This window comes from Anguilla anguilla, chromosome 16 (assembly GCF_013347855.1).
Source record: "Anguilla anguilla isolate fAngAng1 chromosome 16, fAngAng1.pri, whole genome shotgun sequence".
NCBI lineage: Eukaryota > Metazoa > Chordata > Actinopteri > Anguilliformes > Anguillidae > Anguilla > Anguilla anguilla.
In genome coordinates this window covers 13,073,314-13,310,996 of record NC_049216.1, presented here as the reverse complement: position 1 = coordinate 13,310,996, position 237,683 = coordinate 13,073,314, and the positions used below count along the sequence as shown (strand labels likewise).

The 237,683-nt window shown below is 42.3% G+C and overlaps 12 protein-coding genes, 1 long non-coding RNA gene and 3 other non-coding genes across 33 annotated transcripts; 7 read left to right on the top strand and 9 right to left on the bottom strand.

Moving 5' to 3' along the window:
- The first annotated feature begins 2,438 nt into the window (after nucleotides 1-2,438).
- On the top strand, nucleotides 2,439-5,795 carry pclaf (PCNA clamp associated factor). Its single transcript, XM_035395219.1, has 4 exons — nucleotides 2,439-2,585; nucleotides 3,792-3,872; nucleotides 4,372-4,546; nucleotides 5,595-5,795. The coding sequence occupies exons 1-4, from the start codon at nucleotides 2,540-2,542 to the stop codon at nucleotides 5,638-5,640; spliced, it is 348 nt and encodes a 115-aa protein (XP_035251110.1). The 5' UTR covers nucleotides 2,439-2,539; the 3' UTR covers nucleotides 5,641-5,795.
- Nucleotides 5,796-8,104: 2,309 nt separating this feature from the next.
- On the top strand, nucleotides 8,105-78,971 carry csnk1g1 (casein kinase 1, gamma 1). 5 transcript variants are annotated; one of them, XM_035395319.1, is made up of 14 exons: nucleotides 8,105-8,300; nucleotides 25,708-26,097; nucleotides 32,431-32,471; nucleotides 34,312-34,381; nucleotides 57,719-57,870; nucleotides 58,048-58,282; nucleotides 60,340-60,425; nucleotides 60,508-60,592; nucleotides 61,439-61,587; nucleotides 61,710-61,817; nucleotides 65,393-65,503; nucleotides 66,050-66,156; nucleotides 70,727-70,750; nucleotides 72,677-78,971. In XM_035395319.1, exons 2-14 carry the CDS (start codon nucleotides 25,917-25,919, stop codon nucleotides 72,729-72,731), a joined length of 1,404 nt encoding a protein of 467 aa, XP_035251210.1. In that variant the 5' UTR covers nucleotides 8,105-8,300; nucleotides 25,708-25,916; the 3' UTR covers nucleotides 72,732-78,971. The 5 variants fall into 5 exon arrangements, with proteins under 5 accessions (XP_035251210.1, XP_035251212.1, XP_035251211.1 ...); XM_035395321.1 differs by lacking the exon at nucleotides 65,393-65,503; XM_035395320.1 differs by lacking the exon at nucleotides 70,727-70,750.
- LOC118214996 lies at nucleotides 45,145-47,976 on the bottom strand. The gene is made up of 2 exons (XR_004762745.1): nucleotides 46,822-47,976; nucleotides 45,145-46,517 (listed from the first exon to the last, which is right to left on the bottom strand). It is a non-coding gene; the product is annotated as an uncharacterized LOC118214996 (long non-coding RNA).
- Nucleotides 78,972-81,121: 2,150 nt separating the features above from the next.
- Nucleotides 81,122-84,615, top strand: zgc:114188 (uncharacterized protein LOC541327 homolog). The gene is made up of 4 exons (XM_035396783.1): nucleotides 81,122-81,306; nucleotides 82,146-82,251; nucleotides 83,816-83,881; nucleotides 84,470-84,615. Exons 1-4 carry the CDS (start codon nucleotides 81,140-81,142, stop codon nucleotides 84,545-84,547), a joined length of 417 nt encoding a protein of 138 aa, XP_035252674.1. The 5' UTR covers nucleotides 81,122-81,139; the 3' UTR covers nucleotides 84,548-84,615.
- On the top strand, nucleotides 81,807-81,933 carry LOC118215879. Its single transcript, XR_004762924.1, has one exon. It is a non-coding gene; the product is annotated as a small nucleolar RNA SNORA71 (small nucleolar RNA).
- LOC118215880 lies at nucleotides 82,904-83,030 on the top strand. Its single transcript, XR_004762925.1, has one exon. It is a non-coding gene; the product is annotated as a small nucleolar RNA SNORA71 (small nucleolar RNA).
- On the top strand, nucleotides 83,984-84,110 carry LOC118215878. The gene has a single exon (XR_004762923.1). It is a non-coding gene; the product is annotated as a small nucleolar RNA SNORA71 (small nucleolar RNA).
- A 14,206-nt stretch (nucleotides 84,616-98,821) lies between the features above and the next one.
- Nucleotides 98,822-158,492, bottom strand: LOC118215038 (DENN domain-containing protein 2B-like). Of its 3 annotated transcripts, XM_035395412.1 has the most exons (21): nucleotides 150,049-150,211; nucleotides 134,527-134,628; nucleotides 128,840-130,081; nucleotides 126,188-126,333; nucleotides 121,280-121,425; nucleotides 120,603-120,800; nucleotides 120,195-120,291; nucleotides 119,890-119,934; nucleotides 119,034-119,048; nucleotides 118,786-118,955; nucleotides 118,007-118,116; nucleotides 117,660-117,729; nucleotides 116,498-116,575; nucleotides 113,857-113,997; nucleotides 113,090-113,238; nucleotides 104,488-104,665; nucleotides 102,645-102,686; nucleotides 102,135-102,246; nucleotides 100,994-101,233; nucleotides 100,026-100,112; nucleotides 98,822-99,495 (listed from the first exon to the last, which is right to left on the bottom strand). In XM_035395412.1, the coding sequence occupies exons 2-21, from the start codon at nucleotides 134,616-134,618 to the stop codon at nucleotides 99,461-99,463; spliced, it is 3,393 nt and encodes a 1,130-aa protein (XP_035251303.1). In that variant the 5' UTR covers nucleotides 134,619-134,628; nucleotides 150,049-150,211; the 3' UTR covers nucleotides 98,822-99,460. The 3 variants fall into 3 exon arrangements, with proteins under 3 accessions (XP_035251303.1, XP_035251302.1, XP_035251301.1); XM_035395411.1 differs by lacking the exons at nucleotides 119,034-119,048; nucleotides 150,049-150,211 and adding an exon at nucleotides 158,351-158,492 and having other exon boundaries at nucleotides 118,786-118,970; XM_035395410.1 differs by lacking the exon at nucleotides 119,034-119,048 and having other exon boundaries at nucleotides 118,786-118,970.
- A 689-nt stretch (nucleotides 158,493-159,181) lies between these two features.
- On the top strand, nucleotides 159,182-161,041 carry akip1 (A kinase (PRKA) interacting protein 1). Of its 3 annotated transcripts, XM_035395416.1 has the most exons (5): nucleotides 159,182-159,331; nucleotides 159,751-159,948; nucleotides 160,127-160,207; nucleotides 160,292-160,408; nucleotides 160,610-161,041. In XM_035395416.1, exons 2-5 carry the CDS (start codon nucleotides 159,775-159,777, stop codon nucleotides 160,751-160,753), a joined length of 516 nt encoding a protein of 171 aa, XP_035251307.1. In that variant the 5' UTR covers nucleotides 159,182-159,331; nucleotides 159,751-159,774; the 3' UTR covers nucleotides 160,754-161,041. The 3 variants fall into 3 exon arrangements, with proteins under 3 accessions (XP_035251307.1, XP_035251308.1, XP_035251306.1); XM_035395417.1 differs by lacking the exon at nucleotides 159,182-159,331 and having other exon boundaries at nucleotides 159,340-159,948; nucleotides 160,078-160,207; XM_035395415.1 differs by lacking the exon at nucleotides 159,182-159,331 and having other exon boundaries at nucleotides 159,347-159,948.
- A 400-nt stretch (nucleotides 161,042-161,441) lies between these two features.
- c16h11orf16 (chromosome 16 C11orf16 homolog) lies at nucleotides 161,442-166,508 on the bottom strand. Its single transcript, XM_035395413.1, has 8 exons — nucleotides 166,405-166,508; nucleotides 165,923-166,153; nucleotides 165,333-165,692; nucleotides 165,111-165,247; nucleotides 164,606-164,768; nucleotides 163,794-164,022; nucleotides 162,428-163,009; nucleotides 161,442-161,848 (listed from the first exon to the last, which is right to left on the bottom strand). Exons 2-8 carry the CDS (start codon nucleotides 166,121-166,123, stop codon nucleotides 161,619-161,621), a joined length of 1,902 nt encoding a protein of 633 aa, XP_035251304.1. The 5' UTR covers nucleotides 166,124-166,153; nucleotides 166,405-166,508; the 3' UTR covers nucleotides 161,442-161,618.
- Nucleotides 166,509-166,799: 291 nt separating this feature from the next.
- On the bottom strand, nucleotides 166,800-170,873 carry LOC118215041 (transmembrane protein 9B-like). The gene is made up of 5 exons (XM_035395418.1): nucleotides 170,660-170,873; nucleotides 170,095-170,186; nucleotides 169,575-169,683; nucleotides 168,725-168,853; nucleotides 166,800-168,528 (listed from the first exon to the last, which is right to left on the bottom strand). The coding sequence occupies exons 1-5, from the start codon at nucleotides 170,735-170,737 to the stop codon at nucleotides 168,379-168,381; spliced, it is 558 nt and encodes a 185-aa protein (XP_035251309.1). The 5' UTR covers nucleotides 170,738-170,873; the 3' UTR covers nucleotides 166,800-168,378.
- Nucleotides 170,874-175,415: 4,542 nt separating this feature from the next.
- On the bottom strand, nucleotides 175,416-179,658 carry LOC118214890 (nuclear receptor-interacting protein 3-like). Of its 2 annotated transcripts, none has more exons than XM_035395175.1 (7): nucleotides 179,348-179,658; nucleotides 178,210-178,389; nucleotides 177,934-178,016; nucleotides 177,378-177,517; nucleotides 177,164-177,216; nucleotides 176,723-176,820; nucleotides 175,416-176,478 (listed from the first exon to the last, which is right to left on the bottom strand). In XM_035395175.1, the coding sequence occupies exons 1-7, from the start codon at nucleotides 179,519-179,521 to the stop codon at nucleotides 176,454-176,456; spliced, it is 753 nt and encodes a 250-aa protein (XP_035251066.1). In that variant the 5' UTR covers nucleotides 179,522-179,658; the 3' UTR covers nucleotides 175,416-176,453. The 2 variants fall into 2 exon arrangements, with proteins under 2 accessions (XP_035251066.1, XP_035251065.1); XM_035395174.1 differs by having other exon boundaries at nucleotides 178,210-178,392; nucleotides 179,348-179,652.
- A 918-nt stretch (nucleotides 179,659-180,576) lies between these two features.
- LOC118215751 (forkhead box protein M1-like) lies at nucleotides 180,577-184,510 on the bottom strand. 3 transcript variants are annotated; one of them, XM_035396726.1, is made up of 7 exons: nucleotides 184,465-184,510; nucleotides 183,469-183,572; nucleotides 182,987-183,160; nucleotides 182,542-182,670; nucleotides 182,429-182,465; nucleotides 182,102-182,265; nucleotides 180,577-181,611 (listed from the first exon to the last, which is right to left on the bottom strand). In XM_035396726.1, the coding sequence occupies exons 1-7, from the start codon at nucleotides 184,466-184,468 to the stop codon at nucleotides 180,883-180,885; spliced, it is 1,341 nt and encodes a 446-aa protein (XP_035252617.1). In that variant the 5' UTR covers nucleotides 184,469-184,510; the 3' UTR covers nucleotides 180,577-180,882. The 3 variants fall into 3 exon arrangements, with proteins under 3 accessions (XP_035252617.1, XP_035252618.1, XP_035252619.1); XM_035396727.1 differs by lacking the exon at nucleotides 184,465-184,510 and adding an exon at nucleotides 184,415-184,446; XM_035396728.1 differs by lacking the exon at nucleotides 184,465-184,510 and adding an exon at nucleotides 183,873-183,995.
- Nucleotides 184,511-186,185: 1,675 nt separating this feature from the next.
- On the bottom strand, nucleotides 186,186-191,381 carry LOC118215753 (SIN3-HDAC complex-associated factor-like). 4 transcript variants are annotated; one of them, XM_035396730.1, is made up of 6 exons: nucleotides 191,252-191,381; nucleotides 189,753-189,917; nucleotides 189,254-189,353; nucleotides 188,920-189,034; nucleotides 188,523-188,673; nucleotides 186,186-188,344 (listed from the first exon to the last, which is right to left on the bottom strand). In XM_035396730.1, the coding sequence occupies exons 2-6, from the start codon at nucleotides 189,878-189,880 to the stop codon at nucleotides 188,056-188,058; spliced, it is 783 nt and encodes a 260-aa protein (XP_035252621.1). In that variant the 5' UTR covers nucleotides 189,881-189,917; nucleotides 191,252-191,381; the 3' UTR covers nucleotides 186,186-188,055. The 4 variants fall into 4 exon arrangements, with proteins under 4 accessions (XP_035252621.1, XP_035252622.1, XP_035252623.1 ...); XM_035396731.1 differs by lacking the exon at nucleotides 191,252-191,381 and adding an exon at nucleotides 191,118-191,216; XM_035396732.1 differs by lacking the exon at nucleotides 191,252-191,381 and adding an exon at nucleotides 190,962-191,097.
- Nucleotides 191,382-192,463: 1,082 nt separating this feature from the next.
- LOC118215708 (DENN domain-containing protein 5A-like) lies at nucleotides 192,464-228,622 on the bottom strand. 4 transcript variants are annotated; one of them, XM_035396668.1, is made up of 23 exons: nucleotides 228,308-228,622; nucleotides 217,470-217,541; nucleotides 216,599-216,708; nucleotides 215,645-216,311; nucleotides 211,905-212,092; nucleotides 209,440-209,748; nucleotides 207,871-208,086; nucleotides 207,368-207,602; nucleotides 205,305-205,455; nucleotides 204,561-204,654; nucleotides 204,013-204,144; nucleotides 203,467-203,619; nucleotides 202,754-202,841; nucleotides 202,479-202,563; nucleotides 199,864-199,992; nucleotides 198,876-198,997; nucleotides 197,761-197,906; nucleotides 197,046-197,164; nucleotides 196,192-196,373; nucleotides 195,915-195,997; nucleotides 195,623-195,746; nucleotides 195,131-195,308; nucleotides 192,464-194,431 (listed from the first exon to the last, which is right to left on the bottom strand). In XM_035396668.1, the coding sequence occupies exons 1-23, from the start codon at nucleotides 228,405-228,407 to the stop codon at nucleotides 194,248-194,250; spliced, it is 3,867 nt and encodes a 1,288-aa protein (XP_035252559.1). In that variant the 5' UTR covers nucleotides 228,408-228,622; the 3' UTR covers nucleotides 192,464-194,247. The 4 variants fall into 4 exon arrangements, with proteins under 4 accessions (XP_035252559.1, XP_035252560.1, XP_035252561.1 ...); XM_035396669.1 differs by having other exon boundaries at nucleotides 195,131-195,299; nucleotides 228,308-228,619; XM_035396670.1 differs by lacking the exon at nucleotides 217,470-217,541 and having other exon boundaries at nucleotides 228,308-228,621.
- Nucleotides 228,623-229,430: 808 nt separating this feature from the next.
- Nucleotides 229,431-237,229, bottom strand: LOC118215703 (transmembrane protein 41B-like). Its single transcript, XM_035396661.1, has 7 exons — nucleotides 236,988-237,229; nucleotides 236,378-236,495; nucleotides 236,097-236,225; nucleotides 233,661-233,754; nucleotides 232,933-233,037; nucleotides 232,242-232,380; nucleotides 229,431-232,014 (listed from the first exon to the last, which is right to left on the bottom strand). Exons 1-7 carry the CDS (start codon nucleotides 237,082-237,084, stop codon nucleotides 231,845-231,847), a joined length of 852 nt encoding a protein of 283 aa, XP_035252552.1. The 5' UTR covers nucleotides 237,085-237,229; the 3' UTR covers nucleotides 229,431-231,844.
- Between the last annotated feature and the right edge of the window lie 454 nt (nucleotides 237,230-237,683).

Sequence of the window (237,683 nt, the reverse complement as noted above, 5' to 3'; positions counted from 1 at the left end):
TCACATTTAAAAAAAAATGTTTGGGTAGGAGCGATTCCTGGACTCAAATTGAGTTTGTTTGAGGTGCTGTATGGATGGGATACGTATAGACATCAAAATCAAAGAAAACTCCAAGGCACTCTCTTTTTAACAATTAAAATGCCTTTATTATCGTGGCCTGGTCATAATAAACCTTTAAAAACGAACTCCGACGCGTTTCAGCATCAAACTTTCGTCAGGGAGTCAAAACAAATTTGTTCAGCATGTGAGATCACAGATTGTGACCGCTTTCCTCATACACGACATGGACATTGTAGAAGACCTTTCATTAGCTCTAACATATTACGTAATGAATACCATTATTAATTTTATATTTGTTGACTTAATAATAATGTTCTGCTTAGCTACTTCAAACCGCAGCCAGAAGAAATTGGGACGCAGTCCAGCCGGAGATGCAAATTTGGCCAGCAGCTGCGCCACAACTGCTAACAAACCATTGAATGTGCTACCTAAAGTTGCTACAGCTGGTCATCCCACCAGCAGAGGCTCCCACAACACCAATTGAAGTGAGTTCAGTTCAGTTCGCTGTCGCCATTTATATAGAAATACATGCACAGGAAATTTCTTTAAAAGGGTTCTCACACCGAGCCAGTGGCACACATTTGAAGGCAGCAACACAAATAGACATTGAAACAACACCAACAAAACATGACACATGCATATTAAGTGCATAACGCTGCAGAGGAGTCCATACAATGCTGCTGTAACAAGATCATGATGTTGCATAGGTGGCTGACAGGGTGCTGCTCAGGGCAAGAGTCGTATGGTTTTAGGGTAGAAGCTCTTGTTGAATCTAATGGTCTTGGATTTGCCTGTATTTCTGCCCTGATGATAGTCAGGAGGAGAACAGAGCTATGGCAGGGTGGCTGTGATCTATAATTATTTTGTGTGCCCTGGTACAGGACCTGGGAGGGTGTAATGCCAATGATCTTCTCTGCAGTGTGGATTATTTCATTAATTTTGTTAACATAATATGACATAATGACAAGAACAGGCCATTCAGCCCATACATGCTTGCCACTTTCCTAACTAAATTGTACCTTGTGCTCTGATTACCTACAGGCGAGATAGTATCTAACACTGTATCAAGCCTGGTCTTGAAAACCCCCAGAGTTTCTGCCTCTACTGCAGGACTCAGCAAGCTGTTCCACACAGACTACTCTTTGCATGAACAAAATGCTTCCTAATGTCTGTGCGGAATTTACCTTTTGCTAATTTGCATTTATGTCCTCTCGTTCTACTAACAGAACTGAACCTGAATAATCTCTGGTAGTTCACTTTGTTTCCCCCTTCATGAATTTAAAAGCCTCAATCAGATCACCCATAAATCTCTGTTTACTCAGTTTGAAGAGATTAAGCAAATTGTTTTGTTTGAAAGATCACCTCATTTGAGCAACTACAGTAGTCTCCGCTACTACTGACTTGGTAACAAAGCCAGCATTATTGATTAAGATCTGAACCATGAAATGTGAATTCAACTGGGGGGATCTTTTTAGAAAACATACCAGGAAGAATGCCACATTGGAGGGGATGCATAATTTGGCAAGATTGAGCCCTTTTAGTTTGTTACGATCATCTTCTTGGAAACAGCTTCCCACTGTGGTCAGAACAACAGAAACCCTACATCCATCTTCTGACACAGACTGAAGACCTACTCTTCAGAGATTGCACCATGTCTCCATGTCTCATTATTTAGCTATCTTTTCTTTCTTTTTGGATTTCCGTGTGGGGTAATAACCTTGTCGCTTTGGATTAGAGCGTCAGACAAATAAAATGTAATGTAACAATTTTATAACTATAGTTGTGTAAAGATAGGTCTGTTTAAAGTGCCAATAGTTGCTCCTGTGCCTTCATGGAGATACCGCACATTTGTACTCCTGAGACTTGACACTGATCTCTGTTTATGTAAGTAAATCTGGATAAGAGCGTCTGCTAAGTGATTGTAATGTAATGTAGCCAATACTGCCCACTGTTGGGGAATTTGGTATTAGTCTTTGAGGCCTTGTTGACCCTAGTGATTTGCATTTTAAAAATTCACCAATCGCAGATAGAAAACCATTTTCTTTCACAAAAAATGTTAAAACACCAGAAGGAACTCTGTCTTCCACCTGTCGTGTTCAGAAATAGTTTACATCAAAGGCTAAATTTATTAGGTCTACTTTCCCGTTTAAAAAAGGTTTATTATGGCTCAGTTAATGTGACACGGGTTGTGTCATTATGAAACAATTTATTACAAAACTTTCTTGTTGTCTCGATAGCATTTTCATCATGATGTTTTCAAATCCGATATTTTATGATTAAAATCGCTAAGGCGTGACAAGCCTGGGTAAAAATACCGAACGTTCTGACTATTGGATAAAGCGAGAGTTGACGATGACGTAACTGACTGGCGAGATGACGTTGTGGATTTAAACTCCGGCGGGAAGCGTAACTTGTGGTTCTTGTTAGAAGTGTCTCCAAAGTTGTAGTTACTGCTTTTTGTGCACTGATCAGCAATAACATGGTGAGGACGAAGGCAGACAGCGTTCCTGCAACTTACAGAAAAGGTGATAAAATAATGTGAGCTACGAATGAACAGATCAAATAAGTTTGCGATATAGCGTAAAATAGGATATCTAGCTAACATGGACTACAGCATTTGCACTAAACAACAGATTCATTTAATGTTATCTCCTTTCAGTTGTGCTAGCTGTAGCAATTAACCAGTCCCAGTTTTGTTAGCGTCGATTGCTTTAACTTAACATTATCTAGCTATATAGTGAGAAAAGTTTGATAGCTTGCTAAGTGGACTATCTATAGATGGATATTGAAATAATTCATTGGATAGCTAGCTTGGATATCTTTCCATTTAGCGAACTAATGTCTATTAATGCAAGTTACTACCGTTAGCTAGATATTCTGTTGACGATATCAATGCTGCTTGATCCGACCGGCTTACATTTGATAGCTAGTTTTCTGTACTCCCGCCAATTTGAATGGATGGCGATTCTAACGTTAGAACCGATAGCTAGCTAACTTCGTTTGTAGGTCATACTGCAGTTAATTAATTTGACTTTCAATTTTGATACAAGTAGGCTAATATAAATAACTAGATAACTTGACAAATGGCTAACGTAAGTTCTGGAAAAATCGTAACCCATCTAGCTAACGTAGCTAGCCAGTCCTTGTAAAGTCAACATAGGCTTACTTGATCTGGAGGAGGGATGCAATAGCGGAATAAATTACCCAAAAATGTGAGTTATGGATTTCAGAGGTTTAAAAGTATAGACAATCGGTTTGTAGCATTGATGATTATGCACCACTCCATTCATTTGTTTAAACTGGCGCCAATTCGACCTATGGGTGTGATTGGTAGCACAAGTGCTGTGTAGACTAACGTTACTGTTTCTGCCGCGCAAATTCTGTATAGCTTCAGTGCTAAAGATGTGTATAGTGTGAAATTGAATGTGTTTGACATCCGCTCATTTCGTTTACGCGGAGCTGCTGAGCGGGGCACTGTCCGACTTCTTTTCATTTGGCGCCAGGTTGGGACGGGACTATACGTACTGTCAGGAGTTTGGTGGATGAATTTTGTTAGGTTATTTACTAATTTGGTTGTGTACGTCGCTAATATTCGACCATAAAACCTGGCTAATATACAATTCGACATTAACAGACAAGAAACCTGATCTGTTTCCACTGTATCTTTGCTGACTTAGGAATAATCCTTCCCGGGTACATTTTGTAAATATTTTTGGGTAACTTTGTTTCAGCTGTGGCTGCCACGGCGCCAAGGAAGTCTTTGGGCGCTTCTAGTTCTGCAAACGCAAGTTGCTCACAAGCGAGCACGCCTGGTCAGTATTCTGTTTCGTGTTTTCTCAGTTCCACTTAATTTAACGTTGATGTTAGTTCTAAATATTTTTTAAAGGCCACTAAATGTCAGCTAAGCTAATTGTATTCAAGTCTTCAGTCTTTCTTGTTCAATTCACATGACAGCCATCCATCCTTAACAGATGACTGTTAAGAACATTAATTGACTATTGGTTTTTGAAGGCTCCTTTTTTACTAGGTATGCACACTTGGTTTAGAAAACACTTCATTGTTTTGTTCATAGGGGCGGCATAGCTCAGGAGGTAAGACCTGGCAGTCGGAGGGTTGCCGATTCAAACCCCGCCCTGGGCGTGTCGAAGTGTCCTTGAGCAAGACACCTAACCCCTAACTGCTCTGGCGAATGAGAGGCATCAATTGTAAAGCGCTTTGGATAAAAGCGCTATATAAATGCAGTCCATTTACCATTTGTTCAGTTATTGCTTCTGACGCAAAATCCATGGGGACATTGCCATCCTTTAACAGCAAAAAGCAAGTATGCTGGTGGGAATCCCGTATGTCCGCGACCCACCCCGACTTGGCAGAAGGGCATTGGAGATTTCTTTGGTGGACCGAGCAGGAAGCCTGAAAAAGAAAACCAGCTGCCTGTATCAGATGATGAGGAGGCTGGAGGCAGTGGTGTGTCCAAGGGGCCCAGGAAGTATGACCTTGTTCTCATTTTGGAATTTTCATTATTACAGCTGCATTTAAACTCGTCTTGTAGTCCTAAAGGCGATATTATATGCATCCTTAGTAGTAGTATGTTAACCGTGGTTTTGGATACAAGGAAATGTATAAATAGTATGTAAAACGTAGCATTAAGAGCTTCAACCTAAATATCTAACACCTAAAAATACCTTAGTTGAATTAGAAAGAGAAACTGCAGACAGTTTTGGTTCTTTAAAAAAGTGCATCTGGCAGTGCTGAGAGCCATTCAGTCCTAAAATGCAGCTGATGAAGAACATAAGTCTTATGACTGCTGTTTGAGATGAAGCTGTACCACTGGAGGATTTACATAATTGGCTTCATTTGAATATTTAAGACTTACTTGAGTTTATTTTCGTTTCTATTTTCCCCCTTCTGATAATACTTAAAGCTGCCAATGGCAATTTTTTAATCTATTGGTACTGGGGTAACAGATATTTGAATACTGTCTTAAGAATGGACTGAGAAAATGTTTAGGGGGTGGGGTTACAAGTGAATATTAAGTGCTTGGATAGTGCCTTAAGAGATCAATTTAACTTTGAACAATATAAATCAGACCCTAGCACTAATCTTTGAAGTCTTTTGTTCAGTTATGAAAGAGCCTCTGAAGATGAGAAGCTGTATTTATTGTAATTTCTAGCCTGATTGCCATGCATGGATATTTACTTCCTTTTGAAATGGTCAGTAAATACAGGCTTTGGCTAATTATTAAACACAAAGATTAGTGCTGAGCTGTTACAGCCTCTCAAACAAAGCCAGCTGTATGTTATGGATGTTCTGCCTTGTAACTTGTCTTGAAACTTTATTCCTGCAAGATGAAACGCCCAGTTTATTTCTATTATCCATATATATTTTTAATGCTCTTAGATCAAAAGAGCATTAAAAATATACAACTGATATGATGGGTAAATCCTAATATGGATGCATCATAACTGCATCTTTGTGAAGTGTGTAGCCTGCAGACCTCCCAAGTCAAAGAATCTAATGCCATGTTCTTCTGACAGACCTCGCCCCTTGCCTGATGAAGATGATGATGCTGATGAGGAATGAGCCTGAACTTTGAGATTTAAATTTTTTATTGTATGGAAAGCCATTGGAAGCAGTACTTGAAATTTGGAATTACTTTAGTTGTGTACATCTGTAAATAATTTAAGCAGTGTAATTGTGTTGTACAGTTTAATAAAAATGTTTTCCAGTATGATTTATTACCTGTGCTTTAAATGTAATCCATTCACCATCCATGACAGCCACATGACCATGAATTCTCAAACAATGGGCCCGACTGGATATCATGATAACCCTGCATTCAGTTTGCTTAGGATGTGCACTTATCCTGGGCATTTGGAATACTTGCACTTCTACATCAACATTTTCACCAGTACATTGAGATTAATAGCTTAGCTCAAGCATTATGCCTAGCTCAAGCATGTTATGTCTCATGGATTGAATCCCATGATTTATGATCCAGGCAGTTCAGTGGCTGCTCCAATTTAGTAAGATGTGCTGCCTTAATGCAGAGTCGTATTGTGTTTTTGTAGGTAGTGCACACTTTCATGTACTAGGAATGATCAATGAGAGTTATGTCCATATTTTTATTGGGTGTGTACGCAGAACAACTTCACAGGGTTAGTTTGGCTGGATACATTGCACAATATTTGTATGGATATATATTTAACCTTTATGGGAATTTATATGGGCAGCATAGTGGTATAGCACTATCACCTCGCAGCAGGACATTCCTGGGTTTGAATCCTGCATGGGGCCTTTCTGTGTAGATTGCATGTTCTCCATGTGCCTGCGTGGGTTTCCTACTGTAATCCACAGACATGCAGGTTGGGGAATTCACAGGCCATTGCTGCAAAAGAGCATGTGCTTAGTTAACCTACCCTGAAATAAAGTTTAATAATTATATTGTGAAGTGGGTCAACATGGATGCATTACATTATCTTGAAAGTTTTTAATCACTGACATCAGGATACCTCTAGGGGGAGCTCACAGCAAATTTAAGGTGCATAACTCAATTGACAACAAATTCTTGACAGTGCTGACAATGTTTCTCAAAAACATGGGGCCCCAGTATGAGGTCTCAAGGTTCCAAACTATTAAATGAGAAATAATTGTAGTTATGAAATTTCTGTAATTTAGATGTGTCGAACTGACTGACAGTTGATGTTTTTTGCAAAAAATTTAGATTTTTAAAAATAATGACAACTGCACATATTTGGGAGGAGGGGGGATTTAAGCATTTTCATTTTGTTAGTTTTGTCCAGTCATTTTAGGTTGTCTTCTTTAGGGTGACAAATTATTCTCACATGGTATCGAATCACCCGTGATATCACCTGACAGAAGGTGATCCATAATGTGACATGGCGAAGACTGCAGCATATATTTTTATTATGAAAAGCTTTAATGTGAGTTTGTATTTCAGTTGATTATTTTGTGGCCATTTGGAATTTAAATTCATTAAATCAATGGACTTAACTTGTAAATTAGGACTACGCGTGTAACTGTACACATGGATTAATTATACATACAAGCACAAAAAAAATGAGGGATTCATAATAGAACCCTGCAGTTTACTGTTTAAAATCTTGAGAGCTTAAACTTTCTTGTGTAGAAGGATTGTAGCAGTTTCTGCAAGGACAGCCAGCTTTAAATGAGTAAATGACACTCAGAAATGGTCTAAGTGGATAAAAGTAAATTATAAACTGCAGCAGATTAAAGGGGTTGGTGCAGTTGTAGAACTGCGAGAAGATTAACAGGAATTGTTCATGGTTAAAACCTTTAATGTTTTAAGAAGCAGGCCTAACATCATTGCTTTAAAATGGAGTTGACTAATTTAACTGAAGAGAGATAGGTGGAGTTAAAATTCTAATCAAGTCCAAGGCCATTCTATATTTGACTTGACCTGTAGGACTACAGCCATCTATGCACTGTGTGATTGGTGAGAACCATGTACTAGTACTGTAGATTTAATGTATATGCTAATAGTATACACCTTATTGATGTTTCTTTCCTCCAATAATCCTTTACTCCTGGAAAGCCAGAAAGAACATTTAAGGGGCAAATGCCAGGGGGACATTAGCCAGCATAGACTTGATTTTCATAAAGGGAAATGTATGCAATTTCTTTCATCTCAATAAAGCAAAAGAAACTTGCACATCAATAACTTATTTACAAATTTGAATAAATGAAAACCTTTTTCATAATAATAATAATAATGATAATAACGTTATTATTATTATTATTATTATTATTATTATTATTATTATTATCACTATACTGTTGATATAACGGTGATGATGATAACGAAGACTGTGCTAAATAATAATGTTGTAATAATAAATGTGAAGTGTAAATGTAAAAAGTGCCAAGACGAAAACAACTCCTGTAAAACGACCAAGACAGTTCTGCAACCACCAAAAAATGGGAATACAGGAAAACGAAATATGTCAATAGCATGGGGGTGCGGCTAGTCTTTGTTACCCGGAAGTAGTTTTCCTGTCTGGCGGGTGGTGCTGGATCAGCACTTCCGGGACTGCGGGAACCTTTACAGCACCGAACGAAGACAGCAAGAAAAAAGGAGAAAAAAGGTCCAAGATAAAATAAAAAGCTACCAAACGTCTCAACTCTCCCGTAAGGGGCACTTACGTGAGACCACGTAGCAAAAAGAACAGAATCGGTCAAACGCATCTGTCGTCCTTGTGAAAGTAAGTGAGGGTTTTAGCTCATTTTCTTTCTTTCTAATTTCCTCCTCGCAAGCTAACCAGCTAGCTGGCAATACAGAGAAACAAATACCTATTATTGGCTAGCTAGAAGGCTTGCGAGCTAACGATCTCAGCTACACCACATATCAGGAAGCTAGCTAATTGGTACTAAAGCGACACTACTGACGTAAAGGCAAAAAATTTGCGGTGATAGTATTTTATTCCTTACAAATGTATGTATGTTGACCAGTTACCTTAGTTTGTAGCTATAATACTTGGCTAGCTTATGCCAGTTCCATTTAGATGTGTAGTGCTAACGTTGGGTAAGTTAGCTAAAAGGGAAATGTTGTGATGTTAGCTTGTACTTTAGCCAGCTGAAGTTAGCTTCATATGAGTATGAGTAGCTTACTGGTTAGCTAAATGCCAGCTACATTTTTAAGTTAAAATGATCCATTGATCTTTGTGGCCGTTAACATGTAGAGCCAGCTATGAAGCTAACGTTAGCTATGTCTAGCTAATGTTAGATCTATCTATAATTTAGTTAGCATGTTAATGCCTGCCAACTCAAAACAAATGTTTCGCACATCTGCCTATCGTGCATCCGAACCAAAATATAATATTTTGCTAAGTGTCGACGTAAAAATGCCCATGTAATCACAGGTACGCATGTAATAAACTCGCCTGTATTTAAGGGCTGTCGCTGTGTAAGCTAGCTAGATATAATAGCAGCCATGTACTCCTTGCCCGCGAACGATATTGTTTTTTGACCGAACTATAGTGCAAGGTTTGCTAGTCAGACAATTTTGGAATTCTCAAATAAAGTGCAGCCAGTGCGATACCGCAGTTACTATCTAGCTGTAGCTCACTCGAGCGTATTATTATATCTTGCAGTTAGGGTACATGCATATGTTTGACTTAATATATTCATGTTAGCTAACAGCATATGTTGGCTTGCGAATTCTATTGTGTATTGTAACAGCGTGTATATATATGTTATTAAGTAGTGTTCCTAAATAGGAGTTAATGTTACCCATTAAGTAGACTCTGGAGGGGGTGGAGGAATTTAATTTAAAACTTTTATTTAAGTCAGATGAATTTTTTATTGTACATATTTGTGTTTTTTGTGTTTCATGTTCTAACGACAGAGAATAGTCAAATTTAAACCTGTAAAACTAGCTACCTGTAGGCCACGCTTCGCCAGTTAAGTCGAGGTGATGGGAATTTCCTGGCATAGGAAGTGAGCTCAGAGCATTAGTCAATCGTGACGTGGATCCAGTAGCAAGCGACTCGGTCGAGAATTAATTATGCTATTGAATACTAATATGAAAGATGACTGGCCTCACCAAAATATAGTTATGTAAAACTGTCAATTTAAACTTCAAATGAGCTCAGTCTGTCTAGCTTAGTAGTTTGTTAGCATACTTCTCAGTGATGATGCACGCCAGTCATAGTGTGTAGCTCCGTGGTTGTGACGTTTTTGGCAGTATTCATTGTTTAAAACCCATTACATTTACATTACATTACGGGCATTTAGCAGACGCTCTTATCCAGAGCGACTTACACAACTTTTACATAGCATTTTTACATTGTATCCATTTATACAGCTGGATATACACTGAAGCAATTTCGGTTAAGTACCTTGCTGAAGGGTACAACGGCAGTGTCCTACCCGGGAATCGAACCTGCGACCTTTTGGTTACAAGCCACTGTGCTACACTCCGTCCTACGTTTATTTGGCAGACGCTTTTATCCAAAGCGACCTACAAAAGTGCATTTCATGGTCATGGACAACTACAAAACACAGGTTCAATAAGATACAATACTTATTTTGTACAGCTATTTCTAACCAAGAACACAGTTTAGTTCACACAGTGAACACTATTCTGACCTAAACTCTTCAGTCCGGTCAATTAGGTGTAAAAGCAAAACGACCCAGTACATTTTAAACGTTCGCACTGTTGATATTCTGGTCAGTAATACATAACTTGACACTCTGAAGGTATGAACAATTTAACAATCATTGTATCGGACAGTTACCACATATACTAGTAAACCAAAACAAAAGCTTTGTAATGGGAGTCTGGCACAGTAAAATGAATGTGCTGCAATGTTGAACCTGCTGAGCTGTTTGCTGCACTAACCTCATTTACAGCCTCAATACGGTTGTCACTCCAGAGCCATTGTATCCAAAGAACAGCATTGCTTGTGTGATCAAGAAAACCACTTTACTTTTGCTTGATGGAAACAAGGGGCTGTTATAGAAACCTAAATGTTTTCCCATTTGCCGTTCTTACACTTGATGCTTATTCGTAACTAATGAAATTCCAGTGGTTGCCAACTGCATGTGTCAGTCTAACTGTCCAGAAAATGTGTAGGTCATGCTGTAGTATGTCTACAATATCAAAAGTGACATGCATTGTTTACTTTTTTATTTTAACAGCTACCAGGTATTCCTTATTGGCAAAAGAGAAACCTGATTTACGGTTGACAGTTTGTTACTACTGACTATGTGAATCAGTTGTCAATGTGTTTAGATATGTCAGTGATGTATTTTAGTCATGCAGATCTGCAAAATCTGGCTGTCTCTTCCTTGCCAAGATCGTCAGACATTAAAGGTTTCTGTGTTATGGGAAAATATACATATTAATAGACACCCTTCCCCCAAGTAAAATGTAAAGTAATAGATGTTATGACAGATAGATACGCCTTATTAACTGGGCGTTGGAGGGAGGAAATTGGGGGTGTTGGTGCTGATGGGACTGGGGGGGTATGGTGTTTGTAAATGAAAACATTGAGACTTCCCCACAGAAGGCACAGACACCCATTACTCAGCAGAATTCTTCTCAGCCTAGTGCAGTGAGCCTCAGTAAACAAGGCTCGTAGGTGTACAGGCATCTGTGCCAGAACACAGAGATGGCCATTCAGAGTGTGATCTAACTTTGACTGAGGTGATAACGGCAGAATGGCTTTTGGTGAAGCCTGTTGTGTTTGCCGTTTGCTTACAGGTTTGTGGTCAGCTCCAGGGCAGAACAGGTGTTTAGGTTGCTGACTGTGTCTTGTCATTCAGGGGTTTACATCTTGCTCTTGCTCTCTACCTGCTGCATGTCAGCATACACACAACTGGATAATCATCTGTTGGGTAAACGTGTGTCAGTTCATTTTGATCTGGTGCCAGACTGGTTACACTGTCACTACTAGTTGTGCCATTACCTGAACTGTTCCTGTGTTGTGAATATAAGCTTGTACGCAGGGGAGATATTGTCAGCCAGCAGCACAGTGTTTTTATTTTGTTCTGTGTGGGAAGGTACTGTTTTGTTTCTATTACAGCTTTCAGCTACTGCTGGAGATGCTGACGTTTCAGTTTAGGTAAATCAGATATGACACGGTGCCATTTTCATGGTTTTGTTGAACTCACCCACTACAAAACCTGTAAAGAAAAGTATAACGCAGCAACTTTCCTTTTGTGCTCTTTCAAATGTAAGATACAAGATTATAAAAGGCATATCTGCCTTTTGAATGCACACCTTGGAGTACACGTCAGATAAGGGCCTCTCCCTAACAACTGGCAGTAATACTGATATGAATACATGAAATCTTGTTAAATTTAGTGCACCCTTCATGACGCTAACAAAGGTTACAGGAACAGACAGACAAACCCAAGGCCAATGGTGTGAGTTATGCTGCCAGTGAATTGTCTGTGGCCTCTTCCACGTTTTTAAAAAATCTTTTTTTTTCTACTGTTTCCTCTTGTGCCAGAGCAATTCGTGCTGCTTCTGCCAAACAAAATGGCCTAAAATATTCAGATAAAAATAGCATATATATATATATATATATATATATATATATATATATATGTATATATATATATATGCAGGTTTTGTGTTTTACTGTGTACACATTTTCGCTAAAAAGCAGATTACTTTTTGATATACCTAGGCCTAATATTATATACATACTTGGATTTTTTCCCCCTAACATTTGCTTTAGTAGGTTGGTTATTTGTATTGAAAAGTTCAAGAAAAAGTTAGTTTTCTTTATAACCTATGCTGATTTTAAATCATTCTGTTTTTCCAAACCTACTTCAGAAAATGTCACCTTCACGCAGAACCCATAATACACTGCTACAATCTGTCTCTTTCTGTGTATCAGTGAAATGTCTAAATAGACTCCAGACACTTAACTAAGCTGTATATACTATGTAGGGCACTCTGCACACAAACATTGTTTCAGTTTCATCTTGTGGAATTTGAATTTATATTCAGTTTCTCAATGCCCATAACCTCATGGTGAAACACCAAAGACGTGACCAGCTTCACAGTGCTTTCTGGGGTTTTGAAATGGATGGGAACAAATACAGATGGGAGTACAATGATACAATCAGAATGTAAAATGATCATGTCACTGAATGTTTCAGAATGATTCAGAAGACCTATCCGTGGATGCTTAAAATACTGTTATGGAGATATGAGATTTTTTTTTTTGTTACAGTGCCCACACATTGGTTGTGTTTTAGAGAGGGAAAAGGAGAGTCATGTTGATGTTGCACTGTGACATTTTTTGGGTTTTTATACTGTGAAGGTTTATTTTTTTCTGTAAGCATACCTACTATACTGTATAATAAGGAGCATGTTCAAAACTTTTGGTGAAGTTACTGTAATTGGATATAGGTATAGAAGGAAGTTTATGTCTATGCAGTACAGACTAGTCCTGACAGTTAATTATTCTGTCATATAATTGATGGTATCTACCAGACAGCCAGACAGTGCACATCCAGAGTATGCAAACCCCCGAAAACCAAGGTAAATGACCTTTTGCATTAGGTCATTTCTGTTATAGTTGTCATTTTAATGCCATTTGTTCTCAAGTCCAGTGTCGTTTACGGATGCTTCTTAAGCAAATGCATTTTTAAAGGAAGGAACTGGCCTTGAGAGTCATGGTGGATGTGTGTTCCACTGTGTGTTCCATGGGAAATGCTGCATGAAATTGATCTTTTCTTTAGAAAGGGAGAGGTCTGCCTGGTGACTGTTCTGTGATGCAGTTGGCTATAATGGACAATGCTGTGACAGGGCTCTGCGGTAATTTCAGGCCACGTCACCATAGAAACCACACATGCGACGTATGTACAAGCAAAGCAGTAACATGTGTTCTTTTCTCCCCCCGAGCCCTCCCTTAAGTGAATATTACGCATCTGGATGGCGTTCTGCACCACATGCTTGAAGTCTTCTGTGCTCAGCGACTTAATTAACAGTCCAACCTTGTGTGCCGTGTTTGCTGGCATCTCACTTTCTGTTTGTGGGGACTGTTGAAACTGAGGCCCCCTGTATCAGCAGTCACACTTTCTGTTTACATGGACTAGATCAGAATTAATGATTTCATTTTTTGGGACGTGAGGGGGGCAAGAAAAACCTGTAACGGACAGTGATGAGAAGCTCTTTGTTGTTTGCAAGATTTGTTTTAATTAATTTAATTAAATGTATTTTCATTGGTTGCAAAGGTCAGGCAAGGATTTTCATCATAACATTTGTGTAGCATGCAAATGCAGTTCAGCCATTTTGGACTCATGGTCAGAAGCTCATTTGAAGTAGATTACTTAACTGTTCTGAGTACTTGTGTGAAGAATTACTTCTGAGAGGTATTCAGTTGTTTTTTTAAATTATTTTTTCTTAGTATATGTTTGATTGTAACCCCTTGACATCTGCCCCTCCCATCTGCCACTCACCCCTCATAAACGTAACAACACCCCATCGTTCACCCATTGACAAATGTCAGTCTACCAGATAGAAAAGGAGGGGGGGGCAGGAATTAACGTTTAAATTTTCATTAAACTGCAAGGAATTCGCCATCTGATTTGAATGGAGCATTGTGAAGTGTTCTGTGAGAGCCGTTTGAATTTATCCGTGGTAGAGGCTATCGTCATGTAGGCCTTTTGTTTGCATTTATGGAATTAAAGAAGCTAATCCTTTCTTGTCACCGGAATGTTGATGAGGAGGGAGTTGTGGAATAAAGGTGGGCAGACAAATCTCCAGCCTTTGTGTGCCTGACCTTGGTCCCTGGCGCATGGTCTTGTCACCAATGAAGGGCTCCCGTGTCTGAGCCTGGAGGCAGGGGGGTGGAGTGCTTCGGCTCTCTGCCCTCTGTAGGCCTGCGTATTTTAAGTTGTCCTGGAGCGGAATTGGGGGGGGGGGTAGTTTTGGGGCTGGGCAGTGTTCTGGCTCTGACCCAAATCTCTGGCAGTGCAGTTCCAATCAGTGTGAAGACTGAGATGACTGAGCAAGCCATCTTGGGGAAAGAGAAGAGAAGGGGTGGGTGGATAGCTGAGTGACAGAGCAGGTCTCTGCGGTACACGGCTGAAAGTACCGGAAAGAAGGAGCGGATGCTCACTGGCACTGGCGCAGTGGGCCTCCCAACCTGCTTCCCGGCCTCCTCCTGGGCTGCTCTTTCTGCTGAAGGTTAATGAGTTCAGGTGTAGCCTTTTAATGACTCCACAAATGCGGAGGCCTATCCGAGACTGCCCTGGAAACAAAACCCAGTATTACAGAACATGTATTCACACGTGTTTGCCATGAGCATAAACAAACAGCAACAAAAGATACAAGAGGTCATCATCTACAGCTCCGGATGGTCTGAAATTCTTCTTTTTTTTGTGTGGTGCGTGTTCATTGCTAAACAAATCTCGACCTGCACTGAGTACAGAAAGAGGTTTTTTTGTGACTGTTTCACAATGGAACTTGGATGCCCTTCAGAATTCTGAATGAAATATCAAAACTAAGTTTGTTTATATTTAAGCCCTCAAACATTCATAAAGAAGCAAATTGAAATGTGCAGGAGTTGTAGGCTCCTCCTGTGCTCCCTTGCCTCTGTGGAAGTTGTTTTATAAGCAGATTTATGTATTCACCCAGCGGTTTTCATCAAACAACTTTTCCAATTGATTGCCTTGTCCTCTCTTAAGCAGATAAATGCATCTTTGGGCTCTATGTGTTCCTGATTGGTTTCTCTCTGTGCCTCACTTGTGCCAAAGTCCAGAGTGGCACTTTTCATTTCGATTCCCCTCCTTTACAGCAGTCAGGGGCTGCTCTGCTTTGACATGGGCTGCGGAATAACCCACCCATAGAACATGGCTGACGTGTAGCTGGGAGCCACTGGGGGTTAATATAGTTTGGAATACGTTCTTTCTGTGCAGGCAGTGTGCATGTTCTAAAGCTCTTTATAAAATAAGGTGAAAGGCATTGTGTTAACAGGCAAGCCGAGGAGATGTGTACCTCACAGGCCACTGCATTGTGAGTCACTGCAAAATCTGCATGGGATTGGTCGATCAGCTCAGCAAATGATTTAAATAGGCTGAATGCATTAATCTGTAGTGCTCATTTCACTTCACATGCTTTATTAAGTTTGTTAGCTTGCTATCTGTGTGCTACAAGTATAGTGCCAGTCTGTTTGGTGATGTACTGTGAACTGCTGCTTTCATAGGCGGAGTAGGTCTTGCTGTCCTTTATCCTTTGCGTTGTTCTGATCTGATTGGACTACAGGTGATTCTCTCACCTGTAGTGAGCTCTAATTTACTCAGGTATTAGGGACAATAGGAAAGATGCGCCTCTGCATTTTTTTAAGTGTCTGTAGGGTCAAGGAACGCTCAGTTATTGAGTGTTCATTTTGCTGGTGCATTTGGTTTCATTACATCCATTTTGTCCACTGTTGAGCTTGTTGTTTAGTCGCAAAGAAATTATAAAAATGAATTGGTCTCCACCCAAACATTACGATGAACCATCTATTGTTGCTTTTTATCTATGGGTTCTGCTTCATTCTAAACTGAAGGGGTATTCCCTTTCTACATCAGCTCTGATTAGGCCAATCTTTGACATCATACGAGTGGGATAATTTACCTGGAGATATCTCTGATAACTATTCAGAAATTGCCCATCATTTCGTTTTCCATTGCCTCCTAAGTGCACAGGTTTTTAAGCCTCATTTGCGTTCTCCTGTAGGCCTATTCCCTGTTTTATTTAACAAATTGTATCTTTTTCATTCATTGACTGGTAGAGGCATATCTCTTATGGCAGCTAATTTTGATCAAAGGCTTGAGCGTCCTCCATTAGGTCTTTTTTTGCCATTGTCATCCATTGCGTAACATAGAACAATGTAACCATTTATTATTAATCAAGTCAAGAACTGCATGTCATTTTCATTGCATTCAACTCAATGAAAAATAACAAAAATGACACTTTTCTCTGGCAAGGTAAATTCGTTTGAAGTGCATGAAGTGAGCGGTATTCCGAGTGGCGCAGAGGTTGAATAGGTTCAGGATTTCCACGGTTGCTGTGACATGCTGAGCGGTTAACCCCCAGCGCTCTGTGCTGTTCTGCAAGCCCTCCCTGCTTTGTAGTCATGTATAGTACTGCGCTTTATGTAACTGGAGCACTGCGGAGCTGCCCTTGAGAGTGACTGGCTCCCTTCGATGCGTACTGTAGATCTATGGAGGCGATGTGATTCAGTCGCGGTGAGTCACTGGGGTCTCATGCACATCACTCCGGCAACAGGCCTCCCTCCCTTTGCACGCAAATTACTGTCTCTTCCGTGTTCCTTGCTTAGAGATGGAATACTCACGCTTGTAACAATAAAACCTGCATATTTTTTGTTTGCAGCGTCTTAGCCTTGAACAGTACTAGAACCTTATAGCTTGTTCCTAAGACACATTCATTCATGTTTTACCTGATGCTAATTCTGGTTAGCCTACTGTCTTGGATCTTACTAAAACAAATAATTTTTAAAAGATCAGGATTTGTCACCTTGAATGCAGCGAGTACTACCAACTGTTCAATTAAGAAGTGCATGTTTATGCAAATTGAACATATCTGACAGTTCAGCTGCTTGGTGAGTCTCAATTTTGCACTCCGTCTGTTGGTGTGGCGTAGAACTGTTATTGTGATGATAAATTAATTGCGTGAGGATTTCAGAACAGTCTAGCCTGTTTTCTAAAACTTAATCTGAGAGGAAAACGAGATTCTACTTTGAGCGGATTTTGAGCTTTGCCCAGAAATCTTAAGGGACGAAAACCTGTTTTTATCAACGCATATGGTTGAATTTGCAAAGTTCATTGAGATAATGTGTCTGCCAACTTTACAGCCGGGTCTGTCACATGTTGGGGAGAGAAAACCCATGATGAACTGCATGAAGTGTGGGCCATGTGGTGATGAATTTGTGTAAAATGTTTGTCTGGATTTGAATGAAACAGCCGAATGACCTCAACATGACCCTGAAGCAATTGAGCACCAATTTTGTGTCATATTTTCTGAAGTCAAAAGCAGGTTTTTTAGTGTTTGGTTAGATACTAGATACAATACAGATTGTCAATTAATTCAATCAACTATGTACATTATCAAATCTAAGTATTTAGTGTGTCCACCCTTTGCCTTTATTACAGCTTCCAAGAGATCTGCTGGGATATTATTCCATGGTTCTTGTAAACACCTCTAAAATTTGATCTTAGCTGTTTGTTGCATTTTCTGCCTCTCTTGTTTCAATTAGCCTAATTCCAAACAAATTCAGTGGTGTTGGTCTGGACTGTGGGGCGGGGGGAGGGGTGGGGGGGTCCATTGTTCTGAGAACAACAGCAGCCTGATCACCTTAGCAGTGTTCTTGGGGTCATTATCTTGCTGTAGAATGAAGTCAACATTGTCCAGAGGGTATTGCTTGGTATGTTGTTAAGATTGGTTTGTATTTATCAGCATTCATGATGCCTTCAATCAAAACCAAATCACCAACTCCAGATATTGTTATATTAACTCAAAACTTGCACTAGTCCTCCACCATACTTGACTGATGGTTATGGACATGGTTCCGAGAGTCTTTCATGGCTTTGGGAGCATACATACTGCCTTCTTTTACTTCCCAAAATCTCAAATTTAGACTCATTGGTCCATAAAACCTTACTCCACATCTCGGGTGTCGAGTTTCGGTGTACTAGTGCAAATTTCCTTGTCTTTTGTTTATTTACTTTTTTCAGTAGTGGCTTTTTGATAGCTACACATCATTTCAGACCCATAGCATTGAGTTGTCTTCTCACAGTGGAAGGATTGACAGAAACACCTGGGGATTTCTTCAGATCTGAAGCAAGAGTGGAGCTTGATTTATTTTATTTTTTTCTTTAATTACCGTATTTGTGATCATGAGTTTCAGTGGTCTGCCAGTTCTTGCATATGGAGAGAGATTTTCTTACTATTATTGACAAATGCATGTATCATGATTCATAAATAAGGGGTGTCACAAATGTGTTTCACTATCCACAAACAAATATCTCAATGCTTAAATGCTTAAATGACTGTAAGCTTAGGGTTGTAACTAGGTAGCTGTTTCGTAGGTGACTTACTTAATGCACCAGTCTTAACTATTGCTTGTATTTTTGCATAGACCACATTGTTGCTGTTCTCATTTGTGTTAGTGTTAATCAGTTTAACCTTCAGGGTCCAAGTTGAACTATGCGGTTGTTCCCTGCACTTGGAACCTGTACTTCTCTCTAGGGTTTTCGGCATACTTGTTCCTGGTTATGGTTATACACTTTGTTGTACGTCGCTCTGGATAAGAGCGTCTGCCAAATGCCTGTAATGTAATGTAAATGAATGTGTGCTGATTTGAACAAATGCATACATATTTGTGACTACATATTTTCCCTTTTGCACAAATACCTAATCATTTTTATATGAAAACCAAAAATGTTTCCAATTTCCACATGTATTTTTTGCAATAAGACATTCTTAAAGGTAAAATTGGTGTGTGAAGTGTTGAATCTGCATTTGCGAATCAAGTGATATGCGTGCATTCAGTGACGCAAGTGTGTGAGTTTCCTTTTTTATTTTGAGACTTATCTCTCGCACTTTGTGTGCTCCGATCCACACACAAATAGCTGGCTGTCTTCATCTGTGGTGGAGGACCTGTTCATTACCAGCCTTTCTGGGAACTGAGTCTCAATCTGTGCACGCAAGGATGGAAGAACAGAAGGCCTTTCCTCAGTGCATAAAGCTGAGAGGTCAATAGTCCCTTTATGTGTAATGTGAAATGTAACGTAGGTCAACATTAGATAGGTTAGTTACAGGGATTTGAAATGCAACGTTAGTCAGTTTGGGGGGGATTGTGATCAGAGCATGCATAGGGGGTGAAGTTGCCATTGTGGACCTGATGGGATAGAGATCACAGACTGGGATGGAGCAGATTGCAGTTGCAAAGGGTACCTGTGGTTTTGGCCTATACTATTAGCCTACAGTAAGATGTTTTCCAGGACAGGCCATTCATTTCCATGACATTTCAGCGATTTTCTCATTTTCAATGAGTCCATCAAAAAAAAAAAAAAAAAGGCAGGTCTGCTAGGATGTGTGGGAACCCTGTAAATGATAAGACCGGTGTAATTTGTAATTTAATATCTTTTGATCGATATCCTGGAAAAGACATCTAGGCTACAATGAAATTATTCTACAAACAAGTAGGCCTATTGTCCATCTAGCCAACACCAGATAGCCTAGCCAATATCCCCATAGTCATAGCGCTGCATTGTTGTCGAAAAACTGTTAAAACGAGTCAAAGACACGTTCTGTTGCTTCGGTCAGCATAATTCGTCATTGCGATGAACCAAGCTTTTGTGCTTTTTACTGAAACAACTTTCTGAAGTGAGAGTTATGCTTTTTGTATTTATTTTCGGGTTGCCTATTCACTACAGTGTCAAATGTATACAAATGCGCAGCCCTGGCGTACGCTTCTAAAAATTGGCCCCATCGAAATGAACTATTTTCTCCATTTTGCTGTAAATTTTGTTTAAAAAAAAGACTAGCTATGTTTTTCGTGATAATAGGCTGCATTTTCTGAAAACGGAAATATGTCTTTCCAAGCTATATTTAATGGTTTTAGTGCACAATTTAATGAGTGGCTTCTGGGTTGAGCATCACCCCAACCACAGAAGAAGAATACGACAGCCAGTTATTTGTGTGTGGATCGGAGCGCACAAACTGCAAGAGAAAAGTCTCAAAATAAAAAAAATAAAAAAGGAAACTCACAAACTTATGTCACTGAATGCATGTGTATTTCTTGATCCACAAATCCAGATTCAACACTTCATAAGCCAATTTTACGAATGTCTTATTGCAAAAAAGTACATGTTGAAATAGGAAACATACTTTTGGTTTTTACATACCAAGTATGAGGTATTTGTGCAAAAGTGAAAATATATATTCACAAATATGTCTGTGTTTGTATGAATCAGTGAACCCTCATTTAAATGTCAATTTACTTGACACAAAGTTTGTGAATAGTAAAGCATGTTTGTGACTTGTCTCTTATTTATGGATTATCATAAACGCATTTGTCAATAATATTGAGACTAATCTCTCTCCCTCTCACCATACTTGCATGGTTGGTAGGAATCCCATTTTCTCTGTATCTTTCGATAATCTGTCGAACTCCAGTTTTGGAAACTCCTGTCTTTTCACTTATTTTATGTGACGTTCACCTTATGTCATTTTATTATCTTTATCTAATCTCATCAGAAATATTTCCTTTAGCCATTTTAGATACACATGACAGAAATCTGCAAGGCAGCTAAGGTGTTTTTGGGTAGTTGTTTGAATGTTAGAGCCCCTTTTGAAGGCAAAGGGTTCTAACATTACGTCATTGACGCTTTTGGTTACAATTGTTGGGAGGACACCACAATAACTTGTTTGTGGATTGGAAGAATGGAAGACTTAGTCATAATAGGGTGTACAAAAGAAAGAGTGGACAAATGCTGACAGATTTGATATATGTAGTGGTGGAGATTTTCTTTAATTTTCTGTCAAATATGTTTCCTGCATTATTGTATAACACTGGGGAAAAATATACTCCATTGAATGGAAGTTGAATGAAGGAAAGGGTGGTCTGGGTCCTCTGCCCCCTGATAGTCCTGGCCTGGAGTGCCCCTCCTTTGTTCCCCTCGGCAGCACGCTGTCCCGGTCTCTGCTGTTTGGGGCCTCGTGCCTCACGGATGCAGCCCTGCTCCATCCAGCTGGCTCCAGACTGGAACAGGGCCCGGCAGGCCCTGGGGAGTTGTTTTGGGGACGGGGGAGTGAAGCAAAGCTGGCTATGAGGCGCTAAACCGAGGTGCTCATTTCCAATGATTGGGATAACGGTGATGGGGCGGAGGCGTTCCTGCTTCGCATCTTGCCATTGAAATGACCTACCAAGTCCCAGCTAAACCTTTTAAAGGTTTAAATTATTCATGAGGCCTGCCTGGTGCAGTGCCGTGGTGTCTGATGTTTGCTTTATGCCCTGTGACCCAGGGCAGGTGGGGTGTATGTCAGTGTTTATTTACAGCCGCTGATTGATCCGCCCCCGCCTATCTTTGCATTACCCTTAATCCACCTTGAAAGAGGATGGGAGTGGGCCAGGGAGTTTCCTCAGTCCTTCCCATGTCCCGTTACTCCATTCACAACTTTGCTCCACACCGCTTCAAACACACAGAGCAAATCTGCTGCTGTCGCTCTGAACGGTGAGCTTGTCCAAGCATGGTTTTTCAGTCTTGCTCGCTCACTGCTGGTTTGTCCAAGTTTATCTGGTGCCAGGGTATGTAACACTTGGCCTGCATCTGTGTGGTTTCTCCCCACCTCTCCAGGGAAGTAGGGTACAGTTATTTAAACCAAACTGTTTGGTTTGAGTAGTTCGTACATGTTGGCGAACAGTAATGTTTACGATTGCATTTCCCTTGGGGCATGGTACAGCACAAGCAATATAGAATGTAAACTATTGTACAATATAGATTTGTACATGTGAGCTGGAAGACAGAATGATCTTGTTTGCACCACTCCCCGTGCAGTTCAGTAATGTGGGTATGGTTTTCTGGTCATTTTTCATTTGTACAGATTCCCCGGTTGTACGGTTCTTCATTAATTGAAGTTGTTTCTTGTGTGTAAGCATCTTTTCTATTCCAGTCTTGTGTTGACATTGTGAATTGAGCTCTGAAAGTTCAAAGGTATGGTACCTATGCAGGGCAATACATGTGCATGTGACAGGCCTTTTGAGGTTTCCCTGGTGACCAGGCTTTATCCTGTGTTCGCTCCATTGCGTTCTTCATATTATAGGAGCCATTCGATTGAATTGGAATGCTGAATCAACATGGTGATTTTCTCTAGGAAAATTTGGTTTAACTGGTGATATCCCAGTTACTTCATGGAAGGATATGAATGTTGTTTTCCACTCAGCAGAACCCCTCCCTTTTGTTTACCCTGGGAAGTGGTGCAAACCATTATGGGAAAAGCTGAAGGGGATCCGAAGAGACTGTCCATACATCAATATTTAACTGAATGGCTCCTGTAGTGTGTAGAGTGATGAGTAATGTCATGACAGAATATTCCAGAAACATAAAACGTGCACTTAAACCAAATATGGCTATACTGTCACTGTTGCTCCTGTACCGCACAAATATCTTAGTCATCTTAGTCAAAACTATCTAGTCATGTAAGAAAAAAAGTGGTTTTGGGGGGAATGCATTAAAGTCATTGGCCTCTGACCTGAACTTGTTTGCTTTTGTCCTCCTGGGTTTGTATCGTGGTTCACGCTGCTGAGTCTTTAGACAAAGCTTGGCTGTGTGTCACTTTGACAAGGTCAGCGGTGACTATATATAGAGCTGAATTGCTGGTTTGCCGTTGCAGCCTCTTACACAGCAACAGTAACCACATGCTCGAAAGCAGAATCTGTGACCTAGACACTGCTGTTTTATTACAGGTCTGCATTATAGACTTAAATGTGTGACAGTATGCAGATCTTCTTTGGTCTACCATGGAAGAATCAAATAATGACCCCTTCATTAAAAACAATAAACGGCTATTTCAGTCTACACTTTAAAAAATATGAAAAGGTATGAAGACCTCTACATTTTTTTGTTTTTGGTGCTGGTGGGCATGTAAAAAAAAAAAACAGCCGTAGAAGAGAGTGAAAGTGTCTGCCGTGTGACTAAACTCGAGATCAGATTGTAAATCAAAAGCGGTTTTCACACTTCCCATGGATTTGCTTGAGAAAAAAGTGGTTGTCACCAAAAGACACCCTTGTTACATTAAGCTGAAAGCCAAGTTTACTTCTTTTATCACGGAATGATAGAATTATACAAATATAGATATGCATGTTTATGTATTCAATTTTGCATGTATTATGCAAGCTAGTACACATGTGTTTGTGTATGCATGTGTGTGTGTATTTATGTACATACATAACATACACAATTAAGAAATATTTTGTAGCTGTTTGTATTGTATATGTACAATATACATTATTTTGTATTATGGCCTGTACCAGCGTAAATCTGTCTTACTTTTGTATTTTTGAGAGAGCAGTAAATTTTGTATGCCCTTGGCTTGATTTGATTTGTTGGAGCACAACAGCTTTTGGTTTCTCTTGCTTTTCGTGTTCCGTTTCATTTCCTGAAACCAAATTATCCATATTACTGCTTCTGAGTCCTCTACAGATGGGCCTGTGTTATGAGGGGGTCGCCGTGCTTTTTGTGTAGGGTCACAATGCCTTTCACCAAGCAGCCGTAGACAGGGACGTCTTGGAAGGAAGGAAACTGGGAAACCAGTGACACACTTCCTCACTCCTCCATTGCCTCCACAGGAAATGCTTGAAGGCCGTGTCTGATATGAGCAGCCAGCAACCTTATCTGAAACGAATGCGATCGATTAGGCGAGAATTGGCTGTGATTATTCCTCCACTGCCCGTTCCTTTCCTGGAACCCGCTCACTGGGGCGGGGAGGGTAGAGGGGGTGGAGACAGTGTCTGAGCTGTGATTTAAGGCACGTGTGATTTCATTTTTGGGTAACTTGGTCCGGTTGCCATTTATTTTGCCTCCAACTGCATTCAGTGCGGTCGTAATAAATCTCGCCATTGAGTCCCCTGAGCCAGCATGGCTTACCGCCCCCAAGCGAGCATGTGCGAGCAGGGGAGCGAGGAAGGGGAAGAGGAGGAAGACCAGCTTCAGGATGTGAGAGAGTGGGGGAGCAGGCAGAGGAAGAGAGATCAAAGAGGAGAAAAAACTAAGGAGGAAATGGAGGCAGAAGAGGAAAATAAAGCGTCTTGCACCAGGTCCTGTTTAATATGAGCACGGGCCTAATTCAGATTGGGAATGGGGTGTGAATCTGGTAGGTGGCTCATGAATGGCAGTTAAGTGCAGTGGGTAAGAGTCTGGGCTTGCAATGCAAAGGTTACTGGAGGTTCCATTTTCAGGTGAGCCTCTGCTGTTTCTACGCTTGATGCTTAACCTGAAATGATTCGGTGCATGCTGGCTGTGTAAAAATATATGCAGAACGGTGTAGCTATCCGTGTCACCTCAGATGAAGGTGTTGCTAACCTAAAAGAAGAAAAGTACGCAAGTGATGAGTGCCACTTCCCGTGGTTACAGTAACCGCCCGCCGTTCAGGGTGCTCCAGGGCTGGCTGACGGACCGAGGCAGAATAGGCGGGGTCAGAGGTGGGCTTGAAGCGCTGGAGCAGCGAAAAGGCTCGGCCTTGTGGGGAGAGAGGAGCTTATGTAATAGCCTTTACATAATCTTCCTCAGCCCACATCGCTCTCGGCGCGGTGGGTGGTGTGATTTCTGAGGATCTGCGATTCAGATCAGGGCCTTTTGATTTGAACTTTGTGACTCTTTGGGTTTTCATTCCGAATCCCTGGCAAATGGTGTCATGTGGATGTGCTGCTGTGTCCAGTGGGAAAGGGGGGGTGCTTTGACTTTTGTGTGAATAAACAGGGTTTCTTACAGTACTGGCTTTTTTCATTCGATCTTAGTCTTTTGATCAGTTCATTGTGTAATATATTTCCCTTAATGGAATTTCCGATCAGCAATGTGACTACCCAAATTTTCACCAAGGTGCTGTGGTTCCAGTGGAGCTGATCACTGGTCATTTTTTATTTCTAGTGGTCCCATTACTGAGAGAGTATCAGCTACAGTGATTTGGCCGGGTTATGAGGGAACTGGGCTTATAATTGCTTGGTTACAGGTTTGTGCTTCAGGGTGGGGCACTGCAGTTGTGCCCTCATGCAAGCTGCTTGGCCTGAAGTAGCTATCAAGTCAGTATCCTGCTTAGTTCACGCATGTAATGTAGGTAGTATTGGAAAATAGTGAGTTATGAAACTGCCCCGTGTTAGGGCGTCGGCTAAGCAAGTGAATGTTGTAATCTCCAGTTCCTAAGTGTTCATCCCTTGGGGAGTCCCACAGGTTTTATTAGTTTCTCTGAATTGATGCCTGAATGTTTCCACTTCAGCCAGGGGGCACAGGGTCAGCAGATGAATCTCTGCTTTCTCCTGCAGTGCAGACAGGAACAGAGGCCTGTGAAGCTGCGAATATCCTTTCCTTTCCCCCGGGCTGATGGGACCTTCTAACGGGCCGCTCTTCTCCCCTCTCTCTCCCCAGGTCCCTCCCCCCTTCCTGAGAGTCTCCTCTGCCCCACCCTCATGTGGAGGTCTGCGGTCGGCATCGTCCCGGCGTGGTTGAAGTGACGGGCGCGGCAGCGGTGGTGGCGGCGGCGGCCCTCGTCCCATGATCCTTTGAGCCCGCCTGAGCAGCTGGCGCGGGCACCGTCGTGGTTTCTCTGGGTCCCTTAGTGGCCGGCGCTTGGAGTCATGGATCACCCCCGGGAGAAGGAGGGCGAGCGGCCGGTGAGGAGCAGCAAGGTGGCCCAGGGGCGCAGCGGCCACTCGCGGCCGTCCAGCTCCTCCGCCTCCTCCGGCGTCCTCATGGTGGGGCCCAACTTCCGCGTGGGGAAGAAGATCGGCTGCGGGAACTTCGGAGAGCTGAAGCTCGGTGAGACCCCAGGCTCTGTGCAGGCGTGTGCCAGCATTTTTTTTTTTTTTACAATGGTCTTATGGGTGATGTAAATCAGGTCACCTGTTGGTCCCACTGTTGCTCCTATTTTTGATAATTTTCTTGTTTAATTATATTAGAAGTTACTTGTGAAATTTACTGGTTTGTCTGATAGGTTGCTGTGTTGTTGTTGAATATGTAATTGCTCTTGGGCCATAATGGAGCCAATAATTTGGTGCTCGTAATCGAAAAATATGCTTGCTTTGCTGTTATTAGTGTAAATCCCTGCCTGAGAACATTTTTGCAATGATATAGTTAGCCAAAATTTGGGCCATTTCATTAAAATACCCCTCAGCGAAATGCTCAAATGCTGTACTTTCATAAAACACAAGTTAAATAGAATTTTTGACATGCACAGGGTTCTGTAAATTCAGGCCATTATAGACTGAGGTCCCTACTGCGCTGAACTAGATGTTGCAAAATAAGCAATAAAAGATAAACTTAATGCACACACCTGTTCATTAAATAGCTTTATTTTGCGTGAAGTGTGCCTACCCTATGCTCTCTGACTGGATTCCGTTATTGCCCATCCGATAACTACATATCCAAGGTGACTTACTGGCTTAAATAAACCCTTTGAGCTCATGTGAGATTGCCACCTCATGAATACCCCTGGCTTCAGAAATGGCAAGCTTTTATTGTTGCCCTGTTTCAAGCTTGCAGCAAAAAAATCTTATTAACTTGATAATGAGATCTCTTGTCTTTTCCATTATAATATAGCCAGGCGTCATACCCGACAGGTTACTATGTTTGAAGTGAGATCATTGGGCTTTGCTTGTCAGTATTGAGACCGTGTGTACATTGTGTTCCTGGATTATTTATTTATTGCTTGATCTTTCAGCTTTCATTGTGTTAAAGAAAGGCTGTGTTATTCTCTTGTGATGATATTTCAACTTTTAGCATTCAGCAGCTCTCTGGTTACATATGCAAGCCTTTCTGTGTGCATATCTACTCTCATTGAGATGTGTGCTTTGACACACTGGGTCATAAACCTGGCCTTGCACAGTAGCCATGTCCAGTTTGGTGATGATTGTGCTCTGATCAGAGATTATGTATGCACAATGGCCTAGTAGCATGATGCAGTGAACTAGGTAGGCACGGCTATTCTGAGCCCTGAGAATGATGTCAGATAGATGAAAATGATAATAATAAATAAAAATATATAACCATCCTTACAATAAGAGTAACATTATTATTAAGCACATTTCACATTCATTCAAGCAATTGTTACTGAAGGTACATCATCATATCAGATAACAAATCCCAAATAAAAGCAATAGCAAGGACAAAACAATATACTCTTATCAGCGCCTTTCAGGTTCTGCTGTTCATGAGCCCATTCCCGTGTGCAGTAACACTGCCACTGCCCAGAACAGGTGCAGAGGGATGGGCTAGGGGAAGGATGTTCCCCTATTCAGGCTTGTGCAACGTTCCCTTATTTATCCATGGTCTGACGTCTGCTCCTGTTAGCCTTTTTGTGCTGATGACATACTGGGACTGGGAAATAAAGGGAATTAAATATGGCTCGTCATTGCTGCACGGTCACACTGCTGTATGATTTATGAATTACCTGGGGTAATCCTCGGCTAATTTATATGTTAATCTGGAAAGCCTCCTGAGATGAGAACTCACGAGATTTTATTCCACAGACACGCACCACTTAATTTGCTGGTAAATGAATGGCCACACATGAAATATGTGCTTTGTTTCAGCTGGCTGAAGTACCTGCTGTGTGTTATTGCAGCTGTGCCCGGCCATTGATTAGGTCAAATACTACCACTGCCCAGGTGGCATATGGTAATACATCCACCCTCATGGCAGGTGTACCTGTACAGTAGAATGGTTTGGCTGCATTGTGCTGTGAATGAATGAACTGTTCCAGACCTGGTGGTCTCTGGTTTGATGGGACCCTATTACTATACCTTCTCAAAATTAGGCTACGTAATGCGTTTGTACAGGAAAATTCCAGGTTCTATAAATGGGTAAAATGCGTAAACCAAAAGCTGTGCAATTGTGTGAAACCCTTGTTAAGGTCTATGCATTTGGGTACTAAGCACATAAGAAGGCATAACTAGAAATTGCATTTCCAACGGCTTTTGACGAGATGCATTTCCACATTATAAGTTGTTTTTAAAGTTATCAACAAAATATACATGTGTTCAGAATTAATTGTATATGAATGAAATGGGAGTCATTTCTCCAATGCAAAACTATTAACTGCACATTATACGTTATCTGTGATATCAAGCATACTATGAGATGTCAGTTTAACCATACTGTGCAAGGTTTCCACGATTGATGCTGCAGACATGGAACAGGCTTGCTGTTCATATTGAACATTGCAAATAGTAAGAACAGATAAACCATGCTTATACAAGTTGTTCAGGTAAGAGGAGGTTCATTTCATATTTAATATTTGAAAATTTATTCTTGGAATATTCATCCACAGAACATTCCAGTACTAACTAAACTGCTGCACAATTGTTTACCTGTGACAGCTTGAACTAGCTGACATTATTTGCAAGCATAAATGATAAATGACTAGTACAGTTCTGAAGACAGTTTAGCTGCAGGAAAGATCTGGTCATAGATTAGTAAAACTGGTTAAAACCATAAAAGTATTCTTATATGCATAAGGAAATGCTACTGCTCAATTTTGGAATGCATTGGCTGGCTAGCTTGTAGCTAGAGCTACAGCTTAGTTTAAGTATGAATCCAATCATGAAAAAAATAACTGATAGTCATAAAATGATTTATCTGTTATGTAATGTTGCAATACTGTTCCTACTGGGGAAATATACGTAAATGAAATCTGCTGATAAATAATGTTCCTTTGGCCTCTTTTGGTAATGGTAGAAAGAGTTACTTATAGCTGTGTTATATAGGCTATGTAGATTGTTGTGGTTTTCCTTATGGCTTAAAAGTGAGAGTGAGCGACAGACCCGTTCCAGTGGCCTGACGTGTTTCTCACACAGAATAACGAGGGCAGCTAAGTGGGGGGAATTTAGGAGGATGCTCATCTTCCCACCAACTGCTAAAATAATGTCTGCTAATCAGAAAAGTACCATTTAATGTTTTTCCGTTTGCTTTGTGTCCAAGCCAGTGATATGGACAGAATTATGTACCGGTCTGGCATACTGGAAGGAAAACTGATCTGAGAATTGGTGGGAAAGGACTCCTATTTCCAATTACTGGAAGCTTGCATAGTCTGTGACACGCTGTATGCTGACAGGAATTGGGTGGTATCAGCAGACTTTTGTTGGGAACTGGGAATTTTCTCACCACAGATTCTCTAGTATAAACCTTGTGATAATTCAGGAAAGGTTCTACATATATTAGTAACCTGCAGTGCATGCAGCACAACACATACGACACATTGGGTTCATCTTGTAAACCACAGTGCTAACTTTGTTCTAATTCCAAGCACACTACATGGCCAGAATTATGTGGATACCCCTTCTAATTAGTTGTTTTGGCTATTTCAGCCACACCCATTGCTAACAGGTGCATAAAAGCATACAGCCATGCAATATCCTCAGACAAGCACTTTGGGACTAGAATTGGTCAGTGAGCTCAGTGACTTTCAACATGGCACTGTCATAGGATGCCACCTTTCTCGCAAGTCAGTTTGTCAAATTTATTGCCCTGCCAGACCTGCCCCAGTCAAATATAAGTGTTGTTGTTGCGGTAGGCCACACAAGCTCGCAGAACGGGACCGCCTAGTACTGAAGCGTGTAGCGCGTTAAAATTGCCTTGCTCGTTTGCAACAATAATTTCCTAGCCATGTTCCACAATATAGTATAAAGCCTTCTCAGAAGAGTGGAGGGTGTTATAGCAGCAAAGGGGTGCCTAACTCCATATTAATGCCCATGGCTTATAATATGTTCAACAAGCACATATGGGTATGAAGGTCGGGTGTCCACATACCTTTGGCCATGTAGTGTATGTTCTTTGACCTTTTTTAAAAATATGTGTGTTTGTAGAGCACTGTACATTGTGCAGAATAGCCTTCTGAAAGTGCTTTAGAGGGGGGGAAACCGGTCCATAAATTAGCTGCAGATTGATTTCTGCAATAATTCATTGGATTGTCACAGCAGAATTAAAAACTCCATGTGTTGCATGGTAAAACTGGTTTTTACTTCCCAAAGTTTCAAATCTGTTTAAACCCCTCTAAAAATGTGTGAATGACTTTGCCAGTTCTTTTTTAGATTTTGTGGTTAGTCACCCTTCTGTTGGTCATCCCTGTCAATTAGAAGTACACAGTAAAATGATGCATAGAGCTGATTCTGCTGATCTCTGCTGCTCTTCATGTGAAAAATGGAGAGAAGATCTGCCCGAGCTTTTACCAAGATCAGAGGTTAAATGATGGAACTAGTCTTCTGGTTCAGGCACTGCATTCACATGTGGCAATTTTCAACATGACCTTGACTGCCCATTGGCCTCTTTCCCCCTGAAGTTAAATACTGATTGACAACCCATGAGAAGCAGATGGGTTTGTGGTCTCAGAAACGAATCCAGCAGGGGTGGGGAGGGTTTCCTTATGCAGCAGTGAGCTGTTTTCTTGTCATTAATGGACTGTAACGCCCGATGCTCGTGTTATTCAGGATTCCACAGACTGGCATTCACTCCCCTTTGCCCCCAAAACAATGTACAGAATCATATCCCTGCTGCACAGCCGTGGACTTTATCCTCTGAGGTCACGTAGCAGCATCTGCCAGGGAACAGCACTCATTCTCGGCTCGCTTTGACAAGTGCTCTTAGTTTCACATACTCTGGGGGGGGGGGTTGTTTTCACTCGGTAGCAAGTCACTGTTAACAACCTTGTTCTGCAGCCAGCACTTCATTTTAATGTAACTCGGTGCTGAGAGATGGGCAGCGGGTTTGCATCATGCTTGTTAGTGTGGACATCACCACCTCTGTAATAGAGAAACGGTGGCTAAAGCAGAGGGAAAATCTGGAATTGCTGAAAAACAGTGAGTGATTGCCTTTCTTAAATAGTTTTCATAGGAATGCAGCCTGTAAGCTTTCATAACCAGTCAGGCCTGTGGAGGTGGCCAGCATGGATCTCTTGGCTGGATTTAGGGGTGCAGAACCCCAGCCAAGCCTCTGCAAGGTGGAAATAATAACTATGACAACAACACTTTAATCTGGAAGATGCTCTTATTCATATGGTCCTAAAAGGTTCATGTGGCCCAATTCATTCCCTAATGCACACTGGTCACAAGTAACAAGGATTTACAGTAGTACGTAATATCCAGGATTTTTTATTTGGGCATCACTGCTGTAACAATAACATAACAGTAAAATATGGTGCTCAGCAACCTGCTTTCATACTAAAGGGCACAGATTGTACCTGATCTTTAACAGCAACATTCCCTTAAATCATTGTGTTTATGGTGCCAAATAATTACTCAGAAGAGCAATGAATCATATTACCTTGTTCATATTGATTAATGTGAACTACTCTACACTATATGAGGATTCATGTAGGAATAGATGATCAGATCATAGGTGCTGCTGTATTGAATACAGAGTATGGGAACCAAGGTGAAAGTTTAACAGATTAGATGCGTTTTCGTGGGTGTTAATATAGTTATTAATATAGTTATAGTTAATATAATATAGATAGTTAGACATTAAGTTCTGACTGTGATGGGAACCAGTTAGTCTGGCGACCAGTTATGGGCGAAAAGCCTATTGTAATAACTGTATCTATAGGTAAAATGTTCCACTACTGATTCAGTGGGGTCAGGGAATCATTTTTCATCTTTCTGTACACAGTGGTCCAGGGGTTGCAGTTTTTTCACTTTGGTAAACATACTGACTCTGGGGCTTTGCTACAAAATGTAATTCTTATGTTCAATCCTCTGAAACAAATTTAATTGATTGTTAAATAGGATCAAAAAAAATCAGTTATGAACATACAGTTCACAGGGTATAGTTGGTTGCTTTTAAAGTTCTGGAATGCAGTGTTCAGTGTTTGTTTCAATCAGATTTTTTTTTTAAAGTAGAAGCCGATTTGACTATAAATGGAAATAACTGTTATGACATGTTTGTTAGCAATATTAATGCCTTAGGTGTTTTTGTTTTTGTTTGTCCCAATTTAAATAGTGTTCTCTTGCTCTGCCGGATTTGAAGGTTAGCTTGGTTGCTACTAAAGGGACACAAGGTTTTGGAACACAGTGTATGCATGATCAGTCTTTGGTAGCCACTGTGTATATGTTCAACAGGGGCCATTATTGTTTCATTTATATTTTTTCTGTTCTGTTTCAGGGAAAAATCTCTACACCAATGAATACGTAGCCATCAAATTGGTAAGTAATGCAGTATTTATTGTTGTTTCTTCATCTGAACAGTATTTCTGTAACTAGACCTCACCTGAAATGGTGCTTGACCTTGGCACTTTCTCACTTTGCCTAAAAAAGGTTGGCTTATATCTTGAAGGAAAATTAGTTGTTTGGGTGATTCAGCGCATTGACCCGACATGGAGGTGTTTACCTGTGGAGCTATAATGATATGTGGTGTGATATCGGCCCTTAGTGGGGGAGCTCTAATGGACATCTTCAATAATATATGTTCGGGAATGCCTTTCTGTTTTTGAATTCATCCTTGATCCAGAAATGAACAACTTTCAGAAATGAATAAAAAATGAAAAATGAGCAAAGCTTCTTGATGGGGATTTTGTCAGTGGCTATTTTTGAATGGAACTGCTTGGGTCTGTCTGTTCGGCACCGCAAAGGCCTAGCTCTTCCATCACAATGTGCTTCGAAATGTATGACCGTACACTTTCTCTGTCAGGAAAGTCAGGATTCAAATTTGGGTAAAGAATGTTTTTTTTTAGCGTAAATTACTAATGATTGTAAGAAGCACTTGGGATAAATGTTTTTGCAGCTAAGTGGAATTTCCAGGTGTATCATATTATAAGCTCAAGAAACTTGGATTGAAATTTGCCCCTGCCGCTCCAAGAAACGGAGCAACCTGTGCTTTAGGTCATACTTTATATTAATGCTCGTATCCCCTTCAGGAGCAGCTGCATTAGCAGTTATTTCTTTTATTACTGCTGTGTAATTTCTCATTCTGACTTGCAGCATTGGTTTTCAATTGTGAGAGTAGTAAATCCTCATCTGGTGGGCAGTGTGAGCCCACAGGACTGACACTGGTCTGTATTGAGAGACGGTGGATTGAGAAGGTTTAGCATCTTAAAGTGAAGCACTGCTACCACTGCTTATAACCTCCAAGAGTGAGAACTCACCCATCTGCTCTGAAAGACATGGCTGAGTGTATGTTGTATCTGCATGTGTGTGCGTGTGTGTGAGAGAGAAACGGCGTGTTTGCCTGTACCTGGTCATCCGGTCAGGAAACAAGTTAAGCCTTTCATTCACACGTCAGGCAAAAATGTGTGGCATGGACTGTTGCTAGGCATGAGGAGGCTCTCCATGGAGATAAACAGAGGCCGGTGGAAATGCCAGCTGAGGTGTGTCTGGTAATGCAGCGCCTCTGGAAATGAGTCATGGCATTCTGAACGTCCTCCAGGTCACTGTGAAATGGCACTCAGCCCGAAAGAACGCTGCAGACTCGCTGCCAGCCTGCAACAGCTCAGCATTTTAACAATTTTTCCCCCAAAATTTTTTTTATTACATAATTAAAAATGCCCACTTGAGCATAGAAAGCCTGTCAAATTGCTGAAATGTCCACCATCGCGCACAAAATGCGCACCAGCGCTGCTTCACATCGCCCAGCAGCCTACTGGAAGACTGCGCATTTTCTGCAGCTGGCACAGGCAGGCCACACCTAGAGGCCAGTAGAACCCTGGGTGGCGCTGCTGTTCAGGGCTGCCTTTTTCAACGTTGACATCGACACATTCAGGAATAAACTCTGGACCAATAGGGCGCATTGCTTTCGCTGCATATGCCACTGGAAAGCTCCCAGACTCACACATTTAAACACGAATGCCACACAAGCGTTGGCCCAGCACCAAGCTCGCTCACTCGCTTTAACAGATGAAATTGGTCTCGGCTGCCTTTTTGGTGAACGCTGCATCATTTGAAAAAGCACTCAGATGTATAAACCCTTCAGCTTGTGTGTGGCACGAACCTTGGTAAATAGGGGGTTTTTATAACTGAAGCACTCCTTTCTCTTTGTTCTCCCCACCAGGAACCAATCAAGTCAAGGGCACCACAGCTACATTTGGAGTACCGATTCTACAAAACACTGGGAAGTACAGGTGAGAGGATCACCGCGAGCCATCTTTCCCCTTTTCACTCTCAGTTCTGTCGTCTTTGCAGAGCACGTGCTTCAGGTCCCCGGTGTTTGAAAACATCCTTTTCTGTTCTTTCTTTTGCTTCTGCCCCCTGAAAAACATGTCGAAACGCACTATGCTGATACATTCATGGTTGGTTTTAATCAGAAGGCATCATGATGTGTTTGTGTGTGTGTGGTTTTTCAAATTCTTTTTTGAAGGCAATTTGTATCGTTGTACAAGTTGTAAGCAAAATTTTGCTTTGAGCACAGATGCTTTACTTTCAACAAAAGTGCCGTTTATTGCAGACAAGCTCTCAATCCACTGGGGAGTCAGTAGTTGTGCCACCAGAATTTCTGTACTGAAGCGTCTGTGCTACCTTAATGACTTGCAAAGGGTACATTTTCTAAATAAACACTCTTAAAGGTTATAGTTCTGTGCAACTTGTAGGATTACCATGATGCAAAAACACACTTTGAAACATCTCTGAGCTCACCTTCTTAGAAGGCAAATCTGAATGTTGGAATAACCTGAAGAATTACAGACTTTTTTACTAAATGCTTTTTGTGGGTGTTATGGTAGGGCACTGCATTTATAGGTATTATGGAAGATTAACAAAAAGATTTGTATTATCCTCATGACTAATTACATCTTAAACACAAAATTAATTACTCTGAAAGATGAAATCCCCTGGCAGGGCTGATTTTACTAGATTAATGTGGTGGTTCTGCACCAACCACATTAAGGGGATATTCATCAGTCTGGTTCTCTGTGTGACAGCATCGCAGAGGAGTGTCAAAACTGGTGCAGGTTGGTCACACGGTTTTGTGAATCGGGCAGGATGAAGGCGCACAGTGCACCTGTTTTTCTAGTAGAGCCTTGCAAAGCTTTTATGTCTCCCCAGGGCGTGAAGTGCTGCAGTCAGACCGGCGAGAGTGGGAGGGGCTTACTGATGCGCTGGATCTTAGCTGCTCCATTCTTTTGCCATTTTGAAGTTGCCCGGCAGATTTCCTCTGTCTATCCATTTGGTGTTTTGAAACCACTGGAAACATCCAGCAGTGCTGTGGGGTTGTACATTTGAATGAAGCCTGTCGAATCCACCACTACCACACAGCCCTGCTGGGAAAGAGATCTGGTGCTTGTTTTGCAGTGGGAGTTGGTCGTTATATGCATTGGGAGCTGGCAGTGAGCCTCTTGTGTGAATGCTGTGTGCAGTTAAATGATTGGATGGTAATTTTTATATGTCCGCGGAAGGGTTGGTTGTAGGCCTTTCCTGCTTGTTTTAATGTTGGTAGAAGTTGCTTGTTGTGCCTTTGAGTTTAATGGGCTGTAGAGCAACAGTAGAAAACTGGATATTAGGCCTGTTTGTCTGGCTATTACCTCAGACCTGCTTGGGGAAGACACGCAACAATTTCCCCTTTTGAAATGTGACTTTTATCACATGGCACTGCCAAATGGGTGTCTTTTACTTGTAAATACCTCTTGGGAAGTTATTTAGCTTATAGAAAATAGTTTAAAATAGTCTTTCCATGCATATAATGGAAGAGTTTCCAATGAATCACCAATATGTTGGTTGTGTTTTGTGGAATAAAAATCTGTGAGTCTGCCCTGCTTTATTTGATCCTCTGGCCCATTTGTTTGTGGGAAGTACTGGTAAGCTTCCGTTTTTCTTTACTCATTATATTCTGACACCCCACCCTGTTAGGATTTAACTTAGTAGCAGGGCCCTCTGATGTGGAGAAGCATGTCTTGAGTTATTGAATTTCTAAAATGAACTGTACCATTAGTGAGTGACTACCACATTGTGTTTAAATAGAAAATTTGCTTCCTTGCTGCATCACCTACACAGTCTCAGGCTGGAGAATACAAGGGGAATGTACAGTGGTAGCAGAGCTGCCATTTAAGTTATTACCTCGGTGCATTGGAGGCCATCGCTGTTTTTAGAGCTGTAAATTATGTGGTTGGGCAGCTCATAGTAATTTATTTTTGTTTATCACCTGGAATGGAAAATTTCTGTGGGTGTTCCTGCAATTAGGCATTTGAGGAGCTGTTCTGTCTGATGGTGCCTCTGGACTGTTGGTGAGATTTGTTTGCAGATGAAACAAGTTGATATGTCCGTCTTGACATGAGGCGTCTCAGTACTGTATGTGGTACAGTATTTGACTACTGGACGTTCACAAGCTGCTTGTGACTGTGACAGCATAAATCTAGTTTATACTCCAGAATTAAAATCTGAGCAGGAGCTTGTGCTTGCTTTCAGAAATGTTCAGTACATAGGTGACAAAAATGTGCTTTTTGCCATTTCATATCGCCTGATTTCACTCTTTAAAATGAAATTGACATTATTAATGAGTGAGAAATGCAGTGCAGTTCAGAAGAATGCTAACATGCCAATGAAACACTCCACTAGTACTTTTTATCTATAACAGATATTCTTTATTGCTCAACTGTGGTAAAAGTTGGCAAAAATGTCAAATGCATAATGGTGACTGGTCAGCTAACTGGTATGCTGTATTTTTTGTGTTAGTTCTGCATTGGTGCTATTTAAACTCAGTAATATTACCCTAAATATTTACCAAACTGTGTAGCTTGCTAGCTTTAAATGCCTGTTGAACATGCCAGGAAACTGTCATAAGCAGATCCCATCTCCTTGTTCATGTATTAATGAGATAGGTATGATGTTAATATGCGGTATGAAGTTAACAGCGGTGGACTGAAATGATGGAGGTGCCATGGGAGCCTACATTTTGGGCAGTCGGTTCAGTTATCTTGCCAAATATTCTGTAATGAGATAGATGGCTGCATGTATTGCATCCTATCACAAAATTATGCCCCGCATCAATGCCGGAATGTGCAATGCTTTCATCTGATCAAGTGTGCTTGTTTTGTGTGCATTTCCACAGTTAATACTGAAAAGGCGAGCAACGTAAAATCTGTGAAAACAAACATTTATTTGAAAGTGTGCTCTACCCAGCAGTAGACTGGGGTAGATTTAGCCTCAGTTGGGGAAGTAAATTACCATGAGACTAGAAAAGGACAGATGACCGCCATGGGTTGATCTGTGGAGCTGTAAAGGTGGTGCTGGGTGAGAGAGCTTGAAGGTTCCTCTGGATTGTCATGCTCCAAGTCAAAAGCACACGAGCACAGGTGCAGAAATGAGTTTTCTTCCTGGAACATTGATAAGACATTTGATTGATCTCCCTGGGAAATTGCTGGTTGGATTGTGTCACTTCTCTATCTGAAGATATGAGATGGCATATATAGAGAAAGAGATGGGTGACGTTCTGTGAGACAGTACAAATAGAGAGAAAGATCGAAACAGACAGACCAATGAGGTCCTATTACTGTCCCCGTTCGCTTCCCCTTTAAGCTGCTATCGCTGCCTGGTTTGATTTCTGTATATGCAGAGCTGTACAGGAAGTGCGTTTTGCACATCAGAATACCAGCGCAGCAGAGCTCTCTGTGTCGCTGGTGCAGCCACTTGGCACAATTCCTACTGGTTCCTTTCCAGGCTGTAACAGTCCGACCCCGAGGCCACCTTTTGGGAGGTCCTCATGGTGTTGTACTGGTGGAAAAAAATGGAAAAGTAGTTTTCCTTGTGTTCTGTCTTTTTTTTTAGGCCTGTATCAAAACGCCACTATAGAAACTCCGGTTTATTTGTTTTTTTTTATCTCCTCTCCTGGCCACTTGCCAAACAGAGGGTTTGTGTTTAACGCGGAAGGAGTTGGACTGTGTTCCTTAGAGGACACCTGTATGTTTATTTTTACTCCTCTTACTCCCAGCTGACTTCATAATCACCGGAGTTAATCTGTTCAGTTTGACTTTTAAAAATTTCATATTTCTATCTATGTTTTAATAAGTACGTTTTTTTTGCGTAACACTTGAAAAATCTCAGCTGCAGATTGTGCGTTGTACTCGAAATATTTCACTGCAGTGTATTTTAGGAATTGGGTTTGACACCGTTGGGCTAGGGGTAGACTCCCTAAGGGGTGATAAATTTATCAAAGGACAAGTGAGTTGGAAAGGCATTTTAGTTTTCACTGGGGTAGCAAGACAAACATCCTTTTTTAATGCAAGGGACTACAGTTTTAAGCAATCCCTGTTTGAAAGCCCCTGTTGTTTCAGCAAAAAAATAACGTTGGCATTGTCATTCCAAGAGGTGTAAGGATGGAAGAATTGTCCTTGACAGTTTTGGCTGGTTCACTTTTAAGTATATGAACAGGGGAGGGTTTTGACTGTAGTAGGTACTGTATTTTAGTTAAAACTTGCAGTACTTCCTTTTTCACATTGATATAGACTCCCTTCTTTGTCGGCACAGGTTTTCCTGGCAACATTAACCCCCTTTTACTGCCCTGGTTACAGGCAGGGCTGTTGATTCAGATACAGGCCCAGGTATTATGCGGAGGTGATAAAAGAGATAATATGTCCTTGTTCTCAAACAAGATGGGCTCGGTTCAAGACAAAACGGAAGGTGATTTTCAGGGCCCATAACACAGCAGCTGAATGAACCATGCCCATCTTGTGTTCATTTGATGGGCCTTCGGCCACTGTGTGGCAGCTTCACCCTCAGAGAGGGTGTGTGCTTTCCGGAGTGTTACTTAAATGCTGGTAACTCATCACACACCTCCATCATGGCCCATGGAATTCACATTACACAGATTATATGATGCATAAACTTATCATGCATGAGCACTAAATATTTGTCAGTGTCTGATTTGGAATGGATTAAAACAAGGCAAAGTCTCATTTATCTGGAAATGAGACTGAAAGCTTTGCCTGGTAACTGAGAGAAAATGCCTTGTCAACAGTCATGTTTGTATTCTGCATCAGTTTTTATTGTAAAAACCACAAAATTATGCAAATGTGCTTTGGAGCCGACAAGACTGCTCACCAATAACTTAGACAACTGGCCACTCCTGAAGTTGCTTTTCACACTTTTCCACAGAGGAAAAAGTAGTCATACTTTACTGTAGATAAAATAAACTTATATTGGGGGGACAAATCCCAGAACTCCAGATTGTTTCTGGAGTCTCAGTCACATTTCAAATCAAATGCAAAGCCTTTTTGCCGGCAAGTGATCAATATCTCAAGCAGGGATTTGTTTCTTTTATGATACAGTCGTGTTTGGTAGGCATGCAACCATTTAGCAATGCAAGCAAATTAAGCCTTAATTCCTCCCTCTGTTGTAACTTGCTACTTTATCAGGAGCTGTTTGCTATATGATCAGACCATATTGGTTTGATGATCAGCCTGCTTATAATATGACTGATTTATGGTTGCTGCTGGGGTGAGGATCTTTAAATCCCTCCTGGCGTACAGCCCCAGGACCAGCAGAGAAAGCCACTTCTGTGGTTTTGTGCTTCACCGAGAAACTGGTGACAAATGGATAGTTTTCAGAGGTACTAGAACTAATTTCAGTTTCTGTGATTCTGTTTAAATACTTTACACCTAGGCCCTTCCCTATTGCAGAAAACAGCCACAAACTATATCACAGAATTTCACAGCAGTTGCCTTTGTTGGAATATTTGTTGTTAATTATACTTGTTTTTTCATTTCATTCAAATTCTCTGAAAGTGAATTCTGTGAGAGCTGTCTTTAAAATAATGAAGAAACCTTGAGTCTATTTGGCGGGAAGCAGTTGTCCTTTTTAAGCCCCATCCGGACATGGGGTGTGTCAGAGGCAGTCACAGGTGGAGGCCCCACACTGGAGCCGTAGCTGGAGTGTGCTAAAGGGCTCACCAAGGCTGACTGGGCTCTCAGACAGGGGAGGGGAGGGGCTTGGGATACGCCCATTCAGGGGACTTCTCTTCTTGCAGTTGAGCGGAAACTGATCAATTATTTAAAGAGCTGCTCTGTCTCTGCAAGCAGGAACCTGCCTCTTGCAGCAGATAAGGTAAGGTGCCGCTGTTCTGTGCCAGCTGCGCTCCTCGCTTTGGGACCCCGGTCCCCCAGGAGAAAGAAGCAGAGGTTTGAGGGGTTCAGTCTTCAAGCACCACACCTGGGCATGTACTATAGGGCCACAGAGTATCTTCTTGGACACTGGGTTGTCTCTGGACTGCATATGGATTGACCAGATAAAGTTTTCCAAATTATAATATGCAGTAATTTTCTCATCTCCACTGAACAGAGAAAGTGGACCATAATTCTCTTTTATGTTATGGTTGCTGCAGCCTCATCTGCCTCCCAGCAAAGAAGTGGCCCACTGAGAAGCAGTTTATGCAAAAACTAATTTATACATAATATGCACACAGTAAATACTGATGCCATTTTTGAATATGTGCTTAAGAGGATCACATTGAAATGCAGTTTCTGTAATTTAAAATATATATTTTGTACTGTTTGAAGGATCAATATTTCATGTAAATATATCCTATAAAATACTGTAAATATGATAAGGGTTTGTGGATATAGGCTTAAATCTATTCAAGAAAAAGGCATCTTTACCAGAGTTTTTTTGTTTGAACTCAGGTGAACTCACCTCACCACCACTTGGTTTTCTAACTAAGCTGTGCAAGAGTGCAAGAAGAATACAGTTGTAACGAGTATGCAGTTTTGATAGGGCTTAAAGAAATATGAAATCCACGCAGGAATCTGTCTGTAAGTACACCCCTTTTGCAGGGCACGATTATGTTTGATCTTCGGGCCTATGTGTTACCCCCTGTATGTCTGTTTTAGTTCAGCATTTAAAGGCCTGCAGCGGGATGACAGCAGCTGTTTATCTCTCCCTCTCTTCTTTTTTTATTTTCTTACTTGCATTCTGACGAACATGATTCACATTTTCAAAAGCAGACTGAGTACTAGCATTACCAGGATAGAATAAAGTCCTTTCATACTTGTGCTAGTTTTTGAATGCAAGCCATTTTAGCCGTTTAACAATTTTACAATTTCTTTGCCCTGTTGTAAGTATTAATACTGCACTTATGAGAATTGAATGGAAAATGATTTCACCTTGAGTAGTAATCACGGTCCTGGTGCGGTCCTGCTCCTGTGGTGGCTGCCGGTCTCAGATACCCTTGTGAGGTCAGTGGGCCTGGAGCTCTTAATGGGGTCGTGCCACTACAGCAGCAACATGCTGCCATCACTGCAGCCCGGCCATAAATGCCACACATAATGGAGGCCCTTTTCAGAGCAGGGCTGTATGGGAATTGGAAAAAACGATTGAAGCGTGTGCTCAGGGCTTGTCTTTCTGAGTGCAGCGGTCTGTACTGCCTCTTCTGTCCTTCACGGTGTAGCGGACTGGTGCACTACGTCTCTGAGAACAAGTTGGGGTCTGTACTGCAGTACCCGCCTTTTCGAGGTTGTTTGTGCTGCTGTTCCCGTTTCTCATAGTGAAATTGTGTCTGCTGCTCTACTGTTCCTCACACTGTCTGTGCTGTAGGACCTGCCCCTCCCATTTGAGAGTGTGTCTGCGTTCACAGTGAAAGACTGAGCGACTGCCCCTGCGGCTGAGTTTTTGGTGTGTGTGTGCCGTTCTGTGTCGGGCAGCTGTCTTGCGGTGAGCCTTTTCCAGAGCCGGCTGAAAGGCCCGTCAGTGTGATGAATCAGCGCTACGGCGGAAAGGAGGCACCCAGGCCCGGCCTGCCGTGCCCTCCATTGCGCAGAGTCCGGCCCGCTGTCCCGCCATCGCGTGGCGCCCGGCCCGCCATGGCGTAGCGTCTGAGAACGTGCGTGCTGCGGAAGCTGCCTGGCGGGCGCGCCGCTGTAATGCTACACCTGTATGCTAGTCAGAGCCGGGGCGGCGCTTCGCTTGGCACAGCTCCACCGCTCCCCACATCAGCGTGTGACTCAGCAGGAATCTGAGAACAGAGGTCTACACCTGCGCTCCTGTGCAGTCGTGCTCGTCAAAAAGTGAGAATTTAGGAGCAAGCTAGTGTTTCAGTGAAGAAGAGAAACCGGTATTCAGACTTTTCTTTTTGCCATGGCCAAGTGCGTGACTTGCAATTTTCTATATATGTTATCAGGCTCACAAATGAAGCCCAGTTTTGAGCGGAGGTGTTTTGGAAAATTGACTGTTTCTGGAGAGCTGTAGGTTTGAGTTACTTACGACACAGCTGTTGTGTTGCAGAGTGTACAGCCTTGTTTATTTAAATGTTTTTTAACATATAGACTTCATTGAATACATTATATACATTATATAATGTGTCTTCATTTGGTTTTATACTACTATACAGGTAAATTAGCGGGGCCCTGCTGCGACTAACCGTTTCTGATCAGCAGAAAACATGGTGGGCCGGTCCTGTGTCTTCGCATTGCTGGATGATGTGACAGGGCAGAGTAGCACTGATATGGCTGCACAATGGGAAATTTTCTGCATGCACAGTTGATCTTCTACAATATCTCTCTGCATGATTACAGAACTGTTACATAAAGTGTCATTTGTGAGTCATCTCCCAGCATTGATTCTGGAGGTTTTTGAAAACATGGTTGTTTCTCCCCCTATGTGCTGCTGTGTTATGTGCTGCCCGTGATGTTAGGGTGGGGTACCCCTGCCCCAAGCTGAGAGCTGTGTGTGTGTGTGTGTGTGTGTAGGCCTGTGTGAGGTCCTATAGGATGAGCTGTTCCCCAGTTGGAGAGGCATCAGGTGCAGAACAGACCCCTGTAATTTGTGCACACCCCCATGACTTGTGCGGCCCCTTCACACCCTCTCCAGCAGGAGAGCCACCCCTCCCTCCCCTGCCCTCCTCGCTTCACCGACACGACTCCTCATTCTGTATCGGCCCCCCCAAATCCCCTCCGAGCTGGTGTAGGGAGAACACCGGCACTTTGCATGGGAGCTAATTCGGTTACTTCCACATATTGGAATAGATGATTACGTAGTGGACCTGCTTCATTAGATTCTTGCATCCTACCCTCAGCTCTTTCTGTTTCTCTCTCCTGTACACAGCCTGTGACAGAGCAGGTGGGCTGATTGGCTCATCTGCATTAAGGGCGGGACCTCTTCCTGGGCCTGCCCCTGATCACTCCACTTCTGTGCGCTCCCCTCCCCCCTATGGTTTATAGATGAGCAGCTCTGGGGGAGGGGAGCTCTGTGTCTCTTGGGGAGGGGGATTTGTGTCACTTTGCCCCTCCTCTTTATGGTTGCATGCCATTTTCTCCTGCTGCAGATTTTCAAGGAGATTCCCAGATCATAGCTGGCAGAAGCAAGTCTCAGTACTCAACCTAGGGAAAATGCAGTGTGGGTTGGACTGTATGGGCGATGGGCTCATTGGGTGTTTCATTTTATTGCTGCCGCAGTTGCGCACTTATCTTTTTTCTTTCAGAACAATCATGCTTTGAAGCTATAGTGGCATTATGAAGAGTACTGTTTTGCACAAGGAATTACAGACTACATAAATGCAAGTGGATCCTTCCGTCATTACCAGACTTGAACGCATTCATTGTTTTATATGCAGAAACTGTATATCAACTGCGCTCTTATGTGCAGAACACAAAGCACTGTCGATGGTGTGTTATTGATCGGATGTTTGTCCGACATTGATCTGCTTCAGTATGCATCATTCACATCTTTGGTTTATCTGCAGTCAGTCACTTTGATGGGTCATCTGTGTCTGTTTTGGACATGTAAAGAACAGGCATTTACCTGGTTTACTGTGACTTTCTTGGGCCCCTCTGAAAACTGAAAGCATCAGCTCTGGTGATGAGCACACATGGGATTGAAAAACTGACCTGCAGGGCCCAGGGGACGAGAGATTGCCATTTTCTGTGAAGCTGGAAAGCTAGTGGTCATTCAGTATTGCAGTTTAGTAAGCCTCTATGCCAAAAAGGAAATTCTCCCCTTGAAGGGGAAACTACGTTTTTTTGCCCCACAGAAGAAGATATAAGATTTTTTTTATTCCAATTTGGTCCCCATTGCTTTATGTCACAGTGCATTGTTAGGATATTTTGCCCTTATTCGTGGAGTCAAATGCAGGACGATGAAGAACACGCTGACAAAGTTTCCTCAGAGGATTTGTGGTTTAATTCAATGCGCAAGGGAGAGACAGACCCAGCACACTCGGGCGCTGCGCTGAGAGAATCTCTGCCCATCACACTGTGTGGTGTCTAGATATACAGTTTTCAGTCATACACATCAAAAGGTTGAGTTAAGTGGCGGACCGGAGACAAATGGTCTTGTCCCTTCCTGGGGACCCTCGCATCCATTTAGCATAGGAATGTGACCTCCTTGCCGCAGACACTAGAGGTGTTATACAGAGACACACTACAGAGGTGCTAGACATACAGGCATGCAAACTACAGTCACAGCATGGTAGGAGAGGGAAACACAATACACTACATACAGTCTAATATATATATAGTGATACATGTACCTAAAACAGGGAACCTATCAGTCCCCCATTTTGTATTTGGGAATATGGTGCTAAATGCCATATTCCCCATAACCTATTCAGGCCTTTACCCCCAGTGAGCAAGCACATGGCAACAGTGGCAAGGAAAAACTCCCCTAGAGTAAAGGGGAGAAACCTTGGGAGGAACCAAGGCTCAGCAGGGGGGACCCATCCTCCTCGGGTTGGCCTGTGTACAGTTCTGGTGAGAAAATCAATTTCTCACAATTACAGAATAATTCATGTTCTCTAACATGTCTGCATGCCATACATTCTGTAGAACTGTCTTTAATTTACGATACATGGCAATTACCAGGAAAAGGGTAAAAATGTTGAATACCCACACACATTGGAAAAAATGACCCATACAATACATACAAACAACCCCACCCCAAGGGACAGTAATTACTATTTTTAAGCCATTGGGTCACAGTTGTTACCTTTTATCTGCATTGTGGTGTTAGGGTTCTACACCCAGCTATCAAGTGCTGGGACAGAGATGTTAGTGGTGACATCAGGAGTGACCAGAATAGAGCTGATAGTGGTAGGAGTGTCAGTTGGATTAGTGCAGTTGGAAGTGTTAGGCAGTAGTTTGGTTAGAAAGTAGTCCTCCTTTTGTCACCAATATTGTGCCTGTTGCTAACAGGTTTCAGCCAAATCTCAATTATTAACATTTATTTTATAACCAAAAATGGCATTTGCTGTGGACCCAGTGGCTCCCTCCCATCATGCGATATCCTTATGTTTCCTAATTGTATCTAATATATATAATTTTGTTACAAAGAAAACCTAACCTAACCTGAAGCATTTTACACCAGTGATGAATGATTATGTGAGAGTGTCTGATGGATACAGTCACTCGGGCAGGCAGAGGCTCTCTTTCAGAGCAATTCAAAATTTTAGGTCCACTATACAATTTAGGGCATGTGCCAGGCTTTATACAATTTAGGGCATGTGCCAGGCTTCTCTGGAGGGCTGCATGTGCCTCACCTCTTAGCTGAAGGGCATATCCGTATATGGCCTTCCGAGTGGGACAACCATCTTCCTCCAGTCCTGCAACCTTTTTATCCTAATTAATATAAAACTTTTCCAATATTTTAATTGCCTCCTCCCAACCTATTCCTGTATCAACCCACACTCTCAGACTATATACAACATTACAATACAATGACAAAAATATCCAACATGACAACATAATGATGAAGATGTCGCTGTGAAGTCATCCCAAATCCAACTGCAGCTTGCAAGGTTGGTGCACATTCTTGTCCTGGAAACGTGTCTGATTGGAGACACGGAAAGAGAGATAGCCCCCAGGGGCTATAAGGGTAGACGGGGATTATTGTGCCCCATGTTGGGTCTCACCCTTGTATTTCCTTAACTATTGAATGCGGAAATGCCTGTAATGTAATGTAATGTAATGGAACCACACCGGAGTTCCAGTCACTGGAAACAGCTGATGGAATTGTGAGCCTGTGTGGTCCAGACCAAATTTTGCCGATTATGTTTTTCACCAGGACCTTGTCTCCAGGTTCAACCAGGCATTTCTTTGTCCTCAGCCGGGTCAAGTCCAGTTCTGTGATCCTGTGAAACACACTTAGGACAAAAGCCTGCAATATTTACCTAAACGGTCACCCATTACGTGCAATTTCCCACCAATACACTAACCACCAGGAGTCCTCATGGGTCAACCTGTAGGAATTTCAAAGGGTGAAAGCAAATGTTAATTACTCAGTGTTAATTACTCAGTCCCGCTTTCACGGAGAGGAGCACGGCTGGTGGCTGCGTCACCCAGTCTCATCCTAAAATGGAGAACAAATGATTAGTTAGTTGGAATTGATTAGTTAGTTGTTGTTGTTTTTTTTTTTTTAACCAATGTTATTTTCTTGTACCAGTCCCCCATTTTGTATTGGGGGCTACTGCACTAGTCAGGAGTCTCCTACAAGTTCAGAAGTCACACACCATTTTAAAATCCTTATGCCTCCATCTCTGGTGTATTTACACGGCCTTGGTTGCAACCCCACAGATCACCCACAGGTACATTCACAGTATTAACAAAAGTCTCATGCAAGATGCTACTTTGAGAAGTAAAAACGATTTGATTACCTCAGTGTCAGCTTGAAGCCAACATTGCTCAGCGTGTATTTTACATGAGAAACTGTGGAAAGGATGGTGTTAGGATGTGCCACTAGGGGTCAATCATATGTGTGCTACCTTATTTATTTATTTATTTATTTACTGTTACTCCCTTATCTTGGGCTCATAACCCTTATTTATTTATTTATTTATTTACTGTTACTCCCTTATCTTGGGCTCATAAATTAAGAATATTTAGGGACTTATGGTGTCCACGTCCTTATGCTATTAGAACGAAACCTCAACACCTGATGCAATGGGGGCCGACGTATCCTATTCTGAGGTTTCAAGCGATTTAATTAATCTAACGAGTTCGTCTTTTGACATGTCTTGGAGCTGGCTACCTCGTTCTGACTGGTTATTCCCAGATCTGCATGCCTGGGCAACGTGTCCATATTTGTGACAGATCTTACATTGGGTCCTTCTCCCTCTGTGACAGTCCGCCTGGCTATGCCCTGATCTCCCACAGTTGCTGCAAGGAGCTATCTCCTGTACCGGAGCCATGTGGAGGGGTGCTTTATTGTGAGAATGTGACCTCAGACCTGATCTTGCGCCCCCCTTGTTTACACCACTATGGTATTTATTTAAACATGCAGCCCACGAAATTAAGTCGCTACAATCCTTCGGTCGAAAACCAGCCTTACCCGCTGTGTCTCGGTATAAAGCTACACTTCCCTCGAGTACATTCATCAGGAAATCGGGGTTATCTTTACTTGGATTGTCACCTGCATTACCATATGTGGAGTACAAACTGTATTTCTCGTCAATATACCTATCAAAAGGTTCATCTTCGCGTTGTTGGCGGGTAAGATATAATGAATACAGATTGGAACCTGTACCTAGAGCTTTATAAACGGTCTTCCTGAACTTTTCCACTGCTTCTTCCATCTCAAGCGTGGATGTGAAGCGGACAGATGCCCATGCAGAGTTATTAAATTCCCCTAACTCGCTCCATACAGCACTTGGACATTTTGCCTTTGTTAACACATAAACGTCGAAAGCATGTAATCCCCCCACCGTCATGTACTGTGCTATTTTCTCCCAAAACGCCATGTTCGGGTCATCTCTTTTGAGATCGGGTAATTCCCGAACCATGCTACGCAAATCAGAAGGACTTAGTGGTGTATGTTTAATTTGTGTTATAATACTTGGCTGTCCCTCACTCCGATCCGGATTCGGAATCGAATCTACTGCTATAGGGGCCATTGGGGCACTAGGCTCTACAGATATATCATCCATAACCTGTGAATATGGGGGAGCCTTGTACAAATCCTCCTGTACCTTAGCTAACAGTTTGTTTTTGCTGTCTAGTTCGCTACGACACCTTTGCAGCTCGTCTATTTCGCTACGACAGCGCTCCAGCTCTCCCTCATATTGTTTGAGTTTGTGTGCTGCGCTTTTATATGCCATCACTACGCACATTGCTGCATATTTACCTTTCTGTTTATTATTTTTCTGTTGGGACCACCATACGTTCAATGCCTTCTTTGAAATTACCCCGGAATCATTTTTGCTAGGGAATGGGGGGTTAGTTCTAATTGCTTTCCCATATCTTTTAACCATAGCTTTTAATGCCGCTGCCATTAGATCCCCGCATAAAACCTCTTTCTCCGTCATCATTCCCGTAGTTGGTAGCCCTTCAGAATTACGCGGATTAGCTATCATGAGCCGAAAGTATTAACTACACGAAAGGAAAATATGCGCTTTTACTCTTATATTATATGGGTTATATATACTATATTGTGTACACATATAACAAACATATCACGTAGGCCTAACACAACAATACGTTATTCTGTAGACATGACAACACTGATGGAGCTCCGAACAAAACAACATTGAGTGCACTTTCTCGCATTCACTCGCATTGGTAAACAACCAAGGTTCTCTTCTTGCACACACTTTGGCACGCAGCCCAAGTTTTTTCACAATTCGCAGTGTTACTTCCGAAACACTTAGGCTACTAACAGCAATCAGCAACACCAAAACTTGTCCAACAAGTTATTAAACAGACGCTCCCTCGTCTGATGGTTCCGAACCGAAACGTGTTTGTGTGTCCACTCCCGACACACACGTTACTAAACAGCTTAAGGAAAATGGACGCAACTTCGCCCTTGAGTCCGACGTGGCTCGGAACGTGTCCTTCTGTCAAATACCGACACACGTTACTAAACAGACGCTCTTCTTGGCGTAGTGGACCCGACGTGGTCCGGAACGTTACGTGACTTCACCCAGCACGCAGACGTTACTAAGGAAAGTGGACGCTACTTCGCCCTTGAGCCCGACGTGGCTCGGAACGTGTCCTTCTGTCAAATACCGACACACGTTACTAAACAGACGCTCTTCTTGGCGTAGTGGACCCGACGTGGTCCGGAACGTTACGCGACTTCACCCAGCACGCAGACGTTACTTAGGAAAATGGGCGCTATTTCGCCCGTGAGCCCGACGTGGCTCGGAACGTGTCCTTCTGTCCAATATGACACACGTTACTAAACTGACGCGTTACTCAGCGTCGAGGACCCGACGTGGTCCGGAACGCTGCCGTGCTCTACTTCAGCACGCAGACGTTACTGAACAGATTGACGCTCCCGCGTACTCTGTTAATACTGCTAGCACTACCACATTAAAATGACGTCAACATTAAAAGACAAACTCATTATCAGTTGCTACATCAAAGTCCCGTCCACGTAACTATTTCTTAAAATACAGAACAGGAGTCACTTCCCAATTGCACCAAGGAAAATCAATGCCTAATGAAGGTGGTAAGTTGTGTTTAATAAAAGATACTCACCTTCTTGTTGATTCTCGTTGTTTCAAGTGGAAGATATTTCCTGTCCCTTCGTGGTCGCCAAAACTGTTAGGATATTTTGCCCTTATTCGTGGAGTCAAATGCAGGACGATGAAGAACACGCTGACAAAGTTTCCTCAGAGGATTTGTGGTTTAATTCAATGCGCAAGGGAGAGACAGACCCAGCACACTCGGGCGCTGCGCTGAGAGAATCTCTGCCCATCACACTGTGTGGTGTCTAGATATACAGTTTTCAGTCATACACATCAAAAGGTTGAGTTAAGTGGCGGACCGGAGACAAATGGTCTTGTCCCTTCCTGGGGACCCTCGCATCCATTTAGCATAGGAATGTGACCTCCTTGCCGCAGACACTAGAGGTGTTATACAGAGACACACTACAGAGGTGCTAGACATACAGGCATGCAAACTACAGTCACAGCATGGTAGGAGAGGGAAACACAATACACTACATACAGTCTAATATATATATAGTGATACATGTACCTAAAACAGGGAACCTATCAGCATGTACCTGCTTACACCCATTCCTGTCATTTTGCGATGCAACAGAGCGGTACGATAGTATCAGAATACGTGGAGTATTAATTATTGACCTAGGATTACATGAATTCATCATCATTATTGTTTTGATTATATTGGCATTTTTATATTACTACTATTATTAATAATTTTACCTGCCATTATTGCATTTTAGTGACACGCTTATTTTTTATTACGATACACTGTATATACATAACCAAAAATATAAAGCACATTGCATGTTTCCATTTGAATTAAAATGGAAGTTAATATTGATGAAATCTCTTGCTTTCTTTCTTGCACTGCCCAGGCTTTCAGAACAAGTCGATTAAGTGAAATCATAAGATTTCTGAGTTACCAACCCCATTTCTATTTATTTTGGAAGTCACTTTTGTCTGTCTCCTTAAAAACAGTTGCTAGCTAGCTACGATAACACAGAATGGCTGAAAGTGCACACTTCTTGACTGTAGGATTTCAGTCAGTTAGAAGTTAGTTAGCCTGCTAGTCATAATTGATGTTAGTATGTTTCAGTCGAGTGCCACTTATTATTTGTATTGTTCAGAAAAGTTAGTTAACTAGCTACAGTGCAACACAGTAGTCAGTTAGACAGCTCGATAGCTAGCTCATGAGACACAATACTTATTTTGTTAGCTAGCTAACCTCAGCTTCTAATTGTAATTCACTCTTGCTAGTTCGCTTACCAGCTAGATTTTCCATATGTATGTAGCTTGCTAATATACAGTTACAATAAAGTGTAGACAAGTGCTTCTATAAAATATTGACTGCTTTATTACTTTAACTTGCTGAAACCACACTGGAAAATTCCTTGTCACAGTGAGTCACTGGTTTTCTTCCGTAAAATCCTGTAGCTAGCCCGCTACTAGATTACATGTCACAGTTCTTTTTTGTGAAACATCATTGCACTGCGTTTACCGGTTTACTGTGATCCTTCATGTTTAAGTATCTAGTGAGCATGCTCTGGTGCCAAAAAGCCCCGAAGTCAAATATGGCAGCCTCCATGAAACGTCTCGTACCAATGAGCAGCTCCCATAGGAATCCATGGAACCGGTAAACGGAAGCTGGCTCTATTTCTTACAGGCAGCGCCACTTTGACATATTTTGGTGCATTTGCAAAATGATCACATTTATTATTATTATTGTTATTATTATTATTATTATTATTATTGTTGTTGTTATTATTTTCATTATGCCACAGAAGAGTTACTCTTGAGGAATGACCAGACTTTCACTCCTTATGGATATTAACTTCTGTATTCCCTTCAACTTCCCAGTCAAAGCCTCACTACAAAGGCCTGAACTTGGGTTATTTTGTTTCTCTTCTTTATCTTCTTTAAGCATAGTAATTGTAATATAACATTGACTGTAGTGTTCAGCTCGGCATTTACCGTCCTGTGTCTGGTAGGTTGCGTGTGTTGAAATACTGTAGTGGAAAAATTTGTCTTTGTGTTTCAGTTTTCAGAAGGATTTTGAGGCTCTGTGGACCTGCCCAGACATGACTTCCAAAAAAGAACACAGCGCTTAAAGCTTGGAAGTGGAGTGATACACTAGCCGAGATATTTTTCAGTCAGCAGATGAAACGTCAGATTGCCACACCCTTTTAAACATTTTTGATAAAACTTTAATAGAACCACCACCTACATGCTGTGCGACAGCCAGGAGGTGTAGTTTAGACACTTTTGGGTGATTATTGTTGAGCCAGACGGGAGGGTGGGCAGAGAGACCAGTCTATCTGACATATTACAGCAGTTTCCTTGATAGTAACATTATTGAGGCATTCTGCAGGCTGTCTTAATGCACATTCCTGTCTGATATGGGTAAATGGAATTTTTATTAATGCTGGAGCACAAGATATTTACCGACAAGTGCATTATTGATGAGTAATCAGATTACATAGTGCCTTTACAGAGCCAGGCGGTCTGAAGAGTGTTTGATAATTCCACCACTTTCCTCTCCTTTGCTGGAGGGGCTCTTCTCCTCAGTGAGAGAAGAACGTCATTTGAGCAGCTCCACTGTAGAAAATGGTGGGTGGGTCCTGATGAACATTACTGTGATTATAGCAACGAGTCTTTGAGCCTAGCAGGCAGTTCCGACTGTGGCCAGACACAAGTGGTTTCATCTTGTTGGAATTTGCTTCCACTACGTGTGAAAAATTACCAAATCCAACAGGCTTTGTTTACAGCTGTTTTCTAAGCTAAAATGATGGCTATGACTTTATTTGAGAACAAGGTGAACAGGGTTTCTTTCTAGCACCTTGTTATTGAAGTACAGGCCTTTTGTTTTTGATGTTCTAATATGGAGGCTTCCGTCACCCTCACCAGCTGAAAGTGCAAATTGCCGTGGGCACGAAATTCCATTATCGCCTTCTGTGTGGGCAACAAACAGCCCTCCCCCATCTCTCATCCAGTTAGCCTGGATGAGTGGCGGTAAGGCGGTAAAGCCAGCTGCCTGCAGGCTGGGAAGAGAGCGGTGATGTCATCAGAGGGTCCCAGAGGGCAGTGCTTTGGCCAACTTTCGCCTCTTTCCACAAAGAGACCCGTTCGGACACTTATTTTTAGTTCTGCTTTGAAGATGCACCCTGGTGCACGGTTGTCACCTGATTGGGTGACGGCGTGGCATGCTCCCACCGAGGTGTCTAATTGGCAGCTGACATGGTGTGGAGGAGATCTCGGCACAGCTGGCTATCAGCAGGACACAGCGCAGACACGGCCTGCTCCCTGTGTTTTATATGAGCTCTTTATTGAGCCAATTTATCCCCTTCTCCAGGATGTGTCTTTCGTCCCTGGTGCTGTCTGTATTGAAGGATTTGAAAGGATTTGACTATTGTTGCTGGAGTCTTTCTTGCTGTGGCCAGAATAGACCAACCCCAGTTTCCACCTGTGTTTAATTCTGAGAGCTGTGTCTGATTGGCCACGGCTGATCACATGGTAAGTGGGGCCTCAGGATGGAGGCTGAAATTGGCCCATGCCAGTGGCTTGGCGGGTGACATTGGTGCTGCTCCAGGTGCTTTACAAGTCTGTCCACAGACCAGCACCATGCCCAGCACCACACGACTCTGGACGTCAGGCTAGAAAAGCTAATCTCACAACAAGTCTTAAATGTAGCTCCAGTTTTAGAGAATGTGAATCCGGGTGAGCTCATTCTGTAGGTGTACATGAATGCATTATTTACTGATTAACTACTGACATTATTTACTGTGGCATCTGCAGGACTGTAAACCCCCGGGGCAGATTTAATCCGCAGGAATAAAGGGCATCCACTTTTTATAGTTGTATTTTTCTGAGGGTTGGGGTACATCTGAATTACAGTCTTGCCATTGAACAGATGCTCCTCATGGTTCAGGGGTTTGTTGGTCTGAGCAATTAGTGCTGTGGGAGAACTTGAAAGTGTCTTGAAATTTGAGTGTTGGTCTAAATACTGGTCTAAACCAGGAATCCACAGAATCAGTAAATTATTTCTTCGTGCTTGATATTCTTTCCACACACAGAGATATTTTTCTTTCAAAACTGCTGATTCCAATTGTGTAGGCTCTTGCTGATCAGGCCTTTATTTCAATGTGATGTTGGGTGTGGTTAGTGTCCGATTACAGATCCTGTGAAATCCTGCTTTACTTGTAGAAGGAGGATCTGTGAGTGATCAAAGCTTTGCTGCCGTGTGGATCGAACATTGACTCAGTGCGTCTTTCCTGCTGCCTGAAAACCTCAGTGTTTGCTTAGTCAGCGAAACCTAATCCAGGGGTATTGTTGGACGGAGACCCAGGCCTTCTGAAATGTAACTGCTCAGAACTTTTCTTGGTAAATCGTTCTGCCTTTCTAGTTTTTCGTTGTTTAATGCACCCAGTGGAACACCCTTCTTTCCGTCACTCTTAGACCGATACTAATGAAAAACCGAACCATTGTTCAAGAGCCCGTCCTATCTGTGTCCTCTAATTCAATAAGTCAACCCTCTGCTCTGCCGGTGTGGAATGTTATTATGCAGCCATTTTTTTTTTTTGGTTTCGCCATTGTGAAGGTTTATTTTTTTGAGCTTCTGCAGTTTTCAGTTTGGGGTTTTATGTAAACAACTGCTGCTCTGCTGGATCCTGTGTGTGTTTGTGCACAGAACTACTTAAAATGAACTGTTTAATGGGTGATATAATATAAAGACAAGATCTGATATCACAGTGATTTATTGATGGTGAGGATAGTGAAAGAGTGACTACCCAATAAAGTCCATGTGGAAATCAAACTGACAGTAGCGCTATGCTCTTCAGCCCTACCTGTTGGCCAACACTGGTCCCCAGCCATGTTCTTGGAGATCTACTGTCCTATAGGTTTTCACTCCAACTCTATGAAAGCATACCTCATTCGGCTGCTAGAGATCATGTTGAGCTGCTAATTAGTAGTCAGGTGTGCCAAATTGCGGTTGAAATGAAAACCTGCAGAATGGTAGATTTTCAGGAAGAAGGTTGGGAGCCAGTGCTGCACAGGCTTCAGATGTGTCTGCTGTTCTTTCCAGCGAATTGCATGCTGTGCAGGGTATGTCTGCTTTTCCCCCCAGACTTAATAAACCCTGCCCATCAGACAGTCTCTTCGGCTCCTGGTTCTTGTGGTCTCAGGGTTTGAGGACCGTGAGGACTGACCATCCGGATGCTCATAATAGGTTGTTTTACATGTGTGGTCAGTATGGTTGGCCTCGGGTCACTGCTTGGGTGAAGCAGGTGCATTGCTATGCAGCGTGTCCATGTCCGTGGCAGGAGTTTAAAGTTAAGGAAGTTAACAGATGGCTGAGCACTCTGTCCTGTCAGTGGCACAGCTCCTCTGGTCCTGGTTAATGTTACCCAGCCGCCGGCGGTGAACTCTGCCCCGTGCCTGCAGTCCCCTCCCCTCCCCTCCCCTCGGTTTGGCACAGGTGCCCTCCTTCACTGGCAGGTGCTTAGGCGGCTTCGCAGTGCGCCGGGGGGGCAGGAAGTGCGGCCGGCGCCCTGCCAGGCACGTCTTAAGAGCCTGGTGCCCATCGATTTTCAGTGGCAGGTGTGCGCGGCTGAGTGGGGGAGAGCCGCCGTAGCACAGCGGCGGTGTGGCTCGTGTCGGAGCCGCGGGCGGGGCCTCCGATTCCGCTGCGACCCTCTGTGTGCCCCGCCTGCCCGCCGCACGGAGCTCACTCCGTGGCAGATGGTGTTTTGTGGGTGCGCAAACCGAAGCTAGCAGCTCGGCCAACTGGAGCCCCATTTCAGACGCCGGGGCTGTCTGCAGGCGGGCACAGTGTAATTACTGTGCGAGTCTGTGGTGCTGAGCCTTCGCATCCCCTGCAACCTCCAGATGCATGTTATACAACTTTTTCCTCTGCAGTGCTAGTCAGCTCAACATGATCATTACCCTGACATTTAGCAGGCAAATAATGCTGTCCTGCGTACTGTAATGGCAAACCTGTTGGCACATTATGCAGCGCATTACTCAGTCTGTTTATTTGTGCCCACATGTGCTGAATGCATTGTGATTTTTATTTTTGCTATGTTGCTCATTTTGAGAATGCAAGTCAAGAACAACTGACTTGCATACCTACCTACACAAGCAAAACAGAGCTACAAATGCAATTGAAACACATTTATGAAGATAAATAAAGCTGCAGCTGTCTCAACAGTTCTAAAGGTAAAACCGTACGAAGGCATGCTGGAGGGGTTCTGATGAATATATCTTGGCATGGCTCAACCCATCTCCCTATGCAGAAGGAACAAAGGGCTTTCCTTCTGAGATGTTATTTTCTGTGTGAACGCAGGATTTAGGTTCTTTGCTGTGGCCGGTTGTCATTGAGCGGCGTGTCTGCGTGCGCTCACTTAATCATTCCCCTCATGTGTCATGTGATTGAATTTGCAAAGTGACCGCTGTGTGCGGCGCGCTGTTACTGTGCCTGCCTGTGTGGCGCTCACTTGATTGTGTTTTCACAGGAAGCAGGAGTGAGGCAGGGAGAGAGAGAGCTGGGAGGGGAGGGGAGGGGAGGGGTGGAGAAGCTCAGGTAATCCAGACACAGACTGGACAGAGCCGGCGTGAGCAGCAGAATAATGAAAGTGCTAATTACAGAAAAAACAGGAAGTTGTCTGTGATGTCGTCCTCGCTCCTGGTGACTCATCGGGCTTGAGCCATTCTTTGTGAGCCCTTATAATGCAGGCAGGTTCCCGCCTGTAGCCATTAACCCTGCTGGGCTGAAGACAGACCTGGGCTGGATTATGGAACCATCATTTCTAGACGCAAGGGGGAGAGGGGGAAGATTAACTCTGATGCACTGTTTGTTATTATCAGACATGTATCAGTATGTTGTCAGGAAATACACATACTGTGATAAAAATGTAACAGTTGCAATGCAGTACATTTTCTAATAAAATACATGTTACCATGCATGTAACAGCACTCTGCTTGTACAAAACTAATCACAAGCGTTTCTACTGGCTTGTTGTCAAAATTCTTCTTTACAGCTAAAGACTGCCATTGGTAGACAAGCTTTTTCATCAACGGAAAAATACAATAAAATGTGTGAATACAGATAAGAACGTATGACAGTGTATGTTAATGTGTACATTCAATTTAAAAGAAAGAACTGGGATACGCATTTGTATGGATAATTGCCACAGCCCTAAGCCTAATATTTACTTTAGACCTTGTTCTTAGAATGAAACCAAGCACGACTGGTTAGATCTGTGGACTGTGTGGTACAGGAAGGCGTGTCAGATCAGGGTGACCACCTTCGTGTTTTTATCTGCATCTCTCTGTGTTGACTGTGTGTGCTCTCTGCCTCCCTCAGCAATCACTGTGAGCTCATAAAACAGCCAGTGATTAAGGCACGTGATTGGGGCCCATCAAAACTAATGGCGTTACAGCGGTGACCTTTGTCAGCGGGGCAATGATGAATCACTTCACGCAGCTCCATGTCCTCTTTCAGTAGATAGTTATTGCTCTCTCTCTATCACTCTGCTGCTCTATATGTCTGTTGCTCTTGCTCGCTTTTGCTCGTTCTCTGTCTCATCCTTAAATCCATTTTAGGTGTTGGGAAATTGAACTTCAAATGTAACGCAGCACTAAAAGCTCTCCTAGCCATTAGCCTTTGTGAAATATCAACAGTCATTGCCAAACCCAATTCCTCTGTACAAGCAGTGCTTCCACCAAGTGGTTAGAAAGAGAATTACCGATTTTAATGGGCAAGGAATTATGAATAGCTGCATTGTGGACATATAGTCACTAAAAGTACAATGGTGTGTTCTAATCTCAACTGTAGGTCTTCTTATTGGATTGATTTCCATTAGCGCTGTTGTAACACATGTTCTAAATCAGTTAGTTTAGAGATGCTGTAATTGTGCCTCTAAAAACAACTTAAGATAAATTAGATGGATGACTAGCATCTGTATTCATTGGCACTGCCATAAATGCCCGGGAGCAAATTACTATTAACAGCTTTCTGAGTGAGTGTTATACAGTAGCTGCGCTATACTCCTATACTCCTATACTTCTCTCATTGTGGTCATCTTTGGTCTCTTCCTCCCTTTCTCAGCGGAGGGTCTGCCCCAGGTGTTTTACTTCGGGCCCTGTGGAAAGTACAATGCCATGGTGCTGGAGCTGCTGGGCCCCAGCCTGGAGGACCTCTTTGACCTGTGTGACCGCACCTTTTCCCTCAAAACCGTCTTAATGATCGCCATTCAGCTGGTGAGTTCTTCTGTCCCCTTGTGCCTGTTTGCCTGCCTGTGTCTCGTGTACAGGTCTGTCTGTGAATGTTTGTGCGTTGAGTTTCTTGTGTGTCTTGTATTTGTGTACGGATGTGTGAGTGTCACATGAACACACATGCCTGTTCTTTACTGATAGTCCACTCCAATTTCTGCCCAGATCTCCCGGATGGAGTACGTCCACTCCAAGAACCTCATCTACAGGGATGTGAAGCCAGAGAACTTCCTGATTGGGCGGCAGGGCAACAAGAAGGAGCACGTCATTCACATCATAGACTTTGGCTTGGCCAAGGAGTACATCGACCCTGAAACCAAAAAACACATCCCTTACCGGGAGCATAAGAGTCTGACCGGAACGGCCCGCTACATGTCCATCAACACACACCTGGGGAAAGGTGGGGTTGGCCTCTAATTTTCCTGTTCTCCATTTTGGTCACGTGCTAGGCTTTTGGTTTGGATATTGCCGCAGAATCAGCTGTACTCTGATTTTGTCAGTTAAAGGCCTGCTATGCAGGATACCTTGAAAATATTATAAAATAACCATGCCAAGGTGTAACTATGATGCTCAGATTTCGCCAAATCTGTGCACCTTTACCTGTATTTGTTGTTCTAAAATGCGTTCGGGACGTTTCTGGGTGTGGTGCTTTTTTCTGTGTGGGGACTAGTGGGTGTGGCTGCAGAGCTAGCTAGCGAATAAGTCTAGATACAGCTATGCAAAAAGACAAGCTGACCGGGCTCGTTCAAGAACTAGAGTTAACCTTGGAATTGCTTTTCCTCGGTGGCATCAGCTGAAATTAGATTAAACGTGACGTGAAGTTGGCTTGTTTTCTGTTGGACCTGTAAGTAATGTTACTGGCAGTGTAACAAGCTGCCGACAATAAGGGTCCGAAATGTTCACATTTGATGTTCCAGGTATAAAACCACTACTATGATCAACATAATGGAATTAATTGAGCTATAATCGAATCTGCCCTTTACTGTCACTGAAGGTTGCTAATTTCATGGTACTAATGTTGGGTTATCCAGCTAACTCAACATTGACCCTAACCCTAACCCTAACTATCCAGCTAGCTACATTAGGTGGGATAACCTGCTCTGTGTGAGTGGGTGGGGTAGAAGACAGAGGAGGAGATGTCTTTTATTGTAAACACAGGCTAAGAAATCCTCATAGTATGCCTTTAAGGTGCTGATATAACCCAGGCAGAATGTATTTAAGTAAAAGAATAAATCCATTTTCACAAAGTGATCTTTAGAAGTTTAAAAGTGATATTGTGTATACTCGGGACGGGCCGCAGAGGAGGGTTCCTCAGACCTGCTAATGCTGCTGCTACTTCTGACAATTAAAACTGCTCTCTTCACTGTATCAGACCCATGCAATTAAAAAACATTTCCTCCCATTGAGTTTTCATACATTTACTGCTAGCATGCAGATGCCCACATGCTGTATACACACTTTTTATTAGTAAGGTGCTGTTAAATTCCTGACACTCATGACCCCCCCCCCCTCCCTCCACCCCAGTTTTTTTGCCGTTGATCTGGAACTTTCACAGGACCACATAATTTTATGTCCCCTCGTAAAAATATAGAATTATATTATATATTATTATTATTATATTATATATTAATATGTCTTAACAAGCCTTTATAATTTAGCTCCACAAAGTGCATGCATTTTAATTCAGACCAGTGTGGTCTGTGCAGGTTGAATGTTAACAAAGGCTTCCGCTGCAGTGTTGGCAGACTGTAACTGAAGTTGAAATGTAACTGGTCCAGCCGTTCCCAATGTTCTAATCAAGAACTGTTTCAGGCTCTTATGTAGATGCCTGCAGGGATCATTTCTCCACTTGGCCACATGCTGTTCAAATGCTGCAGATCATGTGATATGGAGCTGTACTGAGCAGACACACGGTCATGGGAATTGGAGTTGGGGAGGGCTGGAGATTGACCATATGCTGAACAGCACCCTTCTCATTGTTCCTGCATGGAGTTTCCCTTTTTCCTACAGATCAGTCATACGAGTCATGTCATTGCCTGCTGATAATTTCCTCACCCTCTTGATTGATCTTTGCAGCACACTAGGGAAACAAAGCAGTACTTGCATAACAGAATGAGAAAAGGGCTTGCATGTGGTTACTTCATTTTTGTAAACTGTATCAAATTTTAAAAATAAAAGTCTCGCAAAGCGTGTTATATTCATGAAACGGCGACAGCGTTTTCAGTCAGATTGCTAAGCTTTGCTGCGCCAGTCACTGTGTGACTGGTACTTTCTGATGGTTCATACTGCCCGTAGCTGAGGATGGTCGGCCCTCAGAACAGGCTTTCAGGGACTTGCTTGACTAGTTGTTGGGGCTGCAGCTCTCATGGTGTGCTGTGCTGCTGGTGGTGTGCATGCAGTCTCAGGCTGTGAGGACCGCACGGTGACGTCCTTCTGCTCTCGTGCGCTGTGTTTCAGAGCAAAGCCGGCGGGATGACCTGGAGGCCTTAGGTCACATGTTTATGTACTTTCTCCGGGGCAGCCTCCCTTGGCAGGGGTTGAAGGTACGTTCAGCGCCTGGACACCCCCAGATTTTCAGGCACTAACTGGGACAGAAGTGTGACTCTTTGTGTGTCTGTGCTGCAGGCAGACACCCTGAAAGAGAGATATCAGAAGATCGGGGACACGAAACGCAACACTCCAATCGAGGTTCTCTGTGAGAGCTTCCCAGGTATCAGCACCGCTAGCCCTGCCCTGGCCCAGCCCCTAGCTCCACCCCAACCACATCAGGGCTAACTGATTACTGCAACTGCTGATTGCTGTGACGCTTCACTAAGGAATACTCTTCAGGGTTCGGCAGGGTCATCGCAGGCTTCGTACTGTTAGATCTTCCCTTCCATCAGAGCCTCGGTGGAATTCTCTTGGGTCAAGCTGTCGGTGCAAACACTTTTCACACATGCGCATGCTCACGTGTGCATTTTTTGACACTACTACCCATGGGCATCACAAATGCGTACACACAAGCGCCCCTCTCTGTAGATGTTGTGTACACGTGCACTGAGACCGTTCCCTGACCTGTGTGGAGCATTCCCCTGTAGGTTGTGAAAGCAGCACTTAGCCATTGTTGGTTCTGTTTGCATAAAATGACCCTGGCTGCCCTCAGTCCATGGGTAGCTAAAACATAAGCAGGTTGTCTTTGTCACAGTGACGTCAATCTTCCTAGTCCTTCTGAAAACTTCAGGGTGCAGTCAGCCTTTTTATTTACACTTTGGTGTACAGTCAGCCTTTTATTTTAAATTCATTGTGCAGTCTCCCCATTTTATTGTAAATACAGCGTACAGTCATTACATATACGTAAATTACATATACACAGTCAGCCTTTTCATTTTATATTGAGTGTACAGTAAGCCTCTTTAAATTCAGTTTAGTCTGGCTGTTCATTTCTCATTCAGTTCTGTGGCGTTGTTGACGCTTATCATCTGTCACTGTCAGGACCTTCTGTCCGGGTCCTGCCTGTGATGTGGTGGCTGTCATGCTAACCTGTGGCCCTGTCTGTTCTGTCTGCTGCGCTTTGCAGAGGAGATGGCCACCTACCTGCGCTACGTCAGACGGCTGGATTTCTTTGAGAAGCCGGACTACGAGTACCTGAGGACCCTGTTCACCGAGCTCTTTGAGCGCAAAGGATACACCTTCGATTACACCTACGACTGGGTCGGCAGGCAGATTGTGAGTGACGCCGTTGTGGTGCCTTGGACCCCTGTGCCTGCGGTCCTGGTGAGGGGAGGGGTTCTGGATGGGCGTGTCCCTGGGCCTGTTCCTGAGCTTGCTGTTCTGTGTCTCCCGTTCAGCCCACGCCGGTGGGGTCCGTTCACGTGGATTCAGGCGCATCGGCAATCACGAGAGAGAGCCACGCCCACAGAGACCGGCCATCCCAGCACCAGCCATTACGCAATCAGGTAGGCGGGCAGTGCCTTTCCTCCTGACCCCCCCACCCCCAAGTCTGTATTGTGGACAGCCCCAGGACAGCCCCACGCCCCATGTCATAGTACAGACAGGGTTCAGTAGTCCATATTGTACCCTGACCGTGAATCAGCAGGAATTATCACAAGAACAGTGAGTTTTATAATCCTCAAACCATTCTCTCTATTAATGACTTTGGGCCAAGATTCAAGGCCTCCACAAGCTCAGCTCTGGACTGCAAAAGTCGCCTTCTCACCAGGCACAGTGATTGATTGTACTTGGCAGATAAGATGTGAGTAAATAAATAAGAGCATGCAGCACATACCCTTCTCCAGGAGAAGAGAGAGTGCTGCAGACGAATTTGGACGTGGTGCAGTGAGCGCGCTCTGTGAGAGGAGACTGGTGAACAGCCAGTTTCCCCGGCCGCCTCTCCTGACCTGAGAGAGGTCATGGCTGCAGCGCGCGGCGTCGCTGCTCTCCAGCGGCCCTGCTTTGTCAGCGCGTGAGCGCAGTGAGATCACGCACCCTGCTGCAGCCCAGCTGGCACGCCACGTTACGCTCATGCGCCTCCCACGTCTGGCGCGTCCGCCCGTGACTCAGGGCGCCGCTGCTGCTGCAGTGCCTGGTGGGTAGAGAGCCGTGTCATCGGGGAGGGGCGGGGCGAATCGCACCAGCGCTGGTGACAGACGGGCGAGACCTCGCCCCTTCTGGAGGAGCTGGATGGTGGGCACCCTGGAAGTGAGCGTGGGGTGGACGTAAGCACGTCCCCGCCCTACACGGCTCTTTGATCAGGGCAGTGGATCACCAGCTGCCCCCACCCTACGGTGCCCTACCTCTGCTCTCATGCACCCAGAGGCCTCGTCCCCCGCCTCCCCGGCCTCCACCCAAATCAGTGTAGCGTAAGCTTGCTTGATGCTTACCGTGGCAGAGCTGCATGTTCCATGAATTACCCAATATTTAAAGGGGCCACGGCTTTGAATCAGCTGATGTCTTATTTTTTCCTTAAGCGAATCACTTTGTTCTTTTCACTTTCCCTTTTAATTTGCTACAACTGGATTGTTTCTGCTTCTTTTATTTTTAGCTGTGGGAAGCCGTGTACACTTTGCAAACGAGTCCTCATGAACTTCATTTCAGTTTTCATTTTAGTGGTTGTGTTTTAAGCAGATAGTCTTTAGGATTCTTATAAAAAGGGTTGTAGGACATAGATGGATTGCATTGGGTAGTTAAAGGGGAATTCCACTGCAGGACACCATTAACCTCATTTTCAGATCACAGGCATTACTGATTAAGTCTCTCTTAGGGCCTGGCCAAAGCTGTCTTCACAGAAATATCTGTGGCAAAACATGCACATTTGGTAGATGTACAGTAGTCTCGCCCAAACGCTCCAAATTCATCAGGGTGAAAGTGACTGCTGCACATTCACACACTCTTTAGCTGTCTCTCAGGGGCATCTGGAGGATATTTAGTCCTCCCAACTGCAGTCAGCCTTTGTTTTCTCTCATCCTCACCTTGCCGTAGCCGGTAAAAATAAATTCACCGATGTTAAACCCTTGCAGTTTACCTCACTACAGAGAGTCATAATTTTCTTTTCAGTAGAACTTAAGCATGAAATTAAAATGAACACCATAAACCTAGATTTTCATTCTTTAGTGGCTAGCTTGCTAGCCAGTAGTAGAACAGCCTCAAGGCCCAGTAGCAATGCCCAGCCCCTCCATTCGTAGTCAGTAGGAGTGACAACCTGTGACTGGCGTTGTCAGATGCCCACCCAGAGATTGTAAGTGCCCACCTGTTGTAGTCTTTAGTAAGACCAATCAACCTGGTGCCTGTTCAGTAGTTTGGGGCTATTTCTTACCAGTAGCAAGTTGGCGGAGAGCTCATATTAATCAGGAAGGCAGCTACATCTCTACAAATGAAAGAAAAACCCAGGGTGTAATTCCCCTTTAAGTGTCTAACGCATAAACAAAGTCAGTGGCATGATTTTAAGTAACTTGAGTAGATGAAAATCATTTGTGTCAAACTGCTAACTGGATAACTGACAGCAGTTCCCCAGTTAGTGATCACCGCCAATGACTCATCCTCCCCTTCTAAAAACCGTCACCAGAAGTTGCTGAACCTTTGAACGGCGGTTTGCCTAAATCCTCTGCATCTTCGTGTTTGTTACTTTGAAGAGCAGAGCAGATTAATCTCTCTGCTGGAGAGCGTCCAGGCGTCTCCACGGCCAGCCCTGCTCTCCTCTGATTGGTTGCGCTGGGACGGTGGTACATAAATGTGCCGGGCATCTGTACCTCCTGCATGGCCAGCTTAATCTTTAATCATGGCCTCGCCTCCCCCGGCAGGTCCCACAGGCGTGTTTGCCTTAACCACAGACTGCTAGCCCAGAGCAAGTGTCCTTGGTTTGAGGAGAATGACCTTAATCCTTTCCCATTATTGCACTGAGCAATTAAGCGTGAGCACATTTAGTCAGCGTGCATTTCATGTGTTTTCCTGGCAGGCACCGTAGACTTGCACAGCGTACATTTACACAGCCGGACACATTTACTGGAGCAGTTTACTTGGTTCAAATGAAGCGCATGAACCTGCAGCCTCTTAGCTGTGCACATTTTACTCTACACCTGACAGCTGTCCCCTCAAAGACACATGAGGACGTTTGCCTGAAATGGCTTAGTGACTCCATTTTGAAGTGTTACACTTTTTTCATACAATAAACTACTCCCTCATATTTTTCTACGCCCCAGTTAAGTCTGATACTAAGGTATCAAGTAGTTTGGGCTGACAGCCTGTTTTGATGCGACCGGCGGACTCGGGTCAGAATGAATGGGTAGTAAGACAGCAGGGTTTCTGCCAGTGTATTGCAAGCCCGGCGGCCCGCCCAGGCCTAAATTGACCCCCAGCCGGGCCTAAGCATCGGGGATTTTTTATTTTTATTAAATGTATTTTTAAGATGTTTTTAAACTAGTTACAGTGGGGTGGCGTGGGGGCCCCAGTGGGGGGTGGGAGATACTGAGGGAGATGACTGGAGATCTGTGTAGATATTATGCCCTGTAATGTTTTACTGGTCAAGGGGTGAACTGATTTACTGTTCTGAAGACAGAAGTTGGAGTTTGTGACAATTTTAGACAGGCTCAAGGACTGTTGGGGACAACATAGAAATCCCCTCTGCAATACGCAGAAAGTTAATGATTCAGTTAAAACACAACCAATCATGCTGTTAATATTTATAATTATAATTTACAATATTTTAGTGGGGTTAACATAGACGGTGTGCATCTAGGCATCTTTTGTGTATGTATGTGTATTTTTTCCTTTATTTACTTTGTGGTTTCATTCTGTGATTTGATTGGACAAATTGCTCCTGATCACTAACCCTGTTTCCTCGCTTTGCCGCAACTTTTTCTTTCTGCTCGTCTGTTTGTCCCCTGCCCTGCCCTGCCCTGCATGAACGCCCCCCAATCCCCCCCCGCCCCCCCACCAATGTTTGCCCGCCATGCTCACTAACACCTGGCCACCCCCTGCTTCTCCCCGCCCACCTCACGCCGCCCTCTGCTGCGCCCACCCCCATCCCTCCAAGCAGACAGCCGCTTCAGACCGCCGAGGAGCATGGGAAGTGCAGCCCAATCGGCAGACAAATTCCTCCTACCTGAGTTCCCACCTGGCAGCGGACAGGCACGGGGGATCAGTGCAGGTACCGGACCGTCCCGCGCCGCTCCCCCTCCCCGTGCTCGCTGCGGGCTGGCTGACCACCACTCAAATGCAGCATCCCCATTGGACAGGAGAAACGATCATGTGCTCATGCTTGCGCCTCTGCTCTCCCCAGCCTACCCTCATCTTATTCTGGTTATTTAAACACATGACCCCCGCCGTAAGCTCACAGTGCTGTGTGAAGCCCCCAGACAAGCTCTCAGTGTTGTGGAGCAGTGCGGACATATCCATTCCCCTTGGGAATGTGTTAGGGCCCGTTTGGCAGGGCAGACTGGCTCACTGATTCACCAGCTGTGGGCCATGGTACACATTGTACTGCTAAAGGGTCTGTCTGCAGCGAATGTTGTGTTGTAGCTCTGCAGTACAGGTAAGACCATAGCCTGTAAGCTACGTGGCTGCTGTTGGATTTATTTGGGGCCCCCAAGATACCTGTGAACAAGCAGGCTTTGCCACGATCGGTGGATCCCCATCCAGGGGCCTTTTGTTGCATTCAGTAACATATGCTTGTTTATGTCAACGCTTTCTCTAGGTGGTCAGTTCAACCAATGGGGAGCTGAATGCGGATGACCAACTGGCAGTCCACTCCAATGCACCAATCACTGCACAGGCAGAGGTGGAAGTGGTGGATGAGGCCAAGTATGTATTAATTATTGACCACCCGGGAGAATTCCACTGTGCTCTGCTCTCCTCTCTCCTCTCTCCTCTCTGAAACTCCCCTCTTCCTTTCTCTCTCGCTCTCGCTGTTTTCTTTTTCTCTCCTGCTCCCTCTTGGTCTCACTCTAGTCCTCCCTTCCTCCCTCCTTCCATACCTCCCCTCCATTCCACCCTATTGTAGGGATAGATGTGGCGCTCCCTCCCTCCTCTCTTGTGACAATAGAACCTTCTCTCTTCAGATCTCTGACCCTTCATGGCCCAGTGTAGGATGGGATGATAATTGATACAACTATGTATCTGGGTTAAAAAAAAAACAGTTATTCAATCATCATACATTTATATCACAGTCATTACTGAAATAATCAGCTGTTAGCTTGTAGCATTGGTCAGCTGTCTATAAAACTGAAGAAGAACAGTAATTACTGGCTTACTTTCATTGTCCCGTGGCGGAAGGCAGAGGTCATACATAGCTGTAGCAGGAGATAACATTGCCAGGAACAACTGAGCTTTTCCCCCATGGAAGAGGGTTAGGTCCGAAGTTCTAGATAAGCTACACACGTTTTTTTATTTTATTAAAATTCCTTTTCTTTTTTTTGTTTAAACGCAGACCATAATGTCTACTTTTACTTAAATAGGCTGCATGATATTTTGTTTTTTTAAAAATTCTGTTTGCTTCTGAATTTAATTCTAGTTATTGGCATGGCTGAAATGTTTTTACATATGTTTTACAATAAATCATGTTTTAGAATCAGATGTCTTCTGATTGGTATAAATTAGTTTTTTTGAGTCATTGAAAGAACCATGTTTTTATATTGTTTTAAGACTTTCAACTTCTTTTAGTAATTATTGAGATAATATTGTATATCATGAAAATGTTGGCCAATATAATCATACTTTGAAATTTAAAAATCAGCAGAAATGACACTATGGCCCAGTGCCTTGTCTCATTCTGCACCTCCATCTCCATTTTTCCAGGTTGGGTCCTCGTCTTTCTCCTCTCTAGTTCTAACTAGTTTCCTACCATCTGCCACTGTTTTCTAACTCTGTTTACCATCCACATGTACTGCCAGCCTTCAGCCAAAAGAGTTGTACTTGAATTTTTGTTTGTGAATGTCAGCTCTTCAGATAAACGTGCTCTACTAAAACAGATATTTATTTTAATATTCAAGCATTCACGCCGCAAAAATAGATATTTAGAAGCATTTAAATACGGATGATTTGAAATGTAAAAATATGTTTTAAAACATTTGAAGTACTTTTGGTTGCACACGATGCTTGAGGAGGATTCCAGATGAGAATGAATTTTAAAAAGAAAGTTTGAACCTCTTTTGGCTTCAGGATAACATAAAATGGCCTCTTCCTAAAAGTCAGTTTATAGCAGTCAAATGTGTTAAAACTACTTTATAAATATTTGCGTTCAAATAGTTTAAAATAATTTATTTTTAGGAATGTGTATATATTTAATTCTGAAAGAAATTGCCTTCTGTAATAAAATAATATTTTCAGCTGCTTGCAGCTGATATTTAGTTATTTTTAAATAATACTTACTTTAAGTATGAATATTAATTTTTTTAGTTTGACAGAGTATAATTAAAAATATATTCATCCCAGGTCTGTATGCTGCCACCACTAAAATCTGGCGGCCTGGCTGTGGATATGCAGCTGGTCCGTATAACTGGTGACCTTACCTCTCACGCCAAATGCCCATAATGATTTTGTGCTGTAGAAAACAAGGAGAGGAATGTCCGCACAGCACACACCTGAATCTCTATGAATTGAGCACCTGCATTGTCGTGAGTTAGAGGTTTCACATATTTCTCAGGATTCTGAGAATTGCATTGCAGCGGTTCTCTGCGATTAGTGTGGGGGAGAGGTTGGGCCACTTCAGCTGTGTACCATTACCAGTCGACCACCTTGCCCCATCACCTTCTCTTTTCCTTTGTCTCATTGTCTTAATACATTCTGTTTCTTTCCATACTTACCTTGTCTTTCAAGAGGTTTGTGCCCCATCAGCAGGCTGTCCCCACTCTTATTTGCATCCTTGTATAATAGAATGCAGTGCTCATCTGATGGGCCTTTTCATTTCTTAACTAGATTTTGTTCTTTGATTCTGATGCACAGATTTGAAAGAGACCCCCACTGCAAATGCCATTGAATTAGCATGTGCTAATGCACACCAGCGTTTCCATGGTTATGGAACAAAACATGATGATCAAACATGGTTCGGAAATGTAGTCCCTTCTGTCTCCTTCACACTGCTCTGATGTTATTGGCACTTCTCAATCCAATAGCTGAAGTAGCCTCTAATTGTTCCAGAAAACATTGCAGTACATTTCAGAACAGGCTGGTCTAGTTTCCCTCTGCAAATTCAGATTGAGCTCCCTCTCTTCTTCGCTTCAAAATATTGACTTAGACTTGTTGTGCACCTTCTGTGTAAGAATGTTTAAAATTACAGCGCTTTGTAGTGTATACATTTGTTTTTCTGTGTCCCATGAGGTGTTGAATCATTTCGGAATCTGGAAAAAACAGAGGACTTTATTGTGCTTAATTATCTGTTAGTCATTAATTGGCCACAGAATTAGATTTTTGACCTTCTGTACATCAGCCACAGGTATTTCAGGAGGTGTACTGTATTACAGTCCCACATGAATTGTTGTATTCTGAATGAATTTTTGCATGAATCGACATCCTCATTTGACATTTCTCCCTGCCCTCGTTTTCATATTCCCTCCTAAAAGCAGTTTTTCTCTATCATACACCTTCCCTGTCTTCTCTATCACCTCCTCTCACTCTCCCCTCCCCTCTTTCTCCCCGTTTCTATCACCTTTCTCTCACTTCCTCTGTATTAGTCTCTTTAGTATTCTCTGCGCTCTCCCTCCTCTCTATGTTGTGCGTGGTTTCCTGCCTGCCCGTTCCTTACTCTTGTTATTGGAGGGTGAACTCATCCAGGGTATTAATCCTCTCCTTATTTGCCTGTGTCTTTACATGTGACTGAAAAGCCTTGTTTAAGATAGATGGTGTCCAACCTTACGTGAGTCTGGCTGCCTCTTTTGAGTGCTAGTATTGAGGCAGTAAGGCTTTGGGAGTCCTCATAGTGGTAGAGTAATGTGCCGTCGTTGGATCTGGATTTGAACCAGTCTGTGTCTTGCGACAGACAGCAGCATCACTGATTGCTTTATTTAGGTTGATGATGGCACATTACATCTCCATCCATTGTGGGGTTCCTGAAGCCTCATTCTCCCAGGTTGAGCGAGTGTGCTCCAGGTGTCGTAACTTCAGGTACACTTGCGTGCAGCTGAAAGCTTATTGGATGAAATGTACAAGCGTGGTCAGCCAGGTAGCAAGCCAAAAATTGTGTTTGAGGAGTTTAAAAATATTGCACACAATACGTTAAGAAACAGTGACTGTACACAGGTCTCCTGTGCACAGCTACTGGAAATGTGGCTTAAGATCTGTATGTGTATGTCTTTTGTCACTTTATGAGAGACCAGGCCATCACTGATTATTACAATTAGAGTCTGGGAACGAAATCTACTGCTTGCACCTGCTTTTCCAAAAATGAAATCTAAGTTATCTGTCGTTAAAACTACATCACTACTACATAGAAAATATATTAAAGGCATGCTATGCAGGATTCTTTTCTTGGTTTTCTTCTGTATTTACAATCAAAAATGTCTCCTCCTCTGTTCTCAACCCCACCCCCACCCCCAAGATGAAGGCTCATGCACCAACATAACAACTAGATATAGCTCTGGCTTTCAGTGTAGTTTCCCCAACACTGATTATATGTTCTTCCTGGGGTTGCAACAGCCCAGAACTCTGGGGCAAAGCACATTATTTGGATACAAACAAAACCAGGCCTCTGTCTTGGTGCTAATGAGAGAATGTGACAAAGTGGCAATAAATTGAAGGTTTTTGTGCCATTTTGGATTCAAAGTCATTGTTTTTTGTGAAGAATAATTGACTTCTTTTAGTAATTCAGACAAATATTTTTTGTGTGAGTAATGAGCTATCACAGTAGTCTGTTGACTGACCCTCATATAAATGTGAGAAAATGCTAGCTTTCTATCACATTGACTGGTTCACTGTGAGGTCATTGTGATTTTGGCTTATTTACTGTTTGGTAGGTCATGGATAATGTGTTCTCATTCAAATGTAGTTACATGTAAGGTGAATGAAATTTACTTCATTTAGCTTTCCCAGCATAGTTTTTGGGGACGGCTTGTATCCAGATGTTTACAAGTATAAACCCCTTGCATAACAATTGCCCTGTAGCCTGAAAATAACAAATAACAAGCAGAATAAATAGATAATTATGTACGGTAATGTAATGCCATTTTCTTTACTGTGAGTTCACGTGTGCACGCTGTGCAGGGGAATTGCATATTCCAGGTGGTCTTCATTGTGTGAAAGGTGCCCTGGACGAGTCCCTCCCAGCCTGTCAGTCTCGTGTCTCCCCTGTGCATGTGTGCCTGGCATGTGGATTTGCCCTCCCCATCATCACACCTCTGTGTATTAATCTCTCTGTCTTTTCTCTTTACACTCTCTGTAGCTGCGTGAAAATGCTCAACCTGTGGTGAGTCCCTCTCTCCAGTCCACATCAAAACCAAAGCGAGTGGACCAGACTAGACTCTAATGAGGAACGAGCCAGTCAGATAAAGCCTGTGCTTCTGGGCGGGAGGGGTGAGGGTGTGCAGGGGCACCCGAGGGGGTCCGAGGAGAAGGGGCTGTTCACACAGGGTCTGTTCTGCTGTGTTATTGGCTAAAGTGTGCCGTAGATGTGGCTTCATACTCTGCATGGACATATTAGAATTTAAGCTTTTTATGTAATTTTACATTATGGTCAGCCTGCTCTTGCAGTCATAGCTTGGGGAGAAACCATCTGGAAGTGAGTAATTAAAACCCAAAGTTAGAAGTGTTGCTTTTAAAACACTTTGCATAGTAGCATATTTATAGGACTAGGATTTGAATTGAATTGAGTTTATTTTGCACAATAATTTGTTTATTTTGTCAAATAATAAATAAGTTGCAGAACCAAACCATGAAAATAACAAAAACACATAAGGCAATTTCTTAATAATTAAGAAATAATTATTGCATGTTCGAAAACGAATAGAAATAAATAAGCACTTTTTTGTTCTTGCCGCATTTCAAATATTTTAAGTAGTCACATTATTATCTTACTAATTTAGGTACCCATCTACCCACAGACTTTCATATATACACATTGCATACATACATACATACGCATATATATATATGCAGCAAGCTGGTAGATGCCTGGTGACCAGACCCCGTTCCTGATGTCTCTTTACTCCCTCACTCTGACCTCTGCAGCTGCCAATTTTGAGACCAAAACAAGCATTTCAGAGACTCGACTAACTCAGATTGTGGGAGAGATGTCTAGCGACATATACAGGAATCTTAGCAACACTTTCTTTACTGCAGGCCTCTGTATTCTTGTCCTTTACTTGTCTCAGTGTGTCTTACTCTTCAAAGGACAAAGTTACTAGCTTGAAGTGGCCAAAAGACCCTTTTTGTTAAGTCTGTTCTCTAGTCTTAACAGATAGGATGGGTCATTTGTGGTGAGCCTGACTATTCTCTTATGCACTTGGTACACAGTTGTCTGTTTTGTTCTTTAAAACAGACAACGTCCTTGGTGGGACAGGTACAGCTATACACAGAGCAGGGGTTAGATATTGTACTGGGTTTAATAGTGTCCGTGTGTTAGGAGGCCTGTATGCCCCACTGGAGCTCACCAGTCTTTTGGGGGGGAGGCCCATGGCGAGCCTGATCGCTTTCTTGTGTGTCATAGTCTGGAGCTCTCTCCACTGCATGACCTCCACCATCTTCACAGAACCATTCTGTCGTGTGGTCGTTGTCATTTTAACTGTACTGTTTTTGCCGTGTGATTGTGCTTTTAAAATTCCGCCTCCTAAGTATCTATGATTCTGGTACATTGTGCAAAAAAAGTTACCTTTTTAAATGCATTTTAAGTGAATACCCTGTCACATAAATTTTGTGACCAAATAAAACATCTTTTATATATATATATATATATATATATATATATATAAAAAGATTTTTGAATACAAGCTGTAGCTAGTGAACTGGTACCACGACCACACATTTTTATTTTGAGTCTTTTTAGTACTAACCCAGAGTTGATTGGTTGATTTGCTAATACTTACTCATTTAAAATGACTGACCTTATTTGCAAGCTGAACTAACAATTCAGTGATTGTGTTTTTGCTGAAGGACCGTGCTGGAAGAAATTCCAGAATGAAGGTCACGCTGTAGTGTAGTGCATCCTGTCATGAGCTCAGCCGTATGGTTCTTTGAGTCTGCAGCATAGATGAGACGGATCCCTCCTTCTCCCTCCTCCATGCTGTGATTGAGATGATGAGCCTCTGCATTTTGTGTGGAAGTTCATGTTGTGACTGATAATCGGGGGAGGTATAAGGAACATTCTCTCTCTCTCCATCCCTCTCTCTGTCCTCAGGTGCTGCTGCTTTTTCAAGCGAAAACGGAAGAAGAACACCCCGAGGCACAAGTGATCCCCCTCCTGCTCCATCCCGTCTCGTTTGGTTGGGTGTTTTTAAAAAGAGAAATCTACAAAGGAAAATGGAAAAAAAGAATACAAAAAGAAGAAAATGAAAAAAGAAATAAACGAAGAGTGCCTGAAAGATGTTGAGCTGAATTGGCGCGAGGGGACTTGCTGATGAGAGGCATGCACGTTTAGTCTCTATGGGAGTTGCCCCCAACCCCCCTGTCCACACACACACACGCGCGCGCACACACGCACACACACGCCATTTTTTCTCCCTTCAGTGCGTTGGAGCAGGTTAAGGGCTTAATGGGCATGACCCTCCAGCAGGGATGTAGAGGAGACCAGAGGCCCCCTGGGGCGACAGTGCACCTGATGACCTGCTTTTCCGTTACCACTCCCCACCCACCCCTGCTCTCCGCGGGGTGCGGCCTTTTTTATTTATTTATTTTTTGTTGCTCCAGTGGGAGTGGATGTGGAAGTGAAGAGCCAGGCCCTTCTTCACACCCCCCATGTGCACAGCAGTAGGGTCAGGGGCTGTTGTAATGTTCAGACCATGCTGGGCACGGAGCTCACAGGAGTGCTATACATTCCCATATTTGTTGGTTTTTCTCCACCTATGTCCTGTTTATTGATTGTACTGGACCGTGCTCTTGAGCAGTGGTCAGACGGTGATGGAGCAGTGGTGGTCAATCGGTAGTCTAACAGTGGCCCTTGCTTTCAGGTGTAACGTACTCTCAAACGGTCTCTCTGAATATCAGGCATTAAATACAGCATCTTATGCGATATTGCCACCCGGTGTGTTGCGGGTGTGTTTGTAAGATTTCAGTCCGTATATAAAATGTTGGTGAAGGCAGCGGAGGACTTTCCTCTGGGCTGGGAGAGTTCTTTAGTGGTGTGCTGATCCTGTGAAATATTTGGAATTGTTGGTTGTGGCTGCTCTGTCATGCCTCTATCTCCACTCTGCTTCAGTGTGCACTCTGTCTGCAGTAGACAGCGGCTTCTCTCTAAACGCAAAAATGTCATCACCCAGAATGTAAGAATAGGAGCTTACCCTTGTTCTCCCATTTGATTGTGCAGTGGTCACTCCCGCCAGTGTTTTTGTGGGTGAGGGGAAAGCTCGGGGGCGGTGTGGTCACGCACAGCATCACCAGTGGACAGCCTGGGGCCACTCTTGCTAGCTGAGAGCCAAAAGAAAACTGCAGTATGGTAGTACGTCAGGCCACCATATTCTGACGAACACCGTTTAAAGCTGCTTGTTTGAAAGCATTCTCAATATTCCACCACTACACTATTTCAAATCATTCCAACTGCTTGCTGCTTCTAAGCCTTTTTTTGTGGTAAAATGGGCGTGTCTTATTTGAGCCTTCATGACTGTCACTCTTATTGCTCAAGTGTAAAACATTTCCTGACAATCTCATTTCAGAGGAAATACCAGTACCTAATGAATGCCTGCTCCAGCTGAAATAAATGCATTTGTGCACTCTTCAGCATTCCTTGGAAACTGAAGATTGTGGTTTGTCAGTGCTATAGTCAGGATAGGTGGGATTGTAACCATGTGGGCATGAGCGGAGATGCTTCTCCTAGTGACTACTTGTGCTGTTCTCCGGTGTTTTCGCTCGCTGTAAAATTTGGGTGGACTTAACTGAGAGAGAGTTATTTCCTTATCTGAATGGTCATATTTAGATGGTTGTATATTAAGATCTTTCCTCAAACTGATGCTTTATGCTTTCCAGGTGAAAATGAAAAGAAATTAAGAAAAAGTGGAATTATTTACTCCTCAAAATCACTTTGGAAATAGCCTGCAATGTAGAATGTTGATAGAATGTAGAAGCAGACCTTGAGAGGATTCACTTTGTGCAGCTGGCCTTTTAAAGTCTCTTTAACTGGGGATGGGGGGAATGATTTCATTTCCTTTCTGCGATTCCAGTACTGCCTTCTCACTCCAGTAATGAAGTATTCTGATTTGAAGCACGGCGAGCTTTTAGGTTATCTGTCTCACGTACTGCCCTACATAGCATTGTAAATGTCCTGGCCTGGGCGCTGATTGTTAGATTTTGTTGCGTACAGTTCTACTGTCTTGTTCCATCAAACACTGCGTGCCCCAGAGAACTGTGCTGCAATCCAGAGACAGTGACCAAACTCCAGGCCTGGATCTGAGGATACTGGAGAGCGGACAGACTCTGATCAGGACCATGAGTGCACTCTTAATACACTGGCACCGGCTGCCCCTGCAATCTCTACTGTTCAATGCCTTAACCAGTTCACCACTCAGCAGAGCCGGCCAGGGCAGCTGTCTGGGCCCTGTGGCGAGACGCCATCTTGTTCCTTTGCGACTCTTTCTCTGTAGGAACCTGGAAATGTTGCATCCTGGTTCAGAGCAGCAACCCAGACTGTGGGAGAGGGTTTCCCCCAAAATGAGATGTCCACATTTTCCACTCTTCACAAAATGTCCATTAATGCCAACTATACCAAATTCAGTCTTCTGTCAGAACTCAAGGCACTGAGCGATGAGAAATGGACTCCTGGCTTCTGTTTAGTTTTTTTTTTTTTTTTTTCTTCCCCCCCGCAATTCCCCTTTTTTTATTTTCAAATGAACTTTTGACATGCAATGTGTGCCCCCTTAAACAGAGCTGCCATGCTGAAAATGGGAATGTCACAAAGCTGGGATTGCTTGGTCTCCTTTGACAAGGATGTCCGCAGGATTCACCAAAAGTGACTGTGTTCACTCTGGCAAGGAGCGCGAGGGAAGAAAGCAGGCGGAGGTTCTCTGGGAAAAGTGTGTTTTCTTTTTTAATATTCCTGTTGTTTGTTCCTCTCAGATGTAGCAGAGGATTTGCTTTGAATGAATGCAAAAGTCGTAATTGTAAGTAGTGACGATGTTGCCTTGCTTTTTTCTGTTGACACCTGTTCGCAGCATTAATTCCATAGGGTTTTCATAATTTTTTTTATTTTTTATTGTATTTCATTTCATAATATATACTAAATGTGAACTGAAAATGTATGATATACTGTAATCTTTTTAATCCAAATGGCCATGCTTTTCTGGGGAAGAGTGAAACCACAGCTGGTGACTTTGACTGCACTACATTTCCCTTGTTGTTTACCTGAGGTGAGATCCCCAGTCCTGTACTGTACTGTTGAGCTTGTGACAAATTACATGATTTCATCTGTGTTGTAATAGCAAAGTAAAATATAAACAGAAGCCTAATGGACAAGGTTATTTCCTAGTATTTATGAAATATTATCAGTTTACCAAAATTCTTCCTTTTTATTACTCCCTTCATAATTCTCAAATGTATATAAATATATTTATACACAGACCTACATACATACATAGTGTATGTGTGTGTGTGTTTGTGTGCGCCTGCGTGTGTGTGTTTGTGTGTGTGCGCGTGCGTGTGCATGTGTGTGTTTGTAATTAAAGCTGAATCCATGAAATAAAACACTAGTCTATGAAATTCACCTCCTGGTGGGGTGCTGGAATTGGTGTCTTATATAGACATGCTTGTCTTATTACAACACCATTGGCTGCCACCAAGGGCTCAAGATGACTTCATACAAACATCTTTGTACAACAGGACTGTATATTTCTGTGCTCAAGTCTGTATACCCCCCCCCCCCCTTAATTGCCCTCCCCCCTTAATTTTGTGATGTATTTCTGTTGCTCTGCAGTCTAAATTAATGTCAAATGTACTTGAATATGGGAAAAAAGAAAAACATGGGAGTTGATTTTTATTTTTTAGGTCCTCTAATCACTCATAGCAAACAGATCATATTTTATGTAAATGGTTAGCTTCTTGAGCAAGTGTGGTATTTTACTGCTAAAATAATGCATCATGTGCCTCTTGACTATATTCTGGATGCGTTGCGGAGTCTTTTCTGTGACGCTTTCCGCCCCAGATGTCTACCTGGGATCTGTTGAAATGCCACTAATTCTAGCTGCAGCCATTTTGTATTTAAACAAGAAAAATGAAATGGTGAATGCTGATCCAAGGTCTGTGCTTTTAAGTTTTAAGGGTGATATATGGGCCTCCTTTGCTGGCTGCTGTCAGGTTTGGATGTTTTGGCTGGTTGATATGAATTCCCCTTTCACTGGGGGATGCTCTGTCTGTTTTGTTCTCTGAGCAGCTTTCCATTCTCCAGTCCCAGTCTCGCCTCTGAGAACATCTGGGCTTTTCTGAGTAACTGTGCACTTGAGTTTTCTTTATGCTGTTCAGTTTGTTTTCAGAACTGAGGTGTTCTCTCAGATGTATGGCAACAGGAATTAGATAGGCTATTCCCCCTCTGACTTTATTCTAGTGATCTCTTGATTTTTTTTGATTTTTTTTAAGCTCTGCCAGAATTCTAGTTTTCTGTAGGTGGCGCTATGTCATTGGTCAAAGGTTCTGATCAGACTTTGCAGGGAGAACAGGGACACCTGCTGGACAGTCTCCCCAGCAGTAGAATGTTATTTAACCCACATGGGGCACTGCACTGAAACGCTCGCACCGGTTTGTATTGGCCTGGGAGAGTGAACTGACTACTACGAACCCTTTCTTTCTCTTCTGACTGCTCTCCCTGATGCCAGCCCATCGACTGCTGGGTCTTTTTACCAGTGAATATTGGAAAGATAAAGCAGACATTTTCATAGTTGCTCTCCTTTAAGATGGTGCCATGTTGTCCACCCGTTATAGCTTGCATTGTGTGAAGTTGAAAAGTGTAAGAGGCTGCCTTGTGAAGTTAACAGAATGGGCCAAAGATGCTTTTCTAGTTAGGAGGGAGCATCCAGTAAGGAAGTTGTAAGATCATTCTTGTTGGAAGCTGATCACATTTTCCTCTTCAGCCAAAATGTATCCTGTTCAGAGTGTGCGAGCTTTCCTTCTGGTTTTCACTGAGATCGCTGTTCTATTTTGGCTCTTCTTGACTGATATGTGCTCTTTCCTTTAAGTTGACAGGCCTGATGTGAAGTCTCTTGGGAAAATGAGAAAATCACTTGCATTCGTTTTTGACTTGCTTCCCTTACTTTTTGCGAATAATAAAAATGGGCATTTTCTGGTTTTCTTTTTTTTATTTTTTTATTTTTTTACTTTTAACAGAAGTACGTTTCATTTAATTCAATCATTTTTGTTTTTATTATGACAGCATCGCAAATAAATGAATAAACAATATTGTACCTTTAAACAAAATTAGCAAATACATTTTTAAAAAGATTGCACAAGTGCTCCAAGAAGGAATTCCATTTTCATGGGCTGTCCTGTCTCCATTGATTGCATCTGCATGGCAATATGGACCCGGAAGTGGTTGGTTTCGTAAGCAAGGCTTTCTTGTAGTCAATTGTGAGCATGTGGCTGTCACACTGGTATTACCTTTAGCCATAATTGTACTTTAATTACTTTCTGAACACTTTTTAAAATCTAATCTGAATTTTACACAAGCTCGCTTTCAGATTAAAGTTTATTTCCAGAGCACACGTTTCTCTTTCAACATCATTCCAAGACACTTTGCCTCTCGATGAGTGTCATTTGTTTATAAATGGCTGATCTCGCCAGTTCATCATCTGTTTTTCCATGCATGTGTCAAAATGGCGTGCAAAACCTCAACAATTCATCTGCAGAGAGAGAGAAAGCTGATAGAGCATAATTTATGTTGTCTTTGGTTCTTTGGCACTTTTTAAGTCGCTATACTGTAGATTTGTCTCAGTTTCAGATGGGGAGAGGGTGGGTAACAAACATGACTGCAATATATAATTATTTCCAATTGTAAAATTGTACAAAGTTCACCATTGTTTTTATGTTAGTTGGATTCTGTAAGACCAGCCTGATTTTTTTTTTCTTCAAAACTGTGGAAATCAGACATGTACAGTGCAAGAGTCTATTTTTCCTCTTGTCCAGGCAGTGGTTTCAAAGCAATGGTTAAGAGTCGAGTCTTAAAAACTGTATTATGAATATTGTGTTGAAATGAATGTCACTTCAAAAATGTATTTGAATGGTTTATCCTGGTTAAGGGCTTCAATCCTGAAGGACCCATTTTGGTTTTCTGATTTTGATTTTTTTTATTTTATTATTATAATTATTATTCTTTGTATTATTTTTTAAGTTACAGAAAGATAAAGGTCCTGATTCTCTTAAATGCCTATTTTCCTGAGGCTTCACGTGAAAATGTGTCCACGTGACCTTTAAAAATTTCACTTTTTACTCCCTCCACACTTAAAGGGAAACTCAAGTTTGCACCCTTTTTTATGTAAAATAAAAAATCTCTCTTAACCTTTCTTTTGTCTACGTGTCAGTTTTTCTTGTACATGGCTTGTAAATGGTTCATCAGTCTGATTGCAAAGGGTGAACAGGCGCTTCAAAAGCTGCATGAGACTAGAGAGCACTGAGTCATATGCTTCAGAGCATTACCATTGCCATCCATTAATTTGACATCTGTGGTCTGTGGACATTTTTGTTAACGTGAAAATGATTTCCGTGTCAAACGAATATCTCAAATACATGTTGTCACCATACATAATTGAAGACATGCATTTCTAAACTCAAACCATGAGGGAATTATTTTTCCTCTGAGTTGACTGTTCAGTCATGACCCATACTTTAAAAAATTGTGGACATGTGAATTTTTAAAAATCACCATGAAAGGTATTTTTTTCCTGCATATTCTATAAATAATGGGTTTGCATGCAGGTAAACAAACAGGAATTCCATCCATTTTGTCATAGGCTACACTTATACTTGCTCTTTTGCAAAGGATGTCTCTTGCCCCTCACTAAGTCATTCTTTGCTTATGGCTCTTACTGGTGTCACTTGTCTGTCTGGGTTTAACATCTACACTGATTTGCTGGGCAAATCAAATCTTCATTTCAGGCAGTTTGGTGTACACCTATGGACACCTTTTGGTCACTAAAAGCCATAAATACAAAAGTAATTTATGGTGAACTATGTATTGTACGGTTGAATCTCGGTGCATTTTATCTTGCCTTCATGAACGAGTATACCACTTAATAGCACGCCTTATGTTTATTTGGTTCAATGTACTAAATAAACATGCATGATGCCAAACACACACACTATTACTATTACCATAATATTTGAATCCCTCAGGGTTTCTTTTCATAGCAAACTGTACAAGTTCAAATTGAACTGACACACCGAAAAATTCAGGTTAAACCATGCCCAAAAACTCGGTGCAGTTAAAGTTAGGCCCAGTTAAATTTTCCTTACCTTACTGTTGGAGCTAAAAGTGATGAACAAGAATGGCGAGACCACACAAGACCTTCTTCCACTGTCCGTTCTTGATTTATATAAATTTGGCGTTAAATTACATTTTACGTGTTTATGCGAAGTAAATGGTACATGGTATTCAATGCCTGGCACTGGCAGTGAAGGGCTGCAGCCTATTTTTTACAGTCTCTGGCTGCAGCGGGGTACATCCTTACATCCGATTAGCTCCGATTCGATAGAGGGCGACATAATACATGTGCCCTCCTTTCGAGTACCTGTTCTTCCGGGTTCCATGATAAACTTCCGGTCCCTGGGTTTGTCGTTCTCTTCTACCATCCCGATTCAACATGGTGGGTAGCGGAGGAAGCTTGTGCTTTTTAATATCAGTCTTAATCCTTGCTTTATGTTACCCATACCAGCTGTTTTGAACTCTTATCGTGAAAATCAAAGTGTTGTGGACAGTTTCAAGAATATATTTGATGATGATGCCCTTAGGTTGACGATATATGAGGAGTTTTTAAGAGAGTGGGCTATTCGCTGCTAACGGGAATACTGTAGCTCGGTCTCGACAAGCTAGCTAGATGTTGCTTGCGAAATGTTTGGACAATTGTTGTCCAAATGTTACTCAGGTGCTAAAATAGTTTTTGGAAATGGATAAGTAATATTATAGGGCTAGCCAGCATTTGGATATTTACCAGCTAGGAGTCGCATTTTTGTGTCCTTCGGGTACATAACACGTTAACGTTAATCTGGCCTTGAAGGCGTTGGATTGGGGCAAACGATAAGGTTTGCGGTCATTTTAAATTTTCACGGTTGATGGCTGTTCTGCTTGCTAAGTTTTTGGATATCTAACTGGATGGCTAAAATGGATCGGACGTGACTTAAATGGGGTAATGTTACATCACGGTTGTCAATGATAGTAGTAGCGCTTCATATTTCTACGTAACTTTACCTTTACTGTTCTCAAGGCGATTTCTTTTGTATGTGCAAAATCATCACAGTACAGGACAAACGAGAAATTAGCAATACAGTGTACTGTAGCATTGGCATGGATAGCAGGACAGTCGAGCAATAATATTGAGAAACCGAATAAGAGGTCTCATGGATATTCTCTAACCAGTCGATTGATTTCATATGATGGTAACATTGAATCCTCTGTTTAAGAGGGAGTTTTGATCCAGTGTTAAGTGGAAGTCCTGTACTGACCAAAGGTTTTTTTATGTTCTGTCTACAGGGACGCGTCAGGACAAAGACGGTGAAAAAGGCCGCACGGGTCATCATTGAGAAGTACTACACCCGTCTGGGCAATGACTTCCACACAAACAAAAGGGTGTGTGAGGAGATTGCCATCATCCCCAGCAAGAAACTGCGGAACAAGATTGCAGGGTGAGTGACAGCCAGACTCTGTCCCTGGGTCCCACTGGTCCTGACCAGCCATGCATCAAGCTGTGATTTGACCAGAGTGTGTTGTCCTTCACTACTTGTCCCGTAGGCCTGAAACTGTAAATACAAACTTTGCACTGTATCAAGTTTATACTTGAGATGCAGTCTTTTTGAAGTGTTGTGAAAACCGCAAATCAAAGGTACTTTTCTATATAGAATTGTTATTTTTTTAGTCGTAGAAAATATCAGATCATTGTTTTAGCGCTTGTGTATAAAACAAGGGTTTATTAACTCCAAGCCAAGCAGCTGTTGAGGAAATATGTTTTCTGTGACCTGTCTCAAATAAAATTTAACCTAATGTGGATAAAGGGGGAATAAGTTGTTTTTTAGCCTTTTTTAATATAGTATTGTGATTCAAACTTGATATCTAGGTTTAATGATGCAGTAATGCTTCAAATATGTTTTGCTTACTGCATTTTCATATACTAAAATATTCTCTCAGTCCCTGTATCGAAAGTGACTATGGTCTGCATGTAGCCAGGTCATTGATAATACAGGGAGAGTGATCTGAAAGCCTTTCCCGTGTTTGTTGGGTGCTCTGTCCCTGTCAAACCCTGTATCTTTCAGACATTGTTTTCTGTGAAAAAAATATTTTATGTAGCCATATGGACAGTGGCCAGTGTGGTGTGTAATTGGAAATTTGTGTGTAAGGAATGCAAGACATTTTCCCCCTATGTTTCGTGACCCCATCTACACACTAATGCAGACTGTGAGTGTAATGGGTCATACGTAAATGTGCTTCTAATTGAGTCCCAACAACAGCAGTGTGATTCCGTCCTCAGGTATGTCACCCATTTGATGAAGCGCATCCAGAGAGGCCCCGTCCGAGGCATCTCCATCAAACTGCAGGAGGAGGAGAGAGAGAGGAGGGACAACTATGTTCCTGAGGTCAGTGTCTGCAGCCCACTACAGCTCTCTTAACAGAAACGCACTCCGCACATGTGCGTGCTCTCCTAGCATACCAAACCTAGTTGCCTTTATTAAGCCAATGCATTGGGTGAAATTGACCCTGCTCCTTCATCTTGAAATTTGTGTGTTTTCTGTAGGGCTGCACAGGTGATTAAAGTGATAATCATGTTTGTTTTACTCAGTGTTGTGATTAGCGTGATAATTATCACGATTATTCATTGACTTTGTTAACCAAATAGTTTTGTTGCACTTGAGCATATAAATCAATAGAAAAGTGTTGTCTTCAGGTGTTCATCATACTGAACTTATGGCTCTTAAGGTGGTTGAATTGGGTCTTCTTTGTGGGTTGACACAACTAATGATGCTTTGCAGAATTTTTGGTTCTCAATCCAGAAATTTTCCAACTGGCAGATTTGGTCCGTTTCAAGGAACTCGCTCTTTGTGTCCTGCTGCTTCTAACAAGCTTTTTCCCAGCATTTTTAGATGCTACCCAAAACTGTCTGTTGTTTTTAGCCTTTTTTATATAGTATTGTGATTCAAACTTTATTTGATCTATAGGTTTAATGATGCAGTAATGTTTCAAAGTATGTTTTGCTTACTGCGTTTACATCTTCTAAAATGTTCTGTCAGTCCCTGTATCGAAAGTGACTATGGTCTGCATGTAGCCAGGTCATTGATAGTACAGGGAGAGTGATCTGAAAGCCTTTCCCGTGTTTGTTGGGTGCTCTGTCCCTGTCAAACCCTGTATCTTTCAGACATTGTTTTCTGTTTTAAACAAATCTATGTGGGGGGGATAAATGTTAGGAGAGGGCCTCCATATTGTTCAGGAGTAATAAATGGGTTGTTTTTTTTCAGCCAAAATAAGGGATTCTGGGTCCTGCCCCCTTTTTCAGTTTAATGGAGTGCTTGTTTCGATACAGCAGGGCAGGCATTCTAACTGCTTCAATGTCACGGGTTTCATTTTCGTTAAACATGGAAGCCAAAATTGTGATCAATATTAATGTATGGCCCTCATACGCCATATTTGATTTATTACTAAAACAGTCCTTATTTGAATTACACTTATAGTTCACTCGTCTTTTAGCATCTGGTGGCCGTTCGTTATGTTCAACCATTACTCCTATGCATCAGTTTAAATACCTATTCTTATGCCTACGATTGGGTGGTAACACAATTTCCTGTAAGATGGCTGAGTGGTCCATTTTTTGGCAAGAAAATGTAAGCCTAAATTTTTAGCCACATTTGTGGGAAAGATCACTGGACTCCATCCAGTCCTCAAACAAAGGCATTTTTCTGAACTTGATTAAAGGAGTTAAGTGTAACATTAAAACGCTTGTCAATATGTGCTATATGCGCCTGCATCAAATTTGATCATGACACGTGTATTTCCTGGCCACTGCTAGACACATCCTATGTCTTAAAATCTGTTCCTTTTTCATGGGCCTGTAGGCTAACTGTTTATTCCATTGAATACATTGAGTGACTATGTTTTCATATCTTGAGGATTCCTGTGAAACTTAAATGTTGTAACTCTGCATTTCAGGTCTCTGCCTTGGACCAGGAGATCATTGAGGTGGATCCTGACACAAAGGAGATGCTGAAGTTGCTGGTATGACACTCTAAAGAGCTGGTGTTTGATAGCTTGGTTTTTGTCATGTTGCATTTCAGTCACTTGCTGTCAGTTGGCGAGATTATACGATTATATTGAAGACCCTGTATCGAAAGTGACTATGGTCTGCATGTAGCCAGGTCATTGATAATACAGGGAGAGTGATCTGAAAGCCTTTCCCGTGTTTGTTGGGTGCTCTGTCCCTGTCAAACCCTGTATCTTTCAGACAGTTCTCCACCATTCTTCCAGCTGCTGTGTGTGGCTGCAGTTGTAACATTGAATTATGCACCTTGTTCAGAGCAGTAATACTTGATGCATTGTTTTCAGTGTAATTGTGATTGGATCATTGTTCAATTTTGTGTTTCAAATGAAATAATTTCAGTCTAATGTTGGAAGGGAATTTGTCCAGGCATTAGAGCATATATGAACTAATGGGAGATTCTGTCATCAGCTTCCATTTAAAATATCCTAATTTTTAAAAACCAAGCCACAGCATGAGTTGCTGGCATATCAGTGTATGCGTAGGGACATGCTTTCCTCACTGGTGGGCGATTGGAGATCCGTAACATCTCACTTTCTTCCCCCTAGGACTTTGGCAGCCTGTCCAACTTGCAGGTCACCCAGCCCACTGTTGGAATGAACTTCAAAACACCCAGAGGAGTGTGAATATTTGTCATATACCCCTCAATAAAGAAAGGAAAAAAATAAACCTGTGTTTTTGTTGTACAAAATAATGCATCTTGTGTTCTTAGTGATTGGCTTTTTGAATGTTTTAGCGATTCATTTGTTAGATGTAGTGTTCATAAAAGATTTGAAGGTTTGATTTTAAACTGTACTAAACCAGTTTTTAAAAAATAATTCTATCATAAGTTGACTACAGTGTGTAGTGCCTTCCATTGGTCATAATATATCTGTGTTGAAATATATTTCAGAGACCTTGCACTTGGAAGTAATTAATTTTTTTCAAGTAAATTGTTTCCCTCTTCAAATGAAAGAAGGAGCAAATGCCAACTAATTGGTCTTTGTTTTCATGTGGTGAAATAGTATGATCATGGTCTCTAATTACAAGTGAAGTTTCAAAACCTCAAATACGTTTCCAGGATCGTATTGAACCACATTGATAAGACAAATGTCTAAGATTACTTATTTTGGTGATGCAATTTTTGGTCATTAATCAGATTAGCGTTAAAGTGTGATTGAAAATAGTTTCTGATGACCTGGCTTTACTGTGGCCAGTATAGAGATATTGATGCATTTGTGGTTTAAAGCAAGAGGGGAAAAACACTGCTGTTCATGAAGGTGTATCAGCACAGATCTTTGACAACTGCTACAGCCCTGTCTGTCTACTGTACACGCCACTGCAGATTGCTTAAGAGGCAGAATTTCTCTCAAAGAGCCTAAATCATACTCTTCAGAGTTCAGTTGTGACTACTGTAAATTTTGTGCTGTAATGAATTCAGGCTAATGCTAGTAGTGTTAGTTAACATTCCCAAGATGGTGGTAATGAAATGTGAAATGGCCTTGTACATGTTAATAGTTTATATATAGTTTGTGTAGAACAAGACTTAATTCTCTTTTATACCAGATTGTATGGTATTAAGATGGCAGTGTTATTTTGGTAAATTCAAAAGATAAATTGGACCAGTGCTGTACAATACATGTAATCATGGCATTCATTTATCACAATGAGAATGATTTGTGGGTTACATTGAGTGACTGGATGCGCTGTAGTTAGCCATGACTTTGTTTAATCTAATTACCTTTGGGCAAATATGAATAATTGTGTATATATGGACCCATATTGATTGATTGCATACATCTCTCGATGCTCCTGAACACATCAGTGATGGCACCTGCGGTCATTGGGTGTTTCAGGTATTTCAACATCGGACACTTTCGTCATGGTTGATCAGACCACAACTTGTGTTCAGGTGGCATTTGCTCCGCCCCATGGACCTCTGCTTATCCAGCGCCATCTCGAGGCCTCCGCTGCCATTCCACTCCATTCCACCATTACACTCAAGGCTTTGTTGAGTGATTACCCCACTAAACCTCTGCAGCCATGCTCGACAGGCGTACACTTAGCCCTCCAGCCCTGCTTACAGCGGTTTATGTCACGGTCTTCGTAAATGGCCCTCTTACATAATACCTCTCGTGGGCCTCCTACAGGCGGTTCTCCCGCCGCAGTGTCAACTCTTGAAGGACAATGTTTTTGGTCACTTCTGAAACCAGGAGGATTTCTGGCCTCGGGGTGGTTGTGGCAATGTGCCGTGGAAACTTCAGCTGCTTCTCCAGGTACGCCGAATGCTGCCAGTCCAGCGCAGTCACCAGGATTCCTGAGGGTTCTTGGTTCCTGTGGGCAGCTTCTCTCCAGCCTTCTCCAATGCTCATCAGCTGATGGCTTCCGCTATAGGTTTCAGCTCCTGGTCGTGATGCCAGGTGTACCGGCCTAGCCCCAGAGCCTTTGGACAGCAGCTCAAGATGTGCTCCGAGGTCGCTCTGCCTGGTCAATGCGGGCAGTCCGGAGACTCCACTTTGCCCCATCTGAAGAGGTTCGATGGCCTCGTACACCACCTGGATCAAGAACTTAATGCTTAAGAACATTTTTAAATGACCTTAGTTGATTCAGATGAATGAGAAATTAAGTTAAATTAACCACCACACAGAAAAAATTGAATATAAATGTGTTCAAAGAAATTTATGATGACTTCTGTGGAAATTGAAGAAATACATAACCTTATGTCCAAAAACTGAGAATCAGTAGTGAATGTTTTATTCATGGATAGGAAATCATGTTCATAATACAGCTGTGGTGAAATAAATGAACTATAATGTGTTTTTAAAATGTTATGATCAATAATGTGTTTTCATGTAAAAATGGCAAAATACATAAGACTATAGCCTTATGTCCAAAACAGGTCAAAAGTGGCACCTATTCCAAAATGCCTATTTTTGGTACAGATGGATTGGAAATCATGTTCATAATACAGCTGTGGTGAAATAAATGAATTATTATGTGTTTTTAAAATGTTATGATCAATAATGTGTTTTCATGTAAAAATGGCAAAATACATAAGACTATAGTCTTATGTCCAAAACAGGTCAAAAGTGGCACCTATTCCAAAATGCCTATTTTTGGTACAGATGGATTGGAAATCATGTTCATAATACAGCTGTGGTGAAATAAATGAACTATAATGTGTTTTTAAAATGTTATGATCAATAATGAGTTTTCATGTAAAAATGGCAAAATACATAAGACTATAGTCTTATGTCCAAAACAGGTCAAAAGTGGCACCTATTCCAAAATGCCTATTTTTGGTACAGATGGATTGGAAATCATGTTCATAATACAGCTGTGGTGAAATAAATGAACTATAATGTGTTTTTAAAATGTTATGATCAATAATGAGTTTTCATGTAAAAATGGCAAAATACATAAGACTATAGTCTTATGTCCAAAACAGGTCAAAAGTGACACCTATTCCAAAATGCCTATTTTTGGTACAGATGGATTGGAAATCATGTTCATAATACAGCTGTGGTGAAATAAATGAATTATTATGTGTTTTTAAAATGTTATGATCAATAATGAGTTTTCATGTAAAAATGGCAAAATACATAAGACTATAGTCTTACGTCCAAAACAGGTCAAAAGTGGCACCTATTCCAAAATGCCTATTTTTGGTACAGATGGATAGGAAATCATGTTCATAATACAGCTGTGGTGAAATAAATGAACTATAATGTGTTTTTAAAATTTTAATGATCAATAATGACCAGGTAAAAATGGCAAAATACATAAGGCTATAGTCTTATGTCCAAAACAGGTCAAAAGTGGCACCTATTCCAAAATGCCTATTTTTGGTACAGATGGATTGGAAATCATGTTCATAATACAGCTGTGGTGAAATAAATGAACTATAATGTCTTTTTAAAATGTTATGATCAATAATGAGTTTTCATGTAAAAATGGCAAAATACATAAGGCTATAGTCTTATGTCCAAAACAGGTCAAAAGTGGAACCTATTCCAAAATGCCTATTTTTGGTACAGATGGATTGGAAATCATGTTCATAATACAGCTGTGGTGAAATAAATGAACTATAATGTGTTTTTAAAATGTTATGATCAATAATGAGTTTTCATGTAAAAATGGCAAAATACATAAGACTATAGTCTTATGTCCAAAACAGGTCAAAAGTTGCACCTATTCCAAAATGCCTATTTTTGGTACAGATGGATTGGAAATCATGTTCATAATACAGCTGTGGTGAAATAAATGAATTATTATGTGTTTTTAAAATGTTATGATCAATAATGAGTTTTAATGTAAAAATGGCAAAATACATAAGACTATAGTCTTATGTCCAAAACAGGTCAAAAGTGGCACCTATTCCAAAATGCCTATTTTTGGTACAGATGGATTGGAAATCATGTTCATAATACAGCTGTGGTGAAATAAATGAACTATAATGTGTTTTTAAAATTTTATGATCAATAATGACCATTCATGTAAAAATGGCAAAATACATAAGACTATAGTCTTACGTCCAAAACAGGTCAAAAGTGGCACCTATTCCAAAATGCCTATTTTTGGTACAGATGGATAGGAAATCATGTTCATAATACAGCTGTGGTGAAATAAATGAACTATAATGTGTTTTTAAAATTTTAATGATCAATAATGACCAGGTAAAAATGGCAAAATACATAAGGCTATAGTCTTATGTCCAAAACAGGTCAAAAGTGACACCTATTCCAAAATGCCTATTTTTGGTACAGATGGATTGGAAATCATGTTCATAATACAGCTGTGGTGAAATAAATGAACTATAATGTGTTTTTAAAATGTTATGATCAATAATGACTTTTCATGTAAAAATGGCAAAATACATAAGACTATATATAGTCTTATGTCCAAAACAGGTCAAAAGTGGCACCTATTCCAAAATGCCTATTTTTGGTACAGATGGATTGGAAATCATGTTCATAATACAGCTGTGGTGAAATAAATGAACTATAATGTGTTTTTAAAATGTTATGATCAATAATGACCATTCATGTAAAAATGGCAAAATACATAAGACTATAGTCTTATGTCCAAAACAGGTCAAAAGTGGCACCTATTCCAAAATGCCTATTTTTGGTACAGATGGATTGGAAATCATGTTCATAATACAGCTGTGGTGAAATAAGTGAACTATAATGTGTTTTTAAAATTTTATGATCAATAATGAGTTTTCATATAAAAATGGCAAAATACATAAGGCTATAGTCTTATGTCCAAAACAGGTCAAAAGTGGCACCTATTCCAAAATGCCTATTTTTGGTACAGATGGATTGGAAATCATGTTCATAATACAGCTGTGGTGAAATAAATGAACTATAATGTGTTTTTAAAATTTTATGATCAATAATGAGTTTTCATGTAAAAATGGCAAAATACATAAGACTATAGTCTTATGTCCAAAACAGGTCAAAAGTGACACCTATTCCAAAATGCCTATTTTTGGTACAGATGGATTGGAAATCATGTTCATAATACAGCTGTGGTGAAATAAATGAACTATAATGTGTTTTTAAAATGTTATGATCAATAATGACTTTTCATGTAAAAATGGCAAAATACATAAGACTATAGTCTTATGTCCAAAACAGGTCAAAAGTGGCACCTATTCCAAAATGCCTATTTTTGGTACAGATGGATTGGAAATCATGTTCATAATACAGCTGTGGTGAAATAAATGAATTATTATGTGTTTTTAAAATGTTATGATCAATAATGAGTTTTAAGGTAAAAATGGCAAAATACATAAGACTATAGTCTTATGTCCAAAACAGGTCAAAAGTGGCACCTATTCCAAAATGCCTATTTTTGGTACAGATGGATTGGAAATCATGTTCATAATACAGCTGTGGTGAAATAAATGAACTATAATGTGTTTTTAAAATTTTATGATCAATAATGAGTTTTCATATAAAAATGGCAAAATACATAAGGCTATAGTCTTATGTCCAAAACAGGTCAAAAGTGGCACCTATTCCAAAATGCCTATTTTTGGTACAGATGGATTGGAAATCATGTTCATAATACAGCTGTGGTGAAATAAATGAACTATAATGTGTTTTTAAAATGTTATGATCAATAATGAGTTTTCATGTAAAAATGGCAAAATACATAAGACTATAGTCTAATGTCCAAAACAGGTCAAAAGTGACACCTATTCCAAAATGCCTATTTATGGTACAGATGGATTGGAAATCATGTTCATAATACAGCTGTGGTGAAATAAATGAATTATGTGTTTTTAAAATGTTATGATCAATAATGAGTTTTCATGTAAAAATGGCAAAATACATAAGACTATAGTCTTATGTCCAAAACAGGTCAAAAGTGGCACCTATTCCAAAATACCTATTTTTGGTACAGATGGATTGGAAATCATGTTCATAATACAGCTGTGGTGAAATAAATGAACTATAATGTGTTTTTAAAATGTTATGATCAATAATGAGTTTTCATGTAAAAATGGCAAAATACATAAGACTATAGTCTTACGTCCAAAACAGGTCAAAAGTGGCACCTATTCCAAAATGCCTATTTTTGGTACAGATGGATAGGAAATCATGTTCATAATACAGCTGTGGTGAAATAAATGAACTATAATGTGTTTTTAAAATTTTAATGATCAATAATGACCAGGTAAAAATGGCAAAATACATAAGGCTATAGTCTTATGTCCAAAACAGGTCAAAAGTGACACCTATTCCAAAATGCCTATTTTTGGTACAGATGGATTGGAAATCATGTTCATAATACAGCTGTGGTGAAATAAATGAACTATAATGTGTTTTTAAAATGTTATGATCAATAATGACTTTTCATGTAAAAATGGCAAAATACATAAGACTATATATAGTCTTATGTCCAAAACAGGTCAAAAGTGGCACCTATTCCAAAATGCCTATTTTTGGTACAGATGGATTGGAAATCATGTTCATAATACAGCTGTGGTGAAATAAATGAACTATAATGTGTTTTTAAAATGTTATGATCAATAATGACCATTCATGTAAAAATGGCAAAATACATAAGACTATAGTCTTATGTCCAAAACAGGTCAAAAGTGGCACCTATTCCAAAATGCCTATTTTTGGTACAGATGGATTGGAAATCATGTTCATAATACAGCTGTGGTGAAATAAGTGAACTATAATGTGTTTTTAAAATTGTATGATCAATAATGAGTTTTCATATAAAAATGGCAAAATACATAAGGCTATAGTCTTATGTCCAAAACAGGTCAAAAGTGGCACCTATTCCAAAATGCCTATTTTTGGTACAGATGGATTGGAAATCATGTTCATAATACAGCTGTGGTGAAATAAATGAACTATAATGTGTTTTTAAAATTTTATGATCAATAATGAGTTTTCATGTAAAAATGGCAAAATACATAAGACTATAGTCTTATGTCCAAAACAGGTCAAAAGTGACACCTATTCCAAAATGCCTATTTTTGGTACAGATGGATTGGAAATCATGTTCATAATACAGCTGTGGTGAAATAAATGAACTATAATGTGTTTTTAAAATGTTATGATCAATAATGACTTTTCATGTAAAAATGGCAAAATACATAAGACTATAGTCTTATGTCCAAAACAGGTCAAAAGTGGCACCTATTCCAAAATGCCTATTTTTGGTACAGATGGATTGGAAATCATGTTCATAATACAGCTGTGGTGAAATAAATGAATTATTATGTGTTTTTAAAATGTTATGATCAATAATGAGTTTTAAGGTAAAAATGGCAAAATACATAAGACTATAGTCTTATGTCCAAAACAGGTCAAAAGTGGCACCTATTCCAAAATGCCTATTTTTGGTACAGATGGATTGGAAATCATGTTCATAATACAGCTGTGGTGAAATAAATGAACTATAATGTGTTTTTAAAATTTTATGATCAATAATGAGTTTTCATATAAAAATGGCAAAATACATAAGGCTATAGTCTTATGTCCAAAACAGGTCAAAAGTGGCACCTATTCCAAAATGCCTATTTTTGGTACAGATGGATTGGAAATCATGTTCATAATACAGCTGTGGTGAAATAAATGAACTATAATGTGTTTTTAAAATGTTATGATCAATAATGAGTTTTCATGTAAAAATGGCAAAATACATAAGACTATAGTCTAATGTCCAAAACAGGTCAAAAGTGACACCTATTCCAAAATGCCTATTTATGGTACAGATGGATTGGAAATCATGTTCATAATACAGCTGTGGTGAAATAAATGAATTATGTGTTTTTAAAATGTTATGATCAATAATGAGTTTTCATGTAAAAATGGCAAAATACATAAGACTATAGTCTTATGTCCAAAACAGGTCAAAAGTGGCACCTATTCCAAAATACCTATTTTTGGTACAGATGGATTGGAAATCATGTTCATAATACAGCTGTGGTGAAATAAATGAACTATAATGTGTTTTTAAAATGTTATGATCAATAATGAGTTTTCATGTAAAAATGGCAAAATACATAAGACTATAGTCTTATGTCCAAAACAGGTCAAAAGTTGCACCTATTCCAAAATGCCTATTTTTGGTACAGATGGATTGGAAATCATGTTCATAATACAGCTGTGGTGAAATAAATGAATTATTATGTGTTTTTAAAATGTTATGATCAATAATGAGTTTTAATGTAAAAATGGCAAAATACATAAGACTATAGTCTTATGTCCAAAACAGGTCAAAAGTGGCACCTATTCCAAAATGCCTATTTTTGGTACAGATGGATTGGAAATCATGTTCATAATACAGCTGTGGTGAAATAAATGAACTATAATGTGTTTTTAAAATGTTATGATCAATAATGACCATTCATGTAAAAATGGCAAAATACATAAGACTATAGTCTTATGTCCAAAACAGGTCAAAAGTGGCACCTATTCCAAAATGCCTATTTTTGGTACAGATGGATTGGAAATCATGTTCATAATACAGCTGTGGTGAAATAAGTGAACTATAATGTGTTTTTAAAATTTTATGATCAATAATGAGTTTTCATATAAAAATGGCAAAATACATAAGGCTATAGTCTTATGTCCAAAACAGGTCAAAAGTGGCACCTATTCCAAAATGCCTATTTTTGGTACAGATGGATTGGAAATCATGTTCATAATACAGCTGTGGTGAAATAAATGAACTATAATGTGTTTTTAAAATTTTATGATCAATAATGAATTTTCATGTAAAAATGGCAAAATACATAAGACTATAGTCTTATGTCCAAAACAGGTCAAAAGTGACACCTATTCCAAAATGCCTATTTTTGGTACAGATGGATTGGAAATCATGTTCATAATACAGCTGTGGTGAAATAAATGAACTATAATGTGTTTTTAAAATTTTATGATCAATAATGACCATGTAAAAATGGCAAAATACATAAGGCTATAGTCTTATGTCCAAAACAGGTCAAAAGTGGCACCTATTCCAAAATGCCTATTTTTGGTACAGATGGATTGGAAATCATGTTCATAATACAGCTGTGGTGAAATAAATGAACTATAATGGGTTTTTAAAATGTTATGATCAATAATGAGTTTTCATGTAAAAATGGCAAAATACATAAGACTATAGTCTTATGTCCAAAACAGGTCAAAAGTGGCACCTATTCCAAAATGCCTATTTTTGGTACAGATGGATTGGAAATCATGTTCATAATACAGCTGTGGTGAAATAAATGAACTATAATGTGTTTTTAAAAATTTAATGATCAATAATGACCATGTAAAAATGGCAAAATACATAAGACTATAGTCTTATGTCCAAAACAGGTCAAAAGTGGCACCTATTCCAAAATGCCTATTTTTGGTACAGATGGATTGGAAATCATGTTCATAATACAGCTGTGGTGAAATAAATGAACTATAATGTGTTTTTAAAATGTTATGATCAATAATGACCATTCATGTAAAAATGGCAAAATACATAAGACTATAGTCTTATGTCCAAAACAGGTCAAAAGTGGCACCTATTCCAAAATGCTTATTTTTGGTACAGATGGATTGGAATTCATGTTCATAATAGAGCTGTGGTGAAATAAATGAACTATAATGTGTTTTTAAAATGTTATGATCAATAATGACTTTTCATGTAAAAATGGCAAAATACATAAGACTATAGTCTTATGTCCAAAACAGGTCAAAAGTGGCACCTATTCCAAAATGCCTATTTTTGGTACAGATGGATTGGAAATCATGTTCATAATACAGCTGTGGTGAAATAAATGAATTATTATGTGTTTTTAAAATGTTATGATCAATAATGAGTTTTAAGGTAAAAATGGCAAAATACATAAGACTATAGTCTTATGTCCAAAACAGGTCAAAAGTGGCACCTATTCCAAAATGCCTATTTTTGGTACAGATGGATTGGAAATCATGTTCATAATACAGCTGTGGTGAAATAAGTGAACTATAATGTGTTTTTAAAATTTTATGATCAATAATGAGTTTTCATATAAAAATGGCAAAATACATAAGGCTATAGTCTTATGTCCAAAACAGGTCAAAAGTGGCACCTATTCCAAAATGCCTATTTTTGGTACAGATGGATTGGAAATCATGTTCATAATACAGCTGTGGTGAAATAAATGAACTATAATGTGTTTTTAAAATTTTATGATCAATAATGAATTTTCATGTAAAAATGGCAAAATACATAAGACTATAGTCTTATGTCCAAAACAGGTCAAAAGTGACACCTATTCCAAAATGCCTATTTTTGGTACAGATGGATTGGAAATCATGTTCATAATACAGCTGTGGTGAAATAAATGAACTATAATGTGTTTTTAAAATTTTATGATCAATAATGACCATGTAAAAATGGCAAAATACATAAGGCTATAGTCTTATGTCCAAAACAGGTCAAAAGTGGCACCTATTCCAAAATGCCTATTTTTGGTACAGATGGATTGGAAATCATGTTCATAATACAGCTGTGGTGAAATAAATGAACTATAATGGGTTTTTAAAATGTTATGATCAATAATGAGTTTTCATGTAAAAATGGCAAAATACATAAGACTATAGTCTTATGTCCAAAACAGGTCAAAAGTGGCACCTATTCCAAAATGCCTATTTTTGGTACAGATGGATTGGAAATCATGTTCATAATACAGCTGTGGTGAAATAAATGAACTATAATGTGTTTTTAAAAATTTAATGATCAATAATGACCATGTAAAAATGGCAAAATACATAAGACTATAGTCTTATGTCCAAAACAGGTCAAAAGTGGCACCTATTCCAAAATGCCTATTTTTGGTACAGATGGATTGGAAATCATGTTCATAATACAGCTGTGGTGAAATAAATGAATTATGTGTTTTTAAAATGTTATGATCAATAATGAGTTTTCATGTAAAAATGGCAAAATACATAAGACTATAGTCTTATGTCCAAAACAGGTCAAAAGTGGCACCTATTCCAAAATGCCTATTTTTGGTACAGATGGATTGGAAATCATGTTCATAATACAGCTGTGGTGAAATAAATGAACTATAATGTGTTTTTAAAATTTTAATGATCAATAATGAGTTTTAATGTAAAAATGGCAAAATACATAAGGCTATAGTCTTATGTCCAAAACAGGTCAAAAGTGACACCTATTCCAAAATGCCTATTTTTGGTACAGATGGATTGGAAATCATGTTCATAATACAGCTGTGGTGAAATAAATGAACTATAATGTGTTTTTAAAATGTTATGATCAATAATGACTTTTCATGTAAAAATGGCAAAATACATAAGACTATATATAGTCTTATGTCCAAAACAGGTCAAAAGTGGCACCTATTCCAAAATGCCTATTTTTGGTACAGATGGATTGGAAATCATGTTCATAATACAGCTGTGGTGAAATAAATGAACTATAATGTGTTTTTAAAATGTTATGATCAATAATGAGTTTTCATATAAAAATGGCAAAATACATAAGACTATAGTCTTATGTCCAAAACAGGTCAAAAGTGGCACCTATTCCAAAATGCCTATTTATGGTACAGATGGATTGGAAATCATGTTCATAATACAGCTGTGGTGAAATAAATGAATTATTATGTGTTTTTAAAATGTTATGATCAATAATGAGTTTTCATGTAAAAATGGCAAAATACATAAGACTATAGTCTTATGTCCAAAACAGGTCAAAAGTGACACCTATTCCAAAATGCCTATTTTTGGTACAGATGGATTGGAAATCATGTTCATAATACAGCTGTGGTGAAATAAATGAATTATTATGTGTTTTTAAAATGTTATGATCAATAATGAGTTTTCATGTAAAAATGGCAAAATACATAAGACTATAGTCTTACGTCCAAAACAGGTCAAAAGTGGCACCTATTCCAAAATGCCTATTTTTGGTACAGATGGATAGGAAATCATGTTCATAATACAGCTGTGGTGAAATAAATGAACTATAATGTGTTTTTAAAATTTTAATGATCAATAATGACCAGGTAAAAATGGCAAAATACATAAGGCTATAGTCTTATGTCCAAAACAGGTCAAAAGTGGCACCTATTCCAAAATGCCTATTTTTGGTACAGATGGATTGGAAATCATGTTCATAATACAGCTGTGGTGAAATAAATGAACTATAATGTCTTTTTAAAATGTTATGATCAATAATGAGTTTTCATGTAAAAATGGCAAAATACATAAGGCTATAGTCTTATGTCCAAAACAGGTCAAAAGTGGAACCTATTCCAAAATGCCTATTTTTGGTACAGATGGATTGGAAATCATGTTCATAATACAGCTGTGGTGAAATAAATGAACTATAATGTGTTTTTAAAATGTTATGATCAATAATGAGTTTTCATGTAAAAATGGCAAAATACATAAGACTATAGTCTTATGTCCAAAACAGGTCAAAAGTTGCACCTATTCCAAAATGCCTATTTTTGGTACAGATGGATTGGAAATCATGTTCATAATACAGCTGTGGTGAAATAAATGAATTATTATGTGTTTTTAAAATGTTATGATCAATAATGAGTTTTAATGTAAAAATGGCAAAATACATAAGACTATAGTCTTATGTCCAAAACAGGTCAAAAGTGGCACCTATTCCAAAATGCCTATTTTTGGTACAGATGGATTGGAAATCATGTTCATAATACAGCTGTGGTGAAATAAATGAACTATAATGTGTTTTTAAAATGTTATGATCAATAATGAGTTTTCATGTAAAAATGGCAAAATACATAAGACTATAGTCTTATGTCCAAAACAGGTCAAAAGTGGCACCTATTCCAAAATGCCTATTTTTGGTACAGATGGATTGGAAATCATGTTCATAATACAGCTGTGGTGAAATAAATGAACTATAATGTGTTTTTAAAATGTTATGATCAATAATGACCTTTCATGTAAAAATGGCAAAATACATAAGACTATATAGTCTTATGTCCAAAACAGGTCAAAAGTGGCACCTATTCCAAAATGCCTATTTTTGGTACAGATGGATTGGAAATCATGTTCATAATACAGCTGTGGTGAAATAAATGAACTATAATGTGTTTTTAAAATGTTATGATCAATAATGACCATTCATGTAAAAATGGCAAAATACATAAGACTATAGTCTTATGTCCAAAACAGGTCAAAAGTGGCACCTATTCCAAAATGCCTATTTTTGGTACAGATGGATTGGAAATCATGTTCATAATACAGCTGTGGTGAAATAAATGAACTATAATGTGTTTTTAAAATGTTATGATCAATAATGACCATTCATGTAAAAATGGCAAAATACATAAGACTATAGTCTTATGTCCAAAACAGATCAAAAGTGGCACCTATTCCAAAATGCCTATTTTTGGTACAGATGGATTGGAAATCATGTTCATAATACAGCTGTGGTGAAATAAATGAACTATATTGTGTTTTTAAAATGTTATGATCAATAATTACCATTCATGTAAAAATGACAAAATACATAAGACTATAGTCTTATGTCCAAAACAAATAAATGAATGAAGAATACTTTTGCAAAGGAGAAACTTAAGTTACATGATAATTTGTTTTCCAAGATTGCATCACAATTGTGTTAAATGCATTATGAAGGAAGAAATGTTTTAAAACATTAAAATTAAAAAACTAAACAGGACAAAATGTAAAAAGTTTCGATGGGGTGAATACATTTTCATGGCACTGGATATTTATACTGCCTATCTATCTTAACAGTGAGAAAAACATCAATTATATTGAAATTGTTTCTTATTCTTATCATTTCAATGACAAAAATAACGTTTCAAATTACAATTTTTTTCAGACATAACATTTAGGCTATAATTCTAGTTTCGAAGGACAATGTTCAGTGCTACATCTGAAGCAGCGTTGGGTTATGTCTGGGTTAGGTTTAGCTCTAGCTCTTTATATTTGTATTTGGATGACCCAGTTTTTGGAAGGAAGGCCACCATCTCACGTATTTAGAAGTTTTTCAGTTAAATACATTTTTCACAATATATAACAGCATTTTCTCACATATTACATCCGATTGTTCACATTCAGTTCTAGCGTTTGCCTTTGTACATTCATTTTTGTTTTTTGGAGGTCAGAACACAACCTTACAACATATTTTGATATTATTTACATATTTCTTCAGTGAAATACATTTTTCTACATGAATGTCTTCAAACACATTTCTTCAAACACTCATTCATTTGGAAAGAATACCGGCTCACCTGGAGTCAGATTAAATTGCACACAGTTGCACAAGCATTTCACCATTGAATAGGCATTTGACTTTAATCAGTTTGCCACCTTGGTGCCACTGTTTTTAGAATGGTGCATTTAAAACACCCAGCTGAGTTGTATTTTAATTTTCCAAGTACCATAAGGCAATTCAACTTTGAACATTTTATTCTGAATTTTACATAACTGACAAAGCAATCAATCACATGCGTTAAGACAGCAATTTCTTCATGTGTAGGCATGTACAAAAACCTCTCAGCTATTGAATGGACATGATTCTCATTTCTCATAAAGTACCTCATTCCATTGAAGGAAAGCAGTCTAACAGCATTATAAAACATACAAAAAACAACGTCACATTGACCTCTCACACTACAGCACAGACTAATGCTAACGGGACTATTCCCTTTTCTCAGCACACCTGATCAGAGTCTCACAAGCATTCTGTATAGTGAGTGGTTATTCTGAAACAGTCAAATGCACATTAGTTTGGTACCATCTTTTCTCTAGTATGTCCTATCTTATGTCAAGCCCTTATATCAGTTCATACACACAAGATACCATAGGCCTAATAAAAATACAAATTGTAAAATTATCACCAGCAGTTCATGGAGTAATATGTACAGATTATGAAAAAGTTGCAAACAAATGCAAAATAAATTCTCTAGAGAATAGATGTGTCTGGTTTATCGGGTCTTGAATTGTGCACTCTTTGCAAAAAGACCTTGTTTAGGAAGGATTCCAGAGTCTCAAAATTTTGGTTAAAAGGTTCAGTAGGATGTGTTTTCTTTAGTTCTTTTTGTGAAGAAACTTCATTTTACTTCCTGAAAAACATAAGAAAAAATGATTGTATTTACAAGCAAAATTAACAAATGCCACAGGTTATGGCCAATAAAAAAAAACTGCTTCAGGGATTCAAAAGTAGGGAGACTGATCGTTCAATGTTCACTCAAAGCCGAGTATTTTATGAGTCCACAGTATCACGGTCACAAGATTTTCACTTTTGATCAGCAATCAATTTAAACCTGTGTGGACTCAATAGTCAATGAATAACTATAGTACATATAGTATATTATACTATTAGTATAGTAATTATAGTACAGTAATTAATATATACTATAGTCTATATTACCTTACTAAAACAACTATACTACACTAAAACAAACTGAAAACTAGCTCACACATTGGCCCTCCAGTAATGGAGTCAGAGGTTCCTAGTCTACAGAATACATAGTGATAAAGAGACAGGGCAGAGGCAATGTTACCAATACAGAACTGAGTACCTCCTGTATCTGTAGAATCTGGGGTGTACAGACACAGTGCAGAACGAGGCTGTTTCGAGCCCTCTACTCACCCAGCCCTTTGAGGAACTTGTTGACCCCACTCTGTTCTGTGTCAGGCAGCTCCTCAAGATACTGCTCCACCCGCTGCTCAAACAGACCTGCCACAGGGATCACATCACATGCTTTTCAACTATAAGACCATGGACACATTCATTTGTCACACCAACCAGCAGCTTAATTCTGGACAGTGCAGCCATGAAAGCTCTGACAGGTGGAGCTTTGAATCAGGGTGACTTGTTACAGAATTCATTTAATGCATTGTACTAGTTAAAAAAGTAAAAAGCAACAGCTCATTAACCCCAGCCATGTCCCTTAGGCATCAACTGTTTCATGTATTTTCCTATAATGATTTGTGGCTGGGTCGTTAAATTTTTTTTGGTTTCAGAATGTTTTCGCGGCAAACCAAATGCACAATTCAACATTTAGACTCACATACCTCAAGGGTCAATACATTTGAAATGTCTTTTTTTGAAATATCAGCACCATTAAATAACCATATAATGTCATACTCAATACTACCAGAAGGGGGCAATCGTTACTTACACATGCTCAAGCTCAAAATAACAGTCATGTTTTGTTTTTGGTGAAGTAGCTGAGATGTTGACCAAAAAGGGATGTAGAACTGAAGCTAACACTTTGAACTCAGGAAACGTATCCTTCATAATTATTTATATTCTCCTCAAATTTGACCCCAGCGCTGTGCCCCTGCCTTCACCCAAAGCTTTCCTTGGGAGTATGAACCTACGGTGCTGGTTTGCAGTTATTTTGCGAGGTCAACCCTCTGTAGCCTGCTGCATCTGTGTTGTCGTTTAATTGTGATATAATTTCAATAAAATACAAAGAAAATTTCAATGTAAATAGAGCATAAACGTCACTTACCAACTATCTAAGTAACTAGGCTGTGGCTAGAGTATTGTGAGACAGTCATGCACAGGGTCCGGCCTGTTCTGGTACATCCTCCCCAATAATAAGTCTGTACCTTTGGCCCGGGACTTGCGCAGCTCGCGGTCCTGGATGAATCCGGCGAACATTTGTGACTCCATGAAGACACCCAGGAAGCGGCGGATGCTCTTGGACACCACAGACTTCCGGAAGGCCTGGCGCTGGAAGACCCGCCCCCCTTGCTCATTCTGCGTGAGGAAGAGCGAGTAGTGGCCAATAGTCTCCAGGAAGAAGCGGATGAAGGCCTCAGACACTAGGTTGTTGAGGGAGTTGCACTCTGGTGGAAACACAGGGACACTGTGGTAAATCTCACAACATACAGGCACTCACTGCCAGAAAGACAGGCACATGATGGTAAATCTCACAGACATACAGGCACTCACTCTGCCAGAAATACAGGCACATGATGGTCAATCTCACAGATATACAGGCACTCACAGTGGAACTTACTGCAGTTTCAGTGCAGGTCCCTGCCAGCTCATAATGATATGAATGTTGTGGAAATATTTACTCTTTTTCTCAAAAGCTCAGTTATAGGTCAGTTTGCCAGAATGTTTTTATCCCAAATTACATTATTCTGTTTCTTAAATTAAGGTACAGAGCTCCTCTCTAAAACAACACTGTTTTTAAAAGATGGAAAGAGAAGTCAGACAGAATTAGAAGGGCAAGGTTTTCTCCTGTTTGTGAGTATTGTTTACTGAAGGGGGTGATTTGGGTGAACCGAAAGACGGGTAGGTTGTAAAAACATTTCAAATGAGAGCAAAGGTAGAAGGATGTTCTTTAATGAAGTGTTATAACAGAAATGAAGGTGTTATAACTGACCCTGCTCATCTCTACAGTATGCTGTGGCAATGTTGCAAAGTACCTGAAAATATTACCTACCTTAATTACATTCTGTGTGTTACCCAGAATTCCCTATTTCATCACTACTTACAGTACTTCCTCACTATAGCCTGTGCTGCTGTATTACAGACAGTGAAATGACCACCGTGTCAGGCTTCTTTACCAATTCAATTCAGTTACTGACTCATAACACTTAACACTGTGGAACTAACTGTACCACATCGAGCCAGACAGAGTTTGGGTCTTTCAGCTGGTTCAGTGTTTTAACTGAAGAAGTGGCACAGTGCTTTGCTTGGCTGGTCACACTACAGGATTGCACACTACCGGTGTTTTACCTTCATCTGATTCGCTGTCTGAGTCCTGGTTGATGATGGCATTCCTTTGCTCCAGAGCCTGCTCCAGAGCAGCTTGAAGTTTCCGTGGCAACAAAGTGGCCTCGTCATCCATCTGAACAGTGTCATTAATGAGCAATGAGGTTCCACATCCAAAATGAATCAATCTCAGTAATAACAACCAAATGAGAAATTAGATTTTTTTTTAAATAATATACTTTTGTATAAAAAGATATTAAACCAATTTGTTACATCTGTAAGTTAGTTCATGAATCCATGTGTAAACACAATGTCAATATAGAAGTAATGGAAACTGGTATGATAACTAACATATACATTCACACAGTTTCTAACAACCAGAGAAGGTGAAGAACACTCTTCTGGTTCCTTTTGATTTGACTTGTTTAAGAAAGGCCCCAGAGAATAGTGATTGTTAGTTGTAAACAGAATTAGAGAATGGCCAATCAGCAGCAGTGGGATCAGAGATTAGCCAATCAGCAGCAGTTGTCTTACCTGTCTGATGAAGCGATCTGTTCCCAGGTCCACCATCAGAGCCTGAGTGCGGTAAGAACACAGAGAGGACATATTCAGGGACCCCTAAAAAAACTTGGCCTATAGTGGCATTCATCCTAATGCAGCCCTGCTCACAGAGCTCAGAAGGGGGCAGACTCATGCTAAAGACTAAAATCAGGTTAGCCTTGTGCTAATGTGGGCAACATGATTTTCCTTTTTAAATTGTATAATGGCCACTGTAACCACTACCACATTCAAACATTTTAAAAGAACAACTGGGGACAAATCTTTCCTTCCCCAACCACATTTATACCTCTGTGACTCATGCAAGGTCGGCTCTCCTGGAGTGTGGTCAGGGACTGTGTAAGGAGCAGACTGAACGGCAGGGTTCCCCACGATTTAGTCCCACAGAGCAGTGGGTGAACATGCACACGAAGCATCACTGAATATCAAAATAACACGCATTATCCAAATTTCCTTGGGCCCTCCTGAACGAAGAACACATCTGAATCCGTTTTCTGATTTGACCTCAGCACATAGTTTTTTTTTATTTTTAATCCCCCTGATCTTAATACCACCAGACTTTAACAAATTATAAGGGGATCATTCAAGTTCTTTTAATCTATATGAGAAAAATCCCTTTAAAAGATATGCACGGCACTACATGATTACTCATTAGGCTGACCATTTGAAAAACTGAGGGACATTTGTTTCCTTGTAAAATTAATTTTCTCTGTTAAAGCCTTCATTGAGCCATCCTAATCTTGTGCCAGCTTCCAGCTTTTGGATCCCTTACAGAATTCCAGATGGACAATCCTCTGCCCTGACTTCCTCTTGCCTTAATGTGCCTCTGGAGAGGGACAGTAACTTGTGTCTCACAAGCTCTCTCTTATGATTGGCTGGGATCTGTTTCCTGTGAAGGTCTCAGCCAATGAAGTACATCAACAGTGAACCCCACACAAAGAGAGAAAAGAGCCCTCCTCCTCTGACTCCGTAGTAAACATCACAAAAACAAATAGGATAACTGCTTGGATTTTAAATAGCCAAAGAGAGCTAGGGCTGGAACTTCCTTAGTATTTCATAAAGAAATAACTGAATGTCTAAGGCAGCCTGAAAATCATCATCTCAGGGGAAATCACACCAAGCGAATGTTTGGAGATTAATCTGTTGCTCATCTCATTTCATTTCTAAAAGTAAGATAAGTAATCATGAAAGTTTAACATGTACCTGCAAACCCTTAGCATGCCACTTAGATACATTCAGGGTTTCAGGGAAAGGCTAAGCTTTTGATTTCTGCAGAATTCAGAGAGGTTTATGAAGCTGATGAATCATTCCGTAGGAATGACTGTAGTTTGCGGTTCAAGGCCATAATATCCCAGCTCATTGCTGCATAAACCATGGGGGCTAATGCTGACGATTTACATTTTCTACCGGCCTATCAATCCTGTGGGGAAAAGCAGGCCTAAGAGCAGGACTGGGACCGCGTGAGAGCAGCAGGGTCACAGCTGCAAGGAGGCAGCTCAGACAGCCCAGGGTCACAGTTCACTCTGGGTATCATAACAAAGCATTATTCACAGTGTCCCAGCATTAAAATAAACAAGCCCCTGAGAAGTATTAATAATATAAGAATACCTTGGAGTATTTAGCAGGTGCTCTTATCCAGAGCGACTTACACAGTCACTTATATTAGCAACACTTCCCATCTGGGCTTATGATTCTATTCATATGTGATTAATAATAACTTATAATAGAAGACTAAAGCAAAATACAATCGCAGACGTGAACCCAGGCCCAACGTCGCCCAGACACGGGCCAGACCCAGATCCAGAGAAAGTCAACCCACCTCCTCCACAGGGAGCTCCTTGAGTTTTGGCAGCGAGCTGGAGAGCAGGCCTACCAGGAAGGGGGTGGGACAGCACACAATGTCCAGCATGGAGGCGGGCAGCACGGGTATGAAGGTGTGCTGCCAGGAGAACGGGTACAGCAGGGCCACCACTGCATGCATGCAGCTGGACAGGGTGCTAGAGAGGCAGGGACAGACAGATGGACAGTCACACAGATGGACAGAGTGATGGAGAGGGAGGAACAGACAGATGGACAGTCACACAGATAGAGTGATGAAGAGGGAGGGACAGACAGATAGAGATCACACACACACACACACACACACACACACACAGTAGAACACAGCCATCTGCAGAAAACCACAACATGTCTGAGGGTGTTTTTTCTCATTTGTGTGCATGTGAATACAACATCAGTGTCCATGAAAAAAACGAATCTGGGACCCAACTGAGCCGAAATGTGTTTGCCTCTATGGAGTTCCCTAGAGGTCCAAACATTACCACAATGTACAAATAAATCAAAAGGCTACTGCAGCATTGAAAGGCATATCGTATTACTGAATTAATTTTTTCTCTTTCACAGTGTGTCTATACTTACACTTCGATGTCCTTACTTTAGCCCATTCCAGTATTTACCACTATTTTGGATATTGTTAAAATGAATGTCACAACAGCAGCAACTCACTTTGCACTGATCATGATTCTACTGTTTTTCTGGTGGGATATTTACTACTACAGATGCATAATTCATCTGTCAGAAGCATATGTCTCAATGGGGAAAAAGATTGAAATAAAAAAATCTTTCAAAATGGGTATAACCTTGGACGGTCTGGAATTCATGTGTGCACAACATGCTGTTCTTTATCTGACAGCACAATTAAAGAGAAAGAGCAGCCTATGCCTAACTGCCAGGAGTGAAATATTTCCACAGGAACCAGAGACCCAATCCACACTTTCAGGTGCGGTATGGGAGGTTATTTTGGATTTCTGACAATCGAATCCCCCCCACCCCTGTAGCAGGCCCATGCTTGGTCGCAACAGTCCTCGCGCCAAGCCCACCAACTGCTGGACTGCCAAATGACGGGTCGACCAAATACAGCAACAAGCCATCCCCACCGCACAAACACGCCAATTCCCCTCAACGCTAATGGAAAGCAGACGTTTCCAGTGTGTGTGCCGCAGAATGCTGTCCTTTGACATCATTAAGCCGCGAATGTCTTGAATTTGGAACTGGCATGCTAGAAAACGCCGCTGACAGAGAAACACAGCTACAGCTGCAGGCTCATGCAGTCGTGTGTGGTCTTCTCTTCCTTCTTTGCTTTGGGCACTGTTAGAATGTGACACCCCACCAAATGTGACAGCCCCCAAGGGATGGGATGAGCTCGCCACGATACTGAGGACAACAGAGTTGCTGCCAATCCTCAAACCAGTTTAATCTACATCTTTGCTCAACTAACACTGAACTCTGAGTGTTTCTTATGAGTTCACTAGCTCTATGCTACATCTAACACCATACTCTCAGACCCACCTGCTACTTAAAGCACTACACCCTCAAGCTCCTGCATGCACTACCTATGGCACCTAAAGCTATGCTGCAAGACTGCAGTCAGTTGTGACACTCACTGACAGCTTGGTGGGCTATCTGGCTAAACCTAAACGTGTGCACTTCAGCAAGCTGCTCTGGATAAGGGTATTTGCTAAAGCCCCGAAGGCAAACGTAGAGTAATTACAGGAGTGATACAGAAGCCTCACCTGTGTGTCCTGCAGCGTGGGAGTGTATGTGAAGAAGCACTGGGGGCGGGGCTAAACAGAGGCAGTAATAACAGGGCATCAAACCCCTCCCGCCCTGCAGTTTAACCGACCACAGCTGTGATGATCTCTTCATCATCATTACGGCACGTCCCACCGCAGCGGAGCGGAGTCTGCGAAACCTGCCGCTGTCAGGGGAGCGCCTATGGAAAACTGGGGGGGCGTCACACCGTTTACTCAGGCGGAGGGTCCTCGGATTTACGGCAATCAAATCACAATACATCACACGAAACGAAAACACGTGCCCAGGAGTAAACGGTCAGGTTGGCTTGGGCCTCCAGACGGCTCAGACCCTATGGAAAGGCCCGTGAAAAATGCACATAAAGATTAACCTCGCAAATCTCAGCCTCAAAAATCTCTCTCTTGTTTTTGAAGAGTGGGTGCTTTCTTTCACCGTCTGAAGCCTCAGACTGATCTTAATGAACTCTGTTTAATTTTATGAGCTGCCTGAGGGGATCTGAGCAGATATAGAGTTTCCTGTACTCAGTCAGTTAGGGGAGGGGGGAGGGGGGGAGAAAGAGAGAGAGAGAGAGAGAGAGAGAGAGAGAGAGAGAAAGAGTTAGTGAGTGAGTGAGAGGGAGAGAGAGAAAAAGCAAGAGAGAGAGAGTGAGAGACAGAGAGAGAAAGAGAGAGAGAGAAAGAGTTAGTGAGTGAGTGAGAGGGAGAGAGAGAGAAAGAGAGAGAGAGAGAGAGTGAGAGAGGGAGAGAGAGAGAGAGAGAGAGAGAGATGGAGCAGAGGCTGACACAGTGCCCTGCCCCTGAGGGGAACTCATGGGAAAAAATTAACATGCAACACAAAACCATCATTACAGTCCAGCGGCAGCCATTCATTTGGCTTAGAAAAACATGACTGTGTTGTTCTGGGACCCAAAAAAAAGGCAAGCTCACACACACACACGCACACGCACGTGCACACACGCACACACACACATTTCTCATGACAGGACAGCTCTGTGTTGGCAATGGTCAAGGAGGAGATTTCAAAAGCATAACAGATCGGGAATGGAAAGTCTGTATCCGCTGGTTTAACAAGCATGGATGGGCTCCCACATTCCCAGCGAAAGCCGGATCAAGAGCTTAGAAATGACATGCGGCACAATGGGCTGGGGGTGTCAAGGTATTTGGGGGGGGGGGTGGGTCAGATCATGTCACCATCCTCACTACTTAAAAACGCCGCTTTATTTGCAAGAGTTGTCCAGTATAACAGAGGGGCTGTTGGGAAGTCACAGACCTGACAGCTAACACACTGGCCTTGACAGCAGTGAACCGTGGATGGACACTGCATGTGTGTGACAATGTGTGTGCGGGACAGTCTGTGTGTGTGCACTCACAATGGTGTCAGCACACAGAGCTGAAGAGTGCTGGTAGTACAGACATGTTGTTATGTGAAAACGTCCGAAGCATTTCGCACTTCAGTAGGAGGGTCACTGACCCTGTGGAAGGAGGGGGCTCCTCACTCTCTCCTCTTTCTGTATTACCACACTGACACCACACTGAAAATGCACTGTTACCCAAGAAACATCACTCAAATCAGAACTCAGCCTCCTTTCACTTAATACACACACAAACCTAATGTTATTAGACCTCAAATAACTTTGGATTCGACAAGCCAAAACAAGAAGGATCAAAGGCGCACATGCCTATATCTAATAAAAGATCTGACGTTTTCAAGTATGATGCAAGTGTATCTGCTGTGTGAAATTCTCACTGTCAGGATGGCTGAGATCATGAACTAATAAAATAATGCCTGATATGAAACATTATGGTAAAGGAAGAAACTGTCAGAGAGCCCCTCTGTGAACGTCTGAGAGCACCTAACTTTCAGTCTAATCAGTCATACTAAATATGATACCAGACTAAATAAAATGCTTCTAAAGCAGGCAACACACAAATTCCACTGGTGGACATCTACATTTTCTGATTTCCACCCCAAACAGACCCAATGGCACATATTGTTCCTTCACTGACTACAGACAAACAGACCAAACTACACTAGGCCATCTAACACAACCTGTTCGTTATGAACATGACCATACAGGGTGCAGGGCAGGGTGTGACCGCAGTGTGTGGCCAGTTTCCAACACCATGTGGCACAATGTTGCTATGACCTGATAATGGTGTGATTTGGTCATTCGTAATACAAATGAAAACAAGAAAACACACATAAATCAATAGGTACTCCATTCACTAAAGTAAAGATGTTTTGGTGCTCTTTAATTCCCTTCAAGATGAAGGAACTGAGTGGTCAAAGGGGAGGGGAGGTTTGATGGAAAAACCCCAACTACTATAAAAAAACAAAAGATCCGGATTAATTTACCATTCCATGAGAAAAGGCTGCAGACAGGGAATGATTCTCTCTCTCTCTCTAAACAGTACACTTCTCCTAAGGCCTGGTCTGAGTGCAAAAACATACCCATACTGGGGAAGAGGCCACTTAATTATCTACACCCACAAGATACTTCTGCAAGCAGACCCAAGGCCGGGAAAGACATTTACACACAAAGAGGTTTATAAAAGCAGGAAACACACTTCTTTTCTTTTTAAACCTTTTCTCCTGGGACTGAACAGCCACGCCACCTCATACACCCCACTGTTTAATCTCGTCCAGGAGTTACTATATATTACCACCAATGAAGCATTAAAGGAGTTCACTTTGATACATCTCGTCTTTACAGGAATCACATGACTGGGTCCTTTTATTATCAACAGTATTAGCTAACTCAACGACACATGCACACAAACATCAGTGTTTTTGTGACTTGGCAGTTTCCTTTGTAAAAACATGTTCTGCTAGTGGTGAATTATGGGATTTGGCACCTTGCATTATCCCTAAGGGGGCGCGTCTCTCTGAGCAAGGTTCGTCTAGTACCAGGACCCACCCATACATCATTTTGGACACACCTGTTTCTCAGCACTGTTATCAACCAATGGGAAGCAGCCCCCAGAGGCTTCCACTATCAGCAAACCTGCTTGTGTGCTGCTGGAGCTGCAGATTCTGATTGGCCATCTCATCATTAGCTCTGTTTGTTTTGTTTGAAGGTGTGAGCCTGATGATGCGGTCACTCTATACAAACATTCACCAGGAACAGGCTTATCGAGGAGCACACTGGCCCACAAGTGTGCAATAATAAAGAGACTGTTTTCATGGAAAAAAACATGCTGTCTCTCCTTATTTTGCACAAGAACCATTTTCCCAGCACAGGTGAAGTTTCAAACACACACCTCATAACAACAGCCCTGTCCTACATGTGAACTTTATGGAAAACAGCACAGAGCTGTAAAAGACAGGTTTTAAAAGAAGCCCCACAGTTAATAGCCCCTGGCTTTTGAAATAGTGTGACAATATTCAGGGTGTGGCATTAAACAGCATGACACACAGCAAGACTCATGTACAGTGAGCTCCGTAATGTTTGGGACAAAGAAATACATTTTTTTATTGATTTCACTCTGTACTCCACAATTTTAGATGTGTAATAAAACATTTCACATGTGGTTGAAGTGCACATTCTCAGCTTCTATTTAAGGGTATTGTTATAAATTTTGGTTTCATTATGTAGAAATTACAACACTCTTACTGTTTTTTCGTTATTTCTCAGCCATATAATGGCTTCCTTGATTTTCAATAGCACAACTCTGGTCCTCATGTTGACAAACACCCATAACAGACTCCAAAGGCAATCAAAAGCCTAGAACCAAAACTAGATACTGACAGCTCTTATACTTGCACTAAGGACGCAAATGAACACACCTGACTAATCAGAAACACCTGTGACACTTGTCCCAAACATTGACACCCTGAAATGGGGGGACTATTTAATAAGTGCTGTAATTTCAACATGGTAAATGTGAGAACTTTATTCACATGTGAATTGTTTGATTACAAATCTTAAATTGTGGAGTAAAGAGCAAAATCAATGAATGTCTTTGTCCCAAACATCACTATATGCATCAGTGCATCTGCAGTGAGACGAAAGCTCAGCAGAGACCCAGTGGTGGTAGGCTACTCAGCCTTTAAACCATATGTTTATTGTAAACAGCTCATCACACTATAGTGGTCCACCCGAAACCCAGACCAGTGTACCTGTAACTGAGCGAACAATCCATCCTGCTAGAACACTAATTTTTAAAGCGATCCGGTTTTAACTGTGTATCTGCTTATAGTAGCGGTTGATTGGCGCGAGTAGGCCGCTTTCATGAATGTAGTGCGCACCATTTATGTTTGCCGGTTTGTCAACTCAAACACATTCACTACTGTACATCTGTTCACCACCATAAGGTACTGCAAATAACTTAAACATACACATCTGGTTTCAAACATTAAATAGATTTATTTTAAAATATCAATTAAACGCAACATTAGGAGTTGCTACTAACCGTTGTTTGTTCCGTTTATTCCATGTTCAAACTGACATGACGTAATCCGAACGTCACAATTCTGTGCAATTTTATTGGAAGCGCTGGACAAGAAGAATTGGCTATTTTAGACGGGGGGAGACCAGGAATTGTATTCGTATTATCTTCTCATACCCAATTAGATAGGTGATTATTAAATATAAAGTAGCAACTGATAATATATGTATAATGATTTTATGTGTAAAAACATATGCTGTCATTTCTTCTGAGATAATTGAATATTGTATGGAAATGGTATAGTCCGGATAATGTGTAGTGTATTTATGCAGGTCATTGGCTCTCAGTAGGGGCCAGCAGTAGGTGGGTGTAATTGAATAGGAATAATTGACGTGCTGATTCTTTTGTTTTGTATGTGCAGATAAATATATGTATTTCTATGTAATATATGTAATTTTGTAAATCTCCAAAGTTCACTGTAAAATCCACCAACCAACCATCTTTGTAACAGGACCCTTGTTTATATTAGACCACCATTCATTCATAGATGCTCAGGACCTATTTTTACACGGTCTATGCTCAGGACTGAACTCAGTGTTTCTGGTTTCTGGCTCACAGGGTCCCTTGAGTTAAGCGCACAGTGCCACAATACTGTGGCATCCATGCTCATGTTTTACCCTCTACATTACAAAAGACCTGTGAGCCAATCAGAGGACAGCACTCAGTGACGTCATTTGGTGAGCGTGGTGCTGTGAGGGTCAGGGGGCGAGGGGCTGCAGTGGAGAGGAAATGCATTCTTTCCGCATGGCGTCACTGCCCCCCTCCCTTCCCAGAGGCCCCTGCACTGATGTTTGTTTTAATTGTGCTCTACTGTGTAAATACTCTCCCGAAAACCCGCACGGCCCACCCCAGGGGTCCATGACCTCCTCCTTTACCCTTCCTGGTCCTCCGGGACCCCTCCCTCTTATCTGCCCCTCTTGTCCCGGGTAACTAGCTTCTGGCTGTGCATTGACCCTAATCCTAAATTTAGCTTCAAATTGAGTTTTGAGCTTTTGGTTTTCTGGCTGCGGTCTTGCTTGCCTGCGTTCCTGCATGTCAAACTGCAATCCCTGCTAATGTCCCAGCAGAGGAACCCTGGAGGAGCAGGCTGGAGGGAGGGCGGGACTCAACCATCTATAGCAGGATCCACTGCAAGTGATCAGGGGGAAACACGGGCAGCAGATTGGCTGTATAATCCACACTCCCGCTTTTCGATTGGTCAATCCTGCACTCCCACGACTGTTACAGCTCTGTGATTGGCCAAATGGCTTTATTCCAGTGCCTGAATTCACTTTCACAGATGCCATTTGAAAAATTCACTCATGGCAGATAGTCCCATGAAACCCACAGCCATTAATGTGCCGATTCACAGAGTAAATCTGGTTAGAAGTTTCTGAGTTCTCCACATAGACCAGACATGGTTCAAACTGATATTACATTATAGATTCTTAGCAGACGCTCTTATCCAGAGCGACTTACAACAAGTGCATTACAAAACTCAGAGACAAGCGCTTTACAACATTCCTGCAAGAGAGCTACAATAGGTATAACTTTGCAAAAAGTGTGAATTGTACCCCTTTTATATAATTATATATATTTATATATTTGATATAAGTGGCCTCCCGATTGACCAAGTCATATTACACATATGTATGTGCGTGTGTGTGTTTGTGTGTGTGTGTGTGTGCATGCATTTGTGTATCTACAGCATAAACACTGGATCTGATGCATTCATGTGTCACACAGAAAGAACCTGCTGATGGCTTATTTAGGGCCCATTTAAAAAAGTGAAACATTTCGCAACACAATAAAAGTATGTACTATAATTTTACATCATTGATGAAGGGGAACTCCTATATAAAGCACACTGTAGACAGATGAAGGGCAAATTGCATAAATAATTTGCAGGGAGACTGAAAGCTCTGTACATGAGAGCCAGAAAATGTTCCTTAAAAAGTCAACATTCCCAAGGATAGTTATCAGGCCAAAGCATGTTTGTCCCTGTGCAATAAAGTGAAAGAAGAAACTAAGTGCTGATATCTTGTCAGGAATGCAAGCCACTTCCTGACTTTTTTTATAGTTGGCTTTAGGCCACACACTAACAGCAGATCTAAACTCTTTTTTTTAAGTACATTTTTTATTTCTATGTTCAAATTAATATGAATCCCAGCTCCCATCCTTCTCAAGTATTCAGAGCTTTATTGAGATGAGTGTTTCAAACTGAGCACAATCATAGTGCACTCTGGCTTTCATAAGATGAAGAAATAGCCTCACAAAACAGATTTAATCTTCATGAAATGAGAGCCTTCGGGGGCTAGAAGTCTCCAGGTGAAGCACAGAGGAAGAGCCTCACCTGAGCTTGCCCTGGGGAGACTCACCTGAGCTTCCCCTGGGGAGACTCACCTGAGCTTGTCGGCCACAAAGATGACCCTGCGCTCGAGCAGCAGCGAGGCGAAGACGCGCAACACCTGCCGCACGCTCAGGCAGCTGAACAGGCTCTCCAGGTCCACGTGCTCCAGCCGCGAATCCGCAGGCCGTCGCAGCTCCATCACCTGCAGGGCCAGTGGGGCCACAGCATTACTGTGGAGTTACCATAGCGCTTCACAACATCACAGCATGACAGCAATGCTGGGGACGCAGTGAGGTAATCATACAGGGTAGACTGCATGTCATTCAGTATGACTGTATAAATGTGTGGAACAGCTTGCCAGGTCAGGCAGTAGAGGCAGACACCATCAGGGTGCTTGGCAGTCTTTTAATTGTAGGTAAATGGCTAGCTTAGAAGGGTGGAATAGCCAGTTTGCACTGTAATGCCTTCCTATGTTCAGAGGTATTCTCAGATGATTCAGCAGTAGTACGTGACAAGATTCAAATACTCAGCTTCACCCTGCAGCCTAACGTTTGGACCAACATCACAGACCTCTTACCCATCCCCACTCACTGTGCCTCTTAACTGCTTAAGACGGTTATCTCTGTGCTGACATGACTGCATGCATACATACGTGTGAGCTCGTAAGTGTGTGTAAATTAGTCTACTTCTATGTGTGTCTGGGTGAGTATGAGTGTATGTGAGTGAGGATGTGTGTGAGTCGGTGTGCAAATGTTTAGGCGCATATGTATGTGAGGGTGTGTATGTGCCTAAGTGTGTGGAGAGTATTCTCTGAGCTCACCTCATTCCCTGCTCCAGGCAGGAAGGTCTTCACTTTGATGGTCTTTCCTGGGGCAGGAAAGGGTGACTCCATCAGGCTCCTCATGAAGGGGTATACCAGGGCAGCCGAAATGCCTCTGCGCCTCTCCACCTCATCCAAAATCTGCCGGTGGGACACAGGGCCATCATCATTGTGCCCGGATGACCCAAACTTGTCCCAAATCCCCCTTCTCTAGCCCAAACCCAAAAGCTGCTCCCCATTTCCCATTTTAAATCCCCCCCTTTCCCAATTTGATACTGTAAATCATATATAATTTGCTACAGCCTCCCCTATCAATTGAGTAGGGCACAGACTAGCACTCCTCCAAAGCCCAAAGTGCTGCTTTGTATCCCACTGCAGTTTGCAGGTCAGGCTCAATTTGGAGGAAAACACTTTATGTGTGGCTATCGAGTGATGATTCCTCTCTGCCCTTTGTGATGCTAGAGCCACTCATGCATCGCCCTGTGAGGCTGTTGGCAATAGTCAGCACTGCTGACATACCAGACCATGTGGCCCATTCATACAGTAGAACAGCAGCCCCCTAGTCGCCACCTCCAACCCCAAACCTGCCCCCAACCCCTCATCTCAGAGCCTAAGCTCATAATTCTGGCCATGTCAGTAATGATTGATAAGTTCCAGATAACACCCTAGTCAGGCCCAACTCAGTTAACACGCCACTGTCTGGAAACTGCCGCTTTTTTCTTTCTGAGTGTTAACATCTTTCCATGGCCGTCTGTTAGGTCCTTCTGGAAAATGGCACACGATGAGCCCTGATTTTGCCAGGGCATCTGTTTTAGGGCTGGTTCTGATGGAAGGACTCCACTGGCTGGATACTAACATCAAAGGGTCATGTGACACCCCCATTTCCCATTGCCAGCTCTATCACTCCTTCCAAACTAAAACAGCCCTCTGATCTCATCTTGGTGCAGAAAGACCTTAACGGTTTTAAACTTGGCTGTTGTTACAGCCAAAAACCAGGGCATAACAGTGGTTTCATGACTGTGGGAGGCATTCAGAGTCAGTGGTCTACAGTAGGTACTGTCTCACTGTACTAGAGCGCAGTCCTACAGTAGGCACTGTCTCACTGTACTAGAGTGCAGTCCTACAGTAGGTACTGTCTCACTGTACTAGAGCGCAGTCCTACAGTAGGCACTGTCTCACTGTACTAGAGCGCAGTCCTACAGTAGGTACTGTCTCACTGTACTAGAGCGCAGTCCTACAGTAGGTACTGTCTCACTGTACTAGAGCGCAGTCCTACAGTAGGCACTGTCTCACTGTACTAGAGCGCAGTCCTACAGTAGGCACTGTCTCACTGTACTAGAGTGCAGTCCTACAGTAGGTACTGTCTCACTGTACTAGAGCGCAGTCCTACAGTAGGCACTGTCTCACTGTACTAGAGCGCAGTCCTACAGTAGGCACTGTCTCACTGTACTAGAGCGCAGTCCTACAGTAGGTACTGTCTCACTGTACTAGAGCGCAGTCCTACAGTAGGCACTGTCTCACTGTACTAGAGTGCAGTCCTACAGTAGGTACTGTCTCACTGTACTAGAGCGCAGTCCTACAGTAGGTACTGTCTCACTGTACTAGAGCGCAGTCCTACAGTAGGTACTGTCTCACTGTACTAGAGCGCAGTCCTACAGTAGGCACTGTCTCACTGTACTAGAGCGCAGTCCTACAGTAGGCACTGTCTCACTGTACTAGAGCGCAGTCCTACAGTAGGTACTGTCTCACTGTACTAGAGCGCAGTCCTACAGTAGGTACTGTCTCACTGTACTAGAGCGCAGTCCTACAGTAGGTACTGTCTCACTGTACTAGAGCGCAGTCCTACAGTAGGTACTGTCTCACTGTACTAGAGCGCAGTCCTACAATAGGTACTGTCTCACTGTACTAGAGCGCAGTCCTACAGTAGGCACTGTCTCACTGTACTAGAGTGCAGTCCTACAGTAGGCACTGTCTCACTGTACTAGAGCGCAGTCCTACAGTAGGTACTGTCTCACTGTACTAGAGCGCAGTCCTACAGTAGGCACTGTCTCACTGTACTAGAGTGCAGTCCTACAGTAGGCACTGTCTCACTGTACTAGAGCGCAGTCCTACAGTAGGTACTGTCTCACTGTACTAGAGTGGGTTTAGCATGGTGCTGCAGCTCCATTGCTCTGAGATTACAATTAACAGTAATATGTTACGGAACAGATGCCCTTTTCACAGTGCAGTAGTTATACCTCTTTTCACTTCAGTTAGAATGAAATGCTTCTTTTCTGTGGAAAATAAAATTTAAATTCTCATCTACATGGCCCCTGCACCAGGTCAATTTCACAGTTAGGCTTGCTATATAAAATGTACTGTTGTTAAGGAACTCTGCCCTCTCTTAATATGATCAAAAAGTCGGATTTAAGGACAAAGAGATGCCAAAGCCTGCCTGTCATGTGAGCAGTGCTGGGGAAAGGGCTGCATGAGGGGAAACGCAGAAAGACTGAGGAGGGCTGGAGCTGAAAAGAGCTGGTGCAGGAGTGCTGCATGTGCCCTCAGCGCTGGGGGCGTGGCAGCGAGACAGGCCTCACCACTGCGCTCACAGTCAGCAGCTCAGCCCACTTCATTTGCAGGTAGCGCCAGAGTGTGAGCTTACCTTGGAGAACAGGTGGAAACAGCCCAGCCGGCTGATCACACAGTAGACCTCTGGGAGGCGGGGCCCCTTCCCGCAGGGCTGGGGGGGAGAGAGAGAGTCACGTGAGTGCTGGGAACGGCCCGACCAGACCTTGATGCAGGGAAAGCTGCAGCCGTGTGCGTGTTTTTAATTTGCATAGACGATGACTGAAGTCTGGGAGATAATCTTACAGAAGTGCCAATCAGGGCTAAGTGCCTTTCATTTGAGAGGAAACATTATTCCAAAGCCAACACAGGTGTGCTAATCTCATCGCTAAAACACCACTGACCAGCTTCTTACTGAAGCCAAACAAAATCCTTGAATGTGGGTTTTAGACAGACACACACACACACACGTGCACACACACACACAAACACACACACACACACACACACACACACACACACACACACACACACGGGAGAAATGCCACTTCTTTGGTCCATGTAAGGTTCATAGCTCCCTGTGCTCTCTAAGTGGGGTGGTTAAATGGAGTATGAGGGATTTGGTTCTAATCACAGTGCAGAGGAGTGCTTCATTGCTGCCAGCCTCAGGAAGTCCAGCAGGCAGAGGGTGGGGCTAAATGGACAAATGTACCCCAGAATGCTGGGCCAAGCAGAGGTACAGCACAATTGCTAGCAATTACACAGCATGGCTGATCTACTCATACCAATACACTGCCTGCAGATGGGACAAGTCATCGGACAGGACTTAACAGGAAACAGGGGTAGTGCAGAAGAGGGTAAGAGTGAAACTTTATCAGTGGGCTGTGTTTCATTGTAACAAGTCCAGACATTTCAGACTTTCTTTCTCACCATTCTTCTGAGAAAGCCTCATTAAATGGAAGGTGATACAGCCCCTCCCCCTCAGGGCCACGAAGGAAAATATTACTAAATAGACTCTGTGGTGGACTGACTGTCATTAAAACAACAACCATTCATAACCATTGCATTACATTACAGGCATTTAGCAAACACTTTTATCCAGAAAGACTTACACAACTTTTTACATAGCATTTACATTGCATCCATTTATACAGCTGGATGTATGAAAAAATAAAAATAATAACACAACGTAACTGGCTGAAACAAGCAGTTCACAAGAGGATGGTAGTTTGGTGGTAGGGAGGAATGTGAGTGCTTACCAGCAGCCTTCTGCAGTATCCAAAGCACCTGCTCCCATCCTCTCCAGTCAACATGAAGGAGAAAGTCTCACTGCAGTCAAACACACAGGGTCCACAGCATTCACATTTAGGCACTTATCCAGCTCTTCGGGTTCAGCAATTCTGCTCAGGAATGGAACGGCAGTGTCCCACCTGGTAATCAAACCTCTGAGTTCCAAGCCCAGTTCTCTAACTATTCATTTACAACGCAGTCATGTACAATACTGCAGGTGATAAGGAGAGAAATCTTCATCAGGCAATAGCTCTAACCACCTAACCACCAGCGCCTGGTGTAACTCGGTGGCGGTTATGATACAGTAGGACCCTACCTGCTGTACTCAGACACTGGGCTCCAGTCCTTGGCATCGGGGAAGCAGAACTGGGGGATGGCCTTGAGCCGCTGCTCAGCCTCCCTCATCTGCTTTGTGGGCCTCTCGAGCTGGGAGGAAGAGGAGGAGGAGGAGGACAGCTCTTAGACAAACAGCATTTTACAGACACAGAGAGAGACCTCTGCACTGGCTGACAGTCCTCATTCATTTCCAGGGCTTCCTGTAAACTGCACACACTGACAATTAATGGCTCTAACCCATCAGACCAAATATAAGCCAGCACTCACTAACATTAACTAAACGAATAAACACAATCACAGACAATATATAACCCCAGCAATCTCATGCAGACACCAGGATTCTTCAGAACTTCAGAAAGGATCAATAAACTCCTGTTGACATTTAAGCAATGACCTTAATTGCACACAGGATTTACATCTGGTTTGTTCTGCCAGACTCGTAAATGTCTCCACAACAGTGGCTGCAGACAGACACTATCAATATCTAGACTGAAGAAGATGACACAGAACCAACACTGAAGGGACTAGCCTGGCCCTCTCTGGCCCATAGCTATCAAGCATAGGGGTCCCCAACCCTGGTCCTGGAGAACCACAGGGTGTACTGGGGTCCTCATGTCCTGGTGAGTTGCACGGTGTGTTGTCTTTCTTTACTCAACCCTTAATTGACCAGTTAAAGAAGCTGAGTATACATTTTTATTCTGGCACATCTGACCCGATCTGGTTTTGGCATTTTGATGATTTTGGCAGTTAGTGCATTACCTTGGGGAACTGGTAAGTGACCTCTGGGGTGTAGGAGCTCTTGCTGGGCTTCTTCTTCAGGGACACCACCACAAAGTACTGGAAGAGCTCTCGCTCCTGCCACTCCAGCAGCTGCAGCTCCAGAGTGCGGTAGCTCGGGGCGCACTGCAACATCGTCTGCAGCTTCTGCAGCCGCTGCGTGTGTGCTGCAGGGACAGAGAGCCCTTACATTACCGCTCACATGCGCATGTGCGACTGCAGCTTCCGCAGCCGCTGCGTGTGTGCTGCAGGGGCAGAGAGCCCTTTCAGGCCTGTTCACATGCGCATGTGCTACTGCAGCTTCTGCAGCCGCTGTGTGTGTGCTGCAGGGACGAGAGCCCTTACATTACCGCTCACATGCGCATGTGCGACTGCAGCTTCTCGTCTGTACCGCCGGAACTCATTCGGTTTCTGATGACCATTAGCTGTGCCAGTGCAAGACTGTTTAGATTTCACTCTCACTTTGTTTTGGGGTCTTCCTTATATGCATTGTAATCCACCACATGTTCTATTCACACCACACTTCTTCCTGTTTCTGATAATATGGCTCACCAGCATTTTATTAGCTAGCATTTCATGAATGTTAAAAAAAATGTCGGAAATACTGTGATTCTGCATCAGTGAAACTACAAGGAAAATGTGCAGCTTTCCATGGCTGGATTAGAAGAGTATAGAAACAGAAACCAGGTAAGCCTGTTTCCACAGTGATTAAAACCAATCCACAGTGTCAACCTGTGTGTGTGTGTGCTTGTTTAAAAACACACAATTCATATAGAAGCACACTGGAGGTCACTGATGGAGATATGCAGCCAAACTGTATTGTCCCAATCCCTCCTATGCTCCCTAATGCCCTTCTAATGAAATACAGGTTTTGTGCTGGCATGCAGAGCTCTGTGTTTATGGGTCTGATCCAGCACAAGCCTGAGGAGCGTCTGCTCTGCTTAAAGGCCTCTTTCCCGACACAGAGCCTGCTGGGAAATCACAGGGCTTGCACGCTTGTTTGCGCTCTGCATAGCTCTGCACTAGACCCAAACTCTCCGCCCTGCTCCTGGGGACTGCTTTCAGCGGCGTGCATCGACCTCTCACCTTTGAACCTGTCATCCGAGTCGCTCTCACTCTCGCTGTTGTCATCTGCAAACAAACGAGAGACAGATCAGCTCACCAGCAGACATCAGGGCAAACCTGCAGTCCTGTCTCAGCATGGTACATGTATGTGTCTGTGTGTGCGTGTGTGTGTGTGTGTGTGTGAGAGAGAGCGTGTGTGTGTGTGCGTGCGTGTGTGCGTGTGTGTGTGTGTATGCGTGTGAGTGAGCGTGTGTGTGTGTGTGTGTGTATGTACGCGTGTGTGAGAGTGTGAATGTAAATGGAGGTCTAAGCAGGAAGAGCATTACCTCTCAGAGAGGCTGTGTCGATGTTGGACAGAGACAGCTTCTTCAGTCTCTTCTTCCCACGTTTGGTGCAGTAGATGGAGTTAATTCTCTGCACCAGCTGGAAACAGCAACGGGAAGCACAGTGTTTATGTGTTTTTCCACGGGAGCACAGGGTTAAAGCCTCACAAAAATTAAATTATGCCTTGGCTTTCCTAGCCCACATACTGCTCGTAATTACAGGCAAATGATTTTATATGTGCTGCATGTTGGGTACTGCGGTTTGACACCATGCAGCGCCCCATGCCAACCCATCCCCCATCTGAGAGAGGGGCCTGAAACAGCAATGAGCAGTACTGTGTCGTACCATACTGTGTCATGCAGTACCATACTGTGCTGTGCCGTGCCGTACCATACTGTGCCGAGCCGTACCTTGGGCACCCTCCGGTGTGAGTAGGAGGCCAGTGAGTCGCTGGTGGTGCTAAGGCTGTCGCTCAGCAGGCGGTGAGAGGCGGGCATTAGCAGCATGTCGTCGTGGCTGTGCCGCTTGGTCAGACGGGCCGTGCGGTGGCACTTCCTGTCTGCAGCACCAGGGAGGCGCAGGGATTGGCTGCTGGGCTTAGATGTCAGCTGAGGGGAATAAAAGAAGGCACGTTCATGAAAGCAAACAAACACCGCATTGCGTGAAAACCACATGGGGTACACCAAGGTCATCACAGACACACTTAACACTGTACCAATTCCCCACTGTTGATCCTACTGTCAAAGACTCTCTTTAAACCCACAACAGCAATTCTCTGTTACACATGCCCAAAACAAGCTGCTGCCACTTTAAGGCTCCCACTATGCCAGCTGGGTCCACCAGGAGAACTGGGCTGGCACATCACACAGTCCTGAAACATCACTTCCTGTCGACACTCATTTATGAACTAAATCTTCCTCATTTGCTGTGAGACTAATCTTGGCTTGACTCCTTGGTTTGTGTGGCTCTGAAGACTCTGGCTCTGTGTAGGTTTAAAATGCTGTGTAGCTAAATGCTGGAGGGTAAGACCCCGGCTCGCTTTACCGAAGGAAAACACCTGGCTGTTCCGATAAAGGTGATGTATTACCTGGGCAGGTGTACCAAACTTCCTGTCCTGGGGGGGCCACATCCTGTTGGACTCCTCCTGGGAGCTCTCAAATAACAGGCGGGCCTTTCGTCCCCCTGCCCCGCCCTTCAGGTTTACATCCTCATACGGGTTCTCTTTCTGAGACTCTGTGGAGGGGGAGGGGGAAATTTCAGTCTGGTTAAAATTCAAGAAAACACCAGCTGTAAGGTAGCTGTATTAAAAGTAGGGAAAAATCATGTTAAATATTGTGTGTGTGTGTGTGTGTGTGGTGTGTATGCGTCTGTGTTGTCGTGTATGCGTCTGTGTGTTGTAGTGTATGCATGTGAGGGTGTGTGTGTGTGCTCGCTTGTGCGTGTATGTGTGTATGTGTGGTGTGCATGCTCCTGTGTGTCTGTGTGTTGTGTATGCATGTGAGGGCGTGTGTGTACAGGGGTAGAGTGAAAGAGAGAGTGGAGCCTCCTTGATGTGAAGGGGACTGAGTTTACAGAAGGTGAGTCATGCAGGGAGGTAGGGAATTTGGAGACTGAAACAGACTCTTGGCTGCCTCCGATCGTCTGATGTATTGTTTCTACTGAGTATGGGTGAGTCACTGCCAGAACTCGCAGACTGTGGGGAGGGGGGGGTGTTCGGGGGTCTGCTCCTCACAGCTGACTATCAGCATAACTTCAGCATTTCGGTAACAACATAAAAGCATTGACATAATAATATGATCAGGATTACCGTAATGACACAAAGTGTCGCTACAATGAGTGGAGAGCACACATGAGCAGGAGTACAGGCTTCACCCAAACCTGCATCTCTAATGACTGTGATTCCAGTTACCACATAGATTCAATTACGAAAATAACCAGCATGAGAAAACACTTTTGTTACACTACTGAGGATGTGTATTTAAGGGTGTTATATTAATTACATATAGAAGGATGTCTTTAAAGGGAAAAAAACTAATGCATGTTTCCCAGCGCCAAATCCTTCTGTGATTTAAAATCATGACACACTAGAGTCCAACATTTTATAGTGTTTTCCCTCCTCTTAAGGCTGTTGCTCCAGTCACACATTCTTTATAAAAAGCCATGCTGTGCTTGTCTGAGTTCAATGTCGTGCCACAGTCACAAAGCAGCAGACGGAATTTAGAGCTCTTTACTGCCAAAATTCTGGAACCTTAAAGACTCTTCCATTGTTTCCCCCTCACGTGGTAGTCAGTGGCTGGGAACCACACAAAAAAAAAGAGGCAACTGGGCTTCTGAGCAGTTAGCCAATGAAAAATCCATGGTCTCTTTGATTAGCGCACACCAACATTTTTAATGACATCATGCTGAGACCTCTGTTCATTTACTCTGTTAGAGACTACACTGCCATTATCATGTAAATATGACAGCAAAAAACCTGTATCTCCAGAAACAGTGGATATCTGGCATACTTGTGTTTGGTTCTCTCATTATTTTCCTGGGATGTACATTCAAAGCAATTTGTGCAAATCAACTGAGCTACACGTCAATTGAATATGATGTGCAGGGCAGGTCTTATCCTGTAATCTCCGTATGAGATCATAAAGCCCAGCCTGCCTGAATCTAACTGCTCTGCCAGATAATAATAACTTCAAAGAGTCTTCCCATAATTCACATCCTCACACTGACAGGTAATGTAACCTCATAAGTAAACAACCCAGAACTTTCCTTCCACTTTTTCATGCTCTAACTGAGAGAGAACTAGTGACCGTGTGTGTGGATGCCTTACTACAGTTCTGGAGGCACTGCGCCATACATTATTACTACTGGAAAGCAGACAGTTGAACCCTACGTGGTATAGGGTATTGATCGGGTCCCCCACACACCAACAATCACAGAGGGGAGTGTTGACTAATCACAGCACATGCACTACAAATCAATCATAGCACAAATACAGGAACCAATCACAACACAAACATGAGAAGCAATCACAGCACAAACGCGAAAACCGATCACAAAGCAAACACAAGGACCAGCCACAGCACAAACACGAGGACCGCTCAATGCTTAACCATGATGACTTCAGCCCCAACACCAAACCTCACTCTCGCCCGTGTTAAAGTAGGCTTGTTTAAATGCAGACACATGGGTCTCCCTTGACCTCACACATAGGCATGTGCTGCAGAGCAGGCTGGTCATAATGTCAGCAGCAATGTTTCTACAGACATAGCCAGAGCCAAATGGAGCCTGACACCATGTAGCAAATCAGTTTGTGAAGGAGCGGCTTGTGATAAAACCGTACTGAGCACTGCATGACGACAGCACACAGCGTCTCAGAAGAAAGCCCGAACGATTGCTCTGAAGTATTCAGCGTTTCAGAGGTTTAGCAGCCGGGACAATCTGGGTGAAGCATGTGATCCCTACAGCCCTTTCATGGAGCGCACTGCCGTCTTTCACCATCAGCACAGTCAGCCGGTTCAGCCCAGGGGACCTTTTTTGATGCCTCCTTAAAGGATGAAGGAACCACCCCCTGGTGAAAAGGCAGTGGAGACCCTCCGCTGTGTGTCTGCTAGGTAAAGGATGAATATAGAGGAGCTGAATGGTCTGTTCTCATCACTACATATTCTTATGTTTTCATGCACTCCTCTCATTCCATAAGCACTACACATGGCCTGTTATTACCCTCCATAAATGCTCATGGCAAATTATGCGCTTCATAAGACTAAATAAGCATGACAATGCCTGTCGAAACCACTCATAACAGCTTATGGACTCTGTCTGTAGGACTGGGTACAAACACAACACAAACTCTCTCTTGCTCTCTGAGCTGATTTGAGCTGAATCATTTAGAGAGATGTCGCTGATTCCAGCATGTCTGAGCTGTAAGCTGACGCATTAGAGAAACGCTGGAATAAAGCACAATTTCTCTCACTCTACAGCCAGGCACAATGGGAAATTTGTTCAGAAAGCTTGTTCATTTTTCAGTTTGGAGATATAAGCAGCCCAAAATTGTCCCACTACAGAACTAAAAAAAACGAAAAACCGCAATGACACTTCAAAAACAGTGATGCCAAGAAACAGCTAAAATATTTTGAATGCAGAATTTAACCAGTACCATAGACATTATGTGATGTGTTTGTAGAGATCAAACAGTCCCATGTTTGCTCTGCATCAGGCCTAACTGTAATCACTGGAGGTGCTGCGTAAACACAAAGGGTACTTTGTTTGGATGAGCACAAGGAAGTCACACAGCTTCCTGTGGCTGCATCTGCATGCACTGCCCAGAGCCAGCAGTCACCAACACGCATATGACCGCGCACGTGGTGGTCGACAAGGACACCCGGCTGGACCGCACACGATGGAAGTTCAGCAGTGCTCCTGAGCATTCCATGTTTCATGCTGCTCAGTCTGCGGTCACCTCCTCCCCTAACCCTAGGGCAGCGATGGCGGAACCTCCAGCCTGAAAACCTGGCCTCAGCAAACCAGCGTTCCCTCCGAAACAGCGCGTTTCTGTCTCCGGCTTCAGACGGCGGCTCTCCTCCGCACCGCCCCAGCCCCAGCGCCGCTGACGCTCGGCCCTGAGGCCAGACAGACTTGCATCAGAGCCATGCAGGGCTGCGGGAGTCAGTGCCTGTGCCAGGTGCTCAGAAAAAGGAATCCAGCCTGTTTAACGGTTACCCAGTGTGCCAGCCCCTGGGTCACCCCCCAGAGAAAAAAACACACTGCTCTGTGAGTACGACACGCAGCTTTACCCGTCTCCGAAATCAGCAGGGCCCAACAAGCCTGCGCAGAAGGTCAGCCGTTTCCCAAAGCCTCGCTCCTGCATCTCCAGAGCAGGAAGTGGAGTCGCACTCAATTTATCTGCGAGTTCAAAGTGCAGGGGCACTTTCATCTTTTAGGAGTTGAGCACAACAAATACACATCCTGTCCGCTGCCCCGTTCCTTATAGCCTCATAAATCTCAACAGCAATGGGTTCTTTTCTTTGGTGTTTATAAATCTGTGTGATCCAACACAACATGGTATGTAAGAATTCACATTGATTTACCGCAGACTGCTAGCAAACAAAAGGCTTTGTGAACTCTCATCAAATCACAGTCATATTAGCCACAATAAAACACATGTTGTTAGCATGACATAAAAGATTTGTAATGTTAAGGTTAATTGATTTAAAACACATTAATTCATAAAGAATCAAACAGGGGGACATATTTAACTGAGCAGTTTCCATAGGGTGAAATTCTTTCCCCAAAGGGACAGAATTGTAAATTCAAATATTTGTTGGGTAAAAATCTTGCTTCAAAAAACCTTATGTTATTTAGGTCAGTTAATCTGGATGAAAAACACAGCACAAATCAAAAACCATGACTGTCAAATTCCTCAGAACAGAGGGAGGACAGTCTCATACAACCCACGCGTGGCTTCTGGCTTTCAGATCTACATGGATATAGCATTGAGAAAAAACTCCTCTACTTTCCATACATTTCAGCAGAAAAAAGTCAGATAGAAATCAATGTTTCCAAGCAAAATATTACTATTCAGCTGTGTGCCAACACACAGGCAAAGAAACAGCAAATCCCAAAGAATCAAGGTGTGTTATTTATGTTGGCAACCATTAGGTTGTGAACATTAAGCCACGCCCATGACCCACATGTCAGACATTTCAGATTTCCCAACACACCACTCACTAAGTGAGAGTCCCTTACAGTTCACTTCCTCTTGCAGGGTGACTGATGTTATCAGCATTATGGATGCTGCAACAATGCTGCCGTACTAAGGAGGTTCATCAGCCAGGATCTAAACCCATAATACTTGGGTTGAGCATACAGCATTTGGGTCTAAACCCAGGATTTGCACTGAATCCACATAATTAGGATTCCAACCCACATTATGTGTGCTGTACAGCATTATTCCTCTCCCCACGCTTACCCAAAATGTCCTCATAAACATCGCTGTGCTTACCCAGGATGTCCTCGTAGGCACTCTCCTCTAAAGTGCTTTTAGAGCCGGGTCGGCTGCGGGTCTCCGTGGGGGCGGAGCCAATCTCCATGGATAACAAGAGCTGGGAGGAGCCAAGGCTAGCTGCGTCCTCTGACTCGCCCGAATCCCTGGGGGCACAGGGGGTGAGAAATGAAGAGAGGACGAGAGAGGGAGATGAGATGGAAAGCAGGACAGGGGGAAAAAACAAAAGAAAGGGGGGAGAAGAGAGAGAAGCGCATGGCATTAATAGGGGTTCATTTGGACAGTGTGTATGAAGAGCACAGAGACGGGTCCAGATAGCCTGGCTCACCCTTGCTATCCTCCGCTGGCTAATCGCCATGGACCACCTGAGCAGATCAAAGGCCATTCCAGAGGCCCGGGCCCTATCGGCAGCACGGGGCTGAGTAACAGACCAGCAGCACAGGGCTGCAGGCTGCTGTGCTAGGACTCCACTCCACAGCTGTCCCCCACTTGTTTATACTGCGCCTGAGACACATCCCAGAATACTTTCTCACCGGATGCAGGATGAAAGCACAGCTCCGCGCAGTAGGGGAGGAGGTGCTCCCTTGGAAACCAGCACCCAGGACAGCCAAACGCAACGTGATCTGCAGTATCAGTGTCTGTCTCCAAACCAAAGCTAGGACATGCTCCACTCACAAGGCCTCCAAGTCGCAGACTATCTCTTTCATTTGTTGGGGGGTATAGCGGGAGTATCGACCTTCAGTCACACTGCCAGGTGGTTTCTGTGCCACCAAGGCAGATGAGGGCTGCAGTCCATAAGCAAGATACCAAGGAAACAGTGATGGCAGAACAGCAGAACTAACCTCCTGAAACAGGGACAGTGATCACCAGGAAACCCGAGGCCTTATCCTAATTCCCCCCACCATTCCCACCTTTTCACAGAGTCTCTGTTATTGCTGCTTCCAGCTCCAAAGGGCGAGAGGAGTCTATGCTTTAATGTAAGTCTGCTTGGAACTCCTTAAAAAGACTTTGCAAAAATGTTGGACGGTGAGGACAGCATTTTTACAGCTTTGAACAGGAACAGGGCACCCGGTCTGAGAGAGGAGAGTGTGTTTTAGATTAGATGGTATTTCAACTGAGGCTGACTTCACTTTGCCTTTAAATATTCACACTGCCTTCCTGATGCTCTTTCATTTCAACCTCATTAATCATTCGTTAAAGTACAGCTGTTCAGACCAATAAACAAACAAAAAATATTTTATACATTTTCTTTTTAAAACCATTTTCTATCCACTATTCTTTCCGCATCACTTAAAAACCTTCAGATACAAAGGAGTGCAGGCAAACTAGCAGCCACTGCTCACTTTCATTCTGCAGCCCAGCAGCTGAGCTGCTCAGCCATTATGCACTCCATAGTGCAATCCATAGTGCACTTCATAGAGCACTCCATAGTGCACTTTATAGATCACTTCATAGTGCACTCAATGGTGCACTCAATAGTGCATTTCATAGTGCACGTGTGCAATGAGGCAAAGACAATGCAGTCAACTGAGAGCCCTCCTCCATAGGCGACACTACGGCCAATTGTTAGCTACCCTGCGGGGGTGACAAGAAGCTTTATGGACACTCACGACAGACTGGCAATTGTCTCTTCAGCGCTTGTGATGAACATTCTTTAAGAAAGCCAGAGGAATCTCACTGCTCTAGCGGCCAAGGACAAAGACTGGGCTCATGATTCCACTCCAGCTTTCACAAATATGGGAAGCTATGAGAAGAGAGCGTCAAACATAGCCTCATACTACAGAACTATGCTCTTCATGAGAAGCCAAAACTAACATCGCTTAGCAAGAGAGTAAGACTTAAACCTTGAGCAAATGAGCAGCAGACGGTGTTGACCTCAGCCAACCAAACCCAAGATGTGGTCCCAAACGGTTCATGACAAAGCAGACAAAGAGAAATAATCCCAGCAGATCACGCAGAGAACACCCCATAATTCACAGACTAGAACAACATCAACAAAAAAAAATAGAACCTAGATCTTTGCCCTTTGCATTCTCCAGGAAGTGTTTGATATACTTCAGGATCCAAGGAAAACAACTAATCGTCTTGCCTTGGGAACTCTCATAAGGGAGCTAAACAAATTCACAGCCATCCTGTTTCTCTGCACATAAATAAACCTTGTTCTGCCTTACAGCTGCATGAATGTGAAACGCTCTTGCCCTGTCATATCTTTCCAGTGTGGCCTGTTCTGCTGGATAAGCAGCCACATCGACACGTTTCAGCCTGTGAGCTCAAGGAACAAGCTGGACAGACAAGTGCACATAGTCACATTCTGATAATTAAGAGCACGTGCAAATGTCCTTTGGCAAATGCATTGTCCTCGTATGATCCAATTGAAATGCATTCCTTCCTCTTTCCAATCCATCCTTCAGCAACAACATAACAACATTTCACACCTCATCTAATGCGTGGCACAGTTATGGTTCATAACATTTTAATTCAGGTAATTCTGATTTGAACTTCAGTTTATGAATAGGAATAATGCCCAATGCCCATAATGATTTATGAGGATTTTTAAATTCACTAACGGATTTCCAGAATTGATGGAATTGAAATGGAATAGGCCTCCGATGGAGGGCAGAACCATGGGCAGGCCGGACAGCGCTCTCTCACCTGTCCGTGGTGTGGGAGCCCCCATCCTGGGTTCGGCTCGTGCGGGGCGCGGGGCTGGAGGGGAGTGCGGGCGGGGACTCAGAGCTGCTGTTGAGAGGTAGGCCATTGCTAGGCGATGCGCCGCCGTTATTGCGGTTGACCTCGTACTCGAAGGTGCGTTTGGGTTTGGGCACAGGGTTGACTGGGGTGGTGGTGCCCCCTGGTGTCTCGGGGGAGGGGGGCAGCTCAGCAGAGCTCCCGCTGCCCCTCTGCCTGGCCCTGGAAGGACCCGGGGAGCAGCCGGGCTCAGTGGTCCCCGAGCAAACGCTGCTCCTCTTGCTGATGCTGGGGCTGTCCGAGCTCCCTGGCCGGCCTACCCCAGAGCCCCTGTGGGGCGTCCTGTCCTGGGCCCGCGCGTAGCAGCTGCTGGGGTACTGGGGCACGGCCGAGGGGCTGTCCTTCAGCACCTGCTCAATCTTCTGAATGCGGCTGAGGACGGCTGAGGTGTCTTTGCGGGAGGAGAGGGAGCGCATGAACAGCCCCGCGGGCTCTGCCTTGCGGGGGCCAGCCGTGGGCTCCCGCTCGGACAGGCTGGCCTCGTCCTCCTCCGTCTCCGGGTACGAGCACTCGGAGAAGGCTGCGCTCATCCTGCGCACGTCAAAGGTTTTATCACTGCAGGGGGAGGACAGGAGGCTGGGACAGCCCTCGCTCCCCCCTGCTCTCTCCCCTGAGGGTCTCTTCTCCAGGCACAGGCTCATCCTAGGAAGAGCCACACGCCGGCACTCCCATTCCGAAATCTTCCTGCGGATGGCAGAAGGGTGGGCAGGGCTCTGAGTGCAGGGGGAGGAGGAGGAAGGGGAAGGGGCGGGACCCAGGGACAGGGTGCTCCAGCCCACGGGGCCGGTGTTCAGTCCACCCCCTGCTGTACCCCCGTCCTGTCGGTTCTCCTTCTGCTCTTGCCCGCTCCTGGCCCCACACCCGGCCCTGGCCCCGCCCCCCACTGGCCTGTAGATGGAGAGCTTGTTGTCCAGGCAGCTGATGCTGCGGGCCTTGATGAGCCGGCTCTGGGTCTGGAAGTGGGAGCGAAGAGGGGAGCTGCTCCGGAGGGGGCTGCTCTGGTTGCCCCAGTCCCTCAGGCTCAGGAGCCGGCCCTTGCCAACCTGGCTGTATCCACCCTGCCCAACACACTCCTCACCGTCACTCAGGGGGTGAACCAGCCCTCTGCCAGCACTGAGAATGGGAGGGGGAGATGCTGACTGGCACCTGAGACAGAGAGAGAAAGAAAGAGAGAGAGAGAGAGGGAGGGAAAGGGAGAGTGAGATGGAGAGGGAAAAGGAAATTGAGAGGGAGGAGAGAGAGGGAGACAGAGAGAAAGAGTGAGAGAGAGGGAGGGAGAGATGAAGAGAGAGAGAGTGAGAGAGAGAGGGAGAGACAATCAGAAAATCAGGCAAGACTTATGGTGAGCCTCCCACGCCTCACGGGCAGAGGTTGAATCACAGGTCAGGGTACCTTCTGAGCTGAGATCCCTTCCCTACCTGTTAGCCTGCCTGCTTTACCTTCTGGAATATAATAAAACAAGCAAAAACGAGGGCAGACTGTCTGCTGCCCTTTAAAAGAAGAAGGAAATCTCTCTTCAGTACAATCTGTGCAGCTCTTGTTGCGTTTGTTCCTGAAAGAGAATAAGCGTCTTTCTCAGGCCATTAAACAGCTTGAAAAGGAATCGAATGTCAAGCACAGCTGGGAGTACCTCTGCCGTGCTGACTACAATGAAGGAACAGGGTGTGGAATACAGGTGAGTTACCTCAGGTGTGTACTGACTGGCACTGGATTAATCATTGCTCAAATTTAGAGAACATGGACAGAAACATAACACACACCCTTCAAAGTAGGTGGAGGACGAAAGAATCTTAAGGTTTCTGCTCGGATAATAGTCAATGCCAGTGCCCTTGTCCACTGATGTAAAATAATCATGGAAAAGTCCCTTCACTAATTTGACACAACTTTGGCCAATTCCAAATCGGAAAAACAGACCAGGCGAAATAATCCAGAAAATCTGGCGAAAAGCCGCGTGGATTTTTCCACATTATTAAAACGACTGGGGTGGAATGCAATGTGGACCCCACACACGTAACCACAGCAACCGGGCGGACTGAGAGATGAAACGGCCAGACCGCGTGCCGCTGTGCTCCGATCTCCTATTCCTCAGAGGCATGCACCGGAACATTTCTCTCTCTTTCTTTACCGCTCTCTCTCTATCCTTCTCTCCAGTACATATAAACAGCTTCCCAGGACCCACAGAAAGGGCCCCTCTCTATGTCCACTGTTCCTTCATTCTCCACACACTGCACCCCAGCCTTCTGATGGGTTACAGGGTTTTAAAAAAACCACAGAGTAAGAAGAAAGAACAGTGAGTTTCTCACCACTCCGGAACTCTGCTTTTCCTCCACAGGCTTACGGAAAGCTGCTCCCACACGGCCCCTGTTTGCAAAACTGAGGCTGGGAGCGGTTATGTCACCAAGGTGGTTAGAATAACTGAAGCCAACTGGGAGGAGGCCAGCACAGTGATCCCAGGTGCAGGTTTGGACAGATCACACCACACCTTTTCTGCACAAAGCCGACACGCCTGCACAGGGGAAGGATGTGTGCAAGAAAGAGGGAGGGGCATAAGGGGGGGCAGTTGGATTCATACTTTGGATTCATATGTTGCTCCACACTAGGAAGCCACTCCCCCCCCCCAAAAAAAACACAGACACTACAAAATTGCAGCACATCCCCTGATTCCACTGAATCTGCCACCAACAGACCATCAACCCCCAAACTAGCCAAAGCACACATAGATCATCAAATGTGGAACTACCACAAGCACAGACACATATTAACCAAACAGCCACTGACACAGCAGGTAGCCACTCTCACTGAGCAGACAGCCTGTGACACAGCAGGTAGCCACTCCCACTGAGCAGACAGCCAATGACACAGCAGGTAGCCACTCCCATTGAGCAGACAGCCAATGACACAGCAGGTAGCCACTCCCACTGAGCAGACAGCCAATGACACAGCAAGTAGCCACTCCCACTGAGCAGACAGCCAATGACACAGCAGGTAGCCACTCCCACTGAGCAGACAGCCAATGACAGCGGGCGACCAGGGATGAGAAATCCTTCCAAAGTCACAGCTTTTTGTAGGGGGAGCTTTTTGATTGACTGGGGGCACAGGCTAAATGATAAACGAGCAGAGCAGTTGTGGTGAACAATAAAAAGGAGGGTTCTCATTTATCAAATTAAGCCTGTTTTATTGAAATCATTCATATTTTAATTGAATCACTTGAACTTTTATCAACTATTTTTTTAGCATTTAACTGCAAATTTATCAATTCACTTGCACATTCCTCAATTTTTTTCACATAATTTTTTTTAACTTCCACCGCACATATGTGAAGGCCATTTAAGAGATGTAGAGCATTATCACAAATATAATTGCCGTGCATGCGTAACCTAAACCATAAAGATTTATGAAAAATACCTGTAACACAGTATAACGTGGTATTATTTAGAAAACACACTACGATATGAAAAAAATGATACCATGCCATAGTTCACATGCACAAGCTTGCACTCACTCCTGATTTTCAAGCCCTAGTGATCAATGCATTCCAAGAAGAGAACCAAAATACTGTCATGTGCCCTCCAACAGAGCCGCCCGACTGAACAGCCAACGAGAGACTGGTCCGTGGTGTAGTCAGTGGCTATGTACGCAAACCTGTCACTAAAGGGACCCATTCATTCCCCAACAACAAACACTCTCACTCACAGAGCCCGCTGGTAAATCTCAGAGCCATGGCTCTGAACATTATTTATTTACACAAAAACAAAGAAGATAAAATGCAGAAAAAAGTATAAACTCTCTGTAAACCAGCATGTTTAAATCCTACTGATAACCATAAACAAGCGGTCCCACAAATCACTGACATTTGCACAAAAAGAATATGGCTATGGCTCTTCTGCGGAGTTGGGTCAGATTTGGGTTGAAGGGCTGGGCCACAAGAAATCCCAGTTATGGCACTAAGGAGCATAAGATACATCTGGAAAACAAGGGGAGCCAATCACAGCAAGGTGTATCCAGGGACCTGTATGTCACCCACAGACCTTTTCCAGTTTGGATCTGAACCCAGCAGCAGGGACGAAGAGGATCCAGTAACCCAGATTAAATGATATATGTCCCAGAAAGAGCCAATTAACAGCCCCATGGGACTGCCACAAAACAAGGACTTTCTCTTCCACCCTCTCCCTCTCATTCAGCCTCTATCTGTCTCTCTCACTTCTTTTCTCTCTTTCATACTGTATTTTTATATTGATGTATCCTCCTTTGCAGTCCATTAAAAGTTTCTTCACTACTAAAGGAATCCAGTAAATGCCTCCCAGAATCACTCCCCGCCCCTCTGAACCCCCTGACCTTTGGAATGGTTCCCTGTGCAGCGCCGCCTGCCAGATAACATCTGTGATTTACTGAAAATGCCCTGCTTCTCGAGCCCAGGAGGTAGCCCCGCTTTCTCCCTCAGCACATAAATCTCCACTTCCTTTTTCCCCCTCATGATTCTGACGTCAGAGAATTAGAATTAGCTCAGATTCTATGGCAGCATTGTCTCCACTGCACATAGATCACTCTGTCCTTCTGCCGGGGGTGACTGACATAGAATCCAATTTTGTAAATATCGCAGGTTTTATTGTTTGTCTTTGTCCAACAGATGGATTTAGTGGTGCAGGCGATGCATGTAGGGCCCTGGGGATGAATGTGGCAGCATTTCCTTGGCCAGACTACGCTGCTGTCCCTGCACATAGACAACCCAGAGTTCTAAAATGCCTTATTTTAAACTCATGTACATGGGCTTTGAGAAAGCGAACTGCTCTTTGAGTTAGATCTTGGATCCATCACCTTTTCCCACACATTTTTACACAACACATTAATATATCAGTTTTATTTTATTTTTATTTATTTCAGTTATATTTATTTAATATTAAATGTTCTGGCAATATCCTCACTAATAAACAACCAAGCAGAGCTTTACAGCATACATGCTAATATAGAAGATGTGTACATTTTTTTGGAGTCCGTTTGAACAGGTTGAATGAAAAATCTAATTTTGCAAAGAAAAGACACGTAAGTCTGTTTGCACAGCTTTCATCATGAAGTACTATTTAACCAATTATATTGAAATTCTCTTAAGAATTCATTTAAATATAGATGCACAAACCAAATTTACCCTATTATTGTTGTAAAATGGGATTGCATTACTGTCGAAGCACAGAAGATATTACATACATTGCAACACATTGTGCGTGTACAATGCCAATAGCATAAGTGAAAGGCTTCCCAGTAAAAAACCAAATAAATGATCTAAAGCCCAAATGTACTGGCTGTTAGGGACAGCAGCAACATGCATCTCCCAGATCCAGGCAGCCTACAAATACTGCTCGCTATTACTGCTCGCTATTTACAGACGCATTCCTTTGCTGAACGTTTATTTTCCTAGTTGTATGTCATCAAGTCAATGCGCAACATCAAAGCCACCATGAAAAAGCTTTCAGCACCTTATGGAGCAGCATTTGGAAAGCATAATAAGAATACTGCTTACAGGAGCAATCCTTGTTGATGTTGGCATCGCCCTCATCATGACACCCCGCCACCCCGCCCCCCTCCATGTTTCTCACCTTTCCGGAATATCCCGGTGTGCTTTACTGCCTCCAGTGCGGGATGCAGCCTTGGTGCTCCTGTTGGCAGTCATCGTTCCCCCGGCTCTCATTCCCGACCACCTGGTGACCAATCACAGCACAGAGAAGACGATCAGGGCAGCATTCACAGTCAACACATTGCCGATATTGCTCCTTCCGTCTGTCTGCAGTAGGGCTCGCAAATGCACTTCGGCCTACGACTGCAGATAACCCTCCAGATAACCTTTGGGCGGGGGAGGCTACACATGCATTCCAAAGGTGGAGAATCAATCAGACAGCGAGCGGGGTTCAGCCTCATAGATTTCCAAAAGCCCAGTATATATGCATGTTCAGCTCCCAGCTTTTAAGGTGATCATTAAATCCAGTGTAATCCCAGTGATTTTCCATAGCCAGGGGACTAAGACATACTGCCACACTTGCCACCCAGCCACTCGCCATGACGAGAGACAAGATAAGAGTTTTATGTCCAAATGTCTCACTAAATCCACCAAAGCAAGAAAATCCTTTCAGTTATATTCCAATTAAATGAGCATTATGCATTTTGGCAAAACAAAAAGCAACAAATCACATCAACACATAACAGATGGTAAATTCTCAAAAGGCTTGCAATACACTGATGAAACATTATTAAACCCTTATTTGCCAGCATAAGACATTACAGCAAAGATATTGGGGATTTGATCCGTTTAAGGAAAAATATGCTGACAAAAATTAAGCATGTTCTACAGCTTACATTCCAGTGAGGGCTTGAGTCATGGGAATATATAGGTCAATCTTCTCTGTACACTTTTTGCCAATTCAGAGACAAATATGGACCTTAAAACCAGCAATGAGAATACTGTATCAGATATCAGATACATGACATCAGTGAATTCCCAACAGCGCGATTAAATGTTCAACATTTCAGGCCATTTCATACAAAAGCAAATCGCAATTTTAGCCCATCCATTCCTCTAAGCAATGAATGGCAGATAATGACTGGAATCGCTAAAGGTCAACAACTGAGAAACTGAATCCTGAAATCCTGAAGTCTGAAATAACACAATATTCATTGGTTGCCAAAGGAATTGCAGAAATATTGTTATGGGAGTTAGACAGGGATATAGGGTTATGACTATTTGAAACAAAAACTAAATTTCACATCATTGTTACTCCATTAGTTTCAAGACCAATTAAACTTTTTAAAGGTAGAAGTGAATATATCGCATAGCAGGATCCAAGAGCTAATTACAGAGTACCCCTTATTGTTCCTCTGACTAAAACGCTGTGGTAAAATTAAGCTATGTCCTTTGCCTGCAGAGCAAGGAGAACATTTGTGTATCCAGCCTATATATGTTTCAGTGGGGTGAGCCAGGATTAACACACAGAGGTCACTCTCTTGCCTCATTAAAGCATGAATACTTTTTCCCATGAACATGCGTATCAAGAAGACAAGAAAACAGCTGGCTGTGTTTTCATTTCAGACCTCAGTTATACATGCTGCACTGGAGAATTGTGGTTTCTGTCCTCAGTACCCATAAGGCAAAGACTTCTCCAATGTGTGCTCACCTCAGCATACAGAGGATAAACAGCTCTGACGAAGATTCAGTTGGCCTATTACATTGGCATTATACTGCTTCAATTTTTCCAGATGACTTTTGCTCTCAAAAATAACTTTGAAATTGGCAACAAACATGAAAAGACCTTTTAAAATAAAACTCCAGCCTAAAACACATTCAAATTGTTAGAATTTGCATATTGGTGGCAATCCAGGTCCTATTTTCCTTTTTTGTGTGGTATTTCAGTTTTTTGCAGTTAAACTCAAGTTTTGTAGACGACAAGACATCATGCAGTGATATTGCCACAGCAGGCACAATAGAGTTTATTGGGAGAGTGTGTCTTCAACTCACTATAGCACCAACTATAAGTACCAGATATTAATTTCAGCCCATTTGGGACAATAAGTCAAAACCCCAAATAAGGGGTTTTTCCTCGAATCCCCACTAATCAACTTTCAGCAAATCATTTATCAAGAGGACAGACAAAATTTTGCCACGCAAGCAGTCTAAATAGTCCAGAACATGGCTTCGCAGGGCATTAGAGGCATGCCTACGATCTCCAACTTTGCTTTTAGCCTTTTAGCTAGCGTTCTCACGAAATAGGGGAGCCATAAGTAATGGGAAATAGGAATATAACACACTGGGGCAGATCCAGAAGAAATCTGATAGGATGGCATCGAAAAATTGGAAATAGCGATAAAATAACATTACAAAAATCAGATAATAACCCCTGGAATTAATTTCACAGTTCTGCCACACATGTGCTACTGCAAGCCTTCAGGATGATGCTCCAGGCTAAAATGAGTTTTCCTTTAATACTTTAAAATACTATTAAATCCATGGAACATAAACACACTATTCCATGCCATTATTTCCTCAAAGTGGGTTATAACATCTTACAGTAGTCCTGTGATGTGGCGATGAAAAACTTTAAATGAGGGAACACTGCCTTTGATTTCTTAACCACCCAGTCAATCCCTCCCTCAACTATGCATCCTCCAGGGGTAGCCACAGCTGTTATCGGGGATTTGTAGGACACACAGAACAAAAGGCACCATCTTCTGAGCATACTCAGGGAAGCAGGCCACTTCAGATTTTAAAAATGCTTCCTATATCAGCTCCCTTCATTCACTTACACATTTCTTCCCTTTTCAATACCACTCCATGTATTTTGTACTGATCTCTCTAGGGGGGTGGGGGGGGAGTGGTCTTGTTTACAACAAAACTGTTGTCTGTAGGAATGGGATGCACAATATAAGCACTGAAGTTCTATTCTACCAAGATGCACAAGGAGCAAGACCTGCATTTCTTCTGTCAGGCACTTCCTGTTTCAAAAAACAATTTTTCAGTTCAGCACTATGGATCTCCTACTCTGGCAGTTCCTTTACCGCCTCATCCTAAGGGCCTACATTACTTACTTACAAGGAAGAGAGCAATCAAGCTCTCTGAAGCCAGAGGTCAAACTCTTTCGCTCTGCTGTAAGCATCATTGTGACTCACATAAAATAACAGTCTGTGCTAGGTTAATAAAACAGAGAGGAGGCTTCAGTGGCCATTAATCATCTGACTGGCTGTTTTTCAGCCTCATGCAGTCATCACTGTTAAAAATCAGCAGGTCTCTCAGGCCGTTGCAACAGGGAAATGAGTAACAACATAGGCAATTGTCACAGAAGAACATCAAAAAATCATATGTGGTGAAAAATGGAAAAACAACACAGACATACAGTATAAATCCATGAAATACATACTGATAACATAAGTAGTAGAATATTTTTACCCAGATTCTGAAAGATTCACAGCTGTAAAAATACACTCTGTTGTGTATGAATATAGACTAGACCATTAAATCAAATCGATCATAAAACTTGGGAGCATGTGCGTGTCCGCATGTGCGTGCATGAGCATGTATGTGTGTGTGTGTGTGTATCAGGAAGGAACCATAACCTCCACATCTGCATTCCTCATTGGCTATTGTTTATTGGATCAGAAGTCAGTCCTCAAAAAAGAAAGGGGAACAATTTCCTCAATGTCTCCAATTAGTACAGAAGTACAAAAGTATGCACTTCAAAACAAACACAACTCTGAGACACAACAAAGGGGTCTTTTTGGTTGTCCCACACCTGAAGCACCCTCATTCAGCTCAACTATGCTCACAATTAACCTAAAGGCCTGAACTCTCAGCATACTATACTAAGGCCAAAGGGCATGAGTCATAATACATCAACACACACCATATGAGCACTGATTCTGTTTGTCTGCATACCTTTTCAGACTGCTAAGCTCAGTGAATGTGCAGATGTGGCTACTTCCTTATGTTTAGGCCGGAAAGACCCAAAGGAGTGAGGATTGCCATAACCATCTGGTATTTCAACACAAGCATGTATGACTTCTTACTGGTTAATCATCATAATTAATCACATGCTTAGTTACAGTAATAACAAACCTCTGAACAGAGTTAGCACAATCACATCAACATGTCAAAGACACCCAGACTAACACAGATGAGTAAAAAGCATGGCGAGACATGGTTTTATATGAGATAAGCAAAAACATTTTTGCTTATCTCAGCATCCTTGTGAGATCTCCTGCAGCCCCATATTTCAGTACAAGTGTGAAGCGCTACGTCTTAATTAGTCATATCATTTACTACTGAGCGGGGTTATTAGCACACAGAAACAGGCCTGAAGTCCCAGACAGCATGCTGTTTAATACATCTCAGCAGCCCAGCCTGGTCTGGCACGGCTCCTAACACACGTGCTGAGACAGGAGTGCCCAACTCAGCTTTCCCAGCAAGAGCAGTCACTTCTTTTTTTAATTTTTATTACTACAATCCCACCCAAATCTGGAACGTCCAATTTCGCAAACAATGTACAAGCATGCTCATATGTGGCCCCTGCTGCCAACTTGGGAGAGCAAAGGCAATACGCAGTGGTCCTCCAAAGCATGTTACATTTCACACTGCAGCCGCAAGTTACGGACGTGCAGAGCAGGGGTGGAGGAGACCCATTCATATGCGTGTGCTGAGAGCTAGCCACAGCCGCCCGGATGGCCAGCAGGAGTCACTCAAGCAGTGAAGAATGCTGACTATCCCTACTGCCTGTATCCCTCCCGTATCCCTGAGCGACACAAAGCCAATTATGCGCCGCTGCTGTGGGGCTGCTTGTCACAGTCGGCACTGGCACGGGTCGGATTCGATCTGAGACCGCGGTGCTCACTCAGGCACTGCAAGCACCGTTTTGGCCACGTGAACTACTCAGCAGCCCCAAGAGCAGTCACTTCTGTGGGAAAAATAATCAGAGCTCCTAAATTCCATAGACTGAATTTGGCTAAAAGCCTGGCAAAGAAAGGGCTGATTGGCAGATGTTGACAAATCCCTTCAAAACAGCCATCCTTTAACATATTGTATCTGAATCTGAAATGTAACATTTAAAAAGTACCTTTAACCCATTAGGCAATCAAATAAACCCAAATTTTAAACCCAAAGGAAACTCTAATCAATTAATTTACCAATCAGCCATTTCAAATTAGTTCCCCCAAATCTCACAGAGATATAAAACATATGTAAATTCAGTTTTTTCTATTATTATTCCTATGTTCCCTCATGAAAAACAAGATTATTATAGAAATTGCAACCATGGTGTGCATCATCGGTGAACCTTTTGTGAAGTTCATCTCAGAAGTTCAGTTCCCAGCAGGGGAAAACCAATAACCAAACAGGCTTAATAAAGACATCTCCGGAGTACACAGTCAACGCTGTGCTCAGTGTCCTCTACTCCCTCCCTGAATGCACAGGTCAGGACCCTCAACCTTGGAGAGGAATTTTAATACAGTTCTGTTTGACGAGACCTCTTGCAGCCACAGTGACCTGGTAAAGGGGAAAACAGGACTGAGTTCCACCTCACTCACCCTGGATTTCCGAAGCACCATGAGTGATCTGGAATAACTAAGCCCCCACCAGTCACCAGAAACTTACTTAGGAACATCAAGCTCAGTGCTGAGGTACAGGGCTCAGGTTAATGCAATATGGACTTGAGTGTTGCAGGTTTAAATCCTGAGAGGGGCAAAGCTCAATGGTTCAGTTAATGACTTCACAGTGGCTGTTTTTATGTAATGCTTTGAGGAATACAACCCAGCCCCCAGGAATAAATCTTAGCCTGTTATCTGTGATTTAAGCACACTTCAGTCAATCATCTAGCAAGAATAAAAACAAACGTATGTGCAGTTAAAAAAAATTCACCTTGTTTCAGCAATCCATCAAGCCATACATATCTGTAAATTCTATTTAATTCATTTAGGTTTAAAAAATCTGAATGGATTTCTCATTCTCACCGGGACTCCTGCTATGTAATATAACAAACAGCACGGTGCCATGTTTTTCTAATGACCACAACAGGAACCTGGTAGAGGGAACAAAAACATAAAGGCCTATAAAGCACTTCAAAACTAGCATTAACAAAATAACTTTTATAATCAAGTTTTACACTTAACCAATGCATTTGACATTCCAGCTGAGATATATTTGTATATTATTCTATCTGCCATTAGTGTGCACAATCCAAACAGGGATCGTATGCTGCCTTTGTAAATGACCTGAAAACCAGAAAGCTTAGGAAGTAGGACATTTAATAAAAAAACATACCAAAATTCCATCTGTTCAAACAGGCGATTAATTTTATGCAGAATAAAAAAACAACATCAGCTTATATTGTGGTCTGATCCACACCACCTACATAGCCATCAATATGTCTCCCTTCCACCGGTGCAGTTTAGTGCGATTTTTGTCTTGTTTTGTGATTTGCTACTCTGAGTTCAAAATAATTTGAAAGACAGACTGATAAACCGACAGATCTGCCACATACTGTATGAGGAAATGGAATGAGCAAATGATGACCATCAGTTAAATGTGTCACGAGGGGCATGCAAAGGCAAACCCATCGCAGACTAACATGACCTGAAAAAGTCATGGATGGCTCTTTATGAATAAATACTCTTTTTGTATTTAATGAGCGTACAATTTCTATTTCAATTATCTTGTCTGCATCATCCATTGGTCTGTGCCTGGTTCCTGAGGGTGTGGATTCTTTCACCGACTGAAACAGGAAGGACCTAATACATAACCTAACTAATCCTACAATTCTCCTGTCCTTTGCTCAGAGCTATTTTCACCAACCAGGTCTCGCGATTATGGTCTTTGAGGTTCACCTCTTTGTCTCAACAACAGGAAGCTCATCAAATGATGTCACTCTGGGTTAAAAACCACCATATAAACATGAGTGGCTACTAATCTGCTCATAGACCAACACTTGGCTCAAATACCACATCACATGGATATCAAGGCTATCATTGTAGACAATTAACACTTTTAAGCTCATTTTATGATTAAATGCTAACTGCGGGTTTTATGTGAAGGGTTAAGGGTAGGGCTTGACATTTCTAATAATTCCTTAGATCAATTATATTTAATGTTAACAAATGAATAATCTATAGTTGCTCAGGTAAATTAGCTACATAGCTATAAAGCCCACTAACAGAGGTGGAAAGTCCAGGGGTCAGAAAGTAACAGTGCTGCCAAGTGCTTCTTCCATCCATAAACTCAGTTAGCTGATTTCAAAAATTAGTTCTATTTCCTGGCTGAGGAATTGTGCCAATGACTAAATGCAGGCGATTGGAACGAAATAGCAGGGAGGATTTTTACTTTCTGAAACCTGGGTTTTCCACCTCTGCTCACCAATAAAAAGGTGAGTGGTGAAAAAACAACCTATACTAATCAACACGGCTCAGGGAATAAGTCTCTTCCTTACGCCTGCTACACTCAAATTGTCTATTAAAACATTATAGACGCAGCCCAAGGATACAGTCTTCATGCTTGTAATTATAAATGAAAGACATTTTGTCACAGTTACAAAACTTTATTGTAACTTAATCCCACTGATAGGTTATTATTTCAACTCATCAACAAGTCATAGGCAAGGTAAATGGAACATACCAGTTTACATCTTGCCTAGGAACTTGAATTAGATCCAGTCAGCAAGAGAGGGCACGCCCACCAAAACAACACACACTCTCAACCCCCGAGGGTGAAATTTCTAAGCAGTCAGTTAGGTCTTAAAACCAGGACAAAATCTGATACTATATTAAAAACATAATTTTCTAAATGCCACAAAGCTGCTGTGTGGCTAACTGCACCACAAACAGATTCAAAAACCTAGATTTGCACTTTTATTTATTTCTGAGGAACCTGTGGCCAAACGACATGGGCCCACAAATGACACTGTTAACATTTCTCCTGCAATCGTCAAAGTGAAACCATTCATTTATGGTCAACCAGATAATGTTAGTCTATTTTTCATAGTCAAGGACCATAATATAGTTAACATGGCTACTTACCAGGGGATTCAATAAGACAGATGTAAGGGAATGACACCTCAAGCCACACTGAGTTGGATCATTGGTCTACTCTGCAACAGCATAAGGACAGCACTCCAGTCCCATTTGGTTTATTTTACCAAAATAACTTTGCTGGTCCTGAAAAAATGATTCAATGTAATTTACTGATATTATGGTAAAATAGCAATGATAGCTAGCTTGATCTAAGATGGGTCCCGATTCAGAACAGTGACGTATGGGATTGCTTTCCCCCTCACTGGCTCCACCTACATGCCTATGACATGTTACTGACTGTATCTGCACCAGTACCCAGATGTAGACGTCCAAACCCATCTCAGTTGGTTAAAATATACAGGCCCACCTGGTGGACAATTTAAATCATTACATTTTCTATGAGAGAGGGGTGCAATGTTCCAAAACAAAATTAATATTTTTAAGCCTTATGCTTGATCAACGTGAATGTGTAGTGAAGAATAATTGATCATCGATTAATAATTAACATCCCTAGTTTAAGGCCACGTTGAGAAGGTCCTGGAATGCACACGCTGTGTCCGAAGCTCACACGCCCTGACAGCCGTGATGTGCCTCATTAACCGGGCCGGAATCCTCTCTTTGTGCCCGGCCAATGGGCCGTAACCTGAGCACCAGCGCTGAGCCAGGCGTCCAGGAGGGCGACCAATGGATTTCACCACGGTGAGGAAGCTGGCGACAAGCGCTGACACCTTCTAAGTTGTAACTCATTACATGCATGCATGAAGACAAAGTTCGCTGGCTGGCTTAAGTGTGAAAAATCAATTTCACCACTGTCAAAACAGGAAGAGGGCACCTCAAGCTGTCCCAGGTTTTCATGTTTGTCAAAAGGGATCAATCATTGGGTGGTGGCGTGACCATATGCATGTCATTGGTTGGCAGCCGGACTATTATTACCCAAATCTCTTATATCACTGGGCCATGGCATGACCTTTAGGACATGGATTTTGCATAAGCTCAATACTTCACTGGTGACTTAAGAACTGCCAGCTTTTCACTTGCCGGGAGTTTTTATTTCTCTGGCCTCCAGCCGCCAAGCATGTACACGTGACCCTGGATGGAAGAGAAAAAATACTTTGTGTTTGCTGTCCTTGGGAAAGTGCTGGTCAGGCCCTGTGCCCCCCTCCCACAGTGGAGAGATAAGGCATTATCGAGCCCTCCTGTGTCTGACGAAGTGTGGAATGTTGGCATGCTGCTATGACACCACTGGCCACTGGCCTTGTCAGAACAGACAGGCTGCCGGACCTGTGGACTAACCCTAACACACCACAGGCAGGAATGCCCTAATATTTGCACTGTCCATCAAAACTGTGAACTCAACACCTTAGACACTGTTTGAAATAGAGACTGAATACACTGGAGGGAATGAACAGACTGTCTGCAGTGGGACGAGCACCGGTGTCTAATAATAGCTCTGTTAATGCAGCACAGGCCCCAGTAAAAAAACTAAACCAATACTCACCTGGGGCAGTTCCTTTTAAAGAGTGCAGTGTTTCTGCAAACTAATGGCCTGGATTCCACACTTTTCCTTGATGGGTTCCTAAGAGGGTTTCCAATAACAGGTCTGTACGCAATGAATACATGTAAATATTAGGTTCAAGGTGAGTTCTTTTCCCATTTGAAATTAAAGCCACTTTTACACAGGTTACTTTAGGCAGACTATGCCCTTAACTTAAATCCACTTAAGAGCCAAGGTCAATATAACAACCCACTTTACTCTGCTCTGAAGAATAACATGTCACTCATAAGTGGTCATTTTAGCCAGATTTTTAGAGTATGAAAGAAAAAGCCGCATTTAATAGTCCTTGGTATCTTACATGGTCTTGAACCTGTTATAAGTTTTCTTTGTTTTGTGTGTGTATATCCCTCAAATCCCAAAGCCCATTCTGAAGCCCATGTTTTGATCTTTAACTCATTTGGGCACTGTCCTTACCCCAGCAGCTCAATAGCAAGGTGTGAACTAACACACAGCAGGAAGGGTTGTGGGTTTTGACCCAGCTGATGAATCATAGACTTAGATCCAAGAACACTGAGGAGAAGAAAAACTTCTGCCCCTTCACATCCAACCTCCAGCACAGATGTCAAAAACAGAAAACACTGGCAAATCCTCAGCACTTTCCAGACTTCCCGAACAGTCAGGTAGCAGAGCTGAATGCAGAATGTAGGCCAGTCTGTTCACTACGGATTCCAGCCCCTCACTTCTGAGTGATCATATTCCCCATCACTGTATTGTGCAGAGGTCGGGATTAATGTTGGAAATCAGACTTGTCAAACTGTGGACCTGGGAACACCGGAGTCAGATTACAGTGTAAATATCACAGCAAGGGAAGCGAGGATCCCACGACACAATCTTGGACATTAATACATAACATGATATGGTCCAGACAGAGGCTTTACATACAGAAGACATGTACTGGACATATGGCACATGTACATGCCACATGTCATCATTACCCAAGCATGGAGTCTTCAGAACAAGAAAAGAAGGAAGATGAAATATGTCTGTTAACATGAAAGACATTTTTAAAAAGCTTCCATCTGGATAACATTTCTGTTCCTAATTAAACTATACCCGCAAAGTTCTGTTGATTCAAAGTTAAGGTGCACACAAAAGGACCGCCGTGCGGATCAGTGCCAGCGCTGGGGGGAAACTGTGTCTGTCTCCGGGCAGAATGATGGAGGAGAGGGCCACTCAGCGTGGAAGCAGGGTTTCACACTGCCCTGCAGGGTCCCCCCACCCCACCCTACCCCGCCCCGCCCCCCTACCAGGACAGAGCAGCCAGCCTGTCACAGCTCACAGCAGCTGTGCACTCTCCACACAATACCCACAATGCCCTGCTGCCACCACGCTCACTTCACACGCCAGATGGAACCAATTCTTTGAGCCCCTCTCCATTCTTTCTTCCCCTGCTGGTCCTTCAGCCATGTACAGTTTTTCAGGGCACAATAATTGGGGATTTGTTCTTTGTGGGGAAGGCACAAAGTTGATTCACAACTCGAACATGAATGCACACAGCTGCTGGGGCCACCGTGTGTTTCTTTATGTGTAGAGTCTGGAGGCACCGATGTGCATCAGACCCGCACACATACATGCATCTCCCACACCCACATATGCACACGCATTCATCACATCACATGCTTCTGTGGTCCATCTGATTCCAGAACACTTATGAGGCAAGGTGAGAGAACTGACAGGTGATCTGAAGCTCGGTATCTCAAACAAACATGGCACAGTGTGACAATACAAAGTACAACAGAAACAAATACAAATACGAAAAACAACATTGCCAGAATTCCAAAAGTATCTGATCTTGTTTGGGCAGTTGCTCAATCAAACATAAGCTTGACTTTTCCAACCATACAATTCAGTGATCAATGTACACAGTTGAAGATACAGATCCTTATAGAGAAAGTGTTCGCTCCTTGTTTTTAAGAAAATGGAAAGGCAGCTGAGACAAGTATGCTGAAGGCGAATGTGCCAGTGAGTGAAAAAGAGAAATGCATGGTGGTAATGTAATATGTGAAAAGAGTTCCTTCTCTGTTAGTGACTCGTATATAATGAGGGATGCATTCAGCCCAACTCTGATGGAGGTCTGTTCTGTTGCTATGAGTAACTCATATAAGAATGCACGATATTTAACTAATAAACGGCATTATTCAGAAATGTCACGTTGTCTTTGGTACTCACCCTCCATAAGTTTTGAGGTCCTCTAAAATCAATGAAAAAACTGTATGAACTTCGGGAATGGGGGGGGGGGGTGAACTGTAATGCTTGTTTAAATTCATTACAGAGTGGAGGACAGACTGAGCATTGCTCTGTGGATAGACTGAATGCCCCCCGGAGTGCTGTAAGGGGTTTGGTATGTAAACTGGGTCGGTTCACAGCTGCGACGCACTGCACTCGAGAGTCCCAGCTCTCACAGTCAGGCACAGACAGTTTACATCACAAACGGCCCTTTCAATCCAAACAAGCCCAACCATCGAAGAACAAACCTGACACAGCCATGCTGTGTCACATCTTGTGATTACATGGTGTCACACCTTTTATAGGTGCTATCTATGGCAATCCAGAACAGTGCTATTATCACAAATTCAAAAGTGCAATATCACCCAGAAGGCACATTTATAATCAATAAATGTAAATTTAGCTGAACAAACAAACAAACTGTAAACAAAAACTGCAAGGATAAACCTCAGCACATTACACCTATAACATTGTTACTGCAAAAGGGAAATCAAAAAGAATGGAAGAGGAGCCATGAAAATGGTTAGGGTTAGGATCTTACATGTAGGGCTGTGCTGGTGACACGATTTGCATATTTGACTAACCGTGCTTAAAGTAACCATGGTAAAGAGTTAAAGGGGGAGGGGGAGAGAAATGGGCACTTTCCTTTGCTGTTTCACTTGGTTCAATTTGTATTTAGAAAATTTTAACACAACAGTATTGCACATATTTTTTGCTCTTTTAATTAAACAGATTACTTGCCATTACAATCAATGTAAACAACAATGTTGTGTAAGCTTGCCATACAGGTGATAAAAAACTACAAAACCAAATAAAACTATAAAAGTAAACATTCAGCCGAATAACAACTTTGAATAAATGGTTCTGAGCAGCCACATTTATACCTGACCAGAGGAATATTGTTAAAATACTTTAGTTACAGTAAATGCAACATTAAAGTAGGTTAATATGTTGGTTGGTAGCCTACTTTAACATCACATTCACTGCAACTGATGTTACTAAAGTGCGTGGGAAGCTATACCAGTGTCTTGCTATGGTATGCGCAAAATAAATATATGAATGACCTGTATTTTTAACCGACAGTTAATTGGTTTTTATCGTCATAGGAGCAGGTTACCGTGGATACTTGGTTAACTGATTACTGGCACAGCCCTACTTACATGTAATGGACCAGAGCACTTTAATATTACGTGTAAGAATAGGCTACATAATGATGGAAACAGACTGCTCAGCCTATCTAGGCCCTGATCCAGCATCGTTCTGGGGTGTGGTGGAGGGGAGGTGGGGTGGGTGGAATGAGGAAGTGGCAGGAGAGGTCAGCAGGAGTTGAATTACCCCACTGAAGGGCAAGAGGGTTCCTTTAACCCCGTCAGTCTCTGGGTTTCCTGGGCAGAGCCCAGATGGCACAGAGCTCACTGATACACACACTGATCCAGACGAGCGGGACAGCGGGAAAGTGTCCAGAGCATTCCTAGACCTCTGACGGCCCTCAGCTGAAATCCAAACCGGCAGGGGAGAAACAAAATGGTACACGTACCGTCAGAGAGAGAGACAATGAGCAACACTGGGATGCTGAACAAACCAAATGCACCATTTAATGCCAATGAGGGGATAAAACCTCCCATCATGCCTGTGAAGCCTTAAACTGCTCAGGATCTCATATGAAACAGTACTTGGTGAATGTTTCGACATCATATTTCTGCTCCAGGGTCTTTCTTAGTTTGTAGTGGCCTTGTGGCTGGCAGTCACCAATGCACTGGACACACAAAAGGTGTGATACCAGTTCACAGTCATCCTCTCACCAACCAAAACCATCTGGCTTGCTGCTAATGTTCAGTCCCATAATGGGATTTATCCTGAGAAATGAGAAATAAATGCCTGCTACAACTCAGAGGAGAGTAATAGGTATCAAAACCAAAAAAATAAGCATGTGACTGGTTCAACTTAGTCTTTTCAAGATGGTCTAGTGGGAAGTCAGTGGCTTCAGGAATCGCACAATAAGGCAGAAAGCCACAAATTTCCTTATCACAATATGACACAGATAATATTCTGCACCTTGATCACATCTCCAGGTAACATGGGTTACACTGTGAATGGGAAACCACAGCCATGGTGTTTCTAACCAACTGAGCCAAATCTTCCGCTGTCTTCTTTACTCAAGTGTTGCCTATCAGGTCACTGGATTTTACTGACCTTTTCCTCCAGTTACATGCCTTGTGTTGAGCTACAGTGTCAAAGGAAGGCACCAATCACCACTCAGTTGGCATGGTGAGTAGTCCTCAGTCACACCGAGCCGGAATGAATGAGGAAGTGGCTATTATGAAACCTCCATCCTTTCATCACCATAAATGTGGGAAAATACTGTTTGGCAGCAGGACTGAAAGGTGACTCTGTATAGCTGACTCATCACAGATGTACTGTGTGATGATTAGACAACTTCTGATCTCCACTTGTGTGCGGCCTCATGCCACTGTTCGTTTAGATCTTATCAGTGGATTTGCCCATTTACTCACATAAGCATGGCAAGAGCAGAACAAGATGCACTTAGTTTAACTCACCCTGTAATTTCACCAACAAGAACGCACATACTTAGACAGAAAACAGGAATTTTTTTTCTCCATTGACAGTTGACAACATTCCGGAAAAATTACTGGATATTCTGTAATATTTTAAGGATCAGTGGTTGAGAAACAACCATCAAAAATGTCACAAGGTGTCATCTGACAAAAAAAGTTTTATGAATCACAAGGCAATTGACAAATCTAGTGGCAAAGTGATAATCAGCAGGATTATAGAGCCCAGCCTATGTCAAAAATACAGGAATAAGAGAGAAAGGCACAGACCTTAAAGTTAAACGGTTGATGCTGTCCGGACATAGTACAGGCTGAATGTCAAAGGTATTGCGACCACAGTCAACAGTGCATAATGCCAATAAGACAGCCATGCAGAGAAAACAGTCCGCGGCCTCTCCAGCTTTGAGACTACAATTCAGTCCAATCAGAAGGAAAGGTCATTGTTAGCCAGGCACAATAGGCACTCTGTTTAGAAAATTCAAGAAAGAAAGCTTGGTGCCGCTGCTGATAGCAGAGCGTAGAGTGAACGCAACTTAAAACAAGAATGCTAGAGAATTTCTCTGATATTATGTTTACAGAATGGTGGAATCTTTAAAGGGAGTGTTATTAAATCAAATAACAATTCGGACGATTTCTTATCTGTAAGATTCTACAGAGATCATTATGGCAACATTATAAAACACATTGTTTTAAACGGCAATGGTTAAAATATCTGATGGTCATGCTTGGCATAAGAGAAAAGGGGGGAAATGTATTTAATTAGCACGTCCCGGTGCGCGTGGTCGGACATAACATAAGTTTGTGGTACGGAAACCAGATAAAAAGTACAATATGCTCACACATACAGGCCATTTTCACTCCGCGAAGTTCCAGTCGTGGGCTTGAAAGCATCACAGCTGACTGTACAGAAATACAGCTACAGAAATACAGTCTTCAAAACAATATAACTGCCTGAATGAATAGCCTAATTAAAACTGGAAAACGAGAACTCTTGATGTTTCAGACTTAGACTACATAAAACACCGTGAATCGCCAAATATGTAGTTCCCTGTAAATGTTCTTTTTCTAATTTTGCCAAGCAGAACAAAGCGGTCCTGTGTAACATCATCTCGTTGAAATATGCCAGATTTGACCAGAAAAGTGAATGAGTTCAAGAATTAGGAAGGACACATTTTTTCAAATTTCTCCTCCGTCTGAAACAAATAACAAACAGAAAATTTTCAAAATACCTCAGTGTAGCAGTGCTTCCCTCTCCGCGCCATTCTGAATTTCGTATTTCCCAGACAAATATGAATCCTACTAGCAAGACTGTAGCAAAACCCAAAGTTTTGCCGATGATGTTCTTCCCTGAACTCCGAAGCGTGACCTCCCGAGAAAACTAAACCCTCCCTCTGGCTGCAGGATGGGCTTGTTTCTATAGTGATGCGTTGTTTTGCCCCCTACTTGCTTCTCAGCGCTCTCTCACTCTTGCACACTCCACGAAGTTACCGCCAGAATCATAGACATGTTTTTATTTTAGTTTTACATTTTTTTGCTTTCATAAGAGTGGACTGATTTGGTATGTATCTGGTTTTCTAAAACATTGCTATGTTTGTTTCACAATATAGCATAATTGATTCACAATTATAGGCCTACGGTAAACGTGTGAGTTTTTTCCTAACCGACCCTATCCGATGAATAACGTCTAACATCGCCTTTCTTGCACCTCACGGAATCTTTGACATGCAGTGGCCTGGTTTGTGCTTCTAGCTTCCCAGGTAGGATTTCGCGATTTGAGTGATGTCTGTAGTTTCACTTCTCTGGAATGTGAACAGTGACCGCGGGCTGCAGCCCACAAATCGTTAATGGCCGTTTCTATTCATCAGCAAAATGTAATAACTTCGTATAACATTTTAAGCACACTGATGACGGTCCAAGCCTCAGACTGGAATAAAATGATATATTGTATGCTGAAATTGCTTCATTAGTAAAAATGTATAGAATTACAGAATGTCATGCTATACAACCTAGTCCAGTCAAAGCCAGTGACAGAGGTTCATGTATCTTGTATGTAATCGTTTCTCTTAAAAATGTATTAGCCATACACATCATCTGTACTGTTCTCAGCACGGATATATTAAATTATTATGACTCCAGATTTTTAAAAAAAAATCAGAATCCTGTGAAATGTAAGAAAGGGGAAGTTTGCTCCAAATAAAATACTTTATCATTCTATTGTATTTAAAGTAATCCCTCAGAACACATGGATTTTGCGATATCTGGTTTTGCTGAGACTTGTTGATACAAGATGTGCCTGTGGGCACATGAGCTATTTTCTTTCTCAGCTGCCTCTCTCACTAAATTCTGAGCCCAGAGAAGTGCCGTACAAACATACCATGTTTTTTAAGAGAAGGTATCATTTGTGAGAAAAATGGATCAGCCTCTGGCTTGGAGTGGTGTGATTACTGACACCCTTTGGGCAGGCAAGGAAAAACTGACAGACGCATCTCCTTTATCTACAGTAGCCAAGTCTGCAATGGCAGAAAAACCTGGCCAAACAGTGGCAGGCTTCAGTAGGAGACAAGCCATAGTATGTGAGCTCAAACGGACTCATCCCTGACTGCATTTATAAGGACATTTATATTGGTTATAAATTGCATTTATAACATACCAATAATGCTTTCAATCACTGCAATACATCACATCAGTGGGCTAACATTTCAGAGCCATTATGTTCACTTTTTTTGAAGGAGGATGTGGTAGCAATTTAGTAACCAGTCTTTCTAACTGATTGTAATTCTGAGAAAAAATCAATGTACACCTGCACACGATCCCCAAATTTGCGATTGTGTATGCACATTTACAACTATACTGCATGGTCAAAAGTATGTGGACACCTGACATCCAACATCTCATCCAAAATTATGGCCATTAATATGGAGTTGGTCCAACTTTTGCTGCTATAGCAACTTCCACTGTTCTGAGAAGGCTTTATACTAGATGTTGGAGTGTTTCAGCAGGGATTTGCTACCATTCAGCCAGAAGAGAATTAGGGAGGTCAGCACTGATTGTTCGATTAGGCCTGGCTCGCAGTTGGCTTTCCAATTGATCCCAAAGGTGTTGGATGGGGTTGGGATCAGGGCTCTGTGCTGGCCAGTCAAGTTCTTCCACACCGTTCTTGACAAAACCATTTCTATATGGACCTTGCTGTGTGCCTGGGAGCATTGTCATGCTGAAACAGGAAAGGGCCTTTCCCAAACCTTTTTTGGGAACCAATAGTAGCACCATACAACACAACTTTTCAGATAAGGGAGTTGTATATGTTATCGCTTCAGAACTTGCAGGCTGCTAAATGTAGATAGAATCAAATATATTCTTCACCACAGCTCAATAAGACCCTCACTTTCCGCCTCTGACCTGTGCAGGTATTTTAAGATGATGCTCAGAAATGGTCACCATCATGTCTTTTTGAATTTCTGATTCCATGAATTTCTCATTCATTCTTAGACAGCAAACAGCTGTATACATATCACAACATACAATGGTTATTTATCAACATGCTTGCAATTAGATCACAACTTGTATGTGACAGGATATCTTGGAAATAAGCCATTCATTATTCAAAGATCAGCCATTGGAATATGATGTCTTTTGTGTACACAGCTCTGTTTTGTCGTATGTCTGCACTCGGTTTAATGCAGAAAAACTTCTCCATGGAAAGCTACAAGTGAATCAGTGAGCAACAGTTGACAAGCTCGTCTGAGCTATTTTATAAAGATTTTAACTCCAAACTGGTCAAATTAATGGGCTCCTCCATTGCAAAAGCCACAGTTATCTGGCTGTACTGGGAGCCCAAACTGCCCCATGAGAGAAGATGCATTCCAAACTGATCTGTAATTTTAGGCCTCTGATGACAAAGCCAGTGCCTGAGCCATCAAAGCGTATCCCAATTATCTCTAAACCTGTGCAGTAACATACTGCTTTCAGGGTGCAGCACATGGTTTCCTAACCACAGTTCAAACATCCTGAGTCAAAAGTCCAAACAGCTAGATGTCAGTCTCCTTTAAGCAAAAGACAAACACCTCACATATTGTGAACATTGCCCAACTTCTTACAATTAGCCAGCACAATGTACAACTTTATTACATGAGCAAAGCTAATCACAAAATTTGTTTTTCCATTTTTCTTTTTTAGGCAAATTAGTCTTCCTTTTTAAATGAGGTGCATCTCAGCATAATTCCCAGAGATGGGAAAAGGATAAAGGGAAAGGGGTGCTCTCTGTGACAAGAGGACAGAGTGCGGAATTATGTAGTGTGTTTAAGGCGCTTTTGCAAATGTATGGCTCCTGTGAGAGCTTATGGAGACTCGGTATGTTCTCACAAAGCTTGCATGCATGATCAGCAGATTTATGGCATATTGGAAGATGTGGCTCCAACATCAAATCCAATGTGAATCATGTTTCTGTTCAACAAATGACCTTGCAGTGCATAGTACATGTGCGTCCCCCTGCACAGCTCCCTCCTGCCTCTCAGGAAGCTGAGAAAAATATTTCTGCTCAGACTAAATATCACCCAAGAGAAAAATCGCTGTTTGGAATATCACAATATCAAAATATGCTGTAGATCAACTGTTTAAGTGTGGGGTTACCACAAAGTTAAATAGACTTTTTTCCCGTTAATGTGGTGTGACAGAACCAACTGAATTGGAACTTAATGAGCTGTCCCAAGAATTTAGTTCTTTGTCACCTAAGGAAACTATTTTCCCCCGAGAACCATACATCTAAACATGTAGCTAAATGACCCTGGAGACATTTGTGGTCCTTTTAAAACTGTCAAGAAGTAAGCCTTATCCTAATTTTACTTAGCCCTTTATATAGAACTTTTACACTATAATAAATTATAAAGTATAAATTCTAGAAGCTGCCACATCTGCAGTGAATAACTTTAGAAATATCTTTAAGAAATACCTTTTATTGGACATTTTTTAGAATTATTATTATTATTATTATTATTATTATTATTATTATTTCCAGTGCACCAGAAGTGTCCAGGTCAAAGAAGCTGTAAAAAAAAAATTAGGCCAAGCATTACGCTGAAAATGCATGAACTCCCATCATTTCCCATCAGTTCCACACACTATATCCTGCCACTGCCTGTTTGCAGTGCCACCCTGGCCACCATGTCAGCCTGGGGAGTCACAAACACAGACCACCACACAGACTGCCACCGCTTTTCTCTCAGAGGAAATCAAATGCCTCATGGTCACAGAGCAGAGTCTCCTCCATGGCATCTCTGAGCTCCTTTCCGAAAGCTTTCTGACGTAATCTGGTTCTGCCTGTGCCACGGCAGCCTTGTGACTTTCTCCAACAGCTGTGTTCTGTGTGCACACTATTGCTGATGAATAACCAAAACTATCAGCCATAACTTGGTATCGCTGGAATTTTTCCTGTCTCTGGCTGGCTTTTCCTGAGGTCCATGTTCCAACAAACCTTTTTCTGTGTTATTTTCCAGAGATCAATGTTTTCCAGAGACCAAAACAAACAAACGTAATATTAATACCCTACACCCACAGGAAATCTCCTTATTCAGACAACTATGACAGAATACTGATCAATGTTACTGGATAACACTAGATATATTTTGTTTATGTGTCAGACTGAAGCAATTGCTCCACAGTATTTTCATGCCTCAAAACCATTTAGAGAATATCTCCCAAGGGGTCAGCCCTGCCCACATTTTACTACTGTTAAAGTAATTCAGGCAAAGGGGAACATCTATCCTAACTCTACTGGATGCCTTATACTTACCTTGTCTGTTTTTCTATGGGGTGCAACCAGTCATGTTTTGAGAACCCGTAAAAAGCAGTGAAATACCGCAGCCCCTATCCCGCACAGCTCTTTGTATTCTCTCCCCAAACTCTTCCCCATCAAATATTCCTGTGAGATCCTTCCCATCAGACATCTGGATATTTTTAAATAGCTTACAGGTCAGTGGGTCAAGGAAACTATGGAAATGAAGACTCTTCAGCATATAAAATGTCATCCTTTGAATAAGTTATCCTTTGAAATGGTGATTAGCAATTTTGAGCAAATTAAATCTATTGTAGATAATTTAAAATCAAAAATGTTAATATTTTCTGTGCCTTTGGATATACTCAGAAAAGCCTTTCCCAAACACTTCGTATGGTGTCCACTTTGAGGCTATGGCTAAGGGAGCACGTCTTCAGCACAGTGAACAATACAGCTTCTACCAGCTTCAGGGCAAAATTCACCTTTCAGCATCGGTCAGCATTGTAAAAGAGGTATATGACATATAGTTTCATCCTACAGGCTACCTCTTTGGTTTTATATGGTGAGGCAATGTAAATACTGTGCACTTGACATTTGTTTCAACAGTTGTGATACACGTAGATTAAAAAAAAAACTGTTGTTCCGAAGCCCCATCTGTCCATACATGGAGGTGCAATTGGTTCTGTGTGTTATAAGGTGCTTTCCATTGCTACCAGTCTGCTCAGCAAGAGGGAAGTTGACACAGTAAATAGCTGTTGCTAATCTCTTAAAATCAATCACAGTATTCTTTGAAGTTTTTACTTCTGTCACTTATGTTTATCAACACAACTGTTTTACATGTCTTGTTGCTGTCTTTAGCAGGGATAATCAGTCATGATGGCTATTTCAACATTTTGACTCAACGTTTAATAAATCTAGATCATGTTTTTTTAACATTTTTTGACACGTTCCTCTGCAAAGGAGAACATCGACCTGAATTCAGCATGATTGATAATAGCATGACTCAAATAGAGTTTAGCCTGAAAAGTACCTTAAAATGGTATGACCAATCAATGATAACCATAACTTGTCAATCTATGAAACCCCATTTTTATTGAGAAGGTTAGAATTAACTGCACGTGTTCTTAAATAGTCTAAATGTATTTGAATCTGGCCCAGTGAGTCTGTTAGCTTTCACTGAGAGGCACTGACAAACTCCTCTGAGCTGCGCTGCCATGACAACGTGAGCACAGCAGAGGGGGCCTTGAAGGAGCACCAGAGCTTTTCTTACTGTGCTGCCGATTGTGCGATGCAGCCCCATTACACTTATCTAAACATTCTCACAGTGCAGCTCTGGAAGTAAGACTCAGAGAGAGGCGCAGTCGCGGGCTCATTAACTCACAAATGGGAATGTCCAGAGTATGGAGACCTCAGTCAGCAGAGAAACGGACATTCATCGACACATCGAGTGTCTCATATTTTTTATACAGCACACTGATGAATTCCGATAAAGCTAAAGCCGATAGGCCTATTGCTATAATATACAGTGAGCCCCATAATGTTTGGGACAAATACTTTTTTTCTTCTTGATTTGGCACTGTACTGTGCAATTCTAGATTTGTAAACAAACAACAGTTCATGTGTGGTTAAAGTTCACACTGTCAGCTTTCATTTAAGCATATTTTTATACATTCTAAGCATGTTTTATACAGCTTTTACATGTCTTTCCATGTAGAAATTGCAGTACTTTTTATACATGCTATGCCAGGCCTGTACTGCAGCCATCTTCAGCTCCTGCTTGTTTCAGGGACTAGTTGCCTGACGTTTTCTCTTCAGTATATGAAATGCATATTCAATTGGATTCAGACTGGGTGAATGACTTAGCCAGTCACAAATTTTCCCGTTTTTGGCTTTGAAAAACTCCTTTGTATGTTTTGTATCACTGGGCCTCAATCACGAAACGTGTGTGATCACATTTGATTGTAAACTGTGTGGATGAACGTTTCCAAGAACATTTCGGCATTCATAATTATTTTCATATCTGTGTCCATGGTTGTTTTCTCATGAAAATCACCTGAACAGGATTGTGCATAAAATTTACAATACAGTACTCATCATCTCATACACCTGGGATATGCATAAAAACTAAGGTCTGCACGTGTCATGAATCTCATATAGTTTTTTTGCAGGAACATTTTTAAGAGCAAAAGTAAGAATAATTTAAGTTTTGTGAGTAAGGCCCATTGTTTTTCTGTAGGATGAAGAACTGTCCAATGAGTTCGAATGCATTTTCTTTAACTTGAGCGGATAAGATGATTCTGCACAAATCAGAATTCATTCTGCTGCTGCTACCAACAGTTACACCATCATCACATCTGTTCACAATGTCTTTTTCTAGAACTCTGCAGGTTCTTTTAGGTACCTCTGAGCAAACTGTAACCTGGCTATCCTGTTTTTGCGACTAGTGGTTTGCAGCTTGCAGTGTAGCCTCTGTATATCTCTGTGTGAAGTCTTCTGTGGACAGTAGTAACTGGCACATCCACGCCTGCCTCCTGAGTTTTCCTGATCTGTTGGGCAGGTGTTTGGTGGTTTTTCTTCATTATGATAAGAATTCCTTGGTCATCAACTGTAGAGGTCTAACTTGGCCTACCTGGTTCTTTGAAATTACTGAGCTCACCAGTATTCTATTTTTTCTTAATGATGTTGAAAACAGTTGATTTTTGTAAGCCTACGGTCTATCCTATGTCTTTGACTGAAGTTTTCTTATGTCTCAGCCTCATAATGGCTTCCTTGAATTTTATTGCCACAACTCTTGTCCGCATGTTGACAAACACCAACAACAGACTCCTAAGGCAATACAAAGTCTACAATCAATACCAGATACTGAAAGCTCTCTTATACCTGCACTAAGCAAGCAACTGAACACTCCTAACTAATCAGAAACGCATTTGATGCCATTTGTCCCAAACATTATGGCACCCTGAAATGGAGGGCTATGATTTCTACATGGTGAACCCAAAATGTATAAGAATACCCATAAATGAAATCTGAATGTGCACTTTAACCACATGTGAATTATTTCATTACAAATCTAAAATGGAGTACAGAGCCAAATAAAAAAGTATTTGTCCAAAACATATAGCTATAATCACAACTGTTTTTTTTTTAGCAAAGGTACAGATAACTTAAAAGATGGCAACTGCACGATTTAAGTAGGTCTTAGCAAATTAAAACAACGAGAAGATATAAATACCAATTAATCGCATATAATAATAATAATAATAATAATAATAATAATAATAATAATAATAGACGTCAGATGTTCCAAATCTTTCCAGCTAAAGTTGATGAGGATCACTTAAAACAAAAAGGCTTACTGCTTACTCGCCAATTCACAAAATGCTTTGTAGCAAGCTAGAGCGCCCCCTTGTTATTCTATACTGCAGGGAACTACTGTTTAGCCAGCCAAATGGGTGCAGAACTTATTTCTCTCCAGTGAAATAAATTAATGACTGAAAATGTACATTTCGCCTGTATTATATCAATTGGAAAATAGTCTAACATTAGATTCTTTATCATCAACATCTAAACACATTGTCAGTATGGCTAATTAATAATGCAAGAAAACGTTTACAAATAGAATTGTCAATATTTATCAAGCACGCCACCAAAGCAATTACCAAAATTATTTAGCATATTGACTTATTGTGTGTAATATAACAAGTTATTTTGTTATTAAAACAGAATCGTGTTTTCTTTTGGAAATCATGTATGTATTTTCCTACCTCTTTTTACTCCGTCTGTGTGCGTTTCTGTGTTTATTCAGTTATCCATAGCGTGGCTTAGCTTTTCTCTCCGAACTGCACAAGTTCTGCTACAATTGCGCCGGCAATAATCTTTTTTGGATAGCTGTACACGGAAAAATGAGAAGGGGGAGAACAGGATGTGATGACGACAGCGCTGGAAAAAAAGATAAGTTTTTAAAAAATGAAAGCAGAATTAACTCAATTTTTTTAGACAGGACTGAACTCCTCCTCAACCAATGATATAGCCAAAAGACTAGCAAATTATATATATATACTGAATACTCTACTGAATAGGCTATCCAGTCCTGAAATTATACTTTAGTGGTTCAGGGCAATTGTATGGGGGGAATGAATCCAATAAGATTCTTAATTAATTCTCATTTATTAAACTGCATAAAAATATTTATTTTTCATCGGTTATAGTTCTGGTATGCTGTCGTCATTCGTGAATGTTTTTTTATACATTATGATAGGCCTATATTGGTCGTTTTCTTGAAATGTTATGGTTAAACAGCCAGATCAAATTTGCAGAGAATTCTTCCTTCAAATGCACATAAACAAAATAAATATAATCTACACTATTTTATTTTACAACAAACAAAAAAAGTAGCCATTATGTTCGTTGTTGAACTTCAGTAGAATTAAGTTACCCGACGCGATTTATTTAACAATAACGGGTAGGTGGGCAATATGAGGCTCTGATAGCGGGTGAAATTACTTTAGAAACTGCCGCAAAGGGTTTTTACACTGTTATGTAGTTATACCGCTTGACCTAGAATGAAGGAAATGTTATTTTGAGTGGAATCTACAGAACTACATTACCCAAAGACCATTGCGCAGAATCTTGGTGGCGCTGAAAATGTCATGAGAAGTGTATAAAATTGGCTAACAACAGAACATAGTAACCCTTTAAGAACAGAAGATAGTCTCAGTGATAACTGGTTTTGCGTATTTCGAGTGGTAAGTAATGTAAGACGGCGAGTGTCACACGCAGTCTGTAAATTTTTTGTAACAACCAGGACTTATAGCTAACGGCCGCGTATTCTGAAAAGTTAAGCGCAAGCTAAAGGGTAGAGAGTAACACTTTCGTTTCAGACTGTGATAACATTGTAATTCAATTTAACTTTATTTCAGACACAAGGGTCCATAGCACCTTGTACATTGTAATGTATTGCTGAATGCCTTTATAGCTGCATGTGTCAAACACTAACATGCTAACCTTTCTATAGGTGTTCCTCTGTCCTAATTAGCTTGCTACAGATTGTCGAATAGCTATCTAGAAAGTTGGGACAGCATGAGAGTTTTTGTGATGCGAGCGTAGAATATATAGCAGGAGGTTCAAAATGTGTAGCGAAGTTTGCTTGTTAATTTGTTTCAAGGTACTTGTCTTTTGGCATTGTTCGATGTCGAGTCAAGCCTGGTTAGAATCGTCTCTGAGACGGTCTTCCAGGCTTGGACTGCAAGTGTTGGAACGCGCCCAGAGACGTAGCGTCGACTGGGCGAGTGTGAGTCCGTCATCGCAGCCCACCCCGGTAGAGGATGCCTCGAGAAACCAGCCCGAGCCCTGGGACGCGGAGGTACCTTTAGCATCATTGTCTCCAAGATTCTTCGATGTTTCGAAATGTGGGAACGTGGCTTAACAAGTTAAAAAGACAGAACAACTCCGAGTGCCGTTTATTTTCTTACAATAATTTATCTCATTGCAGTCAAATGAACGCATCTAAAACGCCTCGAATTTGTTTTGTATGGACACAGAAAGCGCGGACGCGTACAACCCTAGATGACGCTTTTGAAACCGTAGTGGAATTTATGGCACAGACTACTCATCAATGCAAGGTATATAATCACAAACATTGTCCACATTTCTCTTATCTATATTGAAATTTAAATGTTAACGTGGTCCATTATTCTGTTCCGCAGAACTTCTATAAGTCCGTTCCAGTGCAGGGGACCTCTGAGTTTGAGGTAAAGCACGTGTGCAGATACCACTCACACCGGCTGCCACGGCCCTTAAAGCATACCACCTCTAGGAGGAATGTAAGGAACCCTTAATGTCATGTCCTTTGTTTTGTGTTTAAGTGAACCTTTTGCCCTGCCACTGGATATTATCCTGTCTGTAAATTAACAAGAAGGCTGGGTGAGGGACATAGTTAGGTGACTTGCCTGAATTCTGTGTTTTGCTGTAGGTTATCTTTCTGCCTGAATTTGGTGCTTTCCTGTATGTTTATGTTCATCCAGGAACAAACGCCGTTGGAGGATTTCCACATTGAAGTTTCTCCAGGAACCTACGCTGTCACCGCTGGGGCAGTAGACTCAAACCAGCAGACCCACCTGGTGCAGGTCGAAGCCGGAGAGAGCGTCAACCTGACATTTCACCTCTAACGTTTCAACCTGTTAGGATTTCACAGATCGTAACAAAACTGTCTAATGTGTGCAATTTTTGTGTTTGCCCAGTACATGCTTCAAGTCTGCCAATTAAGTCGATGTGCTTTCATGTGTATTGCTGCTAATTTTAAATAAGCCATAAATCCTTTTATAATGAAATTTTAAAAAATGTATGTCAGAGGTATATTTCAAGATTGAAGTTTATTTTTTATAATTTCATGTCTATGCTGCAACTAATTAATATATATGAATCAATGTGTCCAATAAAGTATATATTTCAATATTTGTATGGCACCAAACAGTTTCATCAGTTCAAAAAATGTGAATATTCTGAAAGCCAGGTTATACAGAGTGAGTCTGCCTTTGTTTATTGGGCTGATTACAGGTCCATCATTCTTTATCAATTCTCAACTGGCATGCTTGTAATTACTGCTAGTTGCATAATTATCTAAATTGAAGAACCAAACACAAAATTTGAGATTGGTTCTGTAATCTTGAAAATGGCATGCCAGTCTTTTTATTGTAATAATGAAGCCTGATTGATGTACTGTACACATTGAATAAGCCAACACCAACTGTCCTATTCACAGGCTCAGTTGGGTTTAAACAGCCATTATATTGATTTGAAATGGTCGTGTTCATCTTCTGAGCTTTTTCACCTGGAAATGCAACTGGCCACATTTATTTTTCAGTGGGGACAAAAATACTGTATTTAACATCGGATGATCCAGATAACCTGACTCTGATAGAATGAACAAATTGGTAGTGAGTGATTAAATGCCCTTTGAATAAACAAAGCATCTGGAAATTTGATAATCTGTCCACAGTACATAGAGGACTTTGATCTGGCACAGAACCAGCATCATGTGTGAGTAACAGGAATACTTTTACCAGTGACAATGAGCTGGAACTGGACTGCGCCGTTTAATGGCGATCCAGAATCACTATGGTGCAAGACGTCCTTAACGGTCAGCCTTTGTCCTGTGGTGACAGGAAGCAACTGAAATAACGAGCTGTGATTAGTCGGGCTGTCGATCTGGGCTTCAGGTGGCAAAACTTTTGTAGATCTGTTTTTGTTCTTCATCAGTCGTTCTGAAAGCAATTGGGATACAGACAGGAAAGGTTTGTTTTCTCAGCTGTAAGACTGCATTTCATATGACCAAATTATGATGGCCACAATTTTACATTCATCACTGACAGAACAATTAATTTACATTAGAAGCATTTATGAGCATTTCAGCCCAAATCCATTCCCTGCTCCCTTCCCTCACCCTGCAGACTCATGAGAATGAGCACCTCAGGAAAATAACTTTTGTGGGCTGGGGGGCTTACTGGGCCCTGTTGAGACCTGGATAAAAATTAGCTGGTATCCAAAGGGCAAGTATTTCTAATAATTTTAATTATTATAACCCAGATCTGCCTCCAATACCTGCTTAGCAATGCATGTGCTGGTGCACTAGTTTGGTCGAATGTGATAATGGTAGATGCAGCAGCTTGCAAACGTGAGTGTGTCCCCAAACTAAACACTCCATTTAGCCCCAAAAACTTCTCTGTGACTGGCTGAGATCTCAGCATCATCTTGCCCTGAGGGCCAATCAAGAGGGAGCGTGAGTTGGGGTGGGGGTAGGGGGGTAGGGTTGGAGATTTAAAGATGTAAGTTAGCAGTACTACCAGGCTGTCTGTGCTGCGGCTCTGCACAGCTTCTTCCCCAGTACCTCCAGGCAGGCCGGTCCAGGGAGGCAGATTTCGGCTTCTCCAGGAGGCTGAGGTCAGTGTTGACTGCCGCACTGACCGCATCCACGCCGGCAAGCTTCGGCTCTTCATCCACATCCTCGGACAAAGAAGATGATGAGGAAGAGGAGTGAGACCCCGCCCGTCTCAATCCCCTGAGCTCCTTCAACTGGGCATCAACCTTCCTCTCCAGCTCCTCCCTCCTGCTCGTCAGTGTTGTGCCTGTCAGCCCATTGGTTTGAGGGGGCACAGCAGATAGACACCACCACTCTTTGTGAGGGCAGTGGTGGGGCGGGGCCAGTCGTGTTGGCAGGGGCGGATCTAGGCATGGGAGACTTGGACACAGGGCGTAGCGAGGCCACGGCAGGCAGCCGTGTGCGTCACCGTGGTAACAGAGTGGGCGCTGCAGCTCCTGCAGGATCCGCTCGTGCAGAGAGGGGGGGATCCACACAGCCACCTCTCCTGGCACCCTCACCTGGCAGCCGTTCCAAAACAACACATGGAGCCCGCTCTCATTCCTGCCTGGAGAGGGGAAAAGAGGGGGCAAAGTCTGGGGTCAGGCCTCTCTACCTCTCTAATTTGTGAATTGCGACAATCCAGAAGCTGCACAATGCTGTCTTCACTGTGCTGGTGAGTCAAGATGCTTTATGCTACACAAGTAAAATGATCTTCCCACTGAGCTCCAACTCTATTTTTAATCCTACAACCTCTTTAATCACTGCTGCCTGAAGAAGACTATACCTGTGGAGATGCATTTGCTCCACAGTGTGCCAGGCTGGGTTTAAGTAGCTGTAGCTACTGATACTGTTAGCTGCTGTCTGTTTGAAGCACTATTTGTATATTGTACATCATGCCAAATACCACACAACAAACAACATATCTGTTGAACCCCAGGTCTGGGAGAAACCAAGGCCTGAAGATATTTTTAGACTATCCCTGTCAATTACCATGGACCCTGAAATAAATGTTTATCCCCAGAGACATATAAACTAATGGTATAATTTGAAAGTAAACATGTATCATTATGTTTTTGATTTATGACTCACTCTGCATACATGTTTTATTATGACTGATTTCATTAGGTGTCCCTGACCATATTTTGAATATCCTGATGAATCTATATATTCCACGCTATGGATCTGAGGCAAATCATATGATATAATTATTTATATAATGGGAACCAAAGTTAAGTTGAGAGTAGTATTATCAGTTTAAAATAAGAAATTAGTGAATGGCTGTTGTGTATTACTATCTTACTAAAAATAAAGCTTCTACCTTACAAGGCAGAAGTTGGCAGAATCCTCACCCCTGAGGGGGTCCCTGATCTCCACCCCCTGGATTACGCTGCCCGGACCATACCGGGCCAGGCTCGGTTCCCAGGGCGCCAGGACCTTGTCCCCAGGAACCAGGCTGTGTCCGTGGGCTTGTGTATGGGGAACCAAGTCCAATGCGGTGGTCAGCTGCAGGGCCGTCTCACATGAACCCGCCTCCACTGCCGGCCTGTCAAATTCCACCAAGTACACCCCCCTCCTGCCCTGGGGGTCAGAGAGATAAAGGATCTGCATTACAGAGATCATGAACCCAAGTACACACTCATTACTGGAGTTTCCATAGGAAGTGTTTGGCTCCACACACTGTCAATGTATTGTATATGTAGCTTTCTACTTTTGTAATGGTCTTATTAGACCCAAAGCACTTATGTCTGGAAAATATTTTATTCTTGAACACAACTGCGCCTCCAAAACAACAATTTATTTAAAACGTCAGGATTTTGGCCTGGCTTGGATATCTGATAAAAGAACCATCAAACGCATCTGTTATGTAGTGAACCTGCCCTCTCATACACTATATGACCAAAAGTATCTGGACATCCCTTGGTCGGGGGCTGTTTCTCAGAGTTTGGGCTAGGCCCCTTAGTTCTAGTGAAGGCAGCATCTGGTATGAAGCCTTCCCAGAAGAGTGGAGGTTGTTAGAACAGCAAAGGGTAGACCAACTCCATATTAATGCCCATAATTTTGGATGAGATGTTGAATTTCAGGTGTCCACATACTTTTGGCCTTGAAGTGTATCTATAACCCCTTTAGTGCCCCCTTCCCCCACACTTCCTGCCCCACCTACCTGCAGTTCCTCTCTTACTGTCCCCAGGTAGTAAAACCGGTCCAGCTCCCTCCTTGCCAGCACACGGCTGCCTGGGAGAAAGGCAGGGGGGCCACTATAACTCCCCCAGGCCCTGCTGCACACGCTCACAGGACACTCTCCACCTAGGTGGCCCAGAGAGCACCTGCAACATATTAAGAGGTGCAGATTTACCAAAACCTTTTCACTTTATTCACATTCTAAACAGTACGCTTAATAACTGATAACTTCTATTTAACTATGTGTGTTTATAAAGGACTGTTATTTGTATTGTAACGTATTAAAATACCCTTTAATAGCTGAGAATCTGCAAGTTAACCACATGTGCATTGTTTGATAGCAAATCTAAAATACTGGAGTACACAGCCACATCAAGAAAACATATATCTTTGTCCCAAACATTATGAAGCTCACTATATATAAATTACAAATGATGTCATCCAAATGGTGTCAGTTGAATAGAGAATTGCGGAGATAAGGCGTGTACCTGTAAGGGCACAGGAACAGAGGTGCACATAGTGAACAAGATAACGGCCTGCTGAGGACAGCTCCTGCACTGCAGTACTTCCGTTCAGAGCAGGCTGTTGGGCTGCTCCTGCTTTCTGCCAGGTACAGCGGACGTACCTGTAGTCAATACATCACACAGGCTCTGAGATACACGTGTATCTACAACCTCGCAAGTGAATTATTACAACCCCAGCATGCTCACCTTTTCCACGGCTCCTGTGGAGCTGAGAGACAGGATGTGACAGCTCCCCCTGGTGGCCTGAGTGAGACGCTGCAGGAAGGTCTGCATCCTGCTGTCTGGGCAGCAGGTATCAGACAGGTAAAACACATGCACCGGGCGCACCCCCACCATGTCCGGGAGAAACCAGAGCAGCTCCTCTGGGTCGTCCGGGAGGCCGTTGGTCACCAGATGGACCGACTGGCAGGCTGGGTCACTGAATGCAGTGGTCAGAGCGCCTGAGAGGTCCCGGCCAGGAGAGCAGCTCAGGGAGTGGATCCAGCACATCGCCTCGTACACCGTATCAGGGCTACAGGTCACCATATGCTCACTCCACTTAGTCACCTGGAGACCAGAACCACAGGTAGGTACAGACAGGTAATTAATTCCATCAATCAGTCCAATCAATCAATCAAACAACCCCCCACCAGTCTTTACAAAAGTACAAGAATCCAATCTGGGTCAAAAACATGATAGGTACAACAGGTCTTCCATTAGAGAATGCAGCTGTGTTTCTAAACACCAATACGCTCAGTTGCACAGCAACAACTGACACCAACAGTGAATGACATCACCTTGTGTGAGAAACCAAGGATGTTGAAGAGGGAGTCTCGCAGCGAGGCCTTGGTCAGCAGTGTCTGGACTAGCCACTGCTTCACCGACCCAATGGCAGGGTACATGCCCTCTGAAATGTCGACTATGAAGGTGACATTTCTGTCCCATGTCCCCAGAAACAGGGGGAAGATGCCAGGAGTCGAAGGGGAGAGGTCTGGCATTGCCAACTGGATCACTCACTCTGGAATGAACTGGAGTAAAATATGTCTATAAGGCAGTATGTATGGCCTGAGTCTATGATACAATTTAAAAAACAAAGATGGAGACACAGAGAGGCAGATATAGTTTACAATATAGAATAGCCAATGATAGAATAGTCCACTGTAAACAAAATGTGCATCTCTTTACACCTCTTCAGACAGGCCACATATCCAAACATACAAAAAGCCTGACAATAAATGTGAACTATTTCCCTGCAAATGATTAGAAAACTGGCGCCTACCCATGTGAAACCTGGAGTGAGATCCTGTCTCTTTCTGGTCGTGTCCAAGCTCTCATCTGCAATGGGTGCAGTAGGAGCCTTCGCTGAATTGTTTACAGTGGTTGCCATGGTGAGAAAAAGCCAAGGCACATGTTGCCATGGCCTGTTAAGTGTGCTTGTTCCAGCAACAAAAGTGCACAAGGCTAGATTACCATATATTGCAAAAGAAACAGTATAACTGTTACTAACAGTTCTGGATGGTAACACATAGTACTGTAGTCTGTCTCAGAAATGAGAGAATAATGATGAGCTGAACTAAATGTGGTGGGAGATAGAGATTCTATAAAATATTCTTTTTTATTTTAATGTAAAATATAGAAATCTGAGGGTATGACAAAAAATTACATAAACATTTCTAAATCTTCACATTTATACAAGCTTTTATTTGTGCAATTTCTCCCAATTTCTTGCATTTTTCCACCCGTAAGAAAATGCCTTTTCACCACAAATACTTTCAAATAGTAATATAGGCAGTACTCCATGCAATCATACTACCAGCAGCTATTTTCTGCTATTGTTTACTCATGTAAAGGGTATGTAGTATTTTATGCATTTGAAGAATGTAGAATAGTCTACACTGATAGTCATTTTGCATTTTATCACATTTCTGTCTCAGATGAACAACTCAAGAGACAGAAATTATGAACTTTTCATAGAGGCATAGAAGCATAGCTATAGGCTAATATTTCTGAAAATCATTTTAATCCCTGATATATAAAGTAATAAATTCAGAAATTAAAGACAGACATGGAATAATTACATACATAATTCCACCAACATTTTGTAAAGCTGCATCCATCAATGTAGTAACCACTCAGTTAAAACTGGGAGTAGAAATATTTGTTTCTGTTTCTTAGTTTCTTATTTTAGGCACAGAACACAAAAGCAGAGCAATCTAAGGGCTGACAATGCAGAGGAGTTGACAAATGTGATTTTTAAACACTCAACATTTCATTGTAACTTACAGTTCAAAATTGTTTATTCATAAAATGCAGTGTATGAATGATTTGTATGAATGGTAAACATAATAATAATTTCTTTCTCATGTAATAAAAAAGTGCTGATTTATAACAAAGGTGCACTACTCCAGTCCCAGATGGCTGGTGTATTAGTCGGTTTTTGCTCCAACCAATTATTCTTGCTTAGTTTTCTAAATGGCTGCATACATCAATGCTGGTTTACTTCTAAATCAGAACACAGCAAAAGATACATGGCTTGACTTCATCAAAAACTGTCAGATAAAATAAAGGGCTGGGCTTCATTCAATAGTACACACATAAATCCCAAAATTGATAGCCCTTCATTGTGCACCACAGGTTAGAATTTTAAAATGGCTTCTACAATCACAGCAGCTTGGTGAAAAAACAGTCCTCCCTTACATTCAAACAGCCTGTACTTCACTCGGGCATGATAATGTTTAAACCAGTTTTATAGCGAAGTTGGCAGTTTTTCCATTTAAATCATATGCTGTAAAAGTGCGGTGGACTGAACGCTCTCAGAAACATCAGAACAGAATGTAAACAGGAATTATGAGGATGATCCTCAGGATTGTAGGCCGATTAGCACCAGTGTAAACGTAATTTTGATCCAAAAATAAGGTGCAGGAACTCAAGTCCACCAGGGCTAATTCTGTTGTTCAACAAACCAAGAGAAAGACTTTACACTAGGGATCTCAAACTGCAGTGATGGAGGGCCACAGTGCCTGCAGGTGTAACTCCAGTCATGTAGGACTGTAACTCGAACAGTGTCTGCAGCCCTCCAGGACATGAGTCTGAGATTGAATACTATCCTTCTAGTATATGATCTATATGTAGCAGTTATAGCCCAGTTACCACAGCGGTGATGTGGTCAGGCACAGGTCGTAAAAGGGAAATGTCTGTTACAGCGATTCCTCTCCATGGTTGAGTCTGGTTCCATCAGGATGGCGGCCTGGGTTCAGCTGAGCACCACGTGCCGGTCAAACACAGACCTGCGCTGCTCCAGCACCTGCATCCTCCAGCGCTGCTGAGCGTTTTCTACCTTGTTCAGCACGGTGGACCTCGACCGTGACGGCACCGGGTGGGTGTCTGCGATGGACTGCTGGTCCTGCAGGACAAAAACAAAGACACGCTGGGTTACATAGCGCAGATGTGGAATGCCAGTTCATAGTGCAGGTCTGTGAAATGCTGGGTTACAGTGTAGGCCATGGCTGTGGAATGCTGGGTTACAGTGTAGGGCATGGCTGTGGAATGCTGGGTTACATGCACAGATGTGACCCCGGCCCAGGAGAGCGTATCCTTACATCATATTCGCTCTGGATGAGCTGGGAGTGCCTGAACAGTCGTCTCTTCAGCGCGGGCTCCAGCAGGGTCAGATACACCATGTAGAGCAGCAGCAGGCCCAGAATCGACAGGTAGATGATGATGGTTGCCTGGTGCAGAAGAACCCCCCCCCCCACTCCGGTCACTCGGCAATTTGTAAGAACTTACACAGAAGGCATCAAACTCTCATTCTTACTACATAATAACTGTAGCTTATCCTCCATTTGATGGCCTTATAACTTTGAGCAGAACAGAAATTAAGAAAACACAATCTGCTCTTAGTTAGCATTACTGCTGTGTGCTTTTCCTAAGAGCTGTCCAAAATCTGCGCTACTGAGGAAAAGAGCCAGTGAAGCACCTCCCCTTCATGGAACAGCAGAAGGGCGGGCCTGACTGGCATTTCAAATGTGTCACAAGGCTGAACCAAAATCAAGTGTCACACTTCCTCTCCCCGCATCTGCCAATTCCAGCGTTTCAGAGCAACACGTACAAAAATGTGATTAGAACTGAATTAGACAAGCAGGACAGCATACCAAAAGACCTTAAACAACATGAATATGAGATGCATGTTTAGCATTCATGTGAATGCTTTCAAGTAAAACTCACACAACAGCTAAGAGAATCTTTAAATTCCACCTCTCAGAGAAAAATGTTGATGAGTCGAATAATGGTTATTAACAGTTTAAAAAATTATAAGTAGATTTTGAGCTGCCAGGGGAAGCTGCAGCAATGAGATGGCCTACAAATATGACCAGGAATTCCAACCCGGGAGACAACATAAAAATAAGTGATAAAATATGCTGCCCACCCCTCCCAAATGAGCATTCTCACCATTATGATTTCTGAACTTCTCTCCTCATATTTGCATTCACAGCGCAGACAGTATGCTTCCACGTCCTTCCCGTCCACTGGCATGGGCACCACCACATGCAGACAGTTACTGCAGAAACATGCAGCGTGATTCAGGGCTGCAAAAACACTCATAATGTGTGGCAGCTCTAACAGCATTCAGTGCATTAGCCTGCTACTAACAGAAGCCCAAGTGACTCAAACTGCAATGCATAGGGAGTGCCATTCAGATTCCTTACATGAATTTAAAATATAGTCATGAAACACACACACACACACACACACACAAATCTATGCTAAATCACATATTTACACATTTCAGTTGACAGAATTATGTTGTTCTTTAGGACCCAAAATAAGATATATATCATAAGAGAGTCATGAGAATGGAGGCACATAGTTTTTTTTATGGTTATGATGAATATGTGAGCTGCTCAGCCATTCTCACTTTCATAGTTTAGTTTTCTATGCCTGACTTGGAATAAAAGGTTTTACTACATACCAATCTTTCAGCGAAACATTCTGATTGTAGATCTGTCCAGGCACATTTTTGTAGGGTGGGCAAATACACTTGCATCTTATATCATCCGAATTCTGGAAAGAAGAACAAATATTTTTTAGACATTATCAGTATGGCAGCAGCAGTATTATCACAATTAAGGGGAGAGTGAAACTAAAGTTGGTAAACTAGCCAAAGTTGGCTAGTTTAGAAAAGTTCTAACAAAGTTCCAAAGTTCTAACAAACTGTCAGACCTACCACAGAGCACAACCAAGTCAGTTAAAATGATCATAGTCAAAAGACAATACATATTAAAATAGTTCTGAAATGTGTAAAAATTGCAGTGGCTAACGTTAATTTATCAACTCCAACAAGTCATTAAGATGCATTAAACTGCAGCTACGAAAACTGTTTGTTAATAACTGACAAGTTAGCTAACCGACAAGAATTCTTAATGGCTAGTACAAGGAGTACCTAGCAGTCTGCAGCTAGTTTTGTTTTGTAGTTGTTATTCCCAACATGAAGGCATGCAAAAGCGTACAATAAATTGACATTTGTGATTCTTTACCTTGGCGTCGGTTGTCTGTTTTGACAGTAACAACAGGAAACAAAAGAAAGAAAACAACTGCTCTAGAAATCTGGCCATATTTTCGGTTTTGTTCTAGCAGAATATCGTAAAATGTGTGGTATTTCCCGATTATATGATAGCTAGCTACGTCACAATGCAACCTCAGAAAAGATAGAAGCATTTTCAAAGATACTTCCTTAAAAAGGAAGATATGACACTCAAAATTACCAAGAGGGGGCGCTCGAAGAGCAGTAAGAGCAAAACGAATAAGAGTCAATGTAGGGATTTCCCAAAATCACAAATCGTTTGAATTTTAAGGCACCCTGGGAAGTATTTTTTAATTTTCATAAGAAGTCTGTCTGTTTATTTTGTCTCTAGTATCTTTGATATTTTCCATTTGACCATTAAAAAAAACTTCCTGTTCCCTCCTGAAACACGTGCCCCGCACATAATCTTCCCCGAGGAAACAATGTCAATCCACAGTCGAAAAAATGCATTACATTAAAATTTTTGATTATGAAACAAATGCGAAAAAAAACAATGATAATTACGTTTTATAATAATAATTATTATTATTGAAAATTTGGGTATACCCGTGAAACTATTTAGCTTTTGAGATTCATTTCATTTTCATTTGGGAAGGGGCAGATTTTTCAAGGTATAACTTCATGTTTATATCATATTAGACAGGGCAAATATTGTGTTAATCGGCAGTATATGTTTTACAAAAGTATACACATTACAAAGACAATAAAATAAGATGGGAAAACAATGACCAAACTCCACAGTGGACTAAATGCTGTCTCTTTTAGTAGACTGCATTCCTTTCTGTTGGTATCACTAATAAACCAGTACCAGAGGATCTGTGGGCTCAATTGTGAACACACTTCAAAAGCATATCAGATGTATTCAGGTGCTAGGCCAAGTAATGGTTTTAGTTTTAGATCAGTCTACCGTACACCAACAAACATTTGTTGTTTTATCTAAAAACTGTTTTATCACGATGCCATGTTTATTTCTGCTTCTTAGGACTGTAGGTAGGTACTCATAACCCAGAGTTTTGTTCTTTGCTTCATTAGATGCCGATACTTACATACTCCTTTATGTATATATTATACAACAATAAACCATAAAAAGACTAAAATAATAATGATTATCATGCCTTCATTTTCACAGCATGCACATTAGTCATTAAAATCAGGAAATGTTCTATGGAGATTTTACAGTTAATTGAATTACAATTTATTTCACAAATTGAACTAAAATGAAATTGACCCCAATTCTGCCACATGCTAAATGAACTGCTGCTGTTTAATCAGTTATTATATTTTAAAATATTTAATATTTCTTTTTTTTCTCCTTATGGATGAAAAAGCTTGAGGTCTAATGAGCTGTGATCAGTGTTTGAAGGCAGCCCTCTGGCTGTGTGGGCCTGGCTCATGAAAAACTGCCACTAATTGTTGCACACCAGGTGCCGCACTGCAAGGGGGAAGTCACAGAACGTTGCTCCACAGGTGCATTCAAGGGTTCTAATTACACAACTATAGAGCTGACTCCAGGCACCCAACCATAGGATTAAATACATTGATACAGTGCAGTCTATAAGTATTTTGGACAGTGACACCATTTTTGTTTTGGCTGTGTACTCCATCACACTTGAAACCATGCATATGAAAATAAAGTTCAGACGGTCAGCTTTAATTTTAGTTATTCAACCACTGCCAGTTACTTACATATGGCATGTTCTGTGAAATCCTATTTTCTAATTCAATTTTTATCCCCCCCCATTAAAATGGCAAAGTATATACAGTTTGAAAGCATTCATTTTGTTCAGCTTGCACATAATTCATAATTCATTCATACTACTGAGGCAAGTAATTACGATCAGGGAAGCAGTGAATGAGCTCCGGCTGTTAAACCAGCAACCAGATACAGGGGCTGCCATGGACACCGCATGTTCTCAGCACTGGTATTGATAACGGCATCTGCCACAGTGAAGGGTGAGAGACCTCTAACCTATGTAGTGCAAGAGCTAGTACACTGAAGCAGTGCCAGATTCTCACTCATTAAACACCTCTGCAAGCTGAACTTCTGCAGGCCTGCGCTTGAGCTTCCAATGATGAATCTGTTGCCTCGAATTGCCTTCAGGAAACCATGATATCAAAGGGTTTTTATAGAACATTGGTTCAGCAGACAACATTATTGAGTATTACAAGACAATGCCGTAGGATATCGCACCTGTGAAATGAGATTCAGCAGGAAGCCAAACAGGCATAATGGGGACCATCATTGTTATGACAGTGCATATGGGTTTTTGACTCAGAAATTTACTGACAGGAGACCATTATGCCACAAATTATCAAATGTCTTAAATAAATCATGCTCTAGTTTGGGTACCTGGACCAACATACTTTATTTTCTATCTAAATATTGTGTAAAAGGTATGCCTTTGTAAAATTAATCTTATTTTTTAGCCTGTTTCTTCTATAGTTAACATATAAGTTAACAAATCCCTGCTACAGTTCAACAAACACCTTCCATCCTTTCAGCCCAGATCATACGGATACTAATCCTAAAACCAACATGAGACATATTAGTCCACCTGCTCCTCCTCTCTATCCTCACCGCATTGGGGCTCTCAGGCACTGTGTGTAGAGTTCTGCATGTCTGGATGGTCCTTTAGGTTTACTTGGGATGGTGCCTTGTCTGTACCCCATGGCCTTCCTTCAGGTGTCGCCTAAGGCTGTGTTCTCTGCCCCTTCCTCATTTCCATTTACATAAAATCTCTTAGTTATGTCATGCCCTCCTGTGCGGTCTTATGCCATCTCTCTATGGATGATTCTCAGCTTCTCTGATATCAGATACTCAGGTTTCATGTCACATACTAAAAAAACTAAACCTGCATAAGACTGAGGTGCTCTTCATTCATCCCAAGCCCACCCACTGCAAAATCTCTGCTGTAATCTAGATGCCACAGGTGCATATTGCATATTGGTGCAGAGCAGTTTTACTGCAAGAGGCCTATGGGTTAATCCTACAATGGCATGCAAAAGTCAACCTTTCGTGCAATCTCATCACAAAAGTCAATATCTGAAGTATGCAACACAACGCTTAAATAAGCCAGAGATTTTTGGAATAAACAGCTGCAGACTGGTGAAACAAAAATAGAACTCTTTGGCCACAACCACCAAAGATACAAGTGGAGAAAAACAGGGGAAGCACCTAAAGAGAAGGCCTTGCCAGCCATTAAGCAGGGGATTGGATCTAGCATATATTGGGTTTTTACGGCAGCCAGTGGCACAGGAAATATTGTGCAGATAGACGGAAGAATAGATTCATTAAAATATATATTTTTTTATACCCCAGAAGCTAATGCCAAAGAGTCAGTGAAGAAATTGAAGCTGAGAAGAGTTTTGGAATGGCATTCACAGTCCCCATATTTGAATATTATTGAACATCTGTGTAGAGATCTCAAACATGTAGTGCATGCAAGAAGACCTAATATATTTCTGAACTAGAATGATTCTGCCAGGAAGAGTTGAAAAATTCCTAAAACAAGAATAGAAAGACTGTTAGCTGGTGACAAGAAACATTCTATGATTTTTGCCAAAGTTGTTACAGACTAGGCTATTGACTGACAGGGTGCCCATACATTTTCCGCATTTACCATTTTATCTGTTAAATACTGTTGCTGGTCTGAGACTCGATTGCCAGGTTTGGAGTAAATTCTCATAACTCAGATGGATGTGCTTATGTTCTCTTAAATTGTAAATCAGTCTGATAATGAAACCGATACACCTTCACTTATCTATGCATAGTGAATTTATTCACACTGCTGTATAGGGTAAGGACAGAAGGGGACACACCTGGCCAACAGGACAATCTAGACAGAACTCCAGCTCAGTTTACCCGACAGTCTGTAATATATACTTGTCATTAATGATTCAGAAATGTCTTTAAACGCCTCCGGTGAATAATGTCCTTCCTGTGTTCCTGCTGTCCTGTAATGTCAACAAGCTTTACAAATGCAGCAATAGCCTATCAGCCCATCTGGTATGAACAGGGTGTTAAAGCAGGGCCCAGCACACACCCCTCTGTCCTGCAAACACCCCTGTCCAGTAAATGTTCTTCCATAATGCAAAACATAAAAAATGTACATGAAATGGTTCATAGTAATAGGCCATGTTGTATTCATTTGCTGGTCCAATGTTGCACAGAACATATATGCCAGCGCCACATACTGAAATGCAAAGTCCACATCTGCATTTTGCCAAAAGACCAGGGCCTGATACTTGCATAGCTCTGGTACAGTAGGACTGGATTTATGGTGTTCAAAATCCCATATGCCCTGAAGAGTGGCTTCACAGTCATGTAGTCCCCATCATTAACATAAGCAACCACATGGAGACTCATAGGACAGGGGACAATAGGATCAAAAGAAGCACAATTTTTCATATTAAGAAAAATCTGGATGAATATATGCATTTATCTACAGTATACAAGGAGTGAGATTTAAGAAGGTCACTGGATAGATTTTTGTAAAAAGACTACTACTATAAAAATACTTATTTTGCACTTCTATAAAAAGAACTTGATAATGGCCTTGAGTGTGGTTTTGGTGCCCTTTTTTTTCTTGTTTGGCTTTCAAAACAGCCACTAAAATCTGAGAAAAGTTAACTGTGTTCATGAAATACATCATGTACATATGATTTTCAATGGTCTTCCTCACTAGTTACACTAAAAATGACCACACAGCTCAGATTCACATTCATTTTATTCCAAGTACTGCATGTGTGCTACACACAAGTAAAAGACTACCACAGCAACTTGTTTTTTTTATAAACCAGAATTACTTTTAAAAATGTAAAGATCAATGGTTATACTGACAAATGTCTAAGAAAATACAATTCTCTATCAAAACTTCACTATGAAATTTACCTTTTGTTTGCCTTTGGTCAAGAGGCTGAAGTAGTTTACCAGGTGTATTAATTAAATTTCATATACTATATACTATGCGTTCCTGTAAAGTTATCAAAATACATGACATAAAACTCAATACACATTATTGTCAATGAATACAAAGTGCTGATTTGCTTAAATGAAAACAAAAATACACTTGCTAAAATAGAATTAATGTTCACTCTACAAAAATAAAAATACAGGCACTATACCAGAAAGTACAGCTGGTATCTCACAGAAGAACCCTGTTTCAAAAACATTTCAGCTGAGTTAAATTTCTACACAGCAGTGCTCTCCTAACATCAACACTGTTCTACACAAAGCATATAACATGTTATAACTTCTTTGTATTATACATGCTTTCCCCAACACTTGGTGTCAATGAGACTGAGCACATATGTATGGACTATAAGAAGGGCTTCATCGTGTATAATCAGGAATTTCCCTGTATAGATTATTAAACTTAAGGTTCCCCTATAATGTAGACATAAAAATGCAGGATGTATGCTTGATTTCCTTTTTTAAAGTATGAAGATTCATTTTACCAACACACTTAATGAATTCAAATGCAAGAGAAATCAATGGAACATTCTTTGCTGAAATTAAATTTTCCCAGATGCCAAAGGTGTGATGGGATATGAGGGTAGTAAAGTACTGAGGTCTTGTATGACTGTAATGGAAGGATTACATGGTGAGACACTGGAGTGGCATTTTGGGCTTGGCTGTGTGATTTTTAATTAAGCTTACTTTGACAGATTGATAGTGGCAGTTGTCATTTTGTTCTGGATGTGAACAACCAACCAATATGTTCTGCGTGTGTTGTATGATGAGGGGATTAGCATTCTTTGACTCCAGGAGAGCTGATAGAGAGAGAGAGGGAAAGAGAGAGAGAGACAGAAGAGGGCTGCATTATTGATTGGTGGGTTGGACAAAATGGGAGTATTCATTTAATTTTCTAAAAACATCCTAGGTAAACAAGCATTTGTCAATGTGGTAATGATAGATTGATGATATTTTTTATTGGTTTCATGCATTACAGCTGAACATATGATCATAGTAAAAGTAAGGGGGGAAAAGAGTCCATTACACAGAGGTAAAACTTACATTTCATCCCTTGATGCATTTTTCTCACCAACAAACGGCACCTGCTCCCTCTCCGTTCTGCCCAGAATGATTATTTGCTTTTCCATATCAATTACACACTGAAAAGGAAGAAATGCCTTGCTTTCAGTATACCACCACATCATGACATTATCTGAGGTAGCAGCAATTTTAACACTGAATAAAAATGACGTTACTGCTAATCAAGTAATAATGGTCTTGAATCAAGAATTTGATCTGTTGGAACAGGTGCTTTAGCACTCGACTAGAACAAAAGTCCAGTCACCCCTGGTCTATACCAACCAAATAGCCAGCAACATTCTTTATGCTGAAAATTATGTTCCTGTCATCCTGTTTTCAGGGGAAAAAACAGAGAATAAGGAGAAGGATGGAAGGTATGAGGGAGCTGACCATCTGGTTCATATATAGAACATGTGACAATACCTTTAGTGACTTCAAGGTCCTGTTGCCAAGGGAGATGAATGCCTTGTGGTTTTCTGCAAAACAAACAGCAAGTACCTCAATGCAATGCGAGTACACACATTAGTGATGCTTCACAATATAATTTTGCAACTTCATGTTCATGCTCATCATTTAAAAGAAGAATACTGCTGCAGATATATCCGGTGAATAGATATGAACTTTGATAACACCTCACCCACAACAGTCACTGCACATTCAAACTTCACTTGTCCAAATTCAATGCTGAGTTTATCCATTCGGCCCACAGCTTCCAGGTCACGCTGGAATGGGAGGGAGTCCTTCACCATTTTATTCATGTTGACCATGTCCTTCAAGCTGGAAAAAATGATTTACCTGAATGTTACTCAATTCACGGTGAAAAACTTGATTACTAAAAATGTAATATGTGTGCATTAATATATAAAAACTCTATCCCTAACTGTTGTGGCATGCATCTGTATTGTGGCATTGATTTGATTTTACATTTCTCAAGCTGTTCTGCTAAAAGCATCTACATGTCCAAATTGTAAACTGCAAGCTGTAAACTGTAGTAAGTCATTCAGAAGGATAATTTTATTTAAAACAGAACATGTCAATTCTGCATCATCACATAACTGTCAACAAAGAACCTAACAGAGCACACTTGAGCCCAATTAATTATAGTAGTCAAGGTAACACTGAAGGATGACCTAGAAAGCAATGACATGCAATCCAGTCAGCGGTGAGCAGCCTTGAGCGTATGGACGGCTCACCCAAGCTTCTCAATGTAGGCTGAGGACATGAAGTTCAGTTGGGAACCAGTGTCAATCAAGGCCTTTAGCTCCCATCCACAGCACTGTGAAGGGGGGTGGGGGAGAAAAGCTAATTAACACCATTGCCTTTGCAGTGATTCAAAATAGTGAATTGGGATGGAAATAACAGGTGTTCCATTTACAATTAGTGGATTTGTAACCAATGCAACCTGTCACATTACAGTTGATGGCATGCAATGGTGATTTTTTTTTAAATTCTAGGATTTTTATGGTGACCTTGCAGCACACGTAAATAAGGTCCTCCTCTTCAGGCTGGGTAAGGTCTTCCAGTTTGCTGTGGTTAAAACTGTTGTTCTGCAGCACAATGCTATTACTGGTGAATTTTGTTCCTCTATTGTTGAGCCTGCATCGGGACAAATTGGTCTCCAACAACCGTCTCTGAATTATGGTATGCGGCTGCTGGAAACAGGAATGAAAAAAGCACAAAGGAATTTAGATAAAACCTTCACTCCTTAAATGTTTATACTACTTTTTACTCACAGATGAGGGGCAGCAGTGCCCTGTCAACACAATACAAACACAATTCTGGTTTCTTAGTTTATTCAGGCGCAAGGTAGGTTAACTAAGGAGGACGTCATTTTCTGAGCCTATTCTTGTAATTCGCGTTATCACGCGCTCAAGCCCGGGTATATACAACATCTGATCACAGGGTCAGCTGCTACTCCGACACGAGCGCACGAAAAAAAGCCCGATCACCGTAGCATCGTCCAGTCTACTCACAAGCCTTAATCACACACTGCGGTAACAAGACATTCAATCCGTTTTCAGTCAATTCGTCAACTTTGCGAATGGCAAATAAATAATTATTATTCCTTTATGCCAAGCAATGAAGGAGGTCCATTTCATGTTAATAAGCAATTTGCGTTCCCTGCCAATTCGTCAACTTCGCGAAATACAAATAAATGAACTAATATGAAATAGAATAAGCTATTTTAAAAATAAGATAAAGTCCCGTTTGGATGGCAAAATACATTGTCGTACTGACAATAACCAGCACTGGTAGCATTAACTACATATTTCTCAGGGTCTGTCCATTAGTTGTACAATTTTTTGGCATAGAAAGGTCAGGTGTATCAAATGATAAATTAAGTTACAAAATCGGTTACAGGCTAAGAGACTACATTGCTAATATCACGAAGCACAAGCCAATTACGTCACTATACAATAGTAAATATTTGGAATGACGTGCTGCTCAATACAACATTTAAATAGAGATCGAAGGGGAAAACTCTGCACAAATCTGAATGATTATTGATTAAATAATTATTAAATCAATAATGATAGATTTTGTAACAAATATGAATTTCGTAAAATCCCCAACACAAAATAAATCCAACATTACAACAAACCTCACCATTTCCTTGGAGGTTCCAAGTTTCTTTAGTCCGTCCAGAGGCAGGAGGTCGGCAGAGTCCTTGTGGATGAATTGTACCGCCTGCTTCATCCTCCGCTGCTGCCTCAAAGCTGCAGCCTCTCGTATCTCCATATCTTTCCCGCCGCAGTCTTTTCGCAATCCAGAATACAACATCACTGGTCTTCCTTGAACCGAAACACACGTCCAGTAAAGCCCGATAAACGCCCGTCTGTATCTACAGCAGGCCAGCTTTTTATAAACTGGAGGACAAACGCGTGACGTTTCAAGCGCGTCTCAGTACTCGGGGGAGGGTGGGAGGTTGGCAGCCCACGGGGTAATGAAGGTTATTCTCACTACTGACAGCTTGATCGGGCATCTTACTCACCGATGTGAGCAAATAAATATATCTAGGACATAAAACAGAACATGCCAGTTTGTCACCATCTACACTATGTAATGTTTGGCTTTACATCTATATTATAAAGGTGAGGAGATCGTCTTGTACAGCATTCATGTATTACCTTTTGCGAAACGACGCACTTGCACTAAGCCTACAGGTAACTGCCAAAATAAAGGAAGCTCTTGAGGGACGCAGAATACACAGTATATTGAAACAGGCAGTTACTTAAGCAATTAACATCCCAGCTGCTTACATGGTTGTGAACAAAAAATTCTGGGCAGGCCAAGCAAGTCCATTATTTTGGCTCCATAGGTAGAATGAGATTGCTTTGAAAGAGGGGTGGCTGTTGGGGCACATTCAGCAGGAGCTTCAGTAACTGACTGCTGAACTTGCTGATGTTCTACAAGGAACAGTTTCTAAACTGACGATGTCATGGAAATTTGAGGGAAAGATATCATCTAGCCGGAAACTGCATACTCCTGATGTCCACGCATTGGTTCAAGATCCAAGGGAAAACAGACAAACCTGAATCAGTTGACCACAAATATCAAACTAGGGAGTGAGCTGGCAGTTTCATCAAGAACAGTCCATCGAGGCCTTCACAGAAAAGAGATTGTAAGATTGGGCTATCTGTATGTATATATAATATATACATACCCCCCTCTTTGTGATGCAGTTTTAGTACTGTCCTCAGGACACAGTGAAGGACACATTGAGCAGGAGGGAAGTCTGACTGAGCTAATAATGAAAAAGCAGGTCCTCATAGGATGAGAGCCCTTGAGCCCAGCTGGAATTATGCACAGCTGAGAGAAACAAACTAGGCATAGTCTTTAAGGGACCAAAATAAGCCAGGTTTATTTAGCCAGTGTATTTTGTAAATTTTATAATTATATTCAACACGCACACAAACACACCCACACACACGCGCACACACACACAAAAACAAATTACATGCTAAGAAATTCAAACCAAAAGCGGTTTACCTTTTTTCATTAGTCTCTGCATTTTCTGGCATGATTCTCTCTCTTAAATATCCACTGGAACAAAGAACATTCATAGGGCTGGTAAACTAGAGCTAAGCTCTACAATGGGTTTTGGAGCATAATTTTAATCATAACTGACATGTGTCCATTTCTCAGAGCAGATGCTGAGTGTCTGTTTCAATAAAGTCTGACCAGCTAATATTAACAAGCTCAGCTCCCCGTTCAAGACCCCCGAGGGAGAAATCGGGACAGACGGGAGGCAGGGTTTCGCTACAGGACTGGGGTTCAGACGTATCCCTCTTCAGGGATATGTCTCTAATGGGGGTGAAGTTGAGGAAAGAGAAATCAGCCAGGCTGCCATTCCCATGGTGATTTCCAGATGGCGTGTCTCTTAGGGATAATAGGCCCAGGTCTTCATCCCCAATGACACCACCCTCCGGGGACCTGAAAAAACTGCCATCCAGGAAGCTCCCCAGGGTGGCTGAAGGGGTGTGGGCCACCCCCAGCATGGGGAGAGCCCCATTGGGTGAGAGCAGAGTGAGGTTAGTGGAGGGTGTGGAAGTGACCATCCCATTGTTGGTTCTTTTTAAAGGGGTTCTGAAGTTGGAGGGGCTGTCTGTTATACTGCCCGTTTTCTGCTCTGAGGAGACTGTATTCTCGCTGCCAAGCCCCGAGTCATTGTTGGTGGAGATACTGAAGAGGCTCTGCGAGGGAATCTCTGGTTCCTGCAGCACCTGGTGTCTCTGCTTGCGTCTCTGACGCATTCCCCTCTGGCGGCCTGTGTTCCAGCGCTTCACCACCACAGCCCCCTGTTGGTGGTGGGTGGACACTGCAGCAGCTGGAGAGGGGATAGCAGGTATTGAACAGCATGCAATGGGCACCTGGCAGAGAGAAAGGAAATATGGTTAATGCAGAGCATTAAAAAATAAACATTTCTCCCTGATGAAGATATCAGTTGCAACCGACTGGAAGTTGATGAATTTAAAAATATCAGAATACTATTTCAAATGAAAGAGAAAGTTCTGGGCGTGAATTTTAACAAATAAACAGAGTAAAAGAACATTCCGTACTTTTCAGTCCGTCTCAGAATTGACAACACACACACATGCACACGCACGTGCGTAGACACACACAAGTGTGAAGGTGATGGTGCTCCTTGTTGAGCTTTTCAGCGCATTTCTGTTAGGAGCCCAACAGGGTAATCATATGTCTTGTTGGACAGAGGGGCTAATGGGAGCTGTGGCTTGAAACCTGCAGGAGACCTACCCCGTTTGAGTACTAAATGTTCATTACACCGGAACTTGCTGCAAAGGTTCTGTACCATCTCTGGCCTGTCCCTGAAATCTTGGACAGATGTAAACACCTGGTTACCTTGGGGGCAATGGCTCTCTGGGTGCCGTTGTGGGCAGGCAAGCAGAGTGGGGGGTGACCTGCTATGGGACCAACAGCAGGTGGGTTAATGAGCACAGGGACTGGGACCAGGCAGTGCAGAACTCCACGGGGCAACAGGGGGTGCATCTTCTTCCTCCCAGTGCCTGAGGATCCAATCAAGCAACCATTAAGTTAACCATTAAGTTAATCCAGCTATATAATCTACAAAGCCAAAATTTTAAAAAACTGACAAAATATTTACAGTCTCCCACAATAATTCTTGTCAGATATTTGTTTACAATAGCCCTTGACTAAAGCCTGACATACCCTTTTTGTTTGCCGTCGCCGAAGAAGAAACATCTTTCTGAAAAAACAATTTAGAAACATGTATGTGTGACGTCATGTTCTCCACAATTCTCACAATAGAATTAAGCCCTTACATTTTGTCCAAGACTCAGGAAGACATTGGGCTGAGTGTATGGTTTCATCATCCAGAAGGACGTTCTGCCGCTTCCTCCTGCCTCACGGATGAAGATATCTTGCTTTGACAAGCTATGGCGGATAGAATTCTGAGAGAGAAAATAATCTTTGTGAAAAAAAGATGAGAAAAAACAATATGAAACAACAATATGCTAAAGGTTTCCACACACCTGCAAATTTGCCAACAAAATAACTGTGATATTGTTGGTCTATTAGTAATTCAGAGTTACAGGTCTGTAAAAACAGAACTGCTATTAAACTACTACATTCCCATAACAAATTTAAATACTACCAATTTGACATTGACATAAGGCCATAAGCCATTTCCTGGCCATCCCAATTATCCAGCCAATGGCATGACCATTTCAAAGAGATCATCAGTGCCTGATTGGCCAGTCTGCTCACCCTCCATCCTGGGTTGGCATGGTATTTGTAGTAGGGAAAGTGATCCTCCACCCAAGCATAGATCTGCTGCAGAGCTAGTCTCCTGTCAGGAGCGCTGTTCAGGGCCAGCTTGATCAGCTCTGAATAGGAGTGCCGAGGCCTCTTCACTGAGACACCAGAGGGTGGCTTCACCGCCTGAAGGACAACATTACACCATCACTATCAACAGCTCTGACCACTGGAGGCCATTTCAGGACACCCCAGCCCTGCAGGCCAGGTGTTCCCATGACACATTTAATTAGCAAAATACATTTTCTAACTGTGATCCACATCTTATTAAAATGTAACCAAACTGGTATTCAGAATAAGGAATACATTTACTTTAACTTCCTAATCGGACACATTAATGGCTATTTGTTGTTGCTGTTAAGTACAGGAACATAAAGCTTTCATTGTGCACAGAACCAACTTGCTGTGCCTTTTGTTGTGATGGTGTTTCCTACCTTCAGTTTCGACGAAGCCTTTTTTTCAGCGACAATTCCGCGACAGGAGAATCGCCCCAGCCAGTTAATATTGGTCAGACTGTCGTCCAGATCCATTCCATGTTCTGTAAAAATCAGTTTAGTCACATTCATTAATATTTAATAATAGCTTATTCGTTAGTTTATTATGCGCACATCTCATGAGCAATTTAGTTGCGCCATTTGTTTCAGCCTTTAAAATCAACAATGAAGGAACTGGGAATTAGAGAAGCTAATGCTAACTAACTTAGTTAACGGGTATCAACCCGAATTTCAACTTCAAAATAATACGAAGCAGGCTATCATCTGGGCCAGACGTCTTTATGAACCCACGCAAAAAGGCCATCTTTGAAAATACTTGTATCGAGTATCTCAAAACAACATACCTTTTAGAAATTGCTACTGATACTGTTTTTTTTAACTGATGTAACTTTCCTCTACAATCGTGATACTGTATTCTCACGTATAACTTCAGAGAACCACATAGCTTAACGCAGGCTATAACATCAATAACTTAGTTCATCGGTAAACTAAAACAAAGACATGCTAATGCCGGTCAAGACAGGGATATCCAGTTTAGGTTTCTCCAAATGTCTAGACTAGTTATTATTGTTTCACAACAGACCGATCTAGTAAGCTATATAAATTAAATGAATAAGCACAGAAACGGGCATCCAAACGCACCAAAACTCGGCCATTTTACATAGCCTACTGCTTGCACTCTACCAGCTCAGCTAGCTACCGATCGTAAACATAGGCCTGTCTACAGTAGGCTACAGTTATGATGGATACATGCACGCATCGGGGACGTGCAAACGTGTGCAATAACTACATTTTCGATTTTTTTTTTTTCAACAGAGGTAAAATAATAGCTCTAATATGTGCCATTATATGACACTGAACAGTACTCAATCCCTAGTTCACACGCCTTTTATAATCCAGCAACGTGATATCTGTCGGGAAAAGAGCGTTCCTCACCCATTTCTAGCTGTGGTTTTACGCAAAAACCGTTTTGAAATCGGTGGCTTTAACTATTCCATCCAATTGAAATCCAATCCAAGATCTCGCGATATTTTAAGAAAACGTCTCTGCCGCCATTACGTAGATGGTAATGTTCCAAAGGGCGTTAAGGAAGCTCTGCATGGTCTCTGAAAGCACGCTCTTGTTTTTGTGTCAACTTTCCCCATTTTTTAATACTGTTGAGATGAACTGTACAAAGTTTTGTTTATATTTACATTAGCCTATTTTGCTTTCTAATAAGCGTATTGTAAAAAATTAGGCATATGTGTCATAAAATCTAGGTGATTTGTAAAAACTGCATTTATATTGAATTATATTTGTTCCTTTGTCAGGCTTGTGAACTCTGACACATGAACGCGTATTTTTAGATGGATTGTAACCTTTTATTTATCATTTTATGAATGTACAATATCTAGGCCTATTTATCTTTTCTTATTATTATTAGTAGTAGCAGTAGGCATGAGCAGTCGATATTACATTAGGTTTGTTCCCATTGTATTAGTTTCATTGATCTCCTCAAGATGGTATTTCACGCTATTGTATGAGTTGATATATTGAGGATGGATGGATGGACGTCCAGTTATTCCAATGTTTTTTATTCGTAGACATTTTGTTTTAAGACTGAATTTTAAAAACAATATTATATGAATTGAAACTAGACACCGGGACAGTTAAATGCGCCCTTTTTGCTTCCATTGGTAACTCAACTTTATTGGCTGCACGTCGTGTACATTTCAGGTGGTCTCCCTTGCTTATACGGAAACAGTTTACAAGAAGCTAAGTTTTGGCATGAATACGTCAATCAGGGAGAAAAGCGAGTGAAACGTTTACCTAACTTTACAGTTAATGTGCGAATTTGGCACCATCTAGTGGATTAAGCTAATAATAAAAACTCAACGCAAAACTTTTATCAGATTTTATTAAAAAATTATAGTATATATATATATTTATATGTGTGGTGTACACATACTTAGCAAAATAAATAAATAAAAATTAGTTGGAGAAGCTAAAGGTTCACTTAAAAAAGAAAAGCCATCATAGAGTTCCAATGACCATAAGGCGCATTTCACATAATGCCTGGAGAATGTACCTTGCTTTAAAGAAAAGTAAAATTCATAGCAGTTCCCTGTGTACCAAAACAGCTTCCGCTGGTGGAGTTTAAGGTCATCCTCTAAGCATTTCTCTTCTGACATAATTCAAAATTCAATTCAATATTCTTATTTTCATGGATCCCAAAATGCCCTAGGTGACGTACAGCACTAAAACAGAACTACCTCTAACTGCTTCAATCTAAAAAAGCGGTTTAACACCAGGTACTGAGCAATGGGACTGCTATCAATCGATAACCATCTACATGCATACACAAAAAGGCAAAACATTTTTTAAATAATGCGGAGATGATTTATATTGAAAATCAAGACGGCTGTGAAATCCATATTTGCACAGAATTGTGAATGTAATCTGTAAGATATTTGTGATTGGTCCTGAGCCACTGAAGAAAACTTCAGCACAGGGAATTCTGTAGAGCATTGCGTTGCTAACCAACTCACACTGGGAACGCAAACGTTTATTTACAAAAGTACTGGCCACACTGTCCACCACCTGGATTTTATGGCAGTCATTCTGAAAATGGACATGCTAGTGAGAAGAAAATATGCATAATGATTCATATTAGCCCATTCTGGGAATGTGTAAAAAGTGTTTATTCATTACAAGAGTACTGTATGAAATCACATTAAAATTAAAATTGGCTGAAATAAATTATATAGAAAAGAAAAACAGTAACATTCCAAATTTGGTGCATCTTAGAACAAATGAGACAGAAACACAACTAATAGACATCCCTTACAATAATGGACCCCAGGATGGCTCTCCAAGTAAAACTTCTGACATGATCTGACAAAAGTTAATATGCTCAGAATTGCTGCAGTGCCGTTTTTCGGAAAAAAAACAATTTCAAGGGATAGTTTTGAGTTTGGGGCAAATAGCATGACCTAGAGTGGACAGTTCAATTCTGCACCAAAAGTCATCACTCTACTAATCAGTCCTGCTTACTGCGTTAGGGTTACCTCATAAAATAGTGCAGTACAATAAAGGTTGCTTATCAAGTCATCACAATAAAAGCAGGGGTGACATTGCCTTTTTGGGTGAGAACAAAGTTTCTAGAACGGATTCACTTACTAAAAGCAATCCCATGGAATGAAAGTGTGTGGGACGTCAAACCATTAAATTGTATGTTCAGGTGCAATATAATTTACCTAGAGAAGCTGGGGCCATTCTAAAATGTCTACAATTGGACAGGACACAAAAAGCAAAAATCAAACCAAATTTGGCCAGCATATCTAAATGTTTACAGATAGGACTTGACTACTGACATTTACAGACAAAGGAACTGGACATTTGTGGAATAAAAAAAGAACAATTTGTTGTGAAAATATACCAGTAGTCATACAGTAATGGAATGATTCTAGTGAGTTCATTTACAGAAAAAAATTGGGAAAAGATGGAACAAAGTATTCAGCTGTCAGCTGCATATAAATGGTATGTGTATGCATATCCACTGGTATTTACAAAATTGATATACAGCTCTTGCATCTATATTTCATGGAAGACTTTTGATATTATTTTCCTTAATATATGATTTTGTTCATTCTGAGGCAGAAATGGGTAGCTACAGGGAAGGCATATACACTACCGACTATAAGGAGCATGCTTTGTACACGCAACTCCTGGGGTTCAGTTCCACACTACTCCTTACTCCCCAAAGCACCACTATCCTCCATCTGTTGCTCAGCAACTGCCCATTTAACTTGGAATGGGCACTGATCTGGGATCAGTGTGGCTGAGGAGAGTAAGCAGCAGGTCTCCATGGGAACATGTAAAGCTTTACTCCAAGCTTTACCCATTTTGGGAATTCACTTCGTAGATTTTTTTCTTAAGGAAGGCATGAACAACTCAAATTCTCTGTCTACCTGACAAAGTGGTTGTTGGAAAACACCGTAGTATTGCTTTAAACAAGTTTCAATGCTGCCATTCATATGTCCAGCTTATTGTTGAATTCTGTATATCATTAAATAAAGCAGCTTATATATACCCAGACTGCACTGTAAAGAACCAAAAGCAAATCTAAAGGAGGCAGTCTCTTGCAGTGCCATAACAGTATTTACAAACACAGGTATTGGCATTATATAAAAAAATGTTTACAGTCGAAATGCATAAGAAAACAGTATTCTGCCCTTGCAGGCCACATATTATAATAGTTATGTTTCCTGATCCTATAAATATTTTACTAATGCCCATACTTTATATTGTGTAAAAAAATTTAAAAAAAAAAAAAGATTTTTTTTGTCCCTTTTTGTTTTCTTAAAAAAAGATAATGAAATTCATTTTACAAAAGAGGAAAAGAATCATAATAAAACTACAAAAACCATTTAACTGATATACATTAAACTAATAAAATAAAAGTACAGCTGGATGGGGGGGGTCTGCCACTGGAGACAAAACTAAGAGGTGCTGAGGGAGAGGCCTCAGGGCAAGCCCCACAGCCAATCACCAGCTCTCCTTCAGGACCTCTGGGAGAGAGGCAGGGAGAGGAGGGGGGCATAGGACAGGGAGAGGAGGGGGGCATAGGACAGGGAGAGGAGGGGGGCATAGGGCAGGGAGAGGAGGGGGGCATAGGGCAGGGAGAGGAGCAGCGTGCCCCTCAGAAAGGTCCGTTTCGGGCGTGGGGGCCAGCGTCTCCTGCTTCTTGGAGCCACAGCAGGGCTTAAAGAGACGCGGGTCGATGATCACCTCACCGAAACGTCCTTTGTACACAATGCCACAGCACACCTTCTGCCTGTGAGGGAGAAGGGAAGGGACTGTTAGGGTTTACGTGAGGGAGAGGGCAAGAGAAAGTGCAGCATTCACAGAGTCACTAAAAACACTGACAACTAGCAGCAGAGACCTCCTCAACACTTGATTGCACACTAAGGCAGGTGTACTGAATAGACTTGTGATGCCAGGTGGGTCTGTACCTTTTCCAGTAGGAGAGGTCCAGGAAAGAGAAGACGGATGGGGTGGAACGCCTCTGCTTGGACTCAATGTCCGAGCCATCATCTGATTGGTTGCTATAGCTGGGAGACTGGGAAGGTGATGTGCTGGACGTGGTGCTGTGGGCATCAGAGTCTACAGGCCACAAGAAGAAAACATGTTGTTAGCATTGCAGAGAGCTACCCCACTACCACAGTCTTTAGCCCTTTTTATTGCACTTCATGAAAAAAACTACAAAACAAAACATCAGAAACAAAATGTTAAGGTGGGATTCTGCAGACAATCCACAGAAATATCCACTGGGCTTACTGTAGGTGATGGAAGGCCAGGGCAACAAAAGGTGTAAACAATAAACTGAAATGTTATCAAACCGCCACTTACTTTGCCTTTTGAATTTGTGGAGCCTTTTCAGTTTGCTTTTCTTCTTTCCATCACTGCTTTTCACCTTTTTGGGTTTGGTCAGCTTAAAGCCAGGTCCTGCTCTTGCATCCACAACCTTCAAAACAGTCATGCACACCTTTCACTACACCTGAACATTTATCGATAAACCAGACATTATCTAAGCTTCTTTCACCTGACTAAACAGGTCCTCAAATCACTGTGGCTTAGACTCCAAACATTATATATAGGCAACAATGTCTAACAATTGCATGTTAAAATAAATTGATTAATAAAATTCAAGAATATTTCAAGAAATATTATTTTGGTGACATACATGACTCCAGTTCTTCTTGGACCCAAGAGGCAGTTTTTTCCATCTCTTAACTAACAGGACACAAGCATTGCAGATGTCTCCAACTCGATTTTCCACCAACCTATGAGAAAAGGTTTTTCAAATAAATAACTGAAACAGAATAAAATAAGGGGTATACACACAAACGTGAATATGTATGCACACGAACACACATGTTGAACACTTGTGTTTAACAGGAGAATGTCATGTAAGCCTAATTGCAGAGTACAGTAACTATTAATGAGTGAATACCACTGATGTGATGTGATGTGAGGAGGCCTTGCAGGAGAAAAATGCAAGTGTTTGCTTGTCACACCCCCCACCCCCCCCAAAAAAAAAACTTCAAAGGGAATGTGTAAAAAAAAAAAAAAAACAGATCAATAGAGTCAAGTGTTCTTAGAAAGTACGCAAACGAATGTTTGAAAGACAAAACGGTTAAATGTCAGGTACTGTGGCGCAGTTCGTATTTCTCAGGACTTACCCAAAACACAGCCTGAAGTTTTCCTCATATCTGCTGCTGTCTGTAAACCGAGAGCTGGAAGACTTGGTCTTGCAAATGCAACAGCCTTCATTACTCCGATATATCTTCGATTTATGAAAACCAAACATTTCAAAATATGGTACCGAGCCGAAGGAAACCACAGAACTGCAAAAACAAAAATCAACAAAATAAATTTTGTTACATAGATGAATACAAAGACACAGCATATTGTTTATATGCCCTCTCGCTGACGGTAGGCTACATGAGCTGCTTAGTGGCTTTCGGCGCTGAAAGGGGGCGGTCACCGTACGTATCGAAAGCATTCTGTCTGGTATTCTTATTAGTCCTGGTATTTACACCGTATCCGAGAAATACATTTTGATTAAGCTACAAAAATGCAAAGTGTTTGTTCATTTTAAACAAGGAGTAGATTCGCTGAACCATTTTAATAGCTACCTTGGTGAATGATAGTAGCCTACTACTAAACTGAAAAACGAGACTCAACAACCTACTTGTCTACCCTTAGACATCGTGCACATAAGCGTCACAAGAGAACTGTAATCCTATCGGAATTTGCCTTCCAAGTGCATTTTACTTTTAAAACCAACCTGCGTATTCTTAATGTAGTGCCTTGCAGTAGATAGCTAACTTAATTTACAAAGTTTCGAAACTGAATAAGGCATATAGCAACAAACAAAACTGAAATACTGTACATTTATGTACACAACTACTTCAAATTTTAGATAAATAAACAAATCGGCCTAACAGTAAGTTAAGAGTTTACGTATTCCTGGAATTTCACAGTGAAATGGCCAACTAGCTAACGTCAGTACGTGCGCTCATATGCTACAAAAAACCTCTCGTTCTGACGACATCGTGTAGCTAGCTAACAATCAAAGCTCATGTTTTTTTTTTTACGTTTACGTAATATAGTAGCAAGCTACAATGGTTGCATAAATAACATGGCATACAGGACACTTCACATTGCAAGGTATAATAATTCCACATCAAGTCAACCACAACGCGGTGCGCCAAGTCAAGTAGCTAGTGGAGTTATGTTTGGAGTCGTCTCAAACAAAAAGCGGGGAGGTCCTCTTTCTTAAAGGAACGTTAGCTAGCAAACAACCCGCATGCCACACTCCAACTCATTCTAATTTTAACATCATCGGCTACTTCGAGTCCACCGCGATTCACTAAACTGAAAAGTACCTGGTATGTTCACTATTTGAAAGGCATGCCGTCTTTTAAATGCCAAACTTTCAATCGCGGAGAGCGCGAAACGGCTCTGTTTCTGATTTAGTTTCCCCGCAGCTACCACGCCACGCTCCACGTTCTCCCATTGTTGTGTGTTAATGATCACCTTACCGACATCATTCTATCAAGTTTTCTGATGCGACAAACGTCCATTAAGTTCACAAACATGAATTTCCACACTCCGGAAATATTCGTTTAGAACTTGCTGCAAAACAGTGCGGTGTAATATTAATAGCATTACTTACCAAGCAAAAACTTTGAATCCTTGCCGTTTTCTTCACACGATACTGCGCATGCCTTACTACTACTACTACTGCATACAGCTGGATATTAGAATATCATTAGCATAAAAACATTGACACAAAACGTCGCATCACAGAAACACCATATAAGGAGTACCCCGTATTCGTTTGAACACGAGTGCAACCAATAAGACAACGCAATGGAAGGCATTTAAGAATGTTGCATCTCGGGAAAAACAGTGAACGAGTGACGATATCAGATCTACTTTCGGCAACCTAGAAATACAATGAAACTACATGTCCCACAAAGCGCACAGACGCGAAGGAATGAAACAAAAAATCTATTGTTAAACGGGGTTTCCGAAATGGCGCGAACGGGATTTAGTACCCACAATATACTTTCCCCTCTCTGGACCTAGAAAGTTTGTTGTTGCTGAGCGAAATATTACTTTGTGCATATTGTACATTTTGTTTGAACAGACGATTGTGTTTATGTGAAGAATTTGGTTTAAGTGCGTGGCTGACCCGCTGTTTACCTAGTCCAATAAATTGGCTCCTCCCCCTGTAGATGCTCGTGTTGAGTTCGTGCGTGCAGCGTGTTTCATTCACAAGTTGGCCTGGAAACATGTTAGGTATTGGAAACTAATGTTGCGGCCGTCGCGAATAAAGGAAATAACCTGTCACAATTGTTCAAAGAAAAAAAAAACTATTCAGATGGAGCTATAGAGGAATGCAGTTAAATGAAATCGTTCTGTTCATCAATGTCCTCACACATAGTTAACACATGGGGATAACAGTCTACGTAGTAAATATTTCGACTACCCGTGTGCAACTGCATTGCGAACGTTTTTGTGTTCAATGAATTATGCTTTTATATTTTAGCTACGTCATACCTCCTAATGTCGCATGTATATGAGCAGATTCTTTAAAAAAATTGGCCACGTTTAATATTTTCGATTGTAATTATTTCCTATGGCGCTTGCGAGTGAAGACGGCCATTGCAGCCCATGAAACATAACATTACAAGGTGCTTTGGAGATACTTGAAGTGTATGTTCGTCGTCTACCTGGCATTATGAAGTCGGCAGATAGTCAGAAAGTTATCTTAATTTCTAAAATATTCTCCATTGCGCATAAAAAAACTAGAATAAAAACTTTTTTGAATAGCCTACAAAAGGTATTGCAGGTCACTAAAAAACGGGAAAAAATTGAAATCTTTTAGTTAGAAAATGTATACCGTTTATTAATGAGAAGAGCTCAAATACAAGAATAACTACACAAAACTGCCCATTAGGTTACAGAGCTACAATTCTTACACAGAATGTGTTCAAGAGCAGTTAACCAGATGTAAATCACACCTAATAAACTTTCCCAGACAACATGTTATCGATGTTAATTACAATCTACCTACGAAAGCAAATCCTCTTTTTGGTTGTAAAAATATACAGTACACTTTTGCATACAGAGATGTTTCATTCAATACATTTTATACACTATACACGATTACTCATGTTACACTAACATACATGACACAGGTCTGTCAAGAAATATAGGCCAACTAAACAAAACTTCATTTTAAAAAAGCTCCCAAGAATCTCATGGCATTCATATTTACGCAAGTGAAGCCCCATCCAATTACTGAAGGATGAAAGGTTCACATGCACATTGGCATTTTGTTAAACAGTAATGTTACCACACTGTAATGTGCTGTTCCTGAAACAGTAACTATTTTCACTATTTTGCTCTAAATTCATTGGTTTACCTTTACTTTCATGCAGTAAGTATTGCATAGCAAAACAGCAGCAATGGAATTTGGGTTGACTGGGAAAAGTGAAAAGTAATACAAAATGTTTAGTTTTGTATGTGAACCGGGCGGTCCTTCTGCTGATTTAAAACAGTGGCCAGGAACTTGGTCTTCCTTTTATGTTCTGACACTTCACAAATTTGTAATGTAGTCCTGATAAATAAATAAAAAGTATCCAAGGAACAGGGTATCTTTGACCATTGTAACATGGCAACACTGAAGTCTAGCTGAGACCACGCTTGCATATATTACCTATAGTCTCCTTCATGGAATGTCATTGCAAGGTCAGCAAATCCCAGAGTATAGCAGGGCTGAATGTAAGGGTTTAATTGGTTAGAGGTATTTACATGTACAGGTACGTATGCTGTATGCCAGGAGCTTTGATGCTTGTAACCTGAAAGGGGCAGAGCACGGTCAGCCTGCAGGGCTACACAAAAGCATTCCATTATAAAGTTGGCTGGAACTCTGAAGCATCATTTTATGACAATGGCTTACTACTGCTTCAATTGTGCAACAGGAATTCCTGCTACATTACCTTTACTGATGGCTGAAGGTTGCTATTTTTCAGAGCAAGTAGCATGATATGTTCAAGTTTGGACACTTCTTTTTCAAGCCTATCTGCATAAAACATTGCTATTGGAAGATATATAAAACTATTTGAAATGTTTGTTTCTTTCCTTTTAAAAAAATTAAAAAAACCATTCTTTCCTGTCAATAATACTTATAAAGCATACTTCTACATCATTTGCTTACAGCTCTGCAGTATGACTGGTAGCCTTAACGCTTTAACAACAGAGCAATCAACTCAATAGACATATTGAAATAATACTGATTCATTCTGAAAATATATTATCTTTCTTGTCCTTGCTTTCTTCTTAAATATAGCTATTACTAGAAATTTACAACAACAGAAATCTTGGCTTTCATTAATACAGTATAGCACAGATGGGGTGTTTTCACAAAAAATAAAAATGAAGAATAATAATAGAAAACGTGTTTTAAAAGTCCAACCGCATGTCGTTGAGGATAAAAATAATGACACATTAGGTTCATTGCACTTAATTGATGGCAAATGTATCAGTAGATTTAAAATAAGCCATTTTTCCTTTGCTCAAATCAATGTGTCCATAAAAATGGTTGTTCTGTGAAAGTCTCTGTAATTCTTGCTGGTCCAGGCTCAACAGGTGCATTGCAAGCTAAATACTTATGCCTTTGACCAGTGATGCCTCCAGAGTGATGTTGAACTCCTGTAAAGTCTGCAGCACCCTGATTAGAGAGTTCACCAGGGTGTGGTCCTTTACGAAGGCCGAGTCTTCATACATCTGTCCTGTGATTGGACAGTCTGCCAGTAAGGCTATCCAGTGATGCAGCAGATGATCCCTGGGATGGAAGAGAAGATTGAAAGTTAACAGCACTGTTAAAATTAACAACCAGTCACTATCGTTATGATATGACACACCAAATTATAGCCTGACACATAAAAATACAGACTAGCCAGTACAATGCTAAATACTTTTGATTTTACGCATCAAATCACAGTAATAGTGTGCGGTTTGTATTTTTGTTCACTGTGGTGATTATTTTATCCATCAAGTTTTATAACATAATTCTGTCTTGTGATAGAAAAAACACTGGACCAATTTCTAGCAGGTGTTGGTGTCCTACACAAGCTGGCAAAGAGACAGATATGTTAGCCTTTATGACTCACTAACATGGGCACAGAGGAAGGAGTCACCCCTTTATTATTAAAGCCTGATAAATGACAAGCCTGAGCTTGAAATCACAGAGCTGTCCCATAACGCTGCCCCACAGTCCTGTCACATGATGAAAACTCTATTCTGAGAGCCAAATAGCTCACAAGTTTCCACACAACAAAATCTGTTCATACAGAGACAGTTCTCAAAAATGTAATCTAAAGGAAATTGACTGGACTATATCAAATTACCTGGTTCACGTGTCAAAATTTTTGAATAAAAAGCAACTCAACAATAATGAAAAATTTATGGCAAGTGAAAATGTTTGTAGGTTAAACTCAGCAAACCCATGTGTCTGTGTGAGATGTTTGTGTGGTGAGCTTACCTGACTCCCAGACACACCAGCATCTGGAACTTTCCGTCCTTGCCAATGTTCCGGGGGGAGCTGCTGATGGCACGCATGGCGTGGCAGAAGTTCTTCACCCTGGTCTCCCAGTTTTCCTCCTGTGACATCTCCTTCAGCTCCAGGTTCTCAAAGTATGTCTGTGCCTTTTCTGGGGTTGTTGTTCAGCAGAAATTAACATGGATATGAGAAATGCTCTGATATTCCAAACTACAGCCATAGAGGTCCCAACAAACAATTAGTAGAATGAGTTTGACATGTTTGAGGCAGAGATCAGATCAGTCTTCTGGTATAACTGTGCCAAATGTGACCGCTCAATAATGAGAAAAATACATATATCTAGTATAGCAATAAAGGCAACATTACCAGATAAACTACCAGCAAAAATCAGAGGGAAACTCTTTCTACTTAATCACATTCAGTCAATGAGGACAGTCAAATGAAACTAGCACTTGCTGTTATGAGAGCTCGTACCGAGGAAGTCCCAGATGAAGACATTCTTGAAGAGACGTGGAGATTTGAACCCATGCTGGAACACCTGCTCCAGTGCCCAGACCAATCCAAACTCTCCACACAGGAGCAGGGTGAGACTGCCCCTCTGAGGGAGAGAGGGAGAAAGAGGGAGGGAGAACAAAAGATGGGTGTGACTGTCATCTTACACTGAGACATTCAAGAGTAGACCTTTGTACTATGTCCCACAGGATACAATGTTAAAGCAATCCCATGAACACTTGCTTGAGTTCAGAGCCTAGTTCCTGGAGCTCACCTCCTTCTCTGGCTTGTGGAAGTGCTTCACAATGCCATTGATGGCTTCTCCTACTCCCTCCTGGATCTGGGCAGTATTTAACTCTGCAGTGGAAGAGAGAAATGTGTAAGACTATAGAAAAGGAGACTATAACCTCAAAACCTCAATCCTTTCTCTAAAGCTGTATCACAAATTGTCTTCATAATCCATCCCCCTCAAACCCTCTTTGCCTTTCTCTAGTTGGTGTAATCCACCCCCCCCCCCCCCCCAAGTTGGTTTAGTCTGTGGAGTTACTTACTTGGCTTACTGCTTGGTGAGATGGTGACCAACCTCCGAATCATTCCAGGGGACTGTTGCATGGGAGGCGTCCGGCACAGACGGTCCTCACTCTCCACACTGGGGATGGTCAACTCCCCCACCAGCACCCGCTCCAGGCTGCCATCGTCCACACCCTTCCCCAGCCAGCGCCCGCACGGGAATCTGCCCAAAGCATTTATGCAGTGTAAAACACTCGAGAGCAAATGCACACGGGTCAAACTGACACAGGGTTAAAATCACATGGGAACAAACAAGCAGGGAAACCTGCAAAGAACACCCAGAGCCTGTACCAAGAGCCCTCACCCTGATAAATGTCACATGCAGAGAGAGGCCACTGAAGCTCTGAGAGGCTCACTCCCAAACACACAGACTGATATAGGATGGCAGCTTCACAAGTCTATTTTATATTAATCACATTTACTCTATCAGAAAACAGAAAATATATGAAAAAACATTCTATTCATAATCATTCTGTATATATATATATATGAATATGTCATCCTTAGTAGGCACTAAAACAAAGCGGGACTAATACATATCAGTTCAAATCAATTTAGTTCCATTCCGTTACATACAATATGCTTTAATGGCATGAAACATATGGTGTAAATATTGTCAATGCATAACATACAAGCAATAGAGTAAAAAAAACAAATATATTTTTGCCAAACAATATGCAAGAGAATGATAATAATTCAGTTGTACATATCCTAAAAGGAGACTAATTGGCCTGTAACTATGTCCCCTGAACCAGTCATTCTGAATGCGACAAAACTATCTAAATACACCAGAGCAGCCTCCAGATGTCAATCAAGGCTGACAACCTGTACTCACTTGTAGGTGTGTCCAGTGATCTCGTTCCTCACCATGACACACTCCACCAGCCACTTTGCATACAGCCCGGCATTGTCGTGTCCCATCTGCACTGTGGTCAGCTTGCCCAGGTTCTGACACTGTATGAAGGAATGAGGGAGGAAGGGAAGGAGAGAAAGAAAGAAGACCTTTCTGTCAGTCGGAGAGGCAGATACGTTGGTATATATACTGGTGTCTAAAGAGTTAAAGTATCATACCCAGGTGTGTCTTGTGCACAACTTGAGTGGCCTTGGCTGTCTGCCCCTTTTCAGCCTGTGCTGTTACCTTCCCTAACTTCATTTGCTGCTATTTTCATTATATACATTATCCATAACAACTATAATTAGTATCTGAAAATGCAACGTCACATTAGTTCTGATTGGCTCCAAATTGAATTTCCTCACACAAATCAAAAGACAAGAGTATAATTTCAAGACGGATCTTATGCATGAAGCCATACCAGAACACACAATGGTTCTCATAGCACTGTTAGGACATTGCAGCAATATGACAGTATTTGAGAGTGTAGTCCCACTCAGTACCACTGTGGGCCCCACCCCCTCTCACTGCAGGCCCCATCCCCCTCTCACTGCAGGTCCCATCCCCATCCAATGCAGGCCCCATCCCCATCTACTGCAGGCCCCATCCCCATTCACTGCAGGCCCCACCTGACACTAAAACTAAAGGCCCTGCCCACCTCAAAGGTGATCTCCAGACTGTTCTTGGGGACTTGGAGCACCCCAGTTTCAGACAGCTCCCCAGAAACGCAAAGCCAAGGGTTGGCGGTGAACATGGACCCTCCCAGTTTCTTACTGGGAATGACGATGACATGGTATGGGATCACTGGGGAGGGGAAAACCTGTCAGTACAGCACTGCAAAACTGTGGATACAATCTCAAACAGGATTCAAAATACAGCATAGAATCAAACCATGAGCTATACAAATGTTATTAGTTATGAACTAGATTCTCTATAAAATTCTGATATACTATACATCAAAGAACATAGTGGCTATAAATTCATCTCAACCCAGAGTTCACACCACACTTGGCAACAGCCAGTCAGGCCAACATGAATCAGGGTATTTCACAATGCTCTCGTGAGCAGCTCTTTAGAGGAGCACTGCGGACATATCTGCAGTTCATTATTGAGGGTATAACGGCATTTAAAGGGTCAAATACAGCAAGAGGGGTTCTGTAAACCGCCTTCTGCAATGACTGATAAATAGTTGCTGTGCTTTTTCCTTCCTAATTGTTGGGTCATAACGCTACTGTTTTATAATTTGTTTAACTTTGTTTTATTATGTTTTACTTTTACTGTGCTTAGTTCTTTGTTTTATTCTATGTGTTTTAGTATTGCCTTTTATTCTTCTATATTGCTATTTTATTTGCTGTTCATTCTTCCCTTTTGTGCTGCTTTTATTGTACCCTGTTATAATTTTAAACCTTATTTTTATCTGCTTTGGAAAGCACTCTGTGCTCCATGCCTGAAAGGTGCTATATAATTATTATTTTTTAATTAGGAGTTGCCACTGTGGGTTTATGTCTAAGCCAGCAGAAGCCTTCAAATAAAGGGCAACAACTCAAAGCTGGCATTGGCAAAGCATGGTCTTGGTTGGGATTGGAATTTGGGAATGGCTTAAGTAAAGAATTTAGTTGTGAGTGTAGTCTAAGGAGTGTAGTTGTGAGTGTAGTCTAAGGAGTGTAGTTGTGAGTGTAGTCTAAGCCTGGAGTAGATTTGTGACTCTGGTGTAAGTTAGGAATTTAGCTGTGAGTGCAATTTGAGTTAGTAGCACAGGAGCGCTGTACTCACTGATAGTAGTGAAGACATTGGTGAAGCAGAAGTAGTCCACAGCATTGAAGGACAGAAGGTGGTAGAGAAACTGCTCAATCTCATCATCACAACGCAGAAAGGCATAGCGCTTGTACAGTTTCCTTCAAAAGCACAACACACAACAGGAAGTCAACAGGCACGCTTATTTCAATGGGTCTCCCAATGCCTCATCTAAAACAGAAGAGATCTAAAGATTCCTGTACGCTTTAAAAAAATTATACCTTCTTTTGATCTTTCCACAGGGAGACAAGACTGTAAATATTCTCCCGATAGCTGTGATAGCATAATAAAAAGATAATTGCTGGTATTTTTCTTTGCCCTACAGCACCAGAGACTGCCAGAGACAGAATGAAAAGGTACAGATATCATGTGTGGGAGTGGGCAGACAATGTGCGATTTTTCAAAGGGGAAATACCAGGGGTGTGACCCAGTTCACCACAGCTATCCCGTAAATAATTAAAAGCCCTCATTCAACTTTAATGGCAGACTGAAAAGTGTTGATATTTCAAAAGAGCTCATATATTAATTAAATGAATTCTTAAAATGTTTCTCTGCATTAATGTGTACCTGAGGGATTGGGGACATTAATTTAGCACTGAGGTGGAACTCCCAGCCTTCACTACCATGTCCATATCATCACCAGGAAAGAATGACCCATGTAGTCTTCAGAATTATTACTATACAGGTTTCAATTCAGCCAAACAAAGTTCACACATGTAGACCGCTGGCTCCATATAGGCATTTGATCTATGGCCCCAGTCAAAGCCTTACCCTAAAACCAATATAACACAGACAGTGATTCACTCTGTAAACAAAGCCTCACACCTAGTGCTCATATTCGGTGGCCCATCCTGCAGCATTTAGGGTTAGCACACAGGACTCCTGTGTGCTAACATACTGCAGGACCGGGCTCTGAGACGCTTGCACAGGCAACCGCTCGGTTAGGAGACACACAGGGGATGCTCACTTGGTCAGCTCATGGTCAGACAAAAGCTGTTTGATGTGTTTGGACAGCAGCTTCTTCTCCATGGAGAGCCGTACCCATGCCCTGGCCCTGCCCACATCGGTCTTGATCTCGCCCATGTTCTGGATGTGCCTGCAGGGCAGGGAGGAAGGGAGGGAGGAACAGCAATCAGAAGGGGGTGACCGAGGATCCTGCCTGTCTCCCCCACAAGGCACCTAGACTTGAATCTGGGTCAGGCCTGGTGAGGGTTCTCCCGTCACCACGGCGACTGGAGAACCTTAGTTAAGATTGAGTGAGAGTGAGAGTGACAGGTCTCTGTCTGGAGCTACTCTTTAAACTTTAAACACAAAGCCCAAGTGTGAGTGAGCCTACAAGGGCAGGGGAGAGAAACAGCACAGCTCAGAGCAGAGCAGCCTCCTGCCACCCCTCACAGCCACTATCATGCCCCACGTGTCCAGACGCATCCCTTACACTCCGCCTGTGCCAGCTAGCGCTGTCTGCTCTCTAAGTGCCCCCAGCCCTTCCCCCTCCTCACGCTCAAATTAGTCCATTTCCCTCCTACACTCCACAAAGCAGGGCTGTGCTTTCAGCCAGACGTGAGCCCTGGTTTGTTCTACCACACTGCAGCTTACCCACAAAGCAGGCAGGAGGAGATGCACTGGTGAGGGTGGGCACCAGAGGAGAGCCAAAAATAGACTATTGATTACTTCCCATGATGTAAGAGGGGGCGGGGAATGGCATTGTCAGTTTCCTCTGAAGTGGCAGTGGTTGCTGATGTACAGCAAAGCTTTCTGGCGTAAAATGGCTGCCATGCATCAGACAGGTGGAGGGGGAAGATCAATGGTGATGGAGGTAAGTCAACACCCCCCTCCGCCATTGCACTGCGCTTCGAGATTCATGAAAGGCTCCATACAAATGTAATTCAATATTGCCATTAAAGGTAGCATCAGTTAAGCTACATACAAAATTCCCTTATCTGCGGGTTGTAGGTTGGTTGCTCGTTGGTTGGTTGGTTGGTTGGTTGGTTGGTTGAACTGAGAGTAGTACAGGTAGTAAACAGGTTTGCAGTGGGCATGATATGCTAATGTATGTGTGCATACATACATGCTTGTGTGAGTTTGTGTGTGTGTGTGTGTAGATGCATATTTGCGTGTATGTGTATGCCTGTACATATACTTGTGTTTGTGCATGTGATTTGGAATGTTTGTGCACATTTATGTGCTTGCACGTTAGTCTGTGTATCTGTGTCTGGGTGTGTGTGTGTGTGTGTGTGTGTGTGTGTGTGTGTATATGTATGTGCGTGCGTGCGTGCATGCGTGTGTATATAATACATGTATGCGTATTTGTGCTTGCATGCATGCGTGTGGGCGTGGGCGTGTGCGTGTGACCAGTGAACTGAAACAGACTTTAGTCTCTCTTACAGTGGGCTGCAGGGGGTCTGGTAAGTAGGCTGGAAGTAACACACAGTCTCACAGCAGGGGGTGCCTCCTTCACGCTACACATGAGAATGACCTTTTGCCTGACTCAACACTGTCTACACGCACGGCTGCCTTGTCTCTCCCCACACACACCCACACCTAGTGCTTTTCTCTTTGCTGTCATTAGTACACAGCTCTGCCCACAGCTGATTTTCCTCTGGTGGTCACGCAGTCTTTATAGGAACTGCCTTTGTTGTTCTCAACAAAAGGGCCATTTCTTAAAGAAAGCGTAATTATTGAAATAAATGACACTTGGCATTCATCAACTGTCAGATAACAATGAAAAATTCCAGATAGTAGATGTATGCTGGATGTTGATTTGATTATTTACAGTTTTTGTTTGGTGATTTATCAACCATGTCAAGATTCTTGGTGCATGATGATCACTCTGTGACAGGAAAATAAATGAAGAACAATGTTACTTGAGCACGTTCAGAGAACGAGTGACTAAATGAATGAGTGAGCGGGTGAATTCAGACAGTTTTTTGTCCTGAGAGTGTGTCTGTCTCACTTGGCTCTGGAAACAGGACTGTGATTAATAAACGGATAATGATCCATAAGACTCTGAGGTTGCTCACTCTGTAAGACAAGAACTATGAAATTACATCCACTGGTGCAGCCAGCAGTTCTCAGCAGACAAGTTAAATTTACCTTGAACATTTTGACCACAAGGTGGCAGTAAACCATATTACATTACATTACAGGCATTTAGCAGATGCTCTTATCCAGAGCGACTTAAACAACATTTTACATAACATTTACATTGCATCCATTTATACAGCTGGATATATACTGAAGCAAAGTAGGTTAAGTACCTTGCTCAAGGGCAGTGTCCTACCCAAGAATCAAACCTGAGACCTTTCGGTTACAAGACCAGTTCCTTACCCATTACTACACTAAAACCATATAACCCAGGGACAAAACCATATAACTCTGGGACAACTGCAAAAATGCTGTGACCACATAACCACATTAGGGCCCTTCTGAGATTGCAGAGAGTGACTCTGCAGACGCTGGTATGTGCACGTGAGTGTATTTCTGTGTTTGTGTGTGCGCGCGCATGTGTGTGTGTGTGTTTCTGTGTTTGTGTGCACGTGTGCGTGCATGCACACCACTCAAACTGCATGGAGAGCCACTCACCTCATGTCCTGGATCAGGGAAACTTTGAGGGGGGGCATGGCGATGCCGGGATCTGACTTCCTTCTCTCTGAGACCTGGATGAGTCCTGCGGTGCAGAGGGGGGTGGTGGATCTAACATGAGCCTCGCTCTGCATCTGTGCTTCTCGCTGATGTAACCCACATTATGAAACACATGCTGAGGCAGGGATCTCAAACTCCAGCCCCGCAGTACCAGCAGCATTAACTCTGGCCCTGGAGGGCTGCAGTGTCTGCAGATTTTTGTTTGAAAGTCATACCTGGCAGCCCTGAGCCTGCAGGTGTGGCATCCTTCTTCTCTTTGCTCTCCTGATAATGCAGAAGGTGAGACCATAGTGCCGATTTGCCCTAGCAGGAAGAGGAAGCACAGGAAGAGGAGACAGAGTAAGCTATCAGTGGCTGTGAGCTGAAGAGACTGCAGGATGAAGCCTTGCTCTTGACAGAGCTGGAGCAGTTCTGCTCTGGACAACAGAACGCTGATACTCCCGCAGGTGAGCTAACACTTGAAACACAAAATTCTTCACCTGAACTACAGAGCTCTACCTGAACCACAGAACTCTTCATCTAAACTACAGATATCTACCTGAACCACAGAACTCTTCACCTGAACCACAGAGGTCTATCTGAACCACAGAACGGTCTAAGTGATCCGCAATGCAAGATTAGCAGGCCATTATCCGGACTGAAAATGACCAAACCCTTTTTATTCATTCTCCTGCAGATCTACGATGAGAAAAGCTGTGTGATCATCATTTAATAATTTTACCAGCTGAAACCACTCACCTGTCCTAAAGCAGTTACGGAACTGCAGGTCAAACATAATAGGCTCAGATTTTTCACGGTAACATACTGAGAGGAGCGCAGATATATTTATCGAGGAAACTGACTGACTGATCAGTGGTGATAGACATCCTAACTTACCTCTTTTATCCCTTCAGGTGTGTTTACCCATTTCAGCTGCTGATGTTTTTACCTGTTTGACCTGCAGGCCATGGCTCCAGATTCGTTCCAGCAGGTCACAGAGACTGGCGATGAGTGTATTCTCCTCCACGCCTGTGATGCTGATCTCTCCATGACCCAGCTCCACCGCCTCCCGCCCCATCTTCTCCACCAGCATGCGCTTGGTCTGGAACACAGAGAGACAGAGTGATATCAACATCACACAGTGAGGCAGAGTGATATCAACATTATACAGAGAGGCAGAGTGATATCAACATCATACAGAGAGGCAGAGTAATATCAACATCATACAGAGAGGCAGAGTGATATCAACATCACACAGAGAGAGGAAAAGCAATTATCATGCCACCATCTCAATCACAGTATCACAGTATTACTACTACTACTACTACTACTACTACTAATAATAATACCTTGCGTAAAATACCTTGTTCCTACACTCCTTCACAGTACTACTACTACTACTATTACTTACTACTTCTACTACTCTTACTACTACTACTACTACTACTACTACTAATAATAATAATAATAGTAATAATAATTCCTTGTAAAATACCTTGTTTCTACACTCCTTCAGCAGCCCCTCCACAAACTTCCAGTTGGTCTGTGCAATGACGGAGGGGGACAGGTTGGAAAGTTTTGGCTGGCGGATCATGGTGCCCAGAGTCCGAGCCTCCTGGATGTACTTCTGCAACCAGAGAGACACGTCTAAGACAGCTGCACAAACACGGCATTACAAACACACAACACCACACAAAAACAAGTTATAAACACAGGCCTGACACAGACTTAGTGCTAGCACAGGAAAATGAGATCATCCAGTAGGTGAGAAGTCTAAACTGCTACAGGCTACTACCCAGAACAGGTGAGCTTTTCTTTACCTGTTGGACCAGCTGCACCAAACTACAGTTGCCAGGGGGCAAGGCTTGATGATCTTTGTTTTTGCTGTTCCATTCAAAGCACACATTAGACCGGGCTACGAAACTAAGCCCAAATAAGCCCGTAACCGCAATAATTCAAACCAATGCATCCACTGTGTGTGTGTGTGTGTGTGTGCGTTTGTGAGAAGAGGGAGGGATTGTTTCCATCACTATAGGGACTCACCTCTCTTTGGTCATTGTCCAGGTACAGGTGTTCAGCGTGCTGTTTCTGTCTGTCCTTCCGTCTCCACTGTGCTGGAGCGCTACGTTTGGCCCACCTGATACAGGAAATGATACAGCAACGTGAAGCACAGGCTCCGCCCACAAACAGCCTCATTTCCTCTCATACAGACAGTACACCACAGTCTGGATCACTGTCCGTCAAAGTGCTCAGTTACTTCCCCCATAATGAAATGCATTTATTATCCTGTCAAACACAAGCTAACCTGCATGAGTTATTCTGCAGACAAAAGGGCGTTTATTTCCCTGGCTGATGTCATGCATTTCTGCTACATGCCAGATCTGATATTATGGAGGAAACACTGAGGAACCAATCAAAACAAACTGTAGGAGCAGTGAAGGTTGAAGAGTGTTAAATGTTAGTCATATGTTTTTACTAAGGCCCTGTGTGCGGTCCTCTCTGGCCGCTAAATATTTATTAGATGATTACTGTCAGGCACAGAAATGAGGTAAAGCGATCGTTCCTTTTAACAGCGACTTACTGCGCTGCTGCTGCAATCTACTGACCTGGTGCTGCAACTCCCTAAGATGCTGCTTTAACCTACTGAGCTCCTGCTTTTCTGTTTCAGCATTAGAGAAAGAGCATTAGACACAAATGCTTTGCTGAGATGCTGAGCTTCAGCTGTTTTTAGTTTGTCAGAGCAGCAGTTAAGCTTGTTTTCCCAGCATGCTCCGTGCTGAGACTCACTTGTTGCTGGTGGGGCCAGAGGACAGGACGTCGGCCTGTAGCTGAGGGAAGAACCCCGGCTCATAGCGTCCCTGCCCAATCTTCATGTCCAGCAGATGGGGGTGCATAGCCATGTGGTCCATCTTGGACATCCGCATCTCTATGGCCTTTGCTGTGGGGGGACCAAAAATCACTTGTCATCTGGTGTCTCCATAGCAACAAGAACACCATTAACCACCTCCCGGAAAGCCAACAAGCACACACCAGGGATTCCCAATTTTATCAGCCCAGATCAGGTGACCCCGATATAGTCAGAGAAGAGCCAGTGTGGGAGCAGAACTTGAACAAGTGATTCAACTAATCAAGTAACCTTGGTCTTCACTCAAAACTGTAATTAATTTACTTAGGGTCCTGGTTCAAACTATGTATCTGTGGGAGTGGGAGTGCTGATCTGGGGCAGGTTTCCCATGTCCATGCCCTAACCTTATCCATTACGTGCAAAAAAGGACAAACTGATCCTAGATCAGCACACCTAGTCCGACCTGCTGCCCCTACACACTGAAAAGAGCTGTTAGAATATATCAGTACCCACCAGCAGCCCTCATCCTCACCCCTGTGCAGCACCACCCGGTGCTACACCCAGAACACCCCAGCTGTTCCGCCCACCAGCACCAGCACCAGCGCTGTGTGTGTACTGTTCAAATCAGCTAGCGTTGTGTGATGAGTTGCCTACAGTATGCAGGGCATTGGTGAGACTACATGAGGGACTGAAGGCAGGGAATGATAACAGAAATCTAATACTAAAGAGGAAAAATTAATATGAAAATAATATCAGCCCGGCTCCTGCTTCAGAATGAAAAAAAAGTGTAATGCCAAAGAATCCATTTAAATCTACTTAGAGGTTTTATAGATTCCGCAAGCTTGCTTCTAGGACAAGGAAAAAATAAATCAAATAATTCAGCTTATTACTGTATGAATGCAGACCACTGAATTCAGAATTCCATAACAACAAATCAATCCTAAGCCTCAAAAGGCCAACTTAAAATTCATTAAACCTACACAATGGATAAGTGCATGCATAATTGAACAGCCCAGTGCTGCATGATCTATCTGCATAGTTGCAGGTGTATCTAGTCACTCACTGCCTGTCAAATGCTTTGTGGTTAGTCCCTCCCATAATGCACTGCAGGCATGCACCAGTGCACCTGGAGCAGCCAGTAAGGTCAGGTGAGGGACACACACCCTCATATTTGGAAGGAATTTCCCGACTAATGGGATAGAAGCAACCAGATCATCTTTCACAAAACATCTTTTAAGAAGAGCTTCTGGAAGCATAAAACACTTTGTCCACATACAGTGCAATCCTTAAGTATTTGGACACCAACACAATTTTTGTTGTTTAGGTTCTGTACTCCAGCACATTGAATATGAAATGAAACAAAGAATATGAGGCTAAAGTGCAGACTGTCAGCTTTAATATGAGGGTATTTACAACCATATCAGGTGATTCGAGTAGGAATTACAGCCTTTTTTTATTGCACTGTATAATGTAGTACATATTTATTTAAACCAATGCTTGGTTTAATATTTGATTCTGGCTCACAGTTGTGCTATAAATTCATATAATGTATATGTATGACATATACATCAACAATATTTGTATGTTTGAGAGTATGACACTTACTGTATATACTAACGTTACACTTCAAACAATAGAGCTACTTAGCTCAGGAACCACAATGACATATAAAATTTCAAATATACAAACCATATGGCACTCAGCCACTGTTTGCTGGACATTATGTCTCACATTGTGATATGATAAAATACAGTATACCATAAATACACACCAAGTTTGGGGTTAATTCCATTTAAATTAAGTCAATTCAGGAAATTAACTTAAATTCAATTAATAAATTGGTAAATAGCCATAATGTTCTCATTTTAGAGGACTTTTTGATATATACATTTCTGTAACTCAACTGAAATGTTCAGTAACGTTTCTCATACATCACTGAAAAGTGTGGTGGGCGACTGAGCGAGTAACATGCATGAGGCGGGAGTTTGGGTGTGTTGAGGCTCACCGGACTCTTCCATGTTGGTGCATTTCTGGTACATGGAGGTGCGCAGGGTGGGCGTGCGCACATTCAGCATGCGGATCTTATCCACACGCGTGTCAAACACACGCAGGGCGTGCTCTTTATCCTCGTCCTCGTGGCAAAGGATCTTACAGTCAATGAACGAGGCGAACATCTGCGTCTCCAGGAACCGCGACAGAAAGGGGAGGTAGGGCTCTGGCTGGTCTGACAGGAAGGAGGCCTGGAAGGGACAAAAACTCACATCAATAAAAACAAAAGGAGATGAAAAGAAGAAACAATGTTTCTTTAATCTCAGGAGATATGCCATAGAGCTGATTCAACCAAGAACCTGGTACAGAACCAAACTTCCCAACATTCTCAAACTAAGCTCAACATCTACTAAGAGTCCAGTCCTCAAGCTAACTTCAACATCTCCTCAGAGTTCATTCCTCAAACAGACCACATCTACTCAGAGTCCAATTGTCTGACTGACCACAACCCCCCCTCACCTTGTCAAAGTTCTGCATCTGCTCTCGGTTGGTGAACCAGGACTCCTTATCCTGGTTGGGCTGGATGACAAACACCTCATAATCAGCAAACATCTGTGTGAAGCGGTTAGCGAAGACCTCTCGCACATGAATGTTCAACTGGTGCATTTTTAGCTGCTCCTTGTCACACAGAACCTTCAGGTCCTTATTGCTGCCAGTCTTTTCCTTAACATCTACCTGAGGGAGAAAAACAGAGAGAGTCAGACAGAGAAATGGAAAGGGAGAGGCAAAAACAGAGAGAGAAAGAGAGAGAGAGAGAGAGAGAGAAAGCATAGAGGCAGAAGAGGGTGAGAGAAAAAAAAGCATAGACAGACAGTGTGAGAAAGAGAGAGAGAGAGTCAGAGACAAAAAGTGTTAACTTTTTCAGCACATATTTAACCAGCAGTAGCTGTGCTCACAGTCCTCTGTGGAACTGCATCCTCCCATTAGTGTGACAAGTCATTAACCCTCTATAGCCGCGTTGTAGGCTATGTAGGCTACTTCGGTGGTAGTATGGGGTTACAGAAGAAATCATAGGACAGATGGACGGACGACAACGTAGCTTTTTCATACGTCAGTGGGCTAATTTGCCTAATCTTCGCGGGACTTTAGACCGCGGTGGAAACGCAGACAACCATGGGCTGAAGGAACCTTTTAGTTCCTTGAAAAGTAGTTCCTGGGACTAAAAGTTCCGGGTAATTTTGGTGGAAACGCGGCTTATGTTAACCCTCTTTTCAACCTTTAGCATTGAACACATAATGTTGGCTAGCTGAGCAAAGACACACTCATATTATAGTCTTTTGGGTAAAATGAAGGTATCAATCACTTTGCTGCGCGAGAATTTACTGACATTCATTTGTAGCAAAGACAGTGTAGCTCATTGTCTAATGTTGCTTGTATAACTCATGTTTGAACTGCAGGATGTTTACAGAATGTATCTATTTTAAAGGCGGAGTTAGGATTCAAACCAGAAACATCCAGGTCTCGGCTCTCTGCCCACTACCCACTCTATGGTCATTCTCCAGTTTAAACCATTGTTCTACACCTTAGAATTAAAGTGAGGGTATCCTTGAGATGATCTCCATCCCCACACTATGGGGAAGAGAATGTTTCGTTTAATCTATTTTGTGTCTCCAACATGAAGGGTACTGTTTGAAAACATACATAATAGCCTTTTATACTACTCACTAATATCATGCCCATACATACAGTAATATACTGTATGTTGGAATAAAACAAACAATACTCTTATTTAAAAAATAACTTTTACTGTACACTTAACTAGTCTCCATATGTCAATATGAAAATGATCATATTAACATGTTATTATATACCCGTATTTCATGAACTATTAAATAGAAAAGTCAGCAAATATATTCCAAAATATATGCAAACAACTGCACAGATAACTACTGCATCTGTTGTCTTTTGAAGTATATCCAATATGTCATGTATAGTCATTCATATAGCCTCCCCATGGCACACATACCCAGGTAAGATAATCCCCCAGCACACAGTACAGTGTGCTCCCAGCAGAGCCGCTGCTCTCACCCTCTCCATGCTGACTCCTGTCCTCTTCACCAGGGCCTGAAGCCGCGCCATCGTCTCGTTCTCCTTCAGCAGGTAGGAGCTGAGGGGCGAGCCCGCCAGGTTACCATTGCACTTGTCCACGTCATTGTTCCGGACGCTTCTGTGCTTGGCCACGCCCTCATGGTAGCATCCCCTGCCCTCTGGGAGGGACCCAAACTCCAGCAGCACTTCAGAGAGCTCCTGGATGAACTCCAGCTTGTTGGGGAACTGTGGTAAGTCCTCTGGCAGCTCAATGGAGTGGTTATCAATGTCCACAAAGCACAAATTGGCCTGGAAAGAAGGTAGTCACCTGTTAACTAACACTACTGACACCATCCAATCAGTGCATACAACTGCATAGCAGCAAAAAACAATTTCCTTTTTTCCATTGAAAAATATAAATATGTACAAATTTTATTGTATACAAAAATGAAATTGGTGTACTGCACATGGCTCTGGATAAGAGCAACTGTTCAATTCCATGTAAATGTAAAGTAAATTTACTAATATAGCACTGAGATTTAGTCATATGTGGGTTTGACTTTATTATTGTCATTATGGGTTAACCATGAGCGGTTTGACCATATGTAGAGGAGAACTGAATGAAATTCAATATGTGACCAAAAAAAAGAAAAAGAAAAAGATGTACAAGTTTTAATCAGGACACTGACAAGATATCACTCACTACTGTCTCAGCGAGCAGTACTGTATTTCTGACACTAGGTGGCCACACACAACAAAAATATGGATTCCTCTCAAGTAGTCTACAGTGATTCCAAAACACCACTTCCTCTTGCCTAAGGGAAGAATTCAAACAGTCTGTTATGATCTGTCGGAGTAGTGCAGCCCAAACCAAGTTCTAATGCAGTTCAGTGGTCAAATGAAGCTTTAGATTAAAAAGTCTGCAAAGATCACCATCACCAGCAGCTATACAAAATTATATATTTTTACAACTGCTAATGCTATGTAAAAACGACAATATAAGTGGAGGATAGATTGATTTTCTTGTCAGAACCAGTGTCCCGCACATGTTAAAAGGCTTAAAGAAAAAGAAGAGAGGATAGGCTTTCCTGTGACGTCCTCTTATAATGACTAACCACTGTTCCAAAACAGGATTTTTATCAAATGTGATCTACAGGTGCAAAAAAACAGCATTAAAATCAAAAATAGACTGAATTACACTGGGATGTTGACATGAAATGTCATTAGCCAGTTTATCATTTATTAATTTATAGCCCTTTTAGTGGTCATGATGAGGCACACTGGAGTAGATCCAAATGTGTAAAAGCAAAATTGGCAGCAGAGAGTAGCCTGTATCCACAGTATGATAAATACTGAAGAAGCCCACAGCTTTCAGCCTGATTGGCTGTGCAGAGAGTAAGGAGTTTAATGTGGGTCCTGGAGTACAGGGTAGAATAAAGCCCTCAAACACAAAGAGACCCTCAAACACAGAGAGAGGCACTCAAACATATAGAGGGGTCCTCAAACACAGAGAGATTCTCAAACACAGAGAGAGACCCTCAAACACAGTGACGCCCTCAAACACAGAGAGAGACCCTCAAACAGAGACAGAGGTCCTCAAACACAGAGAAGGCTTCAAACACAGAAAGGCCTTCAATCACAGAGAGAGGCCTTCAAACACAGACGAAGGCCTGAAGGCCACATCACAGTCATCACCATATTTCATAGAGATGAGAAAGCAGGGGATTACATTTACGGGACACATTTTATATATTGCTGTAATCAAAGATTAATCTCAAAGGAGAAACCAAACCAAGATAGAAACAAAGGGCATGCAGTCTGGGCTGGAACTCTTCTCATATGAATCTTGAAATTTTCTGTTCAACAATTTATTGTGCTGTAGCAAAAAAATAAGCACACACGCACACAGAAAAAACGAGACAGGAAATGGATAAGATTAGCCTGGGGTCTTTAAAGGCAGAAATCTCATTAAAAATGAACTGCCATCTCTTCTACTAGGCTCTACTTATAAAAGGCCAAAAACATTCAGCCATGGGGTAAGGGTGGAGTGAATGAAAGAGAGGGAGAAAAACAGAAACAGAAAAAGAAAGGAAACTGACAGCACTCAGACAACAGTGGGCATAATTATAAAACAGGCTGAATGTGGTCCCTGAGTTCAGGCAGGGGTTGGTATTATGTGGTGGTGATAATCCCCTCTATCCCCAGCTCTCTGTGTGCTGCACTCAGCTTGCATGTACACCTCTGAATCACACCATTTACACACCAGTCACATGGAGTTAAACAGGGCGCATGTAAATGAATACATGAGTGCAACAGGAGTAGGTCTGTCCAAAATGCGCAAATCTGTGGGAGAATTACAGGAAAGCAATGGGATGGAGCATTGTGGGAACATTGTGTGAACATTGCAGGAATGTTGTGGGAACACTGGGCACTCAGATGGACAGGGTGGCAGAATGCAGGCGCACCTCCTGGGGAAGCTCCAGGTTGGAGCGGTCTTCCTGGCCATTGGAGTGCAGGCCCATGAGGTACGGAACGGGCGCGTCCAGGAAGTGCAGCAGCGAGGCGGGCAAGATGGGCACATAGACATGCTGCCACTGGAATGGGAACATCAGCGCTGTCACTGTCTCTGCCACCATCATCAGCCTCTGGTAATCTGCAGGAACAAAAGCACAGACCCACTGAGCAACAGCACACTGACAGAGTCAGTCAGGCCCCATCAGCACACACACACACACAGTCACCCAGTCACCTTCAGCACACACACACACACACACAGAGTCAGTCAGGCCCCATCAGCACACACACACACACACACAGCCACCCAGTCACCTTCCGCACACACACACACACAGAGTCAATCAGGCACCATCAGCACACAAACACATACACACACACACACACACACACACACACACACACACAAACACAGCATCAGTCACATTCAGCACACACAGAGTCACTCAATCACCATCAGCACACACACAAAGTCATTCAGTAACCATCAGCACACACACACACAGTCAGTCAGTCACCATCAGCACACACACACACACACACACACACACACACACACTCCCACACTCACTCAGGCAGTCACTTTGTCACTCTTCTGACTGTGTGCTCCACCCACGATTTGGACCTTAGTGTAATGGCATCTCTTATGGCCCATTATCAATGAGCAAATTATCAGCCTGTTGGGCCCCTTATACCTCACACCCTCATACTCTCCAATTCACCACTGCCTTGCATTTAAATGAGAGAGATAAAAACTGAATGAAAAAACATATAAACTGGCGTCAGGGCTGTTCCCCCTCTTTGTCAGGCCACCGGCATATTTTAATATCTCCCTTTGTGCTGAATTATGCTTGACAGCAAAAAGAAAGTGAAACGCAGCCGCATATTTTTACTGCTGGTGCTAGTGTACGGGGTGCGGATGCAGGGCTGATAGCCATGGCCGGAATATTCTAGCAGCGCTCCATAAGTAAACCCTCTCAGCATCCTGCTGTGCAATCAGGCTGGATAAGCAGGGAGTGGCATAGCTGGCAGGCTGAGAGGCCCTCTGCTGAGATCAATGGGGCCCTCAAAGCACAGACCTCCTCTGAGCGCACTCACACATCACATGCTCTCAAACAGGGGGATATCACATGCATAAATGCAGTGTTTGTACAGTGTATAACAAACACTGAGTTATACTTCTTTACGCCTCTGCTGGAAGAAAACACACACACACACACGCAAGCATGCACACACACACATGCGCACACACACATCACAATAGTTGTTAACAGTCTGGGAAGCGTAAACAGTATTTCCACCTAAACAGGACTGCTAGGTGTACACTAAGTAGCTCAGTATAACATTGTTTTCCAGTCTCTTTGGTCTCTCTGGCTGTCTTTCTCTTGCCCCTCAGGCTGTCCCTTTCCTCCTCTCAGCCAGCTTCACTTCCTGAGGAGAGAGGGGCTGGCTGCACTAAGACAGCAATACTAGTCCAGTACTAAATCATGACTGGGAAAAGAACAGGCACTTTCAGTTCATTAACTGAGCACAGAGTCACTTAGTCTCTTTCAGCCTGAGTGGTACGCAACATTGCTAACCAAGAGCCTGCACAGGAGTGCTACTATAAAACCCTCACACCCTTAAATGCTAGTTTGCTAACACAGAGCCCATATAGACAATCAACTGCATAACCTTCAGACTGACACACAGCTTATCCGGCCAGTCCATCATGTATCTGATTATAGGATACAATATAGTTAAGTTTCAATGCAGTCTCAGTGTAAACTCAGTCAACTGCTTATTCTGTTCGGTGACAGGCTCCCTGTCCTCATTCTGCAATATGATAGGCTCCCCAGGCTCAGTGTCCACTGTGATTGACTCTCCAGCCTTGTCTGGGGCATGTCAGGCTCCCCAGAAGGAGCTTCTGGACAGTTTGGGGTCAGCAGAGCCAATTTTAGGGCCTGGCAACAGAAAGTAAGTTCCTCTGTAAGGAACACAGGCATGGTGGAACAGGAAGCCGTGTAGCAATCTGTCTGCAGCAGTAATGCAGCTCAATCCCTCGTGTCAGCGGGGTGTGTGTGCTGCTGAGTATATGGTTTATTTTTACACTCCCTCTCCAGTACAGACCATCCCCGTTTCCCTATTAGAGTCGAGTCACCTTATCTAATGACTCTGTTTCTCTCCAAAGCTCCACAGTCTTAATTCCCCAGAACCCCCAGCACACACTCCGCAGTGATGAGACTTCTGGGGGAGGGGGGTGATGATGTAATATCCAACCAATCATATTCATGCTGCATCACCACTATCCTCCTCTTCAGAGTGTTGCTAAGCAACATCACAGCAGCGCACTGAGAAGCAGCATCCCCCCCAATTTTAGCAAATAATGTACTCTTCCTAGTAATCAAAATGTGAACAAACTGTCTCTGCCTCTTCGACCTCCAACAACATCCCTGGGGTGTGCCCCCCTAAGCTCATCAAAGCCAGATCCCGGTGAATATAAGAATGAGAGGAAAAGGGTTTTGTTCATAACGGTCATCACTGGTGTATAAATAGCATTATCTTATTTTCCAAGAACCTCCCATATCTTCCAGGAGAGTACCACACCAAACCCCCAGCAGCTGCTTCAGACAGACCCTGGCATGAAAATATTTTTATCTGATACGCTTTTAGAAGCTAAACTAATTTGGCCTTAAATTTGCAGGGAAAAGTCAAGCTACTTGCTCTTATCCTTTGGTCTCTGAAGAACATCTCCATGACTGGCAAATTTAGTCAAAGTTGGAATGGGGCAAGTCTTTCTCTCAATTAAAATGTTCATTTTTAAAGAGGTTCCATTCTGAGAGAATGTGCTATAATAATAATAATAATAATAATAATAATCACTTTTATAAAGTGGCATTCGAGACCCAATGTATAATGAACTTGTGTAGGTGGCAAAGGGGTACTCAATTGGCCAGACATTTAGCAGAGAATCCCTGGACACCTGGCTCTTCCAGGACACTCATTAAATCTGTGTCTGCAGTTGCCAGATCTCAGAGCGCAGTGCATTTCATTCCCCAGTCGGCAGGTCATATAATTCCCCTGTCAGTGAGGGATAAATTATCCACACGTGTGCCTGGGTTTCCTCTCAACTGAAAGCAAGTGAAAACAAAGCTGCCTGCTCCAGCGGAGGCCCACAAACAGACAGCCTCTCACAGCTCTTTGTCTGTTTACCTCAGAACAACGCACACACATTTAGCACACCACTGTAAGGTGCTGAATACCACAAACCAGCATCTGCACAGCATATGACAGTGCAAGCATCTCCTGTCACCTCAAAAGCATCTAATTTTCAAGTCCTTTAAATACAAGAAACTCTACATTAGGTTACAACAGCAGGGTCAACCATCAGTAATACTAAATGTAAAAACAGCTGCAGTATTCCTGAACATGCATGCTGTCTGAAGATCAGCCCCTTCCAATCCAAGCCCCAAATATTTTAAGCACAATGTGGTTTCTGGTCCATGATAAGGCACAGTTTATACAAAACATGACAGAAAGCTGTTCAAAATTGCAAAAACTTAAAATATACAAAAATGCAAGCACTTGAAAGAGGCTCAAAATTTTTAAGAACTTTCAAGAACATTCCCAGCAGTCAAAGAGCATTGAGGCAGTGCTGGCTGCTAGGCATGCTGGGACTTCCGCTGGGAGTGCAAGGCATGCTGGGACTTACGCTGGGAGTAAAGCAGGATCTGGATCTCCAACAGGGTGCAGGTGAAGAGCTGCAGCAGGTTCTCCACCCCCAGCAGCTCCAGGACGTCCCCAATGGGGAAGTCAAAGAGCGGCAGCTCAGCGGTGCTCGGCCGCTGGCACACGATCGGCCCGTACACGCCGCTGAACTTGAGCGAGCGGCCCGCCGGCGGCAGCGGCACCTCGTACAGGGTGTTGTAGATGTAGCTCTCCAGCGGCAGGGGCGGCGGCTGAGGGGAGCAGACCGCGCGGTGCAACTGCTCCAGCACCTGGCGGCAGGCCTGCGGGAACGGCAGAGGCGCCAGCAGGCAGATGCACTTGGACACGTACAGCGTGTCGCAGGTGATGTCATAGGAGTTGAAGCGTTGCAGGGAGAAGGCGGGGCTGAGGGTGTTACAGGGGGTGTGGTCCTGAGCGGCTGTGGCCGGGGGCGTGACAGGGGCCTGCAGGATGTCGTACTGCTCGGCGTTGTGCATGTGGTACAGAGTCTGCATGGCGCTGCAGATCTGCTTGCTGGTCACCTCCTCGTAGAAGGTGAGGGCGGAGCCGTAGGTGCGCGAGCCGTCCTCCCGCGTGATGATGAAGGAGTGGAACTGTGGCTCGCGAGAATCCACCTGCGTTCGGAATGACAGACCCTTCGGCATGCAGAGCTAGAGAGAGAAAGAGAGAGAGAGAGGGAGAGAGAGAGACTTCAATGACAGAACTGGGGTAGGGAGAGGTAGGGCCGGCAGAGGGGGAAAAGGGGATAGGGATGGAGGGATGGAGAGTTAAAGGGATGGAAGGGTGGAGGGGTAGGTAGAGAGAGGGCTCTCAGAACTTCCGAGTCTGTCATTCAGGAACGGACTCATGCTAACAGTGCACATCAGCTCACACTTGTACAGTGTACACATTACATCTACAATGCAACATCCTGTCCAAATTCAGCATGCAGTCTCACCATGCCCACAGCATCCTGGTCAAATGGACTCCACTCCACATTCTCTGGGTAGTGCGCCAGAACCTTGGACTTAAACGTTCTCCTCAACGGACTCTGCTCAAAATTCTCACCTGGATCATATGAGAGGGGAGGGGCAGAATAAGAAAGAAAGAGGGAGAAGGGTCACATGGGGCTCCGTGTGGGAGGAGCATGTGGATGATATCCAATTGGAAACAGGTTTGAGAAAGAACTCCACAGGAAATGAGCAGAGCTGCATTGCTTGATAAGCTGCCATCTTCAGGGTAAAAAGACACAAAATTATACTAAAACTTTTGAGAATTTTAGAATGGAACTTAACTGAAGAAATTTAAGATGTATCTCTTACATCACAAATGAAGTATTACTTTAACTGGGTTTGTCACACTTTACCCAGATCAGACAATTCCAATACAGAGAAACAAAGGGCAGCATTCACAACAATACAGTAAAAACAATAACCCTAACTTTCAGTGAGCTCCACCCCCAGTAGAGAGCATATTTAAACCCAGAGTGAATCACAGGCAGAGCAACAAGGAGGGCATTCAGAAAGGAGGGCATTACGCCGACAAAGCCAACACCACAAGCAGCAGCCGTGTGTTTCTACTGGCAGTAGGAGGCCCTGTTTGCCAAACAGACTGGCTGGTGGATGAGTAGCTGCTGAAGAAGGGGGAAGAAGATGAGGATGAGAAAGGTCAGCAGGAAAACAGCTCCCAGAATTCCCTCCACCTATGCAGGTGAGCGCAGCTTGTAAAAAGAAAAGCCAAGTTCTGTGAAAAGGTGTGTTGGGTTAAAAGTTAGAGGTAAAAGGGTTACGATTGAAACGGATGACAAAAGGATCCGATGGCTGGGTTACCTTCTTTGGCAGTCGCCGAGCTGCCCCTGGGCCCATCTGTGCCTTTAGAGCTCGTTATAAACTGGCATAATGCTATATGACAGATAAAACAACAGTTAATCGCAAAAACATTATCCCACTTCTTACATTATTGCTAACCTGGCTTTCTTAGCAATGGTCTCTCAATGTTGCAGCGATGTTACAAAAATGTTACAGAAATGTCACAGCAAGGCACAGGAGCACAGGGACCAGACCTTATACATGCTTTAAATCAGCACAGAACCAGGCCTGAGCCCCAGCCTTATTAACACTTAGCATTGTACTCATCTCTCAGACCTAATCCTACACACAATTACCTGGCAACCTATCCTCTCTTACACAACCCCCAGTGAACACGCACCAGCCAAATGGGCTGTGTGCATCTATCTGTTTACATCACACCTCATTACAGGCCCATCTCTCTCCTGACAGAGGCTGTGCCAGGGATGGGGGGGGGGGGGTGCTGATTTTCATTAATGATTATAATGTTGATTTATTTATTGTAACTGGACTAGACTGACCCATGCACTTAAAGGTAATGAGAAATGTCAATTGACTGGAAAGTAAAAATACTGAATATGCTTGTGTTGACTGTCATTTTGGCCTCAACTTAGTGGAGTAATGGAAATAAACCATTTTGTGTTGTCCTCCATAATTATAAATGACTTGTAATTGCTTTTATGTGTGGCTATACGTGTTTGTAATTCATTCAGGAATCCCTTAAGCCCTTTATCTTACACCTGCCTGGTACAAAGTATGTTACAGCATCTGCTCTTTCCAGCCTGCCCCAACAGTGTGTGACCCACACGCGCTCAGTAGAACACTGTGGACCTGTGAAACAGCAGCTATGGGGAAGAGCAGCAAAAACACACACAGGCCCATGTGATGGGTCTATGTGTACCTCCCATACATAATGTGGATGCCATTGACGGTCCTAACAGTGCAGCGTCCTGAAAAAAATCAGTAGCTTATATATATATACATATTTACCAATCCACAGATATCTGTGACAAGGGCTCCTATATTGCAACACAGACAAGGCACAGTCACAAAAAGATAAGGATGCATTAACATACGGGATTTCTGTGCTGCTGCATTTAACTTTGCTTCCAGCCTAATTTAAAGCACATTGCCTGCGAAGGCTACATTTCCCTGCAGCTGTGGTCTGTCTAGACACTCTGAAGCCAAGTAAGGGACAACCAACCAAGCTGAGAATGCAGCACATAGCTTGGCAAGCTTAGATCACTTCTAAAGAGACATTGAACATTTTGTCCCAGACCCCCCCTAAACTCTGTAAGATAATCTCCCACAAACAATACTACTCGGTTGAACATTCAATGGTTGAATGTTCAGCCATACATATAACTATACAGTATATCAGATAGCCTATATGGTTATATTGGGGATGTTTTGAAATCTGTATTCTGTATTGATGCTGCATTAAATATCATTAATGGACATCTTTCAAAACATATGTTAAACATGGTGAGGGCTATGTGGATTGGCTTGGAATTTGTTCTGGTTTAATCATCCTCACTATAAACCCAGCTTATCCACATGAGCAGAGGGAGTCACACCAACCCAGAACCCTCAGTGGGTGTCCCAGGATCCGGCTTCCATACTTTCACTTCACAACCTGGAAACTGGGTTGAGATTTCAGCAGTAGCCACAAATACAGCCTGAGGACTGTATTGAGGACTGACTGAGGACAGCAATTCACAGGCCAACCACATTCCCCCTCTCCAGATACTAGCAATCAATCAATTGTGGGAGGGGAATTACAGTGCGCAATAACCGGCACCAGTGATGGGAGGGAGGAGGGGGGGATTCTAGTGGCATGAAAGCCTCTAAGAAAAACAAGGGGAGGCTTGCCCTCATGTAACCTCAGGAAATCAATAATAACCAAATGGGGGAAATCTGTGCACAGGCCAGAACACTGGGTATTATGGTGTGACATAATGGTGCTATTCTCATCTTTTTGTTTGATAAGCAATAATTGACCGACTTTTCTCTGATACATCACTTCAAAATGATTAATTCTCATAACATTTGTTCTGTGAAGGGATTCAATCACAGTAATGACAGCTCAATAACTAGCCCCATCAACAGGATCATTTCATGTCTTCTTCATGGGGTTATTTCCAGCTTATAGCGTTTAATCAAATCATCAGAAAATTATGCATTGAGGGCTCTGATATAGTTGCAATCAGAAAAAATATAAATATCTAAAGAAATCACAGGAGAAATGAAAAATAAAAATGTAGTATATATTTTTAGCTTTATAATAAGCCTCCAGATGCGCAGCTGCCACAGGACACAATATCTACACAAGAGCAAACGGGTGACAGCAGGGTGAAGCGAAGGGAATCTGTGAATCCCTAAGAGATCTAAAGCTGAAGGAATCAATGCGGTCTTTCACACCTGGTGACTGCCTGCACAGTTCTGCTCACCTGTGAGTCATGTGCTCCCATCAGGCTGTAATACAAAAATGCATCAGTGCCACAAAGGCTACAGGGAAAGGAAGTGGACTAACACCATCTTCGTTAAACCAGTTTCTGCCTAACAAATTTTCTCGTGTGGCCTGGAAAAGCCGCTGTCAAGGTACATCTGGCTCATCAGTCACGGCACACTAATTTGTCAGCCACAAAAGAAGACACCCCCACCAGCCAAACAACACCTGAGGCCCCGACATGGAGCTGAGCCCAGGGAGGCCCAAGCAGGGACAAACCAATCAGGAGAGGGACCAGGTTCAGCCCCCCATGGTCACAGTCTCGATGCGGTGCCAGTGCGAAATGAACTCCAACATATACTTTACACTCAAAAACAATCAGGCAGTACACATATCTGAGCAAAATCCCACAAAAAAAACAAACATGACAGGAGAAACGGGAGAGAAGAGAAACCGAGCAGTGTGATGTGAGAAACAGGACAGTACAGAAACAGAGCAGTGTGATGTGAGAAACAGGACAGTACAGAAACAGAGCAGTGTGATGTGAGAAATGGGAGAGTACAGAAACAGAGCAGCGTGACATGAGAAACAGGAGCTGCTGACATAAAGCGTGATGTTGAGATCCTGGTCCTGATACCATGACAACACCCAGGTGCATTGCGGCGGAGGTGATGCGAGAACGTGCAACACCTGCCCACACTTCTAAATGCCTGGATGAGCAGGGAAGGGGATAGAGAGAGTTGGGAGAGTGTGAGTGAGAAAGAGTATAAGAGAGAAAGTGAATGTGAGAGAGCAGACCTGAGTCAAATACGTATTTGTTTAGGATTCAAATACTTTTCTGTGCTCTATTGATCTTGCCTGGTATAATTGAGCCAGCCAATATGACCAGAAGGCGGGGTTTGCACTTTTTTGAGAGTATTTCATTGGTTCTCATACACCAGACAAGATCAGTAAAGCATAGAAAAGTATTTTAATCCAAAACAAATACGTATTTGACCTAGGTCTGTGAGAGAGTGTGAAAGAGGGGGAGGGATGATGACAAAGAGGAGGCCGATCATCCCTGGAGGGCAGTTCACTATGAATAAGGGCTTGTGGGAAATGTCTGGAGTTCTCGGGAACTGGGCTAGCGGCGTCAGCGTCCCGCTATGTGACCCGGCTGACTGCTCTTATCAGAGAGCCAGGCTCTGAAGTGCTGCTCACACAGCTCCTGTGTGACATTGCGGAGCTGGATAGAAGCCTGATTAGAAGGTGTCAGTTTGTGCAGTCTATGGGGAAGGGACAGATACGGTGGAGAGGTGCAGGGCTTGGTGAGAATAAGCCGATATGTTGACACCGCCAGACTCACAAAATAAATGACCATATATGGGCATGGGGGGCACTGCAGTGACCTTGGGGTCACGTAAGAGTGAGAGCTCCACTGAACAATCCCCCCCACCACAATGAGGTCACCATGGTCAGCTTTTCTCACAGCTTGTAGACCCACCTTCAACATTTCCTCCACTGTAAAGGGAGAACTCACTCATCAAATGATCAATGTGTTTTTACTGACACATTTCATAAATCAGAGGTGCAGAGGTAATGCTGTTGCTGGGTGGGTGGTATGCAGGGTGAGAAGATTATTAGGTGATCCGTCTCTCAGTAGTGGGTTATGGGGGGGTAGCTCTGCCAGTGCTGTGATTGAACAGGATAGACTATGGGACTGCCCAGTTAGATAGACACACCCATGAGCTGATGCAGTGGGAGTTCTGCATGTCTGTGGTCTCTCTGGAACCCGAAACAATGCAGTTGTACACAGAGTTGACCAGCCTCTTGCCTAGGTGCAATGTGCTGGGCCAGCAGTGCATCTGTTCCACACAAATCAACACAAAGACTGGGTTCTGTTGGCTGTACACAGGAAATAATGCAGCAGACACATGCCCAGCCACAATTCCCACAGCATCTAATGTGAACACAAGCCAACAATCTCAGTTAAAGATGCACGTGCCTATATTCTTCTACGAAGTTGCTCTGAATAACTGTGTCTGTTAAATGATTGTCCTGTAATGTATTACCATAAAATAATCAGATTAACAAATCACAACAAAATAAGCTTCCAAGTGGCTTCAGACAACTCTGGCCAAGGGACCGTTTATGTGCTGTTCCATCTATGGTCACCTCCAAGAGAGAGCAAGGGGGGGAAGAAGATTCCAAAGGTTTCCTGAGAGAATGGGTCATGGAAACAGATGTGAATGCAGTCTCTGTGCCAGCAGTCTTGATGTCTGGCTCTGCTCTCTGCTGTGGAATCTCGATCTCTGGCAGTGAGGAGATCTGATCCCATCTCATACAGTGGTGAGAAGGCTCGACCTGGACACCTTCTGCTGTCCCTCGGCAGATGTGCTGATGTCACCTAAGCGATGGAGCCAACTTGCTGAGTAAGTCACTGTAATTTCCCTGAGTCATCCTACACCTGCCTGAAATACCGTACCTTCCCAGAACACTGAATGTGCCCGGAATACCACACCCGTCTGGAATACTGTAGCAACCCGGAATGCTGAACATGCCTGGAATATTGAACCTGCCTGGAATACTGCACCAGTCTGGAATACTAAACCTGCATGGAATACAGCACTAGTCTGGAATACTAAACCTACATGGAATACTGGACCAGTCTGGAATACTAAACCTGCATGGAATACTGCACCAGTCTGGAATACTAAACCTGCATGGAATATTACACCTGCCTGAAATACTGAATACACACATACAGACATGCACATGCACACACACACACACACACACACACATACATACACCACACACCACACATACTGTGTACTGACAACAGAAATGGCTCTGTGTGCTGCAGTACTTTCCATCCATCAGCAGACTGAAACTCTCTGAGACCAGCACAGTCAGGAAGAGCCAGTAAGGCAGGTTCAGGGAGAACAGGCCAAACTCAGAACACTAACTACTTGGAGGAGTGTCCTTACCAGCCAGCATGGGCCAAACTAGGCCAATGGGGGCCTACATCCAGGTGACTACTCTTGAGACGAGTGAGAAGTGGGAGAGTTCCTGAGAAACTGGGCAGAGTCACAGGAATGCCTGTCCCACTGTGTAGCCAGCACTGCACAGGTGCACGAGACACTCGCCAAACCCACTTCCCCAAAACAGTGCAGCAGCAGGACATCTGCACAGCTGGGCTCCAATGTGCAGGAGGAGAATCGGGGCTGAGCTATGCCTTTCTGAAGAATGTGTGCGCTTGTGTGCATGCACATGAGTGAGTGCGTGTGAGAGTTTTGACTTTTAAAAGGCCAATGTCTCAAATTGTAGGCCAGAAACAGTTACTATTTAAAACCCAGGGAATTGTTAAATATGGCCAAAACATCATCAGTGAAAGATAAGCATCATTCCTGGAAGTTTAATCAATTTTTCTGAACGTTTCTGGAAAACCTGAATTATACTGTCCTCTTACGCCTTGGGCAAATAATGCCTCTGGGTACAATGAACATTTTTACATTGTAACCAGCTGGTTACTCCTCCCTTTAGTGAGCAGCGTCCTTCCCCTGTATGGACACTCCTCTGTGTTCAATAAAAGAAACTGGCCTCTGTCCAGAACAATCATTAAAGACACAAGCACTTCCTGCATTGTGCCAAAAACAGACACGTCTCCCACACAAACTTACTGAATACAGACCACAAGCTAACCCAGGGGGAAAGAGACTCTGCTAAGCTTCTGTGCTCTGTACACAGAACAGAGAGACTGCGCTGAGCCCCTGTGCTCTGTACAGAGAACAGGGAGACTGTGCTGAGCCCCTGTGCTCTGAACACAGAACAGAGAGACTGTGCTGAGCTCCTGTGCTCTGTACAGAGAACAGGGAGACTGTGCTGAGCCCCTGTGCTCTGTACACAGAACAGAGAGACTGTGCTGAGCTCCTGTGCTCTGTACACAGAACAGAGAGACTGTGCTGAGCTCCTGTGCTCTGTACACAGAACAGAGAGACTGTGCTGAGCTCCTGTGCTCTGTACACAGAACAGAGAGACTGTGCTGAGCTCCTGTTCTCTGTACACAGAACAGAGAGACTGTGCTGAGCCCCTGTGCTCTGTACACAGAACAGAGAGACTGTGCTGAGCTCCTGTGCTCTGTACAGAGAACAGGAAGACTGTGCTGAGGTCCTGTGCTCTGTACACAGAACAGGGAGACTGTGCTGAGCTCCTGTTCTCTGTACACAGAACAGAGAGACCCACACTGCTCCCATGCTATATAACAGTGGTACCAGAGCTCAGTCACAGTGCTCATGTGCCTTCTCTGCCTCCAGCCAAAGGAGTCCAAACCAGCAGATCCCAGCAGGAAGGCAATGCTAGCCATTACATCATTTATAACTGTTTTAATGCAGTTCCATTTTAAATGATGGATCAGTAACATACATGCAAAACTTGAACATAGCAGACAGTCTCTTTATTTTCACCGGTTTTAGGGGGCAGGGTCACGAGTTTGAGCCGAACAGTAACGTTGTGCCAATTTCATTCTACATTTCATTATATTCCATTTGATTACCTGCAACTTAGGAATAGAGCTGCTCCGGTTGCCGGTACTGTTGTGGAATAAATCTTTTTACACAGCGCTAAACAAGCTCAACCCTTTTGTCTTAAGCACAGTGTTGTAGTACACCTTATTGGATAAACACCAATTAGCTTACACCATTGCTGTGCTTCAGTAGAAATCATGCCGTACTGCTGCAATGTCATCGATAGAGAAGCACTGTATTACAAGCTGATACTCCGATACTCCTGCCTCTCTCAAACAACAAAGACATTTCCACCCTGATTGGCTCAGACGTGCCACTCAGGTGAATGTTCAGGTTGAAAGTAAAAGAATTGCGCCTGCAGCATCCTTAACACACAATCACCCAAAAGACAGAAAAATAGGATGCAGACAGGTGAGCACACAGAAGGTCAATGCATTCCACCCTTCTGTCAGCCCCACACTCTGGAGGATGACTCAACACAAAAGAGAGGCTGTTCACAGGTTCGCCGAGGGATCTGGGTGCCTAACTAACTGGTTCCGCATCTTTGACGGTTCCCGGGGAACGTGTTTATCGGTAGCACATGCCCCCAGAACTATGCATGGAATGGAATGACCTACCATTATCATCCAAATTTCTAGCATGCACTCCTCCCCCCAGAGTGAGTCACAGAGCTCAGAGCCAGAGGAACCAGCAGGCAGTGCAGAATTACCTGCTGGGCTTCTGCTTTTCACACACACTCCCATTAAACTTAAGATGTAGAGAACATCAAAGCAAACTGCCTCTCAAGTCATTTACACGCACAACCCAAGACTTGACTGCACTTAACGAAAGCAAACCCCCCCCCTACCAGTCAACACACCACTAGGAAGACTGGGAAATGCAAGATCAAGGATCACACAGAAGGCCCAAGAGGACGTGCTATCCGCGTATTCCTCCAGGACGGGATGCATAACCAGCCAATAGCAGTTCAGCAGTGTTCGATGACACATCTCTGAAACACAGGCTTTTCTGTACGTTTAGCTGCTGTGGCACACCAAGAAGAGGATGTACCCTCTGTGCTGCAAGATGTAAATTTAATTTACTACAGTAAATAGAATAGTGTGTTTTTAATAAAAGTGTTATATTAACAACATTGCCATTTAGTTTCCAGGGAGTAAACTAAATGTTACAACAGTGTCTGTTCAGTTTGTCTGTTAAAATAATGGTCTTTTAGATTACCCAAAGTTCACTGCAGGACAACATTTGGGAGTGTATGTTATTATTTCATAAACTTGCAGACAGCTGCCGTGAAGGAAATGCAGTGCCAAGTTCTAATGATATCTCATGGGAATGCAACTGTGCTATTTACATCTATGTCTGATACAACAGGCATACACAAAGAACATACTGTACATTCATACTCCCATGATGTCACACAGGCACACATGCACACACACACACACACATATATATATATATATAACAATAACAATCACTGTTCTGACGGCCATTATTTCTACCTGCATTCAGTCATATGTCAGGGACATGACTGCAGTATTTGGATAAACCAGAACTGTGAATAAGTACAAATGCTTAATATATTTTTTAATAAAAACTGGTATGCTGTCTTACTGGTTGAAAAGAACAATGAGTAGCGCTTCCCCACCTTGCAGGTGGCAGCCATTGTTAAACCGTGAAACAGCCACCAGTCTATTTCTGTCTCTTTGAGGCACACACCATAAAAGTGCCTTCACATGTGGAGATGCTGGGCTGGAACCCATTTCCAGACCCTGGGCTGGGGCTGGCTGCAGGGTAGGCCAGGACATCAGCCTGGCCTTTGCTTTGTACTAACCTCCAGGCAGAGTGTCCAGCTGGCCCCTGCTATGCACATATGGTCCCTTCTAGACTCATTTAGAGTTTGTCCATTTTAATAGGGTAGCAAAATGACCAGACTCGGAGGCAGACACTACTATTCCTGATGGGTATGCTCAATCAGTCAAGCCTTTAAAAAAAACCCTATAACAGCTATAGGGGATTTCCTATACTTCCCTAAGACATCTCATGTATTGAATATACAAAGTTTAGCCAGTTTGGTTTGGTTTTTGACATACAAGCCTTGTATCCAAAAAACAGCTTACCCAGTGATCAACAGCTGGAATCTAGACATCTATGGCATTTGGCATTTAAACGGCATTCAACAGACTTCTCACGACATCACAAAAACGTTCACTGTGTATTCTCTGGTCTTAACTGACCTTAAAAGAGAGCCAATTTCCTATGTATAAAACTGAAACCTGCATCCCAATGCAGAAGACTTCCCGTTCTGGCCTGTGTCCCACCTCCTTCACACTGGCTTGTTGAAGAGTAGGTCCCACACTTCCTAGAGAGACCCAGAGTGGCATCATCCTCCTTGTTTAGATCTGGGCTGGGGCAGGCTCTGTGCTCGGCGCCCCAAGGGGGCACCTCGTGGGAGTGACTGATCCCAGGCTAATATTGTTCGCCCAGTTCCCTGCGCTAGTCTGTTTATAGCCTAATGCACCCCCCAACCTCCAGAACAAAAAGCAAACAGCACCCATCTGGTAAGGAGAAATAATACACCCCGAACCTCCAGAACAATGTGTAAATAACATCCATCAGTTAAGGAAAAACAGCACAGGACAGTGACAATTTGCTATATGTTCAGCTGTTGAGGAAGCAGCCTAAAGCAGTAATCATTGCTACTTATGCCTTAACAGTTCAGATACTTGTCAGAAACCTTTCATTGCACAAAGGCAGCCTGTGCTTTATTCAGTCTATCACATGACAGTGACAATACGCCGGTTTAGAAACTTCAACTGTCACCTCCAAACAGAAACTGCAGTCTGAGATTTAGTACTATTCCAGATGTCTATGCCTTTTCAGAACGACCTCCGACAGAAACTGGGATAACCTGAACAGGAGCCCTGCATTAGTCAATTGCCTGAGCTGTTGGTTAGTGATGGGGGCGGTGGATGTATGTGTGTGTGTGTGTGTATGTGTGGGGGGTGGGGGTGGGGGCAGAGAGCGTGGAGGCATTCCACGTTGACAGCTGTCAAGAAGTCTCTTACATGACTACTCTGGTTGAACAAAGGAAGCTCTAAAACCGCCTGAAATACAACAGACTGCAGCTATTACAGCAAGCTGCAGTTATGCGTTGTGCCATTGATATATTATATTATAAACGTAGGTATTAATGGTATATGTATTCAATTGCGGAATTTTTAACAGACCTCATTTTTCTTTTGTTTTGTATTAGCCGTACATAGACTGAATATTCATACATAAATCCAAACACACAAATACAAATCGCGGCTGTAAAGGGTTTCAGTCCATCAAATACAGTTTCTTTAGTAATGTTGACAAATAATTGCTATAGTTCAACTAGCGTAGCTGCCATAAACAGTTTTCGTCGGGTTCTTTAGTAGCCTAAGGACAGACGAATCCTTACATTTCCATATAAATTACGGGTGCGATTTCGATAATCACAGTACCCCAATACAATGAACGGTTAAGTACAAGGCATGTGAAGCCTTTAATAAATTTACTAAAATAGCTGGAAAAAATAACATGACCAAACACGACCATTTCTTAGTCAGGAGAGCTGGCTGTAGGCGTCTATTACAGGGTGCCTTATTATTTGTTCTGTAAATTAAGGTTGCCTACTTTTCCATTTCGTTAACTAGCTGCACGGTTCATTGTCGAAACAATTTGCGGAACATCCAGGTGCTCCGTTTAAACAGACAAGTATATATCTGTTCTGCGACAAATGATCGCCTACAATCTATAACCCGTGTATATAAACCGTAAACTGAATCTAATACGTTCATTTGTATAATTCCACCGAGCACCACAGGCACATCGCCACTTACCGGACAGTTCATCTGGTTCCAGCCCAGTTTCGGTGTCGAGTCCACAGATGACAAAATAATCTGCGAAACGACAGGAGTTGGAGCTGAAGCCGGTGGTCATTTTGAGACTGGTTCAGTTTGAAATGAACGCATTTCAGGGGATCTGGGAGTCACATCGCGCTGGCATTCTGGGCACAATATTAAACCCTGTGGACAGGATAGAATGAAGCCAACAGAAGAAACCGAAATGCATTTTGGGAAATCGCATACAGCTGTTTTCATCTGCCTCCTCGGTGCCGTGAGCTCTCAGGGCAACTGCGCCTGTGCATATAGCCAATGAAGGAATTACTTGTGCCTTTTAACTCGAAGCTACACTGATACGCTCTTAAAACCCATGGGTAGGCCTAGTGCAATGATATTAAAATGTTTCCCGGTCCAACATAATGTAAACGTGTACCCATATTTCATATATTACGGACCCACATTTAACTCATACATACTGCATTTCGTACGATACAAAAGAGCACACCAAATACATATTTTCTACCACACAATAGAATTAAACTTCACACCATTACTCAACTTGTAACTAACTAATCTGACATCACAGTTGTTATATCCATAAAACACCACGTGCATATTATAGACAACTGTTCAAAGACAATATCACTAAATTAAGCAAGTACATTTGCCTACCATTCCACTGGAATTTAACTTAAAAGACACGAGAGGAGGCAGATTACTAAACTGGGACCGATGAGCTCTGTTTACTCCTGAAGTCGAGCCTAATAAATGGAGCTGTGACATACCGTTAAAACAGTTCTTACACAGATAGTTCAGCGGCTACCATTATTGCGCGTGTTGGACCTGCCTTCCAAAGCATTTTGGCAACTCTGTACAAGATGATATCGGAGACCCCCAGGTGTGAATGTTGGCCCATACATTAACAACTATTCTCAAATTTAATAAAGCCTAAGGGTAAGCAATGAATAAACATATTCTAACAGTGAACATGCGATAGATGACAAAAGATAACATTTGTCGCCCTCTCGAGTTTAAACACAGTATGAATTCTAAAATATTTAGAACGAACAAAAATATTTTCGAGATCTCATTTTGTTTAAAAACTCAAGACCATCAGCCATCCTTTATATATAATTTATTATCATCAACTTATTTCTAATAAATATCTGAATAACAAATGTTTTTTCATTAAGATTGAAATAGGTTAAAGAAACACATTTATAAATATAGATCATGCTTCAATACAATTTCTGTTTGTGTGTCCCATTTAACACTGTGGCAGCATAAAAACAGGTCCAATAAATGCCGATACATGCCGTAATCTGCTCCAATGAGGAAAATGGCCACTCCCCTTTAATAAGACAGACCTGATCCGTTCACCTCCTTCAGTGCCAACAGATCAGACAAAAGTAACAACATTACAGTCACTGTTCAGAGGTAGCAAAAGAAGCAATCATCCACAGATGCAGCAGACAGTGAAGACAAGGCCACATCTCCTAAAAGATAGATTCATGTCCATACATACGTTCAATACACACATTAATGATGAGATGGGGATTTGATCCCCTGCTATGGCACCTTCAGAACTGTGATCTCTTCTCTATCTATTGCTACCTCTGCATTCTCCCTGTCTGAATGTAGATAAGCATACAAAATTAGTGTACTACTGTCTGCTTTCTATAAAACAAGTGAATGAAAAATACGCATATTCAGATCTACACACATTAATGGTCCGTTTTAATCAGCTAGTGTTGTATCTGCACTTCCATCCACAGCATTTTTATTGTCCAATAATGGTATATTTTACAGTGCAATATTTAAGATGGCAAGGTCAAAAGATATTAAAAGGCATTACAGCCTCAATTTCCCAGTGCTCTTTCCCTACAGGTCACCTGATTCCCAGATATTTTGATGTTCTTGGCAACACTGGAGCAATGCGAGATAATTCCTACAGCATTACAGCAACAATGTGAGAGCATTGTGCACTAGCAGAGGACCTTAGTCCTGGACCATAAATATGAAGCACTTACACTGAGGTTGCCAAAATGATTAACTGATATTAGTAAGGGTTACTATCAAGTTATTGTTTAGAGTTACCTCATTTTTTAATTGTAGACTTAAAGGTTATATATCCAAAAATGTACTTATCTCTTCCACTGAATGCAATGTTTAAAGGAATCAATAAGACATTGTCATTTCAAGTACTGACATATAAATCACCTTATTTTAGATTACAATTTCCATGCAGTTAATCAATACAGACTTTTCCCTGCAGCTTAACCTGCCACATCTTTCCAGCTGTGTAAGCATACAGGCAGTAGGAAGATGAGGTTGGAGTAATGATCTACCTTGGCTGCATAAGATACAGTACTGGCAAATCAGGTTTTGAGAAAACAGACCAAGCGCATACTCCACTAAATTAATCCTGCAGTTTTCCTTGATTTGAAAGAAAAACTGATGAAAAGTTGCAGAATAATCGGTCTTTGCTACACAAAAAATCCACTTTGGTTTCAAACAAAAGTTCCAGTAACTTCTCATGGCATAAGGCAACACAAATTGAAATCAATAGCAAACTTTCATATTGGATGGAGACTAACATTAAAAGCAAACATTAAAAGGATTGTGTATTGGTAGCAGTGCAAATGATCCAGGGAGGGAGCAGGGACAAACCCATGCCATTTACACTAAGTTAGTTGATAGCATTATGAAAAACAGTGATAGAAGGAGATCCATCGCACAGATCTTTGCTTCTTCTTGGGCTCACACAGTGATCAGGACTTATGACCGTGACTGACACACTGCCATAGAGGCAGAACATCAACACCACAATCGCTTAAGACACTTGCTTCAGTAGCCTCATGCTGCAAAATCCATGTTATAAGAAGAACCTGGTCATCTGTCAGCAGGACTTCATGCAGTTCACCTGCCCCCAACAGTCTGTACGGCTGGCTGAGAGTGGCTGGGCAGAGGCTGGGAGTGGGAGTGTTCAATTCAAGGCAGAACTTACCCCCATATCTGGGGAAATTCAGGCTTTTTGTTTCAGCTTTTTCCTTTTTTTAACCCAGGTAAAGTGTATCGCATATTCTGAGGCACGTTCTCCATTGAGCAAGAATCTACTCATCTGCAAAAAAAATAAAAAAATCACGACGCATATGAAAGCTATTGCTCACATGTAACACACCGTAAGTGATCACAACATTCTGCTTAATTCTGGTTTTGATTTTCTTCAGTCGTTGATTTTTTTTTGGGTTTTGCAATCATTGCAAATGCAGTGAAAACAAATCTTGTCAGAGGAGTAAAAAAAGAAGGTACGCCTCATCACTGAGGAAGCCTGTGGGTTGGCCAACCCATTTCTGTTGTTAAACAGTGTGATGGCAGTGACTGCTCAGCCATCTCATGGACACGGAAAAGCTGAGCTTCAGACTGTTGGGTTGAGGGTTTCCACAGCAACCTCAGCAGGTGTGTGTAGGTTTGGCCTGTTCCATTCCTGGGGGTGGGGGGTGGTAGCAGGAACCCAGGGGAAGTAAAGAAGGCCTAATCCAGTTTCTGCTGAAGTTTCCTCTGGAAACAGACAGGCAGGATGGAGAGGATGGCAAGCACGGCCAGCACACCCAGCGAGCTCCAGGACACCGCCTCTCCCGCAGTGGTCAGCCTGTATAGCGTTGTCCCTGCGTTTATCGCCACAAAGGAGGGAGGGGCCACACCTGCAGGGGTGGTGGGGGGGGGGGGGGGCACAGAGTCAGGCCTTCACAACACAGTGTAGTGAGACTAGAAGTCCCTCTGAAAAATGTGCTAAATCAATGTAATTCAATGTTAATAACAAAAGTTTCCGGCTACTGATTACCTCCAGTCATTACCAGCAATCCTTGATACAACTGTAACTGAGACATAGTGAGGACATTGACATAAATCACATGCTCCAGAGCCTCACCCAAGAAAGTGCCAAGGAAGAAGACCCCCAATGGAACATTGATGACAGGGGAAGTGATGTTGATAAACCAGTTGGGCAGGAAAGGGGTGATCCTCAGGAAGATGATGTAATTAATCAGGTGTTCTCGGTGCTTGTCCACCTGCAATTAAACCCAACACAATGCAGCAAAGCCTTACAGCTTGGCTCATACATTGAGGGAGAGATTACTGGCATGCAGGATATGAGTCCATAGGCCTGCAGTCCACAACACTGCTACAGTAGGAACACAGGACACAGGACAAGAGCACACAGTACTGCTAGCATGCCATAATAGTGTATATCACTGCAAGTACACAGGACCACTACAGTAGCATACAGGGCTGTTTTAGAAGAGATCACAAGGCCACCATTATTTTTGCAGCACCAACAAGGACAAGGGCTCTTTAAATAACCTTTGAGAAGACAGCTGAGCAGGACTTTGCCCAGCATGCTCCACTGAATGCTAAGATTTTAAACCAGCTGGTCTCTTTTCTGCTCAGACACAAATTAAACACCTCCAAGCTGATTCAGCCATTCAGATTAGACAGGGATTCTTCACATCCCACATGCTTAATTACACAGGGGCCTGGGGCTGTGCTGTTCACCAGAGCCCACTGCTGGCCTGACATTCTGACCTGTGTAATGCAGTCTTACAGGAGAGAGCCAGACTGACCTGTTGTGACCATTTTTGGGCCCTCTCTGTCAGGTACCGGTAGACAACAGGCCGACCCACCAGGTAGGACAGCAGGTAGCAGAAGGAGGCCCCCAGGCCAGAGCACTGAAATGACAGGTTATGTGATCAGTGGACAGGGAGGAAGTGAGAACAGCAGATCATGTGATCAGCACCCCTGGAGGAATGCCATTATTCTTTGCGGCCAATAATCCCTTAGGACAGAGGGCATAAAGTCCTCTCATTGTGGGTTTGCACTGAGTCAGAACATCTCCCAATACATAAGTTCCTACTGCAACACAATATCCAGGCAACATTGGCCCCAACATGGAGTCTCAGGAAGCAGTGCTAAAGGTCATAAATACAGCACATCCACAGAATGCCATCAGCATCCAATGATACTGCACTGTATGGCTTTTAGGGTTTGGATGAATTCCATTTTAATTCAATTCTGTAAAAGAGTTAAAAATATCAATAAATAATGTTCTATGACAATATTCCAATTAACTGAATTTCACTTCATTTCCTGAATTTAATTAAACAGTGAACCTACCCTGGGTAAATAAAGGTTAAATTAATTAATTAAAAAATTAAAAAAAAATTGGAAATCAACCAAACCTTGGTGGTGATGGCGATAAATGGACAGGCCAGGTGCATTTAAAGGCGACTCCATAACACAATTATTATGCCACAGCATTTAAATGTAATTGAAGTTCAATGAGAAAGCTCACCAGGCAGACCAGGAAGAGGGCGAGGGGGAAGGGGTACAGATATCCTGACAGGATGCTGAGGAAGATGGAGCCAGGGATGGCAAATGTCTGGAGGCTGAGACAGCACAGTTAAGGTCCAAACTGGGGTGGACGTGGACGTGGACGCGCACGCGCACGCGCACGCGCACGCGCACGCGCACGCACACGCACACGCACACGCACACGCACACGCACACGCACACGCACACGCACACGCACACGCACACGCACACGCACACGCACACGCACACGCACACGCACACGCACACGCACACGCACACGCACACACACACACACACACACACACACACACACACACACACACACACACACACACACACACACACACACACACACACACACACACACACAGCAGGGCAGCAGAGAAAGCAACATGAAGATGAGCATTTGTCCTTACATAATTTCTGGCATTCACGGAAAGTCTAGAGTAAAAAAACGCCACACCAGCACAACACAACAGAATGGGGACAAAAATAATAGCATTACACACACTGCTGCTAGTCCAGATCTAACACTACAAGGGCAGCAGTTCAAAATATGACACTGTCCGCTAGAGAGTAAACAGTACATTTCCAAGCATTAAAATAATAGGAATTAAAGAACAGACAAAACAGACACAAAAGCAACCTACTATGTTTACAAAAGCAAATACCAAAATAATACAGGTCTGCAGTATCTGGCACTGGTAGATGTAGTGTCATGCACACAGCCTTGTGAAAACGGTCTCCACTAAGTCCGGTTACTGAAGTGGTTTCTGCTCAGCTCTGCATGGTTGATGGGCCAGAGGGATTAAACACGCCTAAAGCAGTAATGTGCTGAGAGTGATGCAATCAGCAGGCCCTGCTTACCTCACGGTCTCCTGACTAGACCCACTGCCACCAGCCAATCAGATCCTCACTCACACACACACCTATAAACACAAGGATTCACCCAAATACCTCCAAAGAGACAAACATGTACACAAACAATCTCATGTCTGTGAACAGAAACAATTCTTTAAAACATAAAATATGCAAGTGAGTAATTTTGCAGATGCTTTTTGTGGCCAGGCTTGAATCCCAACTGGTTGGGGGTCAAGGAAGTTATTCTGAAGGAGAAAAACACCCAAGTATATCCAGATAGACTAATTTCCATGTAGACAGACACAACGCACCCTAAAAATATAAACACACAAACACGCACACACTTAGAAATATGCTTAGAAACAGAAAATCAATTACTTAAACCCATTGGGATGGTTGGGATGGCAGGTATGCCATCCTGCCAAGTTACGCCTTGGCGGGGGCATGCCCCATACCTATACAGCACCGAGAGTTTGGCACTTTTCAGGGTTCCCCACAGAAATAACCACAACAGCCACAGACACTCAGCCCTTAAAAACATTAAATTCTGTACATTCTCACCCCATTTCAACAGACAGAATTCATAAACAACTTCACATGTCCACACAATAAAGCCCCAAACTAAGGGGATTTTGCGTTTTCTCCTTCTTCTTATTTTTCCTGCCACCTATCCCACTAACAACATGTCTCCCCATTGGACACTTTACCGACACCAGCCAAATCTTCACCTACATGACCCAATCAAAAACTTGCATACACATGCAAAATACCCATATCTTTTTATTCTGCTAGTCTGCTGTGGCCTAGTGGGCAAGGTTACAGTCTTGGGAACATGGGATTCCAGGTTCAAGGCCAGCTTCGGAGCACGTTTCTGTAACCTGCTTTTACCCTCACTAATAATTGTCTACTACTTCTCAATTATTGCTTTTGCACCATATCTACCCACCGCTCACCGAACATATACACTGCATTATGATGTACTGCATTATAACTTGTACATTTACTCAAATTCAGTTCAGAAGCAAGTATAAACATACGTTTTCTGGAGAAATATGCTTCCTGTAGTTACTCACCAGCAGTTTTCTACATGAATTTCAATGTGTTCCATGAGGCAATTCGAAATATTTGACACTTTCATCTGACACAACGTTTGCATGACATTGTAAAATGGTAAGATTACAAAACACAGGGCCAAGTGACTTGAAAGAATTGAGGAAATATTGGGTAGCATTGCTTTGGAATACATCTTATTTAATTTCGGTGAGACAAGATAGCCTATATTGTTTCTAGTACCGTAACTTGGCGTCATTTTGATATCGATACTTAATGGCAGGCCTGGATTTTTGTAGTGTGAATGAATGAGTTATAGACGGGGTATGTCTTGTATGTGTGAGTAACTTGGCATTTTTGTACGTTGAAAATGTGTTTATGAGAATTTAAAATCCACAAACATGTACACACATATCCATCACACATATATAAACACACAGTGGCACACAGACTTGACTGAATCTAATCGATGTGGATCTGCAACAAAGCCCATTCCAAAGGATACAAAATGTATGTGGCAAAATACGCTACCAACACCTGGGTGTAGTAGGTGTCCTTGTATTTGGACAGCACTGTTCCCAAGGCCTTGGCATCATCCATGTCTTTGGGGATTTTAATCTTATCCATTTCATCACTGCAGGGGGTGAGACAGGGCAAATGAGAGGGAAAGAGAGGAAGAGAGAGAAACGAGGGGAGTGCAACCAAGCTGCCTGTACCTAAATTTAAATTGCTCTGTGGATCAGCTTGGGGAAATAAAAGTTTATTGAATACAGAAAGTGGACTTACTCGCTCAGCTCTGGGAAGTTTTTGTACACCAAATACATAACAGAGGCAGCGCACAAGAAGATGAATAGGAGGATAAGGCAGGACATGCGGGCAGAGCCACCTCCAGTGCATGCAGGGCCTTGAGAGAGAGAGGGAGGGGGAGAGAGAGATTTTCAGGTCGAGTACAGCCAACAATTTTTGTTATCCTAGCCTCGAGAAAATACCAACAAAGAACTAAGAGTAATACTAGCCAGTAGTTGCCCATCGAGATCGAGATCGAAATATAAAACGAAATAGCTACATAGTAACGGACTCAGATTACTGAAAGCTCCTGACCGCAGCCTCAAATGACACTGGCAATTCGACCGACATTCCTTATCCACTATCCACTAAACTACACGCTGTCATTCCAAAGACAGTTACCTAGCTAGCTAACCGACGTTGTTTCAATCGCCCACTGCTACATTGGTGAGCGTCCTTATTGCTCGTTGTACGTATATCAGTCACAGAACTCGATTGAAATGACAAACACAATCACCCGGTTATATCAAAATATTTAGCTAGCTACTGGTAACGCTCGGAAATCACCTATTTATAGAGAGATAGCAAGCTAGGAGATAGCTAATTCTACCTTTAATCAGAGAGAGGTCTTTTGTCTTCGTTTCTTCTATTAACATCTCTGATGCAACCTTGTCGACTTCTCGTCCTTCTCTACGATTCTTGGCCATTTCATGAATTTTCTTTAAAGCCAATCAAACCCGGTATCCAACAATGGCCATGAAATTCCTGTCAAAACGTGCAATCTGTCAGCCTGGAGTTACTTCCGCCGGTTTTCAGCCGGTGAGCGATGAGCTGGTGACATCCGTGACCTTTTACCTTTTACGTCATAGTCGTTGAGTTTAAGGATTAAAAAAACACCGCCGATTTTTTTGGTTCCGGTAGATACTTTCTCCCAGTCCGTAGCCTTTATAATGGCAAATTTGATACAAGACAAAGACAACAGAAAACTGTGTAACCACTTTAGACACAATATATGCATTTTTAATTACACGAGCTATGCTTCGTTTCGAACGCGATGTAGACATGATTACACAAAAAACAGGAAGCGAGTGAAGTGCAAATGAAATCGCTTGCTGCAGTCTTAGAAATGAAACCGTTTTTGTATTTTACTTCACCTGCCGAACCATTTCAAAAATTGGTAACGGTTTTAGTTTTAAGTATCATAAAAATGCGGCTCTAAAGTGAAAAGTGTGGGTATCATGTTTGATGCCCTTATTGGTGTAACGTCTCGGAATGATCTTCTACATAGATTTTGTCTGGGTAAAAC

Coding starts and splice junctions, on each gene's coding strand:
- pclaf (XM_035395219.1), top strand. CDS start 2,540: ATGGTGAGGACGAAGGCAGACAGCGTTCCTGCAACTTACAGAAAAG. Junction 2,586..3,791: donor TCCTGCAACTTACAGAAAAG/GTGATAAAATAA, acceptor ACTTTGTTTCAG/CTGTGGCTGCCACGGCGCCA. Junction 3,873..4,371: donor CTCACAAGCGAGCACGCCTG/GTCAGTATTCTG, acceptor ATCCTTTAACAG/CAAAAAGCAAGTATGCTGGT.
- csnk1g1 (XM_035395319.1), top strand. CDS start 25,917: ATGGATCACCCCCGGGAGAAGGAGGGCGAGCGGCCGGTGAGGAGCAGC. Junction 32,472..34,311: donor AATACGTAGCCATCAAATTG/GTAAGTAATGCA, acceptor TCTCCCCACCAG/GAACCAATCAAGTCAAGGGC. Junction 65,504..66,049: donor GGCACGGGGGATCAGTGCAG/GTACCGGACCGT, acceptor CGCTTTCTCTAG/GTGGTCAGTTCAACCAATGG.
- zgc:114188 (XM_035396783.1), top strand. CDS start 81,140: ATGTTCTGTCTACAGGGACGCGTCAGGACAAAGACGGTGAAAAAGGCC. Junction 81,307..82,145: donor CTGCGGAACAAGATTGCAGG/GTGAGTGACAGC, acceptor TTCCGTCCTCAG/GTATGTCACCCATTTGATGA. Junction 83,882..84,469: donor AGGAGATGCTGAAGTTGCTG/GTATGACACTCT, acceptor TCTTCCCCCTAG/GACTTTGGCAGCCTGTCCAA.
- LOC118215038 (XM_035395411.1), bottom strand. CDS start 134,618: ATGAGAGCCGGGGGAACGATGACTGCCAACAGGAGCACCAAGGCTGCA. Junction 126,334..128,839: donor GGCTCCCACACCACGGACAG/GTGAGAGAGCGC, acceptor CTGTGCCCCCAG/GGATTCGGGCGAGTCAGAGG. Junction 99,496..100,025: donor CAAGTTCCTCAAAGGGCTGG/GTGAGTAGAGGG, acceptor TATGTTTTTCAG/GAAGTAAAATGAAGTTTCTT.
- akip1 (XM_035395415.1), top strand. CDS start 159,715: ATGTGTAGCGAAGTTTGCTTGTTAATTTGTTTCAAGGTACTTGTCTTT. Junction 159,949..160,126: donor CCGAGCCCTGGGACGCGGAG/GTACCTTTAGCA, acceptor GTATGGACACAG/AAAGCGCGGACGCGTACAAC. Junction 160,208..160,291: donor AGACTACTCATCAATGCAAG/GTATATAATCAC, acceptor TCTGTTCCGCAG/AACTTCTATAAGTCCGTTCC.
- c16h11orf16 (XM_035395413.1), bottom strand. CDS start 166,123: ATGCCAGACCTCTCCCCTTCGACTCCTGGCATCTTCCCCCTGTTTCTG. Junction 163,010..163,793: donor GATCAGGGACCCCCTCAGGG/GTGAGGATTCTG, acceptor TCCCCTCTCCAG/GCAGGAATGAGAGCGGGCTC. Junction 161,849..162,427: donor GCCGCAGCACAGACAGCCTG/GTAGTACTGCTA, acceptor AATTGCTTTCAG/AACGACTGATGAAGAACAAA.
- LOC118215041 (XM_035395418.1), bottom strand. CDS start 170,737: ATGGCCAGATTTCTAGAGCAGTTGTTTTCTTTCTTTTGTTTCCTGTTG. Junction 170,187..170,659: donor AACAGACAACCGACGCCAAG/GTAAAGAATCAC, acceptor TCTTCTTTCCAG/AATTCGGATGATATAAGATG. Junction 169,684..170,094: donor AATGTTTCGCTGAAAGATTG/GTATGTAGTAAA, acceptor ATGTTTCTGCAG/TAACTGTCTGCATGTGGTGG.
- LOC118214890 (XM_035395174.1), bottom strand. CDS start 179,521: ATGTTGTATTCTGGATTGCGAAAAGACTGCGGCGGGAAAGATATGGAG. Junction 177,518..177,933: donor GCCTACATTGAGAAGCTTGG/GTGAGCCGTCCA, acceptor CATTTTTTCCAG/CTTGAAGGACATGGTCAACA. Junction 176,479..176,722: donor AATGCATCAAGGGATGAAAT/GTAAGTTTTACC, acceptor TCTCTCTATCAG/CTCTCCTGGAGTCAAAGAAT.
- LOC118215751 (XM_035396726.1), bottom strand. Junction 182,671..182,986: donor ATGCCAACCCAGGATGGAGG/GTGAGCAGACTG, acceptor TTTCTCTCTCAG/AATTCTATCCGCCATAGCTT. Junction 182,466..182,541: donor TCCTGAGTCTTGGACAAAAT/GTAAGGGCTTAA, acceptor TTGTTTTTTCAG/AAAGATGTTTCTTCTTCGGC.
- LOC118215753 (XM_035396729.1), bottom strand. CDS start 190,075: ATGCTTTCGATACGTACGGTGACCGCCCCCTTTCAGCGCCGAAAGCCA. Junction 189,354..189,752: donor AACTTCAGGCTGTGTTTTGG/GTAAGTCCTGAG, acceptor CTTTTCTCATAG/GTTGGTGGAAAATCGAGTTG. Junction 188,345..188,522: donor GACCTCTCCTACTGGAAAAG/GTACAGACCCAC, acceptor TCTCCCTCACAG/GCAGAAGGTGTGCTGTGGCA.
- LOC118215708 (XM_035396668.1), bottom strand. CDS start 228,407: ATGACCACCGGCTTCAGCTCCAACTCCTGTCGTTTCGCAGATTATTTT. Junction 197,907..198,875: donor CAATGTCTTCACTACTATCA/GTGAGTACAGCG, acceptor TCCCCTCCCCAG/TGATCCCATACCATGTCATC. Junction 197,165..197,760: donor GTCTGGAGATCACCTTTGAG/GTGGGCAGGGCC, acceptor TCCTTCATACAG/TGTCAGAACCTGGGCAAGCT.
- LOC118215703 (XM_035396661.1), bottom strand. CDS start 237,084: ATGGCCAAGAATCGTAGAGAAGGACGAGAAGTCGACAAGGTTGCATCA. Junction 236,226..236,377: donor AACTTCCCAGAGCTGAGCGA/GTAAGTCCACTT, acceptor CACCCCCTGCAG/TGATGAAATGGATAAGATTA. Junction 233,755..236,096: donor TATTTTGCCACATACATTTT/GTATCCTTTGGA, acceptor GTGCTGTCTCAG/CCTCCAGACATTTGCCATCC.